This window comes from Nyctereutes procyonoides, unplaced genomic scaffold (assembly GCF_905146905.1).
Source record: "Nyctereutes procyonoides isolate TBG_1078 unplaced genomic scaffold, NYPRO_anot_genome, whole genome shotgun sequence".
Classification (NCBI taxonomy): Eukaryota; Metazoa; Chordata; class Mammalia; order Carnivora; family Canidae; genus Nyctereutes; species Nyctereutes procyonoides.
Window position 1 is genome coordinate 37,967,141 of NW_026575139.1, and position 288,358 is coordinate 38,255,498.

General features: G+C 39.5%; 1 protein-coding gene and 1 non-coding gene across 6 annotated transcripts; both read right to left on the reverse strand.

The window, feature by feature from the left end:
• Positions 1 to 33,550: 33,550 nt before the first annotated feature.
• DAAM1 (dishevelled associated activator of morphogenesis 1) lies at positions 33,551 to 200,901 on the reverse strand. Of its 5 annotated transcripts, none has more exons than XM_055304525.1 (25): positions 200,788 to 200,901; positions 134,876 to 135,095; positions 115,308 to 115,397; positions 89,857 to 89,928; positions 84,558 to 84,652; positions 81,796 to 82,129; positions 81,097 to 81,207; positions 80,874 to 80,977; positions 79,606 to 79,672; positions 79,262 to 79,379; positions 78,691 to 78,829; positions 78,346 to 78,404; positions 75,098 to 75,285; positions 74,260 to 74,559; positions 73,847 to 73,954; positions 65,644 to 65,750; positions 57,984 to 58,068; positions 52,962 to 53,068; positions 51,111 to 51,199; positions 50,093 to 50,261; positions 46,358 to 46,465; positions 44,315 to 44,375; positions 41,235 to 41,366; positions 37,565 to 37,735; positions 33,551 to 36,274 (listed from the first exon to the last, which is right to left on the reverse strand). In XM_055304525.1, exons 2-25 carry the CDS (start codon positions 135,056 to 135,058, stop codon positions 36,065 to 36,067), a joined length of 3,207 nt encoding a protein of 1,068 aa, XP_055160500.1. In that variant the 5' UTR covers positions 135,059 to 135,095; positions 200,788 to 200,901; the 3' UTR covers positions 33,551 to 36,064. The 5 variants fall into 5 exon arrangements, with proteins under 5 accessions (XP_055160500.1, XP_055160502.1, XP_055160503.1 ...); XM_055304527.1 differs by lacking the exon at positions 200,788 to 200,901 and adding an exon at positions 200,642 to 200,779; XM_055304528.1 differs by lacking the exon at positions 200,788 to 200,901 and adding an exon at positions 200,250 to 200,326.
• Positions 200,902 to 217,145: 16,244 nt separating this feature from the next.
• LOC129496520 (U6 spliceosomal RNA) lies at positions 217,146 to 217,252 on the reverse strand. Its single transcript, XR_008661795.1, has one exon. It is a non-coding gene; the product is annotated as a U6 spliceosomal RNA (small nuclear RNA).
• Positions 217,253 to 288,358: the final 71,106 nt, after the last annotated feature.

Below are 288,358 nucleotides of genomic sequence, written 5' to 3' on the forward strand. Positions count from 1 at the left end.
AATAAGTTCTAAATAGATTCCAGACTGGCTCTTTGTCTTTGCTGCCGAAAAGACTAATCAACTTTAAGTATGTACATTTTACCTTTGAATGATCAAACTGCAGGTGGGATAGACAAAATATTTTAAAATCACTATATCCTTGACACAGACGATGTCCATATACCTGTACTTTTTAGATGCATCTTGTCTGAATAAATATCCACCTTGATTGTGGGGAAACTGTTAGGTAGTTAGCATGTGATGACATTTCCCCCTGGTCTATTAAAAATTAGAGTTAATATAGCCAACTTCATCCTTAAACAGCATGGCTAACACAGGAAAGAGGGAGAGTACATTCCTCCTGAACAGATTCGCCAGCCTTTTTTTTTTTTTTGTAAAGATTTATTTACTTATTAGAGTAAGAGGGAGAGAGAGAGAGAGAGAGAGAGAGAGAGAGAGAGAGAGAGAGAGAGAGAATCTCAAGCAGACTTCACGATGAGCACGGAGCCTGATGCCGAGCTCCATCCCATGGGCCCCAAGATCATGACCTGAGCTGCAACCAAGGGTTAGTTGCTCAATTGACTGAGCCACCCAGGTGCCCCAGATTCTCCACTTTTGGACAACTTCAGAAAGTTTCTACAATAACACGCTGGCATTCTGGTTGTCGACACTACGTTAAAAACATAGAGGGTGCAATTGGAAAATAGATGTTTGTGTAGTATACATTGAAATATCAATAACCTTACAGTGAGACACACAGAGGAAGAAGTCAGAGGCTGGAAACTCTAAATGCCCCTGGTGGGAGAACCTAGCTATGCTTTTAGACTGCATTGCAAACAACCACAAGTTCTGCAGGACGGAGCACTGCTATTAAGGACTGGGAAGGAAAGAATAGGTTTGGCTCATGTGATTCACTGGGCATTTTTTGGTATTCTCTTGCCTAATTTGACAGTAAAAGAACAAGTGCACAACTTGACCTTGGTGAGGGCAGAGTGAGCAGGAGTTTGGATCACACAGTAATAAGGATCTGGGTCACCTAAGCAGGTAAGCCAGCGAGGCTAGCAGAAGTTCTAGCCAAGGATGAGAAAAATTTAGGTTGGGTGAACAGGGAAGGGAAATGTTGAATGTTAGTTGCAGCCCTGAGATCAACTGCCATAGTGAGGATCACACTTCATCTCGTTAACTTTTCCTTTGAAAAGAAACCTACCAGAATCCTGAAGAAGCTGTACTCAGATGGAATGAATGACTTCTACAGAACAAGTGAATCCAAGCAATGCAAGGGGTGAACTGTGGTATTTTGTCTGAATACCCCTTTCAGGAGCATGGAACTCATTTTCCCCAGCGTGCAGAAGTATTACCTGTTGATGGCTCATAGCTAATCCCTCCCCAAGAATTGCCCTCGGCGGAGAGAATTGCTTCACTTGAGGTAATTGCCATTCCCCAGGGGCAGCCCAGACTTGGTGACTGGTCAGTGTGGGAGCACAAAAATCCAGTCCTCTTACCCTAATTTGGGAAAACTCCAGAAGACTACCCTGGCTCCTGAGCTTCTATGGGATCTGCTGAAGCCTTTCTTGCAATTTCATCACAGTTAAACTTCTCCTGCCAATCCTGCTTCCTTAACTCCTCATAATTTTTATTCCTGAGACCACTTTATGATAAACTTCCTGAATGCAAATTTCTGCTACTGTATCTTTTTCCTGGGAAACACGATGTAAGAGAGCTATTTTAAACATATGTAGAAAAGTATATGTTTGTGATGCATTTTGTCAAAAGTATGCTGGAAATATGCTGTGTTTGAGTTTAGGTTAACTAATTTAGCAAACCTCAGTAAAACAAATAGAAAGATTTAGCAACAAGATAATATTTGGTTATTCTAAATCACTGGGCAGGCATTCCAAACATGCTTATTTTAAAGGCTATGCTTTATTTTTAAGTAATTAATATATATTCAGCCAAATCAAACAAACTGCTTTAGTTCTTTTCATAGCATCTGAGGTTAATTAAATAAACATCAATGATGCTATGCTTGTACTTTTTCACATTTTTAATTTATCAAAAAAATTTTCGTCTAAGCTTTGTAGTCATGACACACATTTTTAAGCCTAAAGTTTATTAATTTTCAACCTCATGCTAGTAGTTTGATTTACTCTAATATGACAAATTTTAGAATTTATTAAAAATCATTTTGTTGAAATTTCATTTTTCTAAATGGGAGATGCTACATTCGAAGTCTTGAAAAGTTCATCTCAAAACTACATTGAAATCAGTGAGGCCTGAGAGATAGAAAATGATAAAGTAAACTTGCAAAAGCCATTCAGAATCTTTGCTTTTTACAACAGCTTAATTGAGATATCATTCACATTCATATGATTCACCCTTTAAAATATGTAATTCAGCCGGTTTTAGTATATTTACAGACTTGTGCAACAATTACCACATCTGACTCTAGAATTTTTCATCACCCGAAAAAGAATCTCCATACTCTCCAGCAGTTGTCTCTCGTTCCTGGCTCCTCCCAGCCCTTGGCAACCACTAATCTACTTCTGTCTCTATGGATTGGGTTATTGGGGACATTCCCTATAAATGGAATTATACGATATACGTTTTTTGTGTGACAGGCTTCTTTCATGCATATTAATGAAACTTGTTTTCAAAGTTCATCCATGTTGTAGGATGTATCAGCATTTCATTCTTTTTATTGCTCTATTCTTTTATTGCTGAATAATATTCCATTGTATAGATATATTATATTTATTCATCAGTTAATGAATGGGTTGTTGTTTTTTAGCTACTATGCATAATGAATGCTGCTATGAACATACATAGCTCTTATGTATAAGTTTTATGTGGACGTGTTTTCATTTCTCATGGGTACCTACCTCGTAGTGAAATGTCAGGTTAAATGGTAAGTCTATGTTTAATATTTTTAGAAACTGCCAAACTTCTCCAAAGTTGGCTGCACCATTTTGCATTTCCATCAGCTGTATATGAGCGTTCTCCACATTCTCATCAATGTTTGTTATGGATTATTGGTTTGTTTGTTTTTAATATTAGCCTCTCTAGGGACGCCTGGGTGGCTCAGCAGTTGAGCATCTGCCTTTGGCTCAGGGCGTGATCCTGGGGTCCTGGGATCGAGTCCCACATCGGGCTTCCTGCATGGAGCCTGCTTCTTCCTCTGCCCGAGTTTCTGCCTCTCTTTGTGTCTCTCATGAGTAAATAAATAAAATCTTAAAAAATACATATTAGGGATCCCTGGGTGGCGCAGCGGTTTGGCGCCTGTCTTTGGCCCGGGGCGCAATCCTGGAGACCCAGGATCGAATCCCACATCGGGCTCCCGGTGCATGAAGCCTGCTTCTCCCTCTGCCTGTGTCTCTGCCTCTCTCTCTCTCTCTCTCTCTCTCTCTCTCTGACTATCATAAGTAAATAAAAAAAAAAAAAAATATATATATATATATATATATATATATATATATATATATATTAGCCTAATAGGTAAAAAGTGGCATCTCATGGTGGTTTTGATTTGCTTCTCCTTAATGACTTGAAACTGTCCTGTGAATAATAGTGAATAAAAAAATGGATATTTAATTTGGGATAAAGGAAGATTTAGTCAGGAGGAGGTGATAGTTATCTTTAAGTCCTAGAATCGAGAGACAGAATTTTGTCATTTACAGATGAATAAAGAGCTGATGTTAAACAGAGGCAGAATTTAGCTCTATGTAAATGAAATGTCTAATGAATAGGTTGAAGAGGGAGAGAAAGGGTTCGTTTCCCTACAAATGTTTAAGTAGATGCTTAGAAGGATTCCATACGGGCTACCCTTGGTACGGTATGGTTTGTAAACCAGTGTGGCAAATTTACAAAGTATACTATGATTAATTTTTAAGCCATACATATATAAGCTCGGCAAGGACATTTTTCCTAAGCAAGGCGTTCACATATTACTAAGTCCTCTGTGGCAAACAGACTCTCATACCAGTTGGAGCCTGTGGGGTGTGGAGTATATTGGGACAACAGCACTTTTCAGAAGCTCCTATATTAGGTGAATGCCTACTCCATCTGGATTAATCATGCTAGAAGCCACCAGAAAAACATTTTGCTGACTCCTGGATTAGAGTCTTTTTTCTAAATGCTCTCAAATCACTGTTTAGCAATGTCCTAAAGAATTTTTCTAGGGCATGAGATTGTGTTCTGAGATTCACCGTTTTTTGAAAAACAGAATCTTCACTGTTTTAACATATCTACTAGAAAGAGAATAATATAATTCCATATATATATATATATGAATGATATGTATGTATACTTGTATAGATGTGTATGTAGACATACACATATGCATATGTATATATGCATACACATACATGCACACACATATATATGTCAGTAATTACCCATTGAATGAATGAGTAAATGATGGTGATTTAATGGTAAAGGGAGTGAGGCTAGAGAATGTAAAGCTGCCTCCAAAATATGACACAGGGGAAGAATAGACAAATGTGTGGACAGTTCTAAATAATTTTACTGTAATTTATATGACTCCTGGTTTTCCAAATGGAAATATAAAAAAGGGAGATTATTGAGATCGACTCTCACTGAGGCTAAGGAAAATGATAGAAACACCGAATACAATTTTTAAAATAATTCCTAATATGGGTTTGTTTACTAGCAGAGTTTGAAAAAGTTTATTATTAGAGATGATCCAATGTTTTGCTGTGGGAATTGACAGAGGTTTTGTTTTGTAAGTTTTCGAGTATAAAGTCTACACGCAGTTTATAAAAAGTAAATATTGCCTACAAATTAATATTTCAATAAAATTAAATAGAGAATAAGCTCTTGCTTTTTCTATTTTCTCCTCTCTCTCTTTTTAAAAGATTTATTATTTATAACTAATATTTCTACCCAATGAGGGGCCCAGTCTCTCCACCCTGAGATCATGACTTGAGTAGAAATCAAGAGTCAAACACTTAACCAACTGAACCTCCCAGGTTCCCCCACGTTGTCCTTCTATAGCTACATCCATTTCCCTTCCACACTCTTAACCTGTTAACTACAAATCTGTTCTCCATTTCCATAATTCTGTCATTTTAAGAATGTTATATGAATAGAATCATACAGTATGTAACCTCTTGAGATTGCCTTCTTCCACACAGCGTAATTTTCTGGAGACTGATCTAGGTTGTTGCATATATGAATAATTGGTTCCTTTTTATTGATGAGTAGTTTTATGCAGTAGGGATGTACACAGTTTGGTTAACCATGCATCTGTTAGAGACATCTAGATTGTTTCTATTTGGGGGCTGTTACAAATAGAGCTCATATGAACATTTGTGTGCAGACTTTGTGTGAACATAAGTTGCCATTTTCTCTGGGATAAATGCCAGGAGTGCAATTGTTGGGTTGTATAGTAGTTGTATATTCAGTTTTTTTTTTTTTTTTTAAGAAACTGCCAAGTTACTTCCCAGAGTAGCTGTACCATTTCATATTCCCAGGAAGAAGGCATGAGTGATCTGGTTTCTTTTTACCCTTGCCAGCATGTGGTATTGTCACTCTTTTTATTTTAGTGATTCTGAAAGTGTACACTGATACCTCATTGTGGTATTAATTTGAATTTCCCTAATGGCTTAATGATGGTGAATATCTTCCCATATGCTCATTTGCTTTTTTCAACTGCAATCTCCTGAGTGCCCCTGGTGTCACTGTGAGGTGAACAGGACAGCAAAGAGAGCCAGGCTGTGGCTGTAACCTCTGTTTTTAAACCTATTTCACATATTAGGCTTTTAAGCAAGATTTCATTTTATTTTTCAAGATTTATTTTAGAGACACAGAGAGAGTGAGCACAAGCAGCAAAGGGAAAGGGAGAGGGAGAAACAGACTCCCTGCTAAGCAGGGAGACTGACTTGCAGCTTGATTCTAGGCCCCTGGGATCATGACCTGAGCCAGAGACAGAGGGTTAACTGACTGAGCCACCCAGGAGCCCCACAAGATTTCATTTTCAAAAGGTTTCTTTTGCTTAAAAATATATGAAGTCAACTTCATATATTCGATGGGTAATTTTATATGGAAATGACTTGACTATCCAAGATCCTAGATATAGGATATAGATATAAAGTCAGAATTAGAAATAAAGAACTCAACTATATCTGTATAAAAATGTATTCAAAAGCCAGCATGTGTTTTTTGTTTTTGTTTTTTTATTTTTATTTATTTATGATAGTCACACAGAGAGAGAGAGAGAGAGAGAGAGGCAGAGACACAGGCAGAGGGAGAAGCAGGCTCCATGCACCGGGAGCCCGGCGTGGGATTCGATCCCAGGTCTCCAGGATCGCGCCCTGGGCCAAAGGCAGGCACTAAACCGCTGCGCCACCCAGGGATCCCCCAGCGTGTGTTTTTTTTTAACTTTGTTACTTCTTTACAATGAATGAATGCAAGCTGACTCTAATTTTTAAAAATGAAAATTATCTCCTACTAATTCAAAAATGGCTAATACATCTCTCAATTGCAGACTGGGCCACAGTTTCCTTTCACATATGACCAGCATTTCAATTATGCTTCTACACATCAGGCAGGAGGAGCTCTGGTGTGGAAGAAAGAATAAGAAGCAGAAAGAAATAAAGGCTCTCATCATTTGGTTGCAATACCTAAAGTATAAATATAATATACTGGTAACATCTAACAGTGATGTTGAACATGTGCAAAATACTTAAGTACAGTCTGATTTTGTGATTCTATAGATTAATTATTAGGAAATAAGCTGTTCCCAGGGAGCAGGAGTCCCCCTCATCTTGTATTCCTCTGGAGGAAAGTTCTCCTGGAGGCACTAGTCTTTTAGCCTTTTCTTCCCATACTCAGACTCTCTTGCTTTTTCATTAAGGAGAGACTTTTTGAGTGAAGTCAAAAAAGTATCAGGAAAAAAAGAAAAAAATATCTCTACTACACTTTTCCTAGTAATTTCCACAGCCCAAGGGTGGCAGTGTCAGAGTCAACGTCCCGGGAGGGGAGACACAAGAGGGCATTCTGTAGCCAGGCTGATGCAAACTTGCCAGTAACTCCTGCTTGCCTCAGTGAGGCCATCTGAGGTGACAGCCTGCCGCAGGACATGAGCCAGCATAAGCCGCATCCTCCCGGGGGATTGAAAGACAGAGGTCACTCCATCCCAGCTCCCAGGGAGCAGAATGACCTCCCCACCCACAGCGTGAGCCAACTGGGGCTCTATCCACTGCTGCCTATCCACGTGTATGCAAACAGCTCTCCAGAGGAACACATACTGGCCACAGTGGAACATTTTTCTCCCATATTATCATCCATCTCAGTTCTTCTGCTGGGAAATCTGTGAAAAGTCAAGGATAGATCTGGTGAAAAGAAAATCAAAACAAAACAGAATCATGTGTCTTCATTCTGCACACGAACCTCCCCAAATACTGTGATCCCCACGGCTGCATTTGAGGGCTTCAAACATGGTGGTCAGAAGGCTCTCTGGAGAAGTTCCATGCTATTGGCTTGCGTGTGGTTTTCTTTCTCTCTGTGTGTGGTAGAAGGAATTAGTTGGGGGGTAATCTCTTTTAGAATAATATATTTTATGTTCCCATTGGACCTTGGGTTTGCAAACACAAGTGAATGTTTAGGAAAAGTGTTTGCATCAAGGTAGAGCAGAGGCCTGCTGGCTGACTGGACCCCAGGGAAGAACTTGTGCTGCCTTAATTCATGCTTCATTGGATTCCCCTTCCCAGGCCAGTCTGGACCCCAGCAAAGCTGGAAGGCAGAAACAGGGTGCCGGCCAATTCCATCGTTCCCATGAAAAAGTTAATGTCATTCCCACCAAACTCTAACACCAGCCAGAGGATCCGGGGCTAGCAAAGCGTTCACTCTTTTTCCTAGAGGAAGTAGAAGGCCCTAGTGCAAAAGAAAATGTGAGACTTGAGCCCATCCCCAAATAATTATGGAATCAAGGCAATTATAGTATCCATCTGGTGCTGGCTGTTCCAAAATAAATGTGGCTATGAGTTTTAGCAGAAGAGCAGTGTTGTTCTGAAGCAGCATACTCTCAATCTGTGTCCTGGTTTCAAAATATTCTACATGGACCAATAGCCGGAGAAACGAGAGAAACATCTTGAAAAGAATGATTAAAATTTTGGATTGGGGGCACCTAGGTGGCTCAGTGGTTGAGCGTCTGCCTTTGGCTCAGGTCATGATCCTGGGGTCCTAGAATCAAGTCCTATGTCAGGCTCCTGGTGGGAAGCCTGCTTCTCCTGCTGACTATGTCTCTGCCTCTCTCTCTGTGTCTCTCATGAATAAATAAATAAAATCTTTTTTTAAAAAATGTGGGGGATCCCTGGGTGGCGCAGCGGTTTGGCGCCTGCCTTTGGCCCAGGGCGCAATCCTGGAGACCCAGGATCGAATCCCACGTCGGGCTCCCGGTGCATGGAGCCTGCTTCTCCCTCTGCCTATGTCTCTGCCTCTTTCTCTCTCTTTCTCTTTCTCTCTCTCTCTCTCTCTCTCTCTCTCTGTGACTATCATAAATAAATAAAAATTTTTAAAAATGTGGATTGGGCATTTACAAATATTATCTCATTTAGTCTTCAGAATGACCTATGAGGAAAGTACTATTATGAGTCCCAATTTACATACTTGGAAACGAGAGGTGGTAAGGTTAAATAACTTTCCCAAAGTCACACAGCAAGATGAAGTGCTAGGAATTGAACATAGGGTATGGCTCCAGTGCTTTCGTGCTAAACAGCTCAGCAATACCGCCAAGAACTCCCAAAAGGGTTATGGGAGGTCATGGGAGAGACACTAATGGATGGGCTAGGTGTGGGGGCTGACAAGGGGGAATTCTCATAGGAGTCAAAGCTTGTGCTCAGTCCTGAAGGACAGGAAGGAGTTGGAAGGGGGAAGAAGAGTCCAGAGGTGGGAAATGGAAAGATCAACCCAGAATGGGACATGGGAGGTATGAATGTGTCGAGGTAAGAGAGAATATTGCAAGGTGGAGGAAAACTAAGTGGGGCAGTGTGCTCAGGTCATTGAATTTTGGTTGAACTGACCCGGGGAGTGGGGGGTGGAAGCAGAAATAGGAATTAAGACTTGAGGGCTTTGGAAGGTATGCTGAAAAGAATTTAATTCTGATGGCAACACTAGTTAAGAGATGATGCCTTAACTAGTCTTACTCCAGTAAGAAATGATGAAGGTATAGACTAAGAGAGTGGAAGGAAGGAATGGACCGGAGAGATGTTAAGGGAAGGGGGAGGACTGGTGACTAACTCGGTGTGGAAAGTAAAGGGCAGGGTGTCCACAGTGCAGTAGCAGTTAAATATTGCACATATACACAACAGCAGTGTCCATTCAGCTGGAGAAGGCGGGGTGAAGAAGGGGACAGGCCTGGGAAGAAGAAGGAGAATCAGAGCAATTTAGAGAATATTGAATTTGAAGTCATTATGGGGTATCCAAGTAAATGCTCCAACAGGGTGTTGGTTGAATGCGTCTGGGGCACAAGGGAGAGGCTTGGGCGAGGGAAACAGCTTTTTGAATCTTCTTGTAGTTTTTGAGGCTATGGGGTTGTGCTGATTTCTATTGCTCTATTCAGATTTGCTCTCTGTGATCATGCTCAGATGCTGGAGCTGGGATTTGGAAAAGCACATTTCTACTTTGCCTATTACCTCCTTCTTCATCTCTGACAACAGAGCGAGGCTCAGAACTGCAGGAGGGAGGGAATCTGAGTGCCCTTGACCTCATTTCCTCACTGTAGCACCTGTTCATTTCAGGATCCAGTGTACAGCTTGTCTGACGCTTGCAGAACCATCTTCTTATCCCCACTGAGAGATGCTCCAATGTCCAGTAACCGCCCAATCTAGGTGTGCTCCCCCCTGGTCTGGCTCCCACCCCATAGGAACTTTCTCTTAGTTTTAATAAATTCAACCTCTTCCTTTGTTCCTTCAGCACTAGAGGTGGAGCTGCTTCTTGTGGGTGTTATATTTTAGGATTATCTTTTGACCCTTTCAGTTATCTAGTTAACGACTCTATGCCTAGTTAATTCATTTTTCTTTTAAATTTTATTTATTTATTAATAAGAGACACAGAGAGAGAGAGAGAGAGAGAGAGAGAGACAGACAGACAGACAGACACAGGCAGAGGGAGAAGCAGGCTCCATGCAGCAAGCCCGAGGTGGGACTTGATCCCGGGCCTCCAGGATCAGGCCCTGGGCTGAAGGTGGCACTAAACCACTGAGCCACCCGGGCTACCCCTAGTTAATTCTTTATACTGATTTCTCATGGTTAAAATAACTGGCATGGTTCCATCTGTTGTAGGGTGAGTATGGATACCCAAGGAAAGTATAAAGAGTCACGAAGAAGAGGGCTTTGGAAAGAACCTGAAACCACCTTCATTTAAACCACCCCCTGGACCAGGGAGGTGCTGAGGAATCCAGAAGAGTCTGTGTCTGCTAAGGAAAAGACTCAACTAAGAGAGAGAGAACTTCAGACCAAGACGATAGTAATGGAGCAAGATTCCCAAGAAAGTTGTTCCTTGAAAGGAAAGGAAAGGAATGAAGGTGGGTGAGGAGTAGATAAGTTTTTGAGTCAGGAGGTGCTGAGAAGACAGGATGTGGGGAATTGATGGGGTCTGAGAGAGCAGGAGAAGGAGGTTTGCAATAGTCTCTGAAGAGGATGAAAGAGAAGGCTGGCCAAGGGCATCCTGTGGGACAGACCTGAGGGGGAAGGGAGGGGTCACTTAGGGAACTAGAATTTGAAGAGGCTCCAATCCACAGACTGGATGTGTTCTTTGTTTTATAGTATTAGGGCATAGCAGCACTTTGTAAGACATGGCAAGGTCAGACAGTGGAATTAATCCAAGGAGGAAGTTTGCCTGGAGCTCCTGGGGCATGTGGATATTAAACCCCTTGAGAGGATTTTCTATGGACGACCTTGGGCCTGAGCTGGTAAGAATACGAAGTGAAGCTCATGCGGGGCTGATGCACCTTAACACACAACTCTGTGTGAGCTCATGTATGCGGTGCTCTGTGTTTAACTCTCTGTAACTAAAGCCATAAAAGGAAACATTTTCAAATGTGCTCTGGCCAGAGAGAAGACAATCCCCCATGGGGACTGGACACTAGTTTTCATCTTAATGAAAGAAACATGGTGGTACCTCCTTAGGCCCAAACTCATTTACAAATTACCTTTGTCAAATGGCTTATGAATCTGTAGATTTTAATTTTTTATTTCAGGCAAGGAACTGCGTTTTGAGAAGTGTGATAAAGGGCTTAGAAAACTTTAGAACACCTCAGATATGAAGATCAGGAATACTGTTAATGAGGTGAGTCTGCTTTGAATGCCACTTTTTTTTTTTTAACTACTTCACATTTTCTTAGGGCTGAGATCAAGTCTGATAAGCACTTTAACTTAGGCAAATAATGATGGCAATAAAATATTATGCCACTGCAAAATACACTAAATGCCCAGGCTTCTGAACCTTTCTTTCTTTTTTTCTTTTTTTTCTTGTAAATGCATTTGTATGGCGGTAGTTTCCCCGTAGGATAGACCATAATTTTAAAAACTTGTATTTACTGCAGCCCTATAAATTACTGTTTCCCCCTTAATGTTGGCAAGTAGTGATTTATTTTAGTAAAATTGCAGACCTCACTAGGCATGCTTTACTGTGTATGTACTTCCCTGGGGCAAGTGAGACTTTTTTAGCATATTGTTTGGGGGAAGTATAAAAGGTATTAAATTCCTAATTTAATTTACACATGAATTCTTAGTTTGCTCTGATCTGTCATATATTTTGTACAAAATGGCTCTGATATTTGCAGTATCCGTAAGAAACTAAAATATACAATTATCAGTAATTCCTCCATGTTTAGAATAGAGCTTTATTGCTGCTAAGCATTTTCAAATTTATCTTTTTCATTTCTGCAATCCTGATTATCAAAGGCATTTGTAAAATAGGGCATATCTAAGACTGATTTTTCCATTGATGAGATTTATTGTAAGCCTTGTCTCATCACAGATCTATGTAAGAAAGGCACAGGAAATAAAATTAAACTGAACTAGGTATAGACTTAATTCAATTAAAGAGGCTTTTGAGAATAAAATGTATTCAGAAAAATAGACCAGTGAATGTAGCATAAAATGGTAAAATCCTAAATGATTTCAGGGGAAACAATTCAATGCCATAAATTGCAGCTACTCCATCACCTTTAGAACCTGAGTATTGCTGCATCCATCCAGGACTGTAATGAACTTTGTAGGGTTCTTCAACACGCCTGACAGAAGTTATCCAGTAGAGGGGATCCTGGGTGGCTCAGTGGCTGAGCGTCTGCCTTTGGGTCAGGGCATGATCCCAGGGTCCTGGGATCGAGTGTGACATTAGGCTCCCCACAGGGAGCCTGCTTCCCTGCTTATTCCTCTGCCTATGTCTCTGCCTTTTTCTGTGTCTCTCATGAATAAGTAAAATCTTTTTTTTTTAAAAGAAGTTATCTAGTAGAAAAAATACTTGAGCTAGACGAACAGAAGTTCAACTTCCAGCTTGACCACATACTAGATTTTGACCTCGGTCAAACTTTAACTTATCTTCATCAGTTTCCTTGTTTGAAAATTAGAGATAGAGTAATTACCTCTCAAGGTCCTTGTGAGAAAGCATTGTGATTACAGGTGTTGAGTGCTTGACCTCCTGTCATGAGTGTCCCTGACTTCCTCCAGCCTCAGAGTAAGACCTCCCAAATGAACATCTGGGGAGACAGCAAGTAAGATTTCACTACAACCTAAATGACAGATGCCACCAATAAGCCATCATCCTCGGACTGATGAACTTTAAAAGGTGGGACTGTTTATACTTTGAAGACTTGATGCAAAATGTGTGATGGTGTTTATTCTGGAAACTGTCTCCATCAAAGAAAGGGACAGTGGATGGAACCACTGAATCGTATACCAATGCCTTGCCATAAAAGCCAGCAAGCATCATTACTAAATTTGGAAACATGGCTAAAAGAGAAGACTCAAGAAGCAGTTAGAATGATCAACACAGTTATTTGAAGCATACAGAAGCAATTTTTTTTTGTTAAAAAAGAAAAAAAGCTTAGCTTAAGAAATCCTTTGCTATCACATCTGATCCAAGGACTAGCAGTGTGATTATTTCATTTGACACCAGAACTATCAAAAAAAAAATCAGTTATACCATTGTTTCAGGAAAGGACTCCCGTGACTTTCTCCACAGCAGCTATTCATTCCTCCACTTCTCATCAATTTGAGTCTTTGCAGTACTTGGCAGTTTGTGAAGGATTTTCCTGTCGGTAGCCTCTTTAGGCATGCAGGACTGGTTTCATCTCTCTCTCCTCATTTCTGGTTTCTCTTCTTTTTTTTTATGGCAATCTTGGCTCTCCTGTGAAGATCTGTGTCACCCACCTCCTCACTTCCATCAATAGTTCTTGGCAGGTAGCTCCAGAAGCTCTAACTTGGACTTCTCCTCCATGCTCTAGACCCCATTCTACTCATCTGCTAGACACCTTCGTACTAGTGTCTCACAGGTACCTTCAACTCCTCAGAGCTTTCCTCTGAACTCATTCTTCCTGATTAATGGCATTATTATTTACTCAGGAACACAGGCTCAAACATACTGGCTTCTCTTTTACCTCCAAAATATAAGCAGTTGCTATTTTCTGTATAGGCCGCCTTATAAAGCCTTTCTAGTGAACTCATTCGAATTTCTATGACTCCTGCCTTATCTTGGGTCCTCATTACCTTTTCCTAGGACTACAGCAACAGCAATCTAAAGATAGCCCCAAAAGATAGCCCAATCTTATCCCATTCTACATGTTCCTGCCCAAGCCCACGTCCAATGATGGTGTTTCCCTACTGCAAACTCTTTGCAATTTCTTTTTGCTTAGGGATTTAAGTTCTAAGTTCTCATCCCACACCAAAGCTCACTGCATTATGGATCCAACCCACTTTCTGCTTCTTTGTACTTACTTATATTCCAACCAAAGCACTCAAAACCAACGTTTTATTGAACACTCTATTTTAGGCACTGTGATGAACATTTAAAATATATTATGTTGTTTAATCCTTAAAACGTATAATGGTAGGGGTGCCTGGGTGGCTCAGTCAGTTAGGCATCTGACTCTTGACTTCAGCGCAGGTCTTGATTTCAGGGTTGTGAGTTCAAGCTCTGCGCTGAGCATGGAGCCTACTTAAAAAAAATCATGGTGTCTGGGTAACTCAAGTGGTTAAGCGCCTAACACTTGATTTTGGCCCAGGTCATGATATCAGAGTGGTAAGATTGAGCTCCACATTAGGCTCCACCCTTAGCGGAGAGTCTGCTTGAGATTCTTTCTCTTTATCTCCCTCAGCCCCTTCCCCCCATTCTCTATCTCTCTAAAATAAATAAGTAAATAAATAAATCTTAAATAAATATATATGTATATATAAACATATACATATGTATACACACATATATAATGCTATTATTTTGCCCATTTTGCAAATGAAGAAACCAAGTCTTGGGAGATTCAAGTAAATAGTCCAAAGCATTATGGTCAGTAGTGAGCAGTGAGAACATTTAAATCTGAACTCCCCAAATATACCTTGTATTTTTTTGCTTATTTGCTTCTATTCATGCATTTTCCTTCATGTGAATTTCTGCAGTGTCTTCTACACATAACATTTGTGTATCAAAAACTTAACTCAGGGATCCCTGGGTGGCGCAGTGGTTTAGCGCCTGCCTTTGGCCCAGGGCACGATCCTGGAGACCCGGGATCGAATCCCACATCGGGATCCCTGCATGGAGCCTGCTTCTCCCTCTGCCTATGTCTCTGCCTCTCTCTCTCTCTCTCTCTCTCTCTGTGACTATCATAAATAAAATAAAAAAACTTAACTCATCCTATAACAGATGTCAAATGCCACCTCTTCCTTGAGGCCTCTCCTGATGTTCCAACTGGTGATACTTTGTCCCTGCAAAGCCAGCAAGTAATACATACCTGGCATCAGTGATTGGTGAGCTTGTCTCTGGTGCTGTGGGCTTTATGAAGACAGTGGCCACGTCTTGGTTATATTTTTACCCCCCTGCACTAAACACAAATCCTGGCACATTCCAGGTATTTAGTGTTGGAATGAATTGTCCCACAAAAACAGAAAAGATGCAACACTGGTGTTGGGAAAATAATGGCAAAATATCCCTAAATTATAGTCCCTGTGTCTTCTCTGGAAACCATTGTGTTCTATATAGTAACTAAGTAATTAAATGTGATGCAAAGGAGGAGAAGGTGTCTTACTGAAAGCTTGACTTTGACATTAAACATCTGGTTTGTATGGCTGAATAACATAGATGCTTTCTTAATCAGTAGACATGGTTACTGACCAGCTGATTTGTCTTCTTTAAGTCGAGCTGAGTTATTACCCAGCTCTTGTTTCGGCCAGAGAATTATGTAGTGATGTTGGCAACAAAATGGAGTCCTTCTATGTCAACGAGAACAACATTAACCGATATCTTCCCTCGTGTTCATCAGTGATGAAATCTGGAGGTGTCCTCAAATAACACTGAAAAGCAAATTGATATGATCCTGCAATTCCACTTCATGTGAAATATATGAAAAAATACACCCACACAAAAACTTGTGCATTATCCATAGCAGCCAAAAAGTGGAAACAACCCAATGTTCATCAACTTAGGAGTGGAAAAACAAAAGTGGTATGTCCATATAATTGAGTATTCAGCAATAAACTTAGTAATAAAAAGGAATGAAATACTGACACATTCTCCAACATGGACAAACCATGAAAACATGGTAAGTAAAGAAGCCAGATACAAAAGGCCATGTGGGGATCCCTGGGTGGCGCAGCGGTTGGCGCCTGCCTTTGGCCCAGGGCACGATCCTGGAGACCCGGGATCAAGTCCCACATCGGGCTCCCGGTGCATGGAGCCTGCTTCTCCCTCTGCCTGTGTCTCTGCCCCCCACCCCCCGTGTGTGTGTGACTATTATAAATAAATAAAAATTAAAAAAAAAGGCCATGTGTTATAAAATTCCATTTATATGAAATGTCCAGCATAGGCAAATCTATAGACACAGAAAGTAGTGGTGTCTGGGGCTGGAGGGAAGGAGTGAGGAGAAATGAGGAGTGACTGCCAATGGGCACGGGGTTTCTTTTTGGAGTGATAAATATGTTTTAACGTTGATTGTGGTGATGACTGCACAATTTGGTGACTATACCGAAAGCCATTGAACATACTCTTCAAGCAAGTGAATTGTATGGTATGTGAATTATATCTCAATAAAGCTGTTATTTTAAGAAGTAGTCTAAATGATATCAAGGATTATTATGGGATGAGGAGATAGGTTAGTCAGTGGCTACGTAAGCTGCTAAAAATTCTGTTTGAAAGAAGAAATTCAATATTTGAATAGACGCCTACCAAGCTTTTCTCTTTCTCGAAACAGATTACAAGGAAAAAGAAGAGATAAAAAAGGAAAAGGTATTTGGCTCAGCCCCCTAGTACAGCCCCCTAGTACATTTTACTTTCATCAAAGATTATGCTTTGGCTTAGCTCAGTCAGGAAATACTTTTTCGACAATTTTTTTTTTTTTACTCTTCTATATCTTAAAAAGGTAAAAATGAATAGTTTATCATTTGGATAATGGGGAACTTTTTATTTTTGGCTTTGATACTAATTTTGAAAGGCCCTTCACGTAAATGAGCATGTTTAGCCAGCTGGATATATGTGTTTTAACACAAGCAGTTTGAAACTTATCTAAGAGCATTTAACAATGGGCTGTCCAGAGAGACGCCATCAAATGAGCAGCTGTAGTGTTAATGACTGTTACGCACTCCCAGCCAGCTGGGCCCGGACAGAACGCTGGGCCACAGGAACCCCAGAAGTGAATAACATGGGAAACAGTCTATAAATAGGAAGGCTATCGGTTATTTGCCAAAACACACAGACTCTGGTGTGACCACACAGAAAGGAGCAGGAACGCCATGGGGATCTCTGACAAGCTGAGTGATCCTTGGACACAAGGACAGCAATAAAGACATTATGTTCTCCTGAGCAGACTGAGCAGATGGTAGGGGCGAGCTTAGAGGTTCTCTCCGATGTGGGTTACTTTTCAGCTCGCCCAAAGGGGAAGTGGGGCCCGGGAACACTGTTGCTGGACAGTGAGATGTGAGACTCTGCCTTTTTGCTGGGCTCCCCGTGTGCTTAGAAGCCAACGCACAGGAGCGGGGTTGGCTGGTTCTGGTTGGCCGGGGCGTCCACTCGCTCCGGGGGTGCCCAGAGAGTCTGAGGGGACTGCACAACCCTCGTGACCAAGGCGAGCTGAGCAGAGCGGTGTTGTCCTGGTCCGCAGTCCCGGTGACTTTCTTCTGACAACCCTACCCGTGAGCCCCACCGAGTCCTCATCATTTCCAAACATATTTCATTGATCCTGCTGTGTTTTGGTGCCTATTGTTCCTTTTAGGCAGAATTTCCCTCCTGTCTGGAAACCTGTCGCTCATCCTTTCAATTTTACCTTTTCTGTGAAGCTTTTCTGAGAAGCTGCTCCCCCCCCCCCCAGCTGCCTCAGGCAAAACTAGTCATTTCCAGCTCCAGCCTCCTCAAGCATCTCGGTGACAGCCTGGAAACCGAGCTCGGCTCCCCCGCACCCCCACCCCCACCCCCACCCCCGCCCCAGACAGTCCCTCAGGTGTAAGGATTACGTCGTATATTTTTAAATCGCTCTCACTTAGTGTAGCTGGCGTCTATAAACAATACGTGTCGGCTGAATTCCACTAGATTGGGATTCTGACGTGTTGCCTGGTAATATGGAGATGCGTAAGCCAACTGCCTGGTCCCGAAGAAGCAACGTGTGTGTGTGTGTGTGTGTGTGTGTGAGAGAGAGAGAGAGAGAGAGAGAGAGAGAGAGAGAGAGAGAGAGAGAGATTAATACTAAGTAAGAAACTATTTTTTTTAAAAGATTTTATTTATTTACTCATGAGACACACAGAAGAGAGAGAGAGGCAGAGACACAGGCCGAGGGAGAAGCAGGCTCCATGCAGGGAGCCCGTCGTGGGACTCGATCCTGGGACCCCGGGATGAAGACCTGAGCCAAAGGCAGACGCTCGACCACTGAGATGCACAGGCGTCCCTAAAAACTATAAAGCAGACCAATGAAAGCCAAAGGACCAATGGTCTCTGATGGACGTATTCCAGGCACCAAAGGGAGAAAAATTCGTTGAAATCATATTCTAGTGAGTGTATTAGTTTGCTCTGCTGCCATAACAAAGTACTTATTGAGTGTCTTAAACAGAATTTTCTCATGATTCTGGAGGCTAGAAATTTGCAATCCGGGTGTTTCTTCTGAGGTTTCTCTTCTTGGCGCCTTGTAGACGGCCACCTTCTCCATCCATCTTCACACGGTCTTTCCTGTGTGTATCTGTGTCCTAATCTCTTCTTACAGGGACATCAGTCATGTTGGATCAATATCCATCCTGGTGACCTCATTTAACCTTAATTTAACATCTTTAAAGACTACATCTCCAAATACAGTCACTTTCTGAGATACTAGGGGTTAGACCTTCAACATCTGAATTTTGAGGAGATGCTGTTCAGCCCCTAACAGTGTGTAACTACCGACTTTGCCTGAGGTTAAGGCTTGTCTTATACACCAGTTCTGCGAACTTTTTAAATCCTCTTTGAACTGATCTTCAGACCTAAGCAATGTTGACAGAGCCCCTTTAAGCACACATTTTGATGGTAATTGAAACCGGCACATGTGTAGCGTGGATGCTAATGCAGATTGTCCTGCACGGGCTAGGGACACGCAGCCTGGGGGCCCTTTCATAGCATGTCCAAAGGTCCACGGTCCCTGACTCTACACCCTGCAGCCTACTTTCACAGGCTCCTTTTATACAGCAAATGAATGTGCCATTGGAAGTCTCTGCCAGCATTTGCTGGGGTGGCTCTCTGGTTAGTGCTCATCTAACACCAAACCAGGTTAGGTGAGGCTTGTGCGTGAGGCTCAGGAGGTAAAAAGACCAGTCAAGGCTTACAAACAAGAGCTGTGTACAGCTAAAGAAATCCGGCCCCAGTGCTGGCTTGAAAGCTCAGCTGATTACACAGTACATCGTTCAAGGAGTCCTGCTTTCCCGCGCAGGTGTCCATTTCAATAGTACAAAAGAGTCGTTACAACATTGTGAGACTGTTCCAGGAGGATTCCTCTTGGAAAGAGCAGTACTGGAGTAATTTCCTGAGATAATATAAGTTTAGGCTTATAGGGCTGGCACTCCAGAGATGTTCTTCTCCTTCGGTTTAATATTTCTTCAAGTGAGGTCCCAGGCTACCTCTGTTGGACTCACAAGGGTTTGTTTTTAAGATTTTATTTATTTATTTGAGATAGAGCATGAGGGCAGGAGAAAGCACAAGCCAGAGGGAGGTGGAGGGAGGGCAGAGGGAGAAGCAGACTCTGCTGAGTGGGGAGCCCAAGGGCTCCATCCCAGGACCCTGGGATCGTGACCTGAGCTGAAGGCAGACGCTTAACTGACCGAGCCACCCAGGCGTCCCTCACATAGGTTTCTTTAATCAAAATGTAAGTTCCTGTGTGCTACCTCATGCTGAGTCAGGATCTTTGGGTGGACCTAGGTAGGAATCTGTGTTTTTTTTTTAATTTTTATTTATTTATGATAGTCACAGAGAGAGAGAGAGAGAGAGAGAGAGAGAGAGAGAGAGAGGCAGAGACACAGGCAGAGGGAGAAGCAGGCTCCATGCACCGGGAGCCCGATGTGGGATTCAATCCCGGGTCTCCAGGATCTCGCCCTGGGCCAAAGGCAGGCGCTAAACCACTGCGCCACCCAGGGATCCCAGGAATCTGTGTTTTAATATTGCCTCGTGTAACTTTTATCCAAATTGACACGTGCAAGCCACTGTTTAGTAACCCTGCCTGGAAATGTAGGAGGGGCACTGCCAGGTGTGTGCTTCTGCCTCGACTGTGACTTCATGATCCACTCAGCCTTCCCATGGGCGTGGCTCGCTGGGGCTGACACACAGGTGTTGTGCCCAAGATCGCGGATCGAGAAACCACCAAGGAGCCGACACCGATGCAAGCGCATGAGGGTTTATTTGCAAGCTCGAGCTTGGGTCCAAGGGTACCCCCCGCAGCAGAGCAGGAGCTTGGACCCCGAGGCTAAGAGGCGCAGCAGTTTTATAGGGGCCCGTGGCCAATGGGATTGTGACACACACAGAAAGTCGCACAGTCATGTCGGTCCGCACGCAGGTGGCCAAGTGAAGAACAGTTTACCCTGTAGTGACCGTTTGAACTGGCCTCTCGCTCTGGTCAGAATTGGCGCGCAGGTGTGGTGGGCACAAGGCGGGGTTACATTCTGGTGAGCCGGTGTCGGGGAAGGGTGTGCCCAGCGGCTCCACTAGGGTGGGGGAGCGCCTTAAGAATAAGCAGGTCATGTGGGAGTCACAGAGGAGATGGGCGTGTAGCACAAAATGTAGTCCTGCTTGTCCAGGGGTTGGGGATTTTTGTTAAATTCCTTGGGTCCCACACAGGCAGTCACCAAGTCCAGGTACCAGCATCCAACTCCTGATTCATCCATTCATCCTCTCCAGGTGTCTGCCCACAGCTCTTATTTACCCTCTTCCCTGTCCTTGTGTTCTTTGGAGTCACAGCTTGGATCACCCCTAACTAAAAAAGAGGAAAAAAAAAGGCATCTGAAAGTTTTCTAATCCTGATAGTACTCAATGTTGACACCATCATCAGCCTTGAGTAGTATCAAGATCACACCTCGCTGCTGGTTGTGTAAACTGGTACGATCCTTTCCAGAGGGCATTTTGGCAATCTGTAGCCAGAAAAGCACGAATTCCATTTCCAGAAATGAACCACAAGAGAAAATTAGAGTTTCTGGCAAACGCTTATACTGAAGAATATTCATCAGAGTTTATAATACTTGTTTATAATACTGATAAATGTTTAACAGATAGGAAACTTGTCAGATTCATAGAAGTAAAAAGGTAGTTATTGAAAGTTCTGCTGTCACAAAATACCTTCATGTTAAAAAGTACTTTTATTATTTTTTCAAAAGATGAAAATCTCTCTATAGAATAATTCCAATTTTCTCCCCACAAATTTCTATCTGCAGAGAAATATATCTCGTACTTAAAAATGATTATCTTTATAGGTCAGGAGCTTCCACAGGCAGAGAAAAGAGCAGGAACCCTGAGGACAACATAACCTAAATCTTCAGCAAATTCCTGTTAATTTATTGCCTTCATCTTCACTCCACCTGGGATCAGCTATCTTGAGTGGATAGAAATTTGGCTTCACAGTGGAGGTAGAAGTCAGAAATTAGAAACTGAAACACTTATGACAGCGGCTCTCAAACCTCAGCATGTAAATGGATCATCTGAGGAGCTGGCTCAAATGCAGATTCCTTGATCCCACTTCTAGAAATTTCTATGATGTAAGAGATGGAGCCTGATAACTTCATTTTAATAATCCCCTGATGTAGTTTTGTTGCAGGGGACCAGAGAGTAGTAACATCTGGGCGGCGGTGGGGAGGGGTAGTACAAACTGGAGCGAAGCCTAGTGGATACCGAAGCAGAGAGCAACCGGGAAGCTAGGGAGAAGGACAAAGAAGGAGGTGTCAAACTTTAACATTGTTCCTTTATTTTCCATATAAGCCAGGACTATTTACTATCACACCAGGACTACTGAATCATCTGAAAGTCCTTTGTAAGCTAAACTTGAGAACATGGCTATCATTTTAAACATGATTTAAACATCTCCATGTTTAACATTTAACATGGAACATTTAAACATGATTCCACTGGAGTGGAAAATATGTTTCAAGTTTTAGTTTTAGGAAACTAAAACACGTGTCCAGTACAGTCCTTCGAGGTCCCCACCAACTGCAGGATTCTATGACTACTGTTATTATTACCGTTGCCACTTGTTCTCAGCAGAATCCAGTTTGTTCCTATACAGGCAACTATCTGTCACAGCCTCCACACCATGAGGTTCCTGGCTAGGACTTGGAAAACTACCCCAACCCTGATGTAACAATTTAGAGGTCCTTCAATTTTTCACACTGACTTAGGCTCACTTATCAAAATAGGAAGAAAAAAGATAAAGCTAACTTTGAGGAAGGAAGACAGATGGCCATGAATAAATAGAAGATTACACCCCATCTCAAGTCAAAAAACCTACAAATCAGATTTGAGCCTCTATGTATTTTACAAAGAACTTTGGATTCTTACCATTTTGGGAGAGGGATAGCATGAGGAATAGGGGTATAGCTTAAACCTTCTGGTTCAGCTTCCTTAGAGTTAGTTTTGAATTAGGAACGGTCCTTTAAAATTCTCTACATTTCAAATCCACCAACTCTAAAGAATAAATGGTTGAACAAATCTCTTTTGACAAGCACGGAGTAGGAAATAATGAAGAGTGCCGATGCTGAGTATGCACATAAATTGCCGTCGTGCATTGACAATTTGATGATGATAATACATTGTTTAAAAGGAAGTTCAGATGTGAGTTGGAACCATGTCTGAAAAAGTTGTCAACAGGAGGAGAGTTGGGGTGGCAGTTGTTTCCATGTCCGTGTGGATCAGGTACAAATAGTGGTGAGATTAAAGAGGCTCCAAATAAAGAAATAGGCTCCTAAAGGGCCCCCCTCCGCTCACATTGTAATTCATTTGCAAAATAAATGAACATAAAAGTCAAAATCAAAGGCCCCAAGAGGTGAGCTAGATGGGTAGTTTGAGCTCCTGAGGACTGAGGGTGTTTGGACTAGCTTTGTGATGTTTCTGATCTATTGAATAATAAAACCCTTGGTTCAAACAGAGTCCTTTGCTGAAGCAGACATGGAGGCCTGGTGCCTTGCTCGGCTGGGCCCTCAGTCTCTTGACTACAACACAGGATCCTTCAACTCCAAGCAACAGAGTCTGACTTTGGCCAGTTACCAGATTGCTGGGAAAACTAACGAACTAAGTCTCAGGAAAGACTGGAATCAGGGAAGCTCCTGAGTTGTGGGGAGCCTGAACTAAAGGGCAGTCTCTTCAGGGATTGTTCCTGGAACCAGAGTTGGTATTCCTCAGCTCTGAATGCCTTTCTTGGGTCACAGGTCCATCCCTTGCTCGAGGAGGGTGGGAGAGGATGGCTAGCAGAAGAAGGGGGGAGCTGATCATAGGAAACTAAAACACGTGTCCAGTGCAGTCCTTTGTGGTCCCCTCCAACCGCAGGATTCTATGATTACTGTTATTATTATTGTTGCCACTTGCTCTCAGCACAAGCAAAAATTTGTATAACTATCTTCATGGTGGGCTTATTGCGGTGATCATTTTGCAATACATACAAACACTGGATCACTATGCTATATACCTGAAGCTAATATAATGTTGCATGTCAAATATATCTCAGTAAATAATGAAAAAAAGAAAATTTCTTTAAAATTTAAAAATCTGTACTAAGATACTGATTACAATGGACAAAATTTAGCCACTCTTTGCCCCTGCCACAGAAGAAAAGACAATTCCCACTTGCAACAGCAAACCAAAATGGCCCGCAGCGAGCTAGCCACAGGCTCTGTTCGAATTTCAAATTTTAACTTCAGGAAATAGCAGCACCAATACAGAAGTAAAAACAAAATTGGCGGGGGTGGGGGGGGTGGGTAATAGCAATGTATTTTGTGATTACTTGTTTATTGAATCCATGTTGAGGGTTCAGATTTTTTTGGTCAGATTATGTGTGAATTTATGTAACTCTGGGTAAATTTCTTAATCTTCTGAAGCCTCAGTTTCCTGATATGTATAATGGGAGTCATTGGGCTTTTATTGGTTGTTTCATGGGAAATGCTTTTTACAGTGCCTTGCCATAATAAGTGGTAGTTATTGCTTTTATCCTAAAAGGGAGTCTATCTCAAATATTAATCATGAATACTTACAGTCATATTTTAATGAGTTCACTTTCATAAATTCATTGAAGCTTAGAGACAGAATGAACAGATAGATTCTCGGATTCTTAACAACCAAGCCCAGGGGACTAACGGAGTGAATGGTGGTAATTCACTGAAGCCGCAGATTTGTGTTCCATGAACACGAAGACAGATCAGAGGGATGGTGCCCCGGTACATAGCTGGTATTTACATTTGACAGCAGTTGGGCAACATTGTAGAAAGAATAGTACAAATGCTCACTTCAAAGATTCACCCTGACTCTTCCTGAAACAGTTTCCTGCCTAGTGACTTCCTCATAATAGCATAGATCCCCTGTTTCTGTAGGATTGTGATGTAATCAAAGTCGGTACATCCTCTGTCCTTTGGCAAACTGGAGCAATTGCTCTGACTCTTTGCTTCATCATTGCGATGACTCAAGCACAGATGAGTTTCAGGCCAACAATGTGGACTGGGAATTATGAAACACATGCTTCCGGAAGCAACTCCCTGAAGGATTTTAAAACAAAGAGGAACTGAAGTCTGGGGAGAGAATTCCACTCACTTAGTTCATCAGAAGCACCTTATTAGGAACGGGGAAAGGAACTGCTTCTAATGCAGATTTACAAATTATCCTGGTGTGACCAGAGTTATGTCTGAGAGGGAAAGATTCCATTGACAGAACCCACTTCCTTCCTCTGGAGGTGGGGAGCTGCACATGCCTGTGTTCAAAAACTCAATGCCAATTCTCCAGAATTCCCCCATCTTCTTATTTTTAAAACTGATGAATCCAAAGCATTTGTTTACCTTTTTATGGGTCACTATCCTGTGTGCTCTCAGAAGAAAAGGGTGATTCAGTTACTTCTAGACTCTACCTAGGGAGACACGTAAACACATGAAATATTAAGACTGAGCAGAAAGCAGGATGAAATGCACACTCATTTTTGTGGCTCACAGGCCTGGTGGGTCTGGACAGCTTTGTGAACTCTGCTGCCCACTTGCCAAAACCCCTTGCTCAGCTGGAGGAGATTTCAATCAGCAAGCTTATCTCTGCTTAACGAAGCCATATCCAAATTTGTCACCAGGTCATGTTTGAAGGAACAGGCAATTTGTTGAAGTCATTTCGGATGTAGGAAATCCTGTGTTTACTACCTAGGAAATACTACATAAAGATCTGGATTTTTTCCCCCTTGTAATGCTCTTTCCAATTGAAATTTAGCAACAGAGCCAGTGCTGATAAGAAGAACATTGGTCAGGAAATGACAATATGGTGATAGCCAATGGTACACAATAGGCCTTACCTCTTTGTTCCCAGCCTGATTCTCAAAATTGCTGGATAGAATCACTTCCTTCAGGGAGTCCCCGTTCCTTCACACGTCCATGTCTCTTAAGTGCTGAGGCCTTTAGAGAGGCAGTGCAATCTCCCTGTAAATGTCAAAAAGGATGTAGGAGGGTAATGCCTGGAAAATTCTGGACTCATCCGTAAAGATGCTGGGGGATCATGTATAAGTGGGACAGGAAGCTTCTCTAGGTCTTGGTTAATCTAACTAAATCAACTATATGAGCATGAAGTAGGCCCCCTTTGAAGTCACCGGCTTAAACAATAATATCTATACTGATGACTAAAGAGCTCCCTCCAGTCAAAGGATCAGGGGACTGCAAACAAGATTTGATGGACATTACACAACATGCTGAAGCTATGAAGTAATATATTTAAAGAAAAAAGGCGTCAATAGAAGAGCACCTAGAAGAAGGGTAAGCAGACAAAGAGTGTCATTAGAATGTATCCAACACCGTCAAAGAGTCACCAGTCTTGGAGTATTGTCCTGTTGGCCAGGCTAGAATGCGCAAGATTCTTCCTTTAACTCAACTTAGCTGTGAGATATTATTATCTGAAATTACAAGTTAACTGGGTGCCCTGTATTTTATCTGGGCAACCCTATTATAAATAGATCTTTGATGTAGTTTTGGTTAACTCTGATCCAATATTTTTGGGAAGATTTTCCTCTCAAATGATTATGATATTTTCTTTGCTTAAACCTTTATTGTTGGGATCCCTGGGTGGCGCAGCGGTTTGGCGCCTGCCTTTGGCCCAGGGCGCGATCCTGGAGACCCGGGATCGAATCCCACATCGGGCTCCCGGTGCATGGAGCCTGCTTCTCCCTCTGCCTGTGTCTCTGCCTCTCTCTCTCTCTCTCTGTGACTATCATAAATAAATAAAAATTAAAAACAATAGACCTTTATTGTTAAATTCTATTCTTTTTGTATATGTGTGGCTCATGTCAGAGAATGTAACCATAGATGCATGCGTTCCAACCAGGGACAATTTTACTCCCCAGGGTTATAGCTGACAAGGTCTGGAGACATTTTTGGTTGTCATAACATGGGGAGGTGTGTTAATGGGTAGAGGACAGGAATGCTGTTTAACATCCTACAATGCACAGGACAGCCCTCAAAGAATTTTATCTTAGCATAGAATGTAACAGCTACTGTTGAGAAACACTACCGTAAACATTTGGAAAAAAGCTATGTATCATTTTAACCATATTTTTGTTTAAAGTATATCTATTGATCAACTTCATCAGTTGCATTATTCACATCATCTCTCTTTGGATATTTGATTTATCAAAGAAAAAGAGTGATATATTAAAGCGATTCATTCAATTTAACAGACATTTATTGAGATCTCCCAGTATGTTAGATCTTGTTCCTGGTGCTGCAAATCTTGAGCAAACACAGCAAACTTCTCTGACTTTATGGAACTTCTATTCTAATGGGTAAGGTAGGATTAGGTGACATAATAAATTATACACAAAATACATAAGTATTATGAAAAAATTGAGCAGAGAATAGAGATAGTGCTGGGAAGCATGTGGGTTGTAGTTGCAACATGAGTGGCAAGGAAGTCATTACTGAGACGGTTATGTTGGAAGAAAGGTGGGGAGGAGATGACAGAAAGCAATGTGACATCTAAGGGAAGAGTGGTATAGGCAAAAGAAACAGAAATGCAATGGCTCTGCTGTAGGTTGCTGCTTGGTACGACCAAGGAAGAAGAGGAAGCCAGTGTGGCTGGAGCAAAGGGAGGAAGTGAGAAAGTAGTGAGGATGAGGTCAGAGGGGTAGAGATGCTGGCAAGTGTTTAGATCATTTAGGGTGTAGGAGGCCATTGTGAGAACTGTCGCATTGACTTCTAAGTGAGATAGAAACCCTCTGGAGAGTTGAAGTAGAGTGATGTGATTTTACATACATTTTGAAAGCATCACTGTCTCTTGTGTTGAAAATAGACTTTGGAAGGCAGGGAGGTGGGGAAAAGGCTGAAGCCAAGAGACCAGTTAGGAGACAGACCGTTGCCATACTTCAGACGAGAGAGGATGGTGCTGTGTCTGGGATGGTAACAGTGGAGATGGTGAGAACTGATTGATTTCATCAGGCACATGTATGCACGACTGGTGATGCAGAATGGTACAGTCCCTATGAGGGGAATTTAGCAATCTCGAACAAAAAGAGCTGTGTGTCTATTCTTTAACCCAGCAATTCTACTTCTAGGATTTTATTTTCTTTATTTTTTAAAGATTTTATTTATTTATTCATGAGAGACACAGGGAGAGAGAGAAATGGGGCGGGGTGGAGGAAGAGAGGCAGAGAGGCAGAGACACAGGCAGAGGGAGAAGCAGTCTCCATGCAGGGAGCCTGACGTGGGGGACTCCAGGATCAGGCCCTGGGCCGAAGGCAGATGCTAAACCACTGAGCCACCCAGGCATCCCCTCCACTTCTAGGATTTTAGACAAGAAACATACCCTCAATAATAACAAATAAAATGCACAAGGTTATTCGCTACAATGTCACATGTAATTGGAAAATATTGGATGTTGGTTGAATAACCAATGTTACCTGCACATGATGGAGTAAAAAAAGAGTGAGGTTGAAGATCTGTATGAATTGACACAGGGTCATTTCCAGCAGGTATTAAGTGTAAAAGACTCACTGTGAAAAAACACACGTAGCATGCTGTCTTTTGCGCAAAAAAGGAAAAATAAGCAAACACACATGTATGTGTTTATCATTTCAAAAGAAACAAAGGAAGGATGAACCAGAAAATACTAAAGTTGGATACCTACAAGGAACTGTGGGGATAGGGAGTGAGCAAAAGGATACAGGAGAGAGTGACACTTCTCGGCTTTTAAATTACATTAGGAACCTGTATGTTCAAGAATTAATAAAAATTAAATCAGTAAGAATGAGGAGACAAAAGCCTAAGTAACCCTGAAAGAAAATGGACACAAATGAATCAGAGTGCATGTCAAATGATTACTATAACCATACCAAAGGGAGAGGGAAAAAGAACCAGTCCGTGTAATTTATGAACAGTTTTTGGTTATACAACCTCAGTCTGGAACAGACTAGGATGTGGGGAGGGGAAGCAGAAGAGGGAAGTAGTACAACTTTTGCACTCTCTGGTAGGTTAGTTTTTGTAGTGTGATGTTAGAAGCAATTTTGAAACAAACACTGCATGTCTCTGGATGGGAGTCTCTGGTACCACCTATGCTGCATTCCAGTCGAGAATGCATAACCTCAAAATAACAAAAAGAAACAACAGATCAACACAATACAAGGAAAATAATAGTTTAAAAAAGGTGGGGGGGAGGGAGCTTGTATTCCTTGTCTTGTGGTGCCCTTTCATCTTCAAAGCCAGCAGTCATGTTACTCCAACCTCTGTCTCTGGTCTTCCTGCCTCCCTCTTACAAGGATGCTTGTGATTATGCTGAGCCTGCCCTGGATGATCCAGGATAATCTATCTCAAAATCCTTACCTAATCACACCTGCCAAGTTCTCTTTGCCGTGTAAAGGAACATATGCACAGGCTGTGGGTATTAGGATATAGACAGTCTGCCTCCCAGAGGACTCCTGTTTAAAAATGTCAATATCCTAGCACACAAAGACCAGAGAGTAAGAGGCTGGAGAGCTAGGACAACGAAAACCCCATCTGATCTTGGACTAGATCCTCTTCCAGAGGGGAGAAATGCTATAAAGGATATTCGTTATCGTATCAACTGACAAAAGTGGGACTTGGGTGGTTAATTAGATGGAAGTATCAACATAAATTCATGAAGCTGGTAAATGTACTGAGGTTCTGTAAGAGCATATCCCTACTCTTCAGAAAGGCATACTGGAATAGTCGGGAATTAAGGGCCATGATTTAAGCCACTTGCTCTCAAATGGTTCAGAAAACATTATGTGTACACCAACACCCAAAGAAAGAACAAGAGAAATGAGGAAACAAATGGGGCAAAACATTAACAAGAAGTGTATCTGAAACAAGAGCACAACGTATTCCTTGCACTATTTGAATTTTTGCAATTTTTTCTAAGTTTGAAATTATTTCCAAGTAAAAAGCTTTAAAAACAAAATCATCTATGCAACCTGTCACTTAGTCCCAAACTTCTGAGTTGACACGTTTGAATGTCTGTAAGGATGGGTGAACTCAGTATCTTAGGCGGTAGCTTGTCCACTGGCTGGTCAGTTCACTACAAAATGAATTCTTAGGGTCGCCTGGTGGCTCAGTCAGTTAAGCACCCGAGTCTTGATCACAGGTCAAATCTTGATCTCAGGGTTGTGGGTTCAAGCCCCGCACTGGGCTCCACGTTGGGCGTGGAGTCTACTTAAACAAACAAACATGAACTGAATCTGTTGGTGACTTTGCCCCATTGGCTGTAGCCCTGCCGTGTGGTGAAAAACAGACTAGGTCTTCTCCCTCTTCAAATATGAGGCCAGCTCTCCTATCTCCTCAGTAATGTGTTTTGCAGGCTTAGAGTTTCTTGTCAGTGGATACTTCTGAGTCAGTTTTTAAACCTCCTCACTGGGATGCATTTTCTTTTGTCAGAGTTGCTCTTAATGCAGCGTCTGTGAGAACACAGCACTCCAGCTGGGCCCATCCACTTAGTTTGATTTGTTTCTTCCTCCTCTTCCAACCACACTCATCCTAGGTTACCACAACCTCTGCAGGGAAAAGTCACGCTCATGATATACATTGATTTTATGACTAAATCAATGCACATGAGTGGTTTTGGTGCAGCCCCAGTGGGGCTCTGAGGATCAGTGTTACCACAGTTACCTGGTAAAACAAAAGGAAACCCTCAAGTGAGCGTCTTTGCTGCTGCCATGGAATCCACTCTGAAGCAGTCGCCTTTGCACTTTTCCCTTCCCAGCAGGGCAGAGGCTGGGCTTCTTGGCTGTGGCTGGTAAACTGTGCAATTGGGAGAGTTTAATTTTAATTAGCGAATTGGCTGCAGTGAATCCCTAGCACCCAGGGTCTCGGAGCCTCAGAGGTAGGACTAATGGACATGCTGCAGTGGAGGTTTTGGAATCTTCCCAAAAAGGTAGCTAGGAGACTCACCTGGGGTTACAGCTCGCATCTGACGGCAAAGGACCAACTCTGGGACTGAGTTCCTAGGTTCTGGTGTTGCTCAGAAGTCAGTGCAAGAGAACTTGGGAGTAGTCTTTGCGGGGAACACTCTAACGACTATAGGTAGTTTCAGGATTGATGAGGCAGGCTCACCTTCACCACATTCTTGGGGGGGTGGGTCCGCAAGGAGGGTCACTTTTGCCACATTCTTTTGAGAGGTCAATGCTAATTGCCCTCCAAGCATCATTTCCCCAGATCATGTGAGAGAATCTTTCCTAAGTGCATTAATCCTTTAGCAGGGACCCCACTCCTAGCAGTGCCTCTAGCAGATGTTAGAAGTCCAAGCTTTTAGAGTGAACTCACCAGCCATAAAAATGTCAGGTCACTAAGCAGCTGTTGCTTTTCAGGGTCAAATATCTCACATTCAAGGCAGTAGGAGAGCTCTGTTTTCTGCAAAAGGCATTTTAGGAGAATTCTTAATAATGAAGCCTTTATTATGGTGGAGGTTTAAGGGGAGAAAGGGAGGGAAAAAGGACAGGCTCTTCTTGGGAGCCTTCCGATGACAGTCACCTTGCAGAAACCATCTTAAACTGGAAATCCTAAAGGCTTATAAACTGAACTGCCTAAGCATGATCAGTTTACTAGTGATTTTCTGACCACCCCCATCTCCACTCCCCTGCTTCAAAAGTAAAGAGTTAAGGACTATAGGATGAATATAGTCCTTTGCATTCGAGTCATTTATAGAACGGATGGCAAGATCCTTTCCATCTAAAAGTCAATCAGGGGGTTTTGGAGACAGGGCTGAAGTCTAAAAGGCTAGTGGACTGAATGGAGGTCCAAAGAAGTCTAAGAGCTTTTTACACAGGATGATACACACGGATGTGGATGAAGTCAAAGGGCAGGATAAGTCATCAAAGGGAGTTTAGCTAAGGATGGGGTATGTAAAAGGGAGTAGGGCAATGTGACCTGATTTGGTAGGCAAGTGTCATGGTCATCCATACATGGGCTTTTCTCTTTTTAAGCAGCTGGTAGAGACACTTTCTTCCCTCCCCTGTGCCTGTCTTCCTGAGTCGTTGCTCAGCACCACAATCACCTCCTCTCTGGGCACCCCTTCCCATTCCAGGAGAGTCAGGGTGGTTCTCAAATCTGATGGGACTCAGGAAAGTTCCTCTACACTGGAAGTGGAGGTAGGGAATGGGGTGAGGACTCTAACAAGAGATGCTCACCGTCTCACGGGGGACTGCAGATTCCTTTGCCATAGTCATGTCCCCAATGACCATAATGGGTATAAATGAAATGGGAGAAGGTACCAAAGATCAATACAGAACTGTTTCTTCTTCCTTTCAGTAAGAGAATCTGTACGCACAGAAGCATAAAAAACAAATACTTTATGTAAATGACATGAGAAACTTATACTTGGGAACCTCTCTTTTTCCCATGGCAGGAGGTGAGGGGTGGGAAACATATCAAGGTTTGATAAAAAGAAGGATCTCCTTTGTCAAAAATCCCAGTGTGCAATCCTGTGTTCATGTTGTTTGACACCATGGAAACATCGTTGATTGCAGTAGACAAAAGCATGTCAGGGAAAAGACCAAAGGTTAGATCTGAGGTTTTCCCCCCAAGACCAGTGAAAAATAATTCTGATTGGTCTTTGCTATGGAAAATATGAAAATCCTTATAAACAGGAAACTGCTTCCTCTAAGGGTTCCAAACTTTCTCCTGGATAAAGAAGTGTAGATTTTTTAAGCCATCTCTTAATTGTAGACTCACGAGGTTTTTAGATTTCAGTAGAGTTCGTATTAATAGGGGCACAGAGATATAGAGGCAAACCAATATATACACCAGTTTGAGAAAATGGGCACATAGCCCAACATAGTGATGGTCTATAAATGACTCGAATGCAAAAAAGCCTTAGAACCCTGACTTTAGTTACACATAGTCTAATGGTTCTTTAAGTTAGTGTTTTTGAAACTGAATAGTATCCAGCAGCGATTAAACCTTGGGAGGTTTTTTTTTTAAGATTTTTATTTATCCATTCATGAGAGACACAGAGAGAGAGGCAGAGACACAGGCAGAGAAGCAGGCTCCATGCAAGGAGCCCGATGTGGGACTCGATCCCGGAACCCCAGAATCACCCTCCCCCTGAGCCGAAGGCAAATGCTCAACCGGTGAGTCACCCAGGCGTCCCAACCTTGGGAGTTCTTATTTTAGATTTATTACTTGGTAGGAAACAGCTGATGTTATTTAAAAAAAAAAAAAGTCAGAAAACTCTTTCTGAACTTCTCTTTTGAATAACTGTGTCTAAACTGGTTTAATAAAGATTATCCTTTTGCCTCACATAAACCCATGTTACAGAAAAAGCACAAAGTCCTGGAGGGTTCAAATAGCTTCATCCCTTTAACAGAAGCACATGTTCCCTCAGCAATGATCTTTTAGGGGAAATGGAAGACATAAAGGGAAATATAATGATCTGAAAGTTTCATATTTTTTTCTACTTCTGTCAATACTCTGTGAGCAACTGAGGGTCTCAGTGGTCTTTGTACCTAGGTCCACACTCATGTACAAATTGGTAATTGTATGTTCAGTTTATGGGATGGGATAAGAAAGTTGTCTAACACACAGAAGGTTCTCTCTCATTTCAATGCCCAGTGTAAGACAAAAGTAGTAGTCTTTAGATGCCAAGCAGCTTCCACTGACTAGATGAAATAAAAGGTGACTGGCAATTTTAAGACCAACAGGAGTCCATTTCAAAGATCAGAAGTGTTTAGGTCCTCTATTAACCATGAGGACAATTTGTTTTCAGCTTGACTTCAAATTGGGTTGAAGATAGCCAGGCAGCCAGAGCACTATAAGGCCAAGAGAAAGCCCCAATTTTCATAGGATATAATACACATTCCTTGTTCTGTACAGGTGACACTTCTCATGCTGACCTACATCATACATTAATTTTTAAAAGGGAAATGCTTTAAAATGAAAGACTTTGATTCTAGAGACATTCTTTTCTATACCACCAGTTGAATAATTTTACCAGTAGCGCTACTGAGAAACTGTGTAACTCTCTGGAGTCATACAAAGAGGTTATAGAAATGTTACAAAAAGAGGTTGCATATATAGTAATCTGTGAACATATTGAACTCTACCATAGAAAACTCTATCCTTCTAGGTCCAGTATGTACAAGCTAAAAAATATGCATTTTTGACTTAGTAAACAATTTGCAATATCTAAATAGTGCAAAGTACAAAAAAGTTTGATAACGTTGTTTTAATAACTCATAGAAAGCATATACACCCAATGAATTCATCTCTTTATTGCATATTGCTTTTTTTAAAAAAAGATGTACAATCTCATAACACATACAACTTTTTTTTTCTTGGTACTATTACAACAGTCTTGCACCTAAAGACTAACTGGTTCCAACTACTAAGCTAGTAAGATACAAGACATATAATTAAGTTTACAAATTATAATGCTTTCTTTTTGGCATTAATTTAAAAAAACAAACAAAAAACTTTAAAATACACACCCAAGAGAGAAAAGTGGCTACTTACACCAGCACCAATCTAAAAAGTAGATTTTTCTTTTTTCAACAATGGCACATGGAATTACCTGCACAAAGCTTTTGGGGAAAAGAAACCAAAAATGGAAATGGTAAAGGCCTACCAGGATGGCCGTATCAAAATGAGAAGGATTACAAGGGCAAGAGGGACATGCTACACGAACTTGCTCCTTTATGTGACACTCCACCCACTTGTCCATTCCTTAAACCGTTAAAACAAAGCGATTTTCAAAATACAGTTCCAAAACTGAGCCAGACCAAATTTCTCCTGCTATAAATAGAAAAAAAGATAGAGGCACTTTTGTTAAGGAATAGACACATCCATCAGCATCTCCCATTCCTCATCTCCAAGCCTTTTTGAGCAAAGTCTTTGCACCTTTAACTGGGTGTATTGGCAGACCTTGGTAACTAGGGGCTGGGGGCACAACCTCTGCTGGGAGTTTATGACCATTTTATTTGCTAGAGTCATTTACTTCCATAAAATGGGTAGAAAGTCTCTAAGTTTGCAATGATGGGGGGGGGGAATGTAAAACCACTGCTCTTGACAACTCTTAGAGCACTATTTCACAGCTTTAACATAGTGCAGAGACCTTGCCATCTGCACTAAGCATTACAGTTTATACAAATCATTTTTAAATAGCATGATTCCTGTACAGCGCATATCGGTATTCTATTCACCCCTTTATCCCCACTAGAACATAAGCTCCGTGGGGGTAGGGACTTTGTCTTGCTTATCACTGTAGCCCTACTAAGCCTGGCACATAGTAGGTGTTTAATAAATATTTGTTAATTGACTGAAAAACTCAATTTAGTGAGTAAATAATGTTCTAGTGCAACAGGACAAACTACTCTCTCCACAGGAAACCCAACCACAACAGGATTGATAGAAAAAAAAAAAAAAAAGAGAGAGAATCTTAGCCCCCCTCCCCCACTACAAATAAATAAAGCAAAGCTAAAAAAAAAAAAAAAAGTAACAGTCCTCTTTATATATAATTTAAGGATATTAAGAGTTGGTAGGTTAATGGTAAGCATCTATATTTTATTTTCTAATGTTCATTGTTTTTATTCATTTCTCCCTGAGAGCTTTATCTTTTGGACTGAAATTTTACAGGTAGCTTTACTGACACACAATTTAAAATGACAACATATAAACAACAAACCACTTCAAACGTACTTAGAGATAAATAGATCTTGGCATCTCTGTTGGTGTTGTTGACATTTCATGCATTCACTAAGTGTCCTTTAGTCCAGACCTATGCTGACAGAAAATGCAGCTTGTCTTACAAAACAGAAAGGGGGGGGGGGGAAGGCACCCCATAAAGAAATTTAAATAATTTTTATCCTTTCAGAGAATTCCTCCTTTTAGGTCTTAGTGGGAAATTTTATTTTTAAAATTTATATATCTATATTGTTAGAACAATAAGCACATTCTGAATCTTGTTCTTTAACAAGAGCGTGAATTGCATTTAGATAAATAGTGTTCTTTTTTCAAAAGCAATGTAAAGAAATCTTCAAGAGTGCTTGGCAGAGAACTCGATGAAATTAGAGAAAAAAAAATTGATGCCCAAGTTCTAAATATATAAAAAAAAGTCTGACTGACATTCTACATAATTCAGATTGTGTGCAAGATGTTCTCAATAAACATTTATAGACTATACCCCTACACCAACGTCAGAAATTCTAAGCTGGTCCTCTCAATTACTGATGCAATACACCAGCATCGCATTGTCAACTATCAAAAACCATTTTAAATCTATATTTTTCCAACACCAGTTTCACCAATGAAAATAATTTTAAATTATATCAAGCTTGGAAACCATAAAATATTTCTCAAGCCTTTTTTTTTTTTTTTTTTTGCTTTTGTTTTTATTTTTTAGTGTAGGGAATGTCTCTGTCATCTCTTTCAGGAGATAGTATTGTGCTTCTGAACAGCCGTGGTGTTCAGGGGAAGAAAATGAGCCATATCCAATACAAATGCATACACAAAAGTTTTCTGAGCACATACATTAACATAGATTTTTTTTTTTAACCATACATTTAGGTCTCTAGACAACACTCAGACTCCTATATACATTTTTTTTAATATATATGTACACATACATTTACATACACACATTCGCGCACTCACTCACAGATGGAGGAAGAAATTGCCACTGTTTGGATTGCAAGGCAGTGTAATGAAAAGTTCTAGTCACTTCAAAGGGCTGCTAATGAGCTTTCTAAAAAAGTATCCAAGGAAAATTAGAAATTAAGTTTTGTGACAGGTCTCTCTCGGCTGCTGTCCGTCATCTGGTTGGTAATACGCTTGCGGTTCCGTTTCAGTTTAGAAAGGTCTTTGTCAAACACTTCCCCTGAGCGTAGAGCTGAAACCAGGTCATCGAACTCTCCGCCTTCTTCACTATTCTCTTTTGCTTTCCTCATTTTACGTTCTCTTTCACGTTGTTCCTTGAGCTGCAAATAGAAAGCAACCTCTTAGAGAAGTGCCAAAGTGTTGTTTTGTTTTCAGGGGAGATGAAGTCCATGAGGTATGACAATACTTCAAGTCAAACTATCCACGTGCACCCATGCCCGCTAATCCCCTCAGATGTCACAAGACAGAGGGAACTGGGACTTGAGGTCTCATTGTAGAAGAAATGAATAATGAAGAAAGATGGCCACTACTTTGTGATTAGACACTCACCATCTAGAATCTAGGTAAATCTCATGATGCTCTAGTTTAAATAAGAGCAATCGAAGCCATTCATATTGTTATAATGGAACCAGAAAGTTATCACTTAGCAGTCCCCAGATACTGGTTTCTTTGATGGTACAGAGAAACCAAAGCAAATGCTCGTCGGGCCACGTTCCTCTTATCAAAGGCTTAGCTTGTATCTCCTGTGGCTACCTGGAGCCTGCTACACATGAGTTAATATAATTAAAAGGCAAATTATACAGGTACATTATAGAAAATTTAGATAATTCATATAAACAGAAGGGTGAAAACCTTCTCTAATTCTACTGTTAAGAGATAACCACTGTAAACCTGTCAGGGTATAGTCCAGCACTATCATTTTCCTTATTAACACTTACCTTATTAAAAAAAAGGGTTTCACATATAAATAATTTTGTAAGCTTTCTTCCATTAATATTCTTTGAAAATGTAACTTTTATTTTATTTTTTTTTATTTATGATAGTCACACACAGAGAGAGAGAGAGAGAGAGAGAGAGAGAGAGAGAGAGAGAGGCAGAGACACAGGCAGAGGGAGAAGCAGGCTCCATGCACTGGGAACCTGATGTGGGATTCGACCCCGGATCTCCAGGATCGCGCCCTGGGCCAAAGGCAGGCGCTAAACCACTGCGCCACCCAGGGATCCCGAAAATGTAACTTTTAAGGACTGCATAAATATCCCATTATGTAGCTATTATTATCATTTAAAGCTAACAACTGGTCAGTAAACATTTAGGTTGTTTCCATGTTGAGGTATTGCAAAGACTGCTATTCCCTTTGTGTAAATTTTTGATTATTTCTTTAGAATAATTTCTAAGAAATGAAACCTCATATCAGAGGATATAGATGTATTTTTTCAGGCTTTGGATCTATATTGCCAGATTACACTTATACCGATCTACACTCCCAGCAGCATTCTAGAGAGTAGATGCCCTTCTCTCTGCTGGCACACTGGAGTGCTGTCTACAAACCAAGGAGCTGCAGCGTTGGACTTTCTAGGAGGTGGAAATGGCCAATTTCACCATTTTCTTACCTGAGCTTCCATGCGAGCACGCCGTTCTTCCTCCTCCTTCTTCTTTCTCATGTTTTCATTCTCTTGTTTGGCTTCTGACACAGCTTGAAGAAACTGATCAAAAATGCCAAAGAACTCATCCGGCTGGATTTTGCCAGCCTCTTCTCCAAAGTGTTTCACCGCTTTAGTAAACTGGAAAAAAGTAGGTTTTTAAGAAGTTCAGGATTTCAAGAGAATTCAGTGATCAAATAGAAATCTCTCTAGAAGTACTAAAGCTCAAATAGAGTCAGATATAACTTGCTGGATTTTAGTGAGCCTGTATTTATCTTTGGCTGCTTAACAGGCCTGTCAATCATTTCTAAGGTAAAAAATTTAATACTCCTCGACTTTTGAAACCATTTATTCTTTTCCACCTCATTTCAGCTTAACACCAATGATTACCTGCTCTGACTTTTTATTAACTAAACAGTAGTAAAAACAAGAAAGCAAAATATCATAGGGCAGAGCACTCAAGACATAAAACTAATAGCAAACTCGGCAGGGGTAGGGAAACTTGTACTTTTAACTTTTCTTTGAAGTAGTTTAATATCATTTATTAGTGCCATATGGCTAATATCAAAAGCAAATGGGATCCAGTGCTTCTTAGCTGCTTTTCCTAATCCTAAGTAATGCTAGTATTGTGATATTTCCTGGGCCTCAGTTAGAAAACAGTCATGGACTATGGAATCATTAATGCAACCCCAAATTTATGACTGAGAATATGATTTTATTCCAGATCCTTTGTTAGAGAGAACTCCTTTCAAAACAGCTAAAATGTAAAATATTAAGGGATAATTTAAAAAAAATTAATACAAATATATGTATATAGTAACAAAATAGTATTTCCAGTCTCCAGTTTTTTTTTTCCCTTTGGACCAATGAATGTGCCATTTAATATTTTAATTATTTAAAATGAAGTATAATTAACATACTGTGTTCTATTAGTTTCAGGCATACAACATAATGATTCAACAACTCTATTCAGTACTCGGTGCTCACCAGGAAAAGTGCAGTCTCCATCAGTCACTAAATGTTATTACAATATTCTTTTTTTCTAATTAAATTTTTATTTATTTATGATAGTCACAGAGAGAGAAAAAGAGAGAGGCAGAGACACAGGCAGAGGGAGAAGCAGGCTCCATGCACCGGGAGCCCGATGTGGGATTCAATCCCGGGTCTCCAGGATCGCGCCCTGGGCCAAAGGCAGGCGCCAAACCGCTGCGCCACCCAGGGATCCCTTATTACAATATTCTTGACTATATTCCTTATGCTGTATTATTCTAGTTTTAGTTCTCTTGGTAGTTATCTTCATTACTCAAGTTCGCATACTTTTAAGGGGTCTTAGCGGTATCATGACTATCCAAATAATGTTCAATACCAGTCACAGTGTTTGTTAGAATTTTTTTTACTCTTTAAGAATCTAATGCTATTACTTCCAAGCTACTAAGGAAGGTGCTTCCAGCTTCAGAGTCAAATAAATTCTCATTCCTATGCCTAATCAACTATTTAACATTTTCCAGATCTTTAATTTTCTTATTTAAACTATGAAGTGTTTATGCAGTGCCCCCAACCCAAGACTTTCTAATTGCTTTTATTTTTCTTGCATTACTTGCCTTTATTATATTTTTTCTGATATTTCAGTAATACGAACTCCCTATAGGAAATGTTTTCAGTGTTTATTTTTTCCCCTAGTTTTGCTGAAATTTAATTGACATATAGCACTGTATATAATTAAGGTATGCAGCATACTCTCTTGACTTCAATATAACATGAAATGATTACCACAAGAAGTTTAGTTAATATCCATCACCTCATACAGATACATACAAAAGGGTCTACTCAAAAAAAAAAAAAACAAACAAAAAAACAAACAAAAAAAACCCCAAAAGGGTCTACTCTCCTAATAACTTTCAAACACAGCATGCAGCAGTGTTAACTACAATCATCACATTGTATATTACGACCCCTATACTTACCTATCATAAAACTGGAAGTATGTACCTTTTGACCACCTTCCTCCAATTCCCCCTCAATATTTATTAGGAAATAAAACAATTACTAAGTCATAAATGTGTATGACATATTGTTATTTCATATCTTTAAGTTTATAAGAAAAGTGTTCTTTCGCCGTTTCCTTCTTCACTGAGTTGTTCTCAATATTTTACTTATTTGGAAATATTCTATTAGAAATCAGAGTTCTTTAGGGAAAAATACATTTTTCACATGCCACACAAAAAGATCTAGCTTGCCTTCATGGCTTTATAAGCTAATTTCTAAAAGTTCTGGTATGAACAAAATGGCATTAGACGTCCTACAACGGAGTTTCTAAACATTCAAGTTCATGCACTTCAAGTCATCATGAATGATCTTTTTATCTAGGAATTCCAGTGATGATGAAGTCATGTATATTTTAGTCTTAGAAATATGAAGAAAATTAGTTCCAGACTAAAGTTCCCACACTAAAATCTTAAAAAAAATAGTAGGTGGTGCATAATCATGTGTTTTTACATAAAAAATTAACTGTACGGTTGATTCTTATAAAAATGTTTGAGCCCTCAAGGAAGTAGATTCTATATTGCCTGGTTTGGCTGGAGGAGGGGAGTGCTTTCCTTTACAGATCTGTATCATCCAGAGTAGGAGGGATGCATAAGACATGAGTGGGGTCTCTCACAGCAGAGGTTGGGGACATCAATCACGGGATAGAAGAAACTGGACTTTTAACAGCAGTCATCTGAACATGTATCATCTTTCCATTTATTTAATAATGTTGGAGGTGGGGTTTACTGTTGAGACTAGTTAATGTATCCTAATACCATCTTCTTCTGAACTTTCAGCAGTTGTGTATGTACACTATAAATAATCATCTATATCTATTACTAAACAGAGGACTACAGGGAAATGACATCCATCACTAAGCTTCAAAGATCAAGTTAAAGCAAAAGACAACGGTGGCAACTGAGAGATGAGCAGTGTGGAAGAACTCGACAGGACGCGTGGAGTAGATGCTTAAGATCACTTGTTAACAATGAGAAGGAGGAGGGTGAGAGAAAAATGAGAGAATGTGTACATGTCTATGTATATAGATGTGTAGTTTTGGAAGAGGAAATAGCGAAAAGGGGAGGAGTTAAGGTCCTAGTTAATTAGCCAATGAAAACATTTCCTTTAGAGAAAAACAAAATTTTGAAATAGAAAAAAGTCATAAAAGGTACTGTATTATTAAAACATATGCTTCTTGTTATGAGGCTGTGAATTAAACTGTATCTCCTTTAATAAGGTCTGCTGGAGATTTTAAGAGGGAATATCCTGCCCTAAGTCTCTATCTCAGGAGAGCATATAACATACAGGTAACTGAGACATGTGACCTTGGTCATATCTCATCTCACATTCTGTCCTGCCTCTGGTTTTCATGATCTACTCTTTTCTGGTTCCCAGCGATAAATACTTTAATCCAGTATCAATCAAGAGAAAATCAGAAAATATTTACTGGTTTTACACCATTTAGATACTCAGGTCTTGCTAACCTAAAGGCAACACAGGCCAGTTAGACAAAAAGAATGTGCTTCAATTGATCACAGTCCTAGTTATGAAAATGTAGAGTATCTGCAAGTATTAGCCCTGTTAAATAACAGTAAGTATGCATCAGCAAACTTACCAGGTCTTTAGCTTCTGCTAGGAGGTCTTCAACATCAGAGAAACTGAAGCTGGCTACTGTAATGAACTGGCTGACAACAGACACAAACTTATCTCCGGGCTGTGGGGGCTGAGACTTCTGATATTCCAGCTCCTTAAACACAGGAAGTAGATAGTGTGAAGGCAGGTTTCAAACGCTGATACATCATGTCTACTTTTCCATATTCCTCAAATTTAATAAGTAAAAATGGCAAGTACATCAAACCTACTCTGAACACTTTGCGATACCCTAGGTCCCACAGACCTTCTGTCTACCACGTCAGAGCCATGCCCCTGTGCGTGCGCACCCATATTTGCAAACAGCAATTTAGTCAATCATCTGAGTACTTCATCAATGTGATTTCTTATACTGGCTTCAGGACGTAAGTAGATTAGCATTTGTAGAAAATAAACAGAAGTTAAATAAGGAGAGCAAATTGGATTCAAAAGACGTGTGACTAAAGGCAAGATAAGTCAATTGTCAGTATTCTGTGCTCAGAATTCTGGTTCCTTGCTTTTTCTTTCTTTCCCTCTGGCCAAGTCTTCTGACTGTCTACATGAGGACATCTGGGTCAATGGAATTTCAACAGTGTTTGGCACCATAATCGTCTACCATTTTTCTTCCTGTCTATACCATTTCGTTTTTGTGAACAGGTTACCTACCTGTAAGAGTATTAGTCAGTGTCTTATTAAATTATCCGTATACTTCATTACCAGGGTGATGAACATACAAATTATTCAAATCTAATTTTAGTAATTAATTTCAACCATTGCCAGATGCACTTTCTTAATCCTACCCTTTGTGTATGAGGGATTATTATCTTCATTGTATAGACACATAAATTGATGCTTAGAGGGATGAAATTCTTAGCTCAAAGTCAAGTAGCTGATATGTGATAGAGCTAGATTTTGAACTCAGGTCTGTCTGACTCCACAGTCTCAGCAATAACCGTGCTGGGCACCAAGTGACTCAATCTAGATCTATTTTCTTCTGTAACTGTTTTGGCGGAGGTACTACGAGTAGGAGTAGAGAAGTCACAGGCTATGGGTTCTGATTCAGTTCTACCACTGATTTGGTTCTTATCCATGACAAGTGGCTTGGGCCTCAGTTTCTTCACTTATAAAAAGCAGGCAATATCCACATCACAATGAGAATCAATGAAATAATAGATTGGAAAGTTATAAAATATGGAACTTGCTCTGATTGGAATAAATTGCCACAATCCTACTACTTTGGCCTTGAAAGTGAGCATGTATGGATGTGAGGTATAGAGATATACAAGCAATTTTAAAGTATTTCTTTAGTGTATAATTTCCTTTCAGACTGAATTTAGAAATCCATCTTTGATATCTTCAAACAATATAATCAATTCGTGTAAAGCATAATTAGGATACATGAATATTTAGACAGGCCAACGTCTACCTCTCAATATTTCCTTCTAGTGCTACAACTTGACATGTATGCTGCCAGGGGGAAGAGGAGGTTTCTGTAGCCCCTTTCCTATGAAAAGTGTTTTATAGTGTACATGACTCAAGTACTGAAGTGATTTCAGCAAAACTACTTTTAACAAACCCAAAACTTCCTCCAAACTTCCTTTCCACCAGGGCCCCTCCCCATGCCTTGCTCTGAACTAGCTTAGATGCAAAGGTCAGAGCATCCATTATTATTATTAGGCTTTAGGGCTGTCATAACTGTCACACTAGTCTCGAGAAAACCTTCCACTGGGAGGAAATGGGACCAAGTGAAGGCTATAAGATGAACCTCATCCCAAACTGCCCTTAACCAGTTTGGCTTCTGAAACCTGAGAAGGACCACCCTACTTGCTCACCAATGTTTAGGCCCATTGGGGTTGGTGGAACAAGATTTCATTCAGTTCATTTCCTTTACTTTTGAAAGATTATTCCCCACCCCCCAAAAAGGGGGAAAAAAAGCCTTACATGCTCCCTAATTTGTTAAAAACAAACAGAAAACGAGCAGACATGGTGACTTTAACTTTTGTTAATTATGTCTTTAATGAAGTCAACTCTCTCTATGGTACAGTTGTAAAATTTTTGTGATATTATAGTAATATTAAAAAAAGAAAAGAAGGAGGGTCCTCATGTTATTGTTACCGATAAATAATTTGAAAGGTACTTAAGAGAGGGGCACCCTTCCAAGCTGCCTGCAGAGCAGTCTCCTTTGTCAATGGCAGACTGGAGTGAGGACCACTCTCCTGAACAGGTTTCTCATCCTGACCTGCCTCCTCGCCCAAGGCAGCACTGCACATTGACTCCTCTGCCTCCAGCAGTGTGGCCTGCTTTCCTTCCATGGAGGCCTAGCACATGGTGTTCTGCACACCAGGGACAACTTCTGCTCCTATGTACCTAAGTTCACTCCACCCTCCTTCTAAGCCACAGCTCAAAGTTCATTTCGGTGAGAAGAGAAGCTTCCTCTAATAAATGCCCATCATTCCATAAGATTTGGACTAACCTAAATCCACTCTTCTTCCTTAAGGCACTTTTGTAATCACTGTGCTTATCTGGATGTGGCCAGGCTGAGTGAATGTGAACGTTTGCTGGACCGGCTGCTCTTGGCTATTGCAATACCTGGAGGGCAAGGATTCTGAATCGTCATGACCTCTCGCCTTGAGAATGGACTGTGTATCCAAGGATTTGTTCAATAAATACTCCCTAAAGGACCAACTCTGAGACAACAGAGGTATTCCACTGCTCTATTAAGAAAGAACATTACTTATTACTTATTAATAGAACATGGACACTGAGCGGATCCTTGAAGATTATCTTGCCCAAAACACTTTAATGAGTCCTACCTTACAGGTAGGAAATTGGTGCAACCCTAGGTCTAGCTTCCTAGTTCCTGCTCCTGGGATACCCCCATGACATTGGCAGCTGAGTCACCGGAGTGACACAACCTGCCTTTACTTCTTTAGTGCTGTTGTTTTCCTACTTATTTATTTTTTTAATCAATAAGTGTTTTTCTCTGGGCATATCACCTTGTTGGACATCATCAGCACCTAGAGGTAGTGAAGAGACTGGGAATTAGAAGAAGAAATGCATACTCACCATCTCTACTGCTTTTAGGCCACTTCTCAAGGTACTTATTTCTTTGTCCAGCTCAGTCATGCTGTTGTAAACAGCAATATTTTAGTAACCAACATGTGACTTACATGTATTAGATAGATGATGGTTTACATATCTCATGCTTGGAAGTTCCACACTAGTTTATTTTAAATGCTTAAAATTCCCTTTATTGCTCAGATCTCACAGAATAACAAATTTTTAAACTTATGGAATTTAGATATGGAATTATGGCTTTTGTTTCCCACAAATAGCAGGTATATTTTATAGATTAAAAATAGAATATAAAAAAAATAGAATATAAATGTCTCCCATCTCTACAAAAATACTTCATGTTTCAATCTAACACAAATCTCACTTAAGCAAATTATTATATGTGGAAATAAGCTTTTTGCCATTATGTGGCTCCCTTCGAACAAGTAAAAAAAACTGTCTTATCCACAATCATGCTCATACTGTACTCTTTGTAATCAGTACATTTGCTTTTTTTTAAGACAGATTTATTTATTTATTTATTTGAGAGAGAGAGAGAGAGAGAGAGAGAGAGAGAGAGAGAGAGAGAGAGGTGGAGACACAGGCAGAGGGGGAAGCAGGCTCCATGCTGGGAACCCAACGCGGGACTCGATTCCAGGACTCCAGGATCGCGCCCTGGGCCAAAGGCAGGCGCTAAACTGCTGAGCCACCCAGGGATCCCCAGTACATTGCTTTTCACCAAAGCTCTGGTCATATGAACATTACAAGGTGATGGCTTAGATTTCTTTTTTTTTTTTTAATAATTTTTTTTTAAGATTTTATTTATTTATTTGAGAGAGCATAAGAGAGAGAGAGAGCAGAGGGAGTGGGAGAAGCAGGCTCCCGTCCAAGCAGGGAGCCCAATGCAGGGCTTAATCTCAGGACCCTGGGATTATGACCTGAGCTGATGACTGAAGCAACCCGGGCACCCCTAAAAGGACGCCTAAAAATACCTAAAAGGATTATTTTTAAGTAATCTGTACACCCAACGTGAGGCTCAAACTCAACTCAATCAAGAGTGGCATGTTCTGACAGAGCCAGCCAGGTACCCTGGTAATGGCTTAAATTTCAATCATTAATGATATTTCTTAAAGTTGTACTAACGAGATTTCATTGTCTCTCCTTTTTTTTTTTTCCTGGGTTTCTCCCATAAAACTTTCTATTTGATGGCTTTTAAACATCAGAGATTATAACCTGATTCTCTCAGATAATTCAGATGAATTTGCTTAAAATTCACCAATATTTCATTTACTTTAACCTTTTAATTTCACGTCTCGCATTTCTACCAAATTCTACAAAATGAGGGAAAAGATTAGCCTGCTTATCATACTTTCCAAATTCACTGTAAAAAGATGCAGTTTTAAACACACACACACACACACACACACACACACACACACACACACACACACGTATTTTATTTTTAAAGGGCCAAGAGAAGGAGGGAAGACCAAAAAGAAAAACTGCCTGCTCTTCAGTCTCTGAAAAGTGGTGTGAATTCTGTGGCAAAAGTTTGGCAACTTTCCATTTTATTTTTAGTTTCTTCATTTGCATAAAGACTGCTTTCCATGAAAAGGCTGTCTTAGTTTCTGAGAGTGTGTGCACATGTGAAAATTACTGGCAACATCCTGACACTTAAGTTCTATTTGCTTAGCTATGTATCCTCATTAACTATGGGTGCTCCTACCTGTATTTATTAATAGAACTACACCTTTTCAAAGTACTAGTGAAACCACATTCCTTTCTTATACTCTTAACAATTCAGAAAATTAGGTTTTCTGAAAGTTAAAAAATACATGCAGGAGTAGTCCAAAGGAGCTAGGAAACATATATATTCAAAACCATGTAACGTATTTCAGTGACTTAGATGGGATTCAAACTTTACTTCACATGTTATTCAGGGGAAAGCCAACAGAAGGGCCCTCTTCATGCAATGCCAGCTAACTACCTCAATGTTACTAAAGCACAGTCCAAGTGATTTTTAAAAAACTAAAACAATTCCCTATAAGTACTTACTTTACTTTTGCTGCTTGAGGAATGTCCCGCAGTTCTTCATTGAGATTGAGAACCTTGGGGTATTTATTTTCCACAATAGTTATGAGATAGTGCAAAAGTGTAATGTTCCTACAATTAAAAAAGGAAAAAGTATTAAACATGGTTAATATCTATATATGATTTGCAAGTCCAAGCAGCTGAACCTGCAAGAACGCTATATTCTTGCATTTGTTTCAAAGTTTGGAGACCCCTTTAAGGCAAGGATTCTCAAGAGAAGGGAATAAGGGGAGAGCCTACATGAGATTTACATAACTGTATGACGAAAGGAAGCATATACTTTCAAAAGGGAAGATTTACTACTGTGGCTCATAACAAGCATCCTTCAAAATCTGGATGATGGAAATGAACTGGAACCACAGTCAGTGGGAACATACCTACCAAAGACAAGGTGTATCCTGAGTTTCACACCAAGAAGGACGCAGTGAGGGGGGGGGGGGGGACAGGGACTGAGGGATATTTAGTTTGCTGCATAGGACAGCTATTTTTCAAATTTAAAAGTACACAGCAGCAACTCACTAATAAGAATTTATTGATCATTCTCATTTAAGTTTTTTCAACTCTATGAGGACTACTCCATCACTGCAACTATTTATTTTGCTAGCTTTTGTCCCCTCTGACTCATGTTTTGCTGTTGTAGCAAAGGGTGGTCAGAAAGTTAGAAGGCGCCCTGGTTTAGGGCTGGGCCTGGGAGTGGACCAGGACTGTACCATCAAGGCTAGGACATCTTTGAAGCCAAAAATCCACTTCCTAATTTTAGCAACACTTCAGCTCCTAACTATATAACCCAGCTCTGTCTTTGGTGGTGACAGGACTGAACGCTGACTGACCTGGGTTGAAAAAGTGGATGTCTGATAACACTCTCTGTTAGGACAAGCTGTGGTGGTCTGGTCCTGTTGTCCTTGACTCCATGCACATTACAGTCCCCTGGACCCCATATGCCTGGGCCAACCTGAGATTTATTTCATTGGAATGAGGTGGGGCCAGGCTTGGGTATTTTTAAATCCCCCCCCCCCCCAGTAACTCTAAGAGCCAGGATCAAGAACCACTAGTCTAATGAAAGTTACCATAATCAAGAGGACAGAAATGTATTTTTTAAAAACATATTCATCAATTTTAGGCAGTTACTTTGCTAATTTACGAGGCTAAGTCACAAGAGCCCTACTCACCTCCAACTAAAGGGAAGCAGAGTTGTCAATTTCCTTTCCCATAATAATGAAATGGTTTTCATTTCTGGTTACCCCTGCATGCACCTTCATAAAAGTCAATGTAATCCCATTCCTCTGAGTCAACTGACCCACATATGAAAAAATGTTTCCTTTACTTTTCTTGCTTTAAGAAATAATTAGAAAACAATAGCTCAGCAAAGTAAAGCAGTAGCTAGTGATTCTGGCCATTTACTTTGCAGCTATTGAGCTGTTACCCTTCTATTTCAGTTCTGCTGCTCACAGAACCTAAGTGTTGGCCCATGTGCTTGCTTGCTGCGTGAGGGAGCAAAATCCTGACTACCATTACAAGAAAGAATAGAGCCATTTCACTTGTTTCACAGAGATGCTTTGTTATTAAGAGAAACTTAATTTAATTAACCACATATACTTTTCATAGTGTAGAAAGATTTCGTACTAGATCAAATATTCACATTTATTAGCTATACAAATAACACCTCATTTGACTGAATAGAAATTCTTGAAGAATGAAAAACCACACAACAGCCATACATCTGCCTATTCACTGGTATTACTGGAAACAAGCCTTTAAAGCAGAGTGAATGTACCCTTCATTGCTGACTGTTCCATCCTTGTGCGGTCTTATCAGATTCAACTGAACATTCACTGAATAACTACTTATCACAAGGCAGTCTGCTGGGCACCATGGGTTTATAAGCCCCTGGTACTATTCCTAGGGACCAAATAGTCACAGGAAGAGGAAAGAGATCAGAAATGTTTTTAATTTATTATTTTGAAAAAGCTCACATATTAAATTCTATAGTAACTTCAGTAAGCAGATAATCACAAAGGAAGTGCCAGGTTATCAGTAATGATGGTGCAGAGGGTATCAAGGGACAGAGAGAAATGAACAAAAGAAGGGGATAACAGAGAAGGAGGGAAGGCACTAACTGGTAGTGAAGGTGTTCTTCCTCTCCAACTTGCAAGTTCTCTCAAGTTGAAGAGAACACACTTCCTTAAAAAGGTGACTCTCCTTATATGCAGGTAAGATGTTGCAGTTACCTACTACACCTTCCAAATAAGATCCATTTGTTGTTGAGTAGAGCTGAGGACAACAGAACAGGTATCATATACCTGCGAGGCCAAATACCTTGCCTTTGATCTTAGGCAAGCTAAATGAGCCACTTGACACTGCCTCAGTTTCTTTATCTGACAACAGGTGATATAGCACTCAGCCTATGTACTACACACAACCAAATATGAAACTGCTCTGGAAGGATCAAGTGCTTACATTAAAAATAAGGTGGTGACAGCACAGCTGTCCTTTGTTAATCTATCTCTACATGATGCAAAAAAAAAAAAAAAAAAGCTTTAGCTCTACAACACATTGCTTCTTATAGGATGGATTCAGGGTTGCCAAAATGCTATGTATCACTAATTATATAGAAAATATGGAGTAAAAAGCTTTGCTAGTGGCAATAATTATGGTGAACAGTCCATATTTCTAAAAAGAATTTGGATGCAGAGAAGTTCATCTTAGAAACAACTGTGCAAGTTGCTTTGAAGTCAGTAGGAACCTTAGAGAAACAGCTCACAGGGAAACTAGTGTTACTATGCCTAATGATCCTACCTGTTAATGACACCAGAGCATTTTCACCTCTTGGTGTTTCTAACAAGAATCCAACCACTTAAATACACTTTCTATGAAGCATTTTGAGGAGTCTTGAAAGGAGCAGCTTAACAGTAACAAGCCAAAGTGTATTAATACCTCATAATTTTTTTTATAGCTGCTAGCTTCAATGTATAAAGAAAGGAAGACATACCCTAAAACTCCAACAAGCTTCACATTTTATCATCAACTGTCAGTTTTTTTCTTTTCCCTGGAACACAGTTCTCTGTGGAGGGGCCATGACTCAGGTCATGAGGAGACCAGTAGCACACAGGTCACATTGTGTTTCTTGATCTGGGCACTAGTTTATTTATTTTTTTTTAATTTTTATTTATTTATGATAGTCACAGAGAGAGAGAGAGAGAGAGAGAGAGAGGCAGAGACATAGGCAGAGGGAGAAGCAGGCTCCATGCACCGGGAGCCTGACGTGGGATTCGATCCCGGGTCTCCAGGATCGCGCCCTGGGCCAAAGGCAGGCGCCAAACCGCTGCGCCACCCAGGGATCCCTGGGCACTAGTTTAAACAGAGGTCCAACTTGTGAAAATTCATCCAGCTGTACATTTATGATTGGTGGACTTACCTTTAGTGTATTACACCATAATAAAAAGTTTATCCAAGAAAACCTGAAAACTTAGACAATAATATCCCTGGGGACTGAAAATGGATGAAGGATAATTGGCCTAATGGGTTATTTAGGGTTATTTGCGATTAGGAGAAAAGAAAGAAGTCAATGCTGGAGAAAGAATAAGCCTGAGCAAGAGACAAGCAAACCAGAGGCTGCAGTATTGGGGAGGCCCAGGAGGCCCACAGGGGCCCTGACCTAAGCTCCTGGATCCTCCAAGTGCTAGAAGGTACCATACTTACTTGTCAATACTAGATTTTGTGTCAGCAATCTTGTTTAGGCTGGATATCTTGAATCCATATGCATTGCCTCTTTGGCCTTTATTCATGTAATTTCCAAATGCCAAAACCACCTCTAGCAACTGCTTCAGCGCGCTGCTCTTAAACACCTCTTCTGAGCCAGAACGAATTGCTTCAAAACAAAGCACACATAAACACAACTACTACTACCAAGACTTCTCAGTGATACCCATCCTTAATCCACACACCTGAGAGCAGATACTGAAGATGTAAGACCGGGTTATTAGACTACCAGGGAGCACTTACAAAACACCCAAACCAGAAGCACGGAGCCAAGAGACAGGGAGAACCAGCTGATGTTGTTCAACAGACCCACAGACAGTTGCACAACCCTATCCTTTCTTAGTCCTGTTCTTGGGTGACTCATTAACTGTAAGCAGTTAGGAATACAGAAAAAGTGTTTGCATTTCCCACATTCCTATGCACACACTTTCTTGCCTGGTATGAGTCAGATCAACAGGATTGCTAATCAATTCTATGGACAGAAACACCGGCCCAAAGTGTTTCATGTTAGAGCTTGCAGGTGTCATCAGGGATTGGAGCTTGAGCAGGGTCCTGAGCCCAGCCTGCATTCTGTGGCTGTGCTCTTTAGCTTCCTATATTACAAACACTTAAAAATTTAATAGCCTTAAATCTTCCCTTAGAAATATCTAGTAAAGCATCATTGTGATAAAGCTAGTTACAGATTTAACGCTAGCAACAGTCAAATATATTTCTCACCAACACCCAGGATGCGAAAAGCCCACTTCTACAGAGGAGCCCAGGAGATGTGCTGTGAGGTCCAAAACCCAGGCTAGGCCAGAGGGCCAAGTATGGACCTAAGTACTTACTCATCGGAATTCCAAAGGATTTTAAGGAAAAAAATCACCCAAGGGATCCTGTTTACTATCTGCACTTGTATTGTACTTGCATATGGGCACTTATGATGAACATCATTATCAGTCTGGAGGCTTGACTTTACCTTCTACTTTCGGTTTCACTTCTGCCACACGCTCTGCAAACTTCTTTTTGAAGTACAGTGATTGCAGTCTTTGTTGATAATGATTAATTCTGTAAGAGCAAGCATGGACTGATGAACATTTATGTACTTAGTATGTCTATGTTCACTCAATGGGTATGGAGATGGAGGTACCTTAGAGCATATCCTCCAACACACACACACACACACACACACACACACACACACACACACATCCTCTCCTGGACAGGAGCACAGGAAATGAGGCCACTTTGCTTGGAGAGCCCATTTCCCTCCAACCAACAGGCGTTATTCGGGCAATGGCAGCAGGGTCCTTAGCTCTAATCAGACTGGGCAAAAGAAAATGAGAGTTGCCTCTTTCCCTTCCTCAGAGTCCCAGGAGCTCCTGTGGACAGAGGATAAAAAGGAATGAAAATATAAAAGCCTCCCCATTCTGCAGCAAATAAGGAGCTGTTTCCTATATGTCTCCTATGCTTCTTAACTTTCCACAAAGTTTATTTGTCAAAGCTATAGGGTAAAACTTGTCTCTGGCATTCTCTCCTCATAGCATTCTCTTCCCACTCATGTCTCCAAACCATCCTCTTTCTTTACCATTAGCTCCCTATCTGCTCCCCTCAGGGATGGCAGGCTTCTGCCTTCCAAGATAGCAACTAGTGACTAGAGATAGGAGGGTGCAAACTGGTCTCTGGTCACCACTAAGAGAAGTTGCTGCTGCTGAGAGGGTGAGGGCCGGTATTCTTGCCAAGGCCTTCTGAAATCAAATCACTGCCTTACCTGTTCTCTAGTGGAAACTTCAGTCCAGTAGCCCCATATAATCAGACAGACCTGAGTTTGCAGCCCAGGTTCTCCTCTTGTTAGGTGACCTTCAACAGGTAACTAAACTCCTCCATTAGATGGAAGAGAATACCTCCCTACCCAAAGTCCTCCTGGAAGGGCTGATAGGAGGATCAAGGAGGATCTTTGATGCATGCATGGATCAAGACAATTACAAATGGCAGCTACTGTGGGTGGTCATCTATTTATCCACACACAGGCTTGCTGAGCACACCTATCAAAATTCCAAAACCATCCTTTGTCCTATAGTAGTATATAAAATGGCAAGATGAGATGGAATAACAGAAATAAGTCCAGATATGGCAGAAATGTAGAATGACAGATAAGTAAGTTCACCTTGTCTATACTCATAGGCCTTTGGAACTCAGGGAAAGAGCTCTGCCTGGGGTTGAATGAGAGTCTCAGGGCCATTGGTCCTTATCTAATGCAGAATCAATTTTCCAGGCCTGGGATGGCAAGTAGACTCCGCTCACATGCCAAACAAAATTATGAAGCAGTGGCTGCCTCTGGGTTTTCTGGAGAAGGGTTGAGAATGCTTGCCAAGCTCTGTGGGAAGTATGCCATGATTGATTAGAGATGTCTGCATGTGTCATGATTTGACATCCAGACCCTAGCTGTTCATTTATGTGGGCTCCAGGTCAACAATGCTGAGTCTGTCCAGTCTTTGAGATGCTGAGGTATAGGGAGAAGTGAGATACAATCCCAAAGCAGTCAAAGTGGTGGGGAGAATGACACTGAGTGGAGCCAGGAAAAGTTATGACTTGTTTAGGTCCAGAACTAGAGGTAATATGAAGAAATACTAAACCTGGCTCACCCACGGGCAAGAACTCACATAAACAAAACAAATTCCACACAGCTCAGACTTATGAAGATTTTGTAATTTAAAAAGGCTTCAAGTTAAGCCAGGTTATTGGCCCAAATAATTCAACGAGAATTGAAAGTTTAACTTCCTTAGAAAGGTAAGGGGCATGTTCACATTTTATGCATTTTCAAACTCACCGGCTCATTTCGAAAAGGAATCTATCCGCCTTGGCCATTCGATCCAGTTCATGTTTATGTTCCTCTAACAGGTCAATATCACTTTTTTCAGGAACAAATTTCAAGAGCTAAAATGTACATGCAGGTATTAAAACTGAGGTTTATAACTAGATTCTTGCAGTAATTTTTCATTCTTTCAGTTAATTTGCCCCAAGATGAGACGGTAACTTTTATTTACTTTATAAGTTCTGCATTCAGGTCATTGTTAAGATACAGTACAAAATTTAAATCTTTCCAGTTAGGTGGTCAAAAAGTACCAACCCCAGTTATTAGATAAATTAAGTTCTAGGGATGGTATGAGGACTATAGCTAACACTGCTATATAATGTATAGGATAAGGATAGTTGTTAAGAAGGTCACTTCTAAGTATTATCACAAGGAAGAGTTTTTTCTTCTCCTTTTTATTGAATCTATAGGACATGATGGATGCTACCAACTACACTTGCTGCAGTAGTTATTTCATATTTGTAAGTTAAATTACTATGCTGCACACTTTAAATTTATAGTGATGTATGTTAATATTTCAATAAAATTGAAAATTTTTTTTTACTTTTTTAAAAATATTTTTAATCTTTTTTACTTTTAAGTAGTTAAATTGGTGTTAAGATGCATTCCTGGCACCGCTCTATTCTATACTGTCTCTCAAATCAGATTGTAGAAGCTCTTTACCAGGATCCATTTTGCATAGACCATTAGAGGGACTTTGGAGATTCAACACTCTCATTAGAAGATGATACAACTGAGGTCCAGAGAGACAAAGCCAGTCACCCAGGATTACAAAAAAACTTTACGTAATTGTCAGAAATAGAACTTAGGTCTCTGACTCCTAGCTCAATGCTTTTTTCTATTACATCATGCTGGAATGAATTCTATGTGTATTTTCCATTCAACTTGTTTATTTTTCTGGCTTATCTAATTCCATTTCATTTTTTGCTCCACGTAGAGATGGATGAGAAGAACACAGTAGGATTTGAAGTTTTGGATTCCATATTTTATTTTGGTGGAATAAATGAGCATGCAATGTAGGAGAAATAACAATAATAAAGTTGAAAAGTACTCTGTGTCTGATTTCCTTTAAAGTTACAAATATGTGTGTATACATCCACAGTCTTGTCCATGTGTACTATTTTCCAGATTGAGTGCCCTTGGATATATACATTTTTTTAAATGACATTGACCATCTGGACCCCAAGATTCTCCCCATAACTTGAAGCTGGCATTTGGATGGTTCATTTAGTAGGCTTCCAAAATTTGTTGGATTTAAGGAAGGGACCTCAGAAAAAGCAGTCAGTCTGGGTGCCACCAGCAGGGAAAGAGAATTAGAACTATAAGTGAATGGTATGTGATCAGAAATATATTCCAAGCAGAGTGCATATCATGTGCCAGGGTCTGGGATGCACAGCACAGCATCTGTGCAAGTAGAACAGCTGTAATGGCAGTGGGGAAGTGCAGCAGTGGTCAAAGTCAGGGAGCAGTAAGAACCTTATCAGAAATTCAGTCTTTATTTTTAAGGGTTCTGGGATATGACTTAAAACTTTAAGTAGGGGAATGAATTTACATTTTTAAAAAGACCACCATGCTCACAGAATGGAGAAATAATTAGAAAGGATCAAAAGTATTAAGGGGCTGTAATTAGACTGTTGGTACAGTAATCCAGGGGAGAGGATGGTGGCCTGGATTGGGTAGTGGGTAGATTCGAGAGCTATTTAGGGGGATTGAATGGAACTGGCCTGACTTATTGATGGGACGCATCACAGTAGAGGGTCAAAAGGATGAGGTCCAGGCTTTCTGGTTTAGGCAACAATGTATACAGAATATAACAGGAAACCCAGAAAGAAATGGCTGGGGGAGAATGGGTGGGGAGAAAGTGATTTTAGTGCTTGAAATACTGGCAAGAGAGCCAAGTAGTAATTCCTAGTAGGCAGGTAGACAAATGGGTCTGACATCCTAGAGATCTGTTTGGAAGAGAAAGCATTGATAGTGGTTGTAACATGCAAGGATGTAAGTGAGGTAACTAGGGGAACCATCAAGAGAAAGCAGGGCTGAAGGGAAGCCAGTTTTTTTTTTTGTTGTTGTTGTTGTTTTTTGGAAGCCAGTGTTTGAGGAATGAGGAAAGAGGAAGAATCTTCAGAGGACACAATGAAATGCCAAAGAAACACATTTCACCATGGAACATGGCCTGTGGTATCACATACCAGCAGCAAATCAAGGAAGATAAGGTCTGCAAAGTGTCCCCTAGCTTTGGCAACAAGGAAGTGGTGAGTCCTTGGTGAAAACAGCTTTAGGGAGGTGAGGAAGAGTTAACAGGAGGTGAGTGTGGACAAGCTTTCAAGAACTTTGCTTGTATCACAAGAGAGAGCACAGTAGCTAGATGGGCATGTGTGTATTAAAAGGTGTTTTGTGAAAGGCTGAGACTTGAACAAGTTAAGAGTCAAGAGGGAAAGGTGTAAGATCTAGGAGAGGGGGACAGGGTCCTCTGATGTGGCCGGGTCTCTGAACAGAAGGAACGCCTGGGCCAGAGCAGAGGCCAGAGAGACACCTTATTTCTAATGGGATGTAATGGATGTGGATGCCGGCAGGATCAGTGGTCTGGTGGCCTGATAGATTCTAGACATTTATGTTCCTGTGTTCAAGTGGTGCCAGTGGACAGGACAAGTATCTTCTTCCTCTTCCTCTTCCTCAGTGCAGGGAAGAAGGTAGTAAGGCAAGGGAGAAGGGAGACAGAGAAAAAGACTGTTTTTTTCCCCTTAGTTTGGACTTTTATCTCCTGGGCAAGGAAATTCAGTTCCAGTCTCAGGGATTCCCCCTTCCCCCACAACACACACTGGTTTGTGTGTGCTAAGCCCATAGGCCCCTGTTCACCAGAGCACAATCACTTGCTCTCTTTTGAGCACACTGCAAGAAGCACATGCTAAAGGTTCAGTCCTTCCCAAAGCAGAGGCAAGTGACAGACTATGTAAGGATAGCTTTAAGAGAGGAATGAAGAATTAGACCAACACCTGGGAATGAGGGGAAAGGTATGCATTCCGAGAAACAGCAGTGTATCAATCTTGCCTGAGTTCTGAGCTAAACACAGGAGAGGAGGGAATGAATGTGGCTCACATGCAAATCATAACTAGGAGTAAAGAGATGCTGGCTTCAAAGTTTGTCTGGGAGAAGTGCTGTGTGAAGAAGAGGACGCAGAGGAAGAATAGCAGAATAAGATAGGAAAAGGAAGAGTACGGTAGATGACCAGAGAGTAAGACACAGAATTATCAGGGTAGACCAGGTCAAAAGTATCCCACTTGGCCAGATTCTGCTTCAGTAGACTGATTTTCTTACTTGTATTTATTTGAAGTAAATTCTATTTGCACTCCAAGCCCTTTTGGCAAGATTTTGAAATCCCTTCCCTCAAGGAGGAATTTTGCTGGATGCAATTTCACAGTAAACAGATCTTGTGGAATTTTAAACATATGACCTTGTCAATAGGGGTTGAAGGCCTAAGGACCAAAGTAGCTTTCCACATAGTCCCTTTGTGTGAGCAGCTTGTGATGTGGGCAACCAGAGTACAGAGTCACCTGGGGGCCAGAGAGGGGGCAGCGGGGAACTGGGCTGCAATTTTGGGCAGAGACCCTTGTTGGGACTGGTATGCAGACGGAGAGGGAAGAGTGTGCAGAGTAAAATGCTCTAAACAGTTAATTCTTGATTTAGGAATTATGTATAAACTATTTGTACACAAAGTATCCTAATAGGATATACAGTCATTAACTATTAATAACTAGGTCAAACTTCAGAAAGGATAGCATAACAACTTGGTCCATTGCTAGGTGTGAGGGCTTCTCTAGGATGATTCCAGCTGCATGTTTTAGGTGGGACAGGTGCACTGGGGTATGATGATCCTGCACACACTGCTCCATCCTGCTCTATGTCTGAGGCCTTTTCGGACATTGGTGAGAACACTATAGAAAATGCATAAGCAGATAGGCACTCCCCCTGGAGCAGCCATGCCATCCAAGATAACTGTTAACACCACAAAATAGCCTTTTCCTCTGCTTCTGGGAGCTGAGCACACCAACTAATGAGACCTCAAGTTCAGTCTGGCTCAGGATCATGGGTGTCCACAGTTAACCGTAAGTGGACCTGGCACTAACAAAGGTGGACCTGTAGACAAAAAACACTCAAAACAGGATTTTGTACCAAGGACAATGAGACAAGCAGAACAGTCTCAGAGTGTGGAGACGTTCTCCACATAGCACAGAAAAATTTAGGGTCAGACCAAGAGACAGGTAATAATCCCTGAAACATCTGCTAGTTCAACAACACTGTCATTTGGGGGACAAATGAACAAATCTGCTGAGAAATACCTAACAGAGTTGGAGCGGCGACACTGACTGTGTTATAGGAATACTGCACGAAGAGAGGCGAAGTCACTATATTCAGCTTGCCTGGCCATGGTTAAAATGAATAATTTCAACGCAGATGACAGAGCTAGGGGTTTAACAGTAACTTCTGTGGTGTCGGAATGGTGAATCAAGGCCAAGACACAAACTGTATTAAGAATTCAGTAATGAATCAGTTTACATAGTAGTCTGTGATCTCGTAAGCTAGTGAGGTTCTCCATATTCCTGTCAAACAGACTTCCCTAAAGCTAGTAGATTTGTATGACCTATGGAGGCATAACAGGTTTTTTTTTTTTTTTATTTTGTTTTGTTTCTTTCTTTCTTCCTTTTTTTTTTTTTTTTTTAAGGCATAATAGCTTAACTAACTGCAGCATGAGGGACAGAATCTGGCTTTGTGGGTCCCAGGCATTTGACAAACTTGTGACCTTCCTTCTCACCCAACATTTTGAGGAGCAATGAGAGAATAAACTCTCTTAAGAGTGCCACATTCAACCTTGGTTCAGAGATGAGAAAATTATCCACCAGCAACAAGATTTTCTCAATATTCCACTCCCTGCTGAAAGCCAGTTGTCACTTATGCTCTGAGATATGTCTGGCAGCTCACCTGTTCCAACATGTCCTTGGGCAGATCCTCCTGCTCGTCCATTGTTAGAATTGCCCGTTTGATTTCATCATTGGACAGTTTCAACCTGGATAAAGAATATTTTATTCTGTTGTTAACATTATTGGGTGAGTATTAAATTTTAACACAAGATAATGCATTCTGCTACTCCAGCTGCTGATTTTCAAGAACTGTTTTTTTCAAAATCTTTTAGTGAAAGCTTATTTCCTGACAATATTGCACCTAAAAATAGTATTTTGAAAGTGCTTTAACATTCTTTCAGGACTTTGTAATGTTCTGCTGACACAGAAAAGAAAGCTGTTATGTCTTATTGTTTAGTTTCCTTAAGTAAGGGATTGGGGGATGAGAAATAGAGAAAACACCTATACATACCATTTTCTTTAATATATAGTATCCATGAATTGTAGATGACAGAGAAAAATTAAATTCTTTTTTTAAGATTTATGTATTTGAGAGAAAAAGAGCATGCGCACATGTGTGCATGTACATGCAAGGGGAGGCACAGAGGCAAAAGGAGAGAATCTCAAGCAGGCTCCATGCCCAGCACAGAGCCCAACCTTACAACCCTGAGATCATGACCTGAGCTGAAATCAAGAGTTGGATGCTTAACCTACTGAGCTACCCAGGTGCTCTGAAAAACTAAATTCTTAATTTGATTATTTATCAGGAATGTTTAAATTTTACTTTCAGAGTAAAAAATGGATTTTTAAAAGCTTGAAATCTGTTCTTATTAAAAAGTTGAATAGTTAGTACACAGAATAAAATGCATAAGGCACTTCATGGTTGAGGAATTTTCACATATATGGATAGAGGTTTAAAATAACTGTGATGGTCTTTTTTTTTTTTTTTTTAATGGAGGGAGAAACTGAGGCTTAGGATGACCAAGTGATTTGCTCAAGATCAAACATATGGAAAGTGGCAATATCTTAACACAAACCTGAAACTCTTGATTCTTAATTCCAAATTCCTTTTACAAATCTGCTTATCTACTTACCATCTTATAGGGAAGAATTTAATCACAAATCTGTTTTCTGTTTACCATAACTTTATATGATTTACTAATTTAATTAAGGATTTATGTCTTGATTATGTCAGGACAACAAAGTTTGTATGGACTATAAAGAAGAGTCATGAAATTAAAACATACTTGTAAAAATGTGTTTTTATTAGACACAACCAATAGTCTTAATGCGGGGGGGGGGATCTTAATCAGATCATTAGCTAGAACAACAGAGTCACTCTTTTGTTCTATTTGTAAGCATTAGATCCAGACTTACTTAGAAAAAATCTTATTTCCTTATTAAACTTCCACTATCGTGGCATATTAACATTATTTGGTCTGTTCTAGTCTGTGATCTTCAAAAAAATCACATTTAGGCCTAGACATAAAAATATAAACACACAAACACAGAGCAAGACGTACAGCCTTCACAGGTAACATTTGAAGGCAGGGGCTTTGGCATCAGGTGGGGCCCCTGTCCTGTGTGATGGTGCTGGACCAATGTAACCTTGGATAAAGTCTTTAAGCCTCCATTTTTCTCATCTGCAGAGTGATATAATGCATGTGAAGCATTTAGCACTCTGCCTGGACACAGATAAGGCTCACTAAACTATATGTATTACTCTACCACAGACTTTTCTACCCCAGGGACAAGAAGCAGGAGTACTCATGTAACCTAAACAGTCACACACAGCTACGTGATTGTTACACAGTGCTTAGTAGGCTTACCAGGAACACTTCCCAAAGCACTCTCACATTCATTATTTCACCAGAGTTTCCTCTCTGTACACAACATCCATCAAGACTGAGAGTATTAAACACAAATTAGAAGACAGGATTCTTATTTTAAAGGTGGTTATAATGTTTGGGAGAAACAAATGATAAGCAGAAACACTGGCTCTGTCACAGATAAATGAGGGCAGCAGGAGTATATAGGTGGACGCAAAAGCCACAGAAGGAGGAAAGAACCCTGGACAACACACACCCCACTCTGGACAGCTTTGGCTTGCCCTCGTCTCTAGATTTCAACATTATCTCAGTAAAACCACCCATTTTGCTATTTACACTGCGAGTTGTTTCACGTACCAATAAGCAGGAAAGGGAAGGAACAAATTTGTGAATCATATACTAGTAGCATTCTCTTTTATCTCATGTTTTCAAATCCAAATATAGTGAAATTGCCTTTTTTTTTTTTTAGAGATGGAGAAAGAAGGAGAATGTGTGTGTGCTTGTGCACAAGCAGGGAAGGTGCAAAGGGAGAGGGAGAGCGAGAATCTTAAGGAGGCTCCGTGTTGATCTCATGACCCTGAGATCAAGAGTTAGACGCTTAACTGACTGAGCCACCCAGGTACCCCCAAATTGCCCATGTTCTAAAATGAGACCCATTCTATCACTTAGTCTGAGGTGTGGTACCATCCTAATTCCCAGGAGCTGGAGAGACTTCTTCAGGTTGTTTTGGTCATTCTTGGGACAATCATTACCCCACACACATTTTCACCAGAACATCCGGATGGAAAACCCCCAGATTTAACTGGAACAATTTGGCCAAGTTGGCATGGGTAAAACATCTGATAGGGTAAACACTGTATCCTGGCATCACTGTACGGCTCTGGGTAACCCTCAATTCCAGGACACTAAAGGCTTTGAGTCAGTTAAGAACAGACACCACAGTCCAGCCATACAAGGACAAGGAACAGGAACATTAAGGAAGGTTGAAACTGCCACTAATGAAAACCAACTGGCTGTGGAAACCTCTATAGTCATCCTGAGAAAAGCTCCACTGGTAAGAAAAAAATAAATCAGTTCTCTGTCCTTTTCACACTGAGCTGAAGAAACTACTTTATGGGGTAGTTCTGCAGGGTCCTTCTGTTTTGCATTTAAAAGAAAAGGAGTTGAAAATCAGAGTGAGAACAATACTTGAAGTATCAGATTTGCATTTCATTAGCTCCCCATATGGAGTGCAGAACTTCTTGCTTTTGAAATTGTATATATTTATGCTTCTCAACCCCCAGAGGCTGTCTGGACTAAACACTAGCTCTAATTCATAACAATTTTGGTTTCTCTTTATGTGTCCCACAAAGAGACTTGAGACTTTAATGGATAGTACTTAAGAAAATCTACCTGTCAACATACTGCCTTGCACGTGGCCTGCTGGAGCAGACAAAGAAACTGTACCCTTGGGGAAAGAAGAGAAGGGTACTCCGCCCCCTGGGACGGTGCTATAGGTTGCCGAGTTCTTAGTATCATCTGTCATCCACAGAATGAGTCGCTAATCTCTGTAATTTAAGGACCCTACCAATTCTAATGTTTTAATTGCTTTTAAGGCTTGGCAGTGTTCTGGTATGCTGGAGGGTGGCAACTTTTGAGACATCCACTTTAACTTTCTTTAAAAGGCAGGCAACAAACCAGCCATTTTAAAACAGTATTTAAGTCTACCTTGCTCCACTCAAGTATTTCAAAAATTTGCCAAGAGAACTGAAACATCCAGGCATAATTAAAATAAGTTAAGGATGGATGGCTAGATCAGCCTTAGCTCTGCTTCAGTGGATTTAAGCCAAATCCCCCTACTTTAAAGTAGCTTTTTGTGGTTTACTACACCCTGGCTGCCATGTTAAGTGAGCATCTGGAAAAAAAGAACGGCACAACACTTCATAAAAGTATATTTTAGGTGGGTTCATTTTGCAATATAAACCAGCTTCCAAATTTCTTTCTTTTTTGGGGGAAGGGAGAGGTCTGTTTTAGGGAATAAAGCAGAGTAAATTTTAAATTGCCACATGTCGCCTATATACACATCCAGTAAGTTGCTGCTCAATCTGCCTAGGGCCTGAGGTGGAGATTCTTAGTTTAAGGAACATCACGTCCATTCTACTCTCATCTCCAGTCTGTGTAAGGCAGGGTCCTCTCATGGCCTGGAGCTTCTGCTTCAAACTCACACCTTCCAGGCAGTCTGCTTCTGGGAGATCCAAGTGATCCTGGCCACTGAGGCTGTGAGTTCCATGTATAGGGCCTACACTTTCCTCCCCTGCTTAGCTTATGGGATAGGAAGGACCTTCCTTCCGACTCCTTTCTCTGCTCAGGGCAGGACTGTGGCAGGTGCCCTGACCAAAGGGTCCACTAACTCCTTCAGTGTGGGGATAAGGAAGAGCTTTTAAGGATAACCAAACACTGCAGACATATGGGCTCATTAAAATATCCCCCATGGAATACGCCACAGGCTTTTACTGTGGTGGAATCTGGTGAGAACACCGTGTTGCTGGGAATTAAATCCCTAGTTAGCACGGTAAGAAACAGAGACGGTTGGGGAGCCAGTCTTGGGGAATGAAATAAGTAAAAAAGAAAAAAGACGGTAAGTATGGAAAGGAAGGAAATCTTGACATCTACTTGGAAATATTCCTATTCATTGTCCCCGTGCACAAAACCAGTGTCTGGGTCTTACTGAGGGTTGTGTCTCTCTCAATTCTGTCTCTGGTCAGGTTGCACCTGGGCATAAGGAAGAGCCTCCTATCTAATGGCTGCCCTCCCCGCCAGCTCTCAACCCGTTCTCCAACTTGTCCTGCAAACCCTAGAGAGCAGACTTAAAACCTTATTAAAACAAACAACTTGCACTAATTCTTGATCTCATGGGCACAAACACAGGCCACTAACTGAACAACGACTGCATGCAGGTACCCTGTGGCTGCTTCACACACACTGGGTCTAACTCCCACACTGAGAGAGCCCACTGCAAGGCCAGTCTTCTCCTTATCTCCATTTTACAGATGAGGAGGGTATGGCCTCGCCCCGGCTGACCACTGACCAATGTAAGGCACCAGGCATGGATCCCAGGCTGTTTTGCCCAGCCTCATTCATTACGATTGATAATTGCTACAATTGCAGGGCTCTCCTAATTAGCCAACCTCTCGGACGCCTTTGGCTTCTATGCGCCTCCTCAGAACTCCTCCCATCCCCCTGTAATTGCTCTTTGAGGCCCTCTTTCTCTGGGGAGCCCTGTTGGTGTCCTCACTTGGCTGAACTCCTGGCTCCTTCAGGTGGGATCAGTCTAGGCCTGAGCTGTTCACAAGCCACCTCACCTAGGTCGTTTCTCTTCTCCAGTTAGCCACGAATTTTCAAAGGCGGCAGTGCTACCTCAAGTCATGGTCCGTTCTGTGGCACCCCATATAGTGCCAGGCAGATAAATGCTCCAAAGTCGTAACTCTAAGAAAAAAGCATCACACACACTTTCATAGATTTCTTCCTTCCTTACAGCCCCTAGCTCCTTTCATGTGTGGTAACACACTGCCAATGAGGAGGGGAGAATGAAAGCAAGGTGAACTGCTGACTGGTTAAACAACTAAATACAACCCAAATTAACACTAAATTTGCTTCATTTCTGTTACCTTTACCAGATAGCACATTATAGATCAGTCCTGTGCTTTCCTGACAAGAGTAAAACTATTGATCATGGAGCAGAAAAGCATGTGGGGCTGAATCCTCTGTGGGAAAGAAGGTTTTGGAACCTCATCCATAAGGTCTAATTATCATAAGGTCAACTGGGACTCAAAATTATGTACAATGCGCTTTTTAATTATGCTCGTTATAATAACACTCATTCATTAAATTGGATTTTAATAGATAATTTAATAGGCATAGGGCAATTTCTTAAAATTATCTTCTGTAGAGTTTAGATTCACTCAAGTTCTAAGTAACTTTAGGCTCTGACACTTTTGAGGTAACAAGAAAATTGTGTGCCACAAATATGAAATAATTCCTTCAATAATGGCATCGGAAATTTGCCAGAAAGAGCTCTAACCTCATCTATAACCAGTGTTAGTGTTATTATCCTCATTGACATCTCATGCTGAGAATAATCTGTCTATGAGGAACTAGGTCACAGATTTTAATCCTATGAGCACTTAAGTACTATAGAAATTCACAGTGATAGCTTCCTTTGTCAAGTTGTCTAAAAGTGTTCCTCTAGATTGCAAAAGCACAAAATACAGGCAGAAATTCTAGGATCTAAGGGGAAAAAAAACTTCCCCAAATTTTCACTTACTGTCACTATTAAGAATGTGACTTGTTGGGGTACCTGGGTGGCTCAGTTGGTTAAGTCTGCTTTCAGCTCAGTTTATGATCTGAAACTGGGAGGGAGCCCCACCTGCTAGGTGGGGAGTCTACTTTTCCCTCTGCCATTCCCCCTGCTTATACTCTCTCTCTGTCAAATAAAATCTTGAAAAAAAAATGTGGCTTGTAAAAAGAAACTATAATAAAATGAATTATACATAGTATAGAAGAAAAGTAAGTAGTCCTTCAGATTATTTCATTGGTATCTTCCTGAGCATGTGTTCAGGAAGAAAAAGTGGGGCTAAGTACAGGGCCTGGCCATTTACACAGCTTCCAGCCAAAGGCAGAAATGAAATGCTAACAGGATGGTTCATGTTACCTTACTAGTTGTATTAAAATTCAGGGATCTCACTCAGCTTCAATTTCTCTTTGACTAAAAGGAACATTTGCTCTCTGAAGTAATATATATCTGACTAATAATCAAGTTCCATGCTGTAAACCAAGCAGCAGTCCTTTGTGTTAAAAGAAACTCACTGTAAGACCATCTAAAAAATAAAGACTGCTGGGACACTCAGGTAAGTGTCCGATTTCAGCTCAGATTCTGATCTCAGGGTCTTGAGATCGAGCCCCACACTGGGCTTGGTGCTCAGTGCAGAGTGTGCTTGAGATTCTCTCCCTCCTCCTCTGCCTCTGCCCCTCCCCTGGCTTGTACTCTCTAAATAAATAAAAAATAAAGAATGCCACTTTTACTCTTTACTTTCCCTGAAAGAGAAGCTACCTTATACCAACTTTAATACATATACAACATTCTTTCTAGAATGGGATCAATGGGATTTCTACTTAATGCTCCCAAATTCTGGATCTTCATTTACCTCATAAGCATTAGGTATCTGCCTGACATAAAAGTCTGTTTTTGAGAAAAGAATAAATTAGATACAGAAAAGCTACTTGAAATGCCCAGGATGACCTGACACAGTGCCCGAAGCTACAAGCAGATTCCACCCTCCCAAATTTCCTTTTTCTTTTCAAGTTTCAAGGCTGTGATGGTTCACTAATTATGAGAAAGATTTCTGAGCAGGGCTGAAATGGATAAATTAGCATTTCACTAAGGTTTGAGATTTACATATCTTTTTAGTCATAAAAATGTTCAAAAAGAGCATGAAATCATAAACCCGACGCATAAAAAGGTGATTTAGAAAAGCAAAATAAAACAAAGAGCTTTCATTGTTGCTGCTGATTCTGTGACAGTGCTACTCAACAGTCAAAATATCTCTAAAGCCAGGAAATATAAATAAAGGTAAAGTCCAGTTTACAGGCTCTCTGGAAAAATAAACAAAACAAAACATTGATTTGGGATGTTCTGCTCTTTAACTTTAGGAGTCTGTAGAAGTTAAACTCCAAGAAAGCAAGGATCCAGCTCTGATACATTCCACTCAGGGAAAGTAGGGGCCATGAATTCTCCTCACCGTAGACAGAAGAGAGAATCCAAAGAACTGAATCTCAGCAGAGTCTGATGAAAAGAACAAGTATAAACACATGGTTTGGAGCCACAGTATAGAAAAGTTGGTCCTACCAGAAATATTTATTCAGCATCAACAATACCTCGATAGAAGGATGTTGCAATTCTGAGCTCTCCGACCATCAATCACCGAAAGCTCTTTGACTTTAAGTTTGGAACTCAGTGTGTCATCAATGGCATCTGCTTCTTTCTATAAAGAGCATGAAAGAAATCCATCAAAGTCAAATAGGGACATTCCGACTTCAGACACACACTCTTCCTTTATGTTTTTTGTTTGCGCGCGCGCGCGCGCACACACACACACACACACACACACACACACACAGGCGAAGCTGAGATGACAAGGGAGGGAGGACAGGGAGGTGGTGGAATTGAAACGAAGGGCTAAAATCTAGTTGACAAAGGGAAATAGTAAGAAAAGCTGACCACCCACATTTGAAAAAGCATTTTTGGAAGAACAAAGCGCATCTAAGTTGAAGATGCTAAGCGTGCATAAATTATCAGTGAGTGGTGCTCTCCTTTTGTCCCCCAAATCCCTATGGACAGCAGACAGAAGAACTGTCACTATGAATCAAGCTCGGCCGAGGCTTGCCATTGCCAGTCTGGCCATTTGCAGGGCCCATTCACTCCAGAACCATTTGCATCCTGAGCACTCAAAAAGCTGAACAATAAATCCTCCCAAACATCCTCATGTGCAACAGGAAGCTCCCAAGTCCAGATGGTACCTTTCATTACCCTGGAGTCTGATGGATAACAGGGCAGTTCAAGGCATTAGTTCAATTACTTGAATTAACAACAAAACACTATTTGCATACTCTGCTGCTGTACAAAAAGCTATAAGCAATGATGACCAGTCATAATTTATGGTGGAAGAGGCATAAAACAGTGATATATAAAATACTATTTGAGTAAACTGGGCATCAAGGTGAAAATACAAACTTGATAAATAGCAAGTTTAATTTTATTAAAGGTCAGAATCAATTTTAAAAATGGATCATGGAATTTTTAAAATATAAGAAAACCAAAGAGCTCTGGAACTGTGTAACAGCTTAGGAAAACAAAGACAATATGGAGTTTTTAGTAAGAAACATCATGTGATCAAACTTCACCTATCTCCTGTCATGCTGAGATTTCAGGCAGACCTCTAAATGTCAGCTAAGAGTTGAAATCCAACTCGGAGTTACCTAAGCACTACATTACACTATCTTGAAAAAAAAAAAGGGGGGATCAGCAAGACATTTTGAGCTTGACAGTGAGCCAAGAAGTTATATTAAGCAAGGTTTAGGTAGTTGCTCACTTACCTGCTTGGAGTTACTGTTCACAAAGAAATCCTACAGCCATGGCAGAGGCATGGAAAAGGCAAATCAGACACATGTAGTTCAGAAATCACAGCAATAAGTGGGAGAAAGTCAAAGTAGTCAAGGAAATCAGTGACACAGGGTAAGAGAGGATTTATGTCCCAAGGATCAGCAATGAGAGTTGATGAAGATGGGAGAGGCTGGCTGAAGATACAAGAGCACAGAACTAAGCATTCTGGGGAGAGAGAGATGACATGTGCTGTACACAATTTTCAATGGGGACAAATCAAATTCAGAGAAGAAAGGATTTAGAACACCCCACAAAAGACTCAAGTTGGGAACAGAAAAAATTCTCTTTGAAAGAGAAATGGGCTCCATTTATTCAACATGACAATTTTCACTTGAAGCAGAAAAATATCAATCAATTCCAACATCTTGACGAAACTACTCCTACAGTCATGTTCTACCAGCAAAACATGCTTTTGGGGAAGGAGGGAGAGGTTGAAATAAATTCCTGTCTTCTTGTGACATAAGGAGGGATTAAGAAAATACAAAAGACAAGTTCAACAATGTAGGTTGGTAATATTAACTCTCAGCATCCCTTGAGAGTCCAAACAATGCATGGCAGCACTATGGATAGGTATGAGTAGAAAGATAGAACATGCAATTAAGAGACAATAAGTGATCATGTTGTGTGCAACCCCTTGGTGGCCCTGTCCCAACTGCCTCATAGCTATTCAAGCATGTAAGGTCAGCAGCCTCTTCCTAAAATACTCCGAAAAAGACTTGGAGTGAAGAAGAGAAAGAAGAAGAAGTAATTGGCATGTTAAGAGAAAGTTACAGTTTTCTTTACATATTTTTGTCATGCTGGAATGAGTAAAGCTTTGGTGTGCAAAATACACCCCAGCTTTCAGGCCAACTGCTTGTACAACCAGCAGTTGCTCAGCAGATTCCTTAAGTCCTCATTGGCCCTGGCAGCACTGCCAAAGCCAATTTTACACAGATGAGCTGTTTCACATCATTCTTCCAGTGAGAAACAAAACGTGTCCCTCTTTTGCTCTACCCATACAAGGAGGGATAGCTTTTCTAGAATGGCATTTCAAAATAAACTGATAACCACAGGAAATCTTTCTTCTTCTCTAATGCCAGTTTTCTTTCATCCTGGTTGTAATAACCACATTTTCTACTCTGAAACTCCTTAGGACACTTCCCTATAAATGCACTCTCTCCTCTAAAGGGCAGAAAAGGCTAAGATGATGTGAATTCCAGGAGGTCATCCTATCCTACTTTTCTCTCTTAAAAAGTTGCTAGTTGAATTTAGATCCAGCTCTTACTATCCGGCCTTCAAAGAAGAAACTTCTATGAAGTTCTCTAGCAACTTATTCTCCATAAGTTTCACTGTCAGAAAATTAAGACTTCTGACCTTTACTATAGTGGACTATGGAATTAGGCAACTACCATTTATTAGATGTGAGGCTTGGAGCTCAGTCTTACTATCTGCACAATGGAATCAACAACTGGATTATTATTATGACAATTAAACAAGATGATTCATGTAAAGCATTTTGTACAGTATCTGACACATATTTATGAGCTCAATACTTGGAAGCTATCATACAATATAATTATCTTTGAAGCTGATGATCAAGTCCATTTTTCCTCCTTTTGCTCTCTTCTCTTTTTCAGGGAGTTGAAGAAGAGCTGCTCAAGATCTCCCATTTGTTACCAGCAGCAGCAATGAGTCTAACAGTTAATAGCTAAGCAATGTATATTATCTTTCCAGAGGTGAGGATGAGGAATGCTATGGGAGAGTATGGGTGTTAGCCTTGTGATTTCCTTTAAGGGTCCTTTAACCAACACATTTTAAATAAAATCACAAAGCTTATTTAGATGGGGCATGTTAAAAACGATGATGCTCCCAGGCCTCTTTCAAATAAGTTATCATTCTTTTTGAAAATTTAAATTATTCACTAATTGGTTTGGGCCAAACACCACAGGATCAGCTATATTTGGCTCCACCTAACAGTATGTCTGATTTTTCCAGGGGATTTTTGGTATAGAGCTTTGGTAAGGGGATCCCTGGGTGGCTCAAGGGCTTAGCGCCTGCCTTTGGCCCACAACGTGATCCTGGAGTCCCGGGATCAAGTCCCACATCGGGCTCCCTGCATGGAGCCTGCTTCTCCCTCTGCCTATGTCTCTGCCTCTCTCTCTCTCTCTCTCTCTTTCTGCGAGTCTCTCATGAATAAATAAATAAAATCTCTCTCTAAAAAAAAAAAAAAGAGCTTTGGTAAATAGAAAGTTGGGACTTGTATTTTTTAGGAGCCAATGATGATAGATTCTTAGAGATAAGGTTCTGCAATGACATGATGATTCAACATTTCACAGAAAATAATAATCCTTACCTGAAGTTTTTAATCTTTTTGAGGTTGAGGTCCCTTTGTAAATCTGATAAAAGCTAGGGATCCCTCTCCAAAAAAATGCATACCATTCATACAGATACATACTGTTTATACAAAATCCTGCTTTTAATTAACTCTTAGCAATTACAGAATCTCTTATACTTTGGTTTAAGAAAAACCTTCATTCATAATTTTCTCTTCTTTCTTCATGTGCCATAGCTGACGGCCAAGATTATTGAAATAAATATCCTAATTCATAATTTTTCAGTGTGAAATCTAGATCAACAAAATAATGAAAATGTAAAAAAGAATAAGAAAGAAAAATTATTTGACCGTTTATAAAGAAAAAAAAATCAGAAGATAGCATTGAAGAGTTCCAAATGAGAGTCTAAGGATGTCTTGTTTATTACATATTAGTAGGAGAGGTCAGATTCTGGAGCCTGGGATAACAGTTATCCTTTGTTTCCTAAATCAGAGCAGAGAGGTTTTCAAATGTTATACTATATGCAGATAATAGGGACCTGTAAAGAAGGAGTATCCTCAAAGAACTGGGGGAAGGAATGGTGATACAACTGTTAATTTATTGATACAAAGATATGACTCCCTCTAGGTAAAAGTAAAATTCATTTTCCTCTATCCAACTGCATGGGTAAGGAGAATGAATTTATAAAATCTCAACATGAAAATTTCCCACAAAACCAAAATGAATATTGTTTAGCTCTATCTGAAATACTACTACTACTATGCAATGCACATTATGCATTAAAACAAGTCTTTTGTGGTTGACCTGGAAATCACGCATAATATAGTTTCAACAAGAAAAAGACGTTCTGAGATTCAAGAAATTGACTTTCAAATGAACTTCTGGAGTGTAAGCAGGGGAATAACTGCACACTATTAAATTCCATTTCATGTGGCACATAAGCTTACATAATCAGCCCTGGAAACCTTTGATATCTACACCAAAAAAAAAAAAAAAATCCTGAATAGAAATGGCCTTATTCTTAAAACTGTAGTGTAGAAAATCCTTACAAAGCCTGACCTTCATAATGAACAAGACCATAACTCCTAAGAACAAAGTGAAACTGAGAATTTATGCCACTTGGTAACCTGTCTGTGCACCTGTTCAGACACTGAATATATACTAAGCCATATTTCTATTATTGATGAGATACGAATACCACCTCATAGAGCTGGTATGAGGATTAAATAAAAAAGTACAAGAGTGCCTTGAAAACTAAATTTTGGGGACACCTGGGTGGCTCAGGGGTTTAGCGCCTGCCTTCAGCCTAGGGCGTGATCCTGGAGTCCTGGAATCGAGTCCCATGTCTGGCTCCCTGCGTGGAGCCTGCTTCTCCCTCTGCCTGTGTCTCTGCCTCTCTTTCTCTCTCTCTCTCTGTCTCTCTCTTTCTCTGTGTCTCTCATGAACAAATAAATAAAATCTTAAAAAGAAATTTTGGGGATGAGGATTGGGAATGTGTATTTTGCACTCAGCACCAAAAATATAATGGTTAATGTTATCATTTTTTAGTCTATATCCTGGTTATTTGCAGATTGTCCTCTTTGCTTTTATACTGTAAATTGCATTGTAAGCCTGTGTAACAGCTTAATACATTTGCAACCTCTAAAGTATTTCATAATCAAGGTGGACATTATAAATACGTTTTGATTTTAATGATGAAATATTTCTCAGATCAACTGGGCATATTTTGTGTATGTGTACGTATTTACATAAAATCTCTCCTAAATATCACTAATCAGTGTTCACCTAAATTTTACTAATCTCATATCTGAGATTTTGCTCAACGTCTGACTCAGTGTAGTGTTCTTGTTATAGGCGGGTAATGGTATTCATGCGTTCTTTTGCCTCTCTGAGAAACTAACTTGTTCAAACAACTGGTTTAAGTTCAGCCAGTTTGACCAGGGTTTTATAACTGGAGGGAAAAAAGAGGAGATAACCATAGGAAAAAAAAATAGGTTCTCAGTATTCATTTGGGAGTGGAAAAGAGAGCAGTTCAAGTGTGGTGATAATTAGGTAGTGCATTGCCAAGACTGAAATGAAAATGCACAGTCTTAGACGTTGCCATTAGATATGAGACTAGGGAGCATTCAATGACAGGCACCCATTTTCTCTACTTTGTCCTACATATTCCTACTAGAATGTCTGCATCTTTAGATTTTTTTGCCTCTCAACATTCAATAAACTCAATAAGATGGCTCATATTACCTTCATTTGGGAAATATATCTATGGTTTAAAAACCTCATCTCAAATTCTTGCACCAAGAGGGGAAACATACTTCAATTAAGCTGAGCCAAGTGTGTTGAAATTCTTTTCCAGGAAGTGCTATTGAAAATGTCACAAATGATTCTACTGACCAGTCTACTTAGTGTTAAGTACAACTGAAACGTTCTGGTCTATCCTGCCTGGAATGACTACTGAAACAGTGACTGGTTGCTAGGAGACAATTACCCAATTGCTAGGCTTTGCCTAACTGTCTCCTAGAGCTCTTGAGAACTGTCCACATACTTGTCCCAGAGCATTTTGGCAGCATCCTTCTGCACCTTCTGCTGAAGGCCAGTTAATTATGAGTCTTGTAAACTTGGGTCTTTTAACCACCTGCCTTCATAATAAATGTAGCCTACATGCTCAGACTTGAATAGCATCATTTGGAATAACTGCTGTTTTCTCTTTCTTCCATATACTTTTCTGAGTTCCCAAACCTTCACCTTAGGTAACCAGAATGGACCAGTATTAGTGACCAAAATCGAAGTGGGAAAGCAACTGATGTGTCATGAGGTCAGAAGATTATTTGCATCTATCAGGAAATTTGCTAACATATCCTATGACTTCATGTCAAGACCCAGAGAACACCTTCCTGGGTCAGCAGAGAGAGAAGATCCATCGCAGCCAAGCAGGAAGTGTTTGAACCCAGCATCTGCCATATGAGACACCTAAAATATACCCTTTGTTTGTCCTTTGAAAGATAAAGTGTCTTGCTTTCTCCTGGGTGTGTCTTATCTTTTTTTTCTTTGTTTTCCTTTATTTTGTATGTACAACACTGCTTCATACTTATGAGATGGGGGAGGTTCCAGCTGAGGGTTCCTGTTTTAGTGTCATGCTACCACAGCAGACAACCACCTGCATTTTTGTACTTTACTAACATAGCGTAAAATGCACTGCAGAGAAGCTCTCCCTCACTCAGCGAAAATATTCTGGCTAAAAGACATACACTACATTTTCTTTTCAATTTCGGATATATTGAAGGCTTTGAAAGAAAAACCCATCAGTTTTTGTTTCTCCCCAGCCTCAGCCCATGTTCTCCTTAGTGCTTGCTCATTCAGTTCTAAGACATTCTTTCTTGGGAACCAGACCCAGTCTAAGCAGACTAAGAAGTGCAGCTTGTCTGAGGATGCTCTCTCTGGGCATGAGGACTCAGGCAGGTGTTAAAGACCTCTCAGTGAAGTCCAAGAAAAGCACCTGTGCAGATGCTTGGCATCCACGCATTCCTACTAAGATGTGCTGTGTTCTCAGCAGCATCTCTTCAGTCATCCTGAAGGATCTTTTTGCTCACACTCCAGGACATAAATGTTGCTCTTTCCCAGGTGTCTGATTGACTGAGATCCTACCTCACCTTTTCTTGTTTTTCTGATATCCTTTGTACCCAGCCACCTTGCTGTGACCCTCTTCTGGTCCACTGTTAGAAGGATCTACTAAGATGGCCTCTTAAAGGAGTAAGAGGTACCACTCAGATATGACCAGGGCTTACAGCATAATACTCACTACCTGGCCACATCAACATGGAGAGTCAGCAAGCATTGAGTATCACTAGAATTCTCACTAGTATCACAAACACTTTGTTCATATTTCAGAAGCTTCTCTGGTCCTATGTGTATTAGTTGCATCCCCCACTTACTCAGCCTTCCCAATCCCACTTCTGAACCTATTGTGTTCATGACATACAGTAAAAACTCCTCTCTAAGGTTCCAGCTAGTTGACAAATTATAGTTATTTACAAATTTCTGTGCTTATTAAAAAAAAAAAAACAAATTTCTGTGCTTCTAAAGGTTCCATCTATTTCAAAAAGCAGTCTACTTCTGATAATAACCACTAGATTTATATAATATATATACAAGTATATATATGTGACATATATACATATACATACATATATATGTGTGTGTGTGTGTGTGTGTATAGATAATCTAAAATGGCTTGAGAAACAAACCCTATGAGGAAACAACACAAGTTAAGTGCCTCTCCAACTAATATTTTCTTCTGGTGACCCCTCTGGACTAAGCATAAGTGATAATAATATACAGAACTCCCTTCACTAATGGCAATAAGGTCTCAAACACACATCAGGGTATGTGGCTTAACACATTCATACACATAACTGACGGGCATCTAGACACACATGTAAACACACACACAACACGCTGTTTTGCAGGAATATACCAGGGTAGACACAGATAGCCTAGAACTAAGATGCCGATCACATCATGGTGTGGCAGATGGCCCAGGGACTGTGCACAGGACATGATTTAAAAAAAATTTTTTTTTAGCATCCTGGAGAGCACATATGGTTACCTGCTGTCTTTGGTAGGCAGAGAAAGTTCTTTCCAGGTCTTCAAGATCTAGAATTTTGAAGACCTTTGAATCATCAATTTCGGTCCATACTGTTCCTTCCAGTTTATTCTGCAAATATCAAATTAATAAGTGCTAGAGTTTATAGTTATACATAAAAAGAACAGACGTGGTTATTTTTTTCAGAAGTGCTGCTCTCCTCAATTTTTCATTCTACCAGATGCTCAAAGTGGGCTGGCTTCAAACAACATGTCATTTATTTCAGCTTTGTCAAGTAAATATCTGAGCTAGTGAGAACCCGAGTCCATACTAGAAAATGAAATCATTTAACAGCCAGGGCTGTTTCCCTTTTCAGTGACAACATAGTGAGCTGCTAATGCTATCCATTAGAAGGAAAATTAGAACAAATGGCTTACCTCAGGCAGCTTGGACCAGTTGAAGGATTTCAGGGCATTTGTGGGCTGAGGAATGTTTTTCTTCTTGAGTGCCAGACCCAGTGGAGCACCAGGAGGTGGCATGATCCCCCCTAATGGAGGAGGCCCGGGGGGAGGAGGAGGGCCACCTGGAGGAAGGGGAGGGGGCGGAGGAGGAAGCATTCCACCTGGCAGGGGTGGAGGTGGTGGGGGTGGAAGGAGGGACCCTGGTACAGAGGAAGGAAAGGGCCCCCCTGGGGCTCCAGGTGAGGGTCCACCGGGGACCGAAGCACAGACAGCTCTCTGAAAAGGTAAAAATAGGACAAGAGAAGGTCAGTGGAAGAAGTAAATTCACTGGATGATTCTGCGAGTCTGCAACTCTGCCTAAAATGTATGCTGCAGAGAAATCGACATTTCTGAGAAGATGGGTATAAAGGGGCAGTAAATCAATGGACTTTAGGGCCTTCATGAACTACTGAGTCAGTCCTTTGTATTTGGAAGCTCAGTGCTTGTTTGTAAAGCATTTATTCACATATCTCTTACTTCTTGTAACATCGTGGTTTGTTTTTCACAAGATCAGTTTTCATTTCAAGAAATCAATGTAATTCCCTTTGCTTGCTCCGATTAGAGGATCTGTACTAAAAATGCACACTCCCACATCGCCTCTGCTGCCTAACCTACATGACAGCAAAGGGAGCGAGTCTTATAACCACTGTGATAAATCACAAAGACTTATATCCCCAGGCAGAAGCTGTCTGCCTAAGGTGAGGGGCTCCAGGGTAAGTGAGGCCTCGGCAGCTGCCCAGAAATAGAAGACCCAGCCCGTGGCCCCGGCCCTCACCCTGCTGAGCTCGTGGAGCTGTGCTGTGAGATCTGCCACCTGCTGCTTGACTTGCTTATGCTCACTGGTCTCCTTTTCAAGTTTCTCTTTCATTTTATTTAAGGTCTGCATCATCTCTTCCTTCTCTTGGGTCTTGGCATCACATTCGCGCTCTTTCTTTTCCAATTTCTGTTGTAACTCATTGTGCTCTACACAAGAAAACAATGGGACATGAAAATAGGGGACTCTTCAAAGCTGAAGTGCTTTCTCTAAACAGAAAATTGGCTGAGGATGATTGTGAGGCTCTTTATTAGGTAAATATTATTTCTCTGTTCCATCAAAGGGAACGACTTGTGGGCTCAGGGGTGTTTGTGCTTGGAGGGGTCCTTAGATGAACAGCATTATTAGCTACATTTTGTAAAATACCAAAAAAGAGATCCTAAAGTCACAGTTCCAAAGATGCACACAGTGTGAGCACCTATTTGTGGAAGAGAATGGTGCCTATTTGGTACTTAGCTCAGGATCCTGTCATAAAAATGCCCCTTTAACCACTCTAGGGAAAACAAATATTAAAAGGGCCTCTTTTCACAAATTAGAAATGAGAACTAGAGAAGCCACTGTTTATTAGCTAGGTTTCTGGCTCGTGTCCAATGAGCACAGGACTGAAAGGGAGGATCTTGCTCTGTGAGGAAATGCTGATGCCAGATCGCGTCTGTCCCAACATGGAGTCCTTTCTCCCATTCTACTCTCAGAAGGCTACTTGGGACTTGAACTATCTCATGCTTCTGGCAAATAACTCTTAAAACTTGTGAAAGCAAAGGTTATCATCTCAGCATTAAAAACCTTAAGGGCAGAGCATAAGAATCACTATAATCTGGGGAGAAAATATTAGCTCTCAGCTGTAATTTTACTGACTTCCCAATCCTGCTCTAATGGAACAAGGCATCCAATTTAGCCTAATGCTTATTTACACTGCCAATATGCCTACAGACTCCAGCCCTCACAGGAGTGAGAGAGGCTTTGGGAAAGAGGACAAATGAATTTTAGGCTGCAGATTTTTATTTCAAATACTTGGCCCCAATTCCTACTCTTTTTATATAGTAAACCCGCTAGAGATATAATCCACTGGGGCAGAGCTACACAGAATTATTAGTCTCTATTTCTGAATCTGATAACACATTTAGATTCTTGTTTTCTCCGTCTCTTACTTTCTCTCTTCTGAGTCCCCCCAAATCAGCTTACGGAAAAAAGTTCAAGCCATTAAAAGCCTTGAAGTTAAGATAACCATCAATCCACTTCTGCTTTGCAAATGTGTCCCCGACTTCTTCAGATATTTGTCTAAAAAGTACCTTACTGCACCCCATTTTCCTTCTTTTAGCTCCACTTCACTTCTCTTCCACAATTGTTAAGACTTGCCTCTTATGGTCATGAAGCTTTGACAAATCCAGCTGTGCCTCAGAACCACCTGAGAGATTTTAATATCTTGGGAGTCTGTTCTATGGGGGATGCAGGGGGCGGGGGGATGGGTTGGAGAACAGGCCTTAGGAATTTGTTTTCAGATGCTCCTTAGAAAATTCTGATGTAATACCAGGTCTGGGAAGCTGCTGTCAAAGGATTCTCTCCACAAAGGACATCCATTTATCTCCACCTTTCAGGGTCCAAAGAACTTCCTATCTCCTCATAGCCTTCACCCTCTAGTTCATCAACATGTGCCCTCTATAATAATACAGCCTTGCTACTTGAAGCTTTCAGAAAAGAATTTTTTATAGATAATTAATTAATTATCTATAATACCCCCTCCTTTATACTCCCCCTGTGACCTCACTTTAAACAATCCTGTTCTGCCCTACTGACCTTGGCCATTGTCTCTTGTACCACCTCAGCCACCCGAATCCTACCATAGTCCCTATCATTTACTAGGCAACTGGTATGTGACAGGCACTGTGTTAGAGTCTTTAAATTTGTTCTGTCATTTAATCTTTGCAACAACCCTGTGAGTTAGACGTGATCTTCATCTTAGGAGAAGAGTGGAGAAGAGAATGTGACTGCCTATGCACACACAAAGAGCCCAGCATAGTACCTAATGCATACAGGTATTTGACAAGCATCCACTGAAAAAATGACTGAAGGACTCTGAAGCTTCTTTCCTGTGTACTCTACTCCACTTGCACATCTTAATCCTCATGCTCTAGACTATACTCCTTAAGTATCACCCGATCATTTTCTCTTTGTTATCATCTCTTCACCCCAAACTTTATAGTCAGTGTTTCTCTTCTTTCTATAGCAGCTTCTGGAATCTATTAATAAAAATGTATGTGGCAACCTCACCAATGTGAGAACAATCTGAATTCACGTGAGGGACTTGTAAGTATGCTTCATGTTTGGCAGTTTCCACTATCGGTGGCCTGGCTTTTCTGCTCAATGGAAAAGGACAAATATGACAAGGGAAAAGGAAATGCTCTGGCATCTCTTGGACCCTCTTTTCAACACACTGACTATCGGGGTGAGTGCTATTGTGTTTCACTGGCTGTGGCTAAATAACTTGGACAAGGAAAAGGAAGTCAGTTAACCAGCAGAGAGAAAGAGCAGAGGCCAGGAATAGGACTGTTTTCACAAAAGGACCAACTTTAAGTTACTGGTATTTTGAAGGAAACATATCCACTCTCTGAGAGGCTGGCACAGTGATGGGCACAAATGACCCTCCTGTCATCTGATGCTGAGTCTTAATACCAAAGACATGTTCAAATACTCACCAAGAGCTGGTGTACGAATGCATCTATCTACAACAGTGAGTGATTTTCTAGATGATTTTTCTTTTTATAAGTGGTGCCAAATTAAGGTCACGTGGAGGATGGGGCTGCTGAATCAACTGGCCTGGGTTTTTCTTTTAAAATTCTGGTCATTCATGATGTTCTTTATTAGATATCTTAAAACCTAGTGTGATTTAAAGAGCAGTTATGGGGCAGGGGGGGAGGGCTGGAAGGAGTGGCAGTTAAGAAAATTTGAATTTATGAATACCAAAAAGCAAATGCTATAAGGTCTTCCAAAAAATTTACATAATTATAATAAAAGGATAAAATATTTGGCAGTCGGTATGACAACTAAAATAGCTTCATTTAAGAGAAAAGAGGGCAAAAATGCCTTTATGACATAGAAAAAACTAATGCACTAAAGTCAGTAAGAAGTATCAGCACAAATTTCTAAAATATGCAGAGCAGAGTTGCCCAATAACCAGTAACATGCCCCCTTGTCAGGGCCTCATTATTTACCTTTTCTCATCTTTTCTGCTTGTTCTTTCCACTGCTTAACTTCATTTTCATTAACCAACCTGTATAATAGTTAAAGGAGTATTCATTATAAAAAACATAAAAGGCCCATTGCCAAAATACACGCTCTCTAGGTACAAAAAATAGTCCAATGCGGAGAAAATCCTCAACATGCTTGAAAACCATTTAAACTCAGAGGTCACTGAGATATATTACATATGTATATGGAGGAACTCATGTTTGGCCTCTAGAACATTTCAGTTCTCTCAGCTGCTACTTTAAAGTAGAATACAATAAATGTCTTACACGGTGACTATTACCTCACAGACAGCGAAATAAGAAACTTACATCCGTACAACATTCTTTATGTTAAAGTTTTCCAAAGGTGTGGTGTCGGGGTCCTGTCCTTTGTCATTCTGAATAACTATTTGCTGTACGATTCTATCTAGCAGTAGCCAATACTGAACGGTGTTGCCACTTCTCTTGTCTAAAAAAGAAAAGAATTATAGAAAAACACTTCAAGTTGTTTCTAAACTAGGTTGAGTATTTTTCAATAGCAGTCATCCACCAGAGCCACAGAACCAGAGATGTTTACAACATTTGCACTAGTACTTCTCATAGCCTCTGGAATTCTGACATGCAATGATCATTTATGTGACTGAGAGGCACTTTCTACCCCTTTCGAAATGTGTTGCAAGGCATATATTTATTTTTAAAATCAAAGTAGGTGATAATTCATTTCTTTTTTGGAATGTCACAATACCCCCTGAGCTGTGTGGAAACACTTTGGACTGTCATAAAACCAAGGTCTGGAATCCCTGGTGTGCACCCAACCTAATCAGCACTATTCAGAAGACACAGCCTTTTGGATGATCTCCAAACATTCAAAAGCACACATGTAAGTCACAAACACACTCACAAGGCATTTGGAGGCAGTGGTGCAGGATGGACATGAAGTGAGGGTAAGCTTCACTATGGGTCAGCCTCTTCCTGGTCAGCTCAAACATCTGAGTCGCACTTTTTGTGTCTATGTGAACCTATTCCATATGAAAAAGAAATCTAAGTCAAACACCCAATATCCTCAATACCTGCAATGCAAGCAAATCCAAGGCAAACAGAGCTAATCCTGCCACTTAGGTAGCAAAACAGAACTTTTGATTTTGCTCTTTGGTTATACCCAGTCCATGTCAACTTAACACATGTTACACCAGGGAAATTCCATGAGTTGATGAGTTAAATCACAGTAATTGTGAGCATACATACCAGTTCAAATCTTTTGGCAAATTCTAGCTCATCTTCATTTCGGAGCATTTCAAAAAAATCTAAATGCCTGAAATCCAATAAAAGAGAAACTATTAAAAGTAGGACATACTCTAAACACAAGCACGTAGGAATCAGGACGTTAATACTAAGGCTTTTCCTAAATATTCAGAGATTTTTCTAAAAGAAATAAGACAACAAAATTTGAATGCCTTTGCTTAACTATGTTCTAAGGAAAAAGACATACTCTGACTGAAATAACAATAAGAGACAAACTTAAAAGCCTAGGATTCCTAGTACATAGTAGACAATTAATAAAGGACTATCAAACTCAAAACCATCAAGTCCAGATTCCGCTCACAGACTCCATTTATGGAAAAACCTACCCATATATCTACACTTGCCTGACTGATTAATTAAGACCACAAAATAAATATTCACACCATTAACCTATTCATTTAAATATTTATTGAGCCCCTTCTATGTATTTTAGACACTAGGGATGATAAGTTCTATGAAGACAAATACATCAGGGTAAAGGCAAAAGAGAATGAGGGGAGGTGAGGTGAGTTGTGTATACACACTGGCTGGAAAAGGTCTGACAGGTATAAGGGAATAAGAAATTTGGACATCTGTAGGAAGATCTTTGAGTGCTGAGAAAAACAGCAAATGCAAAGGCCCTGGGGCAACAGTATTTTAACATGTTCATACAATACTAAGGAGAAGAGCATGTCAGAGTATATGAATGAGGGAGAAGAATGATGGAAGGAAAGATCTGAGAGCTAGTGAGATATCTTAGAAGTAGTAAAATGATTGCAAACAAGTGCAAATGAATAAGAAAGTGAAAATTCACATTCATAGAATGCCTATCAAAGGTGCCAAGTGATTCTTCTTTATAGTCAATCTTTCTAACCACTCATAAAAGATAGTTGTCATCATTATTATCACTACATCACTATTTCTCAAAAAAACAAACAAACAAAAAAAAAACCCCAAAAAACAAAACAGTTAAGATTCAGAAAAATTGAGTAACTCGACCAGAATTCATAGCAGGTTAAGATGTAGGACAAGGATGTGGATTCAGTATGATGCCAGAACCCACATTAAGTTCTCTGTACAATGTGCTGCTTTTTTCACTGAGAAAGTCTTACATAAAAGCACCATTAGTTGAACTAGTATTCAGGGGCCAGCGCCTTATGTTACAGAAAGTTCACAAGCACACACAAATGGAAAAAGCATGAACTACCTCAGATGATAACAGTTTGACTTACCTATCTAATGTTGAATTTTCATGTTCCCTTAGTTTATCTATTACAGGTTGAATTCCTAACATCAGAAATTCATAGCGAAGATGAAGTCTAAAGTCCAAACTTTCCTGAAAGTGAGAGGGTAATAAAATACATATTTGTGCTTTTTGGACTAGACCGAAATCTTTTTAAAAAAGATTATTCTTTAATACTACATGTTTTCAACAGCGGTACAGAAGGTCCTTACCACTCCCGCGCCTTGGCTTAGCACTGCATTGATGAAGGACATGATGGCAGTCTTGAGACTCACTTCATCTCGATACCGCCCTGTGCTTTTATCCAAGTCATTAATTAATGTCTACCAAGGATACAAATATAAAAACAAAGGATTGAATCATTACCAATCTTAAAGTCATTTTATTAATTTTTATAACTCAGAAGTAAATTTTTAAAATTTTGTGTTTAGTCAGGATTACATGGATCCAAAGAAAGCCATCTTTTATTTTTCTTAAAATTAGTTCAAAAAACTCTTTCAAAATTCCTACCATTACATATGTTCATTTATACATGTATACAAATAACAAAAGACTGTGCTTTGTTGACTTGGCTTACTTTTTATATCTGAGTATAAATATGGTGACATAATCTCACTGTTTATATTGATAGTAAATTAAGAATGGTAACCTGTAAAATTTTCAGGGAATGCTACATTTAGTGGATTTGAAAGATATGTGCTATGTAATGTTTAGGAAGCAGACCACATTTTCAAAATTCAGTAAATCTAAAATCCCAGACTGATCAACTATTGAAAACATATTCTAAAACCCAAGAGGAAGAAACTTGAAAAGTAATCACCACAGAGAGAGAAATCTTAAGTTATGTTCCCCCTTCAGGAAAACACCTGTTGGAAGGGGTGAATGACAAAGTGGCAAGGGAGCATGCCCACCTGAAAGCGGGTTCTTTCGCTGGCATACTTCTGGTAGTGCAGCATGGCCTGCAGAACCTTCTTGTGGCCCCCGGGAACCAGGCACACGGCGCCCAAGATTTCCAGCACGGCCACCTTTGTTTTAATGTTCTCTGTGCTCAGACTCTGAGCAATCACATTAATACTCTCAGAGTGAGCCAGGACATGAGCCCGACCTTGAGAGTTGTTCATTAGCGCCTTTATACATCCAATGAGAGAGGTATGTATTCGAGACTCTGAGGTCTCGTAGTCCATGGTCTTTAGAAAGTTGAGAATACATGACAGGCCATCCAAGTCAATGAATCTGGTTACAAACCTGGCAGGAGAAGAACATTAAAATGTATCAGACTTAGGTCCCTTTGGAATTTTCTAATAGCCCTTGGAAAAGTTTTTTTTTTTTTTTTTAAAGATTTTATTTATTTATTTGAGAGAGAGAGAGAGAAACAGGTTCCATGCAGGGAGCCCGACGTGGGACTCGATCCCTGGACTCCAGGATCACACCCTGGGCTGAAGACGGCTAAACTGCTGAGCCACCCGGGCTGCCCGGAAAAGTTTTGCAATGGCAGGAGAAAGGAAGAGGTATGTAGTTCTTGTAGTACCAAAGAGCTACATTGATGAAGTCTTCTTAATTCCTGACCTCTTCCTCAGCACAAACCCAATGGTCAGGTCTACCAGAAATGTGAAATAATCTCTATTTGAAATAAACAGATCTCAACTGATACAAAGAACCAATGAACGATTATACAGACACAGTAAATCAGGAACCAGAACACACTCAGAATATGTGTCTTAAGTTAAAGTCATTTGCTGATCCAGGAGCACCTGGGTGGCTCAGTCAGTTAAGCATCTGCCTTCAGTTCAGGTCATCATCTCTGGGTCCTGGTATCCAACTCTATATCAGGCTCTCTGCTCAGTGGGGAGTCTGCTTCTCCTTCTCCCTCTGCCTCTCCCAAAGACTTCCCTCCTGCTCATGCTCTCTCTCAAAAAATAAATAAAATCTTTAAATTAAAAAAAAAAAAGGTTATCTACTGATCCTGTGTCATTTTAACACCAGCCTCTAATCACCTTTACGTTAACTGTTGACCCATATCAATGCAAGTCAAAGAGCATCCTTAAGCTCCAGGATATTTGTCTGTCAAACAAAAGATAATCTATATTGCTAACATTTTGTAGCAAAACTCTTCTTTTGTATGATATGCTACTGGAATCCCTATATATAAAACAAATAAAGGGTGCCTGGCTGCATTAGTCCATAGAGAACATGACTCTTGATTTTAAGCCTCATGATGGGCCTGAAGCGTACTTAAAAAACTAATAAACTAAAACAAAACAAAAGCAAGCCTTTGTTACTGCACGTTAATTGATATCTAGGACACTTTATTTACTGTGAAGCTGACCAATGAGAATAATTCACAATGCACATATATACGTGAAGCTCTGAAGATTTCAGAAGTAACAGAACTTGTTTATATGACTATTCCAGAAATTTCCAAACCTACTTAGTCTTAGATACCTATCAACATCTGAGAATGCAAAACAACACAAATAGGGAAATACTGATGTAGTTAGGATTGGCTACAAAACCTGTCATACAACTGCATAGAAATTTTGATAAATCAATAGATTTTCATTAGTTAGCATCTTATAGTCAAACAAAGAAAAGGAAATCTTTATTTTCCAGCCATTTCATGTAGTCACAGGACCCAGATATAGCCCCACTGGTGAAAACAGTTGGCTTCATTCATAACTCCTATGTTAATGAAATATACCTATAAGCACCCCAACATCCCACCAAACCTTAAAGACTAATCAATGGGAAATGAAGGTGTAGGAGGCACATGGTGGAGGCTGACTGCCCCCCCCCTTTTAAGTAACAGTTTTATTGAGATATAATTCACATGCCATGAAATTCATACTTTCAAATGTACATTTCAGTGATATCCACAGAGCTGGCCAACCACGGACAGCATCTGATCTCAGAACACTCTAAAACATCCCAAAAGACTATTTCCCTCCTCTCCCCAACCATAAGCAACCACTAATCTTTCTGTCTGTACAGAGTGGCCTTCTCTGGATATTTCATATAAATGGAATCATGCCATATGTTGTCTTTCTTTAAACATTAAAATCTGGCTTCTTTCACTTTGGGTAAGTATTTTTCAAGCTCTTCCATGTTGCACCATTTATCAACAGTCTATTCCTTTTTAGGGCTGAATAATAATTCATTGTATGGATATATCACATTCTGTTGATCCCTTCATCAGCTGACAGAATTTGGGTTGTTTCTACTTTTCAGCCATTATGGACACTGTTAACATGAACATTCCTGTTACCTTGGCTATATACCAATGAGTAGAATTGTCAGGTGATATGCCAACACTATGTTCAACATTCTAAGGAACTGTCCAACTGTTTCCTGAAGTGGTTGCACCACTTTACATTATTTCCAGCAATGTATGAGGGTTGCAATTTCTCTACATCAGCACCGAAACTTTCTAGTCTGTTTTTTTTTTTTTAATTTTAGCCATCTTAACAGCTGTGTGCATATCTTTTAATTGAAGAAAATCAATTTATTGAATGTTCAATGATTAAAGTATTCCATCCATGGTTCAATTGAATGCTTTTAATCTAAGACTTCCTATTGCAGAAAAAAAGAAGAAAGTAGGGTAAGAGAGAAGGGAGAAAGAAAGGACAGAAGAAGAAGAAAAAAAAGACAAGTAGTATGTTACCCAAGAAAGAATTACCTCATTGGTTTTGTCCTTAGCGCTGTCTTCAAACTCTCTATAGTTTTACTTCTCTCTTCTTCCTCTTCCTTCTCTAAAGCCAGGAGAGATTTTCTCTACACAAAGAAAACTGAAGTTATCTCTTCAAATTCTATGATTCAATTAGGGTATAAGCAAGACAAGTCCACAGATTACATGCTATTATTACTTTTAATATATAAAAAAACAATAAATCTATGACTAGGATTACTATAAAACCAAAATACAGAGCAAAAGTACTAAGAATTCCAGATTTGTAATCTCTACTAAAAGTTCTTTCAAATTTTAGATAAAGTTTTAGGAAATGTTTAGAAATATTCAGTATAGATTAACTTGTCCAACTATAGTTCTGGTGAAAATATTACTATCTATATTTGATAGAAAGAGGATTGGCTCTGCAGTTAAATACAGTATTCTGGCAACTAAAGCTAATAACATTAACAACACTACCAAATCCAGGCGGTTTGTGTCATCCTCAAGCCGAAAAGTAGAATCTTTTACACTTTTTGTTCCATCAATTACTTAAGAGGAACAATCAAATCAGACATGATATGAAGAAGGACAATTCCTTCAGAGTAAACACTTTTAGAAATGATTCAACATCATTTGGAAATTAGGCTACAGAGTGTGTGTGAGGGAGGGAGTGGGGTGCTTATATCCTCCCCACCCAGGGATCTGTTGAGCAGCACTTCCCAAACTTTAATATGGACACGAATAATCTGGGGATCTTGTTAAAATAAGAGTTCTGATTTGGTAGGTCCTGAGTAAAGCCCAAGATGCTGCATTTCTAGTTTCCATGCAGCCCTGATGCTGCAGGTCTATAGACCTCAATTTGAAGAACAAGGCTCTAAGGAAGTAGATCTCAGTTGACAGTACAGTCCCGGATGCTAGTAAAGTTTATATTTGTGAAAAGATCTTTCCCATTCCTTTGAGCCCAAGATCACCTAGTTGGATTAAAAGGATCCTTAAGTCTTAATGGCCTCAGGTGCCTCCACCCATGGAACCACTGGTCTCTTGCCTTCATCTTATTCTGAATGTGTGCTTTTCTAATTTCAGCCTTCTTACCTGTTAACAATTCTGATAAAAATGCATGGCTGGGAAACAGTCTAGGGCATTGAGGGGAAAAAAAAGTTTGGCTCTTATCTATGTGTCTCAGTGATCCAATCTCTCACTTCCTTTCAGGGCCACTAGTCATCAAAGGGTGATTTTATCTAATTTTTTCAAGTTAATAGTACCAGTATTAACTAACTAAATGTTAACTAAAACCTAAATTTGACTTCACAATTAGGAGGGTTAAAGCTCCAAAGAAATATATCAGTATCATTTAAGGCAACAGAAATAAAAATCAGTGAAGTCTCGTTTTTCAAATGTGTTACTGTTTCTGCTGACATTGTCCTCTTGGTGGTGATGAGCCTGGACAGCTGTGATGAGAGGACGGTAGGGGAAGAAGCTGTGTGCAGAAATAGCCAATAAATTTCTTCACTGCTCTGTGAGACCTATTGCCTGGAAAATTCAGCACGAATTCAGCCAAGTATGTTTAATCTCCTGTGGCACAGCTGAACTCGTTTAGACTCTGAAGCAATCACTTTGAATCTGCAGCTCAGAATCAAGATGATTACAAACATCATTGCCTATTTCTAAGCTTAATCACACAAAACTATACCCAAATTAAAGACACACATTTCTTATTATGGCTCACTAATACTGAAGATATAGATATTTATTCTTTTAACACTGTTGGAGGGGGGGGTGTAGTGCAGTGCCGTGGAACATCTGAATAAAGACAGACTATATTATGTCTCTCCCTAGTAGAACTGGGAGATTTATGAAAAGTCAAGAAAATTAATATTTCCTTCCTAGTGTGAGGACCATTACCTTCCTTTCAAAATAGAGGCAACACACTCTTTTCTGTATGTGATACACTTAGATTTGAATCTAAGATTGTGTTCCTTAAACTTAGAAAAATGAGGATAGGCAGACGAACATGATAATTCTAATGTGACTTTTCAAAATAAGTTATATGGAGTCTAAAGCTTTCAAGCTTCACATTTAGGAAGAACACCTGATTTGTAGCTTTTCGTAGAAAAAGGAGACATGCCTATCTTTCTAAAGATAGATGCTAGGCCAAATATGTAGTGTGTACCTTGGCATATACAGGACAGGTTTGTGGTGGCCTCCGTGGAGTCTCTAGGCACTTACTAAATCCCTGTTCACCTGAGAAGCGGACAAAGGATAAAGTGCCTCTGGTAGAGGATCTTCTGATAAAATCTACTAAGGTGTATGTACACTGGAACATGCAGGTCCAAGAGAGATGCACAAACTACACATAGAAATCATTCCTGTCTGGGAGTCTGGAGCTAAGCTTCTGTTTGAAACATTCCCTGGTGTGAAATCAGTAAGCCAGGTTGCTAAACACACTGCACTTTACCTCACATCTGTCCTCCCCGAGAGTGCACGCAGAAGCCACATACAAAGGAAGCCCGGGTCCTTCTTGAACCTGTTGGGCTGTACTTTTATTATACTGTTTTTCACTCTTTAAAAGCCAACAGATCACTCAGGGGTACTTTAAAGAACAAAGCATTCTTGTTAAGAAGCTGACGTAAAGGAACTGAACTTGTTCGGTGTTTCATAGACCAGTAAGTGCTGCAGTTCTCGACCCGGACTGTTCATCAGACCCTGGACACGTTAAAGAAAACAGATGCCTGCCCCACCTCAGACAAGTTGGGGGGGTGGGGGATTACCCGGCCTCTTTTACTCACCAAAGGGTTTTAAAAACTGAGTGAGAGGCAAATTAGAAAGGAATCTTTGAGCTCGGACTGATAGGTTTAAATTCCAGTTCTACTGTTCCTAATTAGATGACCTTGGGCAAGGTAACCTTCTTCCAAGTCCCAGACTCCTTATCTATAAATAGCACTTATAGCACAGGGGGCTTGTAAGGATTTAAAACAACATGAAAAGTGCCTGTTAGACTGCCTGTCACATGGTGCACACTCAAAAGCAGTAGTAGCTAGTGATGCTGAAGACAATAGATGATAACAATGTGGATAAATCCCCTTCAACAAATCCCTAAGCTAAAGAGCTCAAGTTGAGCTGCTGAGCCATGAAAGGATTTGGAGACACTGTATAAGTCTTTCCAGTCCCCAGGGACAATGTCTCAGGATCTCTGCTGTGTGTCATTGGGAATTCTCCAATACAGTTAGCAGAGAGATCAGCCTGACTCTAGGAGGAGAAGGTGGCAGCAACACATATGGTGAGAAAAGCAGAAAATTCAGCATAGGGTTTTTGGTCTCATCAGACTTCCTTGTTCTTTACATACGCAGGAGTTCTGAGGTCTCATTAACTCAGGATTTGTTACTGCTTTTTACCTTTAACCCTAGAAAGAGGCCAGCTCTGTCCTTAAAGGAACATTACAAAGCTTTGTTAGGTGTTAAACACATAAAAAATAGCAAAGTGACTGACAATTTAATTGCCTTGAGATACTCTCCGAAAGGATTTCGGACTTGGAAGCAAATATAATTAAAATGTAGATGACTCATGACTGCAGCACAGGGTTGTCCAAGGAGCTGGCCGAAGGAGAAAGGCTCTTAAAGAAATGCCTCCTACTGGCACATCATAGACCTTCTAGTGCAGGAAATGGCCAGGTTGACTCTATACAACGCATGGATTAAGTCACTAAAGGACAAATTAACCTAATTGCCCCCCTCAAATTTGAAGAAAAGAAAATGCCAGAGTATTTAGTACTTCTCCCTTTATAGAAGTGAATTCATTAACGAAGAAGCAACTTCCCTTGTTACATCAAACAATGCTGGCTTAATTAGAAAGAAAGCCAGCCTGCCCCACAGCTCTTTTATCCCCCTAATAGCGAGGAACAAGAATTTAGAAACTAACCTTCACAAGCAGGAAATGTAAATGGCTCTAAATTATTATTGCTTGAGTTATGCATAGAAGATCCCTGATGGTCATCACAAGCCCCACACTTTGCTAACATATTCATACAAATGCTGAGATCACCCTTTTCTCATCTTTGCCATTGTGTAGGATGCCTTGTACTAGGAGGCTTTGGATACTCTTTTCTGCTGTCCTTTTAGACTAGAAATCCTCAGGGCAAAAGCTTATGCAGTTTCTTCTATAATTTATACAGCTCCATTCACATTTACTAGGCTGTTTATTATTCATTGTGCAACAGCAGAAGAAGCATCTTCAAATAAAAGGCTAGAAAAGAGGAAGTTACTAAAAGTCAAGGTCTCTGAAAGTTTAGTAAAAGTGTGGTTCACATATTCTAATCAGTTAACTTTGCAGCAGCAGCAGCAAAATATTAGACATTTTTTTAAATGTTTGCCTTTTGTGTTAAGCAGCTAATTTGAAAAGACTCTGGGAAGGGAAGAAAAGGAAGAGGTAGAAAGAGGTAGAGAAAAGTATTTATTATGGAAGCTATCATCTTGCTTGGATATGATAAACTCAAAGTTGAATCTAACAGAGTGATCTTAAAATCATGAGGGTACCCACAGAGGCAGACTGTTCACCATAGGCAGTTGTCAATTTTTATTGACATGAACAGGATTTGAGTTACGAAGGCTCAAAGGTTGAGGATTTGTTTTCTGCTGTATATTTTAGCTGGGATCAATAGGTGTCCTTCAAGGTGCTCAAAGTGCTGACATTACACAGACATATATGTGATTAGAATGCATATTTTAGACACTGAGATGCATTTTAGGCAATTACTTAACCAAAGGTTTCCCAAGGACGTCTCAGAGTAATTATGCCCTTTATTCACCGCTTACTCCATAAATTCCTTTTGTTATTTATAGGAGTAAAAGAGTACCTGGCTGCCCTATAAAATCAAGAATCCAGGAACTAAGTCAGTTCTAGGTGAAAAAGAGCTGGAGGAGAACAGTGAAGGAACAGTTTCATTGTATTATTTTAAAATGGTATTAACTTGTAGAATAGTACTGCCATAACAATGCTCCAAATGACTGGTAAGAGCAATTGCAAGTTAAGTTGAACATAAGCCAGATTTAAGATTACATTTCCTCTTACAACATTAAACTCACTTATATTTTAGTGTGTGCTGATTTTATGTAAAACATACTGGAAAAAATCATTTTGCCAAGTACCACTCCTACCCTCCTTCCCTCCCTCCCCGCCCCCCAACACTGAGTGTTTGGAAGAGAGTTTGGAAGATAATGACATTTGATAGTTCTTACTCAAGTGAATTTATTGTGCAATTGTGTGCGAAATTTGCATTTTAAACTGTATGCCACTGAACAGAAAGTATACCTACCGCAGCCATGGAATTGAGCTGATCGATGTAGAATTCGGGCCAACTTGTTGCTCCCTTGTTTTCCTCCTGGTCCTAAATAAAAAGCAAAAAAGGTAATATACATCAGATATATACACACAATGACCACAAGCACATCTGACTTTCAGAGCATCTAGATGATGGCCTATATAAGCTTTTAGGAGACAAGGAGATAGAAGATGTTTGTCTTCATATGTTGGTTTTAATCATCAGACTGTCCTTTGGCCTAGGGACAAGACAGTACTACAGAGTTAGGTGTGACAAAAGGGACATTTTCTGAACCATGGATCAAAGGGAATTTATTATTTTATCACTTTTTTTAATTTATATTTTTCAAAAATTGAAGAACAATGGACATAAAATATTGTATTAGTTTCAGATGTACAACATGGTGATGAGACATTCATATGATATAAAATGGCAACCACAATAAATCTACTTACACCGTTCACCATAAAAGCTGTCACAGTAGGGGCGCCTAGGTAGCTCAGGTGGTTAAGTGTCTGACTCTTGATTTTAGCTCAGGTCATGAGATCAAGCCCCTGGGTGTGGAGCCTAAGATTCTCTCCTTCTCCCTTTCCCTCCACCCCTCCACCCCCACCTAGCTTACCCATTCTCTCTCTTTCCCTCTCTCAAAAAATATTTTTACAGTATTATTGATTATAAAGAGGAATTTTTTTTAAAGATTTATTTATTTATTCATGATAGACAGAGAGAGAGAGAGAGGCAGAGACACAGGCAGAGGAAGAAGCAGGCTCCATGCAGGGAGCCTGACGTGGGACTTGATCCCGGGACTCCAGGATCACACCCTGGGCCAGAGGCAGGCGCCAAACCACTGAGCCACCCAGGGATCCCCATAAAGAGGAATTTAAATGGGAATCTAGCCACAGCATAGTATGGTATTGTTTTCCTTCAGGGGCACAATAATATTGGAAAGGACACAATGTTTGTTGTGAGGACAAAGGATATCTAGGTCCTATGTCACAGTGAGGACAGTGTTGCTCAACTATATGTCTGGATAAAATCCACAAAGGAAGGAAAATTGTCTCAAAAAATGACTACAGGGTTTGGCCAGTTGTTAGACGTTTTTAGTTAGTTTATTCCGATTCCAGAAGACAATAAAAATTTTGAAGGGTTTCATTTGATGTAACTAAAACTAGATACTGCTTCAGATGAAAAGGTAGAATAAAAAGCTTGACCTTGGATGGAAAATAGTAGAATGAACACACATTACCCACAGGCCCAGCCGCCATGCTGTGACAGCTTGTGAGTCTGAGAAAATGTAAGGTGTCTGAGCTGACGAGAACTGAAACCCAAAGAATTCAGGAACCCTTTCCCAAATCACTCTAGCCAGTCTTTTGTCTTAGCAGAACAGGATGACTTGAAGCCAGCACCATGGCCCTCTGGGCTTCTGTGCATAGAAGCCCCCCACCTGAAGCCTCACTCACCCCAAAATCAGGGGGCTGTAGCTTCTGCTCCATGCAAACACGGAGTCCATCAGAAGGTGGCATGGTAGCTGGAGCTTTCCATACGTGTTTGCAAACTTATGTGGCTATAAGTCATTTGTGTGATGCAACAGACTGGAAGAGCACAATTTCAGTCTTCTAGCTTCACATTCAGAGAGCTCCTCAGTACAACTGATATCCCCTGTCCCCTTGGACTGGGCCAGGTACCGGTAGCTGCTAGGAGACAGTGAAGTAGTTACTACCTATTTACTATTGTCAGAATCCCAATCTTTGGGATAGTACTTTCAAGGTGGGGCTTTTAATTTCAGTCCTATACTTTACCTCAAAAACACTTTTTCTAAGCAAATCTTTCTAGACAGGTCTACTGTGGTGAGATAAAAGAAACGTAATTTCAAAACTATTCGTTAAGTAGTCACATAAAAGCAGGGAAAGTAACAAATGCTTCCGGTGCCTTAAAAGCCGGCAGTAACAGATACCTGAACTTGAGCAGTTGCACGAATTGCATCTGGAGACTGAAAGAGCCAGATGATGTGGACAAAAGGCTATAGCAGCAGCTTTGAAGCTGGACCGCATTACACTTGCATGGCTTTAAAAAGCTTAGGAAATCTGATGAGTTTTTAGAACAGTCCTTGATTATTATTTAACATGTCAATAAAATAGCTACAATTGCAGCATAAGTGCTGAACCCTTCTCTCCCCCTAAAATGGAGTATTAATGTTAGCAAAACCCCATGTTAGCAATGTATTCAGCAAGCCAAAGCCCACAGTGATAGTCAATGGTATTTGAACCTATAAAATGAAATAAAAGGTGCCAGATCATTCTAGTCCCTCAAACCAGGGCAAATTTCCAAAATTACAACAAAGTCCTGTCCTGTGTCTGGGGTCCCCTGAGAGACTATCTATTGTAAGCTTAATAGTCATGGTTAACAGAACAGGAGATCATTTTAGAAGCTGAAGATTAGTATATAGAGAAAAATCTTAACACTTTGGAAATGTTTTAGTAATATAAACATATTAAGAGTAGACCTAGATACTGTAGTCAAAATAGGGAAAAGAAGGCTTCATTTTTATTTCACATGCCTCAGTGCTGAGAAAATCAAATGAGCTAACATACGTAAAAGCTTCTCATAAAAGTACTGTTATCACTATATTCCTAGGGGTGATCCTCAGAGTTCTTCATTTTGGCAATGTGTCTCCAGTTTCCTCTGTGCAGTCTTGGTCCTTCTAAACAGATGTGTGCTCTAGTAGCCAAGTGAAACACATCTGTGAATCAACTCTCTGCTCCTACTTTGTGTGGCTGCTAGAGTCTGTAGTCATGTAAAGCCATAGGCCAGAAACAGATGAATGCAATTGTTCAGGGTGGGGATGGAGGGCTCCCCTAAAGAGCACTGAATACTGAGACATGCTGAGGGGAAGACTCTCTCCTAAGAAGTCCATGAAAGAAACTGCTGATGAAAGTCAAGATGTCTGATATTCCTGAAAAGCAAAGCCTCTAGTATGTGTTATTCTTTGAGCCATGTGCCTCTCTTCTTTTCTTTGTTTTATTTGTTATAGAGAAAAAGTGGGAAAAGTTAAACAAGATTGTATAATATTGCATTAGTTGTAATGGAAGAAACAGCAATATTCAACATATATATAGCTTACTTGTGTCAAACACTGTTCTAAGCACTGTGCTCTTTATGTAATCTACCCGATGAGGTAGCTGCTGTTATTTCACTCATTTTAGTGATGAGGAAACAGAGGGAAAGAGAAGACTGGTGAGTTGCCGAAGTTCATCCCGTTAGAAATTCAGAGGCAGTGGGAAAGAATCAAGGCAACCTCTTTCCTAAGATTAGAACTCAGATTAATCACAAGCAATTGGCACAGTGAGTGCAAAGCTGGCCTTTCACTCTTAATCACCTTACTGTATAAGAAACTCAAACATAGTTAGTGGCCAAAAATGAGTTTGCTTTTCCCTAAACCTTTATTGCTATTTTTGCTATATTCAACATTTCTGAATATTATTCTAATTCTGAATATTATTCTAAGATCTGATGTCTTACTTGGATTACCTCTGATCCTTCTTCTCTAGACTTTCTCTCTAGGAACTCTTCTGACCCTCTACCAATGCCTTATCTATCTATATGTGTGCATACAGATAGCATTTATGAAGTTTTTCCCTAACCTGTTCTCCTGTTCTGTTATATACCAGTCTAATAGCCATCTTCACATGTCTTTTTCAAGAGTGTTTGAAGACGAGCTGATAGCACCAAGTAGTTCTGGACATTGGAATTGCAAACAAATCTCTCCCTAAGCTATACACATCTAACTCTACTTTTGACTACTGCCTTGATCAATCCCATTAGAACTTTTTTCTAATAACCAAGACTATTGGCTTCATTCTATTCTTTTAAGAAGTTGTTTTTCCTTCTTTTAAAACAGATTGTGGGTTAAGTGTTACCCACTTTATGGGTATAACATCTAGAGAAAGTTTTGCCCTATGAGAATACAAATTCTAGCAATCACATTAAACCCCTTTCCATTCCACCTCCAGAATGGTCAATTCATATTAAAATCTAGTTTTGATTACTTTTAAAAGTATTATAAACATTTATGTTTATATGCCTATCTTTAGGTCTATTAAATAATTAGCACTGAATTGATATAAACATTTTATGTCATTAAATTTTCTGATGATTACTATTTTTAGATAATATTTGCAAACACCATTTATTTTCAGGTTGATAGGATGGTGGAAAGATGACCAGATTGGCCATCTGAAGATGAGATATCAGAATTTACTTTTTAGTTTACTCAATCGGCATTCCTTGGTAAGTCTGAGAATCTCTGGGCCTCATTTTTCTCTCAAATTGAGAGGCTAAAACCAGACTATTTTTTAAAGTCCCTAGAAGCTCTAAGATTCTATAGAACTCTAATGGTGAGTGAGGTGTCATGGAAAACCAGTATGTACTGCCTTTAGTTTAAGGGCCCAATTTCTAAAACTAATGTTGTTGTTTTTTTTTTAAATTTATGTTGTTCAGTGACTCAATTACAAAACACTTAACTTTCAACAGCTACTTCTTTTATAAGGTAATTGGAGAAGGAAAAAACCCAACATTAATTTTACTATTTCTCTAATCCACTCATCATATTTCCTTGGTAGGTTGATGGTCGTGAATAAGAGAATATTGGTGGACAAAACTTCCTGCTGGATGGAGGCTGTGACACCTCACTTTACTTTCAACTTGCACTAACTAGTTTTAAACTCTTTTTCTTGTTATCTACTTTGCTCCCATTATCTCAAATTCTGAAGAAACAAACAAAACAAAACAAAAAACCTTTTGCTAGACAAGGAATCTGGTATAGTACAACGGACCTTCAAGAACATTCACTTTAAAAAAAAAAATCAGCCTTTAATTAACTCATTTAGAAGATAAAGAAATAAAAAAAAAATAAAAAAAAAAGAAGATAAAGAAATACATAGTTTTTCTAACTTGGCCTCATTTTCAACTGGCACATTTTTCATTCCAAGTTTCAGGTCAGTAGCTAGTAAAAAAAATTCCAAGAGATCCTCCCTGATTTGCTTTAAATGCACAAGGGTGCATTTATTTTTCTCAACATCAGTTTGCTCATAAGAATAAATTTTGCACGGGGGATCCCTGGGTGGCTCAGCAGTTTGGCGCCTGCCTTCGGCTGAGGGTGTGATCCTGGAGTCCCGGGATCCAGTCCCACGTCTGGCTTCCTGGATGGAGCCTGCTTCTCCTCTGGGTCTCTGACTCTGTCTCTGTGTTTCTCATGAATAAATAAATAAAATCTTAAAAAAAAAAAAAAGAATAAATTTTGCACTAATTTGTTTGTACTCTTTCTCAGGTAAACATTCACAGCTATGTCCCAGACTTTTGTCTCTCACTTCATGATCATCACTCTCTACCAATCCAAGCTGGCTGTGTTCCCCTTCTATCACCATCAGCAGACACATACTTCAATCTTCAGCCATTCACTATTCATGGTGACTTACAGGCAGGCAAGTTAAGTAACCTCTCTGTGTGACTCAGTTTTAGTTTCCTTATCTGTAAAATGGATGCCTACTTTACAGGGTCATTGTGAGGATTTAATAGGTTATTACAAGTAAAGAAAGCACTGAGAACAGTACACACAGAACATGCTTGATAAATGTTAGCTAGGATGATAAGGATGCTATTCCAGAATCTCCAGCTATGGCCATTCTAAGGTCTTGTTATGCTAGGACTATAAAAATTTGGATGTGCATTTGGTGGTAATTGTTCAAATATAAAACACAAACACAGCCTTTGACCCCTCTTTAAGATTACTTTCAGGAAGTTAGCCCAAAATTATATGTTTACACTTTTTTTCACTGCAGTGCTGTTTGAATCAGCAAATAACAAAGTGAACAAATATATAGCAAGGGAGATGGTTGTATAAATTACTTTGTAGCAGTTATACAGAATTAAATAGAATCATATAATCAAATTTAAAATGACCAAATATAGTACAGGGCAGGGACAGGGCAAAGAGTAATGCCTCTGAATATCATTTCTCATCTGTAGGGAAAAAATGTACACTTAACATACAAACATTTCTGGAAATAAACACAAGAAAATTGAACAATGCCTCTGGGTATCTCTTTTACTTATTAACTTTCGTATAATTCAAACTTTCATTTTGCCAAAAATATGCACTATTTTCACAGTTAAAACAGAAGTTCTAAAGGACTGTAGGACAAGTGTTTTACTTTTTCAAATGTTCCGTGTAACATGAAATGCATCAAGTCAACAAGGTCCTGCAATATTTGGGATGTCTCTGTTTTCTACGCCGGGGGGACCCTTCTGCTCCCTAAAGCAAAAATTTTAAAACACTTTGCTGTTGTCTTCTCACTGGATTTTCTATTTCTATTACACACTACAATCCTATTATCAAATGTTTATGTAAAGAAATTTTATGATTTATACTAACATTTATGTACCAAAAGGATGCTAAAATTTTCAAAATTTCCACTTACATAATTGTGACAAACAATTTATTAGTAACAGCTAAAATCTTTCAGTAAGATGCAAAGCATAGTTTAAAAACTAAGTCTTTAAGAGTAACTTCTTTTGAAATTACCACAGGGCAAATTTTTAATAGGATCATTTCCCAAGTAATAATATGTAGGAACTGGTAGTTTTTCTTCAGTTTCAAATGCTGTTGGTAAGACCTAAAATTGGCTGTACAAAGGTCAATTAATTGCAAAGGACATGTTCTGTGGTTGTTCACTAGACCACAAATCACAGGCTGAAGCAATATGCACTTGGCCAACTAAAGCCATAAATCTCCATGTTCACTGTTAAAAAACCTATGAGGTTCTTAGATACTACTTATGAAAGACACATTCTTTCACTGTCTAGATTGGCTAAAAGTCCTCTAATGATGTATATAAGAGTACCATCAACTCAAAAACAGTAGAGACATATTAAGGTTTAACTAAATGAACTTCAACAGCGAAAAGATACTGTTTCAGTATAATAAAAAGTAAAATTCATTCTGATCATTTTTATTATAGGGCAAAGGCAACTAAATACTAATAAAAACCTGTTCCATTTATGAAGAAAATGTTACTAGAAAACATGTTAACTGTGATCATATATAGGATCAAGAAACCCTATCCCTTGTTAATTGTCAAAATAGTTATCTGTTGCATTAAATTGTCGTTGCTATTTTGGTTTTCAAGGACATAGCCCCATATACTAATGAATGCAACAGACATGAAATAAATTTACTCTGTACCTAGAATTTTTACAGAATACTGAGGACAAAGGGGCAGACAGGCCAAAATATTTTATTCTATTAGTTTTGACTCCCTGATGTGTGTATCACCTAATAAACTCAAGTGAATGATAGGCCAAGGAACAGGTCCAAGGAACAGGGAAGGGAAGAGTAGGTAAGATGGAAGATGGGAAAATATCTTATGGAAGGCCTTGCTAATAACTTGTGCCAACTTGCCCTTCTGGCCCAATAATAGGCTAATCAGCATCTTCTCAAAAGACAGTCATGGTGAAGTGGGTAGAATAGCCTGACAGACCAGGGGTCAGCAAACTTCTTCTGCCAAGGACCAGATAACAAATACCCTAGGCTTTGTGGACCACATAGTCCATTGCAATAACTCAACTCTGTCACTGTACAGTGTGAAAGTGGCTACAGCTAACACTTAAATGAAGGAACATTGCCAGGTTTCAATAACATTTTATTTGCAAAAAATATTTACGTGGCTAGATTTGGTCCATGGGCCAGAGTTTGTCATTCCTGGTGCTAGAAAGAGCTTGGCTCTCAAGAAGGTGGGAATGCATCAAAGCTCGAACTTGGTCATCAATTATTTTCCAGGTTGTCTCCTCTCCTTGAAGCCACTCCCATCTCCAGTAAGCCCCAGCCGTAAGTTAGGATCAGCTCACAAAGTATATAGAATTTGCCTAGTAACTTGCATTGTTTTCTAGAGAAGAAGCAGGACTTACCATGCCTGAGAAATCCAGCATCTTCCTAAATTCACTATTCCTTGAAGACAGTTTAATCCTACTTTGTAAAATAGCACAGGCATTCATGGATGGCTCTATTGGTTAAGTGTCTGACCCTTGCAGCTCAGGTGATGATCTCAGCATCCTGAGATCAAGCCCCATGTCAGGCTTTGCACTTAGCAAGGAGTCTGCTTGGCAGTGTTTCTCTCTCTCTCTCTCTCTCAGATATATACATACTTACATACAATCTTTAAAATAGCATAGCATAGTTTGGTCTTTTAAATCCTAATTTTTGCCTCCAAATCTTTGTCCTGCTGTTCTTTCACTGGGAAGAGGAGCCGCAGCAGATACACAGACCTGGATTCCTGAGACTGTTGTTTTGCTCATTCCTTCCAACAGCCTTCCCTCACAGTAGGTTAAAACTATACCCTACATTTGAAGCTTGCCAAAGGGAGGTGGTTGGTTTCAAAAAATAATTCCTATGTTGTCACATTTCAAGACAGTCATGTGGTCCCTGGGACTGCCAATCTGGTTACATTGTTTGGGCACTGCCACAATTACATATCAAGTGGATCTGCTGTCCAAATCTGGTTGGGCCCACACAAAAAATGATTACAGAACAGCAGCTTCTGCATCTGCCAGGAAACCCAACACCTCCTCCTAAGCCTCAGACTGTCAGTCAGTTTCCGGAAAGACTGGGAGTGAGGGTTTGCAGTGACAAAGGCTTTCATATTTAGCATTTAGAACCATGTCAGAGAAGTAAATCTCCTTCTCCATTTTTCTTGGTGCTGCAGTACATCTGTATGTTTTTAAGGAAAGCCATCACATAATTACATAGCAAGGTCTTTGACCCAAGAGACACCCTAGTCCAAGTTTCCCCTCACAGGGGTCCCTCATATAAGGTAACCAGCAGGTGGTTGATCCTATGTTCCCTGAGAGAAGGTTTTGAGGAGTCCACAAATGTTTGGAACCAGAACCCTCATTGATTGTTAGAAAATTTACCTTAGACTGAATTGACAGATGTCTCCTTGTAACTTCAAGCACTTGCTGGCTTTAGTTTTGCCCTTGGGAGCTGCATGGAATAAGTCTAATTTCTCCTATGAATAATAACCCTGTAGATATTTAAACAATTTGAATAAAGCTATTATGTCCTCCTAAAGTCTTCTCTTTACCAAGCCAAAAATTCTCTACTGGATATAGCATAAGTTTATCTTCCTCAATTCATAAATAAATCTCAAATTTTCCATAAGCTTATCACACCCTCATGTCTACTTTTTGCAAAAATAACTCCAACAAATATATCTAAATTCCTCTGAAAGGGATATGCTCACATGTCAGTGATCATAATTCTAGACAGTCTCTACTAAGAGTGCATCTGGAAGATTTTTGACCAAAATAGCAACCGAAGAAAAAAAGAGAACAAGTTCTTGCTTTCTTGATGGTTCACAACAAATAACATTTATGATTTCGAATAAAAGAGACATTTCTCACAAAGCACAGTAAAATATGTGTAGTTCATGTTTTATTAAGTACATATATTGTAACAACACTGGCCACAAACTCAACAATAAAATAGATATTATTGTAAGAGTGAGGATGCTTTATCTCTAAAACACAAATACAAGTTTACAGAATTAAAAAAGGGTGAGCAGGACCTAGGCTCCTTAGCTGCCAAGAAACTTTGTGGGAAGTTTAAGCTGCATTTAGATTATTGCTTGTCAAGTCTTTGGATTCCACTTACATTGCCCCTGCTTCTTCCCTGTACATCATCCTTTCAAACATCACAGGAATTTCTTTCTTGTATGTGTGTGAACACCTCTTCTGACCCCTGAGCCATGTCTGTCCAGATATAAAAAAGCTCACTAGAATCGATATACAATGCACATTTTCCCAGAGAGTGTCCTGCTTTCCTACCATATACTCCAGTCTAAAATATTATTCAAGATCTCTGATCATTTAGAATAAGTTAGCCCTTTATCAATTCTTGAAGTTTACAACTCTATACTGATAGAGGATAACTTTTAAAAGGTAAAGTCGTGGCATGAACTGATTTTGCTGAACTCATTAATAAACACGAGAACTCATAAGATGTTACAACAGGTTCAAAAAGAATCTAAGGAAAAAAAAAACAAAAAGAATCTAAGGGCAAAGGCGTATTAATTATGTATTTGTAAACATACGAAAATGGTCAGCAGGACTAATCAATTGTACTGCTACTAGTTTATTTAAAAACAATTTTCAGATTTTTTAAATAAATCAAAGATGGTAAAAAGTTAAGATCACTCTGAGGAGTACTACAGACAACTTTCGGTACATCCCCTCTCTCCCCCATTTCAATGTAACTACAGTTTAGCAGAGTAACAGATGCATGACTAGTACTTTCTGGTTGAAGAGGTCACAATCTATAAAGTGTAATGTGAAAGCCATGCTGTATGACTAACACTCTGCTCCAGGCTCTTCACACCTAAACTATCCAGATGCTCAGGCTTGCCCAAAGCTCTTGCTCAAGAACACCTACACTATCCTGACTACTTCATCTCAATCTGTTGGTTTCCATTGTATTGCCTTGGCTGTGTGGCAAGCTAAGGTTTCTCAGTGGTTTCTATTTGTGTATCACTGAGTTTCTGACTTGAAACCACTGAGACCACTCTACCCTGTCTTCCTGATACCGCAGTTACACCCAGTCTTCAATCCTCCCCAGAAATTTGTTGGGGAAATAGTTGGGGGATATTTCTAAGAATTCTTGCACAGCTCATTTGAGGGGAAAAAAGAAAAAAAAAAAAAAGCTGTGAGCTCAAGTGAGTTTAGATCTGGTCCTCATCCCTCCCATTCCCCAACCAGAAAAAAAAAAAAAAAAAAAAAGCTATAATACTCGACCACTGTTCCCTAATAGTTTGGTCTGGATCCCAACACCATTTAGGAGTAACACATAGCCTAAATTGAGAACAGTAGGAATACTGTACTGTTGTTGAATGCAGGACTTCTCAAGGGCTGGATAGGAGCAGAATCCCTCTGCTCATCATGCCCAAAAACTTCAGTGCTGAACTGAATCTAAAGAGTCATTTGCCTTCTTTCTCATTCATTTACTCACCCAATAAATACTGACTGAGTTTTATAATGGCCTGCATATTGTATTGGGTGTTAGAACACAGAAATAAAAGAACAAAGCTTTTGCTTTCCTTGTTAGTGATCCATGAATATAGGACACATGAGACTGATGAGAATATGCTTCCAAATGTTAGCATTAAGAGTTTCTTACACTATTACAAACTTCTGACCATACGTTTTCAGTTATTACAAATATAGTTACAAAGAACTGTACCCATTTGTAGATTTTACCCCCTTTTCTCATCATGATAAAAAGAAACAGCCAAGTATTATTAACTCTTCTGCATTTTTACTAATCTCCAGTTTTATCAATTACCTTTTAACTTCAAAATAAAAATCAAATGTAAGCACTCCTGGGAAAAATGCTTTGAGACATTTTTTGACAGCACAAAATGTTAGATTAATATTTTTTCTATGTCACAAACTTTATTTACACTAGCAAAAATGATCAAATATTTCTGAATGAGCTGAAATGAAACACTCCAAATTAAAAATTAGGCTTGTGCTATTTTTCCGCCATCTATCATTTTTGTTCTCCCCCAAATCACAAACCCCAGAAAACAAGAGTGCCACTTGAAAAAGATCTAGTCCTTCTATGAGGATGACAGCAATGGAACAAGGAAGGAGAAGAGTAACAATATGACTTCAAGAGTAAAGAGACCAATGGCATTTCTGAAACGGCTCTGGGGTTCAGTCTGTTCCAACACCCTGTTCTTTCCTGAAAAAGCCTTGGCTGACTTTCCAGAACCAAAATCTTAAAAGTCATATGCTACAGGATCCTGGGGGAAAATGCATTTCATGTGTTGATGTATCTAAGAAAATAACCACAATCCTTACCTAGAACTAAAAGCAGAGACTTTACAGGCCACTTCCTAAACTATGAGGTATTTATTTTATTTATTTTAACAAGTCATATCTTTGGCAAAGCACTTCATAGCATGGAATATGACTAGAGCCTAAAAATCTCAATCAGTATAACTTCAACATCTGAAGCCAATTTTAGATGACAATTCCCCCTCATTTTCATGGCAAAGAAAAAGAAACATTCTCCAATTATTATTTTCAGAAATGATACAAACCCACATTCCCCTGTTGCCTATGACATAAAGGTATACAATGACATAAAACAAATTACTTCTATGTAACTTGTTAAGAGTCAAGTCTTGGACCACATGTCACCATGGAGAGCTACAGACCCAGGTACAATTCAGTCCAGCTGGTTGGTAAATTAACATGTTTGGACACACATCACTAAACCCGTATGCAGTGTGGAAATCCAATCAGTGGTGTCAATGGCCTTTGTTGCCTCACATCTTGCTACCAGATTTGCTGCTACCAGACTAGTCTTTCAGAATGTCGTAAAGCAGGTTTTGATGTTCTGTAACCTGCTCTTGGGAAAACAATCAAAGTGTGTTTATGATTTGCAATATAATGCTTAACACAAGGCTATAAAGAGAGGGTTTTGGAAAACAGTAATTAAACTAAGCAGAGAATCAAGGGAAATAGTAATCCCATAAAGGCATATTTCATCCAGAGAGGAGTTCACAGGATGACTGTGAAAAATGCTAAGACAGGATTAATTGTCCCCAAGAAGGGAAGTCATAACCACGTTTCTGATTTTAAGTTATCATTTACTCTACGGCATACTACTGAATTAATGACAGCATTGTTGGCAGAAGAAATAAAAAAGAAAAGCATCAGTTAGAAGATGTCACCATCTAAGAAATGCCTAAATGTGAGGACGTGGGGAAGTACATCTAGAAACTGAGGAAACAACGTGCCCTTACTTACATAGGACAGATAAAAGGATACTATCTTAAGACTGCTTAAGGCAAATGTTGTTCCCATACTGCATTGAAGAACAAGAGAATTTAAGAGACTGTAATTTAAAGTTGGTATTCTTTGGTAGACTTTCTACTGTAACCCATTTCTAACTCCACAAATTACTAGGTTCCTGGAGTATAAGGAATTTGGAGAACCCCAAATTAGAAGTATTAGCACATTCTAAGTTAAACTGGAAGCTCAAAGTTTCTTCAACGACTTCACAAGGGAGTGAAGCTCCGAGATGCACCAAGTAGAATATAGATTCAAAAGTATTAGGTGTGGTAGTGCTATTAGTGAAAAGAATAAAATAAGCACTTGTATAGGAAAAACTCAGAGAAAGGGTCTTTTGTACTTCTTTGATCCCTCTCCTAAAGTGGATACTTCCTTCCATTGATGTCTTTCATAGACCTATCTCCAGGAGACAATGAAATCAGGCAGGCCTGGGGTATTTGTTCTACGAAACAAGGTGCCATAGCACTTAGAGAAGACCAGGGAGACACCCAGGGGGAAGGGGAAAGCATGGAATAGGATACTTATGTTCAACTATAACCTAGGAGCAAGAGGAGCCCTCAAGGGCAAGGATGGCAAAATTTGCTACATACGCCACATTCTCCCATCATGTGTCATGGTAGACCTTGCTAATTAATTACCGCACTAGTCTTATTGAATCCATTCATAACCTCTGAATGTTTCTCAAAGTGCTCCAGGCTTCAACCCCCAACTGTTCAGAGTTGGTAATCAAGATCAACCTTTTTGCCAACTGCTTGAGGTTATTCACAGTGCACTCAGTCAACCAGGGAAGGAAGCCACAGTCCTAAGGAATACTCAAAGGACATGCATTGATCTGGAGTGTCTCCTGTGCCAGATGTCCCTCAGGGACCTACTGAGCTGGCAATAATGAGAATGGGCAGCTAGTTCTGGATTCTCACATGTGAGATATAATAATACCTCTTTCCATCAGAGATACAGCTGCCACTGAGACACTCAATGTGTATTTCTATACCTGTAGATTGCAGAATTTTGGAAGTGAAATGGAGCTGTGCCTATGTGCTTCAGAACACACAGGCAAGGGGCTCAAAGGGCCTCATGCCACATTTAGAGCCCCTGCACCACAATAGTACTGTTGACAAGTACTCTATAACCAAGACTGAGAGCTCCAAGGTAGTCGTGCACTCCTAACTCTGCAATTAACATATGATGGAATCTGTTCTGTACCGGAGCTTTCAAAAGCCATCTGCTTAAGAATTAAGGTTTGGGAAGCCAAAGATAGCTGCTCTATGGCAATTGAGAAGCACTGCCCTCCCAAGGAATCCATTCAAACCCAAAACTACAAGTCTTTTCCAGCAACTGGAGCTAAAATAGGAGGAGTGTTCTCTCCTTAGCATAGCACCAAAGTAGGCATGAATGACAAGCACAGAATGAAATCTGGGGGAGTTGCTTGTCTAGCCCTCATTCCAGAGGGAAGATTAGGTCTCCCCAGGACACACTACATCCACTCTCCCCATTACTCCACATTCACTGATGTGTCCAACCAAGATAGCCTACTTCCCTCCAGCTCTATATTGCTACTTTTATTGTTGTTTGAATGATTATAAGTAAATGCAATTACAGGATCATTCTCTCCCACCCTCTTTCAACTTGGTGTTCCCTATTCATAGGGAAAGCAAGGCCTTCGATAAAGGGGTTATTACTCACTGCAGAAATGCACATGTGAGGAAGCACACATGAGAGATGGTATCCACAAAGCAGATACATAACTGTTTTTACAATGCTATCAAAAACCAAACGGAGTATTTATGGACTTAAGAGTTAACAACTTCCAAATCCAGGAAATGACTTGTACCCAGAAACTAGTTCAGAATTTAGGCAAGGAGGACAGACACACAGTAATCATAAACTCAATTCCTTAACATCCAAAGGAATTGAGGAGTATGAGAGTATAAGACAGGAGAGAGGCTGTCATGATTTTTATAGATGCTCGAGATAAAGGTACTCTGGTTAGAGGAAGAGAGAAACCAATTGTGGCATGTCTAGCCATAGCCAGTCAACTTGCTTGTGCAGATGTGCTGGTTCTGCACCTGTACATTAGTTGCCCATCAGGGAAGTGGCCAGTGCCTCAGAGGGACTTCCTGTGTTGGGTGATGGCATAGATCAGTCAAGAGGTTGCTAAAGATGGAAACAATTTGTCGGAGTCTGGGACTGAGGGTGTAAAAAGGTTCTGAGTGAACCACACACAGAGCAGCTTCCTTTGTAGTCAAGCCAAATAAACATAATGCTGAGTGAATTGTCCACTTTTATATACGCTAACATTTTGGCTTTTTTGGGTATTTGAATGGAATGCTTTTCCTTTTCCAAACCTTGGGGTTTTCTTCTTTAAATGAGCACTTTCTATTCCAGTAATTTTTACTTCAGTTTGATTTGCTAAGACACACTGGAGAAAACTGAAGAACTTGAATGACAGCTTCTTGTATCTGAAACATTCAAACTTAGTAAAGTGATTGATCAGGGGAACAAAATACCAGTTCCCTCCCCTCAGAGGATATTAATCCTTCAGATGGTTGGCAACTAATTTGCTGCAGTATAAATTGCTACAACAACTTTGAGAGCAATTAAAGGTGAAAATGTTCATAGCAAACAACTCCGTAATTACATGACTTGGTGTTTATCCCTGAAAAATTCTTGAACACATGCACAAGGTTTTTCATTGCCATATTTTTTAAAATAATGAAAAACTGCAAATAAGCATTATCCAAAAGGGTATATAATAATTAAACTGTGGTATGGTCATAAAATGGAACATTATATTGCAGTTAAAATGAAGAAAGACTACATATTGTTTATGAATATATACATGCAGAATAAGGTTATAAATGCATGGGCAAGGAAAAGAAAACATAAAAGCCTCCAGAATAGGTCACCTTTGGGCTTCCACTGTTATTTATAATGTTTTATTTCTTTTTTTAAAACCCATGGTAATTATGATAAAATGTTAGCATTTGGTCAACGTGGATGTTTGTTATATTTTGTACTGTTTTACAGCTTTAAAATTTCACAACAAAAATAAAATCACCAACCAGGAAATGGTAGTTTATCCTATGAGTGGAGGGGAAAGTTATAAGAAATTTTTTAGTTTTCTTCTTTAAAATTTTAGAGAACACCAATTTATCAGAACCCAGAATGTCTGCTCTGGGAATTAGGTTTAAGATTTCCATACCTGTACTAAAATATTCTTTATCTCCTCAACACTGAAGTTTTGTTAGCTTAATTTTGGATATCACACAGCTAGAATGCACTACTGAATTCTAATGCTGCAACTCTGAACAAGTTTTGTTGCTCAACAGGGCACCAGTAATTCCAGCTTACTTCAACCTAATAAATTACTTATTTGTAAAGTTGACTTGTTTAGTGGAACCTCTTGGTGGTGTATCCTATGACGGATTTTTTTCCTCATTGCATAAAGTAGTAAGAGCAATGTTCTCATCTAAAAATATTTTCAGTTCTTGTACTTTAAAAACTGAAGATATTTTTCAATCACTTGCCTTTTCTAGGCAGCAAAGACAGGATTTTAATTTTATTTAAAAACTGACTTGACCACACACATACTCATTTTCCAGAGTTCAGCCCATGTTCACAACTGCTTCCAGACAAGCACAATGATGGGAGCAATTCCAGGGACTATACCTGGTCAGCAGGGACAGAAGCACTTGTGATGGGCATGTGAATGAGAAGAAGTGGAGCAGAGACTTTCTCAGGGTCTCAGTCTTTCTAAATGTAAATTAAGGGTGCTCCTGATACCAGATTAAGGGCTCCATTTAGGAGCTTAGGGACTACATGTTGATCACCACTGCTCAAGAACTTCTGACATAAAGGGGGCCTCCTTTTACCAATTTCTGGTGGTAAAAGCAAAGATTTGCTTGGTTTCTTCCCTTATCTATACTGTATACTCCTAACTTACTATTTCTGCCTCCAAAAGTTTCTGTGGTTACTAAGGCAGAGGGCTTTTGAAATCCTCACTACTGCTCTAAGAAAACTAGGTATCATTATTTAAGAATATGGAGATGAATTCCAGACTTGCATGAGTGTGAACAAGCAGAAAATGAGTTCATGCTACTATTTTGATCATAGTCGCCATCGCTGAAATTGACAGTGGCAACAGCTGTCACGATCATGCCTGAAGTGCTCTGATAACTCTGAAATCATATTATCTCAGTTTTCACAACTACCCTATGATGTTGATCTCCTTTAAGAGAGGAAGAGAGAGATATCAGAGAGGTTCGGAAATATGCTAGAATACCTAGTAAATGGTGTCCTCCTTCTTCTGGTCACCCTTCGAATGGCCTTTCACCATGCAAAGTATTTTCTCATAGCTATTACTATTATAATCCAGTTTAGAACAATTATGGGGGCAAACATAATTCAGGGAGCTTGCAGGCAGACCTGTTGGCTGAAAAGGCTTTTGGAGATAACCCACTCCAAGGCAAGTCCTTTTACTTGCAACATCTCAAGACTGAAAAACAGAAGCCTGTACAGAACCAGAATGTAAAACCCCAATGGAAGCCTACAGAACTTGTCCACGATGTTTTAGATTTGTTCACTTCTCCGAACACCAAGGAAGATATATATGTTTTGGTTCATCCTATAGGCAAGTCTGCTTTCTTCATTAATGAAGCTGGGTGCCTACTGTCTATCAATATAAACTATGAGCTCAGCACCATTCTGCACACTTCAAGATAGGGGTTGTAGTAGGCACAGCTAAAATGACAGAACTGGTTATCATTGGGAGGGGGAAAAATGCCCCAAATGGATGTCACTGAACAAAGGAATTATAGGAATAGAAGGCACATAAATATTCATGAACCGAACACCCTTTATTGGAATACGGCATTGGTTTAAAGCTGCCAGAAGCAGGGAACCTTGAATTTTCTACTTCAAATCTAAAACTGGGTGTTCATTTTGATAGCATTGGCTTTTGCAATAAAAAGAAAAGAAAGCGGGGCAGCCCGGGTGGTTCAGCGGTTTAGTGCTGCTTTTGGCCCAGGGCGTGATCCTGGGGACCCAGGATCGAATCCCACATCAGGCTCCCTGCAAGGAGCCTGCTTCTCTCTCTGCCTGTGTCTCTGAGCGTCTCTTTCTGTATGTGTCTCTCATGAATAAATAAAATCTTTTAAAAAATAAAAATAAAAGAAAGAAAGGAAATGGGTCACTAGCTTTGAGATCACATTACTAGGGGGGAAGGGGAATAAGAGAAACATGGCTTCAGGGGGGTTCTGGGCAGAAAACTGTGGAAATCTCACTGGGGGCAAGATCCTCATGTTTTCACAGTTATTGCCTAAATAGATATATGGTACTGAAAAATTTTGGGTGGTTTACAGATTCACCTTTGTTTTAATGTCACCAGGGAAGAGTGAAAAAATAGAGAGAGAGGGGAAGGGGGGGCAGGGTTGCCTTGACAACACAAACAGTGATTTATTTTTCCTCCTAATTTCAGTATAAGTACGAGGTGGCTTTGTAATGTTCGAGTTGGCTAGGCTTGTAGGTTTCTGGATAGAGTGAGCCATAAGAGAGATTCTCACAGGAAATGTGAAGGGCGGAAACACAGCAGCAGACATTTTATACCTCACACATGTTGTCCTTTATCTGCTGGCTCACCTTGTTGGTGTGGAACAGCAGGCGGGTCCACAACTGCTCCACCTTCCCCTGGATCCTCCCCTTCAGCTTCTCCTGAGCCAGGTGTGTGTGTGCAGAGCTCCAAGACTAATGGCTCAGGTTTCTGCATGACACCCACATCAGAGTCAGAAAGTGAGAGAACTGACATGTGCTTCAGTCTGACTTGTGGACTCCAGCCTATCCTTGCTCTCTCCCAGTTTATATCTACCTTCCTTCCCAACTGCCTGCACCAAGGACATGAAGCTCCAGCCACAGAAATAAAGACAATAGCCTTATGGAGAGTGCTCAGACAGCTTCCATGATTATGTCAGGGTGAACATCTTTGTTCTGTGTGTCTCTGTCAGTAGTCCTGATTCTCTGAAACCTAACTGATACAAATACATTATATGCACGTTTTTAAAAAGACCAATTTTATTTTTATAGCTGGGGGAAAATATTCCAAAGTGAGGGGGAGAATGTACTGTAGAAAATTTGGGAAATATCTAGAAGGAAAAAATTTTAAGTAAATCACCCACAATCCCAACTGTTTGTCTGCCTTCCTCTACCTATATTCTTTTGCAAACTTTTGTTTACTGATTATAGTTTTATGCCTTTTTTTAACCTTATCATTACATTCTCAGCAGTTTCCCATGCCATTAAAATTTCTTTGAAAACATGACTTTTCAATGGCTACAAGATAGTCTGTTAGGATTGTGTATTATAATATAACCATCCTCTTTTAAGTTGGGTACAATCATGGGCTTTCAGGAACAACATTGCAAAGAATTGCCTCACCTACAGTTCTTGGCCTGCATTTCTCATCACTTCCATGAGATCAACTCCTAAAAGAGGAATGTTTCAGGCTCTGAATACATATTATCAAATGGTTTTGATCACCATCTTCAGGTCAATCAACATTTTATACTTAGGCCAATGTTCAAAATACTTATCAATCAGCATGGCATAGACATCAAAATCAATTATGTAATGTGGGAACAGGGTCTTAGGGTCCCCTGTTCTGTCATGCCAGGAGTGAACGCTTAAATCGTGGGGGAACCTGGTAGACCCTTGGGGGAACAGTCAGAGTGTCATGGAGATTTTTACCAGGATGGCTTGAGGTAACTCTTTACCAACTGGAAGTTGGCAATATTTTGACATTTCCATAGTTTCACTGGGGTAATTACACCCATGAACATCAGTCTATGTTGGAGTTTTCTTTTTTCTTTCTTTCTTTCTTTCTTTCTTTCTTTCTTTCTTTCTTTCTTTCTTTTTCTTTCTTTTTTTTTTTTTTTTAACTATGTAGGAGTTTCTGCCTTTCTCTTCTCCAGGCTGAATAAACTTCAGTTATTTCACTCTGCCTTGCCCTCATGTTTTTTTTTCAAAAGTTTAAGCCTCTTTACAAATTTCCTAAGTCCTACAAATTGTGTTTAGTGAAGATCAGATGAAGCCAACAGTCTACAGTTGACCTTTTCAGTTTTGGAAAAGGGACAAAGAACAAAGTATAAATCAAGAAGGAAAGTGTACAGTGCATGTGAACATAGTTCAAGTGCTGCAAAAAGAGCCAACAACTAGATGATGGGACAAAGGCATGACTACATCAGGCCTCTCACTGGTGTAAACTGTTAGGGCTAAGTGGTGAAGGAACTGTCTGAGTCACACATATCTACCCCCCAAAGATTGGTGGCTCCTTCCTCTGTGCATCAGAGTCTGTTTGCTTACCCTATTGTGGAGCTTATGACAAGACTTGGCAATTACTTGATCTTATCTGCTTCTCCTACCAGGATCATCCACTCCAGGAAATTTGATTTACTGGTTTAATCATCCTCAGAATTTAGCCAGGAGTCTGCCCTAAAGGAATATACTTTAGTTGAAGTGCAAACCACCCTGCCCTTCACCAACTGCATGACTTCCTGCGTGAGGCCCCAGGTACTCCAGGCTAGTTGTTTCTTAATGGTTTGGTAAGGAGTTACATACAAATCCTCCTCTTTCAGAGTCAAGGAATATGCAGATAAGGCAGAGAGTCTCAGAGCTTGCAGAGCCACTGCGCTCCAGCTACTGTGCTTCCCTCATCTATTCTTTAGAGAAGTAGAGAGCAAAAGACAGCCCAATCTGATTTCTGATCACTTCTACTTGTACCACTGTCTTCAACCCCTTAGCACTTAGGAGTACAAATGCCAACTGAAATCCATTATCAGGTGAAAACTCAATGGCAGGAAACCAACCCAACTACTTGTTGAAAGGTCTAGAAATATAATTACTGAAATCTAGTTGCTGCCCTTCTATTGACTTCCTCTCCGAAATCTTGATAGCTAACAAAGTGAATACTTGAAAACCCAAAGGTCTGTATGTTTAAACAATTATAGTAAAGAAAGGATACCTAGCTTCTCTTCCTTCTCAGGTCTTCCAGGTCTAGTGCCCAACCACTGCTTCGCATTAGGATACTGGGAACAACTAGAGGATAAACGTATCATCTCACCTCCTTGTTTCACAGCTTGTTTCTTTGACAATTGTTTAGAAAGCTGATGGTTCCTTTTGTCTTAATTCTACCACTTTAGCATATGTTCCTTTAAATGCAGGAGGGTCTCAGCTCTCAAGGAACTGAAAGAACAGTATCCTGATGACTGTACACAATAGAATTTTAATCTTTGTGTGTGTGTGGTGAAAGGAGAATTGCTTTTTGTGGAGAAGAGTGGGGAAATGGTCCAATTAGGATATGCAAAGCAAATGAAGGGAGTGAATGAAAAGTATCAACTGAATTTTCAGCCACTTTTCCTAGATGTCTTCAGAATGTACCTGGCACCAGATCAGCACTTTGCACAAATCACAACTCCACTGCAGCCAGATTAGGTAAGATTCTTAAAGGATTTAATTAAACTACAGTCAAACACATACTCAGCAGCAGAGTAAAAATTCACCTTCTCCACAGATGACCTGAAAAGATGCAGAAATGCAATATGAAGAATCCAAAGCCATTTACTTAAAACTTGGCTTTTGAGATCAGAAACAAAAGGAAAGAAATTGGTGCACTCATCAAATTCTGATCTTTGCCTCAAATACCTGATGACACTACAGCTAACAGTGCATAAACACCATTCACCTACTCTTTAAACTTGGAAGCTCAAGGACGGGGAGCAAGTATTTTTTGGATATGTATAAGGGATGGGAGAGTGACAAACTAGTGCAATTGCTCCTGTGAAGAACTGCAATTAAAGATTTCTGCCAGTGCTGATAAGATCGCTGTCGCCATGATACAGTGTACACACCATTTTATTCTCTCTCCAAAGCCCTCTCTTACTTTTCCCAGGGTTTAAAAATCATGTTAACAATAAGCAAATACAGCATGGCCAGATGCCTTTTGTGGTCAGATGGTTCATTGTTTAAAAAGTTTCAGTTTAAAATCCAAAAGATTGTTAACAGATGCAGTTTCTGGCTAGAGACTGGGAAAAACCTCACTTAAACAAAAGAGTATGTTGTGATTGGAACGAAAAAGGGAATTACCTTTAAAGATAAGAACCACAAACATTTCCTATTTGAAAATACCTCCAGCTCCACCAACAGGACCTTTCTGTGGTCCTTTCACGAAAGTTTAAAAAATTTGACAGTGAATTGCTACATGACAAACCATGACTGACCAACCAGTCCAGTTGTTTTTTATAGATTTGTTTGGACTTTCAACAAGGCTGCAACATCCATCTCTTACTCTCCCCCGGATTACTCAATTAGGCAAACCTCCAATTAATTTCTTTCCAATTCTTTTAGTCCCAGAAATACTTTTGCTGCTCTCATTTTGGCTCTGGAAATGGGTTTTCAGCTAGAGATGTAGATAGAGGCAAGTGTGAGAAACAAGCACAGAGCTTGATAAGCAGACAGCTGCTGCCGGGGCTCAAGTCACCATTGGGTGGAAAACAGCCACTTGGCGAAGGAAGGCCTGGCCCCATCATCAGTTCCCAGTCTCATTTGCCTCCACAACTGCTGTGCACTTTTATACACAAAGTCTGCTTTTCACCAACTCATGTGTCTGTTTCTGTTGGCTTTCATGAGCCCTTACTCTATGGCTTCACTATGTGTGAGAATGTCTGTAATGCCTTGGGTTCTAATCTTGAGAGATAGAAAAACCTAAGAAGCCATGAGTGTGTAACTTTCCCTTGGCCTGAGAAAGGGATGTGGTTTGGCTTGCTGATGACAAGCCTGATTTGAAAAGGCTACCTAAGATATAGTCCAAGGAAAACAATGTGTTCTTAGGCGTAAAGATGGCCACCATGTGCTCCATTTTGAGAATGGGCAACCTTCCCTTAGGAGATCACATTGCATGAAGTGAGGTAAACATCATGCCCTTTTCACACTTAGGTTTTTGTTTTCTTATGCATTGTATTATTTCCCTATTATAGTACCCCAAAAGGTCAGTTTCAGACCAAACACATAGCAGACTTTTAACATTTTGAGAAGCTCTGATCAAGAAAATCCTTAATTAATATAAGGGAAGGGATAAGAAATGTGTGGGAGATATCAGAAAGGGACACAGAACATAAAGACTCCTAACTCTGGGAAACGAACTAGGGGTGGTGGAAGGGGAGGAGGGCGGGGGGTGGGGGTGAATGGGTGACGGGCACGGAGGGGGACACTTGACGGGATGAGCACTGGGTGTTATTCTGTATGTTGGTAAATTGAACACCAATAAAAATTAATTTATAAATAAAAAAATTAAAAAAAAAAAAAAAGAAAATCCTTAATTTAGCAACATTATCATCCATTTTAAAGTGAGGCAGATCTATGACCCATGGGAATCCCTAGAGTTAAAATGGCTTTCCTACTCAGCCACGATTTGGCTGTCACATAAGGAGTCCAGGCTGAGGAACAAAGCTAGCAGGAAAACTGCATTTTCAAAGATGTGTGCAGTCTGGCCAGGTAATAGTAGGAAGGGCCCATCCGTCAAGAAATGGGATTCTGAGGCCAGTGGCCACATCCATATCTATCCTCCAACAAAAAGGCAACCTCACCGTGCGCACATGAGACAGGGTTTGTTAGGGGATTTGATAGGCCTGGAAATTGAAAAATGAGCAGCAGCTGCAAGTCCAAGGTCATTACTATCCTCCAGGGTTTGCCTTTTCTAATCTAAGGGACAGTAGTTTCCATGATTAACTTTCAACTGCTGTCAAGGGTGTAATAAAATCTGGGAAAGAAGAAAACTTTCCCCTCAGTAAGCTGCTCCCATTTTTCCTGCCCTTTCCTTTCCTCCAGTGTATAGATTCTCAATCCTCACTTCATATTGTTTCCTAATTTTGAAAAAAAACTCAGCATTTGGATGAGCCAAAATAGGCAATGTCCTACGTACACACAGGCACTTAAAGATTTTTCCTGCTCAGTTCCAGGGGCTAAGTCTTTAAGATGGCCTCGTGAAAAGGTCCCTTGTTTTCAAAGAATATACAATATCATCACTTTCAGAACTGAACACTTATTTTTAATTTACAATTCTTTCCCAGTGTGTAATATCTGTTTCCCGAGCCATGACAATCAGTTCAACAAAAAAGACACATGTACAAAAGGGAAAGAGGACATAGTCATTCACAAACACATTTTCCTGGTTACAATAGATTAGAAATCCTTAAGACTACAACTTGGTCTGACCTGGTAGCAACTCAGAAATCATAAGAGAAGTTACAGCTGGACACATCTCTCAGCAAAGGCCCCCAGAACCAAACCCCACACATAGTTTCATCAATTGTAACTGCTCAGGGGGAAAACTAATCGTGCTTTACATTTTTCTGACAGTTCAACATAACACTAATGATAACTTAGTCATTCACTCAACATACACTTATTTCAATGTGTCTGATGCTGGAGTTACAAAGATGAGTTAAGGCATGATGCCTCACCCACAGAGGCACAAAGTGTGGCTAGAGAGGGACATGTGGAGGCTCACTATTACAGAGATGTTCCTGCAAAGTATGGCACGGCAACCATACAAGGCAGCAAAGAGGCAGTGGTGCTGAGACAGTCACGTGGGCAACTGGCCTCAAAATGCATGCTAGTCACATAAAAAAAGATTTCTCCGATCGAAACTGTGTCTTGAAAAGAAATTGGATTGCTACAGTTTATTCTTATTTCCTTGGAGGCAAGAGTGTCTACTGCTTTAGAGAGAGGTAACATTTCCCTGGGGTGCATAGCCTGCCCTTCCTGCTTATCCCATCTTGATTCAAGTTTCTATTGGAACAGAAGAAAAGATGGCAAAAGATGGCCAAGAACTTGATTAGTTCCACAGTTTTAAAGATGGCAGAGGGAACTCTATTGCAGGAGATACAGTCCATGGGGTAATGCCTAGCACCATGAGTGCTGACATCCATTCTCCCTTCTCCAAAGGTAAGAGAACCAGAATAAAGACTGCTTTCCTTGCAGGTGAGGCCATGTAGCTAACAGTGAGATGTGAGGAGAGTTCAGGTGGACGACTCCCAGGACATGGCCCTACGAGGGGAGGTGGAGAAGTCTGTGCCTTCTTCCCCTTTCCTTAGTTTGGAATATGAAATGGCCAGAGAGATCCTTGGACCATGAGGACAAAGCCACGCCTTAAAGGCGCTGAAATGGAAAGGTGCTAGCAGGTGGGAAAGGAGGACTGGGACCCAGAATACTACTCAATCTACCAAGATAACAACTTTTATGTAAAGGATAGAGGGAGAACTTTGATTTTTGCATACGCCACTATTATTCTGGGTCTTAGCTGCATAGAATTAGAAATAATGGTTACAGGTGTGGGGGGATATGGTGTTGGCACGGTGCCAAGTGTAGCTACCAGGCCACAATCTGGTTTGTATGTTACAAAGAGTGGTCTGAATTTCGGTAGTGAAATGGGAGCAAAGGGCATGAAAAATGATAATTTTCCAGTTTAACCATAAACATAATGAATTTCTTACCTTTTTCTTGCTACAGTATATTTGCCATTTTTTCTCAGCTGGAAGTGCAAACATGGCTTCCCTATGTTTGTCTGTCAGGTCAAGTTCATCCTGAGAAGAAAAATAGTAATTAGTATTTCATAGATTCAATGCCATTCCTATAGGAGAGGTTATCAGCACCAATTAGGGAAAAGGGAAAAAAAAAAGCGCCAACATACATTTCAGTGAACTTGGAAAAGACTGAGAAGGTAAGGTATATGTTGCCACCACTAAGAAAGCATATATCCCTGGCGTGGGGCTGAGCATGGCAATAATAACAAGGCTTGCCCCACACTTATTGAAGGATGTGGTAAAGTGGGCTGAGCACAGACAGAAGGCCCTGAGCCAGTGTGTGCTTCTGTAAAGGGCCCAGGGAACATTAAAGACCATCAGAGCTCCAATGCTTGGAAGGATTACTCATACTACAGGGGCGGGATTGTGGGAGGAGGCTCCACAAACACTGAGTATCAGGCGGGACCTGAAGAACATGGACACGACGAGAGGAGGACAGCAACAGAAAGGCAGAGATTGCGAGAACAGACTAGGTGTGTTTGGGGGACAGTGACCGGCTTAGCTGAGGACTGGAATTATGCAAAGAGAATCATCACTTAAAAGGTTTGGGAGGTGGAGAGTGACCAGTTTGTGAAAAGTCTTAAATGTCAGAATAAAGGAGCTATTCTCTTGACCAAGGAGAGCAAATGAAGGTTATGAGCAAGCGCATGGCATCTTCATTGCTGCAAACCCCACTAAGATTTATTCACCACTTTATGGGCCAAGCATTGTGTAGGCATTGTCTTGGTTCCCACAACAAACCTGAGTTCCACTCATTATTACATTCTCGTGTAGTAACAATGCCTGTTGTAATACAGCTGGGGGAAGTTGAGGTGGGAGTTTGGGTAAGTAGCTTGTTCCAGACCACACACCTGGTAAAGATGGGGCTGGTTTTCAGCCTGCAGCTGTCAAACTCCAGAACCCAGACTCAGCCTCTCAGATCAGTGTCTGGGAACATTAATTTTACAGTGGAGTGCAGCTTAGATTGGACACTAAGGGAAGGCAATCTACAAACACCTATAACTAATGAATAACAACAAGAGGATAATGAATATAAAGTGCTTAGAGAAAAGCTATTGGCATTTTATAACTCAATCATCCCTGGTCTGTGTTACTGGTATTGAGCATCTGGTACATTTCTATTACTATAGGGAAAATTATCTAGTTGAGGGTGCAGACTGTTGGGTGTAAGATAATAAAAAGATGCTGTATAATAAGGCTCAATGAGGTTGAGATCCTTGGAGAGCATAAACACGTCCCCCCTCTGAATGCTTTGGTATATGGTATATACATGTAATTCTACCACTTAGACACGGGCTTCACATTTCATACTCCTACCTCCATTTATCAAGTCCTGTTATTTCTTTCTTGAAAAGCGTCACGATTTTTCCTTTTTTTTTTTTTTTTGATTCCCAGTGAAACCACCCAAACTTTAAGCTCTCATAACCACTCCATGGTTCCTGGCAATAGCCTCCCCACTGTTCCTCCTTGCCTTTCCCATCCTTCCTATGGTACACTCAGAATTCATTAAAGCAGTGGGGATCCTCAGTTTGCCTTTGAGACTGTTGATTTAAAACTCCAACTCAGGGGCTCCTGGGTGGCTCAGTGGATGAGCCTTTGTTTCAGGTCATGACCCTGGATCCTGGGATCGAGTCCCACATTGGGCTCCCTGTGAGGAGCCTGCTTCTCCCTCTGCCTCTGTCTCTGCCTCTCTTTGTATGTCTCTCATGAATAAAAAAAATAAAATCTTTAAAATAAATAAAATCCCAACTTACTTTGCCAGGCTTGCTTCTGGTTATCCCTTCTGCCCTATTCTGTTAACACCTGTACCTCCCTCCACGGCCCAGCCACTCAGGGCCTGATAAGGTGCAAGCTTCCTAGGGAAGTTCTTCATCTCATTAAGCCTCTACTTCCTCATCTCCAGGATGGACATATCATTTATTTTGCAAGGCTATTGTGAAGATTAGCAACATGGACTAAGTATGGGGTAATGCTTGGCACAGGGCGGGTAGCTGGGTGGCCGCACTATTGTTATTTCTCTCGTCATTTAGACTTAAATCAGGTGCTCTTTTAAGAGCAAGGTAAACAGGTCAATAAAATACACACTCACACACCCACACACTATTACACTCTTACCACAAGAAACTAGTTAAGAATTTTAACAATGAACAATCAGGGAAAGAATGTAAAATATTTACAGAAAATTCTATTATGAGGGAACAGCTAAAAATATTAAGATTTTTGGCATGCAACTATTATATATGTGAATTGATTATTTTTCTTTCTTCCCTTTTTAATTTCCTATAAGTCATACTTGCTCTCACCTATTGATGAATGAGGAAAATAATGTGACATCAATCACTTCCCAACAATTAGGGGTTTTTTTTTGTGGGGGGTGGTAGTCAGGTCAGTTATTCAAACAGCTCAGTAATATGGTGTTTAGTTTGGGAGAAAAGTTTGTGATTTGCGAGAGAAAACAGCATTACTCATGTTGCATCTTTTACTACACTACAGCAGTATGCTTTTGCCAAGCAGAGGTATAAAGAAACAGGTGAATCCTAAAACCTAGATATTCATAGCAAAGATTATTAATGCTATGATGTTTTACTGTTAGAGGTAGAAAAATGCTTCCACAGTTGAACTAGGACTTAGAAGCAGATGGTTTTATGCAACAAAAGAATTTCCATAAAGTAAAAATTAAAAATTGCTATAGGGTCTTTGGATATAATTTTGAATTACAGTAAGAAAACAGAGTAGGGGCTCCTGGGTGGCTCAGTCAGTTAAGCATTGGACTCTTGATTTCGGCTCAGGTCATGCATGATCTCAGGGCCTTGAGATCCAGCTCCACATTGGGCTCCACGCTCAGCATGGAGCCTGCTTAAGATTCTCCCCCTCTCCCCTTGCAGCACCCCACTCCCCCAGCACATGTTCTTTCTTTCTCTCTCCCCACCATCCCTATCATATAAATAAAATAAATAAAATAAATAAATCTCTTTAAAATAAAAAAATGTAAAGAAAATGGGGAAAAAATAAAAGAATATTGGTAATAGTTAACAAGTATTGAGCACTTCTTGTGTGCTCAGTACTATTTTATATGAATTAATTTATTTTCACAATAATCCGATAAAATGAGTGTTGTTATCCCATCTTCCAGGAAACTGAATCATAGAAAGATGAAGTACCTTGATCAAGGTAATAAAGCTAGTAAATGGTGGAGGAGAACTTGAGTCTAAGCTGTTTACGGAGCCCACGTCCTTAACCACTATGCTGTCCATTCTACTGATCATTCAACAGGTAGGTAGAATCACAGCACAGATGCAAATATGAAACTGTATCCATCCGCCGCACTCACAGCCTACAGAGTGTCTATTAGCAGAAAGAAGAGGATATTGTTGTCAGGCATTCCTGAGTTCCAGGTCTGGCTTTCACAGGTTATGCAAACTTTCACAAGTGACTTAACCTCTGGACTTCAGTTTCTTCACCTGAAAAATCTGATAGAATTCTCTCGAAGATTCATTCAGGCAACCAAAATTTTTTTGGAGTGTTTATTAAATGCCAGGCATTGTGCTAGGTGCAAGGGACAAAAAAGTATCACAGAGCTCATATTCTTGAGCAAGAAGAAAGGAAATCAAATAATCACATGAACCAAGATACGATCACACAGGAAGCTGAGCTCTGACAGTCCATCTGTTGTGGAGAAAGGTAGGGCAGTGAAGGTTGTCCCAAGGAAGTGAAGCGAAAGCTGAGAGATGAATGGGAACTAAATAGGTAAAAAGCAGCACAGTGAACAGTAGCTTTGAAGGATACTATGACCTTTGATCTTTCTCATAAGAGCAACCTGAGGTCACTGGCAGATTCTAAGTAAGAATGACATAGATTAAATTAGATAATGGCTGGGAATGCCTCGGCACAAGGCCCAGAGTGTAATAGACATCCCCCTCTCCATTCCAAAAGTCTCTCTGCTCTGACTCATTTCATTTTAATAATATGGCTGAATCAAGCATGCAAGACTCTAAGAGACTATCACAGCTTTAGCGATCAATCAACACTTACTCACTGTCCTACCCATTCCAGGACCATGGCCAGACATTATAAAGAATACAAAGATGAATAACAGACCTTGATTTTATGGAATTTAAGAATTTAGTTAGGAAGACAAGATGATAGCTTTAGTGATTCCTTTTCTTTTCAGGATAGGTCCAAAATTCCTTAGCAGGTAGGTAGAGGCACTTTGTGATATGCTAACTTGTCCCCTTTCCTCTTCCGCCACCACCGCCACCACCACCACCAGCCACCTTTTGGCACTTCTAATCACAGTTACCTACTTCTGAAACTTTTGCACACACTGTTCCCCTTTTTTCAGAGAGCCCTTCCCACCGCACCTAAGGATCAGTCCTATTCATCAAAGCTTTTACAAGGTGTCACCTAGTCCCCTTCAGATAGCCTTTCCTGGAGTGAGCAGCTCCCCTATTCTCACCTCTCTTACAGCATTTATCACATTGCTACTGTCATGTTACTGGGATGTCTAACGCCTATCCTGGACTCATTCCCAGAGGGAAGAAACTAAATTTGTTCTATTATCTTTGCCATTAATTGACTAACTATTGTTCTGAAACAATACCTGACATAGCTGGACTGCCGCCCCCCACCCCCCAAAAAAAGTAAGGGGAGGGAAGGTGGAGAAGCTGGGAGGAAGAAAAAGAGGGAGGAAGGGAGGGGATTATTGTAGGAACTAGTAATCATTAGTGTATTTGGAATATTAACACCCCTCCCCCTTTTCTGGTCAGTACAATGTACATACAGTGTAACATATGATCTTAAGAATACCATTTTCCGTTTGGCAAGGGTATACACTGAAGTGGTTGTAGCACTCTACATTTGAAGAAACTGATTGTATCATCTTATTCTCCATTAGCAATATATGGCAGTCCACGTTACTCTACCTTTTCACTAAAAATTGGTGCTATGTCTTTTTAATTTTAAACATCTAGTTTAAGCAAAGAGTTATTTCACTGTAGTTTTAGTTTACATTTCCCTGATAACTGATGCTGAATATAACCACTTCATGTGGTCACTCCCATGTGTTCTTTTGTGAACTATCCAAGCCCAATTTTATTGAGTTAAAAACATTACATATTTTGGAAACAGCTCCTTTGTCCTAGGTATATAGAGACTATTTCTCCTAGCCTACAGATTGCCTTTTTATTTTGTTAGTCTATTTTGATCACTGGGTGTTTTAATTTTAATAATGTCTAATTTGTTCATCTTTTCTTCTAGAGTTAGTGCTTTTTGTCTTCTCTGAGGGATCTTTGCAACTTGCAGGTCAAGAAGTATTCTATGGTTTCTCATGAACATTGTCTAGTTTTACTTTTAGCTCCTATGTTTGAATCTTACTGCATATCTCATAGATCTGACTCATGGGGTTCCTCCTCTTTATTTTTTTTTTTTTGGTTCCTCCTCTTTATTTATTTTTTTTTAAATTTTTATTTTATTATTATTATTTATTTATGATAGTCACAGAGAGAGAGAGAGGCAGAGACACAGGCAGAGGGAGAAGCAGGCTCCATGCACCGGAAGCCCGATGTGGGACTCGATCCCGGGTCTCCAGGATCGCGCCCTGGGCCAAAGGCAGGCGCCAAACCGCTGCGCCACCCAGGGATCCCCAGGTTCCTCCTCTTTAAATATAAAATTGCTGGATGGCTTTTGCCTTCTCTCTTTACCACCTACTTGCACTAATTCAGACACATTGCTGGACAAGGAGGGGAATAAAATCACAGTTGACAGAGGAGGAAAAAGAACGTAATACAAACTAACTTGAAAATCACCTTAATATATGGTCCTTCAAGCTCTGATATTACTTCAAAGTAATATTACAGATTACAGAGATTTTTCATTTTGATACTTAATTCAAATATTGAAAAAGGCCACCATGGAAAACAAAACAGGATCACTATATGATTATTACATGAGATTTTTAGAAAAACTACATCTATGGAGCAGAAAGCAGATTAATGGTTGTCTGGGGCTAGAGGCAGGCAGAGATGACTGCAAAAATGGACAAGGTGGTAGAAATGTTCTGGAGGAGGGCTGTAGCAACTGTTGCACAGTTGCACACATTTACTAAAACTCACTGAACTGTACACTTACATACAATAGGTGATTCTATAGCACGTAAATTACATCTCAAAAAGCTGCTAAGGAAAAAGAATCAAGCTTGATTGTTGGAGCCCCAACGAAAACAAAAAATTCAGAGTAGAGATAACCTTGTGTACTCCATAAGGAAAGAAATTTCTGATTGAACAATAGATAAACCAAAAAGTTGGCTTAGAAGAGAAACTGACTTGAAAAAAAATGTAAAGAAAAGGAAAAATGTGGGCCCCTTTAAGATAAGTAGTTTGCTCTGGGAACTGTTAAAATTTCAGATACAACTTTTGTTTGAAACCAAAGATCACTTCTATGAAATACACCTTCCTTGAAAATTAGATAGATTCTATTAATATGCATTCCACTTAGACTAAGAGATAGTATTTCCCCTAATTTAACATATCATATACTTTAATACCAAAGTAACATGATACATTAAATTAAATGATAAATCCTCAAGAACCTTTTCAGTGTTTTTGGTTTTGTTTTTCATTTTTCCCTTCTGGTGGTGCTACAGAAGAGTACTGGCTCCTCTGTACCTCTGTGAATTAATAAGCAAGTTTTCCACAAAGGTTAACAAATGTAATTAGCTCAACCCTAGGAAGCATCCTGGATGCTCCTAGATCACCTTACTTTTTGTTTTGTTTTATAATCATGCTAAGTCAGATATTGTTTTGGGGACTGGCAATTAATGCCAAGACAAGCAAAACAAACTTAGTTCCTACTCCTATACCCTAGACTTGGGTGGCCCAGCTCCTTTCCCTGGCCACAGAATATTTTCTTTCATATTATTCTTTGTTGGACAGAGTTTTAAGTTAATTAAAGGAAAATAATTTAGTCAGTAATAAAAGGAGAAACATTTGCACCAATTCCTCTCCCCTTAGAGCTCAAGCTTCTTGAAAACTAAAACCAGCAAACAAATCCAATAGGCTTTTCCTCTTACAGAAGATATTATGTTTTTAATATCTTTATAAAATGTGTATTTGATACAGTATCTTGGAGAAAAGGAATAAATTATATAGTTTTTATTAAGAAGAAAGGATCTCTGAGGGAAGCCCAGCTGTGGGAACTAAAGTTCTAGGCTTCAATCTCTAACAAAGTATATTATTAAGACCTACTTCTTTTTTTTTTTTTTTTTAAATTTTTTTTATTTATTTATGATAGTCACACAGGGAGAGAGAGAGAGAGAGAGAGGCAGAGACATAGGCATAGGCAGAGGGAGAAGCAGGCTCCATGCACCGGGAGCTCGACGTGGGATTCGATCCCGGGTCTCCAGGATCGCGCCCTGGGCCAAAGGCAGGCGCCAAACCGCTGCGCCACCCAGGGATCCCAAGACCTACTTCTAAAAGGTTCTGTACAAAGAAATCTCACCGGTCCTACACTCCATAGTAATCGGGCAGCGCTATATAGAAATCTACATAAATCATGAAACAATTGGCACAGTATAATAAATATAAGGAAATGGATTGATTTGCTAGATAAAGCAAGGGAAGGAATTTTGAAAAAAATATACAATAAAGGTCTTGAATAAGTTGAAAGAGCTCTTTTCAGAGATTTAGCTACATTGAAAGAGTTATTTATAAAGCTTCTAAAACAGTATTGAAAGCATTTATTCTTTGAAAACCCACCAAATCAAAAGATTTCAGTGAGCCAGCAAGTAAGTTTCCAGATAACAAGAAACCGCTAATAAAGGAATTCTGGATTTCTATTTCTAATGAGTTAAGCTAACTCTTTACATACATACTAATATAGATTCATGCAGAGGTAGAAGGATATGCAATTAATGCTGAGGGGAAGGGAGAATTTAAAAAATGAGAAGCTAAGATAGGTCCCAGGGGTCACCCTCCCAATTAACTTACTATTTTGTGTGTTTCATTTTTGCTTTTAGTGGTCCTTGACCAGGTAACCAGTCATCTGATTCAATGTACAGACCTCACAGAACTTCTAACCATATTATTACTCAGATAAAAGCTAACCTTTCTCCTTCAAATTACAAACTTCAGGTATTTGCCCACAGCATGGAGGCCCAATTCAGCCACCCTACCCCCACCCACCAAAGATTTCCCCACATGCCTGTAGGCAGCAATTCTTAGGTTCACCTCACTTATGCCCTATGTTAGCCTTTTCTGGATTTAACCTTCTGTCATTAACCCTTTCTTTCCATCCCATAATTCAACACTACTGACTGAAATAAGTCAGACGCTTAGAGGGACAAGTCACTAGGCCTTAAGTCATATAACATAGTGATAAGTACAATATCATGGGGGAAAAGGCCAAATTACACTTTTTACAAATGTAGACAGAAAATGTACTAGTAGACTGAGACATTTCATCAAATTTCAAACATCTAGAGGCACCTGTGGGGGCTCAGTCGGTTAGGCATCTGCCTTTGGCTCACCTGGGAAGAAGCCCCATGTCAGGCTCCCTGCTCAGCAGGGAGTCTGCTTCTCCCTCTCAGTCTGCCCCTGCTTGCACACTCACTCTCTCTAAAATAAATAAAATCTTTAAAAAAAAATGTATAAACATATATCACCACCAAAGCAAATGGCCATCACATCCATAAGTCACAGGTTGCCACTTCAGCTCTTCAAATTTAACCACAGAAACAGTCTTACTTTCACAGTAGTGATTTGAAATTTGAAGGTAAAATTCCATATTTGTCCATTTAAATAGAAGTATATTCAGTGACTTATTACCTGTTCCTATCCAGTCGGGAAAATATAAATGGAAAACAACTGAGCACTTTAAATCCCAAGATAGGTGTGTACACACAAGAGAACAAACCCTGAAGGTTTTCAGCCGGTAAGATTTCTGCCAACATTCTTAGTCATTACACGAAATACCACAATATGATTCACCACTACCTACACAGTAATGTTCTCTGTGTCTAATAAGCATGTTTTCATTTGATATATAAAAATAAGTGAGACCCCACAAGCAAAAACTGACTAATAGAAATAACTTTTAGTTTTTAACTACCAGTGGTTAAGTGTTTTATGCTATTTCCCTTCCTTTCATTAACAGTCGGCAACGCAAACTATAACCAAGTTTGCTAGACAAATTCTGTGGCTAAACCCATAGGCTTTTTATTTAGCTTCTTTGTGTTATTTCAACCAGAAACTCATTAGAGCAACTTTAACTTTTAATTAGTATACATCACCAGCAGTGTCCCAGAAATTTAAAATAAATAACTCTGTTCTAAATATATGTGAAACTCCTAATATTCATCCATTCAGTCACCTAAATATCCAGTCTTAACATCTATGATTTGGTACAACTTCTGTTGACAAGGCTTAACTGAGAGAATTTCTAAGCAGTGTTTCCCCAATTGAATGAATGGAGGGATTTTGTCTCCTGGGAGAAAGAACCAATGTAAAGTGATGGGCGTAGAAAGGCACCCAAAGGCCCTGTGGGCAACTGTGAAAACAAGTTCCCCTTCCCTCAATGACACCTGTGCTGCTCTTGCCAGACCAGGCCCTTCCCACACCTGCTCAGCATTCTCTTGAGAGACTTTTTGGCAGCCCAGCTGACACTTAAGTTTTATCTGGGTCAAAAGATATTTTAGCACAATAGGTCTCTTCCCACATTGTCGCTATTTATTTTATCATGTCATATATAGTAGAGAGACTGTTAAGGACAGAAAATAATTCTCAAACATTATCAATCTTATCCTCTCAATCTGCCACCCCCAGTGCCAGACACTTTGGTGCTCCCATATGAAGACTATGACTAAAGAGAATGATGATAGGTAGATGGGGGTGGGGGGGCAGAAGGGTATAGGGATCAGCCCAAATTCATCACTTCTACTTCAAGAATAATTCAGAATACATATGCAACTGCTGGAGGATTCAGCAGTCATTAATTCATGCACATATACATACAAACATGCATTCAAATAGTTACTGAGCATTTCACGGTATTAACCTTTAGTAATTACTCATCCAAGCTACATACATTTACTGAGTAACCACTCTGGGCCACACCCTACTCTAACCCCTGGGGTTCCTGAGAATGAAAAAGCCCGAGTACAATGCCTGTGTGTTATTCTGCTCTCTGAAAATCCAAAGTGTCTATCCATAGGTAGATTTAACATAATGAGTGTTCATATGGGAATAAACTCAAAGCATCTGATTGTTCAAAGGTGGTAAAAGACTTGATGACTTTTTCTTCTACATCTAAGAAATGCCCATCTTCCCTGCAAACAACCTGTACATACATTCTAAATGAGCTTTTAGTCATTTGGTTTAGTTCTTAACTATTCCAATGTGTAATGAATAAACAGCAGTTGTAGGAGGTTTCCAGTGGATTCATTTAAAATTGGACAAGAGGGAAAAAATTGCTATATTTATTTATATTTTTAGGGATCTTACTTTCAAAAAAAGATTTATGGTTCTTCACGCATAAACCAAAAAATCATAACTAAAAAATGTAACTGGTACTGAGCTCCTACAACACACATTAAGAAAAAGTCTGAAATTCCTGAGTAATTCTGGGAATTGTAGATGGGGGAGGGGAGGATTCCAAGTATAGCAGATCAAGATTATTGAGGACAGTTAGAACTGAAATACACCATCCACATATTGGGCATTTACCCCCCACAGGTCATGTGACATATGTTTTATGTGAGCAAATGATGTTTAGATGATTCCCAACGCATCAATATATATTCTCATGTGCAGTGATTTATACAAACTACCAGATTGTTCTAGCCATTACTGAAACATATTTCCAAAATTACACTTGAAAGCTTACTAAATCATAAGTCATGACTTATGGAGATGAAATTATTTTCCCAGTCTTTTAAAACCTGAATTGATTTATATGGGGACATGTAGAGAGCTGTCAAGTCAGTACAGTATGTTGACTTTGTGTGATCTGCACATGGTAGCCTGAGGATTAAGTTAAATAATCAGATTTTAAATTGTTGTCGAAAGCTAAGTAGGTATATACTGCTCAGTCTCTTTAGAATTTGTAGTAATGAAAATCATCAAGGCCAAGGGGATTCATAACCATTTTCTAACATCATTAATTCTGAGATGGTTTTGCAGCTATTTATATTAAATTTATATTAAAATTTAAAAGTTTTCATGTTTCTCTCTACACTCCCTCCTCCCATTTCAGTTTCTGTAATCTAAATTAGAAGCACCCAGAAATAGATGTATTGATTTGTAAGTATCTGACATGGAGTCAAGAATCTATACTTAACAGCCTATAGAAAAGGACATTTGGAATGATCTTGGCAAGATAAAATATAAATTTGGTACTAGAAGGAATAAAATGGTTTTGTGGTTTTACCTTAAGCTTTATTGGATTTGTTTAGTAAATCAGAAGACAGGTTGACCATCTTACGGTCTTTAAGCAGACAGGGCCTCCAACCAGTACAGAGAAATGTAGACTGTTCTTGGGATGAAGATCTACTGCCAACCCACTTTGATTCTTAGAAGTAATGTAATGTTCTGTCCAGAAGTACAACAGATATACGCAAGCAAAACCACCTATATTAACACCATCTTGTATCACAAATCATCAGTTGTTCTGAGGGCCAAAATAATTTGTTTATAAAGTTCTGGGTTTGGGATGTTTAAATTGACTGTATATTGGCAGCAGTTCATATCTTCTACATAGGAATGTTAGCACCGAACACATTTAAGCCCATATCTACATTCCCACTTCCCTCTGTGATGTATTGCATACTTTCACACTGTTCTGAACATTTTTCTATAAATTCATCAAGTTGATATATCCAAAAATGCCACAGAGTCAGAAGACGTACTCAATCTTTTTTTCATTATCAACTAATCATCATGTCCATTAGCTAAACAGAATTTTCTCTTTGGTTCTTATAGGTTTGTCAAATGAAAAGAATTTTAACCTTATGGAAACAGTAATCTTTTTTTTTAAGATTCTATTTATTTATTCATGAGAGACACAGAGAGAGGCAAAGACACAGGCAGAGGGAGAAGCAGGTTCTCTGTGAGGAGCCTGAGGAGGGACTCAATTCCAGGACCCCAGAATACAACCTGAGCCAAAGGCAGATGCTCAACCACTGAGCCACCCAGGTGCCCCAAAACAGAACAATCTTAATATCAATTATTTCATTGGGTTCCGATTTTTGGCTTGCAGACAACTGAACAATTTGAGACTATTCCAGACATTTCTTTAAAGCCTTTATACAGTCTGATTTCCTCTGCTTAATTACTGAGCAATCCTTTAGACTCTAAGGAACAATAGATTAAAACTCTTGACTCCTTACAACCAGTTTTTTTTTCCCTTCAATCAGGTTAAAATGAAATGGTCTTGCTACTCAATTTTTGTATCTTTTTTTGGAGACAGGGAACTGAATAGCTCCTATAAGAAACTATTCTTAGTCCTGGCCTTAGTGTGAAACCCGAGTTTTAAAAACAAAGAGATAAAAAGTGCTGAAACTTGTCATCAATTCTAGTGATAATGGAAGAATTTTTATTTAAAAGACCTTAAGATATTCCTAGTAATAAAAGAACTTACGTTGGCAGCCTGAGAAGATGGGTAACAATTCACACAGCTAGGAAAAGAACAAAACCTGTACACTGGTAAATTCATAAGACAAATTTGGACTCCTGTAGCGCCTTTCATACCAAAGTGACTTCAGAATATATTGAAAAATGAAAAGATTACTGATGTAGATTCCCAAGTGAACTCACTTAGCACAGCTTACCTTGACCGTGAATTCATCTGACTCTGTTACATCAACTACAGTCTCTCATTTCTGCTATCTTCGTTTCTCCAATTTTATGCTGGCTACTAATGTCCTCAGTAATTAGTAATAATAAAACTCACTTATCATAAGTAATTATAGTTTGAGGATATAAATCTTCCCATCAACCTATCCATCATTATCACCTTCCCTGTTAAGATTTAATTTTCATTGACAATCTTCAATAGTATAAATGGTAGCTTTGTGATTGTTAATGAATTTTTTAAATAAGTTTCTTTAAAATAGTTTACATTGCTTGGAAGGTACAGCACTCTATATTATCCTAAAACATTAGACCCACTGGCCAAATAAATGAAGATGAAGCAGTGGATTCAAAAGAAAACAGATTAGCCAGAAAAGTGTAAAATGTAATTGGTCACATTTCAGATTTAGGAAAACTTGCGTCCATGATATATATTTCCAATTAGCCATAAATTCATATCCATATTAGAAATGAAAGCTTTTCTCTATTACATCTATTAAATAAATTGATTCCAAATACACACAACAAATGTGTGTTCTAGAGGAGTGGAGATTTGGTGCTAAGCACATCAAAACCACAACCAGATTACAAACCTGGTTTCTGACCTAAAATCTCAGCTGGGTGAAGCAGCTGGACATATTGCATGTTTTACAAGGCAAGGGAGCTGAGGGAACCCATTAGGAGATACCAATTGTAATATCACTGTTGCTGTGGAATATTCTGTAGGGAATCCTTAGCCTTCCAATTTCTGGTGCATGCAGGAGTCTGTGCACTGGTTGGAAGAACAGAAGGGGGTGCTCCTCATAATCTTCTCTTTCCTTTTCATTTCAAAATTAAAGTACCCTGAGGAAGTATATACTGTAGCAAGAAAGTATCTCACCTCATCAATTGGACTCAAGTGAAAACATAATCTATTTGAGAAGACATGACACCTTTCGCTAAACTTAACACCTCACAGAGACTGCAAAGAACAATGTCTATGTTTGTATAGGTAATCAATGAATATTCCACTGTACTTTCAAATATTTGGTTCGCTGAGAAAACCTATAAGGAAGGACACCTTCCTTTCATTCAAATAAGAGTCTAAGATGTATAACTAAATCAATAATACACCATCCCCATCCCCTTTTCTCAAAGCCCCAGTCCTCTCAGCCTATTTCATGTTCCATCTATATTGAGCTTTCTGTTCCTTGAGCCTTCCATGCTTTCTCTCAACTCCCAGCCTTCTACACACCCTGCTCTCACAGTCTATAACACTCCTCTCTCCTCTTTGCCTGGATATTCCTATTTGATTTATACTTCCTACATTAAATGAAACTTGCTCCACCAAGCCTTCCAACACCCTTCCATACTAGGTTAAGAATCTGTGGGGTTTGGAAGTAGGTGTCAGCAAATAGCAAGCTTGGGATTGACAGTTAAGCTAAGGACCCAAGCAAAAATGGAAATCAAAATACCTACTCTTTAACACATGGAAGTGGAGTCGGAGAACCCAACTTTCACCTGCAGACAAGTGGCCTTGCTGAGATTCAATGCTGAATTAGACACTTACCCACCAGCTGGAAAACTGCAGAACTCCCCAAGGGGGCTCACTCCCAGGAAATTTATAGCACCAAGGGCCACAAAATGTGTTTCCAGAAAGCAAGTTGATTTGTAGAGAAGTCGAGAAAGAAAGAAGGACTAAGCTATGCAATTCCCAAGAGGAGCTGGAAGAGAAGCTAGGAGTTACTGGGCAAGAGAGCTAAGGTTATACACATGGAACCTGTGAGCGGGACTCCCTCTCTCGTGAAAAAGGAGGACTGAACGTTCTTCTTCAACAATATATACTACTGGAGGAGCTCTCATAATCCTCAGGCACACTGGATAAGATTACATATTTAATTGCCTGTTTCCCCCACTAGGCCTTCAGCACCACAGATTAATGAAGAACCATGACTGCTTTGCTTACCAGTTACTTCAGCACATAGAGCAGGTACTTATCACACACATACACCCAAAAAATACTGACCAATTAATGACACATTCTTCTGTTCACCCCAAAGGAAATCTTCTAACATTGAGATGAAAAAGTTACTTGAATAAGGAGAACTTACAGAGTTATAATGCCTAGGAGTCTTCAAATAGGTTGGCAAAAATAATCTAAGAACTTTAAAAGGCTGTAGAAAGACCATAGCTAAATCTTATTTGATGCGAACAGTGTTGAGTCTCAGATTGGTTATGCTTAGAATTTGTGGCTGAAGCAAAAGACAAAGCAGAAAAAAATGGGGCAAGAAAGTGGGAGAAGTAATACAGGGAAAAAAAAAGGATTAATGCTTGAAAGACATAAAATACATAGTTAGCAGAGATTATACAAACCCTTAACTGAATATTTTTTAAAATATATCAAATCAGTTAAAAATTGTTAGCATAGAGACTATTTCTATTTCTAGACTATTTCACAAAAATAGTTTAAAAATTTCCAAATTACATATCCTCAGTTCTCCAGGAGCTACTGAACAGCTTTGAAATCAGCAGGTTAATCTGTAAGAGGTAATAACAACGTTGGCAAAGATGGGGTCAAACTGGAACCCTCACACACTGCAGGTGGGAATGTAAAATGGAATAGTCAGTTTGGAAAACAGTCTGGCAATTCCTCAAAAGGTAAACATTATGTTACCATAGGGCCCAGAAATTTCACTCTTAGGTCTATACCATGAGAGCTGAAAATATATTTTCATGCAAAAACTTATATATGAATATACTTTACAGCATTATTAATAATAGCTGAAGACTGGCAAAAACCCAAACATCCATCAATGATGAATGGATAAACAAAATATGGTATGTTCCTACAGTGAAGTATTATCCAACCGTGAAAGGAAATGAAGTACTGACATACAACATGGATAAACTCAAAAGATTATGCTGAGTGAAAGAAGCCAGTCACAAAGGGCCACATATGATTCCATTTGTATGAAATGCCCAGAATAGGCAAATTCACAGAAACAGAAGTAGATTAGAGGTAGCCAGGGGATGGCTGAATTGGGGAGAAATGAGGCTTAACAGTTAATAGGTAAGGGAGTCATGAAACCATTCTAAAATTTATTGTGATTATTACTGCACAACTTGTGAATATACTAAAAGCCACTGAGTTATATACTGTAAATAGGTGAATTATATAGTCTGTAAATTAGAACTCAATAAAGCTGTTTTTGAAAGAAAAGACAAGCAGGGTTTTGGACTGGGACCTCCAGGAACCAATACATCCTGAAACTGGAAGTAGTCTGATTCCACTGCCTGTGGGCAGGTGCTCCTCGCTAACCACCTTCTTTACAGATCCTCACAGCTGACCTCCCATTCAGGTTTGCTTTATTTATGAGATGATAAGGCTACAGTAAGCAATTCTGCAAGCAACCTACTGAGTACCACTCTTAAAGTGGGAGGCCATTGTGTCATCAGAAAAGGCAAAGGAAACCAGCTTACAACAACCGGCTTTGATAAGATGCTTTCCGACAGATAGAGGTAAAATGCCCTGCAAGTTAGGACTCACTCTGGCTCACTCACAGTAAGCAGATTATCTTTCAAGAAAAGGAAAAACCTGGGATATCTGCTTAGGGTGTTGTGCTCAGGAAATACCTGAATTACTTTCCATTCCTCTCATTGCATTAGGATGTAGGGTATAAAGCATTTAATAGACACTAGGCTTTTTAAAGAAGTCATCTTCTTTACAGCAACCCTATCGGAGTGATGGTATTATCTCCATTTTATAGGCAAGGCAATAAACTTAAATTCCAACCTGTGGTGAAAGAAGTCACCACAGGTTGCAGAGTGATCTGAAGCCACAGGCCATGCCTCTTCATCTGACTCTCCTCTTCCCCACATGGCCTCCCTTTCCTGTGCATAGGCAGAGGCAGAACTTCTTCTGTGAACACTCAAGAGAACCCAGAACAGAAATTTCCAGTGGCTTTGAACCCACCTCTCTTACCCCAGGACACCCCTGGCCATTGGATGGATTTGTGGTCTAAGTCCCCAAAGTCAGAAATAGACAGAAATCCATCCGTCACTCACCAGGACAGATACAAACCTCAACATAATTTGTTTTCCAATGGTTTCAGCTTAAAGTCCTGGTTTGGCATTGGCTTTTTAACAACTAACAGCTGTAGGCAATTTTCACACAGAATAAAGACATCAATAAGGCAGAGAATGGAATTTTCTCCCTTATGAATACAGAACAATGAGCCGTCTTCAAGATGAACATGGAGCTGCCACCACACAGGCTCTGGCTTAGGTCTCATTTTGAGAGTCTGATAGAATACAATTAAAAAGACAGTGGAAAAAAAAAAAGACAGTGGATATGGATGCTTTGAGTGTACTAGGTTCTGCCCACCAGCTCCACTACCACTAAGAAGTCTTTCATCTATCAACAACATCTATCTCCTTAGGTTGACTTTTGGTTTTAAAATACTTTAAGTGGGAAATAAAACCAAGCCTGTGAATACATCATTTTTGCCCTTCTTGATAGCCATCACGGTAGATGATTCAGTGCCTGTCCCTGGAAGAGGGCTATGTGTCCTCCCTCCTCCTCCCCATCCCTACCTCCCATGACCTCAGGATTGGCCATGCAATTTGTGGTGCCAGCCTCTACAGAAGGATGATCTATCCTTACCCTATGAACTCAGGAGTGGCCTTGTAACTTTTATTGGCCAAAGAAATGGGGGCAGAAGTGACATTTCTAAGCCTGAGGTTAGAGCCTGCTAGCAGTTCACCATGTCTCTACTCCCTCTTCCCTCAGGCCTGGGTCTTGGATGAAAGATGGTGAGGAACAGAACCACAGTAGCCCCACAGTGGACACGCAGCACTAGCAAGTGATAAGCTACAGCAGTTTGTAACCTCTAAGGCTTTGCTATCATGGAATGAACTAGGTTAAGATGCCTGAGACAGCCATTAACACCGATCCCCTCACTTCTTGTCTCACCTTCAATTGTTCCTCACAGCTTACCTCCTCCAGAAAGTCTTCCCTGACCATCTCATCACTACGTCCTACACTCCAAAACACATCTACCCACAATCTCTGCAGAGGTAGGTTGTGCTTCTTCCTTTAGTGGTGTTATAAACCTGTACGGGTCTCCTTTTGCTACTGAAACTATCAGCTATTTAGGAGCAGGTTCTAGTTTTCCATGTTGAGCCTCCTGATTAACACCTAGAACAGAGTCCCTGCATGCAGGGGCAGGAGAGGAAAGAGATTCTTTAAACATTGAAAGTATCCATCAACATCATAAAATACAAATATGCTGCCAAGAGCCCAACCAATTCTAGTTGGTAATAGGCCCATTAATCCACTCAGGAGACCAGAACTCAAATATCAGCTCCATAGTATTCTCTCATGGGCTTATGTCACACAATAAGCTTATGGGTACATTCTGGCCTAGAAGAGCTGAGTGACCCACTCCGTTCAGATATTAGCCCTGGAGGGCAGTAACAAAGCCTTCGTTACTTTGTTGACTCAAGAGTCATGCAAAATGATTGCACTCTCTAATATCTGTTGAATGATATAAATGGTCTGATTAGAACTAACTCCATTACAAAATGACAATGGTGATAAAGGGAGGATGGAGTACTCATATTACATTTATTGAGCACCTAACGAGGGCCAGGCATTGGGCCATTGCCACTATTTATTATTCATAGATATTACATCAAACCAGGAAGAGGCATTATTTTTTTTCTCACTTTCCAGAAAACAGGCTTATTTGCTTTTTCCATACTTACACAGATAATAAAGTCAGAACAGTAATTTGAACCAAGGTCTTCCTAATCCCCATGCCAGTACCCCTTAAAGTATGCCATAATATCCCCTAAAACAGAATGGAAAGAAACACTACCTCAGAAGTGTTTCAAGCAGAAAGTACACAGGGAAAGGCTAAATAAGCTACAGAGAGCACTTACATCTTTTGATGAATGGATCCTATACCAGATATATCTTTTTTTATTATTATTATTGGAGTTCAATTTACCAACATATAGCATAACACCCAGTGCTCATCCCATCAAGTGCCCCCCCCTCAGTGCCCGTCATCCAGTCACCCCAGATATATCTCTCACTTCAGTATAGTGCATTCTAAAACATGATAGGATCTACAAAAAGTTTCCCACAACAGTTATTACTGCAATCCTGTCATTAGGCTAAATAATCATACTGTACTTAAATAATAATGTCTTTCATCAAAGGAACAAGGAAAGGAGGAAGAGTATGACTAATTTTTAAAATGACATGAATACTCTACACTGAGAATAGGAGTGGAGAAAGCATTACGGAATTGTGGAAGGTGTGAAGCAGATGAGGCAATTATTTATGCACACAATATAGACTCCGACTGGGATGGAGAGGAATAGAGCAACTTAGGATGTAGTTCTGCCACATATTTGAAGACCTAAAGCTCTAAATCCCTACACTTTAAAGCAAAGCCCTTTGATGTAGTAATGCTGCCCTCTTCTTTCTCTTCCTCCAGAGAGCACCTCTCAGTGCTCACAGTTGGGGTGCCAACATAAAGGGGTCATTTCACTGAAGAAGGGCAAGCCCATGGCTAACCAAACCAAACCAAGCACTTCCTCTCCTCTTCCTGCTGGCTCCCACACACCTCAGGAAGGAAGGTGGGGACTCACCACGAGTTCACTGAACATGACGTCCAGCTCCTCCACAGGGGGCATGGGTAATGCTGGCTCCATGGTCTGAAGAGCAAAGTTGCTATCGTTTCGCAGCCGATAGGTGATTTCTGGGTGATCATTATTTCGGAAACAGCAAAAGATGAACGAAATCCCCCGTCCACCTCTCTTCCTTGGGGCCATGGCTGAATTCTGTTCTATTTCTTGAAGTAACTAAACTCTGTAAAAAAGAGGACATGATACAGTTAAGGGTGAAAAAATGGATAAAACTTTTGTTTTGTTTTAAGTCAGACCAATTCAAGAAAGAGACCTCTGTATTGGAAGCAGTTAATATACCCCTGTAGGGCACAAACAGGACAACCCTAAGAGGATTTGGAGCCCATTTGGGCAAAGAGCACATCCTTCTATTCACTTGTTGAATGTTTCCTGTGACCAACTGCTGAGCAAACAGTATATCCCTACCTCTCCATGCCACAGCGTATGTCCCAATCACATTGGTCATTCTTTGCCTAGCACATGCTCTTTCTTGCCAACCCATCTTGTTCTTTAACTCCCCTGCAAGAATGACCATCTTTTCCTTACTCACTAGGAATCTAGGATCTCTTACCCTTTAAAGTTTGATATCAATTGCTTCTTTTTAACCTTCCCAAAATAGAATTAATGATACGTATGCTAAGGCATATCTATCCATTCCAGTTCATATCACGTTCTAAGTTTCTTAAGAGAAATACCCTCCTGTTAGACCATGATTAGCTCCAAGTCAAGGGAAGGAACTGTACATCAAGCAACTTGGTGGCACTCATGTCCTGCAGAGTGCCAAGAAAGAAGGAGGCATTCAGTTACTGTTTATCATGTTGAATAATTTAAATTCCTAACAAAGGAAGAGTGACTTCACATGAGCTAGAAGAGTCAAGAGATTTTCAAAAAAAGATCAAATGAGTTCACCAATAGGGAGATGGTTATATTTCAGATAATAGAACACTGTGCACTCATTTTTAAAAAAGGCATCTGTATATATAGATATAACATGTTCAAGATGCTGTATTATATATATTCTACAAGATTACATGTTTAAAAGAATATATATATGTACTTATGAATATATGTAAGAAAGAGCTAATAGCAGTAGCCTCTAAAACAAAAATAGGGGATTGGAGAACTATTCATTTTCATTTTACACCCTTTTGAATTTGAATTTTCACCACAAAAATACATTTTTAATGATTATTTGGTTTTTTAAAAATTACAGTTATATGTATTGCCTTGGGAAAATTCCCAAGTTACACTGTCAGATGAAAAAAACAAAGAACGATGTGTACAACATGATGCCATATGGCTTTTTATTTTTTAACTTTTTAATTTTTATTTATTTATTTGAGATGGAGACAAAACAGAAGCAGCAGGGAGAGGGAGAAGCAGACTCCCTGCTCAGCAGGGAGCCCAACATGGGGCTCCATCCCAGGACCCTGAGATCATGACCTGAGCCAAAGGCAGATGCTTAACCAACTGAGCCATCCAGGTGCCCTAATATGACTTTTTAAAAACAATCTCATGCAATGATACAAACTCTGGTCAAAGTTTTCACAAATAACTATGATTTATAAATGCTTCTAGAGTCAAGATCTCTACTTACTCAAGGGATAATGGTCTCTGGAAACTGGCAACTAGAAGTCTTTGAGATGGGAAAGGGAAGGAAATGTAAAGAGCAAGGTGTCCCTCATGTAGCCCTACATGATGATCCAACTGGCTCTGGAATAAAGACTTAGCTGAGACATCCAATATCCCAATCTGTTGAAGCATGCATCTCCTGGCCGAAAGTGTACTTGTGCAAGGTCATAGGAGACAATATGCAGTACCTGGGGTTCCTTTGGTAAATGTGTGTTAACACCTATTTTATACCAGGCAGTATAAGCACCTAAAGATACATAAATGAAATGGGTCACTAGGAGCTTATAATCTGGTGGGAGAGAACAGTATACCAAAGAGGTATAACAAAGGTAATATGGCATATCATACCAGTAAGTGCTATGTAATCAAACAGAAAGTACACAGTGAAGAATCTAGAAATGTTAATTTTTATGATATGTAAAATAAAAAATAGGCATACAATGTCCCATTTATGTAAAATATACATCTAGGAATAGAAAAAAAGGACCAGAGAAATGCACCAAAATGTGAGCCAACAGTTAGCTTGTATCAAATGTATGGCTTACTTTTTTAAAAAATGAAAAACTTCCCAAGTTGTTGTCACAATGAAGACATACTACTTTTACAATAAGATGGATTAAAAAAAAAAACACTCTGATTGTTTATATGACAGATGGAAGGAGGGAAATGTGTATGCAAAAATGTTCTTTTCAAAAATACCCAAGTTATGATGATCCATACTCCAACTTCTCAAACTAACTGAGGTGAAGGACTAGTTGCTTTCCTTCCAATCTGTTAGAAACATTTTTTGTCAACTATAATGCAAATAGCTCAGCAAACAGCTACAACATTTTCTCTCAGTGCACAATTCTTGTATTCTTTGTTAACCAGCAAGGGTAGGCAGCAATAGCACTGAGGTACACCAGAGGATGGGAGTTAAGACTTACTAGCTCATCAAAATAGAACTGTTAATGTTTGTCTCCAATGTACATTCTCAGGGCAGGAACCATATCCCCCTTGGTAGGCAGGCCAGAGTTCTGCACACCTTGTCACTCAACTGTCAGTAAAATGAAGAGAGACTGCTCAAGAACTATTGTCAAGGTCCACGTGACTACGTGCCTCTGTATGGGGGGAAGGAGGTAGTGTTTAGGTTGTTAGAAGATGCATGGGGTGGGGAAGGGCCAGAGAAATTAGGTAAGAGCCAGCCCAAGGAGGGTTATATGGTCCATGCTCAACTTTCAAGTTCATTTCCAGGCAGTCTTGCTAACCTACCTAGTTGAATGTGGTCTAGGCCCTCTTAGCTTTTGTAAACCCTCTCAGGCATAACCAACAGTTCAAGTAATTTGTAGTCTGGGTCTTACTTCCTCTATTGATTCAACTCCATGAGAAAAAGCACCCACAACCTGTGTCAGCACCTCATACACATAAGAGTAGGACCAAAGTATGTGGGAAACAGAGAGAAACTTTACTTTGCACTTTATAGGTTGTTTCACTTAAACCCAAGTTATATTACATTCTGGCCATATTGAGGTGGGGTGCATAGGAAACACTGAGATCAGTCTCCTCTTATCTCTCATCTGAATGATTACAACAGTTCTTCAATTCTTCTCCTTGGCCCATGATTCCCCAGTCTAGAGGTTGACAAACCTTTTCTGTAAAGGGCCAGATAGTAAATATTTTAGGGTTTGCAGGCCCTTAAGCCTCTGTCACAACTAGTTAACCCTGCCATTTTATTATGAAAGCAGCCACAGACACCTCTAAAACATGGGCATGCCTGTGTGCCGATAAAACTTTATTGTGGATAGTGAAATCTGAATTTCATATAACTTTCTCATGTCACAAAATATTCTTTAGTTCATGGGTCATTCTTTTTAAAATTTTTTTTATTACTTAAAAATGTGAAAAACATTCTTAGCTCATGGGTCATACAAAAATAGGTGGTGTGCCCATGAAAGCCCATGGGTTGAAAGTCACCAACAGCTGCTCTACTCCATTACATTCACCATTTAATTCATTAAGTCAAAAGTCTGTTGAGTAGTCAGGTGCCTGACTGTCTCAGTCATAGAGTATGAGAATCTTGATCTCAGGGTCATAAATTCAAGCACCATGTTGGATGTTAGAGATTACTATAAATAAATAAAAATAAATAAATAAACAAACAGTTAAAAAAAAGACTTGTTCAATACTGATTATGTGTTATTTTTTAAGGAAAGGGGGTCGAAAATGAGATGATGTAGCCTTCAGAGAGTTTTGGAAAAGTTATTTGTTTTGGAAAAGATATGAAAGAAAAAGAAAAACAAGTACACTAAACTGTAACTATTAATTTTAGTTAGCATTACAGGGAATGCAAAAAATGAAAGAAAATGGTGCCGGGGGCGGGAGGTGGTGGTGGTGCGTGGAGACAGTGACTTTTAATACTGTGATCACAGACAGCCTCTCCAGAGAGGGCATTTAAGCTGAGACCTAATGGGTAAATGGAACTAGTCCTGCAAAGTACTGGGGGAAGAGGATTCCAGGCAGAAGGAGTATGTGCAGAAGTTCAGAGCAGGTGGAGAACTTGGCACATCTGAGTCAGAGAAAGAAGACCACTGTGGCTGGGGCATAGCAAATAATGAAGGTGTTAAGAGAGAAGCATCTAGGAAGGGGAGGGGCCCAGACCCCAAGGCCTTGTCCACTGGAGTGAGGAGTCTGGGACTTATTCTCGGCACATAATAAATCTGATTGTGTCACTCAGCTCTTCAGTGTCTTCTGGACACAGTCCAGCTTCCGGCATAGACTAGAAGAACCTCCACGGCCTAGCCCTTGCCTACCTTATTTTCTACCCTCGTCTCCTGGCACCATGAACACCTCCCCCCGACCCCGCCCCTGGCAGCATGTGCACATAGTATCCAACACTGACAGGAATCACACTTCTGCGCCCATACATTCACAGTTCCCTCGGCCTAGGAGGCTCTTTTTCTTCTGTACCTATCTTCCACTCACCATTCAAGACCCACTCAAATATTACTATCCTAATGGGCCTTTAGTTTCCCAGAGATGGTCAACCTCTCTTTCCACAGCTCAAGCACCATATATACATGGTTGAGTGTTTTTGGGTTGTCTGGATTTTTTTTTTTTAATTCACGTGTTTTCCCCACTAGACTATGAAACAGAGACTAAGTTTCATTCACTCTCTGGCACATGGTATATTCTCAATAAATGTTTGTTAAATGCAAAAACAAATACCTAAGTGAACAGATGGTCTTGTCTCTGAACTTTAGGGTTGTGTGACTGGGTGTTCTTCCCACAGTTGCCAGCAGATCTGTTTTTCACAAATGCCAAGACATTTAAAGTCAATCACATCACCAAGGGCTCCTTAGCCACTTCTCAAGCTTTCAGATGCTGACAGTAACTTCACAAACAGACTTCATCCTGCAGCTTCCCTCAGGCGGGGAGCTTCTTTCTAGCTGAACTAGCTGGTGCTTGGTTTTTCCACCCACCCTCAAAAGTAAGCTCCATGGGAAAGAGACCCGCTGATAGAATCTTTTCCCCATTCCTTACATTCAATAAACACTTTACCCCAAGAAAGTATTTACTTCCTCAGCTATCATAGCTGAACTTCAATAAGCCAGACACAGAATTAGGTGCTAGAGACACAGACAAAGAAAATTCAGATTCAGGGTGATCACAGCCTAGTTGAGAAATTTAGGGAGCAGCTAAGTTGCTAACTCTATCCAACGAAGAGGGAATGCAGTTACTGAAACCTGGGGCCTATGCTTCCACATCTTGGCCCCTTTTTAATCAGATCAGCCTGAGGGAAAGAACTAATTCCACCATGACAGCTGGGCCCTCAACCAGAACACATCTTCTAATCTCAGCTGCTGGCACCATTGCAGAGGGGAAGAAGTCACCTCTGGGACATCCAAAATGCAATCCATCTATAACATTACAGATGACTATTGCTATGCCATGCACAAGGAAGCAATTAAAAAGCTACTTAAGATTCTGGAGCAGGTGCATTTTGCTTAGCAAAGAATAAGAAATTTAATCCATCTGTGGTCTAGCTTGAAGTCAGAGTCATTTGTACTGCTCTTTAACAAAACAAACAAGACTTGCAATGTGCTAACGGTCAAAAAATGAGGGCCAAATTTTCGGGAATATAGATGATGATGATGATAACGATGATATAAAACACTGGAGAACTTACAGTCTCCAAGAAAACCTTCCTTAACAGTTTTCTTTGATAATGCCAACACATATGTGATATGTAAGGTTTGTTTTCCACCAAGCAACACAATATTGGTACCTAATGTATGGGGTAAACTTGAAAGTCACGTTGACAGAAAAAGACGCATACATCTTTCTAATTGCTTTATCAGGGACTTTTGCTACACATTGATAATGATGGCTGTCCACACTAGGGATACTCTCACTGGCCAAGTCACCAAGGTTCTCCTCCAACCAAAGTGGTTACAGGGAAATAACTTAGATCCTGAAGAAGGGAGAAAGGAGAGACTGGGAGTTCCTGCCAGTCACCACCTTGGTCAGACAGTTGAGAGCTTCTTGTATGCACTGGCCACATGTGGTAGGGGGACCATAGACACCATAATCCACTTCTATTTTTTTAATCAAGACAGTATTTCACATTTAATTCTCCAATTTTAATTGCAATATTAAAATACTGTCATCATTTCTTCATTGTAAATGATCTCTGGAATTTCTCAAACAATGTCACAGACATGAAAGGAAGGAAAAGCAAAACAAACAAACAAAGTATGCCCTAAGATTAACTTTAAAGAGAATGGTTGGGGAACCCTCTGCTTTAATTGCCATACCTCTTGTTTTCAGAGCTGCAATTTGCCCCACATTTTGCAATTTTCCAAAAGGCCCTGACATGTACTTTTGTTTTCAACATGATAACATTAACCCAAATTCTCTTATCAAGAAGAATGTGAAAAGAAAAAAACCGCTTTGCTTCTTTCCTTGGCCATCTCTCTCCCCTCTCACATTCCTCATGTCTGGTTTCATTTCCCAAGCACACCAGATGCCAAATACTATTTGGAGCTTTAAAAAAATCATGGGATACAGCCTAAAGGTTGTAGAAGTGTTTGAAAGGGGATGTGTTTTCCTTGCAAGTTTCAATATCTTCTCCACCAGGAAACGGAAAGGGCGTTTCTCAGTAAGTGTGTCCAGTGGAGGGCCAGCCCTTTCCACACACTCGGTCCCAGAAGGATGTTCTAACAGAACACTTCTGGAAGTGGCTTTTGGAAATACACCCTGCAGTCAATCCCCTCAGCCACTGGCTTTCCTGAGGAAAGAGGAAGACAATACAAGTATCCCACCACTGATGAGAACACCAAAACCCAAACATTCAAAAAAGCCACTGGTACGCTGAAAACACTCTCTGCTCCACTGCCTTAACCAGGATAGTGAATGCAAAGCACTCTCCCTCCTCTGTGTCCACTCCACGTTGGTGTAGGCAGGGGATGTGCACAAAGTAGAAGCCAGAACTTGTCCCATTCCTTCCCCACTTCCTCCCCAGATAAGGGATGAAGGAACCCAAGTGAAGTCCATGCACACCCTCAAGCCAGACCAAGCCTCAACCAGCACATAATTAAGTCTTCCTTACAAGCCCAAGTCAGACTCCTGCCAGAAAACATCCCCCCTCTTCATGTAAAGAGCAAAGGAGAGATGGACCTCCAGTTTTCACCCTAAAAAGCTGGCAATGACTGTTCTGTCATGACTCAATACTTTAACCATGAGTTGAGGACATAAATCCCTAAAGCCAATACAACCCGGTTCACGAGTTAGCAAGCTTGTGTTGTTCACGTGACAGAAACCAGTCTGGAAGCCAGGACATCTCGTCTTGATCCTCTGGGAGAAGGGCCAAACCAAAAGTGTCATTGGAGCTCCCCACCAAAGCATAGCCTTGCCAGACAGCCTGTGCCCTTGGGCCTGCCAACCTGTTGCTAGTCTGTGAGTTAGGTCAATAAACAAATTTACACGAAGCCGAAAAGAAATGCAAACTGTTTTCCACCTTTAGGTTTCTATCTTCAGTGCCTCTAAAGGATCCACTTAGATTGTACAAAGACAAATTTAAAGGAAGGATTATACAAACATAGGAAGCTACAACTCAGTGGCCAGTTGTGTCACATCAAAGCTCTCACTCTTCCAAGAAGCCAAGTTTTGCTCTTTCACAGACAGGTAAAACAAGCAACTTTCCTGAATCACCTAGCAGTTCTTTCAGGAAGAACAGGAGGAGACATCACAGTCACCAGAGGAGAGTACTTATACATTGCAAGGCACCAACAACTGCCTGTACCATATGCGCTCTGGACCTCTGCTGACCCCATGGAAGTGGCCCCTGAAGTCAGAGTCTTCACTTCTATAGGCAAACGTCGTGCCTCTTAAAAAACGCCTCCCTGCCACCATGAGCACACTTCACGTACGTCAGGTTTCAGACCTTACCAAACAAATAGCTAAGGCTTTGGTGCTATCTACACAAAAAATCTAAGTGATGTTATAAACTCTTGCCTAAAAACAAGTAGATTATAACTCATTTGTTGGAATCTTCTCACAAGTGAAATAATTCTGGCAAATTCTAAGAAAGAAGAGGTTCAATAGGTATACACTTAGTTTTAACAACCATGATTTCCAGATCTTCAAGTAAAGCTGAATATGATTTAGAAAAAATAAACCAGAGGTACTCTGGGCCCAGGACTCACAATGCCACCCTCATAGTAATATTAAGTTCCTCTCCCCACAAGGACCCTTGGAAAAGTGAGCACTGTTATGAACCCTCACAGCCCCCAAACCAGATGCTATCAATCTTATTCCCTCTCAAATACCATAACTACGTTTTATCATCAAGGTATCTCATTGCCAAATAGATATAATTTTTACTTGTACACAGGCCTTTACAGAGAATAATGTCCACTGGCATCCTAGGGAAACTACTGTTCTCTGAACTAAAAATAAAGAAATAAAAGCTTGCCTAGAGGGCTTTATATGTTCATGTTTACTGTAAAAAAAACTTAAAACTCACTAATTACCCTCCTCTGTTCATGTTCTTCTGACTACTTTTATGCCAAGATTAATATAATTGCAACAAGAGAAAATGAAACACCATGTAGAACAAAAGTTCTTGGTTAAACTTAGCCTCATTCTCTGGTAACTATTAAGAAACCCCCATCTTTCTCATGGAAAATGTCTGTGCTTTTCAGTTAGGGAAAAACTAATGAACAGACAACATGACACAGGCAGCCGTGGAAACCTGACCCGGGTTCAAATAGCAGCTCACCCACTTCTTTCCTGGAGGAACTGTAGGAAAGACTTCAACATCCAAAAGTCCTCTATAAATGTCTGATGGATTTTGAGTGGACATTACAAAGGGAAGTGAGAACTACATTAAAAAGTTGGGAGGAGGATTTATATTTGTTAACTACTGTTTGGTGGCAATGTGTTAACCAGATTCCTTTCTCGGACATTCCTGTGTGTATCAGCAGAACAAATTCCTGGAATGAGGCTGGTTTCATCTCTACAGGGCAGTTGTCATCACTAAATCAAGGACTCTGCAGGTTAGTCAGCTTATCTGCAAATTGTGGGAAATTCTCAGAGAGTTTTAGGGGCAACATGAGAAAAGGCACTCAAAAAAGTCTTTGCTTTCCTGTATATTTTGAGGCATTCGACAGATTAAGGATTTCAATCCAACCACTTACACAAGAATACCACATAGCACACCTGACTTAGTCACTGCAACAACGCTGACTCTGGCAATACTGACCTGATTCTCCTTCACATTTTATGCAGGCACTAACCTCACCTACTTATTATTCTACTTTGTACATCTGAAGGCATCTTTCTATTTAGGGGAGTCATTGTGAATTGGTCACCACATTAGACACCCTACTGTAAAGCACCCAGGGCCACAAGCTTTCACACTTTTGCTTCAGAAACGTCATTCTGAACATTTTTGGACACAGCCACCATCTGCCATTATAAATGTAAAAAAATGTTTATAGAAGGCTAAGGCCATGGTGATTCCTGGGTTTAAAATTAGTGTGGTGAGTTGTTTACTAGGATCCTGAGTCTCTCTACATCTGCTACTCAAGGCATTCATTTTGGGCTTGGGCTGTTACTGAGTCCTGCACATGACAGACAAGGAGAAGCCACCGAGAAACAGTAAGGACAGACGCTAGAGTCATATTATGAAAACTGCAACTCCCTTAGAAAGTACCACCCTACCCTTCATAAAAATCCTACTTACAAATTTTACATAATAAATCTTCAAGAGAGGCTCATGAAAAGATGATGGTAAAAGCTTCAATTGGATGCAAGTTCAGGAATAGAAATAAGGCAGTAGAGAGGCATTCTGGCCCTCACCTGTTTGAGATTTTGTATGGCTCTCGTAGGTACTGCTCTTCCATGCAAGCTGTCCTAACCCTTCTCGAAAGACGCACATACCCTCTAATGATGGAAGTGAAGGCATTACTTTGTTATGTCGGCCTGTAAAACCAACTTCCAAAACACACAGCACTAAAAAGACCAAGAGAAGTAAAGCTTTGACATGGGATTTCCCCAATCTCTCTTCATGATGGGAACCTTGAAAGGCACTTAGTTAGATATACAACCCTCTGAAATCAGAACAATTTTTTTCATAATGGAGGCTGGGATGGGGGAACTCAGTTCCACAATGGGCAATCTAATAAGCCGTGGATAGGAAAATCAATTGTATCACCTCAATGGAATGCAAAATAGCAGTATCTATTGTTGTTTTTGATGTACTGACCCTCTGATCCACATCTAAGAATTCCTGGAATTAACCTACAGATATACTCACACACAAGCACAGAGATATACTAACAAGGATATTCACTACAACACTGTATCAGAAAACCCATTCATCATTTGTAATAGAGAATCATCTAAGTGACCCTTCAACAAGTGAATGTTTTAGTAAATGTTGGTATGCCTGCAGTATAAAAACACTGCTTCTTGGGGTGCCTGGGTGGCTCAATGGGATAAGCGTCCAACTCTTTGATTTCAGCTCATGTCATGATCTCAGGGTTGTGAGATCGAGTTCCACATGGGGCTCCATGCTGGCTGTGCAGCATGCTTAAGATTCTTTCTCTCCCTCTCCCTCTGTCCTTCCCCCTAACCCAACAAACAAACAAACCCACTGGTTCTCATACTCCAATTCCCAGGCTTTATTTTACTCCATACCAATTACAACAGATATTCTGGTACTGGGGGCCTAGGCATAAGTATTTGTCCAAACTCCACAGATGACTCAAATGTGCAGATAAGTTTGAGAACCAGTGCTACAGAATCCTATGCCCAGGTTCAAAGAATGTCCTAGGTCCATGAATACTGACATGGGAAAGATCTAACATATTAAAAACAGGAAAAAAGGAGAAGTCAAGTTGCACAGGAAAACATATTTATCACCATTTATGTTAAAACTAAAGCAAAACTGTATTTGTAACAAAACACACACGCACACCTATATATGTGAATGCACAGAAAGCCTTCCAGAACTGGAAGTATAAACTGTAAGTTATTGAAGAATTTAGTAGCCAAATGCTTCACACACACACACACACACACACACACACACACAAACACACAAAACAAAAACAAAAACAAATGCTTGACACATGGAAGATGCTCAATAAATGGTGGCTGTTATTTCCATGTGCATCTAAATTTTTGTAACCTGTAGTTTTGCATGGATAATGAACTCTTAAGTACATCATACAGTATTCGACTGAAACTAGAAAGTTTGCAAGCCTTCCCAATAACCTCATTAAAACTCTAAGTATACACCTGAATAATTCATTAGTCTTTATTTAAAATTACAGCTTACTTTGTGCATACTTGAAACCCATGCCCAATAAATAAAAAATAAAATAAAATAAAATAAAAAAAAGAAACCCATGCCCAAAAATGCATACAGCTTCATTGTCAATATTATATTGATTTGCAGATCCACCAAAATGGCCCATTTCAAAGCTATTCTACATTGAAAGAAAGAGAGAGCAAGCATGAACTGGAGGAAGGGGACAGAGAGAAGCAGATTCCCTGCTGAGCAGGTAGCCAGACACAGGGCTTGATCCCAAGACCCCAAGATCATGACCTGAGCCAAAGTTTGATGCTTAACTGACTGAGACACCACGCACCCCTAGGGTCCTCTTTATCAATCATTAAAACATCACTACAGTGCTTATAGAACCAAATGAAAACATGGTGATTATGTGAATTCATAAGAGGCAAGAGATGGTCTTTCCTAGACCAAGATTTTATCAAGGAATTTTATGAAATTGAGGTCTGAGTGCTGACAATAGTCCTACAAGATAAGACTCTAATTATTTCCTGGCTACACCTTCCAAAGTTTATGTAACTGAAATCTGACTCCTTCAAATATCAATAAATATTCATTACAAACAGCTGGAAAGGAAATCTATGATTCTGAGAACTGCAAAATGATTACCAGTATACTGGTATCAGTCCCTGCGAAACAAAGTTACCATTACTTTGGAAGCAATGAATTTGAAGCATACACTGGAAAAGGGAAAAGTAAAATGGACTTTTCTGAGATCATCACAAACAAGATAATAGAAAATAAGTACACACAGCTCACAGGAAAATGACAACCAGGTCTGAACAAATGGTCCAGCATCAGTCAATGTGGTAGGCCTATCAAACTTTGGGAAAATATCAAAGATGGAAGGAACTCAATTTAATACCTATTGAATTAATAAGCTCCTTTGGCAAGTGAGTTCCAAGTCACTTCCAGAAATTCCATACGACCTCGGAAGAACGAGACAATGGTGCCATTTCTGAAAGTTAAGAAGTCATACAGAGATAGAGTCTTAAGGAAGTATAAACTCAGGGCATATGCTCTCAGAAAAAGTGCTTTCCTTTTAAAACAGGAACTTCAAAACTGCCTAACTTGTACATGATAAATGCAATGCATAGACCTTGAGGATAAAGATGGGATGGGGAAAGTTGTGAGAGCTAGCAGGTGTTGCCACAGCCAAGAGAACACATATGCTGAGTGAGTGAACTAGTGAATATATATCATCTCTTTTCATAAACAAAGCTAACAATCCACCAAAATAGAAATAACCAGCAGCTACAATAAACACTGTATTCTCATTTGTGATGTCTCTCCATGTGACAAACATCCTTGGGAAGCTATTCACATAGCTTAACAAACAATTCTGAAACTGTATGAGCCAAACAAATGGCGAAGAAAGAACTTTACTGAATTTTAATTACTACACAAGGATTACTACACTCTTGATTCAAACCAGGCCAAAAAAAAAAAAAAAAGGCTGTTCCACAGTCATCAAGGGGGAAGTGTGAAGGAAGCTGATACTAGCCAGTGTGCCTACTCCACCCTACTCTGTAATTTTCTATATAATTAGGTGAGAATAGTAATTGCTCTATTGCATAACTCAAAAAGACTAGACACAGAAGAGACCGTCTCTCTTGCAAAATTTGTTCTAAATGCCATAACAAGAAAAGCTGTTTTAAATAGTTACTTTGGAGGTACCTGGGTGGCTCCGTTGGTTAAGGGTCTGCCTTCTACTCAGGTCATGATCCCAGAATCCTGGGATCAAGCCCATGTTGGTCTCCTTGCTTAGCAGGAAGCCTGCTTCTCCCACTGCCCCTCTCCCTCCTCATGCTCTCTCTCTTTCAATAAATAAATAAAACCTTTAAAAAAATTGTTACTTTGCTTCATGTACAAAACGTGGAGTAGCTGGACTGAGGATAATATGTGGACTTCATATTCTGAAAAATATTGTTAAACAGCCAAGAGTGATCAAGTGGCTAAAGTCATCAAGAAGCTTTCGATATAAGACTGGTTAAATGATGTAGGGTATCTCTGTATAATGAAATACTATACAGCCATTAAAAAGAATGGGATGGGTGCCTAGGTGGCTCAGCTGACTGAGGGACCAACTCTTGATTTCGGCTCAGGTTATGATCTCAGGGTTGTGAGACTGAGCCCTGCATCAGGCTCCGTGCTCAGCAGGGAATCTGCTTGAAATTCTCTCACTCCCTCTCCTTCTCCCTCTGCCCCTCCCTCCACTCATGTACAAGCTCGCGCTCTCTCTCTCTCTCTCTCTCAAAAATCTTTAAAAACAACAACAACAAGGACAACAAAATCCACAGGACACCTTTTCTATCATTAAGAGATCTAAAGTATATAATTATTTTTTTTAATTTTTATTTATTTATGATAGTCACACACACAGAGAGAGAGAGAGAGAGAGGGAGAGGCAGAGACACAAGCAGAGGGAGAAGCAGGCTCCATGCACCGGGAGCCCGACGTGGGATTCGATCCCGGGTCTCCAGGATCGCGCCCTGGGCCAAAGGCAGGCGCTAAACCGCTGCGCCACCCAGGGATCCCCTCTAAAGTATATTAAATTAGAAGTCCAAGTTGTGGAATCAACATGATATATCATAAATGTAAAAAGAATATACTTATGTAAACATGCAAAGAAATTGCCTAGCCTGTGATAAAATAATAGCTACAAAAACCCATTAAGTTGCTCCTCCTAGAGAAGAGAACAGACATTGGAAAAGGAAGGAAACTTGTTTTCATCTTAGTTTCTTCTAATTAAAAAAAAACAAACAAACATGGGCTTGTATTACATTTTTTTTTTTTTTGCCTGGATTATCAAGCTGTTTCCAAAAGTTTAGAAAGTAGTAAGTCCTTATAAAAATTAAGTGACTTTCTGGGGAGCCTGGATGTCTCAGTTAGTAGAGCATACAACTCGATCTCAGTGTTGTTGGGGTTAGTTTACTTAATTTAAAAAAAAAAAATTTAATGACTTTCATTTATCAGCCCTCTTCAATATGCCAGCCACTTTTAATGTGCTTTACATCCATTTGGTATCTCAATTAATAAAAGAGATAAGCAGTGAATCCTTAAGTGTCTCCCCAAAAACACAGTCCACTGTCAATGAATTTCTACACTCTGACCTAAGTTGCTTTAACTTCTGCACTTTTCCACTTCACCACACCCACCCCTACAATTGTTAGTTCTCAAAATGAAAACAATCTGTTCAACTGTAAAACACCAATAATGAACAATGACTTTTTTCCTTTACACTTATAATTTATAAAAGGAGGTGGAGGGAGAAAAGGAGAAGAAGCTACCAAACAATTTCCTAAAGACAATACTGCATATATCCATGTGATTCTAACTCATCACTATAGCAACAAATAAAGAGCTGCTCATTTTCACCAAAATAGTACAGTTCAGAATCCCCTTAAATCGATGGGATTCTTTGCTACAGAAGTAAATATTGCTATTCTTTATCTTTAGGTAGTCCACTCTCTAGGTGGCAGCCTCAGGAGCATTACATAAAAGACCAGAAGTGTCTAATGATAGAATTTTTTGTTAGGTATTTATTAGGAAGTTTGATCTAGAAGGAATGACTTTGCTTGAAAATCTTAAAGTCCTGCTTCCTAAAGCCCAAATTCTAAAGCTACTGAAATAATAGTACAGTGTATCCTCTTACATTCATAGCTTCTGACCCAATCTTAAATAAGCAAGCAAACACAGTCATGGGGAGTATAAATTAAAAGGGACCCCAAATGGAAGCATAACAGCTGATCACAAAAGATGAGGGTAAATACTGGTAACTTGTTTTTTAAAGGACAAGAAAATTAATGTCAAAATAAGAGATTGTATAACACTAGAAGAGACCTCAAAGTAGCATCAAAAAAGTTAGGCTATGCATTTTAAGTGAACATTCAATCTACATGAAGATGATAAAATTGCTTAATTTTTATTTATTCATGATTTCTACATATATACCACCACCTTTCTGCTGTGTCCCATGTCTCATTTTTTCCCCTCCCCAAATCATCATTTACCTTACATACACCATTTTCCATTCCACGAAAATAATCATCCAGGACAATCCATCTTAGGTAGGTCTCCCTCCTATTCATCAGCTGTGGCAAATGTTCTCACTAACCTGGCTATTGGCTCCTCTGTGGTAACAACTCCTCTTATAAACAGCACCACCTCACTGGGTAGTGGCACGTAAAGGTAAAAGCCAGTTTCTTTGTGGAAAAACAAGCTAGTTAACAACTGCACTTGCTCAGACTGGAAAAGCAACCAGGACAGAGATGCCCAGAGATCTGTAGGTTGTAATCAACCTACAAATACACACACACATGCACACACATATACAAGCATGCATATACCCATGCAGGTGTCAAACTGGTTTTTCCTCATAGATACAATTTACAGGCAGTCAAGAATCACTCCCCTCCCCACATATATACACACAAATCTCAAGTTCATAATTCTGTGTGATAATTTACACATTTTATTCATTCATTCATTCATGGACCTTGTGTGTGCCCACTCTCCTGTTTAGTTTTGGGATACAAAGATGAACGAAACAGATGTGGATCTTGCCCTAGCACAACTAGTTCACAGGCACAGGAGCCCATGGCTTCTTAAGCCATTTCAAGGTTCCAGACTCTGGCTCTGTGAGCAGACAGTGAATAAGGGGAGTAGTCAATTTCTACCTCATCTTTGATGGGGAAGAGTAGATTCTACTTGCTTCAAATAATAATTCAGTTTGCCAGTAACTTCCATGTTCCCTTGAATATAGCTTAGGAGAGGAAGTAAAATGAAGTAAAGGGCCCTTAACAAACAAGGGACAGGGGATCCCTGGGTGGCTTAGCGGTTTGGCGCCTGCCTTTGGCCCAGGGTGCGATCCTAGAGTCCTGGGATCAAGTCCCACGTTGGGCTCCCTGCATGAAACCTGCTTCTCCCTCCTCCTGTGTCTCTGCCCCTCTCTCTCTCTCTCTCTCTCTCTCTCTCTCTCTCTCTCTCTCTCTCTCATAAATAAATAAATAAATCTTTAAAAACAAACAAGGGACATATAGTACCCTGCTAAGGTTTAGAACCTCAAACAAGACACCAGCCTTCCATTTCCATCCATGAAGGATTAACTGCTACAAAAATTGCCCTCCCCCTATAAATAACCAGAAAAGTAGACAAAATACATGAAACAACTATACTAATTACTAGACAAAGGCAATGCAGGACAATGATCCCTGAGGGAAGGAAATTACAAGTGAAATGAGCTCTACTATCACTCCAACTTACTAGGCAGTAGTGCAGGAAGAGGAAACCCCAGTCAAGCCAAGCCAAGCTCAGAGGCCTTGCTAAGCTGAGGAGTCAGAGATAAAAGTTCAGGGAGAATGAGGCAGCAACTCTGGAAATCTATAAAGAGGTCCTCTCAAATCGTGGGCAAGTACTGCTCTGCACAAGGACCTAAGGTTCGCACAGGGCTGAGAATAACTGGCATTCCCACCAACTGAGTAGAAAGAGCTGGTTTACATAAAACATCAGGAAGTGTCCCAAAAGGGTCCTAGACACAGGCTGCTCTAGAAAGGGCTTAAAAGGGCAGCCCGGGTGGCTCAGTGGTTTAGTGCTGCCTTCAGCCCAGGGCCTGATCCTGGAGACCCGGGATCGAGTCCCACGTCGGGCTCCCTGCATGGAGCCTGCTTCTCCCTCTGCCTGTGTCTCTGCCCCCCTCTGTGTCTCTCATGAATAAATAAATAAAAGCTTAAAAAAAAAAAGGGCTTAAAAGCAGCCTCAAAAGTGTCTCACTGATCACAAATAACTCGACTGTGTGCCAGAACCAAGGCCACCACTCTTTCAAGGGAGTCCTTTAGGCAGAAAGAAATTGATACCAGATAGAAATTTGGATCTATATAAAGCAATGAAAAATGCTGGAAATGGCCAACCTGTGAGTAAATATAAAACCAGATGCTGCCACTGACCTTCAGGATGTGCTTCTGTAGAAATCTAGTGAAGACCATAAGAAGGTCAGAAGGTAAAGATCAAAGTAGGTTTTAGCTCTACCACTAACTATCCCTCTAACTTCAGTCTCTTAGAGCCCTCTGGGCCACTATTTCCTCCAAGTAATGCCCTGCCTTGAAATGTCACTACACTACATAGTGACTAGTAAGGTGCTTTGTAAATTCTAAGGACTGAGCAAATTCTTACCAAGTGCCTTGTATGCATATTTCTAGGCCCTCTATGTCTGGAACTCAGTTTCCTTATCCATAAAATGAAAGTAATAATAGTACTCTGCACATGTGGTTGTTGTTTAGATTAAATAAGTAAATATATGTAAAGTATAAAGAATAATGCCTTGCCAGAGTAAGTTCTTATAGACATGATTATTATTCCTATTTCTTCCATTACAACTACTATCATTATTGGGGCTGCTAATTAATGAAGCTATAGGGCATATGATGATGAAAAAGACCAATTTGGTCCTTGTCCTCAGAGTCCACATTTTGAGTTCCCCCATAAGGAAGACAATGCTTTGAGGATAATTTGTCAAAATTTTGCCTGAGAAAAATATGGGATAGCTGGAAAAAATTACTAGTGTGAAGGGATCCCTAGACCTTAATTCCAGCTCTGTTCCTCAAGTAGCCCTGGGACCCTAATTACTTAGCCTGTTGGAGACTCAGTTTATCCTGACAGAGGTTAAGTAAGAATCTTCAAAGATCCCTTCCAGTTCTAACATCTGATGAAGTGAACCAGAGGGCCCATTTTAGAAGCATACCAATCCTGCCTTTATCTCAGCAATTTAATCCGCATAGCACCAAATCCCTGTATAGGAAACAATTAATCTTGAGGAAGGGAAGTCTGTGATTTAAGAAACCCATAAGAAATAAGCTCCAGATCCAGGATCACTATAAAAGTCTGTACATAATTCCCAAAACAAGAACCAAGGTCACCTGATTTCTCTCTCTAAAAATGGGACGGAGTGCAATAGCCCTCTTGTTTCCACCTATCGCTGGTAAACCATCGTTTTGATTTTGAGAAGCTAATATAATTAGAGTAAGCTGGGAGGCTCTTCCTTTTGGTTACAATGTTTGAACTGGCTCCAATCAAACAGAATTCTCTCTCCTGTCTACAATTCTACAATTAAGGAGAAAAAATGGTAGTACACTATTGAAGTTCTTTATGCCTAAGAAAAAAGAACTTTGTAAACAGCTAGCTTCTTTGACTGGTTGTTTATACCAGTATGAACCACAATTGATAATCTATCAATTATAAACACAAAAGCTTCCACAAAATTAACTGGTTCAAATCTTACAAAATAGTTAATTTTAGCAAAGTCTCAAAAACTAGTATCTTCTTTTTTGATAAACACCATTCAAGATAGAGTTTCCACTGGAGGAAATAGGAAGTGGTAGAACCCTAAGAGAATGAATCTATAGCTAATTTTCCAGAAATAATTGTGAAAGCAACTTTTCTAAAGTTTTCCCAACATGTTGAAGAAGATGAGCCAAAGATTTTGCAGAATCTTATAAAGAGCCTCTATTAACTTTATTGGAGAGAACATGTCACACAACATGAACTTGGGGGAAAATATTTTTCTGTACATACATATAAAATGCTGTGTATCATTTCAGGCAATTCCCAGATTCCCTGTAGTTACCATGGGCCTCAGCCCAAAAACTTTAAAGTAACACACAACCAAAATGCACCAAAGGAGTCCTTAAACCATACTGGCACAAGCATGTGCACACACACAAAGTAAAATGTGAGAGTATGCTATTATCTGTCTTGGGACCTGTGACTGCTATCTCTAATGGACACATTTCTTACCAATTTGTCTACTCACATACCTATGGGAACTACCTCACTCCTCCTCCATGTGATTCTAGAAAGGTGGTCAACCTCTCTATCAATAGAGGTGGGCACATGGCAATGGCTTGGCCAATCAAGGCACTCTGTCCCCTGGGCAGTGACTGATCGAGAGATGGGCACCCAAAGTAAAGAAAACCAGAGGCTTTTATGTGCATCGATGCTGTAGATGAGAGGGTTGCTTTCTTTTTCTTGGAATCATGAGATACAAGGATCATAAATACCTGGAATTTACAACAGTTGCCTTTTCCACCATGCGTTGGAAACTGCCCAAAAATGAAGCCAGCATAGACAAAAGCAGAACTGAGAAATGGGACAAGAGGAATGGGGAGATGAGGTTTTAATGACATTGTTTAACTACCAGATCCAACTAAGCCTCAAGTCAGATATCCCTGCAACTTCCCAAAGCATATTTCAATGAATTTTTCTTCCTTTAGGCCAATTTAAGTGGGTTTTGTCCCTCAACAATGCAAAACAAACAAATAAATAAACAAAAAACCCTGATTCATGCTCCATTTGACTAAATGAGATGGAAACTATTACTTGAGTGTCTCTCAAGTATCAGAGACCACGTGGAACATCAATATGCATCATTTTAGCTAATTTTTATTATCATGCTAGGAAGCAGATGTCAAATTTTACAATAAAGAAAGCTACCAAGAAAATCCATAGAACTAGGAGGTGTCCGCAAGGGTTTAAACCCTGCCTGTCTCATTCCAAAGCCCATTCTCTTCCTACCAACTAACTACCCCCTGGAACCACAAACCCGTGTCTTTCAAGCTCCAGCATTATTTTCTAAGAATCAACCTAATAATCAAGCTGACAATCAAGCTATAATTCCAAACATAAATGTCTCATTTCAGAGGAGGCTCTAAAGACTTTGCTGCTCACAAATCAATATGAATAATGTAACACCTCTTTTCTCAAATGATTCCTATTTTTGGAAACAAATTTTGCCAGACTAACTTTCCAGGAATTTTAAATAAGCCTATGGAGCTTATTCTTTGAGGCTTGGAAATAATAAGTTTTAGTGTGTATGGTGGTAAAAAGACAAAGTTAGAATACAGAATGTAAACGTCATCGGCACGCCTAAGCAGGAAGTATTCAGAAATAACCACTCCACCTCGCTTTTTCAAAGACAGGCCACAATCCAAAATTTTAGTCATTCATCTCTAACTTTGTCCCCAGCAGTTGAGTTTGTGAGAGACAGACTGTGTGGCAAGGAAAGGAATCTAACAAGGGTTGGGGGAGGAGGGGGGCACAAACAAGGCACAATTTAAGGAAAGTATCAAGAACCTAAAAATTCTACCATTAGGCCTTACAAAAGAACGTATCACAGGTAAAGGTGTTAAAAGTTGGGGGAGGCAAGAAAGAAGGGAGATTGCATAGCAATAAAGAAATTATGTATATTTAACTGGGCATTACTATCCTTTTTTGCAGGACTTGGGTGTAACCAGTGGAACTGAGGCCCCTATTTGAGTAATAGACAACTATCCTAATTATAAATTGGATTATTTATTTTATATAACCACAAGAAAAATGTAAATGTTAAAACCATAGGGTGTCACCCTATTTCATAACATGTAATAGTATATTCCCTAGTAATTTAGTTTTCTAAGTACTTGTGTATGCATGGTGCCATTTGATTTTCCCAACAACCTTCAGAGGAAGAGAAGCACACACAACCAGATACTGTTTTCACCTCTACTTTACACAAGATAAACTACTATTGAGCACTAAAGTGACCTCCACAAGGTCAAAGCACTCCTAAGCAGCAGAGTAGGGACTTGAATTTAGCCCATTCTTCTTCCAATATTCTGAACTGCCAGCCTGACTATCCTAGATTTATCTAACAAAGAGTAGCCTTGGGCTCTTCTGTTGAAAGCCTCTGATGAAAGAAACATTAAAATTAGATTTCAAATAGTTTATTATTATGTGTCATCAATACATGTAATATTTTAGAGGGTAATACATTGTACTTCCAGGAGGTGTCTATAGTGGCAAAAATCATACAAATGTATAATCCAGTGTTATATTGGGTCAACTACAGCTTTAGCGACTCTTCCATTCATCTAAACATTAATTAAGCGGCTATTTGTCAGGGGTTGTATATGAAGGATTAAGGAATATAAAATTGAACAAGCCATACTCTGTGCCTTTCAGAAATCAAACAGATAAGAGAGGCTGACTTGTAGATGTACTATGAGAACACAGAGGAAAGAGAAACTATTTCCAAAACTATCTCTACCAAGTGAGAAACTAGAGAAATCACACTTAGTTCCAGTCATTAAGGAACTTAAAATCTAACAGAGAAGAAACTCATGAACACAGCAAAATACAGAGCAATAGATACAAATGCACAAAAGAGGTATTAAGTACTCAGAGGACATAAAGGGCACTTCTAATTAGGATGACCTCAGAAATTTTTTGAAAAAGATGGAATATGAATAGGCCTTTAGAAAAGTGTTATATCTTAGTGGAGTCTAAGGAAAAGACTACAAAAGCCAGTTGCCTGCTCCCTGTAAAGACACATCCTGAGAAACTTCAGGTTCCATGTGGGTCTATGACAACCATCTAGCTGAGGAGAATGGTGCTTTTGGACTCCCTTGAGTTTCCTCTTATTCATGAGGTCATAAAGACAACTCAACAAACAAACCAACCTGATGAAAAACATCCAAGACAGTCATCACTCATCTTTCTAGGACCTGAGCCATCATGTTAAGAAAATAAATCACTGGTGCCTACGCTCTATCTCTCTAAATAGCCTTTGGACCCATTGATGGAAAGACTGCAATGTAAAGAACAAATATCTTACTCTTTAAGATTGTCAATTATATCCTCACAAAATATCCTTACCAGAACATATAGTTCTGAAGGAGAAACAAGTTACGAATATATCACCTAAAAGCATACTAATACCATGAAAAGGATACATGGGCTTCACTAATTTTCCCATTTCCAGCAAAACTGGAGCTCATACATTTGCTCAACTAAAAATCATTACAAAGTATAAGAGACTTGAGCGATCATCTTCATTTTATAGATACCCAAGCTATGGGAAATTAAATGACTTCCTCAAGCTTATACACTAATTTGAAGACACAAAAATTTAAATAAGACTAAGGAGTGATTTTAAACGAATTCTTAATAACGGATTCTTAATAACGGATGGACTTAATAACTTAAGTCTGACCTAGCAAATTAACCTCAAAAACCCACGTTTGTTTTTTTTTTTTTACCACAATTTAAAACAATTGATTGGTAAGTAAAAAACTACAACAAAAATCTTATACAAATGTTTTCCAGTTATTATTAACATGCTGTTTTAAGCACTATTTGGATTTCTATCAAGATTCTGTTAGTAGAATAAGTCAACATTCACTGCATTTTCTTTAACTCAGTCACAAAAGAAAAGTAGAAACCCAGTTCCAGAAGCAAACTATGCAGCTCTCATCTGTGAATCTGTAATCCTTCAAATAACATAAAGAGTTAGTTCAGAATGACTTCTTGTCAACCAGCTGGTTGCTGCTCTGGGCAGTAGGGTGGGAAGAAGGGGAAAAGATCCAGGACCAAGAGTTTCCTTAGGTATTAGAAAGTTCAGGCATGTGGGGGTAGTGTCTTACTAGAGACAACAGCCTGTATTGATCCTCATACAAAAACATTTTATAAATTCAAGTTTTCACAAGTATGCCCAATGGCATACAGTTATCCTTGACTTATTCTTCTTTCAGAAGAAAAGTACATAAAGTGCTCCACAATTTCAGATCATTCCATTTCCTAAATTTGCTGCAGTAGGGCTAAACTTAACCATCTATTAGCCTAGGGTGACCAGGAGTGGTCAAAATAAACATTTTTAATTTTCAATTCTCTTAAGTAATTCTCCTGGTATTTCCACTGCAACGCTAGGTCAGTACATTTTTTCTGTTACAACACTGTTAAATATGTATTTCACCCTCTGTGGGATATCTCTTTTGGAATGTTGTTGTCATGCTACAATAAGTTTTACTATATGTTCTCTTCTAGAAGAACAAGAACAGATGTGCTTTTTTGTTTTTGTTTTTTATTCATGAGAGATACACAGAAAGAGAGGCAGAGACACAGGCAGAGGGAGAAGCAGGCTCCATGCAGGGAACCCAATGTGGGACTCGATCCTGGGACTCCAGGATCACGCCCTGGGCCGAAGGCAGGTGCCAAACCACTGAGCCACCCAGGGATCCCCAAGAACAGATGTTCATATTCTCCTAGTTGTAAACCAAATGAATGTACAGACTCTCCAATTAAGACAGCTACTCTTTAAACCTCACTCTTTCACACATATTCCAGAATGTATAGGTTAAAATGGATGGACTCCACATAAAAGGTGGGCAAACTACAGCCTAAAACCCAAATACAGCACCCCACCCCACACCAATAGTTTTTATAAGTAAAGTTTTACTGGATCATAACCAAACCTAAGTTTACAGACTGCCTATACCTGCTTTCTAAATAGCTGCCACAGAGATATTTTGGCCGCCCAAACCTAAAACATTTACTGTGTAGCACTTCATAGAAAAGTCTGCTGACCTCTGGCATAGTAAGTACACAAAATAAGAGTTGGGGTTTTTTTCAAAAACATTTTTACTTATATTAAAAATACATTCATTCATTTAATAAGCATATATCAATTAATCTTTGGAAACTGTTCTAGGATCTAGAGACCCATTAATGTACTGGAAAAATGAGGCCCCTGTCTTCAAGAAGGTCATATCCTAGTGAGGGGAGACAGACAAACATGACTATTTTAATTCCACATATATAAAATAGGATATTTGGAGAGAGTAGTCAAGGATTCTGAAGGCGTGGTAATTCTTCAGGAGATGCAAAGTCATGAGGATGACAGCTCAGGAGATGCCACTGGAATTGACATTAGAATGATGAGATGCCAGACATACAAAAATCTAAAGATCGTTTCAGGCAGAGGGAATAGCAAAGGCTCAAGGGAAAGAAATGCTAGGCCTGCTCAAGAAACAAAGAGGCAACTAATGTACCTGAAGCACTGGACAAGAGAAAGCAGCATAAGGTAATAAGGCCAAGAGGTAATAAGGGCCAGACCATGTGTGATGAATAATAAGCAAAATCATGATTCTAGTAAATGTCTGTCTTCAGCTCCTTAGCTATCAAAAAACACTATTAGATTTAAAACAAAAAACAAAAAAACAAAAAACAACTAATCATAGCATAAGAATTGCTTTGGCAACTTCTTTTTGCCACAACTTCTTCCTTTTGATCTGCTGAAAATTACCTGAAGCTCAAATGCCTAATAGATCAAGAATGAACACTTTGTTACAGTTTCTGCTAAGGAAGTAATTACCCCCCTCTCCCTGCATACCCTGCCTCCCAAAAAAGACTGACTGCTCTTCTCATTGGAAAGACATAAAGTGACCATTTCAAATGGGATTTTTTTTAAGAAAGAGAATTTCCCGTTATTAAGCATAATTAAGCCTATTTTCCTAAGTCTCCTAGGCTATTCATTCAATGAAATGAGGTCTGTCTCCTCACCACCTCTGAGTACCATCTGTGTGCATGTCCCATCAGAAACCTTTCAAAGCAGTTGGCTAATTTACACAAAATGTAATATTCCTTGAAAGCCTGGAAAGATACGGCTTGGTTTGCCATCTCCAAAGTAAATGGAGGACTATTTCACTGCAGAGATTTCAACATGTTGCCGAATAACCACCAAAGCAATCTCCTCTGTTAATGCCCTTTCTTCCTCAATTTTTTGGGGGGGATTTATGAATCTGAAAAGACAACTTTCCATTTTTAGATCAAAGAATAAAAGAAGTCAAGGGCATTCAGAAGAAAGGCCAAGACAGAGGTGCTCTGATAAAACCATGACTCTCAGTGAACAACTAAATGCAGGAAGAATGAGTGGTTATGAGATGTTCTGGAGGTATGACAACCAACTAGCCTCCACTAAGACATGACAAGGCACAGATCTGCAGAACAAGGCCCGCTCATCAGCAAACACTGTGTGATGACAGGTATGATATGGATGTTTAGAAGCACACTTGAACTACTACAGAAGAGCAGTATTGAAAAATATACTGAAGGATGAAACTTCAAGCACAGCAAAGCCAGAGAAAAGGTAGCACACAACATCCCAAGAGAGTAAGTTTCCTCCCCTGTAAAGCAGGCATAAAATAGTAGTAACCTTCAGGATGGTGGACACTATACTAGGTGCTCAATAAATGATACTTGTCAAATGCACCAATTACTTCACATGCTTTACCTCACTGAATCTTCATTAAACCCAGAAGAGGGTCCTATTTTGCCATACTTACAATTGATTAGAAACAAATGCCCAAAGGAGTTATATAATTTGCCCAAAAATATTCAGATAGTAAATGGCAACACCTAGATCAAAAGCTGGCCAGCTCCAAAGTCTATATGCACAGAAGATGCATACTGGTCGTCCACCAACATGCTTTCTTAGACCTACTCAGTGTTGGCTAATACTATGGTAGCAGCTAATGTTTGTTAAGCACATACTATTTGCCAGACACTGAGTTCTTCTAATGGACTATCTCATCAAGTCCTATGGTGTGGTTTTTATTACTGGCACTGTTTTATAGCGAGGCTCTGAGATTCAAAGATTAAATATATTACCCAAGGTCACATAGCTGATAAATGGTGCAACTGAGATTTGAACTCTGGCTGTCTGGTTCCAGAGCCAAACTCTTAACCACTAGACCAAACAGTCTCCTTAAAAAAATAATGTTTTAAAATGTAGTTTTATTAATTGCCAAATAGTTAGACATCCTATTAACACAGAACTTTCATTCCCAAGCAATGACAATCTGATACACAATTTGCCATGGTTCCAGTACTGCCTACTCTTTCTCCAACACCAAGGCTAGGAGTCAGCTGCCATTTTTTCATCATTATTGTTTTTGTTTTTTTTTTTTCTCTCTCTCTCTCATGGAAGAATTAGGAGGAAGGTAAAATAATTCCCGGGCTTGCATTTCCAACAAAAGTGGGAAATAGAAGACAGTGAGCCACATGTCCAAAGAAAAATAGGAGAAAAATGGAAATGAATATTCTTGCACTTTAATAAGCAAAATGAATGACTGCTTTCCTTCCCATGCTCAGTTACATTACCTACCTGCTAGAAACATTTGAATTTGATCTGTCTTAACCTCTACATCATTATATGCAGCAAAAGACATGCTGACAGCAAGCATACAGCTGTTCAAGAGAGAAAACTTTTAATTCTGTCAACAGGATGATGGAAGAAGTCCCACATGCCATAGAATAATACTTCTTAAATTCATATGACTCGGAAGTTCTCTGGTCAATTTAATATTTATTTTGTTTTTTAAGTGTATATTTGCCTGGATAGAAAGAAATCCATGCCCAGGAGGAGGCTCCATGTTACCCCGTGGAACACTACTACCTCCCTGGGTATTTGAAAAAAAAAGTCCCGGGCACCTGGGTGGCTTAGTCAGTTAAGCATCTGCCTTCAGCTCAGGTCATATGAGTCCCAAGTCTAGCTTCCTGCTCCTCAAGGAGTCTGCTTCTCCCTCTGCCCCTGCTCATGCTCTTGCTATCTCTCGGTCTCTCTCTCTCAAGTAAATAAAAATTAAAAAAAAAAAAAAAGAAAAGAAAAAGAAAAGAAAAAAGTCCTCTCAGTCTCCATGTCACCACCACCCTGCTTGCTGAGCTGCAATGTTTGCTTCCAGTTACACTAGTCACCAAACTACCCCGTCAGACTTCCAGCTGAAAAAGGTTACCTAAGTCTAGTTCCACTATGGCCCCATTGGGGACCTATTTGCAAGGAAGTGGAAAGAGGCCCACCCAGATACCTGCTCTTCCACAGAGAAATAATGGATTTGTCATGTGGTTTGCCTCATCTACATCTCAGCTGAAATTCCATTTGCAAAGGAAAGAGAATTAATGATCGGACTTAAAGTTCTAAATCCACTAAGGTTTATTATACCAGTAAACTGATAGCACTAAATTTACCCCATTGCTGTTCCATTATCTCACACATTCTATTAAAATGGGTGGGGGAGAAACTTAGTGAACTATTTATAGGAAGGAAAATAAATGGCCACCATGATGAAAACCACCATCCAGAGACATGGCTTTGCTGAAGGGTCTCTGAGAATTTTCTAAAAACAGAAGCTGACCGAAAAGGTGCAGTTAAACCTCCTTCCTTTGAATTTCAACCAAGAAGTTTAATCTAGCAGGTTTTACACAAACTTACTTACTCTTACCAAGTTTCTAGAACCTATCACTATACTGTTGACACCTGTTACAAAGTAAAAAAGTGAAATCTTTCTATTTACTTCAAACTGAGAGCAGAATGAATATATAAAAAGCCAGGGTAAGTCATAAGCAAATGTGGGTCTTCCTTTTAATCTTATTTGTATGCTTTTTATTCTTGGTTTTAATTTCCTTTAAGAGCTATGTAAAGTGAATTTCGAAAAATCAAACTCACAAAAATCAGATCCAAAACTCATCAAAAATCAAAAGCTAAATGATACATTGGTATCAGGAAAATTTCCTCCAAATGTAACGGAAAACAAACTACAAAAAGCACCCTCTGCTCAGTGAACACCAAGAGTGTCATTAGTTAGCATGCTAAATCAGTAACCACTGCTGACAGGTCAGGTTGGGCAAAATGGCATACATTAAAGAAACATCCTGTGAGGAATTTTTCAAATCAGTCCAATAAGTGCTTCTTAGTTTCAATACTTACTGCTCATCACAGATATGATATTCATAATATAATCTTAATTTTAAAAAATCTTATTAGATGACTTCTCTAACATTTTCTAAATGTAATATAACTTTAAAAAAAAACAATAAAAAAATTAAGGTGTTTTAGGATTCAGAGGAGAAAAACAGAGTATTCATTCCACCAATAGACTGACATTAGTAATGAGGAGAAATAAATTGCTTAAAATCAGAGGTAAGTCTGAAACAAAGTAACCTTTTGATCTACAACACTTAGGGGAAGGGCGAGGGAAAAAGCAGGCAAGGAAAATGGGATTTATTCTGATTACAAAATGACGTGTACGGAGTTTGCTGGCCTCCAGGTGGTTCTTGAGTAAAGACAATAGTAAGGAAAAACCATCAAGCACAGTACACATAAATATGACCCTGGCCCTAGGGAGAAAAAAATCTGAGTAAAGAAGCCCAAATATAGGAGCACAATCTAAAAATAACTCTTCTGCTTCTACAGAGGTATTTTCCTGTTAGTATTCATTTGAAATGTGTGGGAAGACAAAACAGTTTGCATTAAGTGAATTTCCAGATATTATCAAGTGATGCTCTAAACCATATTCCACTAATAGTAAAAAAATCTCCTTCCTTTAGTTTTCTCTGTGGGGGCAGACAAACACAAAGGAAAATAATGGGTAAGAATGTAATTTCTAAATTCTATGAGAAGCTGATACCATCTCTAGGCAAAACATCTTAGTATCTAACTTATATTATGGGAAACATTAGATCCTTGAAACTGTGTCCATGAGAACCACTGTAACTATTTTTTTTTTTTTTGCATAAAGAAAGATGAATAGAATATGACAGAATGTTGACACTGTGGTTACATTTTGCTATCATGCCACATGTTTAAAAGATTTCGGTATCACTGCCTAGGGTGGTGCCCCTCTCAAAAAATTTTTTTTAAAAAAGTGGTGTAAAAAAAACCCCACAACTATAGGTTGACATATGTAATTAGACTACTTCTTCAAAAAATATGTAAGGGGTATCTACTATTAATCAGATTCTATGCTCCATGCTACCTCCAGCTGAGGTCAATCTTTTCCCCAATGGCAGGTAGAAAAAGACAGCCTTATCTCTTTTTTCCACATTTAAAATTATAGAACTACAATGGTAGTACAAAAATGAAAGAAATGAAATATCAAAGGATCCCATTTCACTATATAAAAGCAGAGATAAGGCGTAAGAGTGTGTCCTTTCGGTCATGTGGGAACAACAGTCCTATCTCGACTATTTCAGTAGCAAAGATCTGGGTATAAGAAGTCACCAAGTTCCACTGTGACAGCCTCCCTTTGGAGCAATGAGTACAGCCCATTTAATAGTCCTCGGTGTGCATATGGGTGCCCAGGAGCGATGGTAGGACAGAAAACAAGACCCCATCCCTGCTCTCAAGAAGAGTCCAGTTTTAATGGAAGAACTTAGAGTGTGAACAATTTTCTCTAATCACACTCAGGAGCACCAGATCTGGTCTGAGATGCCTGGAAATCTACAAAGTATGTGTTTATAAATAACCTGTCCCAAAAATCCAAGCCCACATATGAACCCTCTCATTTTTTTTTTTGCATACTTTATGCAGCATAGGATGAACACTTAGAGGGATGTTCAAAGTTGTGACAAATTAAACTTGCAAATCACATCTCTGATACCTGGCCATCCCAAACAGGTCCTTCAGGATCTTCACACAAATGTAGATCTCACAATCTCACAGCCAGTTGTCTTAGTTAAACAACGTAAAAAAACCAGGTGACCTACATAGGTCATCTATAATGGAGAGTCAGAGAATTCCCCCTCTTTCACTGAAAGCACATTTTCTGGAGTGTGGGACAGAAGGAAAGAAATGAAAGGTACACCATACCTTTCCTGCTCATATGTAAACCCATTTCTGTATGGTGGTTCACTTTCTAAAGTACCACTGTATTTGCAATACTCTGTATAAAGAATTAGAAGCTAAAATTAGAACATAAGAGTATTATTTTAAAGGTATACCATATATTAATTAAACTATGGAGAAATGAATAGTTTGACTCAAGAGCAGTTAGTTGTTTCACTGGAAATTCTACAGAAACTATGCTGAACACCTTTATTAAAAAACAAAAGTGAGAAAAGAATCTGTCAGAAAGATGACTGAAGACCACGACTTTGTGTAATTCTAGGGTACCATTCACACTGTACTTTCCATTAGTGGAGCTAGGTAGCATCATCCAATGTAGACACATGGTGCCCCTTAAAATGATATAGGGATGCTATTGTTACTGAGTACCATGGGCCATTCCTAGATTCCAGGGAAAGGGCCCTTGTATTAGATTTTCAGGACAATTGCCTCCCAATCTAATGATGATCCTTCCTTCTTTAATCTTTCTCAGCTTCTATTTTTCTTGTTAGTAAAAGGAGAGTTGAACCCATACTGGCAGATACATGGACAAAAAACATGTTAAGTTGCCACCCAATTTCAGAGAACTGAGAATCCTGCTGAAATATAATGTTGTTTTTGCCTGTCTAGCATACAGATTTTATAGGGAATCACTTACCTCTATTCCTTGCATTCTTGAGGTCATACTCCCTACTCTTCCAACCCTACCAAAAGTGTGCCAATGCTGAACACAGACCTAGGATAGGCAAAGTAGACTTTCTCCTCAGAATTCTAAATCTTTAGAGGTACTGGTGCTCTCCAGCTTTCTTATAGGTACAAGGGTATCTCACATTCCTCAGGCAACTTTTTTCCTTTTTTGGTTTAAGTTTACTTTCTCTTGCTTACAATCAAAATAATTCTGATGCACCAGCTAAAAGAAAAAAAAAAAGAAGTAGTGCCTTCGGTGCTACTTGGTGGCTTCTATATGATCTCTCAGGGGTACAAACCAAGTCAGCTCAGAACAACACACCAAGGAAGTAGGCATTAGTTCAATACTGTTCTACCAAGTTGAGTGTTCACAGGGACAGTCTACCAAATGGACTCCACTGAAAAATGTTCCAAGCTCCATTCTCAAACTATTGGAAAATAATTAGAAGTACCATGTTGATCACACAAATGCAAAAATATCACCAGGCAACTAAAATACATTTTGGGCATACGTTCCATTGGATTCCTTGCAGTTGTTTTTAGTTGCCCTGATGCCATAAGGCTTGGGTTTCTTAACACATTCATGAATAAGAGGGTTCGGTGAGTGTAAATATCAATCCATGGACATACACAGACAATTTACTACTCTTTTCAGTAGCGAGATCTTACATTTTATAGTACTGTGCAAAATGTTTCCATGTACTATTTCTTCACTGATCTTCACAAGTCCCCTCTAAGTAGGCAGGGAAGCCAGGCATCATAATACTCCTTTTATAAAAGAAGTAGTTAATAAAACCTTGCCGAGAATCACAGAGCAAATAGTGGCAAAGCTGGCCCAATGATGGGCTCAAATCAAGACTTCTGCCCACCAAATACTGCACTCTACTGCACACCCTGAAAATCCAGAGTCCTAAAGCCACACTGTATTTAGTCCCAGGCGTTCTCACTGGTAATGGAAGAAATGGGGCTAAAGAAATCTATGGAGTAAAATGCAGAGGGGAAGCAATGGCAAAGAAAGAGCCCAAATTCTACATTGTGTTAGAGAAAAAAAACAGTTTCACTACTTCACAGTACTGCTTCACTAACTGCATTCAATTTTTGGCTTCATCATGAAAGCTATTAATTATCATTAATAGATTCATAGTAAGTATTGTTGGAAATAATGAGTACGCCTAATAAAGAAGCCATGTAATAAGACAGATCATTGTTCAAAACTAAGCGAACATCTTTGATACAAATGTTCAATTTTAGCACATTAAATGATAATGAAAATGAAAAAAAAACATACACTGAGCAAGTTTGCTCTAATTAATCAGCCAATCATAGGTTAAGTACTATACATTAAATACTCATAGGTTAAGTATAGGTAGTAAATATATTGTCCTTGCCTTTCAGGAGCTTAAAATTTAATTAAGTTCCATGATGTCTAGAAAATAGAGTCATTAATTCTCTGACTTCAATGGATCTTCTCCCTAGATCATTCTATCTTCTGCCAGAAGCTTCTGGTAGAACAAAATCACAGAAGGAGAGACCTTAAAATGTGGATCAAATGCTTAAGATCAAGAACTAAATCCAAGACAATACTTTTCAATGTGGCTTAATGATGAGTAATATTGATGCCATTCTGGAAAAAATATGTGTTTTCAAAAAACAGATAGTTACATCCATAGCAGGAATCACTCTGGGGTCCAAACAAAATCTACGGCTAGCACTCAGCCAAGGTAAATGTATGCATTTGGAGCAAGATGTTAGACCACAGTTAGAAATGAATAAAAGCACAGCTAGATGTAGTAGTTCAGTCCCTGAGGCAAAGGAGCAGGCACCTAAAGAATACTAGAAAAGCAGGACCCTGAGAACAAGAAGCCAGAGTAAGCACTCAATGAATCAGAACACATGACAGCCAAGTTCATGTTCAAACCAAGTATTATGTGTTTATATGTTCAGGAACATATGAAAGACATCGACACTAATTTTTTACTAGATCTAAGATCTAGTTTTGAAGAGCAAAAATTCGAATTTTCTATACTTTATCCCAGGTTTTACTTTTGGAGGAAAGAGTATTCTATCATAGTTCACATATAAATTTACCATGGACTTAAAAAAAAAAAAAGGTGCTACCAACTTAAGCAGGCATGAAACATAATCAAAGAATAAAGAAAATGAGTGATTCTTCATGAAAGAGAGATTAAGTGCTGAGTAAAATAAAAAGTGTTCTTGCTTGTCCCAAAAGACAGCAGAGAACCTAAACCATAAAATAAAAGGTTAGAGAACATTTACCATTCAAATGGTTCTGCAAAAAATACCCTAAAACACTATAGAACCTCTGAAAGGAAATGAGAAGACACAAAGAATGGAAAAATATTCCATTCTCATGGATTGGCAGAATTAATTATTGTGAAAATGTCATGTTACCCCATGGCAAATTACAACTATAATGCAAATCCCTATCAAAATCACATGGACTTTTTCTTCAGAGACTCTAGAACAAATATTTTAAAGATTTGAGTGGAATCAAAAAAACCCCCTACAGCTAGGGTAATTGTTAAAAAGAAAAACCGTAACTGGGGCATCACAATTGCCAAATTCAGGTTGAACTACAAAGAGCGGTGTTTCATCAGACAGTGTGGTACTGGCACAAAACAGACACATAGAACAATGGAACAAGAAATAAAACCCAGAAGTGATCCTGAACTTTATTACAACTAATATACGATAAAGGAGGACAGACACCACTGGAAGAAAGACACTCTCTTCAATAAATGGTCTTGAAAAATGGACATCCACATGCAGAAGATGAAACTAAGACCACTCACTTGCACCATACACAAAGTAAAACTCAAATAAATGAAAGATTCTAAATGTGAGACAAGATTCCAACAAAAACCCAGAGAGACCTCATGCAACGACCCTTTTTAGAACTTCGGCCACAGTAACCGGAGAAGGAGCAAACAGTTGTATTTTCTCATTCATGTTGGGAAAATGAATAATGAGCTAAAGGGAATATAAGGGAAGGAGAAGAAATGTGTGAGAAATAACAGAAAGGAGACAGAAACATAAAGACTCTAACTCTGGTAAATGAACTAGGGGAGGTGAGGGGAGGAGGGCGGGGTTGGGGGTGAATGGGTGACGGGCAACGAGGGGGACACTTGACGGAAGAGTCACTGGTGTTTATTCTGTATGTTGGTAATTGAACACAATAAAAATTAATTTATAAAAAAAAAAAAAAAAAAAAAAAAGAAGACAGCAGAGAATAAGAACCATGATACTCATACCACAGTATGGCAATGGTTTTCCCAGGCAGTTATCCCAATAACTGGCTAATTGCTATAGGGTTTTTTCCAGCCCTAAAGAAAATATTACTTATAGAAAAGAAAAAAAAATTTCATACAACCTCACTTAACAAGATAGGCTGCTGATGGTGTTGGAGAGGGGGTGGGTGGGTGCTGGTGATAGAGAGTGTTAAATTCCTCTTCAGTATCACACCCTCAGCCTAAAAGGAATGTAGATACAATCTTGATGTACACACCATCACTACCAAACGCCCACACTAGAAAGAACACAGTTATATATTCTTAAGCCACTGGGAACTATTCGAGGTAATGAAGTTAAAGAAAGAATGCTTACATTGGCTAGAAAAGGTCTTTCAGTTAATTGCCACTCCTCTGTCCATTTACCAGAACCCTCCTAGAGAGCTAACACGTTGTGTGCCTATTTTCTATGGCTTATATGTAGTCTCAATCCCTGGATATCGGTTACACAAAAGCATTAACAACTTAATAGTCTCTTGTGGTAGGGTGAGGGAGTGGAAGACTTGTGCCCAATTCTTCTGTTCATAAGCTTACAACCTGTGAATATAAATTTCAAGGTAGATAAACATAGTTAACAAATATCCAGTATTAAAAATATCTTCAAAGTACTAAAAGTCAATAGACATAAATTTAAACCAAAATGAAACCTAACCCCCAAAAGACAAAGCCTGCCTAAGATGAAACTCATATATTCATATGTGTGTCATTAGGTAACAGGCCAATAATGAGAATTATTCCTTGGTAAAATTTTATTTTTTTTTAAAGATCGGGGTCCCCAGGATCACACCCCAGGCTGAAGGTGGCGCTAAACCACCAGACCACCGGGGCTGCCCCCTTGGTAAAATTTTAATTTATCCTCATCTCATTCCTGGACATAGAATTAGGGGTGTCGGGGTTTTTTCTTTAAGATGTTATTTAAATTAATTAATTAAGGATGTCTGGGTGGCTCAGCAGTTGGGCGTCTGCCTTCAGCTAAGGATGTGATCCCAGGATTTGGGATTGAGTCCCACATCGGGCTCCCCGCAGGGAGCCTGCTTCTCCCTCTGCCTGTGTCTCTGCCTCTCTCTCTGGGTCTCTCATGAATAAATAAATAAAATATATTTTAAGTAAATAATTAATTAAATATGTTATTTTAAAGTAATTTCTACACCCAATGTAGGGCTCAAACTTACAACCTGGAGATCAAGGATCCCATGCTCTATAGACTGAGTCAGCCAGATGCCCCTAGAAGTATCAGTTCTAATGGAAGGAATGGTAGATAGTCACTTATTTATAATGTTTCAGAATGTCTAACATGAGCAAGTCTGATTCCTGGACATTCACAGGCCTTTGGAAACCAAACCATAGCAAGGAAACACTGCCCAGAAACAAGTGAAGCATGAATGACACATCCTGTTACTCCTCTCATTTTAGGCTAGGAATAGGCAGCAGCTATTTGCATTTGCCAGCACCTGAATTGACCTAAGCAAAGATTTCTCTTTGCTGTGATTAATGTCTTGCTTGGACCTTGTGGGATAGAGAAAAGTCTATAGTCAGCTAATTTCTTTGATGATGGACATGCTCCATCTCTGCAATGTCCAGGAGAGTAGCCACCAGCCACATGTGGCTAATGAAGGTATGAAATGTGGCTAGTATGAATAACGAGCTCAATTTTTAACTTAATTTTAACTAATTATAATTTTAATAGTCCCAGATGGCTAGTTGCTACCATTCTGGACAGCATAGGACATGTTTTATTTAGAAGAATCAAATCTCAGACTTCTCACAACTTCAATTACAAACCACACTGATATAATTAGAAGCCCATTAAAGGTTAAACTATCACAAAGAGATGAAAGGACAATTCTCCTTTATCAAATAATACTGGACTTATATTGGATAAACTGTAATGTAGAGAAATCCACTCACAGTACTCAAGTGGAAGGTAGCTATATGAAGTGTTACAGTGATTGGTGTCTTAGAAATCAGTTGCAGACACTCAAAGGAAGCTAGACCTGAGACCTGGCAGGTCAGACAGGCTAACTCTTTGAGTTCACCGTGGCCAGTAACAAAAAAGGCACATATACAGATTAGGAAGAACTAATTTCTACCCCCACCCACATGAGAACCAGCCTTTTCCAGACAGTTCTCTTTCTCCCAAGATCAGGTCACACACAATGCCAGATGAACAAAGATCTGTTTAAAAATTTTTTAAACTGCAGGAAACTCCTATTTGGGGGGAGTATGGGAAGGTATTATGAACTCTCAATCCAGTCAAAGCATGCCTGGACCATAATAAGTCAAAAGATAGATATACATATATATATACATATATGTATATATACACACACACATATATTTAGAGTTCTTTATAGTTCCAATTGAAGTAATTAAGCCAAACACAAAGGTTATTAGAGAAATTACATAAAGGCATAGCTAACAGAAAACACATCAACTGTTACTCTAATCTTAAAATATACCAAAACTTCATGGTGATCGGAAATTGACCCTTGAAATAGTTGTATTTAAAATCTTTTTTTTTGGGGGGGGGGCGCTAATCTATGAAATATAAAATGCACATAGACAATCTGCATGGATGTAATAGGCAGCTGCCCAAAAAACACCCCCCCACCCCCCCAAACACACACATGCACACCACTAACCTCATTTTAATGAAAGCAAGATATTGACATGACAGAGATAACACAAGACCTTGAATGCATGTGTCTGAGATGGGCAGTTTTTAATGGAGAGCAGATAGAAACAGGAGGTCCTGTCCTGATTTGAGTAGGTCATGTCAGGGAGGTATTCTGACAAATCAGAGGAGGTAGGACTTGACAGTGTTTGCTCAGAGGAGCAGACCAGCTAAAACAGGGCTAGAGAGGACCTAGGGACCAATAATCACCCTTTCAGACCCTCCCTGCATCACAAGGAGAGTGACAGAGGCTCACACTGGGTATGTGAAGGAAAATCTATAGAGGCAATCTACACTTGCAAACATCATTCATAAAGTTCTATCTGCAAGAATAAAAATGAGGGAATGTGAGAAAGGCAGTCATCAGAGGCCTTCTCTGCTACAGTAATCTGACTGCTTACTGACAATACAGAACCCAAAGTAACCAATAGTGGCCAGAAGATGATGGGAGTTACATCTAGGTACTAGAACTAAGAAATGACATTTCATTTCTCCATTTTTTGTTGTTCCCTTCCCTACCTACTCCCCAAGTCCTACACAGAGCAAAGGATCTGGGATCTTGTCTTTGGCTCTTATACTGGGCCATTTCCAGGATCCCTGAACTTGCCCGTTCATGGCCACGGTGGATTATGAAAGGTCTTCTCATCCTGAGCTCAGACATGGCAAATGCAACCACCGCCTGGTGCAAGCCTGTAACAAGCCTGAGAGGCTGCAGCCTGCAGAAAGCATGGTCCTGCCAGCGGCCCCAAGCCAGCTGACCAGCATCCAGTCACCAGTTTCTTTTCCAAACACTGACTGAACAAACCTTGATTCAGCTCTTATGTTACGCTCTGGTGGAGAACAGCACAGAGGAAGCACCAAGAGAATGATTTGAGAGAAACTATTCTGGGCATAAACCAAGTACATGTTCCCGTGGAATTGTTAATAACTCAGGGGTCTTTTATGTTTGTTTGAACCCTCCATGTCTAGCTGAGGAAAAGACATATTTCTTTTTTCTCCTCAGGGAAAATAAAAGCAGGAAAGTAAAATTCCTGGTAATGTCATATCCAGTCAAACAGGAAGGTTTGTAGGCTCAGGGCTGAAAGGTTTCCAGAACTACACTGAGCCAATCTGAAAATAATTTATTTGATTTTCATTTGTTTCATTTCCTCCAAAATTATCATTCAGCTCCCTGTTCCCATATCCACCAAGACGAGGGGAAGCATTCCATAAACACAACAAAAATACAGTATTTAAGAAACACCTGAGATGTAAGAAACTGGAACCCTCACATTCACTGCTGGTAGAAATATAAAATAGTACAGCCACTATGGAAAACAATTTGGCAGTTCCTCAAAATGTTAAACACAGAGTCTCCATATGACCCAGCAATTCTATACTTAGGTATTTACCCAAGAAAACTGAAAACATATGCTCATGCAAAAACTTGTTCACAAATAGTAATGGCAGCATTATTATTAATAACCAAAGAATAGAAGTAACCAAAATGTCCAGAAATAAACAAGATGTGGTATATCCATAAAGTGAATATTTTGCAATAAAAAAGAAGTGTTATACTGATACACGCTCTGACACAGATGAACTTTTAAAAACATTACTCTAAATGAAAGAAGTCAGTCACAGAAGGGCACATTTTGTAAGGACTCCACTTATATTAAATGTCCAGAATAGGCTAAGCCATAGAGACAGAAAACAGATTAATGATTGCCTGGGATGGAGATGGGGATGGGGGTGGGATGGGAGTAGGAGGAGGATGACTGCAGTCACAGAAGGCTGCCAATGCCTATGAAGTTCCTTTCTGGAGAGTCGAAAATGCTCTAGGATTAGAGCAGGCTGGCTCAGGCAGGAGAGCATGCAACTCTTAACCTCAGGGTTGTGAGTTCAAGTCCCATGTTGGTTAAGAGATTACTTAAATAAATACAAAACTTTTTAAAAAAATTTTAAAAGAAAGAAAATGTTCAAGGATGAGACAGTGGTGAGGCTTATACAACTCTGAATAAGCCAATGAACTGAGAAAAAAAGCAAATTTTACTCTAAAATACATGCCTTATATACATGAAATATGTCTCAATATAGGAAAGAAGGAAGGGAAGAAGCAAGGATGGGAAGCAAGAAGCAAAGGCAAAGGAAGCCAGACTTGAAATGTCTTACCTGGAAGGATAATTATTCTTCTCAGGGTGTTTTTTTTTTTTTTTTTAAGTCATCTTGACATAACCACAGACTTTAAGAAATTGCAAAAAAACACAAAACAAAATCCAAAAAAGGTACAGAAAAATTCCCTGCTTCTGCCATCGGTAATATCTTACATAACTATGATGCATTATCAATATTGGGAAATTGATATTGACATATTGCAGTTAACTAGACTACAGATCTTAATCAGATTTCTAGAAATGCCTTTTACTTAGTACTATTATTATTATTATTATTTTTATAGACAGGGTACAGGTGCTGGGGCGGTGGTGGAGCAGAGATTGCAGAGGGAGAGAGAGAATCTTAAACAGGCTCCATGCCCACCATAAGCCCCAGGCCTGGATCCCACAACCATGAGATCAGACCCCAGCCAAAATCAAGAGTCTCACGATTAATCAACCAAGCCACTTAGGCACCCCTCTAGGGATGCCTTTTAAAAACAGCTTCTGGGGAATAATCCTTTCAGTTATACTCCTACTCTTTCTATCTAAGTCACTCTGGTTGGATTACAGCAAACTAATCAATGATTCCAGGGACAAAGAGATGAGTGGTGCACATTTTATAGTGAAATATTCCCAGTACTAGAAGTCCATATATACTTGAAGGCCCCTTCAAACTTGTGTGACTCGCCAAGCTTTCATGCTGGAAGGGAACGCCAGTGAGTCTTTCTTGAGGGGCACTCAGAGTGAAGTGCTGAAGTAACTAAAGCTCTCTTAGAGTCTTTCCTTAGTGGACAAAGAACTTGCAATTTGCCATCCTAATTCATTCTGAAAGAAAATAGACTGTTGGAGAACTGACAGACAAGAGGAAAAGACAGCAGATAGTTATTTTAATTGCCATGTGGAAAACAGCAAGAAGAAATTCCTGCTTGAATGAAGTCTTCCACTAAGTTCCCCAAACTTCCCTTACAACTTTTACAATTTAGGAGCAAAAATCACTCCTTAATTATCTAATAATCAGTTTTCCGATGTAACATTCTATTATGTTCCTCTTCTTTCTTCCTTTTGATTTCCTAACTTTTTGCTCCACTGCTTCGGTAAAAAGTGAGCCAGGTCAGAGAAAAGTCCTTTCCCGTTCTCATCATGCAGTCTGTTAAAACATATGGGAAAGGAAGAAGTTGAAACTATTGGCTGAAGTGAGGCATTTGGTTTTGTCACAGTGAAAAGTGTCTCCACGAGACAGGTGAGGACCTTCCCAAGAGGGTGAGGAACCAAGTGGCCTGTCAGGGGTCAAGGGAACAGTCAGCACCATCTCAGCCCTGCCAACCACAAAGATGGGCAATGAGAAGCACTGAACACTCCACACCCAGGTATAGAGCAACAACACACAGCACCTCCACCACCTGTCACCAGACTCCCGTTCCAGTTATCCTGGATCATCTACAGCCTCAAACGGCCAAGAGCAACAAGGAAAGCAACTCCTAGAAATCACAGCGGCCTTCAAAGGGATGGATATTTGGCTTTGTGCTAATGCCCCAGCCAGAATAGCGTAACCTGGGCCAAGTATGTTAAGTATCATATTTGCCTGGTATCTGGATGGCCACGTTGATTTGATAATGGCAACAGATGACCACTGCAGAGAAACAAGCCCTGAAATGAGGTTGTCCTTTGACAGATGGCAAAATCTAGGAAAGATACCAAAGACTCTGCTTGGACAGTGCTTAAAATCAGGACAAGATAAAGCATGCCACAAACACAGCAAGGATGGAACACAGCATTGGGAGAAAAGAGAAGGGAAGCAGTCTGCTTGCTGCCCATGGCATCACTCTTTACTCTTTTAAAATAATGTTTAAAAAAAAAAAAAAAAGCTTCACCATCCTTCCACCCACCCCAAATAGAAGCCCACACCCAGACAAACATTTACAAATATGTATACCACATAACCTTTTATTCAAGGGTGGAAACAGATTTGGGTCCCTCCCCTGGTATTACAACATAAACAATTTTTCTTTCCATATAAGTATGTGCTCTACTCCCAGCTGGCAGTGGTGTCAGCTTACATCCTCCACTGCTCCTATGAATAGCAGTTGGAGAAGGGGAACGAAGAGTGGCCTCCAAGACAATTGGGGTCCTCACCCAGGCTCCAGTGTTAATAGGGTAACTCCAAAACACTTTGTATGATACTCTGGGAATCACTTTATTCCCAGATATTCTGGGAATCCCACTGTAAAATGGGAAGGTGAGATTATGGGTGTTTTTCAATTTTTTTTTAAGCTGTGAAACCCTTTACCCAAATGAAATCTTGTGGAGAACCCCAATATAAAGAAGAGTTTGAAGCAAATAGGCTGGTTAGAGCTGGAAGGGGTGTGGAGAAAGGAGAACTCTCCCCAAGGCACCTCTCAGAATTGGGACTCCACAGTACATAATATGAAAACCACTGATGAGATAGATCTCTTAAAAACAAAAACTCAATCCTACTCTAAAAATTTTAACTGAGGGGCCTCTGGGTGGCTCAGTCAGTTAAGCATCTGCCTTTGGCTCAGGTCATGATCCCAGGTCATGATCCCCTGGGATCCAATCTCCTCTTAGGGGGTCCCTGCTAGGCAGGGAGCCTGCTTCTCCTTCCTCTGCCCCTCCCCACTGCCTGTGCTCCCCCTCTCTAATGAATAAAATCTTTAAAAAAATTAAAATTAAACGGAAGCCAAGGGAAAAAGACAAAGTGGTAGAGAGTAACAGTTTCGAATGCCTGACTCTTGGAGGATGGGGATGGAGTGGGGGATGCACAAAGGTAATAATTCATAAGCATGTAAATGTCTCATGCCGATACATATGCTCATTTTCCCAAGTGAATCTAAATGTTGGGATTAACGAAACAAATTCATTTAAAGTGTTGCTAAATTCATGGTCATGTGGGAACCCAGAATTTTTTTTTTTAATTAAAAAGGAATCATCATATTGGGAACCTATACTAAAGAGAAAGTCGTAACATTCCACTTGAATCCATTCCACTTGAATCCAGAATCTCAAAAAAAAAAAAAAAAAAAAAAAAAAAACCTTCAATGACCTTCTTTTATTTTAAAGATTCTACTATCTACAATGTCAAACTATTTAATTTCCTTGTCTTTTAGCTGTGGCTATTAGAATATTGCTTCAAGGGGAACCTGGGTGGCTCAGTGGTTGAGCGTCTGCCTTTGGCTCAGGTCATGATCCCAGGGTCCTGGGATGGAGTCCCATAGACTCCCGCAGGGAGCCTGCTTCTCCCCCTGCCTGTGTCTCTGCCTCTCTCTGTGTCTCTCATGAATTTAAAAACAAAAACAAAACAAAAGAATATTGCTTCAAGGACTCTGAGGCCATGTCCAGGCTGAGTAGGAAAGAAATATCATGTTGGACAACCATTAGATAAACACTGTCTGCCATGGCTGCACAGGAAATAGGAAGTGGAGGGAAGGACATGTGTATGTGACAACCAAACTGTGTCAGATAGGCATCTAAGAGGTTAGTGGACACCTGAGCTCTCTGATTCTATCATTACACTAAATTTATTACTAGGCAAATCACTTATCCCAGATTTCAATTCTTAGCTCTAAAGAGGAGTCATCCTGACTTCTGATGCAGAACTCTCAGGGTCAGAAGACAGTGAATGCTACACTCCTTTAAAAACCACCGGAGACAACAAAACTGTCACAGAACTGGTAAGCTATTCAAGCCTCTCCATTTTACATCTGAAGAAATTGAAGCCCAAGAGATTGCTGGCCAAAGTCACACAAGGAGATAACAGGCTAAAGATTTTTGCATTCCCCCACTGAAGAGTTTTCTACAACGTGAGCAATCATAATGTGTGGTTTGAAATCTTGACTTAAATACTTATATTAAAAAATAAATACATACATACATACATACTTATATTAGTTCTCCTAATACAGTATAAGGACTTTCTATTCGATACTATAAAAAAAATTCTCATTTCAAAAAAGTTCATGCCTCACACTAGATAATTGTGCTAAATAAACTATAGTATTGTTGCCATAATATGAACTTACACTTTGTCCTTTTTAAGCCAAGGTAATTAAAAGGTTTCTTGAAGAGGAACCTGGCTGGCTCAATCAGTACAGCATGCAATTCTTAATCTCAGGATTGTGAGTTCAAGCCCCATATTGGGTGTATAGAGGTTACGTTAAAGAGTAAGATCTTTAGGGCAGCCCGGGTGGCTTAGCGGTTTAGAGCCACCTTCGGCCCAGGGCGTAATCCTGGAGACCCGGGATCGAGTCCCTGCATGGAGCCTGCTTCTCCCTCTGCCTGTCCCTGCCTCTCTCTCTCTCTCTGTTTCTCATGAATAAATAGATGGGATCTTTAAAAAAATTAAAAAATGGGATCCCTGGGTGGCGCAGCGGTTTGGCGCCTGCCTTTGGCCCAGGGCGCAATCCTGGAGACCCCGGATCGAATCCCACGTCGGGCTCCCGGTGCATGGAGCCTGCTTCTCCCTCTGCCTGTGTCTCTGCCTCTCTCTCTCTCTCTCTCTCTCTGACTATCATAAATTAAAATAATAATAATAATAATAGTAATAAAATAAAATAAAAATGTTTCCTCACTAGGAGATAAATTATACATTTGAGAATCACAGTAAACACAAACCAAATAATCGTTGCCAATCTCAGTAGAAAATTAATGATGCAAAAAAAAATTAATGATGCTATATCTTACAAACTGTCAAAGCTTGACATATTCAAGACCAACCCCTTTAAATAATGAAACCTACATAAAGTTACACAATGTAACTCCATCAGTCATAAGTTCTACCTAAAGCTTTTATAGTAAGGGTTATAAGGGACTGGCTACATCAAAAAATGACAGAGCACCAGTGTATTTCTAAAATCAATTTTTTGGCAAATTCATAAAATAGTATGGAACTCTTCACCATTAACAAGAAAATATGTTTGAATACTTTTATTTTTTTATTTTTATTTTTTTAAGATTTTTTTTAATTTATTTATTCATGAGAGACAGAGAGAGAGAGAGAGGCAGAGACACAGGCAGAGGGAGAAGCAGGCTCCATGCAGGGAGCCTTACGTGGGACTCAATCCTGGGTCTCTAGGATCAGGCCCTGGGGCGAAGGCAGCGCTAAACCACCGAGCCACCAGGCTGCCCTGTTTGAACACTTTTAATTCAGAACTTTATCAGCTACAGACTAAAAGACTTTATAATCTTTATCATTTCCTACCAGGTTTTACCATTGCAAATCAAGAAAGCATTATAGAAAATTAAGATAAAATATTTCATGGTCCATTTTGCATTGGAGATGTCTTTTGTCCACAGAATGTGTGAATACAGTGTCTGATTCTCTACTTACAAAGGTATTTGGTACTCTTGGAAATTCTGGCCCATCAGTCAATTTTACAATGAATCAAACCACTTGTGATACAAATGGTGCCTAGGAAATAAGGAAACAGGTGGAGAGAAAGAGCCACTCTTGTTGTTGTTTGAATCATTGTTTCAGAGAACGTGAAAGAAGCCTTCTCCTCAGGATCTTGGCCTCTTACTCCAGAGAATCCTCTCAAAAGCCTCTACATCACTGGGTCAGATCATGTCTTTCAAACAAATGCACAGGACTAACCTGCCAATACTTGCTTTACTAGAACGCTCCGTGAGATATGTTCTGTGTTTTGTTATTTCTTTCTTTTTTTTTTTATTTATGATAGTCACACACACACACACACACAGAGAGAGAGAGAGAGAGAGAGAGAGAGAGAGAGAGAGAGAGAGAGAGAGAGAGAGGCAGAGACACAGGCAGAGGGAGAAGCAGGCTCCATGCACCGGGAGCCCGATGTGGGATTCGATCCCAGGTCTCCAGGATCGCGCCCTTGGCCAAAGGCAGGCGCCAAACCGCTGCGCCACCCAGGGATCCCCTGTTTTGTTATTTCTTAAAGGAAGACAGCCATGGTGCCTCAAAATAGAGTCCCAGGGGAAAAAAACAAAACAAAACAAAACGTGAACAGAGCCATGATAACACTAAGTTGTCCTCTCTAAAGTATGCTGGTAAACACTGCATTATATCCTATTATTGGGTTACCATAATCTAAAATTAGTTTTAAAACATGAAACTCTCTCTTTGCTTGGGAGAGGATTATTTTCTGTTTAAATTAGAACAAACCTAGAGCACTTAAGGTAGGAGAAAATCCATTTCCCCTATAATATGGCCTTATGACACACTGACATGAAGACAATCTGTGATAAATACAGCATTTTTGTAATGTTGAGTGCTGTATAGGCAAAATGCTTTAAATATTTTAGGTAAGCTTTCAAATATCTGTTTTACAATACCATTTATAAACAAAAAGTACTTGGTATAACATTTCTTTTATCATATAAACCACTCTAATATAAACTTCAACCTCCCTCCTCATAATATTTGGATTATTTCATTGTTCTACCTCCTATTCTTCTAAACACGTTCAGTCCAATGGAAAAACTACATATCATCTCCCTGCCCTCTCAGTCTTTAAAAGTGCCTTCTACGTAGCAGAGTCTCACTGTCAGCAGAAAAAGCACAGATAGTAAGAAACAACTGAGGCAAACTCCAGGAAATGCAAATTGACCATAAAACAACGGGGGGGGGGGGGGTGTGTGTGCAAAAACAAAAAACAAAAACAACAGATGACCTAAGGTCTCCCTTCACATGAGGAAAAAGGGCTTGTTAAGATAACTAATTATGCAAGTCTGCAAAATCTGCAGCCAGAGACCCTTAATCACAGAGAAATATTTTAGGTCATTTTAAATCTACTTGAAGCTCTCATATGTTTCCTTCTAATGGGTTCCATGATTGTTTATTGCATTAATGAAAAGTTCTGGTAGCTTCATATTTGCATTGCTAATTAATTTTGTATGATCCATTTAAATCATTGAGATAAATGGGCAAGCAAGCAGGCCATTTGAGAAAGAAAAAATACAAATAGCCTGGAGAAAAAAAGTTCTATTGAACAAATTTCTAAAATGCAAATTAAAATATAATGTGATAGCATTTGCCAGTTGTTCAGGCACAGATAATTGTAAGATAATAATACTCAGCATAAACATGAGTGAAATGAAAGATGCTTTAATACATTGATTCAGTGTCAACTTGCAAAACCTTTCTTGAGGACAATTTGGCAGTATTTACAAAAAACTTTAAAATTATATACTTTTTGACCCATTTATTTCATATCTAAGAATGTATCCTAAAAAAACCTGAAACATGAAAAAGATGTTCAAATGGTTTTTAATGGAAAAACATTGGGAAGACAGAGCGCCTGGTGGCTCAGTTGTTAAGTGTCTGCCTCAGGCCTTGGTCATGATCCTAGGATGCTGGGATCTGGCCCCACCTGGGGCTCTCTGCTCAGCAGAGTCTGCTTCTCCCTCTCCCTCTGTTGCTCCTCCTGCTTGTGCTCTCGCTCTCTCACTCTCTGTCAAATAAATTTTAAAAATCTTTTTAAAAAATGGGAAAATGGGATCCCTGGGTGGTGCAGCGGTTTGGCGCCTGCCTTTGGCCCAGGGCGCGATCCTGGAGACCCAGGATCGAATCCCACGTCGGGCTCCCGGTGCATGGAGCCTGCTTCTCCCTCTGCCTGTGTCTCTGCCTCTCTCTCTCTCTGTGACTATCATAAATAAATAAAAAATTAAAAAAAATAAAAATAAAAAATAAAAAATGGGAAAATGATTACACTATACAGTACAAAAAAGGAAATAAATGCTGCTACGAAGTTTATGGAGTTGTAATAAACCTCATACTCATTAAGGTGGCTACCATTAAAAAAAAAAAAAACACACACACACACACAAAAACTCCACACACAAAAACTCCAAGATGTTGATGAGAATGTAAAACGGAACAAATGCTATAAAAAAAAAAATAGTATGGCAGCTTCTCAAAATATTTAAAAAAGAACTACCATATTCCAGGCTCTGGGTATATCCCAAAAAATTAAAAGCTTGGTCTCAAAGACATATTTGCATACTCATGTTCACAGGAGCACTATTCACAATAGCCAAGAGATGGAAGCAACCCAAATGTCCATCAATGATTGAATGAATAAACAAAATGTGGTATATACAAATGAATGAAATACTATGCAAAGAAAAAGGAAATCTTATCACATGCTACAATGAGGATCTTATTATACTAAGTAAAAGCCAGCACAAAAGAACAAATACTGTATGATTCCACTTACATAAAATATCTAACAGAGTTACATTAATAGAATGGTGGTTATCAGTGGCTGGGGTGGTGGAGATGGGGAGGCAAAAGGGAGTTGTTTAAGCGGTAGTGTTTTAGTTCTGCAAGATAAAAGGTTCTAGATATCTGTTTCACAACAATGTAAATATACTTTATACTATGGCACTATATATTTAATAAGAGTTATGAGGATGAGAAATTCTATGATGTATTTTTTACCACAATAAGAGTTTTAGTGTCAACTATACTTCAATTTTTAAGAAAATTTTAGTAATATAAAATATACTTATGACCACATTTAGTGGGGGAAAGGATGCAAAAAAGTACAGATAATATACAATCAAAAAATGTTTAAATTTCATAAAGATGTATTCCCATGTTAACATTATTTGCCTCCTCAGTAAGATTTCTCTTTACACTTCCTATTTTTTCATTTTTTCATATAATAACCTGTATTAATTTTATAATCAAAAAATAAAATAAGTTTTGGACTTATAGTTTCAAAACAGCCTTGATTATGCCCCAGGCTGGGCAGGATGACATTTGTCAAGGAGGGACTACTGTTGAGAAAAAAAAACAAGATTCAGAAACAGACAAAACAGATTACTGGGTATCTTTTCAGTAGAATGCTATTTGTGGTCTAGCAGGTCCTCCAGGGATTATCTTTGACCCTTTTTTTTTTTTTTCTTTTAAATAGACCAGTGGTTCTCAAAATGTGGTTTGGGGATGCCTGGAGAGCCTCAGGTCTTGTCAGGGTGTTTATGAGTTCAAAACTATAACTATTTTTTCTAATAAAATATCAAGATGTTATTTGCCATTTCTCTCTCATTCTCTCAACAAGTACACAGTGGGATTTTCCAAAACGTTCAATACCCATGATGAAGTCATCACTCAGATGACAACATAAAATAGAATTCATTATTTGTTTAATGAAAGAATAGTTTTATAGTTTCTCAATTCTGATTCTAATCTAACTAATACATTACACAAACAAATTTCTTTGGGGTCTTCAATACTTAATAGGATCAAAACATACTGAAACAAAAAAGTTTGAGAACCCACTGGGCCAGACCATTTCATAGCTCTGTAGAGATAGGAAATTAACTCGTAAAAAACATAGAGCAATGTAATGGCCCTTTATCTATAGCAAAGCAAACAGATTTTGCCTGGTAGAGATACAACTAATTTACATACATGTAGAAAAGAAAACATTAATTTTTATAGTCCTTTAGGATATTAACTAGTTTTGTATCTAGTATAAATTTATTTCAGTATTTCTGACTGTGGATCAATGGATGTACAGACATTTACCTTTTTTTCAAATTATCTTTTCAACTGGTCCTAACTTCTTTTCTTTTCTAACTTGATTTTACGGATATTTGTAGAACATTCCATTCCACACCAGAATATTTTCAAGTATACATTCATCAACTACATTATATTTTGAGCCATTAAATAAGGTTATTTTGTTTGTTTTGGTTTGGGCTACAAAAATTTTAAATTAAAAATGAATTTTTAAAGTTTAAATTCAGGGGCAGCCCCGGTGGTGCAGCGGGTTAGCGCTGCCTGCAGCCCAGGGTGTATCCTGGAGACCGGGGATCGAGTCCCACGTTGGGCTCCCTGCATGGAACCTGCTTCTCCCTCTGCCTGTGTCTCTGCCCCTCTCTCTCTCTCTCTCTCTCTCTCTCTGTTGCTCATGAATAAATAAAATCTTTAAAAAATAAAAAAATAATAATAAAGTTTAAATTCAATTAATTAACATATATTATTAGTTTCAGAGCTCAGTGATTCATCAGTCTTATGAACTGGTCCTAACATCTTACTGGTTCCTTCACTAATAAGTTAAATAAAATTGTTGATGTATTTATAATTTTGAGAATCTTATTTTTTAACTCTTTGAAAATTATTCTCTAGCATCAACTATCCAGAAACAGATCAGTTTCTGCATGCAGGCCTTAACACTAATAAAAACAGAGAATTTAATCATTAATAACCTTCTAAAATAGAAAGCACCAGGCCCTGATGAGTTCATTAACTCTACAAAATATTTAAGAAAAAAATTATGCCAATTCTCTATAATCTCTTTCAGAGAATATAAGTAGAGGGAATATTTCCTAACTCATTCTATTAAGCCAGCCAAAACCAGACATTACATGAAAACCAGACAAATACATTACATGAAAAAATAGGGCAGTATCTTATGAACACAGATATAAACCTCAAAAAAAATTAGCAAATTGAATCCAACAACATATAAGATGAATTATACACTACAGTCAAGTGGGATTTATCCCAGGTAAGCAAATCACATGATCACATAAATAGATGCAAAAAAACTATTTGACAAAATCCAACACCCACTCATAAGGAAAAAAACTCTTCATAAACTAGTCATAAAAAAGAATCCCTCCTCAATTTGATAAAGACTATCTACAAAAAAACATAAAAACAAAAACCAAAACCAAACACACACACACACACACACACACACACACACACACAAAACCCAGTCCCAGTTGCAGGATACAAGGTTAATAATACAGGCCAACTGCTTTCTGATATACCAACAATGAAAGAGTGAAAAGTCACAATGAACAATACCATTGACATTAAGCATCCCACAAAATTAGTTAGATATAAGTCTAATAAAATATGTACAAGATCTATGTGAAGAAAATACAAAACTCTAATGAATGAAATCAAAGAACAAAATAAATGGAGTGATATTTCATATGTATGGATAAGAAGACTCAATATTGTCAAGATATCTGTTCTTCCCAACTTACCACACCCATTTTTTGATAGTTTACATACAGTCTACAGCTATTTTTCCTACAATAATGGCAGAATTGAGTAGTTGATAGGAACAACATGGCCTACAAAGTTGAGAATATTATCTGTCTCTTTATAGAAAAAGTTCTGTATCCCCTTTTCTAAGTAACTATGCTCTAATTAATAATTAAACTGTTTCTCATCTCAACCCAATGCTATTTTTTCCTTCCAAAACAAATTTTAAATTAGATAACATCTTTTTTCCATAGCAGTCATATATAATTGTTATCCTAAAATAATATTGTTACCTTTTTTTAAAATAGAATTTTTCAATAGTAAGAATTTTAAATATACATCACGGTCTTTGAGGACAAAGGATAGGTAGGCCATTTGAGAACCTACAGGTAAGAAATAATTAGCAAAGCCCTATTACAAAAAAAGCAATTCTTTTATGGTATTTCACAATTTTAAAATCTAGCTATTTTCTAAAATTCAAAAATGAAATACCTTTCTTCCTAAGAATTTTTCTTTTCCCTTGTGGAGCTAAAACCCAGTTTAACAAAAAACTAGGCCAAAAAACTAAACAAATCTAAATATCACTTAATGAATCTATATGTTGTATATTTCCTATAAGAATTTAACCTGTACTAATTCATGTACTCTAAGTATACAACAGATAGACTGCTCTCAGTAATAAGAGTCTGAAAAGCCTAACATACTTGCTCCACTCCCAAATACTTCTCTAAATATCTATACAAACATAAATCTATACATTCCTTTCACCAAATAAGTTTTTCAACTGCTACTAACCAGACAGGTCCACAGCATCAATTATTTTCATCTTAACTAATTTACAGGAAATAGAGCAAACAGAGATGTTGTACCACAAGATCTAGACTGTGGGAAATTCCATAGGACAAATAACCCAGTTCTTTTCACAAGTATGTTGCAAAGAAAAATGCTGCACAGGATTTAGAGAGGCTTAGAGATATTAAACATAAACAAATAAAAACCTGCAATGTATGAACCTTGTTGGAATCTTGAGTTAAACTTTTTAAAAACTGTAAATTTGAAAACTGATGAGATGTTTGGTAATTTTTTTAAAATAAATTATTTTAGGAATAATAGTATTTTAGTTACATTTTTAAAGAGAGTGCTGATATTTTTGGACATAAATACTAAAATATTTACAGATGAAATTCTAAGATGTCTGCAATTTGCTTTAAAATAATCTGAGTTGGGGCATCCAAGTGGCTTAATCAGTTGAGTGTCCAGCTCTTGATTTCAGCTTAGATCATGATCTCAAGGTCATGAGATTGACCACCACATATGGTTCCACACTGGGCCTGAAGCCTATTTGAAATATTCTTTCTTTCTCTCTCCAAAATAAATAAATCTTAAAAAAAAAAAAAATCCTAGAGTTGATGTAAAATAGTTGAAGGTAAAAATGAAAGATTCACCATGAATTGAGCATTGATGAAGCTATGAATATATGTAAAATTCTCATATTAGCTATATTAGTCATTCTACATGGGTATATTTGTATAGGAAACTTTCAATAAAGAACTTTTAAAAAATATCTTCATTTTCACTCTACTTGAAACAAGAATTAACTAGGAATGGAAAGCCACAAATCTGAGAGGGAGGAATTTTAGGAAGACAGAGGGGGTCCAAAAGCATATTTGTCAGGTGTCATTTTTTCCTAGATTTTTGGATGTTCATCTTAGTAATCACCAACAGTATACTGGCCTAATTCCTGCCATCTGGTATGATAGGCAGAACCTTAAATGACACTCCCCACTACCCTTTGAGAGTGGACCTGAAGAATATGATGAGACAGACATCATTCTGTGTGGTTAAAGGGAGATTGTCCTGGGTGGGTCTGGCCTAATCAGGTGAGGTCTTAAACTTAGCCTTTTTTCTCTGGCTGATGGTAAAAAAGGAAATCACAGAGATGTGCTCCAGCTAGCATGGAAGAAAGGAAACATCTATGTGTGAGCTGCCAATGTGGGCGGCCTCTAGGAGCAAAAAGTAGTCCCTGGTCAACAGCTAGCAATTGTCAGTCCCATAGTCACAAAGAAATAAATTCATTCTGCCAACAACTATGAAGCATGGAAGAATCCCTGAGCCCCAAATGAGAACTGCAGCCTTAGTGGACCCATGAATGTTAGCCTGCTGAGACCCTAGGCAGAAAATCTAGCCACATGCCCAAACTTCTGACATGGTGGGGTTTTAAACCACTACATTTCTGGAAATAGCAGAATAAAACTAATATGCCTGGATAAGCATCTTAACCCTAAGAATATACCACAGTACCTCAAAGCCCACCTTCTGCACATGACTTTATGATCCCATTGGCACCAAGTGAGTACCTAAACATTCAGCAATTTAACTTTTAATGCAGTGTTGCTCAAAGGATCATGCATCCAAATTTGAGAAACCTTGAGCTACATAATCCCTCATAAATGAAATATTCCTTATCCAACACACACAGTTAGCTTTACAGGCAAGATTACATACTTGAGTGCTTTTTACAGTGTGAAGACTTCCACAGCGGAAAAATACTGCAAAATAATCATATGGAACAAGTTTAAAGCAAATTGTGACTAAGCCAAATGGATCACCAAAACCTTTAGCTTTTCATCACAGTAGGTATAAAACAGTACAAAGCTATCTACCCTTTCATGTATGCCCTAGCTCATGATTAGGAGGCATGAAAAAGTATGAGTCAGAGTCCATTTCTTTAGAAAGTTTCCAATGTCTCACATGGTCCATAAATATTAAGAAATTATCACAACTATCCTTTGTCCATTTTATATACGTTATTTAGAGGAAAAAAACTGAAATGCACATGAAGAAAAGAAATGGCAAAGTATGTCATAGGTATTATCCCTAAGGTCAAAATTCTGTTTCTAAGGTTGCACTTAGGATTCTTTTTTAGCTTTTTTTTTTTTAATTAACATCTTTATTGAGATACAAATTCATACACCGTAAAATTCTTCCTTTTAAAATGTACAGTATAGTGGTTTTTAGTATATTTACAAACTGTTAACTATCACCATGACTTTTCGAACTTTTTCATCAACCCTAAAAAGAAACCCTGTATTCCGTCTTTTTAACTGTCATTCCTTCTTTAATACCACATAATTTTTCTCTGGTACCAGAAAACACTGGTCACCTGCAACACAAAATCAGCACTTGGGGAAAAACTGAGGGTAGAAGATTTAATCTACAGGCATCACAAATACTGGAAAAACTGTGATTGGGGATTGTGGAGTATTGCTTCCTATAACTGATGCTATGAACATTCCTCTGAAAACACGGACATGATCCAAATACACAAAACATGAAACTACTTGCCAGTGAAAGCAACAAATCTTTCACTGGAGAGATTCTTCCCCTATTGCACAATGTAATTTGCTTATTTCAGAAGTCGAAGATGGAGGGTGATTTGAACTTTAAGTAAAACAAGTATTCTGTATCCCAAAGGAACAAATCTGGAACTTAAAATAGCATTCTTACATGTTCACACCCAATATTAAAACATATTTTACAAGCCAAATGAATGAATCAATGAATGAATGAATGGATATTTTAAGGTGTTGCTTCTATGGCTTATGAGATGGTTCATAAAATGCCCAGTATATTTCCCCCTGAAATTTAGTTATTTCCTTGCCTCTGCTATGCTTGATAGAAATCTGGATCTGAAATTCTAAGTAGAATCCAAGTAAAAGGAGCCATTTTATTCTACTTCCCACCTCTGGTAGTTATAACTCTGGACTTTGTAGCTGGAGCTGCATGGTGGCATATGGCATAGGCTAAGGAAAGATTTGCAACAAACAAATCTACCCCATGTTAGTGAAGCCAAAAGAATCTCAAGAGAAACTCACTGAGTGAAACATAGCTGTGAAATATCTACATACTTTCTAGGATCTGGATTTTTCTAGAACAGAAGCTAGTAAGAACATTTATTACTACTACTACTCTTCCACCCACTTTATCTCAAAGGCACTCCTGGTGTTGACCTCCTGGTGTTGACGGTTTGTAATGGGGCGGGTTCTGTTTCCTTTCCCTTTGAATAATAGGTGAATGTGCAAATTGAATCTCCTAGGGTATCATCTTGAAAAGGAGAAGAGAAGGTCTCAAATTTTTCAGATCTTTTGCTCATCCACTTGTTTTCAGTCCTGGCTAAATATCAGAATTACCTGGGGAGCTTGAAGAACCCTGGAGATAGGCCCAAACTCGGACACTTGACTAAATCAGAATCCTGACACATCCCCCAGAGCAGAGATGTTCTGACTCCCCTCCAGGGCAGAGAACCAATACACAACCTTAAGTAAGAGGCATGGACCCCTTCAGAAGTCCCACTTAAATCTCTGAGAAGGGACTTTGGCTTCTGTTTTAACTGAAACTGTGTACTTCCCTCAGCACTATTTTTGCACTAGTTGCTCAAGAACTGAGTTTGGGTTGGTTAATCAGAACTTCATCACATTCCCCTTAAGTACACTGAAGATCTTACCAGTGTTTTTCTCAGAGCCAAGTTTGAGTGTTGACAAAGCCCAAGTTTTAAACTCAAGTTTTAAAGACATTCTTGTTTGAGGGAGAGGGGGAAAAATGAAATCTTTTTCAGAGCTCTTCCCACATTGCTAATGTGAGATAAGCAGTCATTTTAAAAGGCTGAAAACCCCCTCCCCTTTTCTAAGCATTCTGGCCTTTAACAATAGTGACAGAGCCAACCTCTTCTTTCCCCAAAGCCTCATATTCCTTATCCACAGATAACATTACTGACCTACCAACACAAGGCCATGGGCTTCAAAGTTGTTTATCTGCTAACTCTGGTGGGTTTGTCCTGACCCAGCATCAGTGTCTCAAGAGAGTCCCCTGTGGTGACCAAGAATATGTTCTTAAAATGTGGCTGGCCTCCCAGGCAGTGGTCATGGAAGAATGGAGAAATGACCTCATAGGGTCTAATCCACTGACCTTTGTTTTGTTCTCACCAACTGCCCAAATAAATAAAAACAGCAAGGTAGCTCGGTTCCCCAGATGAATTCCAATTTATCCCAAAATATCCAAACCTCATCCAATGTTTAAAGTTCTCAGGCCATCCAAAATCTGTCAACTGGCTCTCAACCAAGGCCAATTTTGCCCCCCCGGGGACATTTGGCAATGTCTGGAGATGGTTTTGGTTGTTAAAAGGGTGGTAAGGTTGCTACTGGTATTGAATGGGTAGAGGCCAAGGATGCTGCTAAATATCCCACCATACAAAGTACAGCCCCCTACACCAAAGAATTATTCTGTCCAAAATGCCAATAACGCTAAAGTGGAGGAACCCTGGATTAGGTCATTTGCCAGCCCACTGGTTTGAAGAGACTCTCATTACAATTTCAATTTCGGGGGATCCCTGGGTGGCTCAGCGGTTTAGCGCCTGCCTTTGGCCCAAGGCGCGATCCTGGAGTCCCGGGATAGAGTCCCACCCCACGTCGGGCTCCCAGCACGGAGTCTGCTTCTCCTTCCTCCTGTGTCTCTGCCTCTCTGCCCCCCCCTCTCTCATAAATAAATAAATAAATCTTAAAAAAAAAAAAAAACAATTTTAATTTCATTTAAAATAGGGATAGCAAACTCAAATGCCTTCAAGGTCCAAGGATAAAAATATCACGTAAACAAAGTGGCTCTGTATGAGGCACTAGACTGTAGTGTACCAAATCAGAATGAAATGCTCACTAAAATCATTCCATTTTTCAAAACAACATTGTATTAGCCAAACAAAACATGACAGTTGGCTACATCCATTCTGTGTGCCACTGGTAGTCAAACTCTGGTATAAAGAGTTTATCAATTTAAGTAGAATTGGAGGATCACCCAAGACACTGCCTAACCTCATCCCTTATATCCTATGGAACTTTCTGAGCCCTAGGAGTGGAGAACATAACTAGAAGCTGTTCAGTTAAGAACAGACGAGTGATCAGATTTTAAGGGTTTAGCTTCAGCATCTCAGTTTTATAGTGCTAAGAGCAGGAACCAACGTTGGAAACTCTGAAGGTGAAAAAATTGAGTTCTCCTCTCATTCTCATTCTCATCCTAGCTCCATTCTAGGGACATCCAGTGGATATTACACAATGGCATACAAGTGCAGTCATTATTGTAGGACAGCATTCTCATAAAATTTTAGAAAATTCGTATCGTTTCACAGATGAGGAAACAGAGGCCCAAGAGTTTTAAGTGAATTGCTAAGATTACTCACATCTGAACCTAAAATGAACTGGTGACTCTTTTTTCTCTATGCAATTACATCAGAGTGACCAAAAGGTGAAAAAACTTCATTTCAAGGTGCCAAACATTCATGACTAAACTCTCTACCAAAATAAATAAGTCATACATAAACGTTAAACTTAAACCTACTGATCTTTTTCCATCAGAAACCTCTTCTTCCATCAGAAAAACATGAACATGGTTGCCCCAAGCCTCTGTTTTAAGATCTCTTTTCCACATAACAGAAGAATTAAAAACAGATTAGGTATATCCAGCCCTCCTTGCAGATCTGGCTGTCGAGAAGACAGCCAAGTCAGCAAATGGAGCACAAGAAGAAGGAAGCCCGGATCAGATCTGAATATCCCCGTGTGTATGCATGCTTTCTGTTGAAGGAATTCCTGGCCTGAGGAGACAGTGTAAACAAATGCAATCCAGAGGGAAACAAATGATAAGATAAGTGAGACCCAGTCACACCCTCTGTCCTCCTCTCCACCTACTTCCCCCAACTTATTTCACCAGAAAAACAATCTGAGCTTGAGAGGATTAAAATGAAAGCAGCCCCCCTCTCTGCTCCACACAGCTACCTATTCTTAATTAGGAAGTTAAGGGGGAAGACATACTCATTTGTGATGTCAGTGATTGTGGCTCCCCTCTCATGAAACCTGTCGGACTGGGGACAATCTTCTTCTTTGCCCACAGGGAGGCTATGAGTGCAGAACTGACAAGGGGCCCTCTAGACTCAAAGAACAATTCCAAGAGTATAGTAAGACAGACAAAGTATGTTAGAAAGGTAGCTTCAATCACAGCCTGAAAAGAAACTAGGTCAAACTAAAAATAGTATATATATTCTTTAAAATTTTAAACCAATCCCTTAGCAGAAAATGTCATACGCAAGGCAGTTTCTTGCCACAGTTCCTGGAACTTCTGTTGTTGAAACTGTCACCTACATAGACTGTCAAGCCCTAAATGGGTCATGGAGGTTTTCTAGTCCAATCTCCATTCTTGATTTTTAAAATGAGAAAATAACAGGCCTTTCATTTAATGTTCTGAGAACATGATGCAGTCTCAGACACTGCCTTCAATTCCAGCCCAATTCATTCCATACTGTCTCTGACTTTTGCTCAAATTACCGAGTGCTGAGTAATTGCAGGGAGGAGGGGCACCTCTCATTGCAAACAAGATTGCTACATACAGAATGGGAAATAAATGGAAATGTTTTCATTTGCCACCATTATCCTAAATCAAATAACCACTGATATGGGGTTCATTTAAAAAAATACGTCCTATGTCACTTACCTGGGATAAAACCATATGTCATTTCTTATATTCACAATTTCACCAACTTTCGAGAGTAGGAGATGGCAGCAAGGACTTTCAAATGATTTGTCTGCTACATTTCCTTTTTTACAATATTTTTGGTAATAAATTCTCAATTTTTAGAAGGGCCCTTACTCTAATCTCCTTGTCCCAGAAAAGAAGATGTGGTATATATACATATACATATAATGGAATATTACTCAGTCATCAAAAAGAATGAAATCTTGCTATTTGCGACAACATGGATGGAACCAGAAGATACTATGCCAATCAAAATAAGTCAAAGAAACAATATCATATGATATCACTTACATGTCAAATTTAAGAAACAAAACAGATGAACATAAGGGAAGGAAAGGAAAAACAAAATAAAAACAGAGAGGCACCTGGGTGGCCTGTCTACCTTTGGCTCAGGACCCGATCGTGGGTCCCAGAATTGAGTCCCACATTGGGCTCCCCACAGGAAACCTGCTTCTCCCTCTGCCTATGTCTCTGCCTCTGTCTCTCATGAATAAATCAATAAAATCTTTAAAAAACAAAACAGGCAAACCATGGGAGACTCTTAACTATAGATAATCAACTGAGAGTTGCTGAGGGGAAGAGGGTGGGAGGATGTGATAACTGGGTGATGAGCATTAAAGAGGTCACTTGTTGGGATGAGCACTGGCTATTATACGTAATGATGAATCACTAAATTCTACTCCTGAAACAAATACTACACTATGTTAACAACTTGAATTTAAATTAAAAAAAAAAAAAGAATAACTACAGTTTCTAACTTAACTCATGTCTAGACATTTCACTTCTTGGTTTTACCAACTCTCTGTGAAACAAATACAAATTTAGATACATTTGAACAATCTAACTGACCTGGTGAATGGTTTTGACCACCATCCCTCACTCTTCTAGGATGCAAATCTGTGAAAGTTTTATGGAAGAATAGCAAAGCCAAGAAATGGCACCAAAATATCACTAATGACTTGTCACAGCTCCAAAAACCAGAAAAGACCAAGGCTATGGGGCTTTGGCAAAGTTTTAGGAAGCTGCTCTTAGTTCTGATCCACTCTTCATAGGACACCTGTCAGAACACATAGCTCCTTCGCAAATTGTTGGCAAAGCCTGGCCTCTAACTTATGGGGTCTGAAAAAAACAGATCCCCATCAGTTCATATTAAAATATGAAATATTTTGCCCATTGTGGTTATGGCCATGCATTAATATATCCACAGTGTACGGTCTAGTCTCCTTTGTTGCCAAGAGCATGATGAATTTTTTTAAAGCGGGGAGGGACACCTGGCTGACTTAGTCAGTAGAACATGCAACTTTTTTTTAAGATTATCTATTCAAGAGAGTGAGAAAGAAAGCGAGCGCAAATTGGGGGGGGGGGCAGAGAGAGAGAGAATCTGACACAGGGCTCAATGCAGTATGATCTCAGGCCCCTGAGATCATGACTTGAGTCAAAATCAAGAGCCCCACATTTGACTAAGCCATTCAGGGTCCCCTGAACATGGGACTCTTAATCTCAGGGTTGTGAGTTCAAGTCCCTCCTTAAGAATGGAGCCTCCCTAAACACACACACACACACACACAAAACCAACCAACATACAAAAAACCACACACACATTAATTCAAATTTAAAAAACATCTTTTTTTTTTTCTAAAGTTGACTAAAATTTCAGGTAGAGTCTGTGGCTCCAAAAGAAGGCAAACCGTACAGCCTTGACCCAATTTGTACATCACCAACAAAGTGAGCTTAGCCAAAAAAGCAAGAATATAGGAACTCATTTAGAAAGCAAAAGAGGGCATCTTTATTGCCCAGACAATGCCCAAAGCTCGGATCTGGGCTATCTACTCTTGGAAGCCTGAATTCAGAAAGCCCATCAGATGGGCAATGTTTGCCGATCACACAGATTCTTTTTTTTTTTTTTCCAGAAATGAAAAGTACAAAAACCAGTTTAATAGTTGACCCTAATTATGTACCTGACAAAATACAAGGTACCTTCAATTCCAATTCCTGGTGCAATTTATAGAACAGAAGGAACTCAGGTTATTACTAAAGGTGACTGACATACTTAGGGAGTGTTAACAAGATGAATAAAAGAAAAAGCTCCTGGAGTCAATGTGCGTTGGATAAATGAATATTGGCCAGATAATTCCTCACGGCCAATAAGCCTTTTGTTTTTTCTTTTCCTAGCAATATTTTGTAAGGGCATAGTTGTCCTATTATTTCCCTAAATGACACAGTTTGAGTTTGACTCAATTGTCTTCATTAAATATTGTCAAAGTGGCATAATACCCAGTTTTAAGCCAAAAGGAAAAGATCTACTGTAAGTCAGGAAATTGTACCAATGACATTGGAAACTGAACCTGCTTTTCCTCACTTTCCACATTTAATTCACAATAGTGGCTATAGTTTAGAAGAACTGAAATTGTATATTTGACACTAAATTTGCTTCACTGTAAAGATAAGTAAAGTCTCCCTTCTGAGGTGGGAAATAAAAAAGCTTATTTTAATATCTAAGGATTAGCCAATATTAGATTACATGTTTGACTACTACTCAAGTCTTCATTATTTCCCTTTCAAAAGAGCTTTCACGATTTATGTTAAAAGACAACAGGGAGGTGGGAAGCTCAGAAGTTATGGGAGTCTTAACTCACCAGTCAGGCTTCTGAGGCTCTGTTCTGGGTGAGAAGGGTTTTTTTCAGATAAGAGATTCAACCTATTGAAAAGTTATCTCAGTTAACAAATACAGTGAATGCTGGACAGGCTCCAAATGGAATTAGAGATGGTATATAAGAGCATTTCTCTTTTCGAATAATTTGCCTATCACAGACATAGTAAAGAAGAGTGAATTCAAAAGTTTTATCATCCAAAGACCCAAATGTTACATTTTTAATCTCATGCAACATTTGCTGCTCCAGGGAGTCAGACTTTAAGAAACCATTAACTGAAGGATTTTTACTCTCAACAGGCGCAGCTCTTATTGACACAGCACTGTTTCAGAATTAAGAGATACAAAGAAAGTTGTGATTCCCCCAAACTCGATGGAAAGAAAAAACTCTAACACCTAGGTAAACCAGAGGCAAAGCAATAGTATGGGGTGTAAAGAACCAGGCTGCCTGGGTCCCTAATCTACTCTGCCAGTGTCCAGTTGTATGACCTAGGCAAGTTCCTTAACTTACTCATGCCTCAGTTTCTTCATTTGTAAAATGATGATGATAGTATGTATCTCACAGAGCTGCTGAGAGGAGTAAATGGTATTTAAGCCCATGTAAAGTATCAGGAAGGGCCTAGCACAAGGTAAGCACATTATATACCTTAATTAACTATTAGCATCATGTTAGCTATGGTAAGTTCTATGGTCAGGTTAAGGGCTCTAAGAGAAAGGAGCAGAAGAGATCAGTAAAAGCTGAAGCAGGGAAGGCTTCCTGGAATCTGTGGCACTCAAAATGGATCTGAGGGCATGAGGAGAATTTAGACACTCAGAGGAGCACACATTCCAAATAAGAGTAGCCATTACTACAGAAAGTCACAAAAGGGGTAAACACCAGGAGTGCTTTGGGACACCTGGGTAGCTCAGAGGTTGAGCGTCTGCCTTTGGCTCAGGTGGTGATCCTGGGATCCAGTCCCACAATCAGGCTCCCCACAGGAAGCCTGCTTCTTCTCTCTCTGCCTATGTCTCTGCTTTTCTCTGTGTCTCTCATCAATAAATAAAATCTTTAAAAACAAACAAACAAATAAGAGTGCTTTAAACATCAAGAAGGAAAATGAAGCTCACCAAAGCTGAGTATGGATTTGGTAACCTCAGATTAATTGCTGGAACAGGAGGATATAGGGAACGGGAGATGCAAGGAGAGGCCTCCATATACTTGATGCAGTCCTCCTGGATTAATTAGCATTTAACTAATTTTTGGCCTGTGTACTATGAATGCAAACTCACTTTGAAATACTCAGTTCTCTCCTCCTGGAACAGTGGAAAGGATGCCAGAAAATGAAAAGGTAAACTTTCTTTTTTCCTGCAAAAATAGCCTGCTAGAGTGGAATACAGGTAATCAAAATCAACTTGCATCTCATCTCCAACTGTCCCTCTTTCAGTGGGGGTACTAAGTGGTGGCTTGGAGGAACCAGAGGGGCAGGGAGACACTTCAGATCCATCCTTCAATTCTAATTTCTATCAGCTGCTCTCAGACACTCTAGACACAATCTACAGAAACAGTACACTTGCTAAGCGAGTGTAACCTCAAAAGAGGTATCCCCCACCCCAGTCTGCCCCACCAACGAGATGCTACCCCCAAGCCACATAGAGAAACTGCCCTCCTTACTGATTTCTTAAATAGTACCTGTGAAATCAGTTGCCTCTAAACTGAGCTCTGGGGAAACCACTAAGGACAGATTCTGTGAGTGTTTAGGATACATATTCACTTGGAAGATTTCCTCTTTTACCAAGTTAGAAATTGTAATGCCAAAATCACTGACAGCAGTCCACATCTCTTATTCAAAGAAGAAAAATCACAAAACCGAATAGAAGAATTTTCATTTTGACCATGCCCTCTAGAGTTTGAACGAGTTTGCTAACCTAAATTGGCAAAGTTGCTTTGTTTCCTTCAATAGAAGGATAGACGTAAAACTCAGAAACACCAGGAGCATGACATGAAGCCAGGGAGGGCCCCACAGAAGTTACAAGCTCTGTGATTATTTCCTGAACCAAACACCTAAGGCTTACAGTGGTACCAAGCTTTGTTGGAAAAGCTTGTTTCCCCTGATCCAACAGCTGTAACTTTTTAAGTGATTTCACAGAAGACCTCAAGATTCTCAAGCCAAAGCCACTCTTTATAACATCCCCAAAATATTTACACAATGAAACACTTTCAATCTTAACCATGTTTTGTTTGTAAACACCTTATTTGTTCTGAAGACCACAGTACCAACACTAAAAGCAGCCTTTTAAACAAAGTAGCTCAAATAAAACCACACACAGACACACAGGCATTCTTAACACCCAGAGCCTATCCACAGAGCAAGAAAGCCAGGATTCAAATTCCTTGGCACCTACTCACTAAGCTCCTGTAAGCACCACCCAAGGACATGACCCACTGCACCCTCGCTACTATCACGCCTCCTCACTAATTTATACTTCTGAAAACCTACAAAATCTGACTGTTGGATGATAAACAAAATGTTACAAATATTGGACAAATGTTCCCTACCCCATTCTTCTCTCACAGTAGCCAGCATGGGACAACTGATCCTGTTTATGGGGAAACTACCATCCACCCACCCCCACCCTCAGTCCCAGGAAAGAGCCATTGTCCAGCTCCTCTACCCAAATGGTGCCTCGGTTGCCAGAAGTGGCCTGGCAAAACCTATAATTATCTTTGCCTTGATGTCTGTCTGTCTGTCTGCCTCTCTATTTTGTTGTATACCTCCTGGGAAAGTTATCTGGGTCAAGGATAGTACAAGAGAAATCTAGAAATATAGAAATATTTGCTTTGGTGTAATAACTGTATTAAGAGCTATAACAAGAACTTTAAGGAAAAAAAAAAAAGTCTGTGAGTGTATGTATTCCAAAAGCAAATAATTACAAAATACATCCATTTCAAACACATGGCCTTTTATACTTTATAGTTTTCATTTATGCTGAGATGAAGCTACTTCACAGAAAGCTACAGGAATATTACAATTGATGCCAGAACTATCAATGGAAAGGATGAAATCTTGAATCTCCAATCATGTTTCTACTACTAACTCAACAAATACTTATTAAATACCTACCAATGGTCAAACACTAACTGCTAGAGAGGTAGAGAAGGACAAGACAAGGACTCTGCCCTCAAAGACCTTAGGGGAGTGGAAAAAAAAAGCCACACATTAGAACTGCTGTCAGAATTATAGGGACACAGGAAATAAAACAAGTAACAATGATAAGTTCTAGGACAAAACTAAAAACTGAGTGACAATTTCTGACTCTGTTTCCTCCTGAAGATGTAACCACCTACTCAAAACAAGATGATGAATGTCAACCACCTGGCACTCAGCATCCCCAAGCAATTACCTGCACATAAATGCACATGCATACACACACTCACAGATAAAGCCTTTTCCCCCTTTATCTGCAATATCTGTGATAATCCACCTTGGTATGTAATAAAAGCAGAAAGGAAGCAAAATATTTGTGTAATTCCATTACACTTAGTGCAATTAAATTACAAATAATTGCATTCAACAAGAATCTGTAAAAAGGCAAAACCTAAGCAATTAATTCTAAGCTAAAAGGATAACTAGAAGTCCAGATACAGGGATAATACTAGTAATATTAGAAATATTATTACAAATAGTAACGTGACTGCCTTGCCCCGTTTGAAGGACTGCCATGAAGAGCCAGGTTCCTTTGCCAGTCAAGTCATACAAGTAAGGCTCAGAGATATTAACTCAAAGCCACAGTGTCAGAAGCTGAATTTAACTCATCATCAGATTATTTTGAGAAAAGACAATGACCAGGTCCCTCTGTAGAGTCGCCAAGATTTTATGCCTAGGATCAACTTTGGGAAACCCCATCTATCCCTCCACCACATTACTACTGCCCAAGGTCCCCTGAGGTACAGGGTTAACCCCAGGGTGGGGCAGCCAGCAATGACACAGGCAGAGCAAGATTCAGGCCTCCTAGATCTCTGCCCAGTCTGCCTCATTTTCAAGGACCTGCATCCTTTAGGCAGGCGGCAGGCTTTTAGATTTTATGAGAACCACAAGGGATGATACTGACTTCCAGAATTCAATTTCAGTCATTAGTTGTCCCTATAAATTTCCAGAGAGCTGCACCCAGAGCAAATGGAGGCCCATCACTGGTGGCCTGACTCTCTTCAAGCAAAACAGAGGACACGCCCTCCTTGAGAAAGCTGCCTCTAACCCAGTCAGGTACATTATTAGGAAAAGTATGCATCTAGCCTGTAAGGCAAAAGAGATCATTCCATTGTAGTTTTCAGAGCTTGCCTCAAGAAACAGGCTCCGAACTCTGACTTCTACAGAGGGGAGAGTCCAGGTACGGGCACACAGAGTGGGGTAAGGGGTTTTGAACTGCGTCCAAGCTACTTGGGAGAGAACGGCGAGAGGCCTGGACTGTGAAATGCGTGAAGTAGGGAGAGCAGCTGGGCCCGGAACGAGCATTTGAACACACCCACTGGCCACGCCCTCCCAGCTGCCCGCAGAGCCACATCGAATTGAAACAGCAGTGGGAGCAGTTAAGATTCCGACGGCAGGAGTCGCCATGGCAACGGGATTCATCTTGCAGACAAACTCCGCTTCAATTCACTCGGTCCTTCTCCAGTCTCAGGCAACCACCAACTCAAGGAGAGCAAAAACGGTCACGGGTAGCATTTGCTCTTGACGCTCTCTGGCGGGTGGAGATCGGACGGGGGACCGAGGCGGAGGAAATAAAGCGTTGGTATCTATTCCTGGGCCCACTAAAATATTTTTAGAAGGGGGCCGGGGGCGGGGGAGCAGAACACCCCAACGCCAGGCTGTGAACAACTTAAGAGCCATTCGCAGGGTTTGATGAATGAATATGATGAAAAGAATGAGGGTGCTAGCTAGGGAAAGGAAATCCAGAGGACTCTATTCATGTAGAGCTCTCGGGCCTCGCGCGCGTCTCAAGTAGGAGGGCAAGCCCATTCCAAGCAGTGGGATTTTCGACACCAGCTGGTTCCTATTGCCCAGCCCTCCTGCCCCACAGCGAGCCTCATCATTGGATTATTCGACACCCCGCACCGCCTCACCACCTCCCAGCCCAGGGTTTGGGGCAGATGCTCCCCCCTCGCTCAGGTGCTCTTTGTGGCGGGCGCGATCGGAGCCGGGGGAGCCGAGATGCGCCCTTCCCCGCGGGGAGAGGCGGGAGCGCCCCGCGACGCCACGAACCCGATCCGCAGGCGGCGCAGCCTCCGCTCCCCGCCGTCCGCCAACACCCCCCTGCTCCTTCCGCAGCGCGAGGAGTTTCCCTCCTCTCCAGGGAGACCTTTGGCTTCCAACTTTTTGGGAATTAGTCACCCCGTCCCTTTCGAATAAACCTTGGAGTGAGGACTGCAGCGATGTTCGGGGTTCTGCTCGGACGCGGGCCGGCGGGTAAACGAGTCCCTCCTTCCCTGTCGCCACCTCCGAGTCCACCGCGCCTGCCTCGGAGCCTCCCGGGCGGGCAGCTCCGGACCGCGGCAGGGCCCGCAGCCCCCGGCGCCCCAACGCCGCGGCAGGGCGGCGAGTGGTACCCTGCCTGCCCTCTCGGCATCCCAGCGACTCAGAAAGAAAGGAGGGAGGGACCCCTGTCTCCGGGGGCGCCTTCCCCGGGCTCGCCTAGCTTTTCGCCGCGCTTGCAGCCATTTTCCCAAACCCAGCTTGGCAGCTGGGAGCTGTCTAGGTCCCGTTCCCACCCAGACCCAACCTGAAGGACGGGTTTAATATTTACCTACTGGCCCTGGGGCTCCGGAGAGGCAGCGGGAGGGCGCGCCGCGAACCCAGCGCTCGGCCGCAGGAAGCGCGCCCACCCCCGCGCCACCGCGCGGTGCTACTTAATGAATGAGTGCGGCGGGCGAGGCGGCACGTCCCCCTTACCTGAGCAGCCCCTGCATGCTGGAAAGGCGGCTCTGCGCTCCGGGTACAATGGGATCCGGTTAAACAGTTTCCTTCACAGCCGCCCGTAGGTTACCAACTCGCAGGTGACATCACCCTCTCCTCGCCTGATAGGATACAATGTGGCGCCCACTGCGCATGGACTCCCCAGCTGGGCCCGCACACCCCTGGGAGTTGTAGTCTCGCTCTCGCAAGCACAGGCTGGGCGGCTACGCTAAGTGGGGCTCGCAGAACTACACTTCCCGACGTATCCCTCGGCCGCTTCGTCCCCACCCCTTGGTCCCGCCCCCACCGGGACCCGCCCCCCCTCCCCGCCCTCCAGCCTCGCAGCGTTAGCGGTGGTCGTTCGCGAAGCCGACCTGCGGACAGCGCCTGCGAGGGCGGGTAGGGGGAGGGCACCCAGCGGTCGTGCCCTTTGACTTGACCTCCACTCCGCCCGCTGCCGGCTCCGAGGGCCACCAGGGGTCCGGCGCTGGTGCGCACGGGCCGGGCAGCTCTGACCAACCCGGCTCTTGGCCCCTGCTGGAAAGAGAAGATGAAGCCTTCCACCGCCTTCCCTGCGCGTAGAAACTAATTAGTAGGACGCACTGGTTTCTGGGTTAAAAGCGGTCCCGGAATTCCCCCGCGTCCCCGACGATGAGGCGGTGCCGGCCCCGAAGACGGGGATCGCCGTGTGCCCCACTTAAGTACGATTCACCTTTCCGTCCTCTCTCCTTCCCCCATTTAACGGAGTCCGGTGACCAACCAGAACGCAGGGACCAGCCTAGTTGGCTGAGCTGGCGGGATAACGGAGGCTGTCACTGATAAAAATGCGGTGTAATCGACAGTCGCTGCAACCCTCGGTCCGGGAGCCTGCCGCGGCGGCAGAGATAGTAGTATCGCGCGGCCATGCTTTTGTTCTTCCCTGCAGCTGACTTCCCGCTCCCACGGCTCTCCACTCCCGGGAGGACGACGTCCTTGTTAAAGTTTTAATGGACGACACATATGTACACATGGGCTTTTAGATCCGCAACACTCTCCCCTCATTTCCCATACCTTTCTCTAAAATATTTTTTAGATGACCGAAGCCAAACAACATCGTGCTGTTCATGAATGCCAAGATCTTAATACAGGCAAAGGTTTAGTTAAAGGTAAGCGAAAGGTGTTGTAGCAGAGATCTGACCCTTCAGGAAGATCTTATTTCGCATTCAGTATGCGCAATTTTTCCGTGACCTTTTTCATTATTCAATGAATATCAAGTATTATCAAAAATTAACACCGAGAGCAAATCTCCAGGTGTCTTTTTAAGTGAATAGAAGAAATCAATTCATCTAGTTAATCCAGTTGTAAATTATAATGGCACTTGATGTGTCTCAATCACAAATAAGGATCAGCTCAAATCCTTATTTCCACTAGCAAAATCGCTAGAAGACTGTAAATCTTGTGGGGGAAAAAAAATTCACGATAAGGATTTCAAACAACTCCACCTAATTATTGGCGGAAAGCTCATCACTCTTATTTTCTCATTTCATTATGCAACACTTACTTGGGTTCAAGAGAAAAATATTCATGGAAGTGGTTGAGGATCTCAGGGGAGAGAGAGAGAGATGCTTTGTTTTGCTGAGAGAGGAGTTTTAGTGCTGAATTCTGATTTTCTTTTAACAAGCCTATTTCTTACAGACCAGACACATTTTTCTCCACTGAAGGAAGATAACTTTGAATGTTCTGAGCTATTCTATCCATTTCAAATATTGTTCAATGGAACCCAGACAATGCAAATGTTCCCTTGGCCATCAGATCAAGAGTATAATCAGTGATATTCTAGTTAATGGGTAGGCTCAATGTGTTACAGCTCATTGTGGAAAAATATTCAGAAAGAAACTTGACCTGAAATGATTCTAAAGGCTCTCCAGTTTTATAACTGTGTAAAGCTTTTAGATGGAAACATAATCAGTGAGCCTGAAATTTATTGAGTCAATAAATTGGATGTGGAGACTCTCTGTAAGGCAGGGCTCATCCTTATAGATAAAAGTATATTATTGAGGTATACTCTGAGGAGTAACTTTTTATAGGACAAATCACTTTGCACCAATTTCTCTTGGGTCTTCAGCAATGAAGGAGAAGATGGAGCCTGCCTGCAGAAAAAAAAAAATCCATTTTCTATAGCAATTAATATAGGGATGTGCCATGTTACACAGCTCCTTTCTAAGTATAAAGGACGTCATACAGTAGACTCTAAGCACAGAAATGTGTGAATGCACACGTGTGAGCTGTCCTTCCTATTCAATAGAAATAAATATAGGTAACAAATACAGAAAGTAAGGTATTATATTTGGGAGCATTTTTCTGTAAGTGGTGACGGATTTGAACTGATCCCTGCATGCTGTTTCATTGGTAACCAGGGGAAACAAAGATGGCTCTTCAGCATCAGAAATGCAGTCTGTGGATGTGGGACCAGAGGAGGATTAACAACTTCTATCTAGACAGAAGGGAACTACTGTCTCTCTCTACCTCTCTATGAGATGCTTGCACATACATTCACATACTCTCATTGTATGTGTTTGTATTTAATTCTAAGTGACTAAGTAGTCTCCTGAGACATCAAACACACCCACTCTGTCTAGCTTAATTTATATGCTCAAAGGGTTTCTTTGCTTTTTTTTTCTTTTCTTTTTAAATGATTGCTGTTGTTCTAGAATGATCTTATGAAAGACCCTGTCTTGCCCCCATAATCATTGCCTATTAATTAGGAAGCTGTGGGACTACTGAGAATAGATTTAATTGACCATCTACAGGTGGAGGAGGGGGAAGGTAATGCCTTGGGGTATTTTGCTGATCTTTCAAAATAACCTCTCTCAGTTCTGGTTACAAGGTTTTACTCTACACTTTGGGTTTTAGATAAGGGAGGAAATGGGAGATATAAACAGAGAAAGAATTTTAAGTTTGTAGCTTTGCATGTGTTTTCACACAATAGTTTGGTGTTTGCAACAATTGAAGTTATGTGCTAAGCCCAGGTTTGGGATCATGCCATTTTACCACTTTTGAGCGACATGACTTTGCTTATTCTGTGTTGCTTACTCTCCTCTGCGCCTCGATTTCCTTATTCTTAAAATGGAGTTAACAGTAAAACCTACTTCACAAGACTTTTGAGCACTAAATTAGATGAGACATATAAAAACACTTCTGACATTGAAAATTCAGATACTAGTTCTTGTTATCATTTGCAATTTTCCCCTGGAGATTATCTCAAATCACCACCCTTAATTATGAAATGATAAAGAGCTACTTAAATTTTTAAAAATGTGTTAACAAGAAACTATTAGAAATTATATAGCGAGCACATATTATATCACTAATTTGTAAGTAAACAAAATGTACTTTGAAGAACAAAACATGAGAAATCCACATTGAACAGTGCTAGTCCTTGGCTTGTTTTCAGATCCATGCCTTGTCCTTACTCACTACCCCAAGCTGTCCTCACTATCACAGATCATCTTCCCCAGACTCCTGAGCAGAGAGAGGCACTGCTGAGAGGTTAGAAGCAATAGAAAGCATGAGACCAGGGTACTTCTCCATTTCCACTTCCACAGAGTAACATTGGATGATGTTTCTGGCAAGGGCAGCAGCATTTCCCATGTTTTTCCCATGTTTCCCATCAAGGTTGGACCTTCTTCCACTTCACCCCAGCCTCTGTTAATGCCACTTTCTCCCCTTGTCCTTCCAGCGTAGGGGTAGAGGTAGCTTCCTGCTGTTGCTAATCTCTTATTGCACATTTGGCTTCTCAGACTTCCTAACACCCCATGACCAATTCCCTGTACTGTATTATATCTATTTTAAATACTTCGAATGGTTTTTGTTTTTCTGGTGGGACCCGTAACTGATATACTTGTGTCTTAGTTCTAGTTCTTTTAGGAGCAGGCAACAGAAACTTTTCTGTGGCCAATTTATGGAAAATAAAGTAATAGGATTAAGTGACAGGATTAAGTAACCAAGGTTCCACCTACAAGCAGGAACTGACCAGCTCAGAGAACTGAAACAGTGGTAGTTTTTGGAACTTCTCTTCAGAGGGCTGCTTTAACAGCCCTCAGTCTCCACATCTCTTTGTTCCAAGTCACAAATTCCTGAGACAAGCTGATAGCCCTATCTCAGGGTGACTATCCCTGAGTTAATTATCTACAGCAGTGGTTCCCAAAGTGTGGGGCCCCAGATCCAAAACATCAGTATCACCTGAGAACTTGTTACAAATGCAAATGCCCGGGGCCCTATCCACAGATCCACTGGCAAAGAAACTGTAGAGATGGATCCCACAAACTGTGTTGTTAGAAGTCCTCCAGCTGATTCAGACCTGCATGAAGGTTTTGGAACCACTCCTCTAGAGAGAAGATGATCTTGTCATCTTAGATATGGTCACTCAGGACCTATTCCTGTGTGTCTGGGAGTCTTCCCAGAGAGGGAAAGGTGTTATGAATTTTGCAGCCACCTCAAGAGGTACTGGTAAAGCTGGCAAGTCTGGTCAAGGTCTTAATGGTAAAATTTGGTTCTTCCTAAGGGAGAGGACTTTGTAGTATTCTGAGCTAACTAGTCAATTTAGTCACAGCAAAGTCACTTGGAAAAGATTCATTTCGTTGTGTTTACTTAAGAACACAGAAAAGCTGAAAAACCAGCATTGGGGCAGTACAAGGGAGATGCAATCTTACAGAAATCTAAGAACAGGAACAATAATAAAATTAGACCACTGTAAGAGGGGACATGAAAACAGCTCCAGCCACTCAAAACTCTTCAGACCAGTCTCATCTCAACAGCTCCTGGGAATTTAGAAACAGAAACTCTCCTTTGAGAGGCACCTGGTTGACTCAGTTACTAGAGCAGGTGACTCTTGATCTCAGTGTCATGAGTTCTAGCCCCACGTTGGGTATAGAGATTACTTAAAAAAAAAATTAAAACTTTAATAAAAAAAAAAAGAAGAAACTCTCCTTTGACTATCTTAGCTAGGATCCCTACACTAGCTTATTCATAACTGGCTTATGCTTGGGCCATCTATGAGATCTGTACTATTCAATTATGTAGCCCCTGGCCCCATGTATCTATTTAAACTTGAATTAATTAAAATTAACTAAAATGTAACTATCACTTCCCAGTCACAACTGCCACCTTTCAAACAATGAGGCTACATGGGGCTAGTGAGGATCTCAGATACAGAGCATTCCTGTCATTTGAGAAAGTTCTGTTGGCCGGTGATGCTCTGTCACCTTATGAATTTTCAGATCCTGTCATGCCGAAACCCATCTTTTTTTTTTTCCACATCTTTTTCAGGTCATATTCCAGAGAAAGAGAGAATGAAAGAGGAAAAAAGAGAGAAAAAAATCTGATTGTTCCACTTCACTATTTTATGCCAGATCGTGCCATAAATCATTGACTAGCATGGAAAAGGCAGATAACCCAACAACAACAAAAAATGGCCAAAAGTCTTAAATAGGCACTACGCATACACGCACACAAATCCCATAACCAAATGGTCAATGAGCAAGTGCGCGTGTGTCAAATTGAGCACGTGAAAAGATGCTCAAACCCATTAGTCATCAGGGAAATGCAAATAAAGACCACAGTGGGATACTACTACACACCTATCAGACTGGTTAAAATTAAAAGGACTAACTATATTAATGATTGACAACTAAATCATACACTGCCAATGAGAGTATCAATTTGAATAACTGCTTTAAAAAACTCTTTATTAGTATCTGCTGAATGTGAACATACACAATTCACTCCAGAAATATACCCAAAAGAACTGTGTATATGTGTTCACCAAAAGACACATATTTGAATGTTAGTGGCCATGCTGTTCTTATAGCCCAGGTTGGCCGGGCCATATTTGGGATCTACTAAAAATATTGCTGATTTGTCTAAAATTCCAATTTAACTGGGAATTCTATATTTTTACTTGCTGAATATGGTAATGCTCTAAACTTATAGCCCCAAACTAGAAACAACACGGTTGTTTATGCAAAGTAGAATGAATATGTAGATTGTGGCATAGGCATATAATTAATACTATATAGCAGAAGTTGGCAAACTTTTTCTGTAATGGACTAGATAGTAAGGTCTTATGGGCCATGTGATCTCTGTTTTAACTACTCAACTCTGCCATTGTAGTATGAAAGCAGCCAAGATGTAAAGAAATGGGCATGGCTGTGTTCTAATAAAACTTTATTTACAAAATCATCAGCTGGCCCATGAGCCCTAATTTGACAATTCCTGCTATCCAGCAGTGAGAATGAATGAATGATGTCTACTTGTAAAAATATGGATGAATCTCCACAAAAATAACATTAAGTAAAAGAGTATATGTATTTACATAAAACTAAAAAAGAGGGAAAACTAATAATGGTATTAGAAGATAGAAGAGTAGTTACCTTTAGGGGATAGTTACAGGAGGGAGCATGAAGGAAATCTCTAGGTTACTAATATTGCTCAAATTTTTTATCTGGGAGCTGGTTACATGGGTATTTGACTTTGAAAATTCATCATGCTATACATTTATGATTTGTATGCTTTTATGTATGTGCATTATGTGAAAACAAAAGTTACATAAATTCAAAAGTAGGCCAAATTATCTCAAGATCATCCCTATAAGAATTATTTTATGAATTCTTATACCCAAGGGTTTTTTTCTAATTATAACAGGAATTCATGTTTTTTTGTAGAGAATTTAGAAAATACTGCTACTTAAGACAATAAAATCACCCATGAGTCTACAAAGCAAAGAAAAGTAGTAACATTTCTTCCCCTGCCCTCCCCTTTCAAACATGGGATCATTTTATTTTATAGTTGACTTATTTTATTTGAAATATATTTTGGGAATTTTCTATGTCAGTACATATTTTTTAATCTGCATTTTAATGGCTACACGGTATTTTATTATGTCAAGATAACTCTTTTATTTAATGAATTGTCTATTGTGCAATAATTCCCTTTCCATTTTTTGGCATTTTTTTCAATTTTTTTGTATTAATAATAACTCTGATATACCTCCTACTTCAATTTTTGTGTCCACCCATGAATATGTCTTTGGAACTAGATAGTACAGGAGGACATAAAGGCTTTTCATGCTTTTGATCTATATTGCCAAATTTCCCAGATACTTGTTTTTATTTGTAGGTGTTACAGGTTGATGTTTCCTATTAGCCCACATAGGTCTGGTATTTGCTGAGAAGACTGAATCATGTCCTGAAAGGAACTTAAATTGGTAGAGATGAATTCTAATAATGCCAGTGGGGTAGTTGAAGGTACTGTCAGATAGGAATAAATGTCTGAGGAAAGAGGAAGCACCTTCTATTGTCCATAGTCATCTGGCCCTCTAGGATATCCTAGGTATATTCATCTGCTAGGGATGCATAACAAAGTACCATGGACTGTGTGGCTTCAATAACAGTTCTGGAGGCTAGAAGTCCAAAATCAAGTTGTGGTCAGGGTTGGTTCCTTCTAAGGGCTATGAGGGAAGATCTATTCCAGACCTCTCTCCTTGGCTTGCAGTTGGTCATTCGTCCCATACCCTATGTCTCTTCACTTAGTCTTTCCTTCATGTATGTCTGTCTCTGTGTCCAAATTTCCCTTTTTTATAAAAACACCAGTCATACTGGATCAGGGCCCACCTTAATAATCTCTCTTTAGCTTGATTATCTCTGTAAAGACCCTATTTCCCAATAAGGTCACACCATACAGTACTGGGGGTTAGAATTTCAGCATAAGACTTTGGGAGTGTGGTGGGAGTTGGGGAGTGGGGCAAAATTCAACCCAGAACACAGGGGAACGCAAACAAGAGAAAGTTGGCTTTGTTGATCTCAGCACCAGGGTTACACACTAGCATGTTATAGTCACATAAATTTAAAGCAGTTGAAAATTTGATTAGGAAATGAAGATAGGACCAAAAAAACTGAAGATTGCAACCTGAAATTTATCAAGAATAACAAACAGAAAATGCTAAGTACTTCCGGTATCATGTGGCAGTCTTAATGCTGACCGGTTCTGGTTTTGAAGGCTGAAGGCTTGCCTCCAGGTACACAGTCCTGTCACTCTGGATCAGGAATTCTCATGTGAAGACTCTACTGACCTTCTATTGGTAGAAATTCCCTGGCCATGCATTTTAGATAAACCATCCCAAGTTAGCTCTCAAAATATCCCCTACAGAGTGTGTCACATAATTTTCATTTTCTTTTTCTCTTTAAACATCAAATCTCTGCATGGGCTCTTTAACCCAAAAATGGTCAGTCTACATGTGGCAAAACCTTATCTACATGTAAGAGATGGGCTGGGTGTTCTGTGGAGGGAGAAAATTCTATTTACTTTTTCTGTAACTTTCCTTGTTGGGAATTATCCTGGCAGATATAATCTCCTTTGTAGCTGAAATATGACAGCATGCAGGATTTATGTAAGAGCCTTGTTTCACAGCAGGTTATGCTAGCACTTAGACACTGGATTTGGAGATTAGGGGAGACTTTAGTCCTGTATTACATGAGAACCTTGTGATGTGGAATTTCTCATGGAAAGCAACACTTCAATACAATATGTCATGGCATATTATCTTTGTGAGAGTGTTTTCTCTTCACCAAACTGTGATTGTAACCTTTTCTCTTGGGTTGTCTATGCCCTCTCCCTGTGTCTCAAGCTCTTAAAATAATATTTTGGGTTGTCAGAAGACTAACCACCCAGCTAAAGTAGAAAAGGAGATATTGAAAGGAGATATTGAAATGCTTTATTCTGGCTTTGCATTCCTGCAAGAGGCAGGTTTTCTTCTCTGGGATTTATGTTATTGTTTTAGGAAATTATACTCATTTAAATCTAAATGTAGTTAAAGCAAGTAAAATATAACCCCATTATTTTTCACTCACGTGTAACAGTGATTCTGAATAACAGGGTCATCCCCCTCTTGACTTAAATATGAAAGTGAACTATGCTGGAAGCTATACCACCTCTGGCTACAAGCCCACTAGAATTTGCAAGTTGAGTAGCTTTGAGTAAGGTCAACATCAGGATGGGAGCCTCCAAAGAAAACCCAGATGTCTCAGAAGAAAACATGATTTTAAATATGTTTGATTGTATCCCTAAAACTCTAGTGGCAGATCCCTACAGCCATCACCTTAGGAAGTTTTTTCATGATACATATTCCTACTTAAAATGTATAGGTGAACAGTCTCCTGCTCAATGTATGTCTACATCAGTGGTACACTAAAGCCCCATGGCACTGCCTCACAAAAACCCATTGTTAGATTTCAGGGATTTTGTGAGCCAGTTGGTTTTGTTTTGTATTATTTTGTTTTCTTAAGAGAGAGAGAGAACACACAATGGGGTGGGGGGAAAGAGAGAATCTCAAGCAGAATCTGAGTATGGAGTCCAAACCTGGGACTGGATCTCATGACCTGAGCTGAAATCAAGAGTCTGATGCTTACTAGACTGAGCCATCCAGGTGCCCCTGTGAGCCAGTTGCTCAACACAGTTATTATTAAAGACTAAATCATATAAACTTATAGTTAAATAAATTATATTTAAAACAAAGGTAATAAGTAGTCAAAATTCATCATATATTAATTGTTACTACATTTTACTATTATCTCTGATCTTGAGATTCCACCTGAATCTGAATGATGCAAATCCTACGTCATGGTATACCACTGCGTATCTCTACCCAATTGCACTCTGGTCAATCCAGTCAGTGACATCACACTGGTAGCTGGAAATCAGTCATGGTGGGAATAGTTACATCATAGAAATCGGCTTCCCCTGCAGATCCAGTTGTTAGCCATTTACTGGCACCCTCCATCCCCTGTATTTCTAACAAAAGATAACACCCCTCCCTATGCAATGCTCTGTATTTTTCTCTTGTGGCTTCATTTAGCTTTGAGTTCCAGAAATAAAGTACATATGTCATTTTACTCAAATTGGGCTGAAGTGTGGCAGAGAAAAGACCAGTTCCTTACTGGGTGCAGGGAGCTGAGCATTTTACCTCCAACAGGAAAGAGAAACATGGTGATAGGTTTAGCAGAGGGGAGTGGTTTTGAACCAGGAAAAGATGTCAGCTTGACTTTGTGGATTTCATCAGAGGGAATGCAGAGAGAATTCTAGAAGAACCGCACTAGTACTGAGGCTATAGCAGCTTAGAACAGGCCCCCATTAAAAACGTTTTTACCAGTCTGCAGAATAATGATAAAAATGATCTTAAAAAGATAATGTGGCTCTTTATGAAATGAATTTTTTCATTAAAAAAGACTTTTTTATTAAGGGATCATAGATTAATCATCTCAAGAGTATAAAGATGACTTTATTAGAAGCATGAGGCTAGGAAAAAAAAAAAAGAAGCTTGAGGCTAGGGACGCCTGGGTGGCTCAGTGGTTGAGTATCTGCATTCCACTCAGGGCATGATCCCTGAGTCCCAGGATCAAGTCCGGCATCAGGTTCCCCACAGGAAGCCAGCCTGCTTCTCCCTCAACCTGTGTCTCTGCCTCACTCTCTGTATCTCTCACAAATAAATAAATAAAATCTTAAAAAAAAAAAAAGCATGAGGCTATATATATCTTAAGAATTATTTTGTCCCAAAAGTCCATTTGTGCCCATTTCACCTGCTTGTGATAGAGAATACTTGTTTTTTTCTTTAAAAAAAAATTGTTTTAAATGGTGATCATGTTCCCAAGCTAGACCAAAAAAGCAAACACACCACAGAATACAGTTAGTCACAGCATTAATTTTAGTAGCCTAAAGTCTGAATGGTGGGGCAAGGAGACAGTCTTTGCGGGAATAAAGAGGGTGGAAGAGAGGAAAAAGCATTCCTTTTCCTTCTCCTGAGCCAGTAGATGTTGCCTTAGGAAAATCTGAACCAGGTGAAGCATGTCCTCATCCATTTCCTCACCTCGCTTTGCACCTTGCTCTCTCCATAGTAGCTAGTGTCCCTTCTCACCAGATTTGCATTTCCTTGTGGCACTCAGTGTTCTCTACCACAGTACTTTCCAAGGTCTGTCTGGATTCTAAAAGTGCTCCAAGTTCCACGGATTGCTTGCACTCTCCTCCCCTCAGTCAAAACCCCTCCATCCATTCTTCCAACACAGCTGGTCTCAGGTGTCATTGAACAAATTCACACAAATGTATGAATGGCTGATAGCTCCTAATTTTCTAGAATCATTTTAAATTTTAGAAATGAATCTTGCCAACACAGGTTATCTCTAATTGGCACTAGGTTGCAACATTTAAGACAAACAATACGAAAACCAAGGCAGAGTAAGAGTTGGTGGAGTATTAGAACAGGAGGGGATGGGCAGGTCCCACAGAAACACTGCAAATAGGTTGCTTAATCCTTTAAAACATGTTTGTGATTTTCACAAACTCCTCCCTTTGACCCACAGATTTTCCTGAACTGACCAAAGTCGGATTTTAGTTAATCCTTGTTTTGGTAATTGCCCACTGGTACAAGCAGCCGCAGAATAACAAATGTTTTAAGATTAAACATTATAATCCTCTACATTTTTTCAGATTCATGTTTGAAAAGCTTCTTGTTTCCCATGAGGGGTTTTTAATGGGAACTGTGGAGCTTTTAGCTCTAGAAGGGAGATGGTGCGAGGCAAAGTGTGTGCATGTGTGTGTGTGCCTGTGCACACACATGTGTGCTGGAGTAGACATATATACACTTGTACAAGCTATTTATCATTTCGTGAGAAGAGCTCAATATGTAATTAAACACACAAACTGCTGCAACAGACTCTGGCTTTGCCCAGCTTAGGAGACATATCTTAATCAGCTCTAAAATCTAAACTCATGTCTAAAATTCCTTCTACCCAACTATTCCCTTCTCAGACCAAAGTCTTCCTGCTGTGGTTACTGAATGCATACTTTATGTACAAGTCTAATCTCATTGCTTCTTTTTTCCCTGGTTAAACGTATACTTACCTACTCCCCCATGCTTTGCACCAAGCAGGTGTTTTCTGGTTCATGAATTAACTTTTGATCTTTTGTTCAGAGTTAACTAAAACTCTTTCAGCCTTTACTCATTAGCAATAAATGCTCATCAATTAGCTATAGTTCATCTATAAACCTGAACACTAATGAACCACCACAAATGTTGATGAACATCCATCAGGTGTGAACAATAGAAGAGAGTTTGCCCAGATGGGTCATTGTGGGCCAAATCGGTATCTTGCATTCACAGTGGGTGAAGAGACACACAAAACACAGAAAGACAACATGGCCTCTAACTTTGAGGAACTGAGAGATCAAAAAAGTGAAAGTAAGAGTGCATCTCTCATTTCACCACAAGGAACATCACTGAAGAAAAGGAAAGAAATCTCAGCAATTTGAGAGAGGTTCAGAAAAAGACATTTTTAAAATGGAAGTTGTGCTTCTGTTTGGGCTAGGTTGAAAAGCAATAGAGTAGCCACCTCCCACTTACATTTTGCTAGGCAGCATCTGCTCACTTTTTCGTTCTCAGGCACTGCTGTCTGGTAGAAATACAAGTCGCATATATAATTTAAAGTGTTCTAGTAGACACATTTTTAAAAAGTACAGAGAAACAGGTGAAAGTAATTGTAACAATATATTTAACCACGTATCTTTTCAACATGTAATTAAATAAAAATTAAGTAATTAACATTCTTTTTTTTTACAGTCTTCGAAATCCGTGTATTTTACATTTATAGCACATCCCAATTCATACTGGCCACACTGCAAGTGCTCAATAGCCACCTGTGGCCAGTGGTCACTTAGCAATCAGTGTAGGTCCAGAACATTCCACCCTGGAGAGTGTTCCATGTGTATTAAAACCCAAATTTATTGAAGAGGAGACATTTTGCTTTCCTGTTCTGTCTCTACATCTTACAGCAGAAATTGGTTGGAGCAGGAAAGGGATAGGGCAAATCATTTTTAGGGCTTTCTAAGGAATATTTAGCAAGGCTGGTTACCATCCTGAGGTACTTAGGGACTGAAGAGGGTCCTTTGTCAAAAGCAGACTTTCTTTGTGTTGCATCAGAAGAATTCTTCGCATTCTAGGAAGTTTGATTGATGTCCTTGCATGCTCATCACCTATGTGATAGGCCTGGCCCTCTGTGCTTTGGATTGAGAGGAATTCCCTGACTCATACTATCTTTCTTATCTGGGACTACCTAAAGATAATTCATTCTGAAAGCATTTCCTTCTGTGTCTGGTCATCTGTAAAATGCCAAGGCTCTGCCTCTCAGGGAGCGTGACTGGTAACAATAGCTTCTTCCTCTTTGGTGTTGGAACTCTTCAAAGCAAGCTCAAAGACACTTCTGTGTGTTATCCTCACCTCAACTGTTAGAACTGGAACTTAAATGAAGAATCCAGGTTTCTGAAAAATCCTAATGATTCGGTATTAGTCTCTGGCAAAGGTTTTTGAATTTGAGAGCACATAGGAAATCTTCCAGAGTGTTTATTTCTGCTGATGCCAGGGCCTCTTGTGCCACATGTCAGGCCTTTTACGGACCTTCCTTCTCAAGAAGCACTCCAGGTAATTCTGAGTCAGGTGTCTTGGCTCTCTATGGTGTAGAAATACTGGTAGATACTGGAATCCAGGTTCCTATACATGGAACGAATTGCTATGTCCTCAGCTGTCTCACATTAGGGGGTAATGCAATAAATCACTTGCATTTTCTTTTCAAGATTTTATTTATCTATTTGAGAGAGAGAGAGAGAGAGAGAGAGATAAAGATAGAGCAGGGGGAGCAGCAGAGGGAGAGGGAGAAGCAGGCTCTCCACTGAACAGGAAACACAACGTGGGGCTCCATCCCAAGACCCTGGGATCATGACCTGAGCTGAAGGCAGATGTTTTACCAACTGAACCACCCGGGTGCCCTAATCACTTGCATTTTCATTTGAAATTATGTTTCAAATCCTTTTTGCCCGTCAGAGGGTTTCCTTTGGCAGCATGAAATTCTGAGTGTCTTTTTGAGAAAAGGAGCTGCTGGATGGTTGTGTGTGTGTGTGTGTACGTGTGTTTAAGATAACAAAAGGGATGAATAAAAGCCAAATAAAAACCATATATTACCTAGGGCAATACTAGATATGCCAATGATTTATCTTTCTTCCCTATACCTGCTAGATTCTTTTTCTTTTGTCAGCTTTATTTTTTAATTAATAAAGGCCCTCTTCAGATAAGTGAGAAAATACAGATAAAGTATAAGACACTTAGCCATAGATCCATCTTTCAGAAATGCTCATTTCTTTTTCACAAAATGGATTCCTAACATTAATTATGTTTGCACCTGCCTTTCTTAAAACTTTAATCTTATACTTCTTGTAAGCTTAAAAATGTCTACATATTATTGTTATTTTTAACAATAGTTTCTTCTACCAAAGGAAAAGGTATACCATACCTTCCTTCTATAGTATACCATTATTTTATCAACTGTCTACGTTGGAACTTTTAAATTGTCTTTTTTTTTTAATGGATTTTATGTTTTTAGGGCAGTTTTAGGTTCACAGCAAAACTGACAGGAAGGTAGAGAGATATCCCATATACCCCCTGCCCCTACACATGCACAGCCTCCTCATTATCCACATCCTTCACCAGAGTGGTACATGTGTTACAATTGGGGAACCTACACTCACATATCATTATCACCCAAAGTCCCTAGACATTAGGATTCACACTTGGTGTTATACATGCTATGCCTTTGAACACATGTAAAATAACATGTATCTGTTATTATAATACAGCTTGGTTTCACTGCCCTAAAAATCCTCTGCACTTCTATTCATCCCTCCTTTCCCCAACCCCTAGCAGCCAGTCATATACTATATAGCCTTTCAGATTTTTTTCTTTCCTTTTTCCTTTTCTTCCTTCCTTCCATCTTTCTTCTTTCTTCTTCTCCTCCCTTCTTCCTCCTCTTTCCCCCTCCTTCCTCTTCTCCTTCAACAAAGCAATGGTAAAGATTCTTTATATACATCTCTTTGGGAGAAGAGTTTGAATCTTTAATAAATAAAAACATAGAAAGCAGAAACAAATACTCATTTCCCACTACCCAAAATTAACTGTTATTAATGTTGCAACACATTATTTCCCAGCTTTTCCATGTATATAAGTATTTTTAAAGTATATCAACATTCTTCTTTTAAAAAAGAAAGAGATGAGACTGCTCCAAGTAAAATGAAAACTCCCTTTGGTGACTGTCTACTCATTTGGTCCTCTCCTTTCTCTGCAGAGGAAATAACTATGATGAGTTTGGTGCATATTATAATCCATTTTTATACATACATAATATATGTATCAAAAAACATTTAGTAAAGCCTTATGTTTTTTACACCAACAGTATTGTTCTGCGTATATCATTCTGTGGTTTGCCTTTTCATTCAGCAGTGTTTTGATAACCTGTTCCTACATAGTTTTACAGAAATCTAAATTCATTCCTTCATATTATGACTTTACTATCTCCCATGTGTCTGTTCTTTATGTATGGAAATTTAGGCTGTTCTTTTTTGGTGAGATTCTATTATAAGTAGTATATGAACATGAACTTATTTCTCTCTTCGTAGATGTGTATCTTTTTCTCTGGTTAGGCACCAAAATGTAGAGTCATTGTGTCAGAGTAAGCATAGTATTTTTTTTAATAGAGAGTGTCAAATTTGTCTTCCAAAGTGAATATACCTAGTTAGCTTCCTATCAGCAATACATATCCATATTTTCAGAACCTTGACAACAGTTGACATTAGAAAAAATGTTAAGCTTTGACAGTGCTGTGGATGAAATATAGTTTATTGTTTTCACTTCTCAGAGTAGTTGTGAGGTTAATCATCTTTTTAATGTTCATTAGCTAAACATACACTTATGGACAATTAACCAATTATATTCTCAGGAAAAATTCCTATCTGATCAAGGACTGTATTTTAAGGCTTTCAAAACATATTTTGAAATTTCCATCTAAAAATTTTGTAAATCTTTATATTCTTATCAAAACCATGATAAAATATTCATTTTCCACACTCTCACAAAACTCTGGATTACTCAATCTTTGCCAATCAAATAAGCAAAAAGTGTGCCTATGTTAATTTTTCATTTCTTTGATTATTGGCAACATTAATTTTTCTAAAATTCATATTCACATTTTTAAAAACTCACATTGTTATTCATATTTCTTCTTTTTTAGACTAGACTATGGCTTACAATAGCTGAACTTATACTGGGATATTCTTTTTCTTATTAACCCACTGTCATATAATTTACAAATTCTTCTCAGCTTGACATCTCTTTCATCTTTGTTTTTGGTAATTTAGTGATATACCCATATTTTAAAAATTTTAAGTGTTTAAATGTTAACATATTTCCATTTTATTTTCTGCCTTCTCTTCTATTTTATTATCTTTTTAAATATATGGAACATTTGATGAATTTGTATGTCATCCTTGTGCAAGGGCCATGCTAATCTTCTCGGTATTGTTCCAAATTTAGTATATATGCTGCTGAAGTGAGCACTACCTTCTCTTTTAAATAACTTTTATTTCTTATTTCAAAATGCATGTGCATTATGAAAAGTTGTTAAAATACAAATAAAAGAAGAAATTAGTGGTACCTGGGTGGCTCAGTGGTTGAGCATCTACCTTTGCCTCAGGGCATGATCCCAGAGTCCCAGGATCGAGTCCCACATTGGGCTCCCTGCATGGAGCCTGCTTCTCCCTCTGCCTGTGTCTCTGCCTCTCTCTCTGTCTTTCATGAATAAATAAATAAAACTTAAAAAAAAGAAGAAGTAAAACCCATGTAATTTTACCACCTGGAGATAAGAATTACTAATATTTTAAAGTGTATCCCTACAGACTATTTCTATGCAAATATACTACACATACATATTTTCCAGTAATTCTGCTAGCATGTGACTTGGGAGTAATGTTCTAGGCCAGTGGTTCTCCAACTTTAGCACACACCAGAATCACCTGAAAATACTTGTTAAAATACATCTTGCTGGGTCCCACTCCCATAATTTAGTGAGAGGACCCCAGAATGTGCATTTCTGACAAGTTCCCAGGTGATGCAGATGCTTGCTGGTCTGGGTACCACACTTTGAGAACCAGTTTTAGGTTCACCCTGTCTAAACTCTCACATTGCAGTCACTTCCCTACTTAAACCTTTTTTATGGTTTCCTCCTGTCTGCAGGACAAAGTCCAGACTGCTTGGCAAGGCACACAAGACTTTTATGATCTGGCCCTGGGCTGCTTACTCTCCAGACTCACTCTTCACACTTGGCCCCACTCTCTGCCCCAGGAGGCTGACCTGTGTAGACTATATCAACAGGTTCTGTCCTCTGCCTTGTGGCTCAGCTGACAGGAGTCTAGAGGGTGGGAAAGACAGCAATCCCAGTATTCCATCCCCAGCCCCACCTTTGGGCTTCTTTCCCAGAAGGTTTGGCAGTGGCTACATTCCTCTACCTAACGTCCAAATCAATTTGATTCTCTCCTCTAGTTATGGCTCTTACCAAGTTCCGGTCATTTCCCCCTCCATTGGGCCCTTAGGCTTAGAAACCATAACAACTTCCTGCTGTTGTTGGTGTGAGGAGAGCTTCATCATCCTCTTTGGATTCTTTTACCTCTGTCCACACCTCTGTGGTCAATCTCTTCATCACATTCTCTTGAATTACCCCTTTTTGGTCACTCCTTCTCTTTCCTACTGAGACTGGCTGATCTAGGTCCTCCTTTCCATTCTATTTTTTTTTAAAGATGTATTTATTTATTTGAGAGAGAGAGAGTACGACCTTGAGGGGCAGAGAGAGAGGGAGAGAGAATCTAAAGCAGACTCCTCACTGAGCGTGGAGCCAGTCACAGACTCAAACTCATGATCCTGAGATCATGACCTGAGCCAAAACCAAGAGTCAGAGGCTTAATTACTGACTGAGTCACCCAGGCATGCCCCCTCCTTTCCATTCTTATTACCCACAAATCTTTTTCTAGGCATGACTTGGTCACACATATCCCAAATACAGTTGACCCTTGCACAGTTAGGGGTTGGGGCACTGACCCCTGAGTTATTGAAAATCTACGTATAACTTTTGACTCCTCTAAAACTTCGCTATTAATAGCCTACTGAGGGATTCCTGGGTGGCGCCGCGGTTTGGCGCCTGCCTTTGTCCCAGGGTGCGATCCTGGAGACCCGGGATCGAATCCCACGTCGGGCTCCTGGTGCATGGAGCCTGCTTCTCCCTCTGCCTGTGTCTCTGCCTCTCTCTCTCTCTCTCTCTCTCTCTGTGACTATCATAAATAAATTTAAAAAAATTAAAAAAAATAGCCTACTGAAACCTTACAGATAACAGGTGATAAGCACATTTTATTTATATGTATTATATACTTTATTCTTACAGTAAAGGCAGATAAAAGAAAATGTTATTAAGAACATCATAAGGAAGAGAATGTACATTTACAGTTCTGTACTGTACTTATTGGAAAAATCCAGGAAAAAGTGATATTCAAACCACCAGTTCAAACCAGTGTTGTTCAAGGGTCAACTGTACTATGTAGTTCACAATCCCTTACTTTTCTCTTTGGCTAAAAAGTCCTTTTACTTTATGTAGAAAACTACTCCTCAGCCTTTAATCTGAGGTCAAATGTCACTGTTTTCATAAAGATTTCCCTTCTCTTCAAACTTACTCCATGTTTCTGGGACTTTCTCATATACAGATATATTGAGATATAATTCACAAACCATCACCACAATCTGATTTCTGAACATTTCATCATCCCTAAAAGAAACCTTGTCTCTATGAATTGTCACTCTCTCACTCCTTTCAGCCCCTTGGCAAATAATTCACGTACTTTTTTCTCTATAGTTTGCCTATTCTGGATATTTCACATAAACAAAATCATACACTATGCTTTTATAGCTTTTTTCACTTAGTATAATATTTTTAAGATTTATTCATGTTGCAGCATGCATCGGTATGTTATTCCTTTTTATGGCCAAATGATATTCCACTATATGGACACACAAGATTTTGTTTATCCATTCACCAGTTATAGACATGTGGGTCGTTTCCACTTTTTGGCTATTATGAACAATGCTGGTATGAACATTCATGTACACGTGTTTGTGTGAATATGTTTTCAGTTCTCTTGGGTATACACCTAGGAGTGGAATATCTGGGTCCTATAGTAACTCTATGTTCAACATTTTAAGGAACTACCAAAATGTTTTTCAAAGTGCCTATACCATTTTACATTCTCACTAGCAGTGTATGAAGGTTCCAATTTTTCTACATTCTTCTCAACAGTTGTTATTGTCTTTTTAATTATACCATCCTAATTTGCATGATGAAGTGTCTCATTTTGATTTTGATTTGCATTTCTCTAATGATTAGGGGGTTGAACATCTTTTTATATGCTTATTAGCTATTTGCATGTCTTCTTAGGAAAAAATGTCTATTCAGGAATCTTTTACATATTCTGGATACTAGTCTCTTGTCATATATTTGATTTGTAAATATTTGCTTCTATTCTATGTGTTGTCCTTTCATTTTCTTGGTGGTGTCCTTTGAAGCAGAAAAGTTTTTAATAATTTTGATGAAGATCAACTTATTTTTAATTTGGTTGCTTGTGCTTGGGGTATTATATCTAGGAAACCATTGCTTAACCCAGGTAATGGAGGCTTATTCTAATGTTTTCTTCTGAGTTTTATAGTTTACTCTTATATTTAGATCTTTGATACATCCTTAGTTAATTTTTGCATATCATATGTGAGAGAGGCCCAACTTTTTTTTTTAACATGTAAATATATTCAGTTGTCCCAGTACCATTTATTGAAAAAACTTCTTTTTCCCATTCAGTCAACTTGGAACCCTTCTTAAAAATCATTTGAACTTAAATGTGAGGGCTTTGGGGACTTTTTATATACAACTTTACTTAAAACATTAACTTAATAGAATGTAAGCTTTTTTTTTTTAATTTTTATTTATTTATGATAGTCACAGAGAGAGAGGCAGAGACATAGGCAGAGGGAGAAGCAGGCTCCATGCACCGGGAGCCCGACGTGGGATTCGATCCCGGGTCTCCAGGATCGCGCCCTGGGCCAAAGGCAAGCGCCAAACCGCTGCGCCACCCAGGGATCCCCGAATGTAAGCTTTTTGAGTCTAGGAATTGACCATGTCTGCTGATGTAGGTACAGCATAATGCCCAACATACAACAGTACTCAATATGCACTTCACTATTTAAATATATCTTAATGTTTTCTTCTGCTAAAATGCAAATTATATCTGGAAAAGGACATTATTAATTCCTCACCATAGAATAGTTCATCATATTAAGAGATAACAGGAATTCTAGGGAAGGAAGCACAGGACAAGTGGGTTATGATAGGAGTTAGGGGAAGGGAAAATTTTCAGCCTCAGTCTTGCTTGGCTAAGGGAGTATGTTGGGCAATTGGAAACATACTTCCTGGTATTGCTTCCTTGAAAGGAGCTGTGTGGAACCAGAAAAAAGTAGAAATTAGAATGTAAAAAGGAGCTGAAGAAGAATTCATTTAATTAATTAACAATTTTGTCAAGGGCCAGTCCACTTTCTGGGAAGCCAAAAGTCAAAAAAGTTATCAGAAAAGCTCTGGATATTCAGTTAAGATGAGCTGGTGGGTGATTGTGATATAGCACTTGGATTACCTATTTAGTCAATGTGACAATAAAGCATTTAAAAATAAACATTGAGACTAACACAATTAAAAAGAACCATAGCTCTATCGTAAGTGAGGAATCATTGAGGGGGCATTTAGCTAATAAAGGACATAATAAAATCAATGCGGGGCACAGAACATTTTTCTAGGACACAGAATTTTTGCTTTCCAGGTAGATTACACATAAAGTAGAGAATAATAACCCTTCATGTTGTAGGCAAAAGAATTAATCAGTAAACAAACAAAAAACCAAATTTAAAAAGCTCAAGCCTGAGCAAATATTACTAAAAATTTTAAGATACTTCATAGCTTCTTTTCACACTTGGGTATTAAAAACTAAGGCAATCCTCGGTGCCCATCGAAAGATGAATGGATAAAGAAGATGTGGTTTATGTATACAATGGAATATTACTCAGCCATTAGAAACGACAAATACCCACCATTTGCTTCAACGTGGATGGAACTGGAGGGTATTATGCTGAGTGAAGTAAGTCAATTGGAGAAGGACAAACAGTGTATGTTCTCACTCATTTGGGGAATATGAATAATAGTGAAGGGGAATATAAGGGAAGGGAGAAGAAATGTGTGGGAGATATCAGAAAGGGACACAGAACATAAAGACTTCTAACTCTGGGAAATGAACTAGGGGTGGTGGAAGGGGAGGAGGGCGGGGGGTGGGGGTGAATGGGTGACGGGCACGGAGGGGGACACTTGACGGGATGAGCACTGGGTGTTATTCTGTATGTTGGTAAATTGAACACCAATAAAAATTAATTTATAAAAATAAAAAAAAACTAAGGCAAATAAAATTCATTTTGAGTTTTGTCCTTCAAATTTATTTTGGCTTTCCTTTTCTCACTGCAAAGTGTAGGGTACTTTGAATTCTCTTCTCATTCAGTTATAATATCTGGCTGGTCCTCTCATTATTAGAAAAAAAACACTTTTCACATGTATATTTTATATTTGTATGAGAGTCATTATTTTATCCTTGTGTAAAAATTATTCTTTAACAGATGACACAGAGAGTCCTACTACCTTTTGCCACATGATTTTGTGACCAAGAACTCATAGGATGGGAGACAGCAATTTTCCTCTCTAGACTGAGAAATAGAAATAAAATCTTTTACTTTTCCTCAGCACTCCTTAATACTTGGGGGGTCATCAGTTCTCTCATAATTCTTTGGGGTAGAATTAATTCTAGGGGCACCTGGGTGGCTCAGTGGTTGAGCATCTGCCTTTGGCTCAGGTCATTGTCCCAAGGTCCTGGAATCATGCCCTGCATCAGGGTGCTTGTCCCTCTGCCTATGTCTTTGTCTGTGTCCCTCATGAATAAATAAAATCTTTTAAAAAATAATTCTAGTGTGTAGACTTTTATGAAGAAAAAAATCTATAATATAGAGACAGGCTTCAGTTTTGTCCATCTTAAAAGTCAGATTACTTTATTTATTTCCTTAGCTTTTCTTCTATATCTCAACTACCTTGATGTTGTTTAAAAGATTTTTATTTCTAAAAGCTTTTTGTCTGTTTGTTCTTCAATTTTTATAGCATTCTGTTGTTGTTTCATGGGTATGATACCTTCCCTAATTTCAATGAAGTTATTAATAAGGCTTTCTTTAGAAGAGTTGTTCTTACATTATTTTTATTTCCTCAAAGTACTGTCTTTAAATTTTTTATTTATTTATTTTAGTTTGCAGTTCAATCATTCACTTTCATGTTAGGAGTTTTCCTCATAGAGTGGCAATCTCTGGCTGTTCATTTTTAAGAGTGGGCAACTGAAAAGTGCCTTGAAAGCTCTAGATGTGTTGTGGTTATTAGGTACTTCTTCCCTCCCTACACTCTTCTATCTAACCCACTCTCCCCTACAACAACTGATAAAATGTTGAGCAAATGGGGGCACCTGGGTGGCTCAGTTGGTTGAGTGACTCTTGGTTTCAGCTCAGGTCATGATCTCAGGGTCCTGGGTTTGATCTTCCTCTGCTCCTTCCCTGGCTCGTGCTCTCTCTCTCACACACACACAAATAAAAAATAAATAAATAAAACCCTTTTAAAAAAAATACTGAGCAAATAAATGTATCTGTAAGCAAAAGAATAGCCTTCAAATTACCCTGCAGGTCTCAAGAAATGGAAGGGGAGTGGAACTGAAAAGGGAAAGGGAAGGCTTCACATCTGGCACTGTGATAAGTAAGCACTTTGTGTACTTTGTTACAACAATCCATTGGTTTATGGACAAGAAGTTGAGATTCAGAGAGATTAAGTGATTTGCCATAGATTACACATGGATGATCTGGAATCAAGTCTCTCTGGTACCTCTAAACCTGTGCTCTTGGATGGCTCTGGGGGATCAAGACAGGTAGGGTGTTGGCTTTGGTGGGACTTTTGGTACCCTGATGGAATGCTCCCCTCCCCAGCCACTTGAGTACCTAAGCCTGTCCTTAGTGCATTTATACACTTTTTTTTGTTAAGTTTTTATTCAAATTCCAGTTAGTTGATAGAGTGTGATATTAGATCAAGGTGTATAATATAGTGATTCAACACTTCCATAGATCACCCTGTGCTCATCACAACAGATGCACTCCTTAATCCCCATCATCTATTTCATCCGTCCCTCCACCCACCTTCCCTCTGGTCACCCATCAGTTTGTTCTCTCTAGTTAAGAGTCTGTTTCTTGGTTTGCCTCCCTGTCTCTTCTTGTTTCCCTTTGCTCATTTGTTTTGTTTCTTAAATTCCACATATTAGTGAAATCATATATTATTTGACTTCTTTCACAGCATAATACAGTCTAGCTCCATCCACATCATTGTAAATGACAAGATTTCATTCCTTTTTATGTTGAGTAATATTCCACTGCGTGTGTGTGTATATATATGTATATATACATCTTCTTTTAAGATTTTTATTTATTTATTCATGAGAGACACAGAGAGAAAGGCAGAGACATAGGCAGAGGGAGAAGCATGCTCCATGCAGGGAGCCTGATGTGGGACTCCATCCCGGGACTCCAGGATCACACCCTGAGTGAAAGGCAGACACTCAACTGCTGAGCCACCCAGGCATCCCCACACCACATCTTTTTTATCCACTCATCAGTCAATGGACACTTAGATAATGCTGCTACAAATATTGGGGTGCTTGTATCCCTTCAAGTTGGTATTTTTGTATTCATTGGGTAAATACCTAGTAGTGCAATTGCTGGGTCATAGGATAATTCTATTTTTGACTTTCTGAGGAAACTCCATACTATTTTCCAGAGTGGCTGCACCAGCTTGCATTCCCACCAGCAGTGTATGAGGGCTCCCCTTTCTCTGCATCCTCGCCAACATCTGTCATTTCCTGACTTGTTAATTTTAGCCATTCTGACTGGTATGATATGATATTCATTGTAGTTTTGATTAGTATTTTCCTGATGATCAGTGATGTGGACCATTTTTTCATGTATCTGTTAGCCATCTGTATGTCTTCTTTGCAAAAATGCCTATTTATGTCTTCTGCTAGTTTTCTAATTGTATTATTCATTTTTGAGTTTGATAAGTTCTTTATAGATTTTGGGTTTTATTCTTTTAAATATTTTATTTATTTATTTGACAGAGAAAGCATAAGCAGGGGGAAGGACAGAGGGAGAAGCAGATTTCCCGCTGAGCAGGAGCCTGATATGGGGCTTGATCCCAGAATCCTGAGATCATGACCTGAGCTGAAGGCAGACTCTTAACTGACTGAGCCACCCAGGTGCCCCTCTTTATATATTTTGGTTACTAGCTCTTTATCAGCTATGTCATTTGCAAATATCTTCTCCCATTCCACAAGTTGCCTTTTAGTTTTGTTGATTGTTTCCTTTGTGTGCAGAAGATTTTATTTTGATGTAATCCCAATAGTTTATTTTTGGTTTTGTTTCCCTTGCCTCAGGAGACATATCTAGAAAGGAATCGCTATGGCTGATGTCAAAGAGATTACTACCTGTGCTCTCCTCTAGGATTTTTATGGTTTCCTGTCTCACATTTAGGTCTTTAATCCATTTTGAATTTATTTTTGTGTATGGTGAAAGAAAGTGGAAGTCCTAACCTCAGCAATCAGACAACAAAAAGGAATAAAAAGCATCCAAACCAGCATGGAAGAACTCAAACTTTCACTACTTGCAGATGATATTCTATACAGAAAATCCAAAAGACTCCACCAAAAAATTGCTAGAACTGATACACAAATTCAGTGAAGTAGTAGATACAAAATCAACATACAGAAGTCTGTCGCATTTCTATACACCAATAATGAAGCAGCAGAAAGAGAAATTAAGAAAGTAATCTCATTTACAATTGCACCCCAAACAATAAGAAATCTAGGAATAAACCTAACCAAAGAGGTAAAAGACCTATACTCTGAAAACGATAAAACACTAATGAAAGAAATTGGAGAAGACACAAAGAAATGAGAAGACATTCCATACTCATAGATTGGAAGAACAAGTAGTGTTAAAACATGTATACTACCCAAAGCAATCTGCACATTCAATGCAATCCCTAACAAAATACCAACAGCATTTTTCACAGAACTAGAACAAACAATCCTCTAACATTTCTACAGAAGCACAAAAAACCCTGACTAGCCAAAGCAACCTTGAAAAAGAACAGCAAAGCTGGAGGTATTACAATTCTGGACTTCAGGTTATATTACAAAGCTGTAGTGATCAAAATAGTATGGTACTGGCACAAAAATACAGACACATAGATCAATAGAACAGAATAGAAAACCCAGAAATGAACCCACAGCTATATGATCAATTAATCTTCAACAAAGCCGGAGAGAATATCCAATGGGAAAAAGACCATCTCTTCAACAAATGGTATTGAGAAAACTGGACAGAAATATGCAGAAGAGGGCACCAAGGTGGCTCAGTGGTTGAGCGTCTGCCTCTAGCTTGGGTCATGATCCCGGGGTCCTGGGATCAAATCCCACGTTGGGCTCCCCGTGGGGAGCCTGCTTCTCCCTCTGCCTGTGTCTCTGCCTCTGTGTCTCTCATAAATAAATAAATAAAATCTTAAAAAAAAAAAAAGAAACATGCAGGAGAATGAAACTGGACCACTTTCTTACACCATACTTTTATTTAGAAGGTTGCTGTGCTTTTGGACTGAGGCTTTCAAAAAGCCAGGCAAGCAGCCTTACTAAGTCACTTGTAACTGAAACATGAGATTTGGTTCCCTGGGTCCCTCGTAGTGAATGTCTGGACTGCTCAGGGCATAATGCCTTATAAATGTCAACATTGTATTTATCAGCATGACTCTTAGCTGTAACAATCAATAAGACATATCCTTCTTTTGCTAATGGCTGCAATAAATGGCATCTGTCCCTTTGCATTAGGAAATCACATTATACTTGTCTGCCAACTGACTGAAATGAAAAAGCATTTCCAACAGCTGTACCTCTTTCAGTGCTGCTGCTTTTTCTTTTAGGCTCAGCACTAAAAAGGCAGATAAGATAAACAGGATAGGACTCCTGGTTCCCTCGCCTTGCTTCTTCCTTACATGGGCCCTGACCATGGAACTAAATGAATAAATAAATGAGCTTTCCAAGCCTGTCATATGCAGCACTTCAAACAAACAGGAAAGTTCTAGAACTCTTTTCCACAAGCCATCTCTTCACTTAGCAGGGTCAGAGAACTCACCCTCCAGATGCAATTGAGTCTGGGGGCCTTGAGGAAATGGGGCATTTGTGTTGTAGGCTATACGTTTTTTTATTTGTTATCCCCAGGTTATTGGATGTAGGTCCAACCTGATTTGGTAGGTCCAAGGCCCGATTACACAGTTATCATCTTCATTAACAAAGAATATCACATATTTTTCCCATATCTGATTAATGGATTGTTACCTTACATATATTACAACTTTCTCTATGTTGCTCAAGCCATTCATAATTTAGCCTTTCCCTCAGGCATGAATCAGGGGTTGATTTTTGCACTTCTTTAGAGTATTCTTTTGACAGAGTAAGTCATAAAAGCTCATGTGTATTCATTCCCTTTTCAGTTTGTGAATCTGATCCATCATAAAGCATTCTGACTACATGAAGAAAGAGCTTTGTAAAAAGAAGTATTATTAATGTAATACTTCCCCAGGCACATTTGCCAACCAAAATATTAGGCTCCCTTTAAAGAAATGCTTAGGAATTACTAGTTTAATTGCTCAATTAAGGGCTTATGTGGGTGAAACTATTCTTCCAACCAAGGCTAATGTCCTTGCAATGTGATGTCATATACAGCCTTCCAAAAGGGATACTTTGAGGTCTACAATTTCCCCTGTTTGGGAGGTGCCCTAACTTTTTGTAATTACTGGCATGCCAGAAAGGTGTCCTTTTAGCATACTAGTCCAGTCTTGGATACAGTTTGTCGGCCATCTCTTTATGCTGAAAATGTAAATACCCAAATGGAAGGTTTTCTATTTACCACTTTCCCATTTAAACACATCATCCATATCTGCTACAAAAATAGAGGATATAAACCAAAATGCACATTTAAATCCAAATAAGAATTATAGGCCCAATTTGTTTTCCAGAAAAGCTTTGAGTATTAGTTCTAGCTTAGCTTACCTCTCCCACTCTGCTCCCTTCCTCTTTCTTTGCTTTGAATTAGACACTTGAAAAATCATCTGTCTTTTTTTGGTCTGGAATTGGAACCAACCCCTTCCCCCAACTCCCGTTCTCAAGCAAGGTTACCGTGAGTTTGTGGCTGGGCAATGCAGAGCTGATTGCATCCACGCTCCTGGAGGGGGCTGGACAGGCACTGCTCGCAACAATACGACAGCTGTCACAGACAAGCCTCTTTCTTTTCCAGCAGAACACGAAGGGGGCTGAGTCTCACTAACCACACTGGGCATCTATATTGTTGTTTCCTCTGAAAGGGCAGGTGGTCCTAATGCAGCCTGTCTCTGGCCTACTCTTTCCCCCTTCGCCTGAACATCCCCAGGCGGTAAGTTAGTCACTCGAGGCTTTGGACATGAAATATGATGCAAGAGCAGGCAGGGAAATCTTAGACATGGAACAAAGCCATCTGAGAGCCATTGCATCAGCCTAGGACTTTGATTTTTGTGTTTGTGTCTTAAATGCTAGTTACTATAGCTACCTTGAGCAAGAGATACAAAGGTGATAATGGAACCCGGCAGTGGCTTTTCAGGATTGTATATCACGTTTTCTTTTTTGAGTTTTTTTTGCACTGAATGTTAAGTCAAGAGTACCTACTTTAATTAATGGTTAAATTGGAATTGAAAAGGAAACATATATAATTAGCCACTTGATGTTGGTTATCTGGGACCTCAGAATTCCGGTATCCCAGTTTTCTGCCAAAGGTAGAAGTGTGCGCGTTATAGAGCTAGCCAGAAAGACAATCTCAGAAATCCACTTTAAGACTTACCAACATTGTTATTTATTCTGATTTACATACTCAAGGTCAGATTTATCCCACTAAGTTTAATTTGAAGAAACAATTGGTAGCAATCTCCCTGTTCTCCGCTCTTCCTAAATAATTAGATTAGCATTTTTCCATCTCATTAGACATTGCAAAAATTCAAGCCAATGAATCATGGAGTCTCACGTAAAAGTTTATAAAGACTCTTCATAAAAGCTGAAAACCAACCTACTATACAATTGTGTGTAATTTCTCTGTTTTGTAATCTCTTTTCTCTTTTATTGGCCTGCATATTGTCTAAACAGTCGTTAAAAACTCTTTAACTTCCCTTTCCTTGAATTGGCCAGTTCTATTGTTAGAGGCCATGCTAATGGGGAAATTTCGCTTTAGTGAAGCCTGCACTGTAAAACCAAACAATATAGAGACTTATAAAAGAGCTCCTCAAACTTAACAGAGAAGCAAAAAGCAAAACAGCTTCTCTGCCCCTGATGGAAATGATTACCAATTCATGATTACCCACAGAGAAGCCTCTCTCCATGATGCATGGAAAAGTTTCCAGAGCATAATCTAATAATAGCAAAAATAAATAGAAATACTAAATAAATACTCCAACAAACCCATAGCTCGCATCACAAATGGAAACCCAGAGCTCTGACAGTGTGTGGGTTTTTCCTGTGACCCAGAGTGAGCAAGAGTTAAGCACCCAATCTCAGTGATATCATATCAAGGTGTGGGGTGTCATTGTGCTTTTCCATGTGGAAAAAGTGATGTACAGAAAATGGATATGGCTTGCCCAGGGTTACCTCACACAGAGGCGAGTTTGTGATGGACACAAGCATCCTGATGCTCAGCTGATGCTTGCTCTTCTGTTACACTGCCTCTTCTAGCACATAAATTCTCTTTTCACCATGAAACCTTATTACGCTTTCCTTCCATCTCACTGAACCTAATCTGGTGGCCAGAAAATTATTATTTTAACAATAGCTGTAAAAAAGTATGTCAGCAGTGGGGCTCCTGACTGGCTTGGTCAGTGGAGCATGTGACTCTTTTTATTTTGGACTTTTAAGTTCAAGCCCCATGTTGGGCACAGAGATTAGTTAAAAAATAAAATCTTAAAAAAAATGTATGCCAGTCATATATGTTCATTATAGAAAGACTGAAACTGTATTAAAAAAAAAAAGAAAGAAAATAGGGACGCCTGGGTGGCTCAGCGTTTGATCGTCTGCCTTCGGCTCAGGGCCTCATCTTGGGATCTGGGATCGAGTCCCACATCGGTGGGGAGCCTGCTTCTCCCTCTGCCTATGCCTCTGCCTCTCTCTCTGTGTGTCTCTCATGAATAAATAAAATAAAATCTTTTTAAAAAAAAAAGAAAGAAAAGAAAAATCAACTGTAGTTCTCTCATTTGCATTTCAGTGCATGCCCTTAAGAAATTTTCCTTGGCATTTTCATCACATACAAATAATACACAAATGTGTAATTTTATTTTTTACCAAAATGGGATTGTGTAATACATAATTTTATTATTTTGCACATTTAGTTTACCAATATGCAAATGTGTTAATAAATATACTTCTATAACTTCATTTTTAATGGCTAAATAATATTCTATTGTACTGAATTCTATAATTCTTAACTAGTTTTTTATGAATTATTATTTTATGAGGTAGAAACAGAAATGCTGGGGTGAAAGTTTTTATAATTAATGTTTGCACACATCCTTAATAACAAATAATTATTCATTGATTAGTCTCAGTCTAATGATGGTTTTAAGCCTAGCACCTTATAAACCATGTGCACCAGAAAAGTACGTTTCTTCTGAAGAGGATCCAAATCCTGCCTCCCTTGGGCACCATGTACACAGTTATCTGTTGAAAGCGACCTCGAGGGGATCCCTGGGTGGCTAGGAGGTTTGGCACCTGCCTTTGGTAAAGGGTATGATCCTGGGGTCCCAGGAATCAAGTCCCACATTGGGCTCCCTGTGTGGAACCTGCATGCTCTGCTTCTTTCTCTCTCTCATGAGTGAATAAATAAAATCTTAAAAAAAGAAGAAGAAGAAAGCGACCTTGAACTTTGCAGCCATTTCTGCTTTGGCAATACAGGCAGGCAGGATTTTTGTATCATGGAGACAGGAGAGATGAAGAGTTGAAAGGCCTGGTGAAACAAGGAGATCCTTACTGGAGGAGTTCAGTTCCATCCCATACGCAAATTCTGAACGGGAATGTTCTCTAAATGCCAAAGTGATCAAAAACACTCCCCTTGCAAACGGGCAAATTGTGGGGAATAAATGTGAAGGTCAGATTATCTTCTGAGAAGCCACACGGAGAAAGAAACTTCCTGATGACGGAATCCCATCCATGAGCAGATCTACCCTGAAATACGAACCGTGGAACCGTCGTGGGATATCATGCATCCTTCTAGGAACTGCAAATCTCCTTGATCTTTCTGCCTGCAGTGTTTTGGAGATGTTTACAGTAAAACTGTAACCTAAGACTTTCCTTTCAGGAAAAGAATAACCGGTAATCTGATCCTAGAAAGCTTTCTGCACCAGGCTTTTTAAAGAGTAAGCAAGTGGAAGGGTTTCCCTCCTCCCATGCCCCTAGAAAAAAAAGGGGAAGGGAAGTCACAGGTGCCCAGCGGCTTCCCCAAGCTGGGGGCTGTGCAGGTACTCTACATGCATCATCTCCCTGCTTCCCAGCCACCTCCTAAGTGACCCGTTTTTGTTTGCTTGTTTGTTTTTAATTTTATTTATTCACGAGAGACACAGAAAGAGAGAGGCAGAGACACAGGCAGAGGGAGAAGCAGGCTCCCTGCAGGGAGCCTGACATGGGACTCGATTCCGGGACTCCAGGATCACGCCCTGGGCCGAAGGCAGATGCTCAACCACTGAGCCACCCGGGCGTCCCTAAGTGACTCATTTTTACTACATTTTATATAGGGGAGAAACTGAGATTCAGGGGTACTAAAACATTTATCCCCAACCATAGAGTTAGGTAGTTGCAAAGACTAGGTTTGAACACAGTGCTACCAACTGCAAATCACATGTTTTTTCTATCACCCTCATGTGTTTAAACAATCTTCCCCACATTTTATCACATCTTAGTAGTTCCTCTTTGCTTCAGGCTTCAGGCATTTGGGTGTTGTGAGTTGGGATTCCCCTTCCAAATGGTGGCAGCCCTCAGAATACAGACATGAGGTGACCTCTAGTTTGCCTAAAACTTACCTCCCTCAGGTGACTCTGAATTCTGAGGGCCTCACAAACCTGCGTGCTTTGTAAGTGGCACTCATGTGGGAGCCTTTAAACTGGGTGCTATTGACTTGGTAGGGATAAGGCCTCATTTCAGCTTTCTTTCTTTTTCTTCTTTTTTTTTTAAATTTAAAGATTTCATCTATTTATTTGAGAGAGAGAATGAGTGAGTGAGGGAGAGAGAGAGAGAGAGAAACAGAGCATGAGCAGGAGGAGGGGCAGAGGGACAAGGATAAGCAGACTCCTCGCTGAGCAGGGAGCCCATTGCGGGGCTCAATTCCAGGACCCCGGGATGATGAGCTGAGCCCAAGGCAGATGCTTTACTGACTGAGCCACCCAGGCGCCCCTCATTTCAGCTTTGTATTCATAGAAGGCTTGGAGCCAGTCACATGTTGAAGAAAATATTTATGAAACTCTGATGGGAAGGACTACAGAATGATAGGTAAATATTATTTCAACATCACTAGAATCCAGTAATTCAATCCACTAAGGATAACCTTAATAATAATAATAATAATTAAAAGCAATAATAGCACTTAGCCTTAATTAAGCTCTCACATGTTCCAGTTATTGTTTAAGCATTTTATACATATTCTGACCTCAAATGGTATCTCATAATTCAGTTCTGGCTCTAACCACCCAAAGTGAGCACAGATGCCCCCAAGGGCCAGATCCTCCACAAGCCTGCCCTCACTGCAGAGGTCAGCCACACTTTAAGGGTCCCCAGGCCACCTGTGATGCTCACTGACTGGCTACAAACTTGGGGGTTCCCACAACCCTTGCAGGTTTGATAATTCACTAAAACAATGCACAGAATTCAGAAAAACGCTATGCTTATCATTAAAGTTTTATAAAGGACACAAATCAGGACCAGTCAAATGAAGAGACACATGAAGTGAGGAATGGGAGGGTCCCAAACACAAAACTTCTTTGTCTTCTCTTTGTAGAGTTGAAGTGTGTCACTTCCTGGGCATCAGTTGTGTTCACCAACCAGGAAGCTCCACTAAGCTTTGGTGTTCAGAGTTTTTATTGAGATTTCATAGCATATTAAATCATTGGCCACATGAGTGAACTCAATCTCCAGCCCACCCCTTGCCCTCCAGAAAAGTCAGGAGGTTTGGCTGATACCACATGGCCCAAAGCCCCAACCCTCTAATTACATGGTTGGTCTTTTGGGTAACAGTCCCTATCCTGACCCATCTCTATCTTGATAGCAGGCACTCAGGGGCTACCCAAGAGGTTCATAAATAACAAAGACATTTGGGAAATTCCAAGGGCTTTAGAAGCTCCTTGCCAGGAATCGAGGACAAAGACCAGAAAAAATTCTTTATTATCCAACAGTACACATCATTTAGTTTGCCCCTTATAACATTCTATGAGGTAAGAATTATCTGTATTTACAGGTAAGAAAATTAATGTTTGGAAGAGCTATACATCTAGTCGATGAGAGCCAAGATTCAAACTCAAGTCTCCCTGGCCTCAAAGTCTACCCTTGATCTATCTTAATCACTGAGTAATATTGCCTTCTATGTAAACCCCTAATTACTCTTAAGTATACTTGTGTATGAGAGTGTGTGTACATACAATGCAGGCACACATATTCTGAAGCTTGTCATTTAACTACTATGGAAATGTTCTAATTGAACTCCAATAAGTATGTCCTTTGAGCAAGAAATGCTCTTGAGTTTTAGATTTTTCCAGACATCTTTGCATCTAGCTGTGTGTATACATGATGTATGTAATTTCTGGGGCACGCCTTTGAAAAATAGGTTGGTTGTCCTCTACTTTCTCATCTCTTGCTTTTGATCTTTTGCTGGCACATGATCTAGTACTCATGAGCCACCATCGATCAGGAGGATGAGAGCAACTCCTTAACAGGAAGCAAGGCAACAAAATCAAAGTGACCTGCCTCCCTGTCTGACCTTGAACCAGAGCCACCTACTTGCCCTGGAATGCTCAACTGCCTCTGGCCAATACTGTGTGAAAGAAATTAACCTCTGATTTACTTAAAGCACTGTAGTGTTGGGTTATAATATCTGGATCTGTATTCTAACCATCACAACTACAATAGAAAGGTTTTTCTCCAGGCTTCTAGTATTGCATCATGACAGGAAGAGTGTCACCAGTTAGCATGCCTTCATATGTTACTTGTATACGGCATTACATCAGGCTCTATCCCTACTTGTGGTCTCCTGAGGGCTTTCGGGGTGGATTCACCTTGATCTACCCTCCTTTTGTCAGCTTGAAATGCTTATGTATTGAATCAGTTGTCCACATGATGAAGCCCACAGTTCCTTCTGTACAAATGCATTCTGCTCTAATATGATAGTCACATTTTTCTTCTATTATGAATCACTGTTGATAAAACTCACAACAGAGAGGGGGAAATGCCATAAACTTTCCTTCCTACAGCAATTCAGACTTGCACTCAAAATGCTGCTTGGCAAAATGTGATTTGTGCAGCTATTGCTCTGTGTCATGGCACTGTCCCCAAGCTGAGCGTGTTCCAATGCTAAGCTCAGCCAGTTTTGGTGGATTTTGGTCTTGGAGATTAAAGTTTGGCTGGAACCAGTATCCTGGGCCTTTGTTTAAATTTCTTCTCAGATACATTTAAAAATAGAACTTAACCCAATGTGTTTTACTAGAAAAGAAGACTAGTTCACAATTTTTAAACTTAGAAAATCTGCAACTACTAAAAACCCCACTACCTTGGCCTTTTAAAACTCAACCTAATGTTTGTCTCAGTGAATTCTTTGATAGTTTCTCCTTAAAAACAAATACTAACAACATTCTATAGGGCTGTTTCTGAATTGTGTTCAGTGAAAAACTGACACAACATTTTCGAAGCTGGCCACTGTTTTCCAAAATACTCTTAGGGCAGTAGTTTAATTTATGTATAACTGAAACAGAGAAGGGTGTGTTTATTTACATAGTTTGGGATTCCCAAATTACTTGACAGTAGTTAAAACCAAAAAAAATGATTCTGTGTAAAGAGAAGACACAATGAAGGAAAATAAAAGCTTTCTTCATATCTTCTTTCTGGGTTTCTGCAGGAACACTTCATGGGAGCAGATGAAAAAGTAACTCTCTCTGAGGTCAACATATAAGATAACAAAACATAGTCATATTTATATTTGAAGGGCTGAGACTAAACAGTCAGAGAAAAGCGTATTGGAATGGATACAGTATATAGGAAGATGAGGAGGCATCCTTTCAAAGATGGAGTGCCCAATCGTTCCCCCTATTTATCTGTCATGGAAAAGGAAGGCCATGAAGAAGACAGCCTTGCTGAGGGCCCCTGAGAATCCTATTTCATTATCTTTCTTTCCTCATTTAATCTAGCATATTTTTTTTTATAATATAACATTACTATGAGCTACTTGAATCAGCTAAGTTTTCTTAATTCCTAGCTAAGGAAAATACTTTGAAATAGAATGAAGAAAATGAGAATGCAGAATTTTATCTCTTTCATTTTATAGGGTACTGGTAGGAGTGATGGAGAGTAAAACCTATGTGACATTTTAAAAGAGGCTTTGCACAAGAGAAGACAACTTGGGGGTACTCAGCAGAGTGTTGTGAAGATGGCAGATCCAAGGTCAAAAAGGAGACAAGGAGGCAGCAAAGTTCCCTCCTATTCCCTCTCACTCAAGTAAAATTTGCTAGGTCTCTGGTGGTGTCAGAGATTTAACAATCTCTGGCTTTGCCTGTTACCATAAAACCCTTTCACCCTAGCATCAACTATTTGAAGAACATGCATGTAAAAATACAGGAAAAATATCAAGAAAAGAGTTTACATTTTGAATTATGAAAACAGGGGTTAAGAACAGATTAATAAGATATACCAGATGTTGGTTACATATAGGCTGCTTGTTGATATTAGAAATGTAAGTTTGCTGAATTAAAAAAAAATCGAATGGAAGCATTTTTTTCTGAAAACTTTGTGAAATGATGGTGGATTCATCTTTACACAATGAACAAATGAAGTGAATAACATCATAACTTGGCTGAAATATCCAGGGACTATCACTGAAGTCCAAGTCAGCTTATATAGACTTAACCTATTTAAATAACCATTTTGGTTCCTCCTTTGTTTTAAATGTGATATTAGTCATTCTTTCAAGCCGTGCAATGTTTTGGGGTTTCTCAACTCTATTCTGTATACTGGAGGATTTACTTGCAAGTATCTGGTAGGCATCTATGCTTAGAAAACACCTCTCTCATTATGAGAAAGTACTGTTAATAAGTAAAAGTCTGGTATAAGTTTTTTAAAAGACTTATTTACTTATTTTAGAGAAAGAGTGTGTGGTGGGGTGGGGCAGAGGGAGAGAGAGAGACAGAAAGAAAGAGAGAGAGAGAGAGAGAGTCCTAGCAGACTCTGCGCTGATTGTAGAGCCCAGTGTGGGGTTCAGTCCCACAACCCTGAGACCATTACCTGAGCTGAAACCAAGAGTCAGATGCCTAACTGATTGCACCACTGATATGAGTTTTATGTACAAATAAGACCAAATCATTTGAGGGATGATCATCCACCCCTCTGTTGGTGATATCTCTCTGCCATGGGCAATAATATGATTAACATCATCAAATATTTACTCAGTACCCACGGGAGTGCTGTTTCTGAACTTGGCCCCATGCCTGCTCTCTTCTGGTGCTTTAAATAGAGTTGAAACTTTGATCCCTCAAGGAAAATTATAAGAAATCATTTGTGAATCAAGCTCTAAAAATTAGTATTTTTACGTACTTCTATTTATCATGTAACTCACTTATGCTGAAGCCAAATTCTAAAAGCCTAAATATTTTTTTAAAGATTTTATTTATTCATGAGAGAGACACAGAGAGAGAGGCAGAGACAGAGGCTGAGGGAGAAGCAGGCTCCCTCTGGGGAGCCAGATGAAGGACTTGGTCTCAGGATCCTAGGATCACAACCTGAACCTAAGGCAGATGCTCAACCACTGAGCCACCATGGTGCCCCCTAAGCCTAAATTTTTAAAAACACCAAGATTAAGATAGACTTTCTCTTTGAAACTAAATATCAGGTGACTGAAAACTTTCAGGCTATGATTTTTTTTTTTTATTTTTGGAGTAGGTTGGGGTGAGTGGGCTTGAGGGGAGCAGTCAGGGCTCTAGACTGACTACCACTGTTATCAGTTTTATACGTATACATATACATATAGTGTGTATATATATATATATATATATATATACACATTTTACACACATGAAAATATATACAGCAACAGCATGTTTAATCTTTAGGTGATTCTATTGTGGAAGCTCTTTCAGGTTTTTAATTTGGGAGGCATTCTTAATAAATAGATTTATTCTCATTTCATTTTCATGAGTTGTATGGAATTATACATCTTTACTAGGCTCAGAGAAATCCTAATACTTAGGCCTTTTCTTTATAAGAATGGCTTATTTCAGGACTCTTCTTTCCACTCCAGCTATGAGACCTAAATTGGTGGCTCAGAAGGGTTGGTTTACCATAAAGTATGGGGCCGACTGGAAAGAACATCTGTGTTCAGAAAGAGTGCCATCTCTGAGAAGCAAACCCTGTCACAGGGGCTGGTGGGAAATACAGGCAAGATGAACACATAATCTAGAGTAGTATTCCTTAAACTTGAGTGTTCATGAAAACCACTAGGATAGCTTGTTAAGACATGGAATCTTGGGCCCTATAGACAATCAGATGTTCTGATTCAGTGGGATTGGGTAAGTCAAAATAAATGATATTTTTAACAGTACTCTTAAGTGATTCTGCAGCAGGTGGTCTGTGGACCACACTTTGAGAAACACTGACTTACTGGATTGCAACGTGGGTAACAGATGATAGGGATGGCAGTTGGCAACAGGAACGTTGCCTCCTGGGAATGGGATGTTGTGGAAAATGGATAGAGCCTCTGCTAAGGAATTCAGATACAGAAAATATTCTGAGAGCTGAACTGGCAAGCAGTGGTAGGAGGAAAGTCCCAAGATCCCATTTTCCTGGCTGAGACAAGTCTCTTGCCTTTGGAATGAAGACAATTAAGAACAAGACAGTGCTGTATCCTGGAAGACAGGGGCCCAGGCCCAGGGAACCAGGCACCCATATGACCCAGGGTGTCAGGTGGAGCCTGGCACTTGGTGTAAGAAAGAACCCTTGTTATGGGTTGAACTGTGCTCCTTAAAAAGATATATTGAAGTATTTAATCCCCACTATCTGAGAGTGTGACCTTTTTTTTTTTTTTTTGAAATAAAGTCTTCCTAGAAGTAATCAAGTTAAAAGGAGATCATTAGGGTGGGCTTTAATCCAATGTAACTGGTGGAAATTTGGACACAGAGACGGACACACATAGAGGGAAGGTGGTATGAAGATAGGGAAAAGGTGTCTATGTGACTGGAGCCATGTATCTACAGGCTAGGGATTGGGGCAAATGCCAGAAGCTAGAAGAGTCAAGGAAGTTTCTTTGCTAGAGGCATCAAAGGAAGCATGGTCCTGACAACACCTTGATTTCAAACTTCCAGCCTCTATAATGGTTAGGTAATAATTTTTTTTTTTGTTTTAAATCAGTTGGCTTATGGTACAGTCTCTAGAAAACTAATATGACCCTCATATATCCCATCCCTTTTGCCCCAGCCTGGCTCTAGCCATATCACCATCTATAGCCTGGCTGAAGCCCTCCTCTCCAGCTTTGCTTCTTTCTCTTTCATTCTCCACCCCGTGGAGTCTTTCTAAACACAAACTGATCAATTCATTTGCTTGCTTAAAACACATTTTGCTTTCCATTTCTTTTGGGATAGAGTTCAAACACCATGACTATTCCATCTAACCCTGCAAGCCCCATCCTTGTATCTTGTGATTTACCTCATTTGCCTTACCTTTCACCTACTCACATTCTACCCTCCCAAACTAGGAGTTCTTAAACTAAGTCCTATTTTATTTCCTTCTGGCCTTTGTAGTTACCAAATCTTCTGCTTACGGCTCTTTCTCCCAATTCTCTTGCTACCTAAGTCATATGATGTTTTAGGTCTCATCTTACTGTCATTTCCATGAACATTGGTTCAGTGTCCTTCCTGAGTGTCCACAGCACTACTTAGTGCCCCGATCAGAGCACTTGTAGTACTAGTTTGTCACTAACTGCTTATTTGTTGATGTTTGTTGAGGGCAGGGATCAGACAAATGGTAGCTCCAGAATTACCATAGGAGTGGATTTACAATATGATTATGAGAAGGGCTAGGAATTTATTTGGGAGAGGGAGGGTTAATGGAGATTGTGGGGTATCTAAAACTTCCCCAAACTATTCCTTATATTGCCTTTGGCGGGTAACATGCCTGTCTTGTTTACTATGTGTCTGACACATAATAGGTGTCAAAAATGTTGAATGACTGATTGAGTGTGCGGGAGGTTCCATGAGCAATTCTTGTGCCCAGGTCAGAGCCAGATGCACTGAATCTCAAATGGGACTAGAACATCTTTATACATATATGCATGTATATATGTAAATACATATGTATATATGTAAAGTATGTAAATATATATTTTTTCATAATTTTTTTAAAGTAGGCTCCATACCCACCATGGGCTTGAACTCATGACTCTGAGATCAAGAGTTGCATGTTCTACTGACTGAGCCAGCCAGGGATCCTGGGACTAGAAAATCTTAAAAACCTTCTTGCCTAAGGTCAGGATTGGTTGTGGGTGGCCCAAGCTGTTAAAAGACTGAAGATACAGAGACTTGGGGCCAGGCTAAGCCCTTTTCTGAGAAAAGCTGACTAGCCATTCATCATTACTTCCTCCAGCTTGGTCTTTCCTGCTACTCATTGAAAGTGCAGCTCTCATTATTGACTCATCACCAGCTGTTTCCATCTTCTGCAGCAAAATAAAAGGGCACCATTTCTCCAAGATGGATGGTCTACATAAAAATGATTTTACTGATCTCTAAAGATGCTACACAGCAGTCACCCTCTCCTTATTGAGTGGACATTGTCATTCAGGATCCCTTAAAATGGTGTCTTTTTAGGGAATGCTAACAGTTCCATTAAAAGGGGACATTAAAATGGAAAGGAAGAGAAAGAGAGAAGAAACATAACTGAATGTTGGACAGTGAAGGCAAACTTTGGAAGAAGAATTTATATTGAGTATGAAGAAACCTCAGAAGAATCCTGACAATCATATTTAGATGACCAATGGCTATGTATTATCTTCAAGGAGTATTGTTCTAGAAACTAAGGAGGACATGAAAGGGGCAAGAACTTTCACAGATGCATTGTGGGTGTATTAATGGAGTATATACAACAGGAACATTTGTGTGTAGCTAACATATTTGGAAGGGGACTGGAACAGAGGGAAAGTCCAGCAGCCATGTAGCATTGTAAGTTCCCTGCTTTTATGTTTTCCAATGGAATCGTAGGCTGCATTCTAGGCCAGGCTGGTTCTATTTCAAGTACCTACTAAGAGGGGTAATAGCTCAGAATGACAATAGTTGGTGTTGAGAAGAATCCTGAGAGTACACCAAGGCTTGCTGAGAAAACAGTGCCAGTTCAGTTAATTAGTGGTGTCTGCCAGTTAATGAGCAGGGAGAGAAGGAAGAACAAAGGTGCCATATATTTCATAATTTCTCCTGTTCTAGATCGTTGGCAGAAATCTGAGTATCTTCTGGGACTTTCAGTTCCTAAGTCCTTCTTAACTGTAAGCTGGAAATTTGCTCTTTCAGACATTCTTTTGATGAGATGGTAGATTGTGTCTTTTAGGTTGAAAAATAAGAGCTTCAATTAAAAATTGTACTGATATTTATCCTACTTCAGTAAGACTGCTCATTAATAATCAAAGAAACTGAAACAAGCAAGATACTCTCTTTAAAATCTATTAAATATTAAAGATGAAAGCAAAAAGAAAATTCAGGGAAATGTACACTCCTCTCCAATATTGAACCAAGCACAATTCGGTACAACCCTTCTCGAAAGCCATTAGGAAATATATATCAAGAGCCCAGAATGTTCATATTCTTTTACTCAGTGATTTTAATACCCCAAATTAGCGACAAGGATTCATGTTTAAAGATATTCAATACATCATGTTTTTTGATGACAAAAAGTTGAAAATAACCCAAATAACTAACAGTATGGGATTGATTAAATAAGTAATGTTAAGTGCATTTAATAGAATACAATGGGAGCCATGAAAAATCCTCAAACATTAAAAAAATATTGATATTTTCTTTTCTTTTTTTTAAAATTTATTTTATTATTATTATTTTTAAAAATATTGATATTTTCTATTCAGTGAACATTGCAGGCTACAAAGCACTACATGTAGTCTGATTGTAATCTACTAAAATCATTTTTTCTCTGTAATGGTGTGTGTCTTAAGAGTATGCCACAAGCACACATACATATAAGACTGAACAGAAATACACCCAATGTCAACAGCGATGATTTCTGGATTCATGCATGAATTTCAATTATTTTTATTTTTCTGTACTTTCTAATATTTTTCACATTGAAATATAAATGAAGGAAAGAAAATAATTGCTTCTTAGAAACTCACTCATGCTCTAAGTTTGCCCTGGATGGTTTAATGTATCTACCAGTCTCCAGCTAGGACTGAAGGATATTTTTTTATCATAGGTTGTTACTTCAGTATGTATCACACAAAACATGCTACAAGTGATCCTCCCTCCTCTATTTTTATAAAGAAAGAGATTAAACACTGGAAGGAAAAAAAGGGGCATAGATAATTATGGTAAAGCCAGGCTGCAAGTCATTGGCAAGACCTTTTAAAGAAAGTTTGAGGCTTCAGGTACCTAGTCCCAAACTTAAAACATATTCTGTTCCACCATTCAGACCCATTTGTCTGTCACATGCCCTCAATCAGTTTGGATTCAGTCTTTGGGGAATTAGATCATGAATGAAAACCTATTTATTTTTTCTTTTGTCTCAGCTGCTGTTGTTTAAGTGTTCTCCTCTGAGGCCTCCAAACTAAATGACTTTCCTTTTTTTTTTTTTTTTAAAGATTTTATTTATTTATTCATGATAGACACACACACACACACACAGAGAGAGAGAGAGAGAGAGAGAGAGAGAGAGAGGCAGAGGGAGAAGCAGGCTCCTTGCAGGGAGCCCAATATGGGACTCGATCCCTGGTCTCCAGGATTGCGCCCTGGACCAAAGGCAGGCACTAAACCACTGTGCCACCTAGGGATCCCCACTAAATGACTTTCCAACTTCAAAGAGGCCTCCCTATTTTCTGTGACTGTAGGATGTTTACAGCTGGACCTACCTCATGGAGCCGTTCTTTCCCAGTCAATATCAGTGTTAACTTTGTTAACATGTTAATGTTGACCTGTTATATATTAATTATGGGCATTTGTAATTTGGAGGTAACAAATATTTTGAGTTCAAGGTATTGTAAGATTGTTGTCCTACCAGTTACACAAGTGAAAATGACAAGAAAAGGACTTCTTTTTTTCCTTCTTTTACTCCAAATAATGCAATTGATTCCATCAAGTTGGTAGAGTGGATTATGGGAATAAAGGCAGCCTACTTGTGGTATAACAAAGAAGAACAGAATCTGTCCATTCTTTGTCTGATTTAATCTCTGACTTGCCCATAACTCAAGTTTTTTTTTTTTTTTCACTTTCTCAGAGACCCAATGTCTCAACTGTAAAACAGAATAATTTATGCCCTTCACATAAAACACTGGGTGGGGGTAGGTGGCCCGCTTAAAGTGGAGATTAGTTCAAAGTGACACAAAAACCTTACAAGTTCCATTAGCTTCTTAAAGAAGTGTATCAAACAGTAAGGTGTTATTAAACTACTTTAACATTTGAATAAGGGTAATACAAATATTACCTGTTTGGAACCTGTTTACAAAGCAATATGGTAAAGTAAAAATGTACTCTCCATTAGATTTGTCAAATATTAGGTTCTAAAAAGCCTACCCAGGTATTTAATATATAGATAACATTTAGTATAAACAGCGGGGGTATATTTTCTATGAATTTGAATTATCTAAATTAAAATAGTACAATATAAAAATTAAAAGTGTTCTTTAGTGTACAGAAATTGAGATGAGAATCCACAAATTAAAAATGTATCACGGGGATCCCTGGATGGCTCAGTGGTTTAGCGCCTGCCTTCAGCCCAGGGCATGATTTTGGAGTCCCAGAATCGAGTCCCACATCTGGCTCCTTGCATGGAGTCTGCTTCTCTCTCTCTCTCTCTCTCTCTCTCTCTCTCTGTCTCTCATAAATAAATAATAAATAATAAATAAATAAATAAATAAATAAATAAGTATCACAAATAGCATGATTTCAAAACTTGTGGTCCCAGTGGATCAGCAATGCTATTGCCTGGCACATGATAGTTTCATGTTAGCCATTTAGGTAAATGAAAATACATGTTCCATCTCACCAGGTCTAGCCCTGAATAATACTAGTCCTGAAATAAATGTGAACACTGAATTAACCAAAGTCTCTGGGCATCCTTTATATAACATACTTCTGTTCCCTTACCTAAAAACAATTATGGGCTGTCAAGCATTTACTATCTTGAAGGTCTCTCATTTTGACTTTGAATTTAAATAGAAAATTAGATCAACTGATGCTGGTGTTTTAAATCTAGTTAAACACATAGTTTTGAATTTATAGGAATACCGAATACATGGCTTATACTTTTTAAAAGTCAGAGTGAGGGATCCCTGGGTGGCTCAGTGGTTTAGCGCCTGCCTTTGGCCCAGGGCGTGATCCTGGAGACCCGGGATCGAGTCCCACGTCAGGCTCCCTGCATGGAACCTGCTTCTCCCTCCTCCTGTCTCTCTCTCTCTCTCTCTCTCTCTCTCTCTCTCTCTCTCGTCTATCATGGATAAATAAATAAATTAAAAAAAAAAGCCAGAGTAAGATTCCTAAAACCTTCTTCTTCCATCAGGGAAGTAGTTTATTCCTAATTCTTTTTTTTTCTTTTCTTTTTTTTTTTATTCATGAGAGAGAGAGAGAGAGAGAGAGAGACAGAGAGAGAGAGAGACAGAGAGAGAGGCAGAGGGAGAAGCAGGCTCCATGCAGGGAGCCTGACATGCGACTCGATCCCAGGACTCCAGGATCGTGCCCTGGGCCAAAGGCAGGCGCCAAACCGCTGAGCCACCCAGGGATCCCCAGTTTATTCCTAATTCTAAATAAGTTTTGATGACTTATATGACATCGACTTCTACAGCTCAACTTGTATGGTGCTAATAGCTTTTTAAGGGCTAAATCTGAAGATTTATACTTGGACCTTTTTTGCTTGGCTTCCCTGTATTACTGCCTTCTTGAAACCCTTTCCACAGTTCTACCACTCAGAGCTCTGCTTTTGGGTGTTTCCTGGTTGTTCCTTTTTTTATGCCCGTGTTGTAAATACTGGTGTTACACAGATTCCAGCTTGTGGCCTTTATCTCTTCTAACTCTATAGACCTTCCCTGGGTGGTTTTACTACTCTCTTGACTTTAACCTCTATGCATATGGTCATGACTCCTACCTATGACTGTCTTTAGCTCTGCATGAATGAACTCAGGTACCCAAACTGAATTCATTATCCTTGCTGTCCTCATCAACTTGTTCTTGGCCTTCGTATCTTCCTATTTCCCTTCTTCTTTCAATGTCATTATCATCACTCAAGCTCCAAGCTAGAGGACAGAGTCATCCTCAGTAACTCCTTTACCCTCACCCTCACTATCCCACTTCTTGTTCACTGTTATTAATTCTGCTATAAAACTATATTTTAACTTTAATTCCTTGTATCCATCTCCACTGCTACTATGTAAGTGGAGATCTTCCTCATGTCTTGCTTGGACTACTGCAATAGCATACTGACCTGTTCCCTACCACCAATCTCTTCCCCACATAGATCATCCCCCACTCCACACCAGGGTGGGCGCTCTAAAAACAAGGCTAATTATACTTTAAAACTTTCGTTGGTTCTCTGATCAATAGAAGCATTTGAATGAATGAACAATGGACTCCTTTAATAGAATGTTAATATTGCATAATGGTTAAGAGTTCAGATTTAGGAGTTTGGCATAGCTTGAGTCGGGAGTTTTTTATTATCTGAGTGACCCTGGGCAATGTCCCTAGGTTTTAGTTTAGGCACACTCTAACCAAATAAGTTTCAGAAGTAAAAGATTATTTCCAAATGAATGAAATTAATTGAAATCTGCAATTCTGATTGCCTGAATACTCGTACAATGGTACTTGCTTCCAGAAGGTTGATCAAGATTAGAAATGCTCAATATTAGGTTGTAACCTTTAAAAGGACTTAGCTATTTTTCAAAGAGTGACACTTGAGATACTAGCTCATCCTTCTTTATTCCACTTACAAATAAATTTCTTATACATAGCTCTGCAGTCATAAATCATTCTGAGTATCCCGGGCCTGGACTCTCCAGAGCTGTAGATCATCACCTGAACATAACCCTCAAATCTCTGGGTGCCACTCCACATATTCCAACCTTGTGTTACTTTGGCCTCTTCTTTCATGTCTAGAACTTGGTATCTCTACAGGTACATCCTCAATGATTCCTCCTTTTTATTTTTGGAGAGAAATTTCTCAGTGATGATTGGTTACATTTCTTTTCCGGTAATTTTTATTCACAAGATATCGTGCAGCATTCACAGTTCTGGCATAATCTTTCAATGAACTTAAATTATACTCATTAAATAGTAGAGCTAGAAGAGGTCTTAAGAGAGTACCTGATCCAGCCCTCCACCCTTCAGGCGTATTTCTACCACTCCACTGAGTTGGGACCCAATCCTGGAAACATACAAAAACCCACAAAACCCCAAGCTTGAGGAGCCACTAAATCATAGTACAGCAGCTTGTCTCTGAGGCAATGGTACAAGGAGGAGCCACCCCTTCAGGATTAGAGAATCCCATAAGGTGTGTCAGGCAAAGTCACAGAAGGTGTGGCAGGAAGCCTGTTTTCAGAGGGGGTTCTCTGCTCTGCACGGATTTTGCTCAGCCCTGCAGGCTGGTGCACAGTTCTAGTCCCTCCTACTGCAGCTGAGTTAGACACCAAACCCATCCCATGAATATTCCCTCACCGATAGAGTGGGGCAGAAAGACTGTGAGGGGGTTAGCACATCAATGATCATAGTCAATATTCTTGAATTAGAACCACACAACTTTAGAAATTCATTGGTCTTAAAGAAATGATTTATTGACCAAAGATTAAAGATTCTCCAAAATTCATTTCTAGGGCCCTGGTTATCCAAGTCTTCTTTCTGACTCCATCTTAAAATAATGTTCTTTTGAGTAATTCTTTTTTTACTCCAAAAGGATTATGAAAGTAAATTTATAGGGAAAAGGCAAAGTTGGAATTGTACAACAAAGTCACAAAGTTTTTTCTTCTTAGTGTTACTCCTGCACTGTTTGGATGACAAGATACTGTGGTGTATGTGGGATGATTGAAAGGCTCCCAGCTCCAGTTGTCAGTGTGGGGCCCTTGTCATCATGGGTTTCCTCTTTCTTCACTTTAAGTGTTTGTCTCTTTGTCTTTCATCCACCATGGGATGGTCTGTGTGAATAATGGGGGAAATGCTTATAACCCCTATGAGCAGCATCATAAAACCATAATTGGCTTTTTGGAAACCTCAGTGTTTAATTAGTATCAAAGAAATGACAAGCATTTCTGGGCCACCTCTTGTAAGAAAACACAGCTTTAGGGGAGAGTGCAGGTTATTTTTTTCTCCTTGATTAAAATATATGGTGAGAATGGAAATGTACCCTAAATTTGCTTAATCCAAAACCTGCCATCAGAACTCTTTCTACATGGGACATGTTATTTGACTTTATTAAGACCTCCTGTCTACTGATCTGTACTTTCCCTATCTATGAGACCCTATGTCTCTACTTCTCTTCCCAATCTAGTTTAGATTTTACTGCTCCTCATTCTAATCCCCCCTTGTGAGCCCCCTTGCCAGTTCTGTCTTTGTTTGCACTCCAAATGGATGGATGGTTCCTGAATGGGAGTTGCACATCTAGAGAACTTCCTCTAAATAGAAATGTCTACAGTAACCATTGGGTTTATAGAGCCCCGGGGAGTAGTCTACACACGTTCATGATTGCTTCCAAAAATTTCCAAAGTGATTCTGACACAAACCCTAGTTAGAACCACTGCTCCTACCTAAACCCTATGCTGCCTCATCTGGCTATCTGTCTCCCCTGTGCTTGCCCCAGGCAGCTGAGAAGCCTGGGTGAAATATCACATGATAGGCTGATGGTTATCACTATAGTGTCTTACTCACCAGCCTCAAGTGGGCGCTCAACACTGCTCACACACTCTACCATGTTTCTTTACTTGACTGGCCCACTAACTCTTCATAATTACTGTTTCAAATTGTCCACACTCTTGGCCTTCTCTTCTCTGCTCCTCCTTACAGTTTGAGCAAATGATTTTGCCTCTGATGTGGGAAACTCTCAATTTACTAGCAATGAACTTTTCAAACCAGTATCTGCACCCTTCTCTTGTCCTCTCCTGTTGTAGTGGAGGAGGAACTTCTACCTAGGGCTAATCCTTTCCCTTGTTCTCTGGATTTCATCCCTTCTCACCTGCTCTAAAAGTCAGGAGGTTGAAGCCAACCAATATACTTTTTACTAAGTATTGTGACCTCTCAGAGTGTTTTACACACTTGGCCATTCTGTCCTTGTAGAGCCACTCTTTTCTCTTGGCCTTTATGATGCTGTGCACTCTCTTTGTTTCTTTTGTACTCCCTCCCCCATCTTCCTCACTGGTTTTTCCTACATAACATTAAATGTTGGAGTTTCTCAGAACTATACCTTATGTTTCATTCACCATTTTCTTCAAATCTCCATCTTTGTAGTTTGTTTTATTTTTTAAAGACTTTATTTATTTATTTATTTATTTATTTATTTATTTGAGACAGAGAGAGAGAGAGAGAAAGAAAGAGAGGGAGAGAGGGAGAGAGGCAGAGACATAGGCAGAGGGAGAAGGAGGCTCCTTGTGGGGAGCCCAATGCAGGACTCGATCTGGGTACTCCATGATCATGCCCTGAGCTGAAGGCAGATGCTCAAACACTGAGCCACCCAGGCATCCCTTACTTATTTACTTATTTGATCAAGAGACAGAGATAGAAGGAGGAGGAGAGGGAGAACAGCAGGGAGCCCTATGTGGGGGCATCCTGGGATCATGACCCAAACGAAAGGCAGATGCCCAACTGACTGAATCACCTAGGCACCCCTCAATCTTTGTACTTTGAATTGTAGTGTGTGTGTGTGTGTGTGTGTGTTCAGTTATAGGAACTTGGGTGTGCAAAGATATAATTTTTAATGCTTCTCATATTTTCATTTTGCTGACAGTTGCAACTCCATCACTCAGACCCAGGGTTCTCAAGCTCAATACTATTCACATCTTGAGTGAGGGGTTATTCTCTGTTGGGAGGCCCGCCCTGTGCCTTGTATGATGTTTAGCAGCATCCCTGGTCTCTGCTGATCAATGCCAGCAGCCACTTCCCCACCCTCATTGTACCGCACAAAAAATTTCTCCAGACTTTTTCAAATGTCCGTGGTTGAGAATCACCACATTCAGCTTAAACCCAGTCTCTTTCGGGGTACACAGACATTTCCTTGTTTCACCTCTTCCCTGTTCTCCTTCCCATCTCCCCAGGAGGAGTCAGAGGCAGTGGGGGATTGGTGTTTAATCTTGGCATTGAAAGAGAAAGCTTTGGGCTACAATCACTTCTCTGCTGGCATCCACTGTTGACAGTAACTCAAAGCCTGTTCACACAACAGGCTCGCCTCGGGGCAATCACTCTGCTGGGTTCAGCTTTCTTCCCTGTTGACACAGTTCCTGACTCAACTCTGGCCTGTGGCTGCTGAGCTTGTGAAACTCCGCTTTTCCCATCGAATGTGAATGTCCGGCTCTGGCTGCCCACCCTGCAGCCTCTACTGTGAGATCTCCTCTCCCTCCTCTGTGGCCTGAAACCGTAGTCAAGGCCTGGATCTCTCAGGGCCTCCTTCAGGTGCTACAAGTACAGGAGGCTCAAGGTAACATCCAGGCGAAGTGGGTCAGCCTAACTACCTTTCTTTCTGCACCTGCTCCATCTTTCTCATTCTACTATGGCTACTCCCTGTTGGTGTGGGACACCCTGAAAGGCCATTTCCTACCAGCATTCCAGAGGATGCTGGGCATCTGCTCACTCCTCCAGTCTTATCCTCCCACATCTTCCTTTTTTTTTTTATAAGTTTTTTTTAATTTTTATTTTTGATTTATTTACGATAGTCATACAGAGAGAGAGAGAGAGGCAGAGACACAGGCAGAGGGAGAAGCAGGCTCCATGCACCGGGAGCCTGACGTGGGATTCGATCCCGGGTCTCCAGGATCGCGCCCTGGGCCAAAGGCAGGCGCCAAACCGCTGCGCCACCCAGGGATCCCCCAGGGATCCCCTTCCCACATCTTCCTGGGGCTTGCCATCACTACCCCCTAGGAATTTGGACCTAGAGGCAGCAGCACAAGGGCCCTTTTACAGAGACACACATTGTTCACTCCCTTTAAGTCTCTCTGCCCTCCTGTCTCTCCAGCACCACCCCTCTCGAATATTCTCTCTCTTCTCTCTGTGCTTCAAGAAATCTACTTTTGCAATCAGACACTGCACTTTATCATATAAATACTATGCCCTGAGCATTTCTTGTTTTTTCCTTTCTGGAGCTCAAGAAACTTTTCTTTTTTCCCTCTAAACTCTGCCTCCACCATAGGTTTAAAAACTTATTTTGGGGGTCCCTGGGTGGCTCAGTTGGTTAAGCATCTGCCTTCGGCTCAGATCATGATCCCAGAACCCCAGCTGGGCTCCCTGCTCAGCTGCTTCTTCCTCTGCCCCTCCCCTTTCTCATGCTCTGTCTCAAATAAATAAATAAAAATCTTTTAAAACTAAAAAAAAAAAAATTTATAAACCTATTTTGGAGTTCAATACGAACTTTTGAGCCTACTCTTTGATTCTTTCTTTCTTCTTGGCATTTTTTGGTGTCCTTTCTTTCCTGGGGCAATAAGCCTCAGCCTTAAGATTTGACATAAATGATGGAGAATAAAAATAAGTTATCAATAAGGAAAGATATAAAATAGTATTCCCACTACCTGTATCTGATCATTTAACTTTGGTACTTTACTTTGCAAAAGTCTTTTGCAGGGCTCACTAAACATTTCATTTCCATCAGAGATTCATCTCCTTGGAAGTGGAAGCTAAAGCTACTTGTTGCTGACCTCCAAGGGGAATTAGAGATATGGGATCACAAAGAGCCAACTACTGTCGTCTTCTTCCAAACTTGGCAGCGGATCATTCCATAAAACAGTTTGAGTTATCAGAAATCAGCTTTGAGAGGTACCACTGGTACAGATCCCTCCATCTTTGTGGACATAACCAATAAAAGATTTGAAGGGAGTGTAAAGTGTGTATATATGTGCTTAAAAAGTTATTGGCAAAGCCTGGTTCTTTCACTGCCAGTAACAGTCATTCATTTTTTCCCTAATTCTATTCAGCTTCATTCTGCACTGAGTCAAATAGGAAGCCGACATGATGTCTACCAAAAATCATTTTAATCTTCAAGTTCCATAAAACAATATAAGACGCTCATATAACTCATTTTCCTGGAATGAAGGTTATAGCAACTAAAGTGCTTCCAATGTTATTTTTAGAAACTGGTTCAGGCATTTTACATTGAATTAAGCCTTGTTCCTTTCTGTGACAGTTGGAGAGTTTTTTTTTTTAATCCCAGCCAGTAGGTGGAGAATGATTTCTGATCTACATTTTTGCTTTGAAGAGACCACCAACTCTATTAATAAACCAAATGCTGAAACAAACTTAGTTTTCTTGAGAAGCCGCAACCTGCATAGTCTCTGCTTGACAAACTGAGACAAAATGAATTGTGAGAAATTTTATATTACAAGCCAACATGGGAGCCAAGGGACTGGTCTCGAAGAGTGACAATTACATAATGTCACAAGAGTGGCATTACATTCCAGAGTCACAAATTCTCCATGACCCCTGCCTGCAAGTGTTTCTGAATGGAATTTCTAAGACTTTGCTGATCCATATGCAACCTTTCAAGATAATCTATACCTCAGCTGGTTCCTAAACCTCAAAATGACTGCCCACAGACAAAAGCATAATTTAGAAAAGAAACTCCCATAAAAATACACGGATGAAATATAGGTCAAAAATGGTGTATAATTACTGGTGCATTACTGATCATTACTGGTGCGTTGAGTTTGCTCTGATTAAAGAGATAATAAATCTTCAAGGAATTAAATAACTCTTAAAAGGCTAAGTGACAGCTAACGATGATTGCTACGTCCCACCAGAAAAAACTAGAAGGTACATTTACGTGGGAGGTAATTTTTTTAGTTTCTCGAAAGACAGCGTAAACACTATCATTTTCGCTTTGAATGTGGAGATCGAATAACAAGCAAATCTTTGGTAAACCCCTGGCAGTCTGGAATGGGCTCAGAAAAAACAGAAAGGAGAATTCAGAAAAGCCACAAGGATGAGAGCCATGGCTGATAGATGAAAACCCCAAAGCATAACTGCTGAAGAGGTTTTTGTGCAAACCTCAAACCACTTGTGTTAACTGACTGATCCTCAGCATGTACTAAAGATCGATCACCTCTCTCCTGCTGGTGACTTCTTTTTAAGGTTTTAGTTTTGCATTTCTTGTTTTCCCCAGCTTTTCGCTTTGAAAAATTTCAACTCTACAGAAGCCTTTGGAGAACAGTCGGATAAACCTTCTCATATCCTTCACCTAGATTCATTAATTGTTAACATGTTGTCACCTTTGCAATACATTTGTTTGCTCTTTGTATACATCTTTCCCACCCATTTGCAAATTGCAGTATCTCCTAAGAGCAAGGACATTATCCTACATAAATAACCACAGTACCATTATCACACCAGGAAATTTAACATGGTTATAAAAACACCCACAGAATATCCTTATATTTCCCAAGTGGTTTCCAAAACGTCCTTTATGGCTTTTTTTTTTTTTTTCCTGATCTAGGTCCAATCAAGAATCACGTTTTTGGTTGTCTTACATCTTTTGTCTCCTTAAATCTAGAATAAGGGTCAGCAAACATTTTCTGGACCATACCTAAAAACAAATATTTGTCTATAAATAATATACTCTGATATAAAGATAATATAAGTGTTTAAGGTTTTGCAGGTCACACTTTTCTTTTGCACCTCCTTACCTCTGTTATAGCATAGAAGGGGCCATAAATAATATGCAGTAGAAAGAGATGTAGCTGTTAAAATAAAACTTTATGTATGGACTCTATTTCCTTATTTAAATTAAAGTTTGTTAATATATAATGTACTAATAGTTTCAGGGCTAGAATTTAGCGATGCATCATTACATATAACACTCAGTGCTCCTCTAACAAAATGCCCTACTTAAAGCCCATCACCCAGCTACCCCATCCCCCACCTACCTTCCCTCTAGCAACCCTCAGTTTGTTCTCTATAGTTAAGGGTCTTTTATGGTTTGTTTTCCTTTGTTTTTATCTCATTTTATTTTTCTTTTCCTTCCCTTATGTTTATCTATTTTGTTCTTTTTGTTGTTGTTGTTCTTTAAATTCCACATAGGAATGATGGTATTTGTCTTTCTCTGTCTGACTTATTTCGCTTAGCAGAATACTCTCTAGTTCCATCAACATTGTTGCAAATGGCAAGATTTCATCCTTATTGATTGCTGAGTAATATTCCATCATATGTTATACACACCCCATCTTCTTTATCCGTTTGTCAGTTGATGGACACTTGGGCTCTTTCCATAGTTTGGCTATTGTTGATAGGCTGCTATAAACATGGGGGTGCATGTGCCCCTTCAAATCTGCTTTTTGTATCCTTTGGATAAATATCTAGTAGTGCAGTTGCTGGGTCATAGCGAAGTTCTATTTTAACTTTTTGGGGAACCTCCATACTGCTTTACAGAGTAGCCGCACCAGTCTGCATTCCCACCAGGAGTCAAAAGGGTTCGTCTTTCTCTGCATCCTTGCTGATATCTGTTGTTTCCTGACCTGTTAATTTTAGCCATTCTGATTGGTATGAGGTGGTATCTCATTCTGGTTTTGATTCGTATTTCCCTGATAAGTAATGTTGGGCATGTTTTCATGTGTCTGTCAGCCATTTGTGTGTCTTCTTTAGAAAAGTGTATATTCATGTCTTCTGCCCATTTCTTAACTGGATTATTTGTTTTTTGGGGTGTTGAGTTTGATAAGTTCTTTATAGATCTTGGATACTAACCCTTTATCAGGTATGTCATTTGCAAATATCTTCTCCCTTTCTGTAGGCTGTCTTTTAGTATTGTTGATTGCTTCCTTTGCTGTGTAAAAATTTTTGTCTTTTTTAAAGATTTATTTATTTATTCATTCAGAGAGAGCGAAGAGAGAGGCAGAGAAACAGGCAGAGGGAGAAGCAGGCTCCATGCAGGGAGCCCGATATGGGACTCGATCCCTGGTCTCCAGGATCACACCCCAGGCTGCAGGCGGCGCTAAACTGCTGCGCCACCGGGGCTGCCCAAAACTTTTTGTCTTGATGAAGTTCTAATAGTTCATTTTGCTTTTGTCTCCCCTGCCTCTGGAGACATGTCTCATAAGAAGTTTCTGTGTCCAAGGTCAAAGAGGTTACTGCCTGCTTTCCCCTCTAGGATTTTGATGGTTTCCTCTCTCACATTTAGGTCTTACATCCAATTTGAATTTATTTTTGTGTATGATGTAAGAAAGTGGTCCAGTTTCATTCTTCTGTATGTAGCTGTCCAGTTTTCCCAACACCATTTCTTGAAGAGACTGTCTTTTTTCCATTGGATATTCTTTCCTGTTTTGTTGAAGATTAGTTGACCTTGGAGTTTAGAGTCCATTTCTGGGTTCTCTATTCTGGTCTATTGATCTATGTGTCTGTTTTTGTGCCAGTACTGTACTGTCTTGAAGATTATAGTTTTGTAATACAGATTGAAGCCCAGAATTGTGATGCCTCCAGCTTTTCTTTTTTCAATATTCCTTTGGCTATTAGCGGTCTTTTCTATCTCTGTGAAAAATGCTGATGTTACTTTGATAGGGATTGTGTTGAATGTGTAAATTACTTTGGGTAGTGTAGACATTTTATCAATATTTGTTTTTCCAATCCAAGAATATGAAATGTTTTTCTGTTTCTTTGTGTTTTCTTCAGTTTCTTTCAAAAGTATTCTATAGTTTTCAGTATACAGATCTTTTACTTCTTTGGTTAGGTTTATTCCTATGTATCTTATGATTTTTGGTGCAATTGTAAATGGAATCAATTCCTTGATTTCTCTTTCTTCTGCTTCATCATTTGTGTATAGAAATGCAATAGATTTTTGTATGTTGGTTTTATATCCTGGGACTTTGCTGAATTCCTGTATCAGTTCTAGCAATTTTTTGGTGGGTTCTTCTAGGTTTTCTACATAGAGTATGATGTTGTCTGCAAAGAATGAAAATTTGACTTCTTCCTTGCTGATGTGGATGCCTTTTATTTCTTTTTGTTTACTGATTGCTGAGGTAGGACTCCAGTACTATGCTGAACAACAGTGGTGAGAGTGGACATCCCTATAGTGTTCTTGACCTTTAAATAAAGTGGGATTTATTTAAAAACTTTATTTATGAGATTCCTATAATTTTCACATGCCACAAAATATTTTTTATTTTTATTTTTTGACCATTTAAAAATATACAAACTATTCATAACCATGGTAAGAAAAGAAAAGAAAAGAAGAAAGAAGAAAAGAAAAAGAAAAGTGGCAGGATGTAGCCCATAGAACATTATTTGCTGACCCCATATCTAGAACAATCTTCTGTCTTTAAAGTAAACTTTTCCTTTAAAAATATGGGAACATACACAATTTTAAGTGATAGATCGATAATTTTTAATAATGAGAACATCTTCATGTAACAAATCAGAATGAGAAATAATTGTGACTTTATTTTATTTTAAAAAACAGTTATTGGTGTCATATATGTTGACCCACAGATGGTTAGTACCAGGTCTATGTGTGAAAGTACAGAATACTTCTAGAAATGGAAATGGAAATTCTTACAGAAATTGAAGTACTTAGCTTCTGTTTACATAGCAAGGAGCTCTGCAGGATCCAAATGTCTTCAGCTTGATAATTAGCTTGTCTCTTGGGCCAGCTCAGCTAATCCTCACATTTGGAGCCTTTATGGAGGGCATGACAGCACATGTAGTTTCCATTAACTTGTTTTGCCCCCTTTTGCCTCCCTCTCTTCTGGCAATACATGTCATTTCAGATGGTGCTCAGGCAAGAAGGTACTATTTTAAGAACAAGCCCAACAAAAGGTATGCATCAGTACGGCCCACAGTCTGTCAGGTCTGGGCTAAGTGAAGTTCACCTTTATCAACAAATCTGTTGTGAAGATTTGGAATCATGACAGAGTCTGGAAGAGGAAAACCATCATGCCTTGTGGGTAATGGGCTGATGAAACTACTTAAAGTAGTTATTGTGTCTTGTTCGCTGTATTTTATTTACCATGTGATGCAAAATCTCTTGGCGTTGTAAAAACAGAACTTGGAAGGGCTTCTTTAGACACAGGAATGGTCACGAGTGACTCACGGGATCGCCTCCTAAAACACAAATAAACCGCCTCACAAGTTCCCTCTGGTGGGTCCCAGCTTTCCTGTTTACCCCAGGCATCTTAAGTCTGTTTACAATTATTCTAGGGATTATTCCGAGGGTGAAGTGGGCATTAATTCATTTTCTCAAGACTTGGAGCCAGCATCAGTCTCAGTTTCTCCAAAGGTGCCAGAATTGCTTGGATGGCTGTTGAGGATATGTATCTTCATTTGGGAAATGTGCAAATAAACAAACAATGGTCCAGCCTTGGGCCTCAGCACGTGGGCTGTTACTCATTTTTACAGGGGAGAATTTGTTTGCAGAAGCTCAATCCCAGGGCAATGTCCACTGCAGACCTTTTATATGCTCCTAGGGAATCTCACACTCACATTCCAAAATAAAGACTACATTCAAAGAGAGGTCAACATCAACAGTGAAGAACTGAACAAACAAGGGGGCCAGTTTCACTCCTGGGGTTTCTCAAGCCCCTTCCTTTTTTTCTACTCTCAGATTTGATTTTGTATTAATCTCCAGTAATTCCCCACCCCCCAACCTATTTTCACTTGTCAGAAGGCATTAAATTATTAACTCTTGAATTTTATTAAACATGCTTTTCCCCTATATTCAAATTCCAAATAATAAAATGGCACAATTAACTAAATAACATGGCAGAGAACTCCTAGCAGAGAAAAGAAACACATCAGACATTATGTAACAGGGACTTCTAGGTTAGGAAGGAAAAAAGACGTGATGAATTCTTTTTTTTTTTTTTTAAAGATTTTATTTATTTATTCATGAGAGACCCAGGAAGAGAGGCAGAGACACAGGCAGAGGGAGAAGCAGGCTCTATGCAAGGAGGCTGATGTGGGACTCGATCCCGGGAATCCGGGATCAGGCCCTGAGCCAAAGGCAGACACTCAACCACTGAGCCACCCAGGTGTCCCGATGTGATGAATTCTGATAGCTTTTAAGTTTATTTATCAAGATGTAGCTTGAGGAGTTTGATGGGCTTTCTTTGTTATTTATGATAGGACAGGGTTGTCAGTTGTTAAGTAAATCCTATTCTCTGGCTTTCTCATTTAGCTTGTGTTTCCAGCTCAAAGCATCATAAATAACCAATGAAGAAAAATACTGTCTAAACACTACCAGAGATTTCCATAAATGTTCACATTAAAAATGCATGATTGGTATGAAGACTTAATTTTAACCATGGTGTAGTTTCCGCGTGTTACTGCAGTCAAATTTTTCTTTGCATTGACTGTCTTAGCTATTTAACTTTGAAGCCCACTAAAGATGAAAAATGGTCATTTATGGAGCAGGCACATATGGCTTTAGTGGTTCAGTTGCTGACCTGGCACTTCACCCTCTGTGGCATCAGCCATCGTGTTCTCAGCAATGAACTTCAACCAGTCAAACAGTCTCAAACCTGAGAGCTGGTGGAGAGAAGATGCAGTTAGATGTCAGTGATGGTGTGTAAATTGGCTACTTTTTTTTCTATGGTTTGTAAATATAGTGAAATAACATACAATAATGATGCCTTCTACTCCAGCTATGTGAATTCTAGTTATGCAAAGTTCCGCCAGAGATACTCACTGAGGTTAATGAGCTTTCTGAGTCAGAGTCTTGTGACAGAAATGCAATATTCTTTCATCAAAACCAAATAAGAGCCTTAGCATGAGAGAGAGAAAGACCCAGAACAGGCTATTAATTGTTGTTCTTTAGGCCAGCTGAGGAGCATCTGGTTAATTATTATTCTTTGCCAGAACAGTTAGTAAATATTCTGAAATGCAGTTTGTGAAATGGCTGATATTGGGAATATAAGCAATATCAGCCTCCTCCACCTTTTTTGCCCTTTTTCTTTTAAAATTCTTGGCTACTAAACTTTTGTTAAGCATGGTCAGGGTGTTGAGGTTTCTGTGGGAAATACCATGCTGAACTTGGGAAGATTGCAAAGCTCAAGCCAGGAATCATCCAGATCTTGGAGTTCAGAGCTCTTTGGTGTCTGGGAATAAAGGTTGAAAAATGTCCTTTATTTCCACTGGAAAGGGGCCACTCCAAGACTACTACTACTTCTTCTTCTTCTTTCTTCTTCTTTCTTCTTCTTTCTTCTTCTTCTTCTTCTTCTTCTTCTTCTTCTTCTTCTTCTTCTTCCTTCTTCTTCTTCTTCTTCTTCTTCTTCTTCTTCTTCTTCTTCTTCTTCTTCTTCTTCTTCCTTCTCTTCTTCTTCTTCTTCTTCTTCTTCTTCTTCTTCTTCTTCTTCTTCTTCTCTTTCTCGTACCAGAAGTATAAAGTGCTGGGATATTTCAAGTCAAACAAGTGAAAGCATTAAAGAAAATACGGTCGTAATAGAAATAGACTAAGGATGGAGAAAGACTTGTATGGGTTAGACAGGAAGCGAGCAGTTTAGTGTTTCAGAGGAGGAAAGATCCAGAAGCAGCTAGATTGGGGCCAGAATTTTAAGAGAGATTTTGATGATTTTATTGATATAATTCTTCTTTCCAAGTGTATTCCAAAGTTCTTAAGAGTTAAGGGCCTTTACTTCACATAGAACTTCTAGCAGGAAATCTTCCACATAGGTTTAATATTGAGACTCATACTGTGTTTTAAAAAACATTCTTATTATATTTTGCTTCTGTGGATATTGTGAGGATTATTATGATGGTGAACTTTGAAGTAGAGCTAAGTCATATTCCTTTCTGCAAAGGATACACATGAACTAAGCCCAGAATCAGTCAAGGAACAGCCTAACCTTGTTTCTGGCCTGAGACTCAAGAGCCTGGCTGATCTGGGAGGCATTTGGAGAAGCAACACTGCCACCTTCTGGTGGCTACAGTCACCTTTCTTTCAGTCCTTCAGGGTACTCCTGCCCATCCACATAGTTTGTGTTTTGATCAATAGAGATCTCATTTGCTTTGAAGGTTTGAAAACGTTAAATCACGTCTAAATAATATCTTGGTTAAGGTGGCTGAAGATAGAGGCCTGAAAATAAGGCCCTTGTACTTTTATTGGAGAAGGATATGATTTTTTTTAAAGATTTTGTTTATTTATTCATGAGAGACAGAGAGAGGTAGAGACAGACGCAGAGGGAAAAGCAGACTCCACGTGGGGAGCCCCATGCAGGACTCGAACCCAGGGCCCCAGGATCACACCCTGAGCTGAAGGCAGTTGCTCAACTGCTGAGCCACCTAGGCATCCCAGGATATGATTTTGATATTAAAGAAAATCTTACCCCAGGCCCACTATGACATTAGCATTAAGACCTACTAGTTTACTGCAGGTATTCTAATAGTACCTTTACTATGACAAAGAATGTTCTGGCATTAGGGTTGGGGATGATAGGATTAGAGGGAGGAAGAGTATGGTGAAAAATCACAAGTTGTATCAGCCTTGGAAAAAAATGGATAAGTAAGCTGGTCAGACAGCCTGCCTAAGAGGTGAATAGGTAAACAGGATTTTCCACACTGTGTTTTCAGGCTTGTAGCTCACCTTATTTGCAGTTACATGCTTTCACTTAACAGTTACTTGGGTAGTTTTCTGGAAACTCACGTGGACTCGTGTTTTTCCTAGAACTGAGCATATAGTAGTCATCAATAAGGATAAGTTGCATGCATGAATGAATGAATGTGAAAATGTCTTTGCTTTTATAATTCATCTCTGAAATAATCTGCTGGGACTGGTGCTCACGAATAGATTGTGAATTTTCCTTATTTTTCTTACCGATTCTCAAAGCCAAATGCTCATAAGGAAAAAACAGTGCTGGTGGATCCACCTTATTAATTTGTCTTCCATTTGATCCATGTAAGGAAACACTGAAGACACTGGAACAGCACACAAGATTAATATCTTTTCAAGAGAATACTGTAATGACTGGGGATTCTCTGCCTATAGTAATATGTACCTTTTGTCTTCAACTAGGCTATTTCATAATTCTGGAGAGAGCAAAGTCAACTTGCAGAAAACTGGGAGCCATGCAAATATGTCAATAGACATACAAATAAATTTTGTTCAGTGGAGGGTTGACTTTCTTCCCCCTTCCCTCTCCAGAAGCACCAGTTTTGTTTCCATTTGCAAATTCGTTTCAGTGTTCCTGATTTATAAATGCCTCTACTTCTTGGCTTCTCCTCTGAATTGCTAGTTAATAGAACCTTATTCTCTCAACCACCAAACAATGTATTATGTACATTTAATCGGTTTTCCTGTTGAGTTTCTCATTTAATTAATGAATTATATGGGAAATTTGATACATGTTTTATATTTGTATTAGAGTTATGACTGTACATTAAAAATAGTTCCTTTAACACTCAATAGTGGGGTTCTTGGGATGCTCAGTAAGTTTAGTGTCCAACTCTTAATTTTGACTCAGGCCTTGATGTCAGGGTCATGAGTTCAAGCCCCACATTGGGCACCATGTTGGGCATGGAGTCTACTTAAAAATAAAAGAAGTTGAAGAAGGAGTCTAGGACCTCTCTTCCCATTTGGTTTCAATGGAAAGTGCATCACAGGTATTCCTATTTTCAGTTCCCTTGCCCTATTTGAAGTGTAGCACTCTCAGAATGCTGCTGAGAGTAACTGAGACCATCTGTTGAGAAACAAAGGAGACTGTCCAGCTCCCAGTGTGGTCTCCCCCACGTTGGGTGACTCTGTACTCTTCCTAGTGATCTTGTCTCTGTGTAAATCGTTTGTGGAATTCCTTTGCTGCAAATTTCTTCAGAGCCTGCTGCATATTCTTTGGACTAACTTGGGCTTGGAACATTGGAGAATTTTACCCAATACCTGGTTTTGGTATTGGTCAGACCTGCTCCAAATTCTAGCTTTCCCATGCGTTAGCTGTGGGATCTCATGAAAGTTACTAGATGTTACTGGTTGACTCATCGCAAAATAAGGCTCTAGTAAAGACTGGATGAAGTAATGTATATTGTGTCTGGCACATAAGTGTTCCCTAAATCTTATCTATTATTGCTATGTAGAGAGAAAGATGTAGGATGAGAATTGGAAGCCCTGCTTTCTTCTTTGGCCTTGCTAAATTGCAGCTATGCAGTAACCCTTGGGAGTGATGTTTGAAGGTCATGTTCAATTCACACAGGACTGTGGCCATGTAGTTTTCACAGGGCTAGAAGGATCTAGAGGGCTGGGTAGACTGGGTCAGGCAATTTCCTGGAGCAAGTAGACCAGGTCTTAGCCTTTTAATTGCTTGGTTGTGGGGAAGTCCGAATGTGGTGATTGGCATGTCTTAGCCAAGAGCAGTGGGAGTAGATCAACTACTATAAAAGCATTTCAATATTTAATAACTGGTATGGCCCTACTCAGCAAAAATCAGCCCTGGAAAAGGGTGGATGAGCTGAATTGGGGTAGGAGGGACAGCTCAGACATTCCCAAGGCATTCTCTGTAGGGATGGTGGCCATAGGCAACCATGATCAAGTAAAGTACTCCTTTACCTTCCTTCTGATAGATTTTATGTGAGCAACAGAGTAGCTGTTAGGAGAGTTCTTTAGTAATAGGCTGGCTTTACCATGCCACCCTTCTAATATAAGTTTTACCTGCTAGTCGATATTACTATTGAACTAGGACAGTAATAAAATAGAGGCTTCTTCAATATCACAGTAGCACAACACTCTAAAGAAATGTGGCAGTGATACAAACTACATCTTACTCCCTTTCCCTCAACCAATAATTTCTATACAATAGGAAAGGCTGTCTCTGAATTTTATATTTCAGGCACAGAAAAAGGAATTCTTACACCAGTTAACCACTGTAGCTGAATTTTAAATTTAAAAGCTGATAATAGAAGGTTTTAAAGATCATGTGTACTATTATTTTGGTTTCCTTGCAGTGTTATTGAGGTTTAACTTAAAGTATCCAGTAGAGGGCATGAAAGGAATTGTTCAGCTCATTATATTGAATACAGGATTTGAACAGCAAAAATGAAAAGGCAAATGAACTATATATTGCAGTTTTCAGACACAGAAAAACAAGTAACCTTTAAATATCAACCAGAAATATATTTGTAACCTTTATTTTTTATTTTCTATGTCCTTCATTTAAAATAAAATAGATGTTTCATTACAATTAGATCTACTGTATTTATAAAACACATGACATCATTAAATATCAGTGATTTTATTCAGCTGTGTTAGAGACAAACTTGAAAAATATATGAAACTGTAGCATAGAGACTATGCTGGGATCTAGAAAAGTAATTTCAATCTTTAAAACAACCCTAAGAAGCTGATTTTATTTTTTCCATTTTGTTGAGGCTGAGAGAAGCTGCAAATTTCACAATATTCCCTGGCTGGCATCTTCATTATTTCTCATAAAACCTTTGGGAAGTGAGAAATAAATTTTCCTTATGAATAGACTCAGGATCTAGGATCCTTAATTTAGATAATGAAATAACTAATCTGATCACTTCTGTATTTATGTATCTTGGACATTATATTTTCCTGTATTTTTTTATAGCCAAATCCTGTATCTAGTTGATAATAATATGTTTTTAATTAATTGCTTGATTTGCACTTTCGTTTCTGATTAGCTTAGTCATTCTCTTAACTAATCAGCACTCTCATAATTGTAAAATAAATCTGTAATATTTTCTAGAGTGGCAACTTTGTCTTGTATCATTCTCTTTATAGCTGGGTCCCAGTGTTTCTAAGATGAAGTTCAAGGGCTACCTGCATTAAAACACTTTGAAGAGTTTGTTTAAAATAGATTGGACCACAACAAAGGTAAGTTAAATCAGAGAATCCTGGGTTGAAGCCCAAGAAACTGCATCTTCACATCCTCCCCGGATATTTCTTAAACACACTAAGAAATGATACCCTGGCTTGGACAGTGAGAATGACTCATGTTCAGGCAGCACTCACAGAACTTTAATTATCAATGACTGTGCTTCAGGCATTAGACCACCTTGACTTCTGTGTAGTATCGTTTGGCTTAATAGCCAACCACACAAGTTAGTGGAAAAGCATGGCTTTAGGAAGCAGAAGTACCTAGATTTTGATCACTTAGCTTCAGTTTCCAACATCTGTAAAATAATACCTATATTGCAGTATGTTTTGAAGATAAAATGAGATAATACAGGTCAAGCACAGACCTAGCACAGTGTCTGGTCCATATTAGAGTCTCAAATAATGGTAGATGGTAATAACTCATTATGAAATATCATTAAATAGATATAATACTAATGCTTGGTGTTTGAGAGAGTAAGTGTCCTATAAAGTGAAGCTTTTCTATATGCTTACAGAAAAGGTACATTATCATTTGCATTAAATGTGAGTTCTAATGAAAGATCATAATTAAGTACATCTTCTAGAAATAGTTTTCCCAGTAAAGTGTTGTATAAGCACAATACTTCCTTTATATAAACATTGCCAAATACTAGGAGATAATTCTGCATGGGTCTCTTCCATTTCTGCATATCTCAGGAGGAAGGCATTGATTGCTTTCTGTTCTGTACTATCTTTTCAAGGATATTTATATAGTAAACAGCCTTGGGAAATAGAGTGTCTATTCTGGAGCAAAGGCAGTCATGCTTATTGCTCATTATAAAAGATTCATGTACTCTATACTCAGAGTTCCTGTCCTAAAATGCAATCAGTGGTGTGCAGGCTTCTTCTGGGTCCATCTGTGTCATATCCATGTAACTTGGGAGCAAGAACAACAGATACAAATTATGCTGATGCTCATGCTGCTTACTATGTCATAATAATAAAGTTCTTTGTGTTTGGTCCAGGAATCTCATGTGTAGTTTTTTTTTTTTTTTTTTTTTGTGGGTTTGTGTGTGTGTTTTGTTTTATTTTGCCAGTATTCATGAATTTATGGCAGCCTAGCTCACTGGATATCAGGTATGGTAATATCTTAGACCCTTCACAGTTCCTTGAGATTAAAAGTACTTTTAATGAATGTTCAGCACATTTTATTTTAAACTTTTTTAAAAAAGGATTTATTTATTTGAGAGAGAGAGAGAGAGAGTGAAAGAGGGAACAATGGGGGGGGAGAGGGGCAAAGGCAGAGGGAGAAGCAGACTCCCTGAAGGGCAGAGAGCCTGATGTAGCTCTCGATCCCAGGACCCTGGGATCATTACCTGAGCCAAAGACAGACACTTAACAGAATGAGCCACCCAGGTGCCCTATTTTAATTTAATTTAATTTAATTCTTAGCCCAAGTGCTTGTCTTGTGAAATCAACAACAACAACAACAGAAAGAAGTAGGTGACTTGTCCAAGATCACAGAGCTAGAACCCTAGACTAGATTGGAACCCTAGACTCATGACTTCTAGTCCTCTACTTTTTTCTTTAGGCAATGATGCCTGGCTAAACATCCCAGGCAAAGAATACACACACACAAAAAAAACATGATTTTATCAGTATAGCTAGACATGTTATCATGGAAAAGGAATGCTTTCAATAGAACCATTGGGATTTGAAAAGTTATCCTTAGGCCATTCCTCAAGTAGCTTTTCCATGTGAAAATAGATGAACTACAGAAGCAGTTCTAAAAGAGAAATTTATTGCAATAAAGATCTATTTCAGAAGCAAGAAAAAAAAAACAACCTCAAATAAACCATATAATCTTGCATCTAAAAGAGCTAAAAAAAAAGAAAAAACAAAACCTCAAACCAGAAGAAGGAAGGAAATAATAAAAATTAGAGTAGAATTAAATGATATAGATGTGATGTGATTATTTTTCACAGAACTAGAACATACAGTCCTGAAATTTATATGGAACCACAAAAGACCCCAAATAGCCAAAGCAATCTTGAGAAAGAAAAAACTACAGGTATCACAATTCCAGACTTCAATTTATATTACATAGCTGTAGTAATCAAGATAGTATGGCATTGGCACAAAAATAGACACACAGATCAATGGAACAGAATAGAAAACTCAGAAATAAATTCATAATTATACAGTCAATTAATCTTCAACAAAGGAGGCAAGAATATGAAATGGCAAAAAGACAGTCTTTCCAATAAACAGCACTGGGAAAACTGGATAGCTGTAGGCAAAAGAATGAACTTTCTTGAGTGAATGTAGGCACTTTCATACACTAAATACAAAAATAAACTCAAAATGGATCAAGGACCAAAATATGAGACCTGAAGCCATAAAAATCCTAAAAGAAGGCACAGGCAGTACTTTCTGTGCCACTAATCATAGCAAGATCTTTCTAGGTATGTCTCCTGAAGCAAGGGAAACAATAGCAAAAGTAAACTATTGGGACTACATCAAAATAAAAAGCTTCTGCACACTGAAGGAAACAATCAACAAAACAAAAAGCCCACTGAATGGGAGAAGGTATTTGCAAATGACATGTCTGATAAAGGGTTAGTATCCAAAATACATAAAGAATTTAAAAAACATCAAGAAAACAAATAATCCAATTTAAAAAGAGGCAGAACACGTGAACAGACATTTCTCCAAAGAAGACATACAGATATGGCCAACAGATACATCGAAAGATGCTCAACATCACTCATCATCAGGGAAATGGAAATCAAAACCACAATGAGATTATAAACTCACCCCTGTTAGAATGGCTAAAATAAAAAACACAGGAAACAAGAAGTTTTGGTGCGGATGTGGAGAAAAAGGAGATCTTATGCACTGTTAGTGGGAATGGAAAGAGGTGCAGCCACTGTGGAAGACAGTATGGAGATTCTTTAAAAAGTTAAAAATAGAAATTATCAATGATCCAATCACACTTTTGGGCATTTACTAAAAAACTACAAAATTATTAATTCAAAGGGATACATGTATCCTGCTATTTATAGCAGCATTATTTACAATACCAAATTATGGAAGAAGCCTAAGTGTCCATCGACAGATGAATGAATAAAGAAGTGGTATATATATATCATAGAATATTATTCAGCCATAAAAAGAATGAACTCTTGCTATTTGCAACATGGATGGAGCTAGAGAGTATAATGATAAGCCAAATAAGCCAGTCACAGAAAGACAAATACCATATGACTTCACTCATGTGGAATTTAAGAAACAAAACAATTGAACAAAGGGGAAAAAAAAAGAGGGGGAGAGAGACAACCCAAAAAACAGACTCTTAACTACAGAGAACAAACAGATGGTTACCAGAAGAGAGGTTGGGCCTGGAGGCTGGGTGAAATAGGTGAAGGAGATTAGAAGTACACTTATCTTGATGAGCACTGAGTAACATATAGAATTGCTGAATTACTATATTTTACACCTGAAAACTAATATAACATTATATGTTAACTATACTGGAATCAAAACAAAGAAATTTAATTTAAAAAATGGATGGACTGTACCTCTTTGGTGTCATTTTCATAGACAATTCAAGTTCATGGATTGACCAGTGATGTCAGCATGTTTAAAAGAAAGCGGAGTAGAAACTATATTGCCAACAAGCTTTGGGATGGATGGATGTGCCAAGCTGGTATATAAGCGAGGAATTCTGGATTACATTGGAATCTAAGGTGATGGAATACACACGTAGCTGTAAATGGAGAGAGGGTAGATTATGTTGGAGTGGACAGTGGTAGGGGTGCAAAATATATTTAATTAAATATATGAAATAATTCTACTCAAAATACTTTTTCTTTATAAGTTGCTCTGTGCCTTATGGTCAGTGAAAGAAATAAAAGCTTGGAAGTGAAAACAGCTGGAGAGCATTAAGCAATCACCAAGAGTTAGCAGATGAAGGCAGCAAGAGGTTCAGATAGATTCTCAAAACAAAGAACACTTGATTTAAAGTCCTGTCAGGAAACTTGGCTTTGTTTTGGACATTGCTTCTACTTAGGTATTAGGGTTCCAGTCAATAAAATACACTTATATTCTTTACTTTAGCTTACAGTATTCTTGTGCCAATAACAATCTCTGGGAGGACATGGAGAGTCTTTTAGTTTGATATACTTAGTTCATTAGGGGTCAAGCCTGAGCAGACACAGAGTACAAATGGTGTAACATGTCTCTGTCCTTAAATAGTTTAAAACTCAGCAGTGGAGACAGATATATGAATGATAACAGAGTGAGATCTGTACAATAATATAAGTATTTATGAGATGCAGAAGAGGGTCTTGGAGCCTTAATTATATCTTGAAGTAGAGAGTAATGAAAAGGTTCACAGAACAGGTGACATCTATGTCACTGGTAGATCCTTTGCTTCACTCTTTAATATGATCTGATCTACAATGGTCTGATTTCCCCCATTAACAGCATGTTCTTCCTAAAAAAAAAAATAGACGGTTTTTGTGATATTGTGATTTATAATAAGAAATATAAATTTGGTCTTTGTCCCCTTTCTGGCACAAAGCCCCGGAAACCCTTGGAATTTCCTAAGTGAAGAGAACCATAAAGGCGCCTTTTGTATGTTAATTAGATGACTTTTGGGAACCACGAGAGGATGGGGACTGGTTGCCAGGGAAACCAACCAAGTGATTAGAGGGTTGGAACTTCCAGTTCCACCTCAGACCCTAGGGAAGGGAGAGGGAATGAAGGTTGAATCAATCGGCAATGGCCAATGATTTAATCAATCTTGCCTATGTAATGAAGATTCCATAAGAACCCCAAAAAGGACAGGGTTTGGAGAATTCCCAGGGTTGGTGAAAATGTGGAGGTGCTGGGAGAGTATTGCCCTGGGAGAGTATGGAAGCTCTGTGCCCTTCTCCCCTACCTTGCCTTATACCTCTCTTCAATCTGGCTGCTCCTGATCTTTTTATAATAAAGCGTTAATCTAGTAAGTAAAGTATTTCCTGAGTTCTGTGAGCCTCTCTAGCAAATTAATCAAACCCAAGGAAGAAGGGGGATCATAGGAACTTTAGAGCTAGTTGGTTAGAAGCACAGATAATAATAACCTGGCTTGTGACTGGCATCTAAAGTGGAGGGGCTGCGGTCTTGTAGGACTGAGTCCTTAACCTGCAGAACTGATGCTATCTCCATGTAAAAAGTGTCAAAATTGAGTTGCAGAACACTCAGCTGGTGTCCAGAGCATTGCTTGGTGGTATGGGGGACCCTCCCCCCAACACACTGCAATTCATCTAGGAAAATGGTCTAGAGGCCACAGTAAGTTGTTTACCTCTTTGAAATGTTTTCCAACTATATAGAAATCATAAATCAAATCCTTGATGCTGATGATGTCAGAATTATTCAATGATTGTATAGTAAAAGAATAGGCATCAAGACAACTTGCTTTCTTATTTTGCCACAATTGTGCTGAAGACCAGTTCATTTACCAACTTCACATCTGAGTTGAGCTTAACAATGAGCTACTGAGGCTTGGTGATGGTGAGGAGCTGCAACATCTTTCAGACCTAAGGACCTAAAGGTTCTTATCATGAATACCTCTGATTCCTATGATAAATGTTTATCTGTCTTCCACAGGAACTTAGTAGTTGCTGGCTTTTCTTGCCATTGTCATTCTAATTTCATCTGCTAGGTTCTTTGTGATAGTGCTTAGCATTTTTATAGTAATCTTCTATGGGTGGAATGCTCGGGCACTTGGACTTCATGTCTTCAAAAACTTTTAAACTTTTTTCTAAGGACTTCAAGCACAGTAAAGAACCTTATTATTATTATTATTATTATTGCTATTATTATTATTATTTTTTTCTTTTCAACTTCCTTCATCATTCTTTCCAAAAGAGATAGTGTCCATTTAATGTTTGAAGGTTGACTTCTTCTCCTGGGAGTTTCAGGTTAAAAGGAGATGGTGGGAAGAGCAGCATTCCAAGTAGATGAAATAGGATGCACTTAAGTATAAGGCAGTTTAAAAGAATAGGTGTTCAATATTATTGGAAAATAATGTGTGAGGGGAGGAGAAAAGAGTAGGAAATGGAGCAAGAGAATGTGGCAGAGATTAGTTATAAGACTGGGGAGGGGAGGATGTATTTGGAAGCTATTTAAAGAGGGAAAATTTAAAAAAAATTATAAGAATTGTTTCAAGGGATGAATAAGGGCAGCAAGAAAAGATGAATATCAGAAAGGGACACAGAACATAAAGACTTCTAACTCTGGGAAATGAACTAGGGGTGGTGGAAGGGGAGGAGGGCGGGGGGTGGGGGTGAATGGGTGACGGGCACGGAGGGGGACACTTGACGGGATGAGCACTGGGTGTTATTCTGTATGTTGGTAAATTGAACACCAATAACAATTAATTTATAAAAAAAAAAGAAAAGATGAATATCAGATTTCTGATTTTGGTGAGTAGTTAAATGGGGAAGCCATAAGAAAGAAGGAATATGGGAGAAGATACAATTTTGAGAGATAAGTATCATCAGCCCAACATCATTGAGGGATGCCCAGCTGAAGATATTCAGAGGAAGTTGGAAATACAGATTTAAAATTGAGAACAGAATGTTGACTGATAATATATAGGTGTGAAAAATATCAGGAGTAGAAAACATAGGAGGAGATATGCTTGGGGAATAAGCTGGACATGAGTAACTATCTTCCCATCTACAGCCTCTGCCATGGGGGTAAACCTTAGTGGTTTCAACTATGTTTCTATCATTCATTCAACATTCACTTGACAAATGCTTTTTTTTTTTTTTAAGATTTTATTTATTTATTCATGAGAGAGAGAGGCAGAGACACAGGCAGAGGAGAAGCAGCCTCCATGCAGGGAGCCCAATGCGGGACTCGATCCCGGGACTCCAGGATCACGCCCCGGGTTGAAGGCAGGTGCCAAACCGCTGAGTCACCCAGGGATCCCCAACAAATACTTTTTGAGTTGTCACTGTGAGGCATTGTGGCAGGCATGAGTGATCATTCGCAGAACAAGACAGACAGGGATCCTGTCTCATGGGCTCACATTCTAGTTCATGATCCAGGCAGTGGGAACACCATATGCAGAAACCCTTAGGCAGAAAAAAACCCTACTGCAGTTTAAGAATTTCATCATGAAATGAAGTTGGAGAGGCGGGCAAGGCCAGTCATGTGAGCCTTGCAAGTTATGGCAGAGAATAGAGCCTAAGAGATTTGTAAGCAGGGGAGTATTCACCCCTCTTCCAGCCACAGCGGGTTGGATTGGGAATGGAGTCTCTTCTTTGTCTTGCTGACAAAGCCTAGTGCAAAAACGTAAACTGGACCAATCAGGATTCTTTCCTTTGGGAGTCAGTGTTAGTAAACATTGAGCAAAGGTGGCAAGTGGTAGTGATTGTGAACGCTGAGAAGATGCTACACCATAAAGAACCATTATGGCCTGTACACAAAGTGAAGCTGTGAGAAAGAAGAAAGTACAACGTAGCATAAATGATGTGGCAGAGGAAATGGGGCACTCGTTCACCTTTCTTTCATTCCAGTGAGATACTTTTGTCCTTTATCACTCCATGTGACCATTACAATGCACCCTTCCTTGTTTGAATCCTTTTGTGTGAATTTCTCTCTCTTATAATTGAAAGGGCCCAATCAGGATACATAGAAGAGCCTGTAAAGAGGGGGAGAGAACAGAGTTCACTACTTTATCCTCTGAGGCCCTGTGGGTGAGCACACATTTTTATTGTAGCACTGAAGCATAGATTATATCTATCTATCTATCTATCTATCTATCTATCTATCTATCTATCTTTTATTTATTTATTTATTTATTTATTTATTTATTTATTTATTTATTTATATGTCTGTCTCATGATTTGAGTGTCTTATTCAACTTTGCATCTATAGCATTGATCATCATGATAGTGCATTAGTTGGTGTTTAAAAACACTTGTTGAATAGAATTGAGAATGGAACCTTAAAAAATATTTGAAGGTTGAACTGAGGGGGAGAAATAAGTCCACAGAACAGATTTAGAAGGAACTACAGCAGTAGATGGAGAGCCAGAAAGGTGTGGTGCCTAGAAGGGCAATGGATAAGAAAATGTATTGTAAGGAGTAGGCACTGAATGGGATGCAGTGCTCCAGAGTTTAGAATAATGAGGATGCAAATAAGAACCAAGTGGATTTATCAACTGTTTTATCACAAAGATGAAAGAAAAAGTCATATTGTTAACTGAGGAGATAGAGTCAGCATGAGTGGATGATGTTCAGTAAATTATCATAGCTTGTGTTGGTTTTCAGTGATTTCCTGTGATCAAATATTACAAACATTTATTCATATACAACTATAAATCAATGGGTTAGTCTTTAGTTTTTGAAAAGAGATGCATCATGGGACGCCTGGGTGGCTCAGCGGTTGGGCGTCTGCCTTGGGCTCAGGGTGTGATCCTGGAGTCGCGGGATTGAGTCCCGCATCAGGCTTCCTGCATGGAGCCTGCTTCTTCCTCTGCCTGTGTCTCTGCCTCTCTCTCTGTGTGTCTCTCATGAATAAATAAAGAAAATCTTAAAAAAGAAAAGAGATGCATCATACTTTCTGTAAATAAACAAAACATTAAAGCCTCAATACACTTGATGTACATGCTCAACATTTTTGAAAAATAAGAATACTAATTTGGTCTCTTACTTCATAAAATTGAAGTTTCTCCTGATAGTATGAGGATAACAGTCTATTAAGAGAACTGTAAAGCTTCACACATAGTTTCATTTAGAGAGGTGTGTGACTCACATGCCATAAATATTAACAAAATATGTCAATCAAAGTGTATACAATCAGGCATGTTTCAAACAGAAGGCAACCTCAGAATTTCATATTAATTAACTAGACTGTGCACTATTCTTCATGCTCATGCATTAATAGTCACATAATATATTTTGATTAAATTTGTACTTTATAATTCTGAAGTTAAGAGAAATAATAGTTTCTCTCTTTTTTTAAACTGTATTGGAATGTTATCTCTCTTTAAAATTTTAATCCTCAAACGGTTAACATACAGTGTTGTATTAATTTCAGGTGTACAATTTGGTGATTCAGCATTTCCATACATCACCCAGTGCTCATCACAAGCGCACTCCTTAATCCCCTTCACCTATTTCACCCATCCCCTCACCCATATCCTCTCTGATAACCATCTGTTTTCTATAGTTAAAAGTCTGTTTCTTTGTCTCTCTTCTTTGATCATTTGTCTTCTTAAATTCCACACAGAGTGATATTATATGGTATGTCTTTCCTCTGACTTTTTTCATTTAGCTTTATACTCTCTAGCTCCATCCAGGTTGTTGCAAATGGCAAGATTGCATCCGGTTTTCAAATGGCTAAGCAATATTCCATTGTGTGTGTGTGTGTGTGTGTGTGTGTATATACACACAATCTTCTTATTTGTTTATTTATTTAAATATGCTCCATGCCCAGCATGGAGCCTGATGAAGGGCTTGAACTCACAACCCTGAGAATAAGACCTGAGCTGATATTAAGAGTCGGACACTTAACCAACTGAGCCACTCAGGCACCCTAATACCACATCTTCTTTATCCATTTATCTATGATGGACACTTGGGCTACTTCCATAATTTGGTTATCGTAAATAATGCTTACATTATTTTATTTTAGTGTTTTTGTATTCTTTGTGTAAATACCCAGTAGTGGAATTACTGCACCATAGGGTAGTTCTATTTTTAACTTTTTTTGAGGAACTTCCATATTGTTCTCCAGAGTGTCTGCACCAGTTTACATTCCCACCAACAGTGCACAATGGTTCTTTTTTCTCCACATCTCACCAACACTTGTTGTTTCTTGAATAGTCTCTTAAAATGTTTTTGTAGGTAACTTTTAATTCTCATCAGGAGAGATTGAACCCCTGGGAGATTAGTCTGCTAGTTAATTCTGGTCACTTACTTCTACTGTTATAATGGGTTATAAATGTCACTGTGATTATCTTCTAATCATGGCTCTCTTGGAGGGAGTCATCTGAGGATAGCTCTACTGCATCACGTAGATTTGATTTTTCTTTTCTTTTCTTTTCTTTTCTTGCTGTGTCATCTGAATCCCCACTCCTTTGGTTTCCATTCTAATTATTCACAATTTCCTTCCAAATGCTATCAGAGAGTTCTGGTAAATAAAGTTCTGGAAATGGAAAGTCTATTTGGAGGAAGATTTGATATTGAAAGTCTGAATTTCCGTGTGCTTTCTGTAGACCTCCATCCCAATATTAAGAATGTTGCAGCTGTGTCTGATGTGTGGGAGAGGCCCCATAGCTCTGATCTCACTCTGGAGTCACCATCCATCTATATCTTGCCACTTTTCTCTTGGACCTTATTGCTTCTGAACTTTTCAGCTTTTGGTTGTTCGCTTTCTTTCTTTCTTCCCTGTCAGCCACAAGGGAATTTAGAACTGTCATTTTGTCTATTCTTCTCTTTTAATGCTTTGTTATCTTTTGGGTCCTTGTATCCAATACACAGCTCTGTTGAATTTTTTTTCTAATGTGAAAATGCTCATGCACTTGGGTTCCTCTTAAGAACACCCTGAACTTCTGGTGGATACTTTTCTCCACTAAAGACTATCTGTGAAAGAAATGGTCCTCAACTATTAATGTCCTTTGCAGGAGATTCCTGTTGGCTATCAGGCAACCCGGATTTCCTAGTGATCTGCGTGGGCTTTAATCTTTTCTCTACATTACTCTATCTCATGTCACGTGGAGAAGCAGTTGTGCTCTCCTGTGGCTATACCTTTGTAACTAGATAGATAAGGCTGCCCAATTTCATGCTTTCAGAAAGTTTCTCCTCTATCTTTTTATGATAAGAAGTTGCTTTTGTGTTTTCCAACTTTTTCCCACTCTTTATAAGTCAGGCTAATATACAAAGAATCTTCTTCCACCATTTCTGTGGACCTCCATAGCCTGGTGTGGGAATGGGAGCTGAAAGACAGGGATAGAGGTGACCTTAGTAGCCAATGTCCTTCTCTTGTCCCCAAAGACAACTCTGACTACAATTCTACCGCCATCAGGTTTTCAGTAAGGTTAGCTGTGAAGAATGAGTAACTGCTGGAGTGGGTGCAAGGTTAAGAGAGGATATTATAATAAGGAAGATTCAGACTTACCTGTACACTGGAAGAATCCAATACAGAGGGAAAAACTGAAGACAGGAAAATTCTATCAAAAAATTTCAGTCCCTGCCCCAGGCATCAATCTGATCAAGCATTTAAGACACCTAATTTCCTTTTTTTTTTTTTAAATTTATGATAGTCAGAGAGAGAGAGAGAGAGAGAGAGAGAGAGAGAGAGAGGCAGAGACACAGGCAGAGGGAGAAGCAGGCTCCATGCACCGGGAGCCCAACGTGGGATTCGATCCCAGGTCTCCAGGATCGCGCCCTGGGCCAAAGGCAGGCGCTAAACCGCTGCGCCACCCAGGGATCCCTAAGACACCTAATTTCCAATCCTACCACACAGCAATCAATCTCTTGCCCATATCAATAATTTTACTATTACTACTATTATGACAGTGGTGACAACTACTACTACTATTTGGGAGGTTAATGGAGATTATGGGGTGGGGGATAAAATTTCTCCAGCTACTCTTGGGTGCCACCATTAAAACTTCTTACTGTCTGCTGAAGACTTTGGTATCCATCTGATCTGATTCCAACAGTCATTCATTGTTCATATGGAGGCTCATACAACTCCTTGGTGTCTTATTTCCTTGACACTCTCATTTCCAGGAACTTTCTTATTCACTCCTCCTTGGCCACCCCTCCCTGCACTTGCCTACACACACTATCAAGCTCCTGAATAACTCATATGCATTTTGCATCTCTCTCCCCCAATCTCTTTTCTCCAGTCTTGTGGAACATCATTCAGTTCCTCTAAGCCATGTTGCTTCCCAGCGCAAGGCAACACTTGAGTGAACACATACATTCTCTCTGCCTGAAAGACTTCCTTCTCCCAATGCCAAGATCCTAGCTATTTACTTAGCTTCTGCTTACTCATCGATTAAGTTTTATCTTAAACAATCCTCTCTCAGGAAAGGCTTCACTGACCCAAACAACAAGGTGAGGTCTCCCTGTTTTTCATGCCAAAGGAATTGGACAATTTTCCATTGTAGCATATCTCATAATTTGATGGATTAATTCAATGGTGTAGTGGCTCATATATAATATACTCAGCAAATATTTGTAGACTGAGTAAATCAATGAATAAATGGAGAGTCTGAAGTTATAGGAGGAGGAAATTCACTTTTTTTTTAAAAAAAAAACAAATACAATCCAACAAGTTTATTTAGATTTCACTAGTTTTACATATACTTATTTGTCTCCATGTATATGTTTAGTTCTATGCAATTTTATTGCATGTATATATTTGTGTGGCCACCACCACAGGCAAGCAATGGATAGCTCCATCACAAGGATCCTCATGCCATCCTTTCATAGCCATAGTCACCTTCTTTCTCCTACTCCTTTCTAACTATTGGTGGCCAGCAATCTGTACTCCATGTCTAGTTTTTATCATTTTGAGAATGCTCTACTAATGGAATCCTATAGTAGGCAAAATTTTAAGATTTGCTTTTTTTCACACAAAATAACTTTCTGAGATCCATACAAGTTGTTATGTTTTTTTTAATTGCCAAGTAGTATTCCATGGTATAGATATACCACAGTTTTTTTTAACTATTCACCTGTTGGAGGCATTTGGTTTGTTTCTGGGTTTTGTCTATTATGAATAAAGCTGCTATGAACATTTCTGTATAGGTTTAGTGTGAACTTAACTTCTAATTTCTCTGGGATAGCTGCCTAAAAGTGAAATTGCTGAATTATATGGTAAGTCCATATTTAGTTTTTAAGAAACTGCTTAGTCACAGATATATGTATGTTTAATATTTTGTTTAATCTTGCTAGTCTTTTGTTCTATAAAAATAAAATTGCACTGCATGTAGTCTTTTGGGACTTTTTCACTTATTAGATTTCTAGATTTCTCCATGTTGTTGCATGTGGCTGTATAAACATCTCACTTTGTGACTATAGCACATTATCCAATCAATGGTGGAACAAGTTGCAGCATTTTGTGAACAAAATACACTATTTTATGAGTAAGATTTTCATGTGCAAAAGCTTATTTGGACATTTTCCAAGGTGTTAAGAAATATGAAGCTTCAGCTTTCAGATGGAAGTCTATACTAGTTTTCTAGGGATGCTGTAATAAATGACCACAAATCTAGTGGCTTGAAACAGTTGGAATTTACTATTTCATAGTTTTGGAGGCCAGAAGTCTGAAATCAAGATGTGAGCAGTGTTTGTTTCTCCTAAGGAGAATCTCCTTTAAAAAAATATTAGGAAGGATAGAAAGTTCTGAAGGCAAATCTGTTCCATGTCTCTTTCCCAGCTTCTGATGGTTGCCAGCAATCCTTGGTGTTCCTTGGCTCGTAGACACATCACTTCCATCTCTGCCTCCATCTTCCCATGGTGATCTCTGTGTGTGTCAGGAATTCTTCATAGAGCAAAAAGCTAGAGGTGGTGGAAAGGATATGATCCAGAAACAATAAATGGAGATAGAGAAAGATACTTTGCATGGTGTTCCATGGCTTATGAAATGTTCACATTATTTCAAATGATCTTCAAATCAGCGCTGTGCAGTATGCATTATCTTTATGTCTTTGTGAAAGTTAGAAAATTTCCAGAGCTCAGGTGGATCCCAGGTTGTCAGAGCCTAAACTTGAGCCTTTTCCCAAGACTTGAGTTGGATAACATCCATGTATGTGAATCTTAGACCTGTCCTGCCGGATTGCCATCTGATTTTGATGCATGAAATTCCTGGTAATGTTCACTGTGTTACAATAGACTTTGCCCATTTCCCCCATTGGGTTAAACATCTAATACCCTTTGATTCTGTTTGCTGACAATTCTGAAAGCAACTGCACTATACTCACTTTAAATGGAAAAAGTGGGCTTGAAACTGAGACCATCCCAGGAATAGCATAGAGCTTTAGAGCACTGAGCTTTCCTGCTGGAAGGCTTTGCTTTTCTCAGATTTTCCATGGATGGTACTTCTAAATATCCTCACGAAGGATGTGATAATTCTCATAGCTATTGCCAAATGTGTGGTTCATCTTGTACTTCCTGAATTTTGTTGCCAGGTAGGTGAGGGACAAACTCAATTGCCAACTTGAAGAATTTCTCAAATTTCCTCCAAAGCAACACAGTCTTTAAATGATCAGGTTTAGTGAATTCTGCCATTATTACTTAAAATATATTATTTTTAAACATGCTTTTTTTTGCAACATACTATACATTGCAGTATATAATCTCAAATATTCAAATTTCAAATGAAGCTAATAAAATACTCAAATGCTTCTGAAATCTTAACAGGAAATGTCTCAGGTTTCTCCTGCCTTACAGACAGGTGACAAACTATTGTGATGATGCAACACAAACAACATTAGAAGGAGTACATGGTGAGGTCTTTCCTATCTGCCTTTGGGTCTAGGCATTTATTGCTTTAAAAAAGGCAATAGTTGAAAATAATACTCTGTTCACTTCTTCACTTTTAGGTGACAGAAAGCAGAGAAACTTTTACTAATAGAGCTCAAGAGCTCATAAGATATTCTCTTAGGAACAACTAAAATTTTATGCTGTTAACCATGGTGTCCAGTGGTCTGATGCTCTATTTACTATGTATACAAGAATATAACCTTGGAAATGCGTGGCTATTTCTTGGATTTATAACACATATTGGGCTTGGTTAGTGCTGCTATTTAAAGTAGCCCAGCAATTTGAGTGTGGGCCCTTAAGGACAATTTTTTTGTTCATAGAGTTGTTCCTTTCTTGATTAGTTAAGACTACTAAGCAACAGAAGTTATTTTTAAAAAATTTTATTTATTAATTTTTTTAGAGAGTGAGAGAGCAAGGGTGCAGGGAGAGGGAGAGAGAGAATCTGAAGCAAGTTCCACGTTCAATGCAGACCCCAATGTGGGGCTCAATATCACGACCCTGAGATCATGACCTGAGTGGAATCAAGAGTTGGATGCCTAACTAACTGAGCCACCCAAGTGCCCCTATTTTCTGTTTCTTAACAGTGATATTTAGGTTTCCTTTCTCTGATTCTTCAAGAAAATGCTTCATGTTGAGTTTGAATAGTAATTGAGTATTTGGTCCAAAAAGTCATGGATGATCATAGATATCTCTAATTTTGAGAGCCTAAGATATATGTCTATCCAAGTGCTTGGATCAATTTCCATAAGAAGGGTCTGTGGATAACAATTCTATCCACTTGGAATGACCATGGAAGGTATCCACAAATTCCACCTGCTGCCAAAACATTGAACCGGCTCTCATGTATACATGGGAGCAAGCTGTAGCAGCAAGCTGTAGCATCCTTTTGTCAGCTTTGGCCTCCAGTGTTCTGTATGGTCTCTCAGATATATGCTCCTGCATTTCAGACTGTATCTATTGGCCCCAAAGTGCCAAACTATCTCAAGGACAAATGGCTCAAATCATTGTAGGACAAATCAGATCCAGGAAATCCAATAAAACAACCAACTTAGCCTTTTCTGCAGCATGCCCACGTACTCCATGTGCTACTTAATGGCCCAGAAGGATGAAACAGAGGCTGTGGACTGCACAGCAAATGGCATAAAAAGCCTGAGTTTTTGATGATATCTATGAGATACCACATCAAGTCCAGGTACCTGACCTGTCTTAGAGAAGCAGGGAGAGAAAGAATGTTCCAGACTGAAGGAACTGGCAAGGAAGGGCTGCATATTAGAGGAACAGGAAGAAGACTGATATGGCTGGATTATTTACCTAGGAAAGAGTTTGCTGAGATAAAGCTAGAAAGGTGAGGAGGGATCAAATTATAGGGCCTGCAGTCATATGAAGTGCCAGCTAAGAACTCAGTCTCTGGAATCAAGCAAACCTGGACTCAAATCCCACCTTTCCGATTCTCAGCTGGGGAACCTAGGGCAAGCAAGCTACTTGATCTCCCCTCTCACCTCAGTTTCCCCTCTTGTAAATGAATAACAGTGTAATAGCTTCTTTGTGGTCTGGGGGAAGAGTAAATGAAACACTGTAAAGAAGTTAGGAGTTTGATAAACAAAATAGATGAAATAGGAAGCTGTTATAATTGCTATTGTTATTGTTTTGGGGCAGAATTAATGTGAGTGGTGATACTAACTATAATGATTTTGGACTCTCTAAAAGTTTGTGAGGGAGACCATCATGATCAAATTTCCATTTTTCAAAGCTCCTTCAGGTTGCAACGTGAATAATGCATTAGAGAGGTGCATGTGTAGGACAGGGAGATCAGATAGGAGAAGCTATTGCATATTCCAGGCAAAGATGTTGGAAGTTTGGACCAAGGTAGAGGCAGTAAAGATGGAAGAAATTGATGGATTGGGGTTAGTTAGAAAGTAGAATTGGGAGGAAGTGATTGATTGAATATGAGGAGCAAGATAGAGATGACTCTGAAGTGTCAGGCTTTGTGCATTTATTAAGCCAGGGAACCCTGTAGGAGAAACAGGCTGTATATGAGGGCCTGGGGAAGTGGTGAGATCTGAGATCAGTTTAGTTCTGGTGAGTTTAAGTTACCTGTGAGCCACTTAGGGGGAGATATTTAGTCAGCACTTGAATATATATGGTTACCTTTCAGAGGAGAGGTGGAGTGGTCTGGTCTAGAGATACAATTTTGACTGTCAACATATAAATGGTTACTAGAGCATTGGGGATGGATGAAAATGGGGAAGAGAAAAACAACCAGACCCTAGAAGAAATTCACAAGTTAAAAGCCACTGAGTCGGAAACAATGAGTTTGGTTGCAAATAATTAGACTAATCCAGGCTGGCTCGAACAATAATGGGTTATGAATGAGAAAGCCCAGTAGGAATGAGGGCCACAGGATTTGTTAGATTCAGCAGTTTTAAGCATGCCATTAACTTCCCAATTTCTTTCCATGTGTGGGCACTGCCTTATGTGGTGTTGGTTTCCATCCCAAGCTTGACTTACTTATGTAGTTGCAGGATAGCTGCCTAAAATTTGTAGAGTTTCGTGCTTCTTTTCAACACTGAGAAAGGAGAGTGGTTCTGTTATTTTCTCAGAGAGGGAGGAGATTTTTCTTTCTGAAGTCCCTACTAAAACTTTCCTTTTGTTGCTAGAATTGGGTCATGTGCCCATCTCTTAACCAAAGTTTGGTAAGCCTCAGAATAGGATTCTGAGATGATATGGGGATCTGAGATTCTCAAATGATAAGCCTGAGCCATACACAACCCACACAAACATTGAGAGTGAAGTCAAGTCCTCCACAGCTCATTGGAGGCTTGAATATCTGGACAACCCTGGTTTAGTTATGAAAGTAATGGAGTCTGAACATTCAATCAGTCCCATTGAACCGGCAGTGAAACAGGCAGGCATGACTTGGGGATTTTGAAGAAAACAAGGAGTGGACAATGTCATCTCCCTGTCTTGGGGTGGGAGGGATGGTCTGCTGGGGTGGACACTACTGAAAATACAGTTAGGTGAGAACAGAAAGGGAACATTCTCCAGTGGGCTTAGTAGGGGTAGGTACTGGGGTAGGTGGGGACATGAATAGATGAAAGTTAAGGGGTGAAGGCAGGTGAAGAATAGAGGCATAGAGTAGGGACATCTTTTCTGAAAATGTGGACAATAGAGGTATAAGGTGCAATTGAGGGAGCATTTGTCTGCTGGTTTATATATCTGTTTTGAAGATGACAGAGACTCTAGCATATTTAAATGTCTATCAAAAATAATTTATTAAATATAGAGAGGCTTTATATGAGTAGAATGACACACCGCTGGACCAGTATCCTTTGATACTTTGTCTGACAGATTCCATCTTGACCCTTATTGCTACAACTAAACAAAGATAATTTCATCTGACAGGTATGTGAAGATTTCAAGAATGCTATGTGTACAGTAGCACCACAAAAGAGAAACACCCACACGGGGATTTTTGGAGGTGAGAGAGATAAACTCCTGAATGTGGGTGAAGGCACTGGCACTGGGAAGGAGACAGCCATGTGCCTCCATTGTGATGGGAAGAGAAGAGAATGAGTTTGGTCATTTGAGGCTGAGAAGTTCTCATCTGGTGATTTACATTTTATCTAAACAAAGAGGGATCTGCAATCGAGAGATGAGAGGGAAAGGGGTTCAGAAGTTGTTATTGTTTTTAAGATTTTATTTATTTGAGAGAGAGAAAGTGGAGGATGGAGCAGAGGGAGAAGGAGAAGCAAACTCTGCTAAACGTGGAGACTGAAACAAGCCTGGATCCTAGGACCCTGAGACCATGACCTGAGTGGAAATCAAAAGTCTGACATGTTCAACCGACTGAGCCACCCAGGCACCCCAGGATTCAGAGGTGATGTTGGGAGAGAGGTATAAAGATTTCAAGTGCCTATGACCAGGGTTGGCTACAAATAACAGTAATGGCAAGATTGCTGAATCCAAAGTTCTGAATCTTCATGTCATTGTGGTCACAAAATCTGAGTAACTTTGGACAAGTAGCTTAATGCCTCTAGGTCTTTGTTTATTCATAAATCACAAGGGAATTATTTAACATGATTTTTAAGATTTCTTGCAAGTATAAAGGTGTTACTATTCCATGATTTCATTATACCAGTCTATTGGGCTCAAGTGAATCACATTCTTCTCTCAAGTTCTGGGAAAAATGAGAAAGAGGTGGGAATAGGAAACCAAAATAACAGCTTGATTACTGGTAAAGCTGGAGTAGAAAATGTAGCTCAGACTACAGAGTCCAAGAGATCTCTTCTAGTCTTGTGCTTTGAATTGTATTTTATTTACTACCTGGTCCTGGCAAAGCAACTGGACAGGCATTGGCCTTTGCTTGCAAGGACAGACTCTTTCCCAGAAAGCTTATAGCATGGAGGAGAGGTAGGCACAGGCAATTGCAGAGAGGCCATCTCTATAGAGAGAGGCCAAAGAGGGAGAAAGAAGCCACACATGGGCAATGGTTGCTTACATATTGACCCATGCCTGAAAGAGGGCAGGTGTGCTCACTAGTTTTGGTTACTATTCCTCTCAAGGGAAAATTAATGGAGGAAAGGAGGGAGAAAAGTTATTTTCCAATACCACCAATTTAGTGGAAGTGTCTCTTTTCTCATCTGAGGCAGGAGCTTGGGGAATAGAAGACAATTTGTTTTCCTTTATGATACAGGGACTAACACCCAAAAATAAATTACTTTAACTTATTATCTATAAGTTATTGTACCTATAGTAAGAATCACACAGAGTTAACATGGAAAAAAGTTTCCTGAACAATGATAGAGTTCCAAGAACATTTTTCCAGAGTTTTCCAAATGTTCCATTTATAGCTTGGATTCAGGTCAGAATTATGAGGTTTCTAAGCAACATAACCAGACAGTAAACAGAGCTTGAGTTATTTTAAAATACATTAAAATAAACAGATCCCCTGTCACCCCAGCTCTACTCGGGTCAGCTGAGGTGTGAATCTCATTTCTGATGACCCACTTTGGTGATGTTAACATATGCAATAAACATGATAAAAACCTCGTACTAGCCAGTGAGAAAAATGCAATGTGTTCAGTCATAGCTTTCTGACCACCATCTCTCTTACATGGTATTCGGGTTCTGAGACTTTATTAGGGGGAACCTAGAAAGTAATTAGCCAAATGGACTATAAATCCCAGAATGACAGCAGCTACCTCTGAATATTGGAGGATGCTGTAAAGGCCCTGCCTTGCTTGTAGAAGTAGGCAGGCACTTTCATGGTGACAACAGAGGATGTCAGAAGAGTTTTATTTTCCCTTCAAACTTCTTCCCTATTGAAATTCCTAAAAGTCCACCATCAGATGATTACATGGGGGAGTTCACGGGAGGTAAAACACTGGGGACTGCTAGTTTAAATATGAATTTGTTACATGGAAGAAGTTACATGTTAAGTTGTTAACAATCTCTAAAACCTTAGCATGAGACTTAGAAATCTCATCCCCCAAGATAACTAGCTGAGAGCAAGATCCTCTAAGAAAGGAGCAGGACACAAGCATTTTGAATGGCTGGGGCATGGGAGTAGCTGAGGGAAATGGGGAAGCAAGGTTTAAGAAAGACAGCCTTGAAGCAGGAAGCACAAAAGGGAAACCGGGAGATGGAGTATCAGCCAGGTAATGGACATGGTGCTATTTGAGGAGATAGGAGGACATCAGTGATCTCAACCTCTGAATAAGATTAACTTTGTCCCTTTGCTCCCCCAACCATGTCAGAGATGGACAGTTGGCAACTCTCTCCTGCCTTCCAGAACCAGCCTACCTTCTACTCCATTGTTGACCTCATTACTGGTTAGAGGCTCAGAATGGACACACATACACACACATATAAGCATAGGTACACACACAGACACACAGAACAACTATGGGAGTAAGTTAAATAGAAATAACAATGAACCAAAAAAAAAAAAGAGAAAATAAATAACAATGATCCCAATTTAATTCATGATATAGAATAGAAGCTCCCCAGAATACCAAGTGGCAAATATGTCAACGGATGATGACTGATTAACTTCAGAACCAAAGTATGAATAATTCTTTCCTAAAATCAGGGATGCCTGGGTGGCTCAGTGGTTGAGCAGCTGCCTTTGGCTCAGGGCCTGATCCTGGAGTCCCAGGATCGAGTCCTGCACAGGGCTCCCTGTGTGGAGCCTGCTTCTCCCTCTGCCTATGTCTCTGCCTCTCTGTCTCTCATGAATAAATAAATAAAATCTTAAAAAAATTATTTCCCAAAATCAATGCATGTTTCTCTTCTGGTACTCCCTTCTGACCACAATTTAGGGAAGCTGACATTTTATCTTGTTCTACAAAGTGCTGCCATATGTATCAGTGAACCCCTTTGCTCAACTGTAGACCACAAGAGTTAAAACCAGAACTAGGCAAGATAATTTAACTCAGGCTGTAACTAAAACCCATTGTTTTTATTTCTTATTGTACTCTCTTGAGGCACTGATGAAGACATTTTGCAATGACCAGAACATTCCAATCACCAGGCCGTAAAAGCCCGGATAGCAATGGAATGGCTAGAAGACTACATCCCACAGGGCCCCTTCTCTGCCCATAATCACCACTGTACACATACCAAACCCCTACCTATGATCATGCACCCTCAGCCACCTTTCCAACACGTACCCCCAAACCTCTCTCTCCCTATAAATCTCTATGTATCCATCTTGCTGGTGGAGAGTTCACATGTTAAAGCTTGAGCCTACCACCTCCATTTATACAGAATAGCATACAGAATAAATCTCTCCTTTTCTCCTTTTCAAACCTTTGTCTCTTGACTCATTGGCCTGTCTTACAACAAATTTATCTGAGTTTTGGGCAACAATGTTGGCCAACCCAGCTAGGAGTTGTGCTCCCAATTTGTCCAGCTCCCTTGGGATTTCCCAGGATACAGCAGTTGGCCATAGCAGTGCCAGGGCACATCCCTTCACTTCCTGAGTTAGCAATTGGGATAGATTGACCAGTAACATATGGAGAGAACAGAAGCCTGGAAAACTGGAAAACCCCAGTAAATAAGCTCAAGTGATTAGAACTCTCACTTAAATGGATAATTTATCTGCAGTTTTCAAAACATTGGAAAAGAACCATGGATACATGGATTGGAGCATTAAAAAAGTATTTTCAGGGTGAGTGAAAAACTGCTTGATGCATGTTAGTAGATGGCTGTGCAACATATTTTCTGTGTGCTGGAATTGGAGACATGAATCCCCTTCTTCATTAACACTCGTCTTCAGAGAACATTCTGGGCTCTGCTGGGATACACTGGAGGGGCCAAACTAGACCCTTTAGTGCATTTAAACATGACCTGGAGGCAGTGTAAGTTTTAGAGTTATTGTTATTTCAAAGGAATTTAACATAATTATATGTTATATGTATAATTTATGTATTTCTATAGAAAGTTCCTTATATGTAATTACAAAAGAGTTTAATTATATTAATTATATTTACTATACTTTTCTGCTTACTGAGGCAGCAAAGTGGACTCATTGAGTCTAATGATTTTATAAAGCATTTTCTAGCTTTTTATGGAAAGTGATTTATATATATATGAATATATATACATATATATCTGCCTTTCTCTAGCTAACACTGAGGTATCTGCAATATTCTATTGTACAAAGGAAGTAGTTGATAGTAAGACAAGAATAGTACGGGGTTTTAACACCCTCTTTACATCAACCAACCATCCAAATAATATCAACAGATCATCCAAAATAGTGGTTTTGAACGACACACTGGACTGGCTGGACCAAACAAAAATATTAAGAATATTCCATCCTAAAACAGCTGAATACATAATCTTTTCAAGAGTATATTGAACATTCTCCAGAATAGATCACATATTAGGCCACAAAACAAGTTTCAGCAAATTCAAAAGGACTGAAGTACTATGCATCTTTTCTGACCACAACACTATGAAACTGAAAATTAATCACAAGAAAAAATCTGGAAAGCACACAAATACATGGAGGTTAAATAACATGCTACTAAACAACGAATGGGTCAACTATGAAATAAAAAAGTAAATAAAAAATACATGGAGAAAAATTAAAATGAAAACACAATGGTCCAAAATCTTTGGGGTGCAGGAAAAGCTGTCCCAAGAGGAAATTATATAGCAATACAGGTCTATATCAAGAAACAAGAAAAATTTCAAACAACTTAACTTTAAACCTAAAGAAGCTAGAAAAAAACAACAAAATCCACAACTGGTAGAAGAAAGGAAATAATAAAGATTAGAGCAGAAATAAACAGTATAGGAACGAAAAAACCCAATAGAACAGATCATTGAAACCAGAAACTGCTCTTTGAAAAGATCCATGAAATTGATAATACTTTAGCCAATCTCATCATCATAATAAAAAGTAGGGAAGACACAAAAAGTCAAAATCATATATGAAAGGAGAAATAACAACCAACATCACAGAAATACAAAGGATTATAAGAGAACATTATGAAAAATTATTTGACAACAAATGGACAACCTAGAAGAAATGGATAAATTCTTAGAAACATAAACCTAACCTCATACCAGTCAGAATGGCTAAAATTGACAAGTCAGGAAATGACAGATGTTGATGAAGATGCAGAAAAAGGGAAACTCTGACGCTGTTGGTGGGAATGCAAGCTGGTGCAGCCACTCTGGAAAACGGTATGGAGGTTCCTCAGAAAGTCGAAAACAGAGCTACCCTACAACCCAGCAATTACACTCTTAGGGATTTAAACCAAAGACACAAATGTAGTGATCTGAAGGGGTACCTGCACTCCAATGTTTATAGCAACAATGTCCACAATAGCCAAACTATGGAAACAGATCAAGTGTCCATTGGCTAATGGGTAGATAAAGAAGATGTGGTATGTATATGTGTGTGTGTGTATATATATATATATATCTGTGGTATGTGTGTGTGTATATATATATATATATGTATATATAAACTGATGCTTATCAGAGGGGAGTGGGATTTGCGGGGATGAGTGAACTACACAAAAAGGATTAAGAGTACACTTATCATAATGAGCCCTAAGTAATATATAGAATTGCATTAGAATATTATAGAATTACTATATTGTACACCTGAAACTCATATAACACTATATATTAACTATACTGAATTAAAAAATAAAATAAAAATGAAATAGTAAAACAATTTTAAAATAAAATAAAAATTTAATAATCTTTTCAAAAATTTAAATTCAATTAATTAACATATAATGTATTATTGGTTTCAGAGGTAGAGCTCAGAGATTCATCAGTCTAATACAACACCCAGTGTTCATTACATCATGTGCCCTCCTTAATGTTCATCACCCAGTTACCTCATCCCCTCACCCCTCCCTTCCAGCAACCCTCAGTTTGTTTCCTATGGTTAAGAGTCTCTTGTTGTTTGTCTCCCTCTCTGATTTCATCTTGTTTTATTTTTTCCTCTCTTCTCTATGATTCTCTGTTTTGTTTCTTAAATTCCACATATGAGTGAGATCATATAATTGTCTTTCTCTGATTGAAAAATGTAATAATCTTAATGTTTATTTAATAAATCCATGCTATAAGTTTTTTTATACATTATCTCATTTCATATTCTAAGTAGTCAATAGGTACAATTATGATCCTAATTTCACAGATAAGGAAACTGAGGCACAGTGAGATTAAATAAGTTGTGCAAAGTCACACAAATAGGAAGTGGTAAGTCAGGGATCTATATGGAGGCACTCTGAGCCAGAGGCTAGATGGCTGCACTGTAAGGAGCTGATCTAAACCCTTCATTCACTAGGTCTGTAAGTTACAGGTCACACATATAGGTGATATCTTATTAATGAGGACCCAATATAAGATTAAAATTCAGAGCTCAACTTCCGGGCAGGTGCCTGACTCTAGGTTTAGTTTAGATTCTAGTTTGGAAGGAGAGAAGAAAAGAAGGGAGGGTGGGAGGATGAGGAGAAGGAAGGTAGGGAGGAAGGAAGGGATGAAGGGATGAAGGAGGATCCATAGATCAGTTAATGGTTGATAAATCAAATGATTGGTTAATAGGTGGATAGAAAGATTTTATTGACCACTCTCAGTATCTCTACCACAAAGCAGTTTGAGCCTACAGTAATCAGTTATTGCTCCTTAAGCCATGAAAAAAAATGAAGACAGGCTATTAATACCACCTCTGAGGGTCCTCAAATTTAATGTAACTACACATGATGCTGTTATGTGCCTTCCAGGAGGCCCACAGTTGAAGGAGGGGCAAGAGGTTTGAGAAGGTAAGCTGCCTTCCCAGCACACCCTCAGAGATTCCAAAGAGCTGACTTTTTTTTTCCTCAGTCTAAATTAGCTCACCTATTTTTGTTTTTGTTTCATTTCATGAATTTTTTTTAAAAAACTTAAAAATGTGTAAATTTTAAAATATCACTCTCTTTGGATGATTTATGCAGGAAATCAAATCTCTTTGCTTTAGCTCAGTTTGTATTTTCCTCAATTTAATTATCTTAGTCACATGCAGTCCTACTTGCAGACCAGCTCCTATTGTAGTTTTTAATTAATGAGGTCACAGACAAGAAAGGTCCTTATTGTGCTGTATCATTTTCTGTTAGATTCTAAGTTCCCCAAACAACACAGATCAGGTTTGAACTCATCATTTTGTGTTGCATTCCAACTCTTTTTGACAAGTTTTACATTTATTTAGTTATATCTAAAGTGTTTTAGGAAACCAGAAGGAGGTCTCTAGCCACTGGCAGAAATTGTGGAAGCATAATTTACTAAAATATTTATATATTTTTTTCTCCCTGAATTTTCCCTCCCTCTCAGTTTGCTAAGATTACCTGAACATACTGGAAGTCCACCTCAGGAATTTTTGTAATAGGGAAAGCACATGCACTAGAAGCTTTTGGCTTTCACAAAAGCTCAAAACCCATTGATAGGATAATGCAGGGTATCCAGAGAAAGTGGGGGGGGGGGAAGAGAGAAGGTTCTGGTGAGAGCAAGGGAAAGACATACAAGAGAGAACTGGGTATTGGAAAGAGATGAAGGGCTAGGGGTCTGGCACATTTCCCTCTGCTTGCCTATGAAATGGATTTGCAAGGGGACTGGTAACTGACTTCCAAGAAGTGGTACAGGAAAGTGGCCACAAATGAGGGTGGCTGCATGGGACACTGAGGGAAGCAGACCCCAGATTGTGGACCAAAACACCCTCCACTGTCACGACAGGCTTTGGAGATGGTAAAGAGAGAGGGATCTCCCTGCAAGTCCCCTTTTACTCCTACTCCTGGCTCTTACTCCCCACCCCACTCCCATTCTATGGAGAGCCTTCCTACTTACTGGAATCTTGCTCTGCCTTCATGGCTATTTCAAATCCTCTCTTCTTTGGTAAGTTTGTTCCATCAGCTCTGGTCCACTTGTTCTGCTCATCCTCAGAACTCTTCCTTACT

Bases quoted from the DNA above. Each gene is read 5' to 3' on its own strand.
- DAAM1 (XM_055304525.1), bottom strand. From the start codon at position 135,058: ATGGCCCCAAGGAAGAGAGGTGGACGGGGGATTTCGTTCATCTTTTGC. The intron at 79,673-80,873 runs GTAAGTCAAACT...ATTGGATTTCAG, and splicing joins GAAAATTCAACATTAGATAG to GCATTTAGATTTTTTTGAAA. The intron at 78,405-78,690 runs GTAAGTTTCTTA...ACTATTATACAG, and splicing joins ATAAAGAATGTTGTACGGAT to GTTGGTTAATGAAAATGAAG.